The sequence below is a fragment of the Perognathus longimembris genome, chromosome 3 (genome assembly GCF_023159225.1).
Source record: "Perognathus longimembris pacificus isolate PPM17 chromosome 3, ASM2315922v1, whole genome shotgun sequence".
NCBI lineage: Eukaryota > Metazoa > Chordata > Mammalia > Rodentia > Heteromyidae > Perognathus > Perognathus longimembris.
In genome coordinates this window covers 65,722,511-65,997,894 of record NC_063163.1, presented here as the reverse complement: position 1 = coordinate 65,997,894, position 275,384 = coordinate 65,722,511, and the positions used below count along the sequence as shown (strand labels likewise).

The following is a 275,384-nucleotide window of genomic DNA, read 5'->3' as shown; positions in this document are numbered from 1 at the left end:
TAGCCAAGATCCCACCCAAAAAGTAACTGGCTCAAGTGATAGAGCATCTTCCTGGCAAGTACAAGCTCCTGAGTCCAAACCCCAGTACACAAAAAGCAGGGATGGGGGTGGTATAACAGAACAGCAAAGGATTAAAGTAACTGTATAATTCATTTCCAATCAAGCAGCAGAAAGCTGGAAATGGAGCCCTGGCTCAAGTGGTAGAGCGCCAGTATCACAAAAACAAGTGAGGAAAGGGTTTTGGGGGGTTCCCATAGCTGTGGTGGGGGTCCCATCAGAACAAGGCCTCATGCTAAGAACGTTGGTTTAAGACCACCCTCAGTAATGAAGTGTCTGCTTGCACCAGCACTTCTGGGGACGTGTCCAAATGAGACCATTCAAAGAGATTCCTGCACAGAATGCTTACAGCAGCTGTGGTCTTATCTACTCCGAGCCACGGAGGAGACCCAGACAGCACTGAGCAGTGGTACACTTGTAATCCCAGCACTGAGGCCAAGAAAGGAGGATGGTGAGTTCCAGCCAGCCTGGATTATCGACCTAGTAAGACTTGGTCTCAAAAACAAGTAATACAAAATGAAAAACCAAGCTAGGCACATGGCTCACACCCTTAATCCTAGCAATTTAGGAGGCTGAGATCAGAGGATCATGGTTTGAAGCTAGCCTTGGAGAAAAACCCATGAGACTCATCTCCAAGTAACAAAAAGCTGGAAGTAGAGCCTGTGCCTCAAGTGGTAAGACCGCTAGTCTTGAGTGCAAAAACCTCAGGGACAGTGCCCAGGCCCTGAGATCAAGCCGCAGAACCAGCACCAACAAATAATAACCAGTGGGTGATGGGTAGTCTGAGTCTGCTCAGGTGATGGAGTGCGGCTTGGTGCTGCAATGCCGAGGAATCTCAGAATGTTCTAGACACCTCAGCACACTCGGAAGCTGTCAGGCTTTCAAGCACACCTGCAGACACTAAGCACAACGTAGTCAAATTGGCAAAAACTGAGGTCAAGGATAAGGAAATCAAGGTGGCCTGCAAAGATCTGAAGGGGGGGGCGGGGCATTTGTGACAGACTAGGGGCTGCTGGCTCACACTTGACCCTGACGGTGGTGGACCGGAGCAGGAGAGCCAAGCCTCTAGCTCTCATGTCCTCATTCTCCACACCTCCACCTGTGTCTGGGCCTTGGGAGTTCTCCCAGGGAGGAGCAACCCTGCCTACAGTCCCAAGGCAGCTGTGAGAAGACAGGACCCCTTCCCATGCCCAAACCAAACCCCAACCTCCCCCAGTCCCTGCGGGGTACTCCCCTCTGTGCTCCACTTCCCTGCTATGAGGACCACCCTATGTGCCCCCAGCAGAAAACCAGGCACCCTGGGCTTCAAATCAAGTTTAATAAATAAAACAGCGAAGGGCAAAGGCAGGTGCACTTCACAGTGTGGCCCTCGGTGGGGAGGGAGTCGAGTCCAGCTGCAGAGGCTCGAACACAGCACCGCTCTGCCGGCCTGGGGGCGGGAGCTGCCTGCCCCGAGAACCCCACTCCAACTTGTAAACACCAACATAAATAAAACAAAGAAGGCCAAAAAGAGGACAAGGACCCCCCAGCCATGTTTCTGGGATGTCTCCAACAGAAATAAGACCTATAGAGTCAAGGGTGGCTGGCGGCTGGAGTTCCAAGGCAATGGCCATCGTTTCCAGACTGGAACTCCCTCAGGTCCAAGGGAGGGGCAGGGAGGGGTGAGTCACCATCACCATCTCCTCCCGTCGAGGGGCTGCTGAGGGCCCCACCTGGCCCAGGACTGGCCCATGGGCTGGGGCAGGATGAGGGAGGCAGGAGGCAGGTGCAGGAGTAAAGTGCGGCTTTTCCTGAAGTGGAGATGGGCGGGAAGCAGGGGCGGGCACTGGGCAGCGAGGTATATGGCTCTGTGGCCCACGGGTCCAGCACGGAGCCTCAGCGCCCAGCCCTGCCGGCCGTGCTGAGGCGCCCGGTCTGAGGCTGCTGGTGCGGGGTAGTGTCCTGCCGGCCCCCCCGGCAGGGCTGCCTGCCCTCGCCTCAGCTAGCTGGTAGGAGCCAGGTGGCCAGCTCTGCCCCACATCCCGAGGGATGGGCCTTCTCTGCACCTGGCTGCCCGATGAGTCCCGCAGTGTGGTGGCGGCCTGGGGTGGGTGGCGGTGCCAGGTGCTGGGGCCTGGGGTTGTCATGGCCCTGGTCCAGTCTGTATGAGAGGCCAAGGTCAGGGGCCCGGACACCTTGCTGGGTCCCTCTGTGTGAAGCAGAGAAGGCGTCCCCGAGGCCCGAGTCGGGGAGGATCAGGAAGACAAACAGGCAAGCCTGGCGGCGGGGCCACATCCAGTCCGGGCCACGCACACCTGCCTGCAGCCAGGGATCAACAGGTCATCACATTGCAGCTAGGAGAGACCAGAAAGCGAGGTCACGGGCTAGGCATGGCTCCAGCCTCCCAACCTTGCCTCCTCAAAGAAGCAAACTCGGTGCTGCCTCAACTCAGCTCCTGGGCTGAGCCCAAGGGGCCTGAGGCAGGGCGGGGTGCCGGGCAGGGGGTGCAGAGCCCCCCTGCCCCCATTGGTACCTTTCAGTATTTTGAGCCATAGGAATGAGTTACCTCATCAAAAGATAGAGTGGACGGGGAGGCCGTCTTGGGCCGGGGCCCGTGCTGGCCTGTGCCAGCCAGTGCCCTGGTGGGGAGGGGACATGGAGGGTGGTACTCACTGTGACAAGGGCTCCGAGTGCAGCGCAGGGGCCGGGCATGCTGGGTGGCCAGCCAGGAAGGGATTCACATCCCCAATGCCAATGAGTCCAAACTCAGTGACCGACAAAGCCACCTGGGCAGGGGCCACAGGCTCCTCTGGGTCCCCGCTCAGACCCACGTGGCCAGACACAAGCGGCAGCTCCTCCGGCAGGGTGAAGTCCACCGCCAGCCTTGGGCTGGCACTGGCACCTGGCTGTGGAGCAGGTGCAGCTGATGGGAACTCGGCTGGGTCGGCCAGGCAGGGGGCCGCTGGGTCAGGGGCTCAGTGGAGGGCTCTTCCAGTTGCTGGAATGTGCAGGGCCCTGGCTCCGAGGAGGGGAGGCCATCAGAGCCCACTGCAGGCTGCTCAAGACCACCAGCTGTGCTGTCCATGCTCGGTGGCTCTGTGGGGGAGCAGAGGGTGGGAGCCAGCCTGAGAAGAGAGGCAGACCCTCCAGCCCAGGGGGCTCCTGCAGCCCACGTGCTACTCCTGCTCAGCTCTCACTCACAATGCCCAGACCCCCAGGAAAGCACGTCCACACATGAGCATGTGGAGAATCCAGGAGACTGGCCACATGCAACTCTGGGCCAGAACAGCCCCCAAGAAGGCCAGAAGAGCAGACCAGTGGGTTGCTCGCCTCGGGCAACTGGGATTCTGGGAACTTCTGTCCCATATGCACAAGACAGCCAGGGTGCCCCCTGGCTCCTCTGAGCAGACAGACCCAGGCAACAAACACTGTGCCCATGTCTTTGGGGTCAGCCATCAGAGGCCCATCTTGTGGCTATGGGCTGAGACGCAGGGGAGGGCTGGAAACATTCTGTGTCCTCCCTCATGGCCTAAGGGCTAAGTCCTCATCTGGGGTGGCTCAGTCTCCCTCCACTAGGCTTGACCCTGAGGACACACTGGTGTGTAGCACCAGCACTATGGATTGGCTCAAGTTGGCCTTTGGCTACCTGTATGCCGACCACAGACTGACCTAGTCAGCCACATGGGCCCAGCTTCACCCAGTTCCAAGCTGCCACCTCGGCACTCACCTGTGCACACCCCTGCCAGGGGCTCCTGTTCTGGGCGAGCACGAGTAGGGCCATCCAGGTCAAGGCCATCCAGGTCCTGGTCAGCCTCCCTGTGAGAGCAAGCTGTGAGGGGCAGGAGGCAGGGAGGACAGGTGCCCCTACCCTGGGAGGGACCACCATGCCCACCCAAGCCACAGCCAAACTGTTGCTGAGGGGCGCGTGCACGCACGTGGTTCCAGGCGGAACAAGCTTCCTTCGGCCCAGCCGTGTCTGCTGAGCAAAGTAGTCATAGCGTTCAGACTTCTTCCACAGGTAGTAGTACTCCACGCACTCTCCCACTGACCGTGTGCGCACCTATGCGGAAGGACAGGCATCTCCTCAGCCCTCCTGCCCTGCTAGGCCTGAGGGATGAGCTCTGCACCCACCACTCAAGAGCCACAGCTCCAGCAACCAGGCCCATGCCACTCATCCTCCACCTGGGCTCACGGCCCCGCTGCAGGCTCTCCTGGTCCTGTTCCTCTGCGTCTTGCTGGCCCAGACATGGGTGGCTGTGGTGTGCTCCAGGCTCATGGCTGCCACAGACAGAGGTCCCCACTACAGGCCAACGTAGGCACCAAGGGATACTAGACTTGGTGTCACCCTAACTTTCTGAGGGAAAATCACCTGACTGCCCAAGATGCTGGGTTCTGGGAAATCCAGACTCAAGAGTCACACGTGAAAGCTAAGGATGTACGCAGGCAGCAGATGGTGGGGGGGGGGGGGGGGGGGAAGGGAGGGGGCGGAGGAGGGAGGGCATGAGCTCACCCTTGTGCCTAGTATATCTAATAGGTGGACACACAGCTGGCCACCCCAACACCCATGGTGGCCACCAGAGGCACCTCCAGCTCATCCCACAGCGGGAACAGCAGGAAGGTCCTGTCAGAACAATCTCTGGCTCACAAGCCCACACCAGACCAGCAAGTGGCGCTGGCCTGAGGCCCTCATGGGAGGCCCAGGACCACCCTCCAGGAAGTCTGTGGGTGCAGTTAGTTCTTGCTCCTGCCTATGTGAGGTGAGCACTCTCAAGGAGAGCAGCTGACCACACACCAGCCCCAAGACATCATCCTACCACAACTCAATGGTACCAAGACCCCTGCAGGGCACAAGGCTGGAGTCAGGGCCAGGCCTGCCAGCCTCCAAACGATCCAACCACCCACGGGAGAGGTGGCCTGCTGTGGCCAGGAGGCCAAGGCTATTGAAGGCCAGAGGCAGAGACGCACAGAGGACTGCCAGCCAAGAAAGGGTAGATGAAGACCCGTGTCCCTAGACAAGGGACCAGGAGAGCCTCGATCCCACTTCCCTGCTCAGGACGAGGCAGAGCCAAGAGCTAGAGTGAGCCTTGTGCTCTGGGGAAGGGAAGCTAGCAGAGCAGAGTGAGGCAGCCAAGGGTGCGGGAGAGGCAGGGGAGCCAGGCCCTCTTCCAGGAGTCTCCTTCCACCCAGGTACTTGGTGCCTCACCTTGTTGGCCTGGATCAGGTGGAAGTTCTTCCCGTGGACACGGAAGCCATGCTCAAAGTTCCTGCGTTCCTCCTCGCTCCAGGCGCAGAGCCCATCTGCAAATGGAGTGTGGGGTCAGTAGGCCCCATGCAGCAGGGGGCAGGGAGGGACGTGTGGGCTGTGGCTCACCTCGGATCACCTTCACGTTGAACCGCAACCTTCGCAGTGCCTCCTCCACATTGAAATTGCACTTCACCAGCTCATACAGTGCCTGGGAAAGCACAGTGTGCCGTTTCCACCTGGCCACAGGTCCCAGGGGCTCCAGGGGCTCCAGCAACAGGGCACCACAGCCCCAGAGCATCATGGGGTCTGCACCTCCTCCCCAGGGCGACAGGGATGCCTGCACCACCACATCCTCCCTTCTGGTCTGGAGTGACCTCACACCACACGGGCCCCTACTCTGGCATAGCCTGTGCCAGACCTGTCTCCTCGCTGCTCCCGAAGGCATCAGGGCAGCTGCCCTACCTGCTCGCTGTCTTTCACAGGCTCGCCCTCCGGGAGCTGAGGGCCCGCCATCTCCTGCCACCTCCGCTTCACGGCTCTGTACAGGAACTCCTCCACCTCTCTCTCCGGGAGGACATTGGGGACCCAGAGCAGCTGGTCTTCATTCTCATAGACTATGCAGGAAGAGGGCGAGGGTCAAGCAGCAGATACGGCCCCTGGACCAAGCTTTTGTTCTCTGCTTCCCCTGCCTTGCCCGGAGATGAACAGCCTCCAACCACACTTGCACTGCTGTGATATCCTGCCCAAGCACATGGGGGTCACGCAAGCATGGACTTGAACCCACAAACTGTCAGCAAAACAGAGCCTTCCTTCCTTCAGCTGCATCTGTCAGAAACTGCTCACAGCACACTGTGGTTCACTTGCACTGGGCTCCCAGCAAGTAGCTCCCTGATGTCTGCCTGCACGAGGCTGGCAGGACAGGAGGACTGTTCCACAAGGCCCACTGCAGCCCCAGCACAGAGGAACGCCAGACACCACTTCCACACCTGCTCAGAGGCCATTTTAAGCAGATAAACTAGCCGAGCACTGGTGGCTCACACTCGTAGTCCTAGCTACTCAGGAGGCTGAGATGTGAGAGTCAAAGTTCAAAGCCAGCCTGGGCAGGACAGTTTGTGACACGCTTATCCTCCATAAACTACTCAGAAAAAGCTGAAAATGGTGCTGTGGCTCAAGAGGTAGAGTGCTAGTCTTGAGCAAAAGAGCTCAAGGACAGCGCCCAGGCCCTGAGTTCAAGCCCAAACCTTGAGAGCAGCAAGAAAAGCCTGTAGTCCTCCTGCACACACGCACCAGGGCGACCACAAAGGTGTGGCTAGGGCTTTGTGGGGATCAGAGCATGAGGGCTGACTGAGGGAGAACAACACCTGGTGGACAGGCAGAGGTGACTGCTGTTACCTATGCAAGAAAAGCCCTCCCACACAGAAGCAGCAGCTGACATGGTACAGCAGGAAGGCGAAAGGGCTGACTATGGAGATCAGAGTCATGGCACTGCACACAAACCCTCAACACCCTACCTGGGCTAGGCCACAAGCATGTATGTCCTCTGCTTCACCACACCTTGACCTGCACCAGCAAGTACAGTGAAGGAAGAAGAGATGTGGTGATCACCACAAGAAACACAGAAGGATGTACAAGGCATTGAAATTAAGCACTTAGCACAGTCACTAACAAAGCACATTTCTACTAGCAATCGCACAATAGAAAACTCAAAATTTGTTACACATCCTTTCCAACAGGATCACAGAGTTCACTCTGCTGCAGTAAACACCACTCTCCTACCTGGAAAACTACAAAGTTACCAATGCTCCTGGACTAGCATGCACAATACTTTTCACAGATCTGTCCATTCTCCCAACGTCACCTAAAGATTCAATGTAAGCCTCATCAGAACTCTATTGGCTGTTTCTCAGGCAGTGACCAACTAGTCGCAACCCTTGAGCAGATACACAATGGCATGGGACACAGCAGAGGACGGTGGGCCTGTCAAACTCCCTGAACACCTGCATGAGATAAGACAGTGACTCAGAGTCAGACAAGAGACTGACAGCTGACAGCCTCAGAAAGACCCGCGCGTTGCAGTCAGTGGATTTACCACAAAGGCACGACGGCCATGTGCGGGTGGAATGTTCTGTGGTGGACCAACTGCACCCCACAATGGAATAAGCATCCCTCAGCTCACTCATGTAGCCCACCTAATATGGGAAAGGAGAACAACACCAGCACCAGAGGAAACACAAGTCTCTGCAAGACCTTGAGGCTAGCCGTACAGAATGCTACAAGGGCACAGACTGCCAAGTTGTGCTTTGCTGAAGACACGAAGAACAGAGTCAAAGCACAAGACACACACTGGGAGAAACATCAGCAGTGTGCAGCCCAGCCTGTGTCCACAACGTGCAAACCAGAGGGCAACAAAACAAGTTGGACGTGAGGACAGCCTTGGGCAAGCAAGCCAAAGACAACATCCAAATGGCCAGTGGCAGCAGTGCTTGTTGGGGCAGGCCTATAATCCCAGTACGAAGGAGGTTGAGGCAAGGGGATAGAGTTCTAGGCCCACCCTCACCATCAGGGCTCAGACCACAGGACAGAGCACGCAGAGTGGTGTTGAGGCTGAGGAACACTCTTGATGATGGTAAACAAGCAGCCGATCATGTGCCACCCAGCTCTCTACTCCACGCCAGGAAATACAGCCACTAAGACACTAAACTGGGGTCAACTATGACTCCCACCACCAGACAAGCAAACAGGAAGAGACTACAGCAGGACACACGGCACATGGACAGTCCTCAGATCAAAACCAAGTGAGGTCACAGGCCAGGAGGCTGCTGGGCAGGGCTCACTGTGGACAAGACCAGATCTGAGGCAGAGGCAGAGGCAGGTGACTTCCCACGTGGAGAAAAGGAGGGATCCAAACCACAGGCAAGCACAGATAAATTCACATCCGGGGACAGAAACAGCAAAGAGGGACATGGGACAATTAGGAAGGTCTATGCCCAGACATCTTGAAGGAGAAAAGCCCAGGCCAAGAGACCAGAGTGCCAGGCCCGGGGAGGAGGGGAGACCGCAGGCAGCACCTGTCTGCTGAGGTGCTGGGAGGGCAGGGGACAAGGGGAACAAAGTCTTAGGCAGAAGCCAGGACAGTGAACCTCACCCATGGATAGCAACCTCCCTGCTGAGTGCATGGAGCCCTAGTGGGCTCCAAGGGCAGGCACCTGGCCCAACTGGGATTCTCCCCAAGGACTTGCCAGCCGGCCAGCCAGGGACCAAGTTTCCGCTCTGCTTTCCTTGGCCCACTTACTTTTCTCGCTATGTCGGTTCAGGTGCAGGTTGCTAAGGTCAGCTTGGAACTGGGGCCCCACCATGATCTCCTGCAAAGGCAAAGACAGGGTCAGAGCCCAAGAGAAGCCTCTGGCCACCAGTGCCCTGCTGCAGGTTCTGGGCAGGCTTCCCCCAGGATCCTCAGATCTTCCTGCAGACACCCTGCACTCTACGCGTGCAAGCTCAGGGTGAGGCCTGGGTGTGGTGGGACAGAGAGCTTACTGCTGCCCAGCCCAGCAAGCCCCAGACACCACACGGCCCATATCACCAGGCGGAGGCAGGCCTCCGAGGCAAGGCCACCGCTGCTGGACTCCATCTCTGGAGCCATGCGGCTGTTCCTTCCTGGGAGGGGGGACACACCCAGCAGAGGGCCCTGGGGATGGGGGTACGTCTACAAACAGACTCGCACCTTCTTACACTTGTTGGCAGGAAGCGAGTCCTCCTCGGTGTCAGAGGAGGGAAAGGAGTGGGGCTCTTTGTCTTCGTCAGCCAGGAAGCGGGCTGTGGGAGAAGGAAGCTGTGAGCTGCATCTGTGGCATGGGGTGGTGGGGACAGAGGGGCAGCCCCCCAAGCTGTACAGAGCCCAGGTTCCCAAAACGGAACCCCTTCTCAAACACAGGCCCAAAAATCAAAATCACCCACAAAGGGGCCTCCCTATGCTGCCAGGGTCAGGAGTGGCAGCAGCCTGCAGAGCCATTTCCATGGCTTCAGCTTGCTGTCCGGGACCTGCCACAGGTGCTGCCACACACCCTCCTGCTTCAAACCCAGCTTCCCCATCCTGCCATCCAGCTCACAGGCCAGGGCACCTGACCCCCACCCCAAACACCAGCCAAGACCCTGGCACTGGGGCTACAGTCAGCACCGGACAGTGACACCTACACCCACTCTGGTTAGGGAAGAGGTTGGAGGCCTCATGGGAGGTGACAGATGGAGTGAGGTCGTCCGCTGAAGACTGTGTCTCCTCCTCTTCTTCCCCTGAAAGCAAATCCTTCGCAATCTGGTCCTTTTAACAAGAAAACATTGCTTTACTTCAGCCATATCAAAACCACACCAGGAGCGAGACAACACCATGAGCAGGCCACTCAGCAGCGCCCTAAATCTCCCGTGGGCTATGGCTCTTGGTGGGAATGCAGGGCCAGCCAGCCTCGGGTGCAGGGCCACAGAAGGGGAGAGCCTCCACCCCAGCCCCCAGGCTGTCCACTTATGTGATCAGTGTTGCTGAATCCAGACTGCACCTTATCCCAGGTGCTGCATCTCCCTTCCCGGCTGCAAGGCCCCAGATCAGGTTCCCTGTGCCTCTCTCCAACCAGGTCACTGATCAGCCCAAGCCACAACCCTCTTCCTCCCCTCACTCCACCTGTCACCGCCCACTGTGGGGTGGGGGCAGGGGCTGTGCTTGTGCTTGCCAATCACACCTTCCCCAACCTGCCAACACCCCCGTTCCCCCCCCCCCCCCCCGAGTTGGGTGTGACTAAGATATCCTCCTGCCAATGCTGGGACTCACCTTGTCCAGGGTCATGTCTGGGAGGTTGGGGGCTGCATCGCCGCCCTCGCTCTCCTGTTCCGATATGGGGTCTGATGCTTCATAGCCATAGAGCGCAAGCAGCTCGTCGAGGGGCATGTCGCTGCTCTGAAGGGGGGAGGGGGCAGGGCCCCGTGAGGGATGGACAGTCTGGAGGGCCTGGTCCGCCTCCTCTGCCTGAGCTCCACTGGCCACCACAGCCAAGACTGCCAGCCACACCCTCAAGTCCCTTTGCAGCACGGCCCCCCAGCCAGACCCAACCCTTCCAGAGTCAAGACAGGTGAGAGAGAGACACCTGAGTCAGAGCTGGGTGCAGCCGTGCCCCCCCCCCCACCCTCCACAGGGACAGGCCTGTGCGGGAGGATGCCCAGGGTACAAGGACAGCTTGACATCTGGCCATCTACTACCACAATTTATGATGCCAAATTGAAGGGGAGAAAACAAATCTAAACTTGACATTTGGTATGGCTTAGCCAATATCCACTCCCGATTTAACAAACAACCACAAACACCTCAGCAAACTAAGTAACACATGGGCACTTCACAGAACAGAAAGGCTGTTCAACATCAGGTCAACACCAGCAGGAGAACAGCCCAGGGGAAGCCAGCTACAGTCTGGCTGCTGCACAGGGCGGCTCTCCTGACACAGGAGCCAAAGCAAGTTACCAAGTCCTGGGACATGCCATTCCCACCCCTCTCCCCTCCCCTGGGGCCAAAGCAGCCGGTGGCCAACTTGGCCACCCACAAGCACACATGAACTACAGCCACCGGTAGGCACCCGCAAGATGAGGCCTCTGAACCATGGCTACCCCAGAGGCGTGGCACCAATGTGGTCTCTGTGCAAACCAAGGTTGTATTTCAAGGAAACAACATGGCTGGCTGCCACATTAAGGTTCAACTTTTAAGCATAGTACTGTGATTTTAGAAAATGTAGCTAGGAGCCGGTGGCTGAAGGCCTCTAATTCTAGCTTCTCAGGAGGTTGAGATTTGAGGATCATGGTTTGAAGCCAGCCCAGGCAGAAAAGTCCGTGACACTCTTATCTTCTATTAACCAAAATGCTAGACTGAAGATGTGGCTCAAGTAGTAGAGTGCCAACCATGAGCAGAGAGAAAAGAAACAGCATGAGTTCAAGACTCCAGTACCAGTGAGCATGTGCGCACGCCCACTTACCCACCCACCCCTAAGTCCATACAAGAACAATGGACAGTGAGCTGCCTGTGGAAAGCTCTTACCCACTGTGGCTGTGTTTGGAGGCAAGACCTTCATAGAAGCAGCTGTGGTAAGAGCTCATGGGGCAGGCCCTGATGTGACAGCATCAGTGTCTTGACACTAGAGTCCTTGGTAGCTGGAGAGGTAGCATTCAAGAGCCATACAGCACCATGCCAGAACCCATCCTGATGGCCTGGAGCCTGTACCTCCTGCCCATCCTGCTTCGGTCTGAAGTGTGTCATGGTGGCCTGCTCATTCACAAGTGTGGGGTGGGTTTCTACTGAAGACCTACATGCCAAGCACTCTGCCAAGGACTCCACTACGCAGAACTAACCATTTCCAGTGGCTAGTGGTTAGAGGACTCACAAAGCCTTCGGGCTGTGGCCTCTAGCGGTACCTGCTCTTTAGGAAGTGCCTGCAGCTGACTCTACAACAGCACCAAAAAGAACCAGTCACAGCTCTGGCAAAGCCTGTGAGGTGCACCTTCCCTGAGCAGCAGCAGGCCTACCCCTGGGCCACAGAACAGGCCACAGTGGACAACCAGTCCTGGCATCGGGATGTCCATGGCCGCTTCTGTGCAGAGATTTGGGAAGTGCAACATTCCCATTCTCTCTCTTCACGTTTTCATCTCCATGAACACACACCGCTTCTATTAACATGCACTGTTGTTGTGGGGTGCTCAGGTGGAGCCCTGGGCCTTGCCTCTGAGCTGCCTGCAGCCCTGCCACTGCCACTGTCACCACACACACACACACACACACACACACACACACACACACAGACGTTCATAAACGAGAAGTCTAAAGGCCCGTGGACTTGTAAAACAACACAGTGAAAAGCCAGGGCTTGCCGACATACAGGCTGGAACACCTGCATGACTTTCAGGAGCAGAGAGGGATCAGAGTTGTGGGAGCCCCTGGGCTCAGCACACGGGAGGGCCTCCAGCACGCTGCAAAGTGAATGCACACATGGCACAGGGCCACGGGCTCCACGCACCTGAGAGATGAAGTCCTTGTCCAGCTCCTCGTCAGGCTTGTCAGGGCACCTGGAGGCCTCTGCACAGCCCTCCCGAAGGTTGTAGTTCTGTGAGAGGATCTCTGCAAGGCTGAACTGATGGTCTGCAGAGCCCATGGACACCACTGTGGAGGAGACCCCAGTGGGTGAGCTCAGCCTGTCCTCCCCACGACGGCACACAAAGGCCATGGCTGCATCTCTGGCGGGCATCGGTGTGCAGAGGTCACGCAGCAGTGCCAGCCAGCCCTTCATGAGGGACCCCAGAGGACACACAGCCCGCAGGGGGATGAAATGGCACACATGATCTCCACATGGAGGCCCAAAGGGTGGAGAGGATCTCGTGCACTGGGCTAGGTGGGCACCAGTGATAAGAAGGGAGGGGCCCACAGGTCACAAAGAGCATGGCCCACAGGTGGCTGCAGGGCCGGCTTGAGGAGCAGGCCCTTTTATCTGGAGGGTGACAGCCTTGCCACGTGAAGAGGCCATGCTCCAGGCATGGCCCACAGGATGGGGACTGTCCCTGACAGGATTTCCCCAGGGACAGGGTGCTTTCAAGGCTGCCACATTCAGTAGGTCACAATCAAAGGAAATACACAACAGGAAGTAGCCAGAACTCCATGGAGCCTAAGTCAGGGGCTGGGCCTAGCATACACACTACACACATACGTCCTGTAAGGGCCAGATGTGTGTACTCAACACGGACAAGGGGGGGGGGGGGGGGAGAAGAGGGGATGCCCACAGCTGCCTGGCACTCCTGGCCCTATGACCAGTCACTCCTCACACAAGTCATGAGTGGGGACACAGAGACAACAGGGGGGAGGGAGGGAGACACAGCCCTACACCTGGCATACAACAGGAACCCAATGGCAGAAACCTCCCCATAAACATCAGCTCCTCCCCACGAGTCCAAAGGCAGTGGCCAGGGGACGGGGCTGGAGATCGATGCCATCTGCCAAGGGGCCAGCTCAGGGCAGGTGCAGGGACCTCCTGAGGCCCTTCTCTCTCAGCTGGCTGCCTCCCAAGGCTCCAGGGCACAGGAAGCTCTGGCGGCTCCACACATGCCTCCACTAGATGGGGCAGGGGCTGGGCTGGACTCTAAAGTCCCTGTACCTGTCCCAGCTCAGGCAGGCCAAAGGAAGATTTGGCCTCTCAGAGGCACCAAGGCAGGACAGGCATGGAGAGCGTACCTGCTGTGGTCTGCAAGCCGGGCTCCCTGGGGCACAGGCTGTGAGTAAGGCAGGAGGCCACACGAGGACTCTGCCTCTCCAGCGAGGAGGCCTGCGAAGGAAGGGTGCAGGGTTAGCTCCAGGCCCGCCACCCTCTGCTGACGCCTCTGCATGGTGGCAGGAGCTGGATCCTGGGTAATGGCTTCACCTCTGGCTCTGAGAAGGGGAGTAGGCACCGAGAGGGAGGAGCAACAGCCATTGCCTCCCACAGCAACCCACCCAGTAGCACCCAAAGGGCCTGAGCACAACACTCAGTGTGTACCCCGTAACACAAATAAAAACTCTCCAACAACCCTAACGGTCCCATACCAAGCTACCACACAAGTGGACCTGGAAGACATCACAATAGGAGAACAAGAATAAAGGCCCCACAGTGTATGGCTCTATTGATAGGAAATACACAGAAAAGTTGGTTTGAGAGACAGGAAATGAGCCTGGTGCTGATGGCCCATGCCTGTAATCCTAGTCAGGAGGCTGAGATCTGAGGATCACAGTTCAAAGCTAGCCTGCGGAAGAATGTCCAATTAATCACCAGAAAACTGGAAGTGGAGCCACAGCTCAAAGTGGTAGAGGGCTAGCTAGCCTAGAACAAAGAAGCTCAGAGACTACACCCAGGCCCTGAGATCAAGCCCTAGGATGTGTGTGTTTGTGTGTGTGTGTGTGTGTGTGTGTGTGTGTGTGTAAGGGGGGGAGGGGCGAGGGGACCCATGGGGGGCCAGGAACTAGGGAAGGGATAAGGTGACTGCTCATGATGATGGGCTGATATTTGAGGTGATAGAAATATTACAGAACTAAAGAGAGGTAGTAGCTGAACAAGTGTGTGCAAGTGTGGACTACAAATCGTATACTTTAAGTGTGAACCTATGGTATATAAACCCAGGAACTTCCAGCTGTGGTGGCTCACATCTGTGAATCAAGCTATGCAGGAGGTGGAGTCAGGAAGACCAAGAGTTCAAGGCCAGCCCAGGCAAATGGTATGGAGGTATGCCTCAAAAATAAAATATAAACAGAAGTATTGTTGTGGCTCAGGTGGTAGAATACTAGTCTACCATGAGAAGCCTTGGATTCAATTCCAAAAATAAAAGTAAGAAGACTGCCAGGAGCCAGGCTCAGGCCTGTAATCATAGCTCCTTAAGAGGCTGAGATATGAGGATCACCATTCAAAGCCAGTCAGGCAGGAAAGTCCATGAGACTAATTTTTCCCCCCGCCCCCCCACTCCCCACTTCCCTCTCCCCCTACGAGTTGTACAGTTGGTTTACACCAATTAGTTTTGTAAGTATTGATGTTGAGTTGGTGTGTCTTCTTATCCTTTGTCTCTCAATTTTGATATTCCCTTTCCCTTCCCTAGTTCTAATACACATATATACAACATCCAGGGTACTAAAATTGTAAGGTCCTCTCCCTGAGGGCTACATGCAGATGCCCCCACCTCATTAAGTCTCCACCCAGTTACCTGGGTAACCTGAAGACCTGGAGGCAGTTACTTCCCCTTTCCCTGAGGTCACACATCCTAATCCACCTGGCCACACCCCTTGCCCCTGCCCTAGATATAAGGAATGGCTGGGTGGGGGCTCTCTCTCTCTCTTAAGTTAAAAAAAAAAGACTTCAGCAATGCTGCAGGATAAAAGATCATCTAAAAATCCACTTAATTTCTATCTACTAGCAATGGATAACCCAAAAGCAACAATCTATTCACAATAACATTAAACAATATGCCCTCCCAATTTCAAAACATATTACAAAGCCACAGCAAACGAACAGTGTGGTGTCTACATAAGGACAGGTATATGGAAAAGAAAGTTCATACATTTGCAGTCAATTGAACTTCAAGCGAAGTGTCAAAACAATTCCATGGACAACAGTCTTTCTTAACGGAAAGGGTGCCAGAATAAATGGGTGTGCAAAAGAATGAAGATGAATACTGCCACATACCATGCACAAAAAAGCAACTCACAATGGATGAAAAGACCTTGACTATAAGAGCTAAAACCAGAAAAGTGGGCTGGCTCCCACCTGTAGTCCTAGCTACTCTCCATGAAACTCTTTTCTCCAATAAACTACTCAGAAAAGGCTGGAAGTAGCCTTGTGGCTCAAGTGGTAGAGCACTAGCCTCGAACACAAAGAGGTTCAGAGACAGTACCCAGGACCTGAGTTCAGGCCCAAGACTGGCAAAACAAAACAACAAGAAAAAGAATATTTATAATCCTAGATTTGGCAATGGCTTCTTAGATCAGATACAAAAAGAAGCAATTAAAGAAAGAATAGGGGCTGGAAATATGGCCTAGGGGGAGAGTGCTTGCCTCATATACATGAAGCCCAGGTTCGATTCCTCAGCACCACATATATAGAAAAAGCCAGAAGTGGTGCTGTGGCTCAAGTGGTAAGAGTGCTAGCCTTGAGTAAATAGAAGCCATGGACAGTGTAAAGAGGGATAAGAAAGAGTAATAGGGCTGGACATAATAAGTCAGACCTATAATCCCAGCTATTTGGGAGGCAGAGATTGAGAAAATTGAAACTCAAGGCCAACCAGGCAAAAAGTTTGAAAAATCCCACCTCAATCAATAAAAGCTGGCATAGTGACACTCGCCCATCATTCCAACTACATGAGAAGTGCAAACAGGAGGATCTTAGCCCAGGGTGACCTTGGACATAAACACAAGAGACTGTCTGAAAGATAACCAGGGCAGAGAGGGCTGAGGGCATGGCTTTAGGAGTAAAGCACCTACCTAGGAAGTGCTAGACCCAGCACCACCAAAAAAAAGAAAATAGGAAAGGGTAAAAAAGTGATTACCAAAATGCATTACAAGCATGTATGAAACTAACCTTCCATATTGTACAAATAATATGCACTACTGAAAATGGGGAGAGGGGGAGAAGACAATTCAAAGAATGGGAGAAAAATACCTGTAAGTCATGTATCTGGAAAATTCTTATACAACTCACTAAGGTCAATATAGGATCTAAATATACATTACTCCAAAGAAGATATGCATTTTTTTTTTTAATAGCAATATTGGGGTTTGAGACCTGTGCTTGTTTGACAGGGCTCAAACTACTTAAGCCACACCCTCAGCCCTCACAAAAGACATGCCAATAGCCAGGAAGCACATGAAAAGATTCTCAACATCATATGTCACCAGGCAAATCAGTTTTGTTTTTTTTATTTTTTTCCTCAAGGCTAGCACTCTACCACTTGGGCTACAGTGCCACTTCTGGCTTTTTCTTTTTTTTTTCTTTTTGGCTTTTTCTGTTTATGTGGTGCTGAGGAATGGAATCCAGGGCTTCATGTATGCAAGGCAAGCACTCTACCACTAGGCCATATTCCCAGCCTTGGCAAATCACTTAATCATAGAACAGGTAGGATTAAAAAGACAGACAATAACAAGTGTTGGCAAGAATGTGGACAAGCCAGAACCCTTACTCCCTCCAGGCAGAAGGGCACTATGAGGCTGCTGCTTTGGGAAAAGGACTGGCAGCTCCTCCAAGGTCAGGCAGCGAGCAGGTCATCCAAGAGAACTGAAGGCACCTGAAGTCTGCACATGATGATCATAACAGGGCTATTCATAAAGATAAAGAACTTCAATAATCCTAACATCCAAGCTGTAACATGACAGGCCTTGAGGATGCTCCATGAGAGAACTAGACACGAAAGAACCTGGTGTGTGGTTCCATTCCCAAGTCCAGCACAGGAGAACCCAGAGGGAAAAGCACTCTCTATGACTAACTAGATCTTCTTTTGAGATGAAGAACATGTTCTGAAATTGATTGTATCTGTTATGCAACTCTTCGAAAATACGAAGAACCACTGAATTGTACACTAAAATGGGCGCACTGTCTGGCAGATGAATCACATCCTCTGCCCGGGGATGCTTTGTTCTTACAACTAGAAGCCTTGACTACAGGAGGAAACCCTGAGGGGCCACACTTCAGAAGGTAAGCTGGAGTTGCCACAAGAGGACTGTGTGGAAAGAATGAGAGGGGACATGGCCTGGAGGTCTGGCAGGGAAGAGAACCTGAGCGATCTCATTCACCATCTAAGGAGTTCCAGGTGTCGGGCAGAGGGGAGCAGACCACAGCGGGAGACAGCAGGAAGAGCAGACAGCAGAAAGACCTCAAGGCAGGCCCACTGGCCTCTGAATTCCTCAAAACTTGCCGGACATTCCCCTCTCCACATTTGATGCCCAGGTGAGTTCCCAGCTGAGCAGAGACTCATGACTGTAATCCCAGCCACTTGGTGATTGGCAGAGATCAGCAGGATCCAGAATTCAAGTCGAACCCAGGCAAAAACTGAGATCTTATCTCAACCAACAAGACAAGCATGGTGGTAGACACCTATTATCCCAGCTAAGTAGAGGCATAGGTTAGAGGGTCATTATCTGAGGCTAGCCCCAAGCAATAATTCAATCTGTACCTCAAAAATAAAGTAAGCCAGACTAGGAATGTGGCTTAGTGGTAGAGCGCTTAGCTAGTATGCATGAACCCCTGGGTTCAATTCCTTAGTACCACATACACAGAAAAAGCCAGAAGTGGCACTGTGGCTCCAGTGGTAGAGTGCTAGCCTTGAGCACAGAGAGGCTCAGGGACAGTGCCCAGGCCCTGAGTTCAAGACCCAGAAATGAAGGGGGGAAAAAGTAAGCCAGTTGCGGATGTCTGTAATCCTAGCTACTCAGGAGGCTGAGATGAGAACTGGGTTCAAATCCAGCCCAGACAGGAAAGTCTATGAGGCTCTGATCTCCAATTAAACACCAAAAAAAAAAAAAAAAAAGCCAGAAGCAGAGCTGTGACTCAAGTGGCAGAGCACTATCCTCGAACAAAAAGCTCAGAGACAGTGCCTAGACCCTGAGTTCAAGCCCTAGGACTGACACAAAAATAAAAAGATAAAGTAAAAATGGCTGGAGACAAGGCTAAAGTGATGGGGCTCTTGCCTAGCCAAGCAACAGGCCGAGTTCAAACCCCAGTGTCTGTCTGTCTGTCACACACACACACACACACACACACACACACACACACACACACACACACACACACAGTGTGTTCCAGATTTTCCAGATTTCTCTTCCATCTATTCAGAACACTCAGGATGCTCCACCAAAACTAAAGGCCAATAAAGTCTAAACCTTCATCAGCCAAAGAGGGAAAGGAAAGGTGGGCCTTTAAGACAAAGGGAGAGAAGGAAGGACAAACAGCAATCCAGAGGCTTGGTCATTAAGGGGGTCAGAGCTAGGTATCCATGGCTCACACCTATAATCATAGCTACTCAGGAGGCTGAGATATGAGGATCAGGATTCAAAGCCAGTCTGGTTAGGAAAGTCCATGAGACTTTTATCTCCAATGAACTACCAGAAAACCAGAAGTGGAGCTGTGGCTCAAAGTAGTAGAGAACTAGCCTTGAACAAGAAAGCCAGGGACAGCACCCAGGTCCTGAGTTCCAGCACCACAACTGACAAAATAAAGAAGTGGTCAGAGGTTTGTATACCCACTGATGTTTTTAGAAGAGGAGGAAGTATAGGCTTCTGCCCTGTTTCTTGGACACAGCGCAGGTCAACCTTCTTGCCAGCAGCACCTAATTCCTGCTCACCCGCCTTACAGAAAGCCACACTGTAGCAGATTCTAGCTTCTAGGAGAGTGGCTGCACCCATGCCTCTTACCCACACCCACCCACCCCCCCCCCCAGTGCTGGGCAGGCATGGCACATGATAGAGGGCTGCCTCCAAGGCTAGGTCACAGAGTACAAATCCGTTTCCACCTGGCAACTCTTGGAACATTGCCGCCATGTTGTGAGGAAGCCCAAGCCACGGAGAGGCCACACACATATATCTCAGACATCATCTACACGTGGGTAAGGAGCCGCCCAACTAAAGCTAGGAGAATTCCCTAGTGGAACCCAGTCAAGCCTGAGAACTCCAAAAGCCCAGGATAAAGTGGCTGCTGCTGTGTTTGGGAGCTAAACTTCCAGTGACCCACTACAACAATCCTCACCAGGAATGACCCTCCTACCGCCCACACCCCACCCAGATTCTTGGTGAGGCCCCAGCCTTGTTCCCCCATTGGAGCAGCTGAGAAACAGGTTCCACCTGTCTCCACCCACATAGAGATCCCAGTCTAGTCAGGACCCAGATAACTAACAGGTGATCAACAGAGAGCGTATCAAGGCAACAGGAATGAAGAAAACAGAATGGAAGCTGAGGACAGCCTTGGCAGTCACCTGTGGCTGGAGGGAGAGCTCACAGACCACCTCATAGGCCTTAAAGCACAACAGAAAAGGGAAGGAGCCCATGGGCTGGGGACCACTGAGACCACACCACGGGACGCAGTCAACACAAATTCAGGCACTTTATCCCACGGGTAGTAAAAAGCCATAAAGGGTCCATATACGCTTCAATTTTTATAAGATTAATTTAGTGGACTCAAGGAAAGGGACAAGGGGGCGGGGTAGGTTGCTCAGGATGGTTCTGAGACCTTTGTTAGGTTACAAATGGCCTATTTTATGGGTTAGGAACAGCTGGAGATCAGTCATGCATAAAGCGCAGCTCCCACATACAAATCTCAGGGCCAAGATCCCACAAGCCTTCCAGCTCTGGGAGGTCCGCCATTGACTTCCCATGTGAGAGATAAGAAAACTGAGTCTCAGCCCCTGAGACATAGGATCAGGACTAGAATAAGCCGCTGGGCAGAGGCTAGAGAGGCTCTCCACACTGGGGGAGTAACTACACACTAGCGGCTCCTTCAAGGTCAGCATCAGTCTCTAACAGACTCAAAATCCCTCCAGATCAGGCCCACTGGCTCTACTCACTGCTCTCATGGATCTTCAGGAGCTCACATGGGCAATGTAGAAACCAGAAGATCCAATTCAGTAGCTCTCGGGGGAGCAGGGCTGAATTCTGCCCTGTCAGGCCAGAGACACATAGCTACTTACCAGGCTCTGTGTACAGTCCACCACCACTCTGCTCCCAGGCACCGTACCCTGTGGTCCTGGCTTCCTGTGTGCTGGTACTGGGACTTGGACTCAAGGCCTCCAGCTTTTGCTTGGCTTTTTCTACTCAAGGCTAATGCTCTACCACTTGAGCCACAACTCCACTTCTGGCTTTTCACTGGTTATTGGAGATAAGAATCTCAGGGACTTTCCTGCCTGGGCTGGCTTTGAACTACAATCCTAAACTCTCAGCCTCCTGAGTAGCTAGGATTACAGGAGTGAGCCACCCATGCCCAGATGCCTGTGATTCTTGAAGTCAGCCTCCATCCCATGAGGACTCACATTCCTTAAGAGTTCCCTAGTAAGACTCTGAAAAACCTTCTGGATCCAGCAACCCAGTGGAAAGCAGGAACTAGTGGATGAGGTCCAGTCAGACACACAGACGCCCACACTCTCACAAACCACAAGGCCTGTTGCTGCCCTAGGGCCACTGACAGAAGGGAATGGCCCATCCCCTCTTTCCCCTTCCACAACGCCTACCCGTTGAGCCAAGACATAATACTTTGGTGTGGCTCCATGACCAAGCCAATTTCTAGCCCCAGATTCAATGAAGCTGCTGAGCCTCTTGGGGTGCGGATCACCTCTCTTCTCTGGTCCTCACTGCTCCACCTGGGATGAGGGTCAGTTCTTGGGTATGGGGATCTGTTTCAACGTGAGCACACCTGGAGCTGGGCACCAGAAGTTGCATTTACTTGGCACTTAGTAGGTGCCACAAGTAACACATTCCCTCTCTCCCGCCTCCTGGGAGCCAACCCATTGAGGGCAAGTCCTGTGGTCCGTCGGTCGGTCAGTCAGTCAGTCATGTCCTGACAGTCATGTCCGTCATTCATTCCCAACGCAAGAAAGTTCCTAAAGCAAAAAAGTTTCTGTCGGGCAGACCACGGAGAGCTATCTTCATTTCTGAGTCCTGGTGAGCCTGATCACACATGGTGGTCCCAAACCTCAACAATTCCTCAAGTCGTAAAAATAAATAAATAAAAATAAATCGGGATTGCAGAACACAGCTCGCCCTCAAGGATTTACCAAAAGTAACTAACTCCGTGCCAGTACCGGCCCAAGTAACTCAACCAGAGGTCAGCCCCAGCAGACCACCCACCGAGCCGGTCCTCCTCCAAAGGTTCAAATACCGGGAGGTGGGGGGGCGGCGGGAGGCGTCTCTGCCGGCTCCATCCACGGGCGACCCAGAAATAGGCAAAGTTGGGCGAGCAAGAGCGAGACCATTCGCCCCCAGCCCGCCCCCGCCCCGGCCCTGCCGCCCCGCCCCGAGCGCCCCGCCCCCACCCCGCCCCGCCCCTCCCTGCGCCCCGCGCCCGCGCAGGCGCACTGCAGCCCTCGATGTGGCAGCCGCGCGGGGGTGGGGGGGGAACCAGGGCCGGGGGCCGGGGGCGGCCGCTGACGAAGCCCCGTGCCCCTAAGGACCTGGAGGGACGAGGACCTCCCCCACTCCGAGCCTAGAGCTCCAGAGTGGAGGTCTTCGCCCCGGGACCCAGCAAGACCGACCCCAGCAGCGAGGACATGGGCGCGGGGCGGGGGGCCGGCTCCCCCGGCCCGCTCACTCACCTCCGCCATGGCCGTGTGTGCGCGGGAGGCGGTGGCCGCGCCGGGATCCCCGGATGCGGAGCCGTGCGCTCATTGGCTGTGGCCCGAGAAGGCGGGTCTTGGGCGGGAAGTAGGCGGGGACAGAGAGGGGCGCTTAGTAGGTACGCGAGGTGCCGGGCGGTGCGCCAAGTTCCACAGTGGGTCCACGCTGCGCTTCCGGCGTGCTCCATGGCGGCAGGCTGGTGCCTGTGATGGGCCTACCCTGAGCCTCGCCGTGGCGGGAGAAAGATGTCGCTGATTAAAATAAAAATACTAACTCCTGACAGCTCACCTGAGCTGGAGGCACCGGGTCTGGTGCCACGCGGGAGGGGCCCCTGGCCAAGAGATGGTGTGGGGGGGCGACCGCTGGAAGTCCAGGGGTGCCAGATGGGAAGCACGGAGAGGCCGGGCGCCGTGCTCACGCCTGCGATCCCACCCACTCCGAAGGCAGAGATACTAGGATCGCAGTTCGAAGCCCGCCCGAGCAGGAAAGCCTGCCAGACTCCAATCTCCAATTAGCCACATACACACACACACACACACACACACACAAAGCCGGAAGTGGAGTTGTGGCTGACGTGGTAAAGCACCAGCCTTGAGTGGAAACGCTCAAGGGACAGTGCCCGGGCCCCCGAGTTCAAGCCCCAGGACTGGCAAAATAAACAGTACAATGTATAGGGCGTACATTAAGACAATTTTAAGAAACATTGGTTTTCTTTAACGGCCAAAATCAATAACCATCCTATGGTTCTCCGAGAGAATATTCTTACTTGAATGTGCACAGTAATGTGGAGGTGTTATATGTATGTAACTTATTCTCAGTAGTTCAGAAAAATACTTTTGTGTGCCAATACTGGGGCTTGAACTCAGAGCCAGAGCAATCCTCCCTTAGGATTTTTACTCAATGGTGACACTACCACTGGAACCACAGCTCCACCTCTGCCTTTTTGGTGCCTAATTGAAGATTATATTCTTAGGGACTTTCCTGCCTCAGCTGGCTTCTGTGATCCTCAGATCCCAGCCTCCTAACTAGCTAGGATTACAAGTATGACCCACCAGTGCCCAACTGAAAAATATATTCTATATGTATGAAACAACGAATGTTAAAATCAAGTGTGTTAAAATGTTATTAGCTGGCTGTAGGAATGGATTTGTGGTGGCTTTTTTTTAGTACATACATTCTTGCAATTATTCTGTAAGCATGAAATGAGTTTCAAATTAAAAAAAATAAATAAATAAAACCCAGAGCCAAGTGGGTGGCTCAAGTCTGTAATCCCAGGAACTCGTGACGTGGAGATCAGGAGGATTAAGATTTAAAATCAAAGAAAAAATAAGTTTGCCTGACACCATCACAACCAACAAGCTGAGTTTGGTAGTATTTGTCTATCATCCTAGTTACATAGGAGACATAAATAGGATTGTAGTCCCCAGGTCAGCCAGGGCAAAATCACGAGACCCTATTCAAAAAAATTGCTAAAACAAAAAGGAGCTGGACACCAGTGGTTCATACCTGTAATCCCAGCTACTCAGGAGGCTGAGATTGGGAGGATTCTGATTTGAAGCCATCCAGGGCAGAAAAGTTTGCAAGACTTCCCTTCTCAACTGAAAACTTGGTGTGTTTTCCCATGGGTTATCATAGCTATAATGGAAGCCTAAAATAGTGGGATGGTGGGCCTGGTGCTCACCAAGGCAGAAAGCAATACCCTAATCTCAAAATAATAACCAGCACAAAAAAGGCTGGAGGTATAGCTCAGCAGTAGAGCACCTGCCTAGTAAATATGAGGCTTTAAGTTCAAACTCCAATACTAAGAAAGAGAGGGAGGATGGAGGAAGGGAAGGGAAAAGGGGCTGGGAATGTGGCTTAGTGGTAGAGTACTTGCCTTGCATGCATGAAGCTCTGGGTTCAATTCCTCAGCACCACATACACAGAAACGGCTGGAAGTGGCACTGTGGCTCAAGCGGTAGATTGCTAGCGTTGAACAAGAGAAGCTCAGAGATGATGCCCAGGCCCTGAGTTCAAACCCCAGGCTTGGAATAAAATGGGGTGAGGAAAGGAATGGGAGGGGAAGAGAGGAGAGAAGAGGGAAGGGGGACCAGAGTCTCAAGCTGAAACCCAAAGAGGACCAGGAGAGCTGGAGGAGGGGCTCCCGCAAGTGGGAGGAGGAGATTGGGGGTCTGGGCATACATGTCCCCACAGATCTCTCTGTCCATTTTCATAATCTCTGACAGGCCTGCCATGACCACAGGCACGGAGAAGAGGGCCAGATCACCACACCACAAAAGCCTGGCGGACAGGCCATCAGCTGGCACATGAGAGGTGGGATCCAGCCCCCCTAGTCATCTTTTCCCAGGAATTCATCAGTGGGTCTGAGCAGTGCATGGGGCTTAGACTTGGATACTGCTAAGTGTTGGCCAAAAGCCTCCCAGAAGCACAGTCCTCCAGGAACATAGTCTTCCAGGAGCACAATCCTCCCAGAAGGACAGTCTTCCCAGAAGGACAGTCCTCAGGGAACACAATCCTCCCAGGAGCACGGTCCTTCCAGCTCCCCAAGAGTCTGAGAGGAGGCTTTGTCGCTGCGGCTTGCAGCTCTGCTGGCTCCACTGTGGGCTGAAGCCGACCCAGGTATTGTCTTGCCCATAACCTGCCTCAGAAAGCCTGCTTTCTGGGGACCTCACATGTGAGACAAGCATGAGTCATATTTTGAAAGATGTTAAAAAAAAAAAACAAGCTAAAGGAGCTGTGTGCGTGTAAGTATAACAAAGTGTCCCTTACTGAGACACTGTTACAGCCTTAATGTCCCAGCGGTTTGAGAGGCAGAGGCTGACGGTCACTTGAGCCCAGGGTTGGAAATCAGCCTCAACGACATAGTAAGAGTACATCTCTACACAAAGCACACATACACACACGCCCCCCCTCTCTCTCACACCCCCCCCCCACAGAATGGGTAGTTTATAAAGAACAGACATGTAAAGCAGGAGTGGTGGTGCATGCCTGTAATCCCAGCATTTGTAAGTAAGATAGGAGGATGTGAATGAGAGGACAAACTGAGCAACATAGAGAGTTCTAATTCAGCCTGAGTTGTATAATTAGAGTCTGTCTTTAAGAAAGAAGGATAGATAGAAACAAACAAAAAACCCTATGGTGGTCCATGCTTGTAGTCCCAGCAACCCAGAAAGGAGAGGTAGGAGGATCTTACTCCAAGGCCAATCTAGACAAAAGCTAGAGACCATATCTGAAAAAGGGAGAAGAGGAGGAGGAGGAGGAGGAGGAGGAGGAGGAGGAGGAGGAGGAGGAGGAGGAGGAGGAGGAGGAGGAGGAGGAGGAGGGAGGGGTGGGGAAGGGAGGAGAGGAAGGAAAGTGAAGGAAGGGAAGAAGGGAGGGAGGGAGAGAGGGAGGAAGGAAGGAAGGAAGGAAGGAAGGAAGGAAGGGCTGGATGCCAATGCCTCACACCTGTAATCCTAGCTAATCAGGAGGCTGAGATGTGAGGATCCAAGTTTGAAGCCAGCTGGATGAGGAAAGTCCATGAGACTCTAATCTCCAATTAACTACCAAGATACCTGAAGTGGAGGTATGACTCATGTAAAAGAGCACCAGCGTTGAGCGAAAAGCCAAGGGACAGAATCCAACCCCTGAGTTCAAGCCCCAGGACCAACACAACACACACACACACACACACACACACACACACACACACATGCGCGCACACATATCCTAGTGACCATATTTAAAAAGGAAAAAGACAATAAATTTCAATGATATATTCGAAATAAAATGCAATATAGCTTTGTGTGTGCATGTGTGTGTGTGCACACACAAGCACCAGTACTGAGCCTTGAACTCTTGCTTGGCTTTTCTGCTCAAGGCTAGCACTCTGCCACATGAGCCACATTTCCAGCCTTAAGCTGGTTAATTGGAGGTGAGAGTCATACACTTTTCTGCCCAGGATTGCTTCCTACTGTTGGGGGGAATAGAGCTGACTCCACCTTGATTAGGGAAACATGGTAGCAGTTGTTGAAATGAAGTTAAATATTAGGTCAACCTGACTGCAAAATTCTGCTTCTGTAAATGGCTTGCCTGTTTGTTGTTTGCTCTACCCCCTGCATCAACCCCCTATGTCTGTGCTACGCTTTTACCTTTATAAGCCCCAGCTTGAGGGACTGTTAGGGGTCGCAGTTTCAGCTCCCGAGTCTGTGCTGCGATCCTGGCCAGTCAGTTCGCTTTTTGCTTACCCAATAAATATTTTTGCTTGAGACTGTCTCTGAGTGGTGGACTCTAGTAGGGACATGGAATCTCCTCCTTCAAACCCCATAACACTACCTCAGTCCTCAGATCTCAGCCTTCGGAGTTGCTGGGGTTACAGGCATGAGCCACTGGCACCTGGCTCTTTTTCTTTTCTTTTTGGCGATACTTGGGGTCAAACTCAGGGCCTCATGCTAGAGGGGACCCTTATCAATACAGATATGACTCCAGCCATTTTGATTTTACAAATGAACTTTCATTAGCATATATTAATAATACCATGGGGGTTCATTGTGATAATCACTATATTCCCATACCCCCTCTCTACTGACATTTTTTCAGTATTTGTTAGGTTTTATTCTGTTACCTTTTTTCTTCTCTGGATTTGAACTCAGGACCTGTATTCACTCATCTTGCTTGCTAGGCTAGCACCTACTACATGAGCCATGCCTGCGGCCCTCATTTTTGCTGATTATTTTAGTAATTAAATCTCAAGGACTTTTCTGCCCAGGCAGACTTGGAATGATCCTCCAGATGCCAGCCTCCTGAGTGGCTAGAATTACAGCCGTGAGCCCTTGATACACAGCTTATTACACTACGTGTGTGTGCATGTATGTGTGTGCTCATAGGTATGTATGTATATATATATATATATATGTATAGCACACTTCAATTCTCTTTACCCTTGACCAGAATCCTTTCCTTTCTCCCACACTCCTTTTGCTTTTTGCTTCTCATATAAGGTCTCAGTGCTTTTGCACCAACAGTGTCAACATCCTCCTCCTCCTCCTCTTCTTTCTCCTCCCCTCCTCCTTCCTCTCTCTCTCTCTCTCTCTCTCTCTCTCTCTCCTCTCTCTCTCTCCTCTCTCTCTCTCTCTCGTTGGTGAGTCTTAGGGCTTGAACTGGAGGCCTGGTCGTGGTCCTTGAGACCTTTTGCCAAAGGCTAGCGCTCTACTACTTTGAGCACCATTTCTGGTTTTCTGGTGGTTAACTGGAGATAAGGGTCCCACAGACTTGTTACTCTGGCTGGCTTTTAACCTCCATCTTCAGATCTCAGCCTCTTGAGTAGGATTACAGGCATGAGCCACCAGCATCCAGCTTTCTCTGTCTCTTGAGTAGCCAGGATTACATGGATGCACAACCCTGCCTGGTTGCTTTTTTTTAAAGTTAATTTATTTTTTGTTGTTTGGGGGGGCTTGAACTCAGGGTTTAGGTGCTGTCCCTGAGCCTCTTTGTGCTCAAGGCTAGCACTCTACCATTTTGAACCACAGCACCATTTCTAGGTTTGAGTGGTTAATTGGTTTGAGTCTCATTTGGGACTTTTCTGCCCGGCTGGCTTCAAACCTCGATCCTCAGATCTCAGCCTCCTGAGTAGCTAGGATGACAGACATGAGCCACCAGCAACTGGCTAGCCCTTGTTGCTTTTGAGCAATGTCTTGATAACTGTTTGCTAGGCTTGACCTAGAACTTCCATCCTTCTCTCTGTCTCCAGAGTAACTGAGATTACAGGCATGTATCACCACACACCTGGCAAACTACTTCCATTCTTGTACATTCAAAAGATAATCTGAAAAAAAAAAAATCTGACTGCCAGGCGCTGGTGGCTCAAACTTATAATCCTAGCTACTCAGGAGGCTGAGATCTGAGGATCACGGTTCAAAGCCAGCCTGGGCAGGAAAGTCTGTGAGACTCTTCTCCAATTAATCACCCGAAAACCAGAAGTGGTGCTGTGGCTCAAGTGGTAGAGTGCTAGATCCTTGAGCTGAAGAGCTCAGGGATAACAACCAGGCCCAGAATTCAAGCACCACGATTGACCAAAAAAAAAAAAGTCTGCCTGTCAACGTGTGCGCACGCGCACGTGTGTGTGCCATTCCTAAAGCTTGAACTCAGAGCTTTGTTGGTATCCTTGAGCTTTTTCAGTTCAAGCCTAGCACTCTTATCACTTGAGCCACCACTCTACTCCAGACTTTTTTCTTTTTTTTTGGCCAGTCCTGGGGCTTGGACTCAGGGCCTGAGCACCGTCCCTGGCTTCTTTTTGCTCAAGGCTAGCACCCTACCACTTGAGCCACAGCGCCACTTCTGGCCATTTTCTATATATGTGGTGCTGGGGAATTGAACCCAGGGCCTCATGTATACGAGACAAGCACTCTTGCCACTAGGCCATATCCCCAGTCCCTACTCCAGACTTTTTGGTAGTTTAGTGGAGATAAGTGTTTCCTGGAGTTTCCTGCCAAGGCTGGCTTCGAACCATGATCCTCAGATCTCAGCCTCTTAAGTAGATAGAATTACAAATGTAATGTCCAATTAACCACCAAAGAGCCAGAAATGGAACTGTGGTTCAAGTTTTGCAAGAGGAAATCCTGCCTGGGCTGGGCTTGAACTGCGAAGATCTCAGCTTCCTGAGCAGCCAGGATTACAGGTGAGAGTCACCAGTGGGCAAAACTTCTAGTGACAAATACCCAGGAAGAAATTGTGAAGTTAGAAACAATAAGCATTTTCAACTCTTCTATCAGTGGTCAAATTGCCCTCTAAAGCAGTGTCTTAGAGCAGGGGGAAAAAAAACATGCATTTAGATTTCCCTAACCAATTGCCAAATAATGTTTTTCAGGATAGAGCAGAATAGTTTTGTGCCAGAAGTATTTAAGAGACCAAAAGAGTAAAAGTACGGCTTTGGCCAAGCACCAATGGCTTATGTTGTAACCCTAGCTATTTGAGAGGCTGAGAATGGAAGGATTATGGTTTAAGGCCAGCCTGGGTGGAAAAGTTCTTGAGACCTATCTCAAAAATCGCTAGTTAAAAACCAGGCCTGGAGACATGGCTTAAGTGCTACCGTACCAACATGGTTGTGCTGCCCAGTAAAAACTGGATGAGTTGGCATGCTCAAAGGAGCTGTGAAATCTTCCCTCCCCCTCCCTATTATTCTGATGGTTCTGGAACTTGAACTCAGGGCTATGCACTTGCTAGACAATGTTTGTTTTTTATTTCTACCAGTCTTGGAACTTGAACTCAGGGCCTGGCCACTGTCCGTCCCTGAGCTTCTTTTGCTCAAGGCTAGCACTCTACCTCTTGAGCCACAGCGCCACTTCAGGCTTTTCTGTTTATGTGGTACTGAGGGCTTCATGCATGAGAGGTGAGCACTCGACCACTAAGACACATTCCCAGCCCTAGGCAGGTGATTTTCTGTGCTTGAATGATGCCTCCAGCTTTGCATTTGTTTGTTATCGTTGTTCTTTAGTTACTTTTCAAATGGGATCCCCAGCTTTCTGCCCAAGGCTGGCCTCAGGTCTTGATCTATGGCTCCTATTAGAACTGGAATTACAGGCGTGCACTACCCTTCCTGGCTTGAGTTGTTTTGGGTGCTACTGGACTTTGAACTCAGGACCTCCTAATTGCTAGTCAGGCACTCTACATTTGAGCTACCCTTCCAGCTTGTTTTTGTTCCAGTACTCATTGTTCATGTGGGGGGTCTTACACTTGCCTGGGGTTAGCATTTACACTTTGCTTCTCCTATCTATGCCTCTCAAATGAATCAGAGTCTAGGCATGGGCTACCCTACCTGGCTTACTTGTTGAAATTCAGTCTTGTTCAAGTTTTTAGCCTGGTCTGAGGTGGAATCTTAATCCTCTACACCTCTACCTCTTATGTAACTAGGATTACAGGCATGATCCACCTCAATCAGCTCAGGCTGGTTTGTGAGACAGAGGCTCAGTAACTTTTCCCTGGGATGGCCTTAAATCATGATCCTCCTGCACCAGCTGGGATTAGAAAAAGGAGCCTCCAAGCCAGGTGCCAGTGACTCATGCCTCATGTCATCCTAACTATTTAGGAGGCTGAGATCTGAGGACTGCAGTACAAAGCCAGCCTGGGCAAGAAAGTACGTGAGACTCTTACCTCCAGTTAACCACCAGGAAACTGGAAGTGGCATTGTGGCTCAAGTGGCTCAAGTGGCTCAAGTGGCAGAGTGTTAGCCTTGAGCTGAAGAGCTCAGGGATAGTGCCCAGGCCCAGAGTTCAAGCCCCACGACCGACAAAAAAAAAAAAAAAAAAAAGCAGGAGCCTCCAATATTAGCTTGAAAGACTTCACACATCAAGGTAAAGTCTGATTCTTAGGTTGAGTTAGAAAATTAAAATGTGAGGTGGGACACTAGTGGCTCATACCTGTAATCCTAGCTACTCAGGAGGCTGAGATCTGAGGGTTGCAGTTTGAAGCCAGCCTGGGCAGGAAAGTTGAGACTCTTATCTCAAATTTACCAGCAGAAAGCCAGAAGTAGAGGTGTGGCTCAAGTAGTAGAGACCCAGCCTTGAGCAAAAAAGGTCAAAGACAGCAGCATAGCCAGGCCCTGAGTTCAACCCCAGGACTAGCACTAAAATAAAATAAAATAGTGAGGTAGCCCTTGACATGACAAGCATACACCTCAGCTTGGATGTCAACTGATTCAAACAACATTTACTTCTCCTCCAAAAGCTACAAGTAGAAGAACCCAGGCTCAATTTCCCTTGGTTCAGAGATTGGGACATGGGGTCACCTGACCCTTCTTGGGGTCTCTATCTCTCTGAAGTTCAATGCTCACTGCAAGTCAGCCCCGTGGTTGTTAGTCTATATGAGTTCTTGTTTGCTGTGGTAACAGTGTTCACAAATTCTGAGGGTAAACCTAACACATGTTGATTATCCGGAGGTCCGGATGGACTAAGGGGCAGGACAAGGGCCGTGGTAGTGAGGCCTGAGATCTGAGGATAACAGTTCAGAGCTAGGCCAGGCACAAAAGGCTGGAGACTCTTATCTCCAATGAACCACCAAAAAGCCAGAAGCGGTGCTGTAGCTCAAGTGGTAGCTCAAGTGCTAGCCTTGAGCAAAAGAAGCTCAGGGACATTGCCTGAGCCCTGAGCTCAAGTCCCAGGACAGACAGACAGACAGACAGACAGACAGACAGACAGACACACACACACACACACACACACACACACACACACACACACACAATCGCCACCACCCATCCCATCTCAAGATCTGCACACAAGGGGCTGGAGATATAGCCTAGTGGCAAGAGTGCCTGCCTCGGATACACGAGGCCCTAGGTTCGATTCCCCAGCATCACATATACAGAAAACGGCCAGAAGCGGCGCTGTGGCTCAAGTGGCAGAGTGCTAGCCTTGAGCGGGAAGAAGCCAGGGACAGTGCTCAGGCCCTGAGTCCAAGGCCCAGAACTGGCCAAAAAAAGATCTGCACACAACCACTCACTAGCCATGTCCCACCTGGATACACCCAGGGCTGGACTCTCCTCCATGATCCCGTCTCCATCAATCCACATGGGTCCTTCTCACTGCTGCCCTCTTCTGGAGCTCAGCTTCCAGCAACACCCACTGGTTCTCCACAAAGAAGCGCACTTCTTCACCAGAACCCAGGCAAGCAGGAAGTCCCTCCCACGTCCCCACCACCCACTTATCTCCCCCTCCCCCTGATACACCCCTCCTAATCTTCTCAATCTACCCCCTGCCCACTCCTACTTCATCCCCTACCTGCCTTCTCCTCAAAGTCCAGGGGAGCTCTCCCTTCTCTCCATCCAGGCTACCTTCCCCTCCTCCCCACCCCCATCCCCCATCCCTGAAGCTTTTTCATGGATGCTACAAGAACTGAAGCACTCTGCCTCGGAAAATGTTGCTGTTCAGGGTCTCTCATAGTTGATGAGCTGAAATGATGGGGACATTGGTTTTATTTCTTCTTCTTCTTCTTCTTCTTCTTCTTCTTCTTCTTCTTCTTCTTCTTCTTCTTCTTCTTCTTCTTCTTCTTCCTCTTCCTCTTCCTCTTCCTCCTCCTCTTCCTTTTCCTCTTCCTCCTCCTCCTTCTCCTTTTCTCCTCTTCTCGTTCTCCTCCTTCTCCTTTTCTCCTTCTCCCCTCCCCTCCCCCTCCCCCTCCCCTCCCCCCCCCTCCTCCTCCTCTTCCTCCTTCCCCTTCTCCTTCTTGTTTTTGTGTGTACGCCAGTTCTGGGGCTTGAACTCAGGAAATAAGCTCTGTACCTTACCTTTTTTGCTCAAAGCGAGTGCTCTATCACTTAAGCCAGACCTCCAACCTCCAGCTTTTTGCTGGCTAACTGGAGATAAGAGCCTTACAGACTTTCCTGCTCAATCTGGCTTCCAACCCTGAGCCTCAGATCTCAGCCTCTTGAGTAGATAGGATCAAAGTTGGGAGCCACTGGTGCAGAAGTCAGACACCATGCTACACGTCTGTGTTCTGTCCATGTCCTGTCTCCCATCTCCTGGACCTTCTCCGGTCATAGCATCCCACTTCAGTTCCCCATTGGATCTGAACTGGTTTCTCAAAATGTGGCTTCTCTGTTTCCTTGCCATATAATCTGTGAAAATTTTTGTTTGCTGGAAAAGTTTTTTTGTTTTCTAAATGACCACATGGTTCTAAAATATGGGCAAAATAATGTCATTTTGCCACTGGAATTCCACAAAACTTACATGGCCAATTAAAAAAAGAATCTAAGCCCACCCCAAAGCTTGTGCACAAGTGTCTGTCTGTCTGTGTGTAAAATATGTAAAAACTGGCATCATGGTTTCAAAATTACTTGCTTTTGACTACTATTTTAACTTAAGTCTTGTGTTAAATTGTTCCTGGGAGCCTGTGGGTGGAGCCACAGTAAACAGCCAGGAAGCAATCCTGACTCCAATCACCTGAGCCAAAAGAAAAAAAGTTTTAAACCCAAACTGACAAGGTTTGGGTGCAAGCAAATGTGTATGCAGCATATGGTATAAGTTCATTGATGTAAAACCAGCATGTTATTCTTTATGTCCATCTATGCTAAAAGTCAAATGTACATCTGATCCTGGCAACTCTGGTAAAACAGGCTAAGATTTTGCTTCTCCATTTTCTCTCCTGTGCTCTCATAAACTGTTTAAGATCAAGGGACCAGAGTAATTTTGGAATGAGTGTGCAGATGTGGGTGCTGACCTTGATTTTCCTGACCCAGGATTGATACTTTGCTTTATAGGATGCAGTTAGTAGTGAGTCAGGATGCAGGTCGACATGTGTGCTAGCTGTGTGGACTGTGGCGGTCCATGGCTACAGGAAGCTGCTCTGTTCTCAAACTGCCTGGCTTCACTACTAGTGATTCCTTATTCTGCCTCTCTTGCATGAGCGACTGCACCCTCCTCAGCATGGGTGTCTCCCTGTGCCTATCCAGCCTAGCCATATCTAGGAATCACTGGTGATGTTCCTGTGAAGATTCTGACAGGCCTAGGGTGCTCCTGCTCTGGCTCTGCCTGCCTTAAGGAACTCATTTCTGAAAGACTCAGCATTGTGTATACTTCCATGATTAAAGTTGGGTTTATAGCAAGCCTGTCATGACAGAGTTGCAGCAGAGACTTCAAGTGTGCAGTAAGTTAAGATTCACAGATGTGAGTCTTACTCCAAGGTTAAAAGCATCAGAGTTGTGTTTGGTGGCCACAGGTTTGCATTGGGGTAGCATTGGTGTTTTCCCCCTCTATGTCTCAGAAACTGTCGTGGCCGCTGCGGAGAGCAGACTTGGTTGTTGGCCTTCGGTCTGTGTGGATTTTGTTTTTTTGGTTTTTTTTTTTTTTTTTTTTTTTTGGGGGCAGTCAGTCCTGGGGCTTGGACTCAGGGCCTGAGCACTGTCCCTGGCTTCTTCCTGCTCAAGGCCAGCACTCTGCCACTTGAGCCACAGCGCCACTTCTGGCCGTTTTCTGTATATGTGGTGCTGGGGAATTGAACCCAGGGCCTCATGTATGGGAGGCAAGCACTCTTGCCACTAAGCCATATCCCCAGCCCTGTGCGGATTTTGTGACTGGGAAAAGGTTTGAACATGAGCACCAACTGTGAATTTTAGACTGTACTTGCAAGAGATGGCTACAGGCCCAAGCCTTCTAAAATCTTTTTAAAGTTGTCACCCTGCTTAAACCAGTAGGACACCAGCCTGCAAAAGCCAGAGTATTCAGAGTAAGACTGGGAGATTACAAATGTCTTTAACCAGTCTGTGTATAAATTTGCAGGCAACCCAGCAGGACGTGTGACAATCCATCCAAGGGACTCTGAGAGATGCTACTACAGCCTTGCCCAGATCCAACCTATCTCTCCTACCTGCCTCCATCACACTTGACTAAGCAAGCCTGCTGATTTGGGATGGAAGATACAGCCACTTTGGATCCACTGAAGCTAAGACTTTTACATTGTCCTGACCCGTTGCCCTCTTATTATTCATTTGTGTTCTCTTCCACCTGCTGGTAATGTTAATCCCCGCAAGTTAGACAACAAGGGGTTATATGCAAAGAAATGATATGATTTGGTTTTTATGCTATTTTGCAGCTAGGTGCATTTTGGTAAATAGCAAAAAGGTGCCGAGTTTGGATTCTTGGCACAATGCTAGTGATTAAATAGCCCAAGAAACTCTAAAGTGTTAATCAGTTGTTGTTTGAAGACTCCTATCACATCTACTGAGTTTTGTCATTGCAGAATGCTGGCAAGTATTTGTTGGTCAATTCTCAACAAGTTACAGGTAAGCTTTACTCCTATTGGTCTCCTTGTTGATATAATTGGAAATAAAAAGGGCTTTTATGGCCAAGACTCCTTCGATTTCAGTTCAAAGACAGCCTGGGCAGAAGAAATCCCTCTAAAACTCTATCTCCCAACTAAGCAGCAAAGAGCCAGACTGGAAGCATGGCTCAAGCATATCATAGTAATGCTAGAAGTGGCACTGTGGCTCAAGTGGTAGAGTGCTAGCCTGGAGCAGAAGTGCTCAGGGACAGTGCCCAGGCCTTGAGTTCAAACCCCGTGAATGCCAACCAGGACAAGATATCCAAGCAATGAGCACCTAGACCTTCATGACAAGGTCAGTCCTGACAATGAGGAACCCTGGAGAGGAGTAGGAGGAAATAAGGTCACATCCTAAATGGAGTCACTTTAAACTTGCCCTTTCAAAATTAATTAGAGCCGGGAGATCAAGAGGAATAGTTGGGGCTGGGAACATGGCCTAGTGGCAAGAGTGCTCGTCTCATATACATGAAGCCCTGGGTTCGATTCCCCAGCACCACATATATAGAAAACGGCCAGAAGTGGCGCTGTAGCTTAAATGGCAGAATGCTAGCCTTGAGCAAAAAGAAGCCAGAGACAGTGCTCAGGCCCTGAGTTCAAGCCCCAGGACTGGCCAAAAAAAAAAAAAGAGGAATGGTTGCTTGCCCACATAATTAATGTCCATACCTGTACATGTTCCAACTGGACAGGATCAAGAAGAATAATGTCCATACCTGTCCACTTTCCATCTGGACAAGAGCTTGCATTCTTGCCATTGTTACTTGCTATTTGTATATATTAGCCTCTGACTGGTTTACTCCCAACCAGTCCATTACCCGATTTCCCCAAAATACCCCTCCTTCCTTGTAATGGGCCACAACTGGGTTTATGCTCCAAATGGAACTTTTCTGGCTTGTGCCCAGAGTGTGTTCTCCCATGTCATTCATGTTAACTGGTCCTGTGAACTTGTCAGCCTTTTGCCTGACCTTTTCAAAAGTCTCTTTTAACAGGACAACATCCCTCACCCAGGACACCACCTGGGAACTTGCAGTTCAAGGCCGTCCTGTTACTACCTGCAGCTGGAGGCTTCACTTATACTGCTCTGTCCAGCACAGATCTGGATCCTGACGACCCCAGTCCCAGTGACTTCTTGATGTGCCCAAGCTGCAGGAGGTAGCCAGAAGAGACCATGACACGCATTGGCTCTGATAACCATTCTCATGGAAATGATGAGGATCTTTACCAACCAGTCAAGCAAATACTTCTTGGACAGTACCCAGCCAAAAGACGAATCAGGGACCCCTGACTACTTTGTCCCTTTACAGCAGGAAGTAGCTCCAAAAGAAACAACCTCTGCCCGTACTCCCGGCCTGGTACCCCTCCCTAGTTATTAATAAACAACAAATGGGGGAATGTTAGCATTCCCCGCCCTTAGGTCCTCGGCTCCTCCCATTAGCTCCTAGATCCACCCAGACCTAAACGCCCTGCCCTAGAACTATAATGGGCCACTTCCACTCACCATTAAGACCTACCTACTTCCCCTTTAGCCCCAGAGAAGCTGCCACCTGGATAAGTTGCAGAAGCCAGAAGCCATGTTGCTCCCTCTCCCATGAGAGATATGGCTCCACAAATAAACCTCCTTATGAACCTTCTTCTTCTGTTCGCATGGTCCCCTGGGATGGCTGGGACATATCCTTTCACTCTACTTCTTTTGAATAAGCACATAAACACTCAAAATTGTTTTCTGACCTTTTTTAGTGCCAATTCTAGGACTTGAGTTCAGGGCTTCATGCTCTCACTTGGCTTTTTCTGCTCAAGACTGGTGCACTACCACTTGAGGCATGGTTCTGTTTTTAGCTTTTTGCTGGTCAATTGGAGAGTCTGATGGACTCCTGATGCTCAGGCTGGCTTTGAACTGTCACTCTCAGAACTCAGCCTCTGGAGTAGCTAGGATTTCCAGGTATAAGCCACAGGCACCCAGCCATGTTCCCTAAATTACTGAAGGAATAAAGGTTCTCAGAGAACTTACGGCCTGGTAATAAGGCTGGGTTCTTAGATTCATGGTGAGCTGGGGCTCAGCAAATAACACCGAGGGTGGCCACAGGCACAGGACATGTGACTCAAGTCTGCAAGGTAGGGGGCTGAGTCTGAGGTCTTCTCCCTGGACTAGCCTGGAAGACAGCTTCTAAAGAAGGCCTTGTCCTGGTCCCCGGCACCTGTGAGCATCTGTGGTACTTTACAGGGCAAACGGGACTTTTATTTTTCTTAGGTTTTGCTTTTTGTCTTTTGGGTGTTTTTGTTTGTGTGTGTGTGTGTGTGTGTGTGTGTGTGTGTGTGTGTGTGTGTTTTCAGTTGTGGGGCTTGAACTAGGGGCCTGTGCGCTGTTCCTGAGTACTTTTTGCTCAAGGCTAGCACTCTACCACTTTGAGCCACAGTGCCACTAACCATTTTCTGGTGGTTCCTTGGAGATAAGAATCTCATGGACTTTCCTGCCCCCGCTGGTTTTGAACTGTGATCCTCACATCTCAGCCTCCTGTGTTGCTAAGATGACAGGCATGAGACACCAGCACCCAGCTGGGACCTTTTTCCTTGTCATGAAGAAATGGGGCTCATCAGTAATTAGTCCTGGCTTAATGGAATTCAGTGGGCTAATTTATGATCATTGTAAGCTGGCTATTGTTTAGCTCTAGTTCCTAGGATGAGGAAGTCATCTACCACTTGTATACAAAATAGTGTCACCTGTGAATGCTTATACCTTACTTTCTGCACATCCTTCCTCAGAGGAAACCAATAAAGCCTTGGCAAATGAAACCTTGGGATCTGAAGATGGCGGAAGGCTACAGGACCCCTGCTACTCCAACCTCGTTCCACAGTCCGCTCTCCCTTACTGCCTTGCTCTCAGTTGAGACGGGTTAATGGGCATGTGGCAGGTTGCAACAGCAGTAGGTCAGAGAGAGGCTACACTGCCACTCTGAAGAAGGGGCCAGGAGCCAAGGGTTGCCCACCTCTGGAGGAGCTGGAGCAGGTGGAATGCATCTCTTCAGGGCCTCCTGGAGGGACCAGCCCTGTCCCCCTGGACCATAACCCAGGGAGGCTCCTGTCAGACTCTGAGCAGAGGACTGAGAGAGGACAAATGTGTATTGCTTTAAATTACCCTGTCGCAGTGGTTTATTATAAGCAAGGGTTATGCCTCAGTCCTGTTGGTGCTGCTGTAACAAAATACTATAGGAGGCTGTGGTCTGAGGGTCATGGTTCAAAGCCAGCCCAAGTAGGGAAGTCCATTACACACTTTTTTTTTTTTGGCCAGTCCTAGGGCTTGAACTTGGGGCCTGGGCACTGGGCTAGTGCTCTACCACTTGAGCCACAGCACTACTTCAGACGTTTTCTGTGTATGTGGTGCTGAGGAATAGAACCCAGGGTTTCATGCATGCTAGGCAAGCACTCTACCACTAAGCCACATTCTCAGCTCCGTGAGACTCTTATCTCCAATTAAGTAGCAAAACATCAAGAGTGGAGCTATGGGTCAAGTGGTAGACCACTCTCTGTGAGCAGAAAAAGCCAAAGTCATAGCACCTAGGTCCTGAGTTCTGAGTTCAAGTCCTACTCCTTGGATGTATACAGAGATAGAGATAGATAGAGAACAAGTGGCTTATAAACAGTAGAGATCTGTTTCTTGCAGTTCTGAAGCTGGGGGGCTGAGTTGGGAGTGAGGATAAAGCTCTGACCCTTCCCCCCAGCTATGAGCTGCTGAGTTGTGCTGTGTGTTTTCCCATTATAGAGGGGGGTTGGGGTCTCTCTCATAAGGACAGAGAGCCTCACCTCCGTGGCCTCATCGCCCCCAACCCTCCCTGCCACCCCCTAACATCATCACTGAAGGACCCAGCACTATAATGTATAGATCTGGGGGACCGTGGGCATTTCCTGGCCTCTCTGAGATTCAGTTCTACTTCTGCAGCATAGAGACGATAATCAATAGCATCATAAAGATCAGTAGTGCAGTGTGGCTCTTGGGTTTTATAGGGACTCCCCCCCCCCCCCCCACCGGCTGAGTTTGAGGTTAGGAGACTCAGGAGGGAAATTCTGAGGAAGGACAGAGCTGAAGTCTCCTCTCAGGGACTTCTGAAAGGGTGATGAGTGATGTGGAAAGAAAAGAGGGCTGCCCCCGATCTCCGGAGAGAAGTGAGAAGTCAACATTCTCATTCTTCTAGTCTCAGCCTTGGGCCACCACCACCATCACCACCACCCCCACCCCGCCCCGGCCACGATGCTCACAACCATCATGCACACGGGTGAGAATGCACTTGAGCGTTTACTGGGGAAAGGGGTTAGGGGCTGAAGGCAACTGTCACACTTTCTTGGTAATGCTTTTGGGGACTGCGAGCTCATAGATCCGGGGTGACGCTTGAGCCACTAGAGAGGCCGGGGAGACCTGGTAGGGATTGTAGCCTTCATTGAGGTCCTTGCGGATCTTAGGCTGAGCCAGGGAGAGGATCCGCTCGCTGGCCACGGCCTTCTTGGTGCCATCCAGAACCTCCCAACGAGGGCTGCGGTCAGGAATGCACTGTCCTGAGTGGGCCTTGGGCGCTAGAGGACAAGCAGAGGGACAGCACAGGGCTCAGCCTTCCCACCACGCTCCAAGCCCTGTCTGGGATATCTGCACAAGAATGACAAAACCCAGCCAGGTCCTTCCACCCAGGAATATCATGCAGCTACAAACAAGACAATGCTACAAGACAGTGTGAAGGGACCTTGAAGATAAAAGGCTCAGGGAGACACAATGGCCCCAAAGGTGATGCATGGGTGGCTCAGGCCTCTTATCTTACTCAGGAGGCTGAGCTCGGAGAGGATCTCAGTTCAAAGCCAGCCCAGGAAGGAAAGTCCATGTGACTCTTATCTCCAATTCAGAGAACTGGAAGTTGTGCTGTGGCTCAAAGTGGTAGAGCTCTAGCCTTGAGCAAAATTGCTCAGGGACAGCGCCCAGGCCCTGAGTTCAACCCCCATGGCTGACAAAACAAAAGGCCCCTGTGTGTGGGGCTCCATTGAAAGGAGACATCCATCCAGAGGCAGGAAGTGGGCGTGAGTCTGAGCCAGGGCTGGAGAGGGGACGAGGGGATGAGGTGACTTCCAACAGAGAGAGACTTCGCTTCTTAGGGGTGATAGGATGTTTTGGAACTAAATAGTAGTGATGCTCGCATAACCCTGTAAGAAGATGAAACTACAAGGCAGGTCAGGTGCCAGTGGCTCATGCTTATAATCCTAGCCCGAGATCTAATGATTGAGGCTCGAAACCAGCTGGGAGAAGGAAAGTCTCTGCGAGACTCTTATTAACCAGTAAAATTAACCAGTACAAAAACAAGAACAAATGAAGGTGTGGCTCAAGTGGTAGAGCATCAGCCTTGAGAGAAAAAGCCAAGCAAAAAGCACTTAAAAAAAAAAAAAAGCCTGGCGCCAGTGGCTCACACCTATAATTTTAGCTACTCAGGAGGATGAGATCTGAGGATCAGCAATTGAAGCCAGCCACTGGAGTTTGACACACTGTAGGTCACACATGACGAAAAGACAAACATATGTCATTCATAAAAGGGGGCATGCCGTGGAGAAAGAACTGAGATGGTGGCCTGCACCCAGGGGAGAATGTAAATTCTGGAATGACACAGGGAGAAGGAGGCCTGGTATCTCCAGACATGGCTGGCTGCTGTGTTGACGACTAGAGAGGTGCTGGGCACCAGTGGCTGATACCTGTAACCCTAGCTACTCAGGAGGCTGAGATCTGAGGGTCGAGGATCCAAGCCAGCCCAGCCAGGAAAGTCCATGAGACTCTCACCTACAATAAACTACTTAGAAAGAGCTGGAATTAGAGCTCAAGTGGTAGAGAGCCAGCCTTGAGCAAAAGAAGTACAGGGGCAGTGTCCAGACTCTGAGTTCAAGCCCCAGGACTGGGGGGGGGGGGGAAGATTCTCACAGACTTTCCTTCCTGGGCTGGCATCATACCTCAGTCCTCAGATCTCTGCCTCCTGAGTAGCTAGGATTACAGGCCTGAGCCACCAACAGCCAGCTGTTCCTCCTCCTCCTCCTCCTCCTCCTCCTCCTCCTCCTCCTCCTCCTCCTCCTCCTCCTCCTCCTCCTCCTCCTCCTCCTCCTCCTCCTTCTCCTCCTCCTCCCCCTCCCCCCCTTAGGGCCTGGACACTGTCCTTGGCTTTTGTGCTGAAGGCTAGCACTCTACCACTTGAGCCACAATTCTACTTCCAGCTTTTTGCTGTTAATTGGAGATCAGAGTCTCACAGACTTTCCTGTCCAGGCTGGCTTCATACCTCAGCCCTCAGATCTCAGCCTCCTGAGTAGCTAGGATTACAGATATGAGACACTGGCATCCAGTGTTTACTTTCTTCTTTAGGCTCTTCTAAGTCTTTTCAAAATTCTCCACAAGTAGCCCTTATCACTTTTGCCTTGTGAAGCAGAAGATGGAGACAAAGCGAACACAACTGTCTTGGTGCCACCGCCCTTCTCTCTTGGTCGCCTGCCCTGTTCCCAATCTGTTCCCATCCCGTCTCCTGCACCCACTTTCCCTGCTGGACACTCGCAGACAATGGAATCTGCTGTGCATTCAAAGCTTTTGTGTCTGCCTCCATCCGCCAAGGCTCTCTTACAGGAACTGACGTGCTGCCTCTTATACAGGAGGCCCTGGGTTCCATTCCCCAGCACCACATATACAGAAAACGGCCAGAAGTGGCGCTGTGACTCAAGTGGCAGAGTGCTAGCCTTGAGCAAAAAGAAGCCAGGGACAGTGCTCAGGCCCTGAGTCCAAGGCCCAGGACTGGCAAAAAAAAAAAAAAAGAAAGGAACTGATGTGTGCCTAGCTGCTCTGAGGCCAAGGGAGGAGGTAAAGGAAGCCAGCCTCTAGTCCATGTCTGCTGGCCTCGCCCCACACCTCTCCACACCCACAAAGACACCATGGGAGCCAGGCCCCTGTGGATCCACTCACTGGCCAGCTGCAGGAGACGACCGTAGTCTGACACATGGGTCTTGGGTTTCGGCATGGGGTCCCACTCTTCCAACAGGGGGGCTGGGACCTTGGGCTTTGCTAAATTCAGGATCCGTGGGCTGGGGACGGCCATCTGAGCTGCCCGGGACACCTGTACCACCTGGAGAGAGGGGTGGATGGGGAAGAAGTAAGATAGCCCATAATTCCTCATGGAGCTTAGAACCAAAAGACACCCCCCTCCCCCCCCACACACACACACCTTCCCTTCCCCAGTGCCAGTGGCTCACACCTGTCATCCTAGCTACTCAGGAAGATCACAATTCAAAGCCAGCCCTAGGGAAGGAAAGTCCATGAGACTCATCTCCAATTAACTACCAAAAAAGCAGGAAGTGGAGCTGTGGCTTAAGTAGTAGAGAACGAGCCTTGAGGAAAAAAAAGCTTAGAGACAGAGCTGGGGATATGGCCTAGTGGCAAGAGTGCTTGCCTCGTATACTTGAAGCCCTGGGTTCGATTCCCCAGCACCACATATACAGAAAATGGCCAGAAGTGGCGCTGTGGCTCAAGTGGCAGAGTGCTAGCCTTGAGCAAGAAGAAGCCAGGGACAGTGCTCAGACAGTGCTCAGGCCCTGAGTCCAAGGCCCAGGACTGGCAAAAAAACAAAACAAAAAGCTTAGAGACAGTGGCCAAGCACTGAGTTCAAGCCCCAGGTCTGGCACAAAAAAAAAATGTTTCGCATAAAGATGAATAGCTGGGCTGGGAATATGGCCTAGTGGTAAAGTGCTCCCCTCTTATACATGAAGTCCTGGGTTCGATTCCTCAGCACTATATATGTGTGTGTGTGTGTGTGTGTGTGTGTGTGTGTGTGTGTGTGTATATATATATCAAGAGGTAGAGTACTAGCCTTGAGCAAAAAGAAGCTAGGGACAGTGCTCAGGCCCTGACTCCAGGCCCCAGGACTGGCAACAAAAACAAAATAAATAAAACAAAAAGTTTAAAAAAAAAAGATGAATAGCTATTGCATATAAAGAGTTCCTCTTTGCGGGGCACCAGTGGCTCATGCCTGTAATCCTAGCTACACAGAAGGCTGAGATCTGAGGATCATGACTTGAAGTTTTTGTTCTCCAAGACTAGTTCTCCAAGACTAGTGCTCTACCACTTGAGCCACAGCTCCACTTCTGGTTTGGTGGTGGTTCACTGGAGATAAGAGTCTCACAGACTTTCCTGCCCAGGCTGGCTTTGAACCTTGATCCTCAGATCTTAGCCTTCTGAGTAGCTGGGATTACAGGTGTGAGCCCTGAGCGTCCAGCTGTGTTTGCCTTCTTGTCTCCTAACTTGAATGCTCAAAGGTATTCTCCCTCAACATCCCGCTGGCCTGCGCAGGATGAGTGGCCAGCTCCGCCTACCTCAGACATGTCCATGTTCCAAATGTTATTGCGGATCTTGGGGACCGCCAGTTCCTTCAGCCGGTTAGTGGGGTGGTATTCCAAGGTGGTCCGGGGGATGGGCCAGATGGGTGTGGTCCTAAGGAGCACCCACAGTTTAGGTGGATCACCAGCCTGCCCCGGGGGTGGGAGTGGGACTTCAGTGAGCCTGTGTGCATGTGTGTATCCATTACTCAGCCTGTTTCCAGAATGAGGGGAGCCTGAGCATTGGGGGAAGGGATGATGAAAATGTCTCTAAGAGCAAGCCAGGTACCAGTGGCTCACACCTGTAATCCTAGCTGCTCAGGAGGCTGAGATCTGAGGGGTTCCTGTTCGAAGCCAACCCAGGCAGGGAAGTCTGTGAAACTCTTATCCCCAAAGCCAGAAATGGTGCTGTGGCTCAAGTGGCTGAGCACTAGCCTTGAGCAAAAGAAGCTCAGAGGCAATGCCTAGGCCCAGAGCTCAAGCCCCAGGACAGCCCCACCCCCCCAAAAACAAAAGCAGAGGGTGAGTATATATTCTGTTTGTTTGTTTTGCCAGTCCACTTAAGCCACAGCACCACTTCTGGCTTTTTCTGTGTATGTGGTGCTGAAGAATGGAACCCAGGGCTTCATGCATGCTAGGCAAGCACTCTACCGCTAAGCCACATTCCCAGCCTCAAGGGTGTATTTTGAGATTACTTGTTGTTAATCATGTTTCAAAATCACCTTATATAAATACATTTTACCCTATTCAAACTAGCCAATTATGAGCAGATTATACCTGAGCTCAACCAATCAGAGCAAAGGGGCGGGCCTTCTGCATAAGGGATAAGTATGGGAGCAGCCTACCTGCTCTGGGTGCTTGCTTGCTAGCTTGCCAGATTTCTGGCTGATGGCGTATCCTTCTGCAGAGTAAATTTTGCCTTGCTGAAGCAATTCTTTATTTTCCTGTCTATCATTGTGACTCCAATGGTTCTTGGAGAGCATATTTATAACATATCCAAACCTCATAGGTCAGAGCTCAGCTTCCTGAAGCTCGGATTACAGGCATGAGCCACAGTGCCCAGCTTCAATGATGTTGATGACTATTTTCTTACTTGCATAAAGATGGGAAGTTTTGTGTGAATAGCTCCAAAGACCACTTTCAACATGCATAGGGATTTCTAAGTGACAGGAGAAAGCTACTAACCATGGGTCCTGAAGTCTGAGCATAAGGTGACAGTTGATCCTGCCATTCTTATCTTTCAGTCAACAGAATTGTGGAGCCTGATAAGGCTTCCCCCCTCCCCCAAATCCTAGGGCTTGAACTTAGGTCTTGGGTGCTGTCCCTGAGCTTATTTTGCTCAAGGCTAGCACTTCACCACTTGAGCCACAGCGCCACTTCTGGGTTTTTGTATTTAACTGGAGATTAGAGTCTCACTGGCTTTCCTGCCCTAGCAGGCTTCGAACAATGATCCTCAGAGCTCAGCCTCCTAAGTAGCTAGGATTACAGGCACGAGCTACTGGAGCCCAGTTTGTGATGCTGAGTTTCCTGTGTGTGCAATCTCTGTGAGCCCCATTTTGTAGTGTGGTTAGATCTTTGGATCCACAGCCCACTGAGGCATCACCTGGGAGCCCAGGTGATCCAAACCCTAGGACCTAGCTTCTCCCTGGCCAATTTCATCCAGGGAAAGGAAACTGGAAAAGCTTCCCTGCCCTCCCCCCCCCCCCCATGCAGCACCTGCCCAGCCCTCCTCCCTCACCTGTTGTTGCTGTAGTACTCCAAGTAGAACCTCTTGGGCCGCGACAGTTCCTCCACGCGTGGGGACACAGCTAGCAGAAGAGGAAATGACCCAATCCCCACAGTGATGCTGGGCCCTAGCATGAACCACCTGCCCATCCCAGGGTTTCTGCATGTTCAGCTCTGCTGATTGTGGGCCTAGGTAGGAGGCACAGGCTGAAGACACTGCGTTGCCTCTCAGTACCCGACACATGGCAGGCAAGTGGGATCTGCTGCTCCTCGGTGGGGACAGCGGGCCTGAGGGCTCTAAGGACAGGCCTGTGGGGCTGGAGCTACAGCTCAGCTTATGCCTCTTCCTAGCAATCAGTGGGGACCCAGCACCACATGCTGGGAAACCGGATTTAGGTCTGAAGTTTGTGTGAGCCTAGGGTTTCCAGGGCTCGGGGGTCACTGTGGTAAGTCTGGGATTGCAGCATTACTCCCCTTCCAATGATGATCTCTCTTGGGCTCCTTAGATTTCTTTCTTTTCCCCCTGATATTGGGGATTGAATTCAGGGCTCTGTGATGGCTGGGCAAGCTCACTACCATAAAAAACACCCCTCAGCCCTTGTAGTTTGTCTTCCTTCCGTACAATGTCTTTAAGTTTTGCCTGCACTAACCTTCAGTTTGGATCCTTCTACCTCCACTTCCGGAGTGGCTGAGATTACTGATGTGCACCACCATGCCTGGCACACTTAGGATGCTTCATTTGAAGAGAGCTACACTCTCAAAGAGAGTCCTCTGAGGAGGACGGAGAGGGCTCTCTTTGTAACTCAAACACAGGCTGCCTGGTGAACCTATCCTGGGCCCCTTATGACAGGATGATTTCCAAGTCCTTGTGCTCCTCAGGCAATCCCGGTCTCCAAAGTGAACCTGGGAGAGGGGCTTCTTGGGTGGTCAACCAGATTGGGGAGCGAAAGGGCTGTCCCTGGCCCCAGGAAGCCAGTGTCCAACACACCCATTGGGGATGGAGGTCATCTCGGCTGCCTGGAAATCACCCTACTTACTGGGTACTGTGATGGTCAGAGTGGTGTCCTCAAGAAATCGCTCAGTCCAGTACACGGAGGGCCTGGAATACAGCCAGGTGGCTCAGGGCAAAGCAAGAAGAGGCCAGACAGAGCCCACGCCCAGCTGAGAAGGGGAGCCTGGGGCCCCCGGAGCAGACAGGAAGCCAGTGGCCTGGGGAGAATGGAGGGAGAGAGTAGAAGAGCAGGAGGGTCCAGTCAGGGAGAGGATGGTGGGCCCCACAGGGAAAGGTTATAGATTATCTGGAGCTGACCACAGTTTGGGAGTAGCTGGAACGGGAGAACCCACATTTCTCATTTCTCAGGGAGCAGCGACGGTCATGTTCTTTCGTTTTATGTTGTGTTGTTTTTGTTATTGCTTTGTTGTTGCCAGTCCTGGGGCTTGGATTCAGGGTCTGAGCACTGTCCCTGAGCATCTTCCACTCAAAGCTAGCACTCTGCCACTTGAGCCACAGCATCACTTCTGGCTTTTTCTGTGTGTGTGGTGCCGAGGAATCGAACCCAGGGCTTCATGCATGCGAGGCAAGCACTCTACAGCTAAGCCGTATTCCCAGCCCTACTGCCATGTTCAGAGCAGGAATGCAGGGGAAGTGAGCGCTCTGGGCAAGCCGGTTCATCCCCAACCCTATCACTCCCTCACCTGAGAGGAAGAGGGCAGTGGGTCACATGCAGCCCCAGAAGACTGGGGAGGGGATTTAAAGAGGGGGAACAGGACCACCCACCCCCAACTCACCAGTGGAGGCCGTAAGGTCATCTTGCGTAGGGAAATCCAGGCATGGCCCTTAAAACAGCAGCCCGGCCTGCGGCGAGACAGGGTCCCAGGCCCTGCCTTTGGCTCTGGGTCCCTTACTTGCTCTCAGTTTCCTCTCTGTCCTTTGGACACCACCCAGAGGGTACCCAGGGGCCACCATGCCCCCATTGTCCCCACTTCTGGTGTGTGCAAGTCGTACCTCTCCCAGAAATCCCTTCACTCTCTGGGCATCCTGGCCTGATGGCAGGGGTGGGGAGGTGGGAGGGTGGTAAGTGGGGTCAGGGAGTCTGGGGAAGGAGGTGGTGGGATGGGTCCCCACAACGGCCAGGCTGGCCAACCTCACCTGTCGGTCACACTTTGCCAGTTGGTCTTGGGCCTTGACAACTCATAGAGCCGCCGCTCTCTCCTGTGCCTGGCCCTGGAGAGACTGGTGAACTTTCCAGTGACGGTCATCTGACTGTGGGAGAGCTTCATGTTGGGGGCGAGCCCTGGTGCACCCCCAGTATGTCTGGACGCTTAGAGAAATCTCGGTCCTTGCTCAGATGTCTTTTGCCTGTCCTCGGCCATGAAACCTTCCACTATCGAATCCTGGCCTCTGAGCCCCTGAAATGGGAGCGAGGCCTGCTCCCCGGCCTCAAGGACGTTGATTGAGTATCGACAGAATACCAAGACCTACACAGCAGGGTGGGGGCCAGTGCCCAGGCTGCCTGGGAGGCTTGGAGACCCGGGGCGAGGGGACCTGGGGGCTGTGACCAGGGCAGGGGTGAGTTGTGAGATGCTGGGACATCTGCTTCTGCTCTGCACCCCATCGTCCCTCCCCACCCCCTGCCCATCCCCCACCTCATGTCAGGAATGTCGTCGTAGTCCTCATCGTCTTCCATGTCCCTGTCCTGCTCCAGGGCCTTCATCAGGCTCTGCATGTCTGGCAGCAGCTCCTCCTGGACCATCTCTTCTGTGCTGATGGCCCCATCATGGAGGCCCAGCGCTGCCCCAGACCCAGCGCTCTGGGTCCGGGGATCCGAGGGCCACTGGCTCTCATAGACAGTGCTCTGCGGCTCCTCCTCAGCATCCTCCAACTTTGTTTGGAGTTCAGCCCTGGCCTCTGAGGTAGCATCTGTGGGCAGACTCTGCCGGCACTCCCCCATGGACAGAGTCCGCTGAGACTCTGCAGCGCTGCTCCCCGACACCCCAGACATAACTGCTCACCACGGCAACCCGAGAATGAGGCCAGCCCGGGCTTCCACAGCCTCATTCCAAGCTCTAAATGGAACGCGGCTGTCGGGAGGGCTCAGGCAATACACTGTTCCTTCCTTCCTTCCTTCTTTCTTTCCTTCCTTCCTTCCTTCCTTCCTTCCCTTCCTTCCTCCTTTATCCTGCCTCCCTTCCTCCCTCCCTCCCGCCCTTGGTCCTCCTTTCTTCCCTCTTCCCTTCCTCCTCCTTCCTTCTTTCCTTTTCTCATCCTCCCTCCCTCCCTCCCTCCCTCCCTCCCTCCCTCCTTCCGTCCCTTCCTCCCTTCCTCCCTCCCTCCCTTTGTCCTCCTTTCTTCCCTCTTCCCTTCCTCCTCCTTCCTTCTTTCTTTCCTTTTCTCATCCTTCCTTCCTCCCTCCCTCCCTCCCTTCCTCCCTCCCTCCCTCCCTTCCTCCCTCCCTCCCCCTTCTCCTCCCTTTCCTTCCTTCTTCCCTTCCTCCTTCTTTATCTCTTTCCTCTCTCTCTCTCTCTCTCTCTCTCTCTCTCTGTCGGATTTGTTTTGTATGTGTGTGCTGGTACTGGGGCTCCCACTCAGGGTCTGGGTGCCCTTCCTTAGCTTTCTTGCTCAAGGCTGAGGCTCTATCAGCTGAGCCACTTCTTCACTTCTGGCTTTTCTGCTGGATAATTGGAGATAAAAGTCTCTTGGATTTGTCTGTCTGGGATAGCTTCAAACCTAGACCCTTAGATCTCTGCCTTGTGTGTAGCTGAGGCTACAGGTATGAGCCACTGGTGTCCAGAATGGCTTATCATACATCTTCCCATACTGCACACATGAAATAATGCCAAATGCATTCAGGAGTTGAAGCCAAACAATTTGTTTTGGGTTTTGTTTTGTTTGGTCATGGGGCTTGAACTCGGCCTGAGCACTGTCCATGAGCTCTTCAGCTCAAGGCTAGCGCTCTACTAGTTGAGCCACAGTGCCACTCCCCATTTTAAAACTTACAGGAAGAAATTAAGGGAGCCAGCTGAGCACTAATGGCTCATGACTGTAATCTGAGCTACTCAGGAAGCTGAGATCTGAGGATCACGGTTCAAAGCCAGCCCAGGTAAGAAAGCACATGGACTCTTATCTCCAATGAACCACCAGAAAACCAGAAGTGGCACTGTGGCTCAAGTAGTAGAGCGCTAGCCTTGAACTGAAAAGCTCAGAGATAGTGCTCAGGCCCTGGGTTCAAGCCCCACTACCGAACCAAAAAAAAAAAAAATTAAGGGAACCATCTTTCTGTCTTGGGTTAGAGACTTTTGTAACAAGGCCAGTAGCTGGAATGGTCACTCATGCCTGTAATCCCACATGCTTAGGTGGTAGAACTGTGAGAGGTGGGAGCTTAAAGCTGTTAGGCATGGTGGTTTATGCTTGCACTCCCAGATGGAATAGGTAATAGTCAAAGGCTGGCCCAAAGGCAAAACCTCAAGCACTTATCCCCAAAATAACAAAAGCCAAAAGAGGCTGGGTAGGTGGCTCAAGTGGCAAGGCGCCTGCTGGCAACCGTGAGGCCCAGAGTTCAAAACCCAATACCATGCCAGCTCTGGTGGCTCACGCCCTGTAATTCTGGCTACACAGGAGGCTGGGAGCTGAGGATCATGGTTCAAAGCCAGCCTCACAGAAAAGTCCTCAGGAGACTCTTATCTCCAATTAACTACTCAAAAGCCAAAAGTGACGCTGCGACTCAAGTGGTAGAGCGCTTGCCTGGAGCACAAAGAGGCTCAAGAATGGCACCCAGGCCCTGGGTTCAAGACCCACAACCAAAAAACAATGTATTCAATACCTGACTTATGAGCTGGTAACCCCTCTCGCTATATATCACCTTAATAACAACAACAATAATCATAACAATAAAAAAGGTGAGATAGTGGGCTCTCTTCCAATACCAAGCACTTTGGCCAGGTTGGAAAATGACTGCCATCTCCCAAGGTTGAGTGTTTTATGCCTGGCACTGAGTTCCCTCCTCAGTGTCCTGGGCACAGTGGTGGCCCAGGGAGGACTGTGGCAATGCCAGTGTGACTTTGGGGGCCTGCTGGAGGGGGAACGCTATGCAGCAGTGAACAAGAAGAGGTTCGTCTGCATGGTAGCATCAACCCAGCTCAGTAACACTAAGCAGAAGGCGCAGGCTCATGGTCTCAGAGGGCTTTGACTTTCAGCTGAACCTGGGTGGGCTTCACAGGGTGGCACATGAGCAGGCAGAAGCCAGGACATGTTGGGGGCTTTTTCCTGCCACCTCTGTCAGGCAACTGGGATGTGGGGAGGGCTCAGGCCGGGAGAGTGGCTGGGAAGAGGTGACAGCAGTGTGTTTCAATGAAAACTACTTGACAGTGAGATGACCAGTGCTCTTGCAATAAAGATAGGGTCAGAGGCATGGTTCAAGGAGTAGAATTACCTGTCTAGCAAGTGCAAGGCCCTGCGTTCAAACCCCAGTATTTCCCCTCCTCCCAGACCCTCCGAAAGACTAGAGTGGTAAGATAGCAACAAGGATCCAAGATGGTGGGAGTAATGATGGCTCTGGCCATCACATGGATAGATACAGACAGACAGACAGATAGACAGATAGATGATAGGTAGATAGATAGATCTATACCATATCTTCCTCCCTCCTTTCTCCTCTTTCTCCCTTCCTTACATTCCCTCCCTCTTCCTCCTTCCCCCTCTCTGTCTCTGAGTCTAAGGGCTTTTGATACCTTGAGCTGGGCTCCCATTGGTCACTGCTATGCAAATGAGGTATAACACAACTGACCAATCAGAGAAGACCTGCTGAGTCACCCAGGAGTCTGGTGAGTCTGCTGGAGATGAAACTGTCCTACCTCTTGCACCCCACCTCACCCCTAGCTAAGACCAAGAGGGGAACTAGGAAGGATGGAGTCCCACATTCCACTCCCCTCAGCCGGGATCTCTGAAACAGTCTAGCATTTTCTACAGCCTGGTCTCAACTTGCCAAGACAGTAATGCCTTCCACTGCAAGATATTATGGGGGACAGGGGCAGCCTGTGCCCTGATTTTTTTTATTTTTTATTTTGCCAGTCCTGGGGCTTGAACTCAGGGCCTGAGCACTGTCCCTGGCTTATTTTTTGCTCAAGGCTGGCATTCTGCCACTTGAGCCAGGGCACCACTTCTGGCTTTTTCTATATATGTGGTGCTGGGGAATTGAACTCAGGACTTCATGCATGCTAGGCAAGCACTCTACCAGTAGGCCACATTCCCAGCTCCATAATTCATCTACAGAACCTTCTAGCTTTTTGACTGCATTTGCCCCCATTCATTTGGATGCAAACACTGATGGACAGGTGATCTGATGAGATCTCTGGGAGGTGGAAGTAGGGCCTTGTTGGGAGACGTGGGCCATGGGGAACATGGGCTTGAATGATTCTCTCACTCTCGCTCTTTCTCTCCCTTCCTGGGCTGCCCAGAGGTGACATCCTCCCACTGCTCACTGCCCTTCCTCCCCCGCCCCCCCCCATCACCCCTGTGCTCCACCCCAAAGCTCCTGGGCCAACTGAACACAGAGCAAAACCTCCAAAACCGCCCTTCTCCAAGCTGTTTTTCTCAGCTATTCTGTAATGGCTCACACGTGTTCCTCACATTTCACTAAGCAGACTACTCTGCAAATTGAATTCAGAGCCCCAAAGCTCACAGCTGAGCAGAGGATGGAGGAGCTAGACAAGGAAGGAGGAGGAGAAGGAAAGGGGAAGGGAGAAGAGAGAAAAGAGAAGCAGAGAGAGGGACAAGGGAAGGGGGGATGAGGAAGGAGGAAGAAGAGGGAGAGGAGGAGGAGGAGCTGAGGGAGGAAAAGGAAATGAGAGGAGGAAAGGGAGGAAGAGGCGGAGGAGAAAGTCAATGAGATTCTTTTTTTCTGTGCCAGTCCTGGGGCTCAAACCCTGGGCTTGAGCACTGTCCCTGAGTTCCTTTTGTGCTCAAAGCTAGTGCTTTACCACTTGAGCCATGGTGCTACTTCTGGTTTGTTTGTTTTTTTTTTCTGTGATTAATTGGAGCTAAGAATCTCATGGACTTTCCTACCCTGGCTGGCTTCGAAGCACGAGCCTCAGATCTCAATATTGAACCATGATCCTCGGATCTCAGCATCCTGAGTAGCTAGGATTATAGGCGTGAGCCAGCAGCACCCGGCGGGGGTATGGTGTGTGTGTGTGTGTGTGTGTGTGTGTGTGTGTGTGTGTGTGTGTGTGTGTGTGTGTGTGTGTGTAAGTGGGGAAGAGGAAAATGGAAGGAGGCCAGAGCAGAGGGGAGAATTCTAGAAAACCAGAGGAGGAAGATGCAATGCCTGTCATGACCACAAGGTGCTGCCCTGCCCCAGGCCACGGGAGTCTCCATGAGCTACTTGAGGCCAGGTCGAGTCTCTGGATATACTGAGGAGATAGCTGAGCTAAGACAAAGCAGGGGGCAGGTGGTTGCACCACAGGGAGCCTAAAATCCCTCCATCTCCAGCTGCATTTGCAAAGAAAATTCATAGCAAAACACTAAGAAGCCAGAATGGATGGGAAAAGCCCTCTGTGTCTCTTAATTCCCCAGAGTTCTGGGCACTGTGCACTCAGTAGCCTTCCACGACTTCCATACTGTGCATACAATGTTTCCCAAAGGAGGTACAGGCATTAGTTCCCTAACAGCAGTAATGCAACAAGAAATCTCAAGGCTGGTGCTGGTGGCTCACGCCAGTCATCCTGGCTACTCAGGAGGCTGGGATCTGAGGGCCACAGCTTGAAGTCAAGCCCTGAGACTCTAATCTTCAATTAACCACCAAAAAGCCAGCAGTGGAGCTGTAGCTCAAGCAGCAGAGCATTAACCTTGAATGAAAAGGCTCAGGACAGTGCCCAGGCCCAGAATTCAAGCCCAGGACCGGGGCACGTGTGTGCACACGCGCGCGCGCGCACACACACACACACACTTGACCTTTCCCAGTGCTCTCTTGTTAAAGAGACAGCGGGGGGGGGGGGGGGCTGGGAATGTGGCTTCGTGGAAGAGAGCTTGCCTAGCATGCATAAAGCCCTGGGTTTGATTCCTCAGCACCACCTACACAGAAAAGGCCAGAAGTGGCACTGTGGCTCAAGTGTAGAGTGTTACCCTTGAGCAAAAGAAGCCAGGAACAGTGCTCAGGCCCTGAGTTCAAGCCCCAGGACTGGCAAAAGAGAGAGAGAGAGAGAGAGAGAGAGAGAGAGAGAGAGAGAGAGAGAGAGAGAGAGAGAGAGAGAGACACACACACACAGAGAGCAGGCCCAGTGGGGGTGAGGCATGAAGCCACACCTTTCTTCTTCCCCGCACACCTTCTGGCTGGGCTGCTGTTCTTGGAAACAGGGCAAGCATCCCAGGAAAGTGGGAGCATCCTGAGATCTCCCCCACAGGGAGGGGCTGGAGGGGCGTGTAGCCCACCTGCAGCCCTCTGTGCTTTGTCCCAAACGCCTGGACTTAAAGCTCAACAGCCCCTGAGAAATGTGCAGGAGGACTCCACCTGTTTCCCCCCTCCTCCCAGGCCATTGCGGGGTGCATGGATGGGGGGGGACTGGGATTGCCCAGGTGTCCCTCCACACCCCCACACTCCATGGCTTCAGGCACAAGATCGCTGCTGCTTCCTGGGGGGCCCAGGGCCTCCAGGCGGTTGGCGGAAGGAGGCCGAGCGGAGGCATCCGTGGCATATCCGTGGCATATCCGTGGCGGTTTGAGGCGCAGTCCGGTTCCTATGGAGATGCCCAGAGCGGAGCTAGGCTTCCCGCCACACACCACACACAGTGCACTCGCCCAGAGACTAAATTAAGTCCTTCAGGTGTGTGTGGGGGGGGAGAGATGAAAAGAGAGGGAGAATGGGAAAAAATGAGTTGGGTATTGAGTCAGCTGGGGGGGCGGGCCTCCCAGCCCCCACCCCACCCCCCAGCCAGGTCTGCCACTGGGGCGGGGGAGGGGGGAGAGAAGATGCTAAGATGCCCCTGGGGAGCCTTGTTCATACGCAGTCGAATTTCTGCAGCCTGAACAAAGTGTGGACATTTGGGGTTTTCTCTGTCCTCCACACATGCCTCCAGGGATGGGGGGGGTCAGTCTCTCCATCTCGGGGGGTCCCAGGGGCCCCCCCACCAGGAGATGCTGTGGTCATGGGCCTCTGTCCTGCTGACTCCCACACTGGAGTCACCCCTGTGGAGGGGAAGTTAGTTCCGGAAGCTGGGTTCCCTCGGCTCACCCATGTCTAGTGAAGACAGAGATTAAACTCAAATCTTTTCTTTTCTTTCCTCCTCCTCCTCTTCCTCCTTCTCCTCCTCTTCCTCCTCTTCTTTTTTGTACATTACTGGTTATTTGAACTCAGAACCTGAGCACCATCCTCCAGCCTTTTCACTCAAGATTGGTGCCCTACCACTTAAGCCATACCTCCACTTCCAGCTTTTCTTTTTCCTGGTTCATTGGAAATAAGAAGGGTTTTTGTTTGTTTTTGTTTTGCCCTGGCTGGCTTTGACCTGTGATTCTCAGCTTTCAGCCTCCTGAGTAGCTAGGATTACAGGTGGGAGACACCCAGCTTCTAGCTTTTCCTGCCTAAATAACAGAGATTTCACCCTCTACATGGTGGGCAGTGGGGCTGGATTGTCCTCTGTTCTGGGCTGTGCATCCTGGGGCCTGCAGAGGACAAAGGGGCAGCATCCTTGCCCCCCCCTCCATCTCCCCAGTCGCCACAACCACACGTATCTCCAATATCACCCAGCATCTGCTGGCAGTCGCCTTGAGGAAGGAAGAATGAGCGGAACGAGGGCCGTGGGCAGCGGCCAGCCAGGGGCTGTGCGGTGGGTTGTGCACCATCTGTTCTCTGAAAAATGCAAAACACTCTCCTCTCAGATCTAAGGAGGCATCAGTCCCAGAAGGGGCTTCAGCAGTGGCTCATGCCTAGCATCCCTAGCTCCTCCGATCGAAGTCCAAAGCCAGCGTGGGCATTAAAGTTCCTGAGACTGATCTTCAATGAACCACCAGAAAACCGGAAGTGGTGCTGTGGCTCAAAGTGGTAGAGCGCCAGTCTTGAGCTGAAGAACTCAGGGACAGCGCCCAGGCCCAGGGTTCATGCCCCATGACTGACAAAATAAAAAAGAAATAAAGAGAAATAAGACAAAAGCAAGCAAACACACAGGGGTGAGCAGATGAGGACCGAGATGTCAGCAAGGCAAGGAACAGTGGGACGGCAGCCACACCTGAGCCACAGGGGAGGCACAGTTGGAGTCTCCCCCTGGCAGGAACTCACCAAGAGACAGCTTGAGGGGGAGAATAATGAGAGGATTGGGGGGGCTGGTAACGGGGAAGTGATGGGGGAGGATGGCGAGGGGACCATGGGAGGAGGAGGATGGAGAATGGGGAGGATCATGGCGTACCATAGGAGAATGAAAGGACTGTGGAGATGGAGAGTGATGGAGGACCTTGGGAAGATGATGGGGAACCATGGGAGGATGGTGAAGAATTATGGGAGAGTCAGGCACCAGCGGCTCTCACTGTCATCCTAGCTACACAGGAGGCTGAGATCTGAGGAACCTGGTTGAGAGGCAGCCAAGGCAAGAAAGCAAGCCTGTGAGACTCTCATCTCCATTAAACTACAAAAACAAACAAACAAAAAAAGCTGGAAGTGTTGCTGTGCAGAGCACTAAACTTGAGCAAAAGAAATTCAAAGATGGTACCCTGGCCCTGAGTTCAAGACCTAGGATCAGCACCAAAAAAGAAAAGAATTGTGGGAAATTGGGAGAATTGTGGAAGGATGATGGAGAGAATGATAGGGAAGATCACAGACGATTGTGGAGAATGATGGAGGATTGTGGACAGATGAGGAGGAAGATGAAGGAGGATTGGAAGATGGTGGGTGTGATAAGTGGGTGGAGGATAGGAGAGATTATGAATGGTTTGGGCCAAACCCCAAGGGCAGCCACTGAGGTATAAAGAGTAAAGAGTGCAGAGTAAAGAGTACATCTGTGACATGTTTGGTCTTGTCTGTGTTTTTTAAATTGAAACACAATTTGGGTTTTGTTGTTGTTGGTTGGTTGGTTGGTTTTGTTTAGTTTAGTTTTGCCAGTTCGGGGGCTTGAACTCAGGGCCTGGGCTCTGTCCCTGAGCCTCTGTGCTCAAGGCTAGTGCTCTGCCACTTGAGCCACAGCACCACTTCTGCCTTTTTCTGTGTATGTGGTACTGAGGAATCGAACCCAGGACTTCATGCAGGCTAGGCAAGCACTCTACCACTAAGCCTCATTCCCAGCCCTTGAAATACAATTTATATACTGAGAAGGGCACAGACTCTTAAGAGTATTGAGCTCAATGAACTTTTTATTATCACTCATAAAATTATAACCATTTTATTTGTTTGTTTATTGTCAGCCGTGGACCTTGAACTCAGGGCCTGAATGCTCAAGGCTAGCACTCTACCACCACTTGGGCTACTGTACCACTTCTGGTTTTCTGGTGGTTTATTGGAGAGTCTCATGGGGACTGGGGATGTGGCTTAGTCGAAGAATGCTTGCCTAGCATTCATGAAGCCCTGGGTTTGATTCCTCAGTACCACATATACAGAAAAATCTGGGAGTGGCGCTGTGGCTCAAGTGGTAGAGTGCCAGCCTTGAGCAAAAAGCTCAGGGACAGTGCCCAGGCCCTGAGTTCAAGTCCGATGACTGGCAAAAAAAAAAAAGTCTTTCCTGTCGGGTTGGCTTTGAACTATGATCCTCAGATCTCATCCTCTAGAGTAGCTAGTATTACAGACATGAGCCACCAGTGCCTAGAGACAATTTTTTCGTTTGGGTGTAGCTAGTATGGAATTGATGGGCCAGATAAGAATTCTTCTGGATGCTTCTTTATCAGGAACCCTCACCCCCCACCCAGACGGTTATGTCCACCATGTTTTTCCCACACTACCTTCTGACCCACAGTGAGGAAGCCTGCACTGTCCGCAAGCCTCCCTGCTCGCTCACGCTGCTGTTTACCTCCTTCTTGGTTGTAGACAGCTCGTGGGCGGGAAGTGCTATCCTGTTGTGCTTTGGGTCTGTGTTTCCCTAATAATGAATGATGTCAAGCGTGTGTTCCTGGGCTTGCTGGCCATTTGTGGGTCTTTAGAGAAATGCCTGCTCCATCCCGCGCTCATTTGTAAATGGGTGGTTTGGCATTTTGTGGCTGAGGTGGAATTATATATATAATTCTTTTTGGATCTAGTACTTGACCATTTTGATTCCAGTAAGCATTTATAAATAAACTGAGCCCTACAGCTACCACCCACCCACCCACCCAGCCAGCAGATGCAGCCACCAACCATGACAGGGGCTTTCTTCTCTGCCTTCCTGGCTACGCGCTCTGGTTCATTGGAGATAAGAGTCTCAAAGACTTCCCTGCCCAGGCTGGCTTTGAACCACAATCCTCAGATCGTCTCGGTGGGGAGGTCAGCTCTGAAGAGAACAGCACAGGGTCATTACCCCAAGGAGGCCCTTGGAGCTGCCACAGGATACACCATGGCAGGAATCAGCAACCAAAGAGGACCCGCTGACAGACAAAGCGCCCACTGTGTGCAGCTAGCATGCACTGAGCACTCCGTGAGTACAGATGACACACACTGAGTACTCGTATTGAGCACTTACTGTGTGCTTCCCACAGGCCCTGAGGGCTTACTGTATATGAATTGGGGGAAGTGCAATACAGGTCATGTGACTTCCCTCCTATCGTCCTCAGGTTAAAAATCCAGAACTTAGGGGCTGGGGATATAGCCTAGTGGCAAGAGTGCCTGCCTCGGATACACGAGGCCCTAGGCTCGATTCCCCAGCACCACATATACAGAAAACGGCCAGAAGCCGCGCTGTGGCTCAAGTGGCAGAGTGCTAGCCTTGAGCGGGAAGAAGCCAGGGACAGTGCTCAGGCCCTGAGTCCAAGGCCCAGGACTGGCCAAAAAAAAAAAAAAAAATCCAGAACTTGGGAAGGAGTGAACTGTGGCTGTTTGGAATTATCATGGAGGCCATGGCTCTCCCTGTAGACCATGGGTGCTAGGCAGGTGATGCTTGGTGGTCCAAGATGGCTGATCCCTCCCCCCGAGATCACACAGCAGGTCTTGCTGACCATCCCTACTCTGACCAAGAGATGATCCAAGTGTAGCCAGGCACCAGCAGCTCACACCTGTAATCCTCGCTGAGATCTGAGGACTGCAATTTGAAGCCAGCCAGGGCAGGGAGGCCCATGAGACTCTTATCCCCCTGCCCACCCCCCCAAAAAAAAAACCAACCAGAAAACTGAAAATGGCATCTTTCACCCATGCCCTCCAGCTGGACTCCTCCGGCCACCAGAACAGGGCACCATGTGTGCGCCTATCAGTGCCCACACACAAGGGTGGAACAGGGTGCTGGAGAGGAAACTGAGTCACGGTGATGTGATGACTTGCCAGGATTTGAACCCTCGCTGGCAGATGTGGCTCTGGGGCCTGACTTGAGGATGAGCCAGGCAGAGGGCCCTCTGGGTCAGTGTTAGCATCTCCTGGGGAGGGAAGGGGGCTGTTTGCCCTCCCCCACCCCGCCCCATGACTCAGTTTTCCCATCCCAGAGTGAGTCTCAGGGTGGAGAGCCAATGGGCCATCCCATTCACCCAGTCAGGGTTTATTTGTGTTTTTATTTGGTTGTCAATGGTGGGGCCTGATCTCAGGGCCTAGGCGCTTTCACTCAAGGCTGCTTCTCCACCACCTTGAGCCAGGGTGCTGCATGGCCTTATTACCTCCTGTGTAGTCCCCTTTCACCCTCACGCGTATGCCGCCCGTCCCGCAAGTGGCTACGCTGGAGTGAGGTCTACATGATAGCCTTGGGGTGTGCGTAGTCGCGAGAACGCCCCCCCTCCTGCCCCCGAAATAAAGGACACAGAAACACACAAGCATCTCCAGGTAAGCTTCTGGAACTCCCGACCATTTACTCAGGGGAGGGGGTTTATATGACAGTAATGGCGGCAGGAAGGGGAGGGACTAACTGGATACTAGCGATAGGCTGATGAGCTGTCCATCACAGTGATGTCATGGAACCTCCCCCAGAGGCGGATATCACAGCCCATAGGACCGCCCCCCTGGGCTCCAGTCAGCACCATTTTGAGACATGTGCTCCGAGTTGAGAGGCGGGGCCAGAAGGGGGTAGGAGTGGCTAACAGCCACGCAGCCCCAGGGCGTGAGAAGGGGGCGGTCTCTCAGGACCGCTCCCCTCAATGCCAAGCCGATGCCCCAACAGGTGCCACTTGTGGTTTTTAAGTGGTTCATTCGAGATCAGTGAGGACTTTCCTCAGATCTCAGATCCTCAGTAGTGAGGATTACAGGCATGAGCCACCAGCACCCGGCTCAGTGAGGGTTTAATACACAGGTCCTTTACCATGTGAGGAGAATGTATGTAACCCTGGGGCTTGTCACATTCCCATCATACAGGAGGAGAAACGGAAGCTCAGGGAGTGTTAGAGCCAGGACCCAAGTTCACCTGCTTATAAGAGCCCTCCCCTCAGAAGCAGGCTCCCCTCCTCTTCCCCCTTTCAGTGAAGGTTTTTGTTTTTGTCCGATCACCTGAGCTGGCTGCCACCCCCCTCCAACCCAGAGCAGCTGCAAAGAAAGGTGAATGCTGAACTGGATGCCTAGGGTGGGGGACAAGACAGATGGGTGACCCCCTCAGCTGGCGGCAGGAGTGAGCGCCGGGTGGGCTGGAGAGCCCACCCGCCAGGCTGGGATCAAATCTGAGGACAGGCAGCTGGTAATCTTGGTCCTAATGCGATTCCTTCCGTTATCCTGGCCACGCCGTGCGGTACTGTAGAATGATCTGGTGAATTCAATTAAGCTCTCACACAGCAGAGCCTCCCAGCGCTCCTGGTACGCAGAGCCCGGGGGGCCACCTAGTGAAGTGGAAAACTCAGCTTCAATCCCCGACAGCCCACGCGGGCCTCCCCTCCCTGCACCCGAGGCCCTGGAGTAGACATGCCTGCAGTGTCTTGACCAAACAAAGACAGGGTGCGTGGGCTCAGCCAGAGGCAGGCAGGGCTGCGGGAGCCCTGCAAGGCGTCTGGGCAGAGCCAGCAGGGGGAGGGACATGGTGGTGGACACACAGATTTGAGTGTAGAATCCTGAGCTACCCTAGGCCCCTCTGTTCCTCCACCTCCATGCCATTTCCGTTCCTTTCCACAAAGCCCTTTGCACCTGTTTGCTGCCTCACTCCAGGCCCTCTGCAGCTCTGGTTGTCCCCCAGCTCAGGCCTCCGTAATGGGGGTCCCTTTCTTGTTCCTTCCCCAGTCTGAGGGTCCCCCAAGGCAGGGTCCTCTTCCTGCATCAGCCTGAAGGCTGTCATGACCAGGCTCTTGGCTACCCATGACAGAAATCAATTAGCTTGAGAGGGGAAAGGGGGGGAGGGGAGTTTTCTTGGCCTGAATTGAAACACTATGCATCATAGGCTTCAGATACAGCTGGATCTAGGTACCCAACCTGAAGGGCACCCTCCTTTCTTAGCTCTCCTGTATCCCATGGCACTGGCTCTACTCTAAAGAAGGGGCGTTTATATGTGATGATTTACACCTAATTGTCTGTGGTAACACAGGGCATTCTGGGGGTCAGGAAGTCTCAGTGGGGACCCAGACTCCAAGCAGAGGGAAATGCTGAGCCTGACACTGGTCTCTACCATGGAAGAAAACCATGCAGCCCCTAGTGCTTGGTGGCAGCCCGGGACACTGTTACACAGAGAGGACAGTGCTCTGCTCTGGTCAGTACCCTCAGGCAGAGCAGTGACACTGGCAGGTGTGGGGGGTGTGAGTGTTAGCTTGGGGTCATGGCCTGAGGAGGAGGTGGGGAGCTAAAGGGTGAGGGGCCAGCAGGAGGAGGGGCCCTGCTGTGACCTCCAGAGGATCTGAGGGCGGAGGACAGCCAGAGCCTCACAGATACTGGCCCACGGTGATGCTACGCCACCACCAACACGCTCACAGTACACGCAGACACGTGTGCACAGGGTAACACACAGCTATACACACATGCAGGACATACTGCTATGGTAACATGCATTCTGTCATGAGCCAACACACCAACACACACATAGAACACACACACGCACATGCACACACATGCGTGCGGCCTGGGGATGAGCGGCTGGTGGGGAAGAGCAGGGCCCAGTTGCCCTGGCAACACATCCTGGGACCCGCTGGGCCTCATCAGCATGGCTCATCTGACAGACAAGCAGCAGGAAGGGGCCTGCAGAGGACCTGCGCCCTGCTGGACGGTCCATGGTCGCTTCCTGAGAGATCGGGGTTCCAGCAGGCGACAGTGAGCAAAACAACCCAGCCTGGAGTCACAAAAAGGTCATGGGGTCCCATCCTGGGAGGTCACGGGAGAGATAAGACCCTGGTAGACCACAGGGGTCACAGCCTGCCCTGATAGCTCATGGGGGGGGGGGTCCCCTCATTCTACACCAGAAGTCAGAAGGCAAATCTTGGGCCCAGTTCACTCCTGCCTTGTGGCTCATGGACTCAGCCAGCCCAGTGCTCCCCACTAGAGCTCTGAGACCCCTGACCTTCTTTCACCCCCTCATCTATCTAGGGTAGGAAGAGAAATCCCAGAATTCCTACAGGAAGAAGAGGACATCAGGTCCCATCCATGGGCCCAGGTAGAAGCCCATGAGACTCAGTGGCCAGTGAAGGGGTGAGGGGCAGGGTGGACCTGGGCTACCAACCCAGTGCCTCTGAGTGCCTGGCACCCAGGGAGTGGGGAGTTGGGGATGGCTGGAGATCAGTGTGATGTGTGTTTGGGGGGGAGGGGATGGAGAAGAAGCCATCCTGCTTCCTCCCTGCCCAAGGCAGAAGTGAAGCCCAGCCTCTCCTCACAGCACAGGGCAGGACAGGCCAAGCTGGCTTCTGTTTGACCAGGGGCTGGGGACGTGGCAGGTCGGTGGGGGTTCCCTGGCAATGACAGTTGGTTGCATCTAAGAGTTTCCAAATGGCTAGGACCGGAAGAAGCAGGAGCCCCAGTCAGCTGTCTTCCGGCTGAGGTTAGAAAGTTGGATGGACAAGCGAGGTCCATGCCCGGCACCAGGCTGCTGGGTGTCGGGTGAGCATGTGTCACAGCGGGGCTGGGGGCTCCATCCAGGCAGCGGAGGAGGAGGTGGCAGCAGAAAGGACTTTCCCCACCCAGCCTCCCCAGAGCTCCAGGCCCAACTTCCTTCCCTAGTACTCAATAGCAGAGCGGGCAGACTCCACCCCCACGCTCCCGGAACACCTTTATTGCACTAAAAACAGCATTTATAAACAAACACATTTGGGAAGAAGGTGTCATAAAGATTCATCCACAGTCAACTTCAAACACAGAGATATCAAACAGTGCAGAGATATAGAAAATGGTGTGTGGGGGGAAGCCCAAGTTGGACAGGGCAGAGTTCAGGGTCAGAGACTAGAAGAGGCAGTGGCGGGCTCCATGCAGGGTCCCCCTGCCCACCACCCCAGCCCAACAAGTCCAGGGCCCAGGGGTCCCCCCTCATTCTGTCTCAAGGGGATACAGATTCCTCTCAAGGATGTACAGTAAGGGGCCAGTTCCCACAACTCCTCTATAGTGAGACCTGGGAGTTGGGGGGGGGGCGGTTTACAAAACTAGCAAAGAGCGTGACAAAGAGAAAGGAGCATCCTGAACCCCACAGCATAGCCCAGGTCTGTCTGGGCCCAGCAGGCAGCCTGTCCTGACTTGAATTCTACCATGTGGCAGAACTCCAACAAGAATAGTCCAATTCCCCCAACAATACAAAATCCACAACCAGGGACCCCAGCCTGCCCCAGGGCCATTCTACCTGCCTGCTCATAACCAGATCCTATTTACACATGTGGAGCCAGGGCCACTGGGCAAGGGTGCCGGCTGGGAGGATGGATGGGGAGGGGAGGCACACCCAGGAGGCTCCAGCCAGGCTGGCAGCTGAGGAGACAGCCTGCAGAGCGCTGCCGCCTGAGCAGCTCACTCCTGTCTCTCAAAGCGTCCTCGCTCCAGCCTGTGGCTGTGCTGTCAGGCATTAGCCGTTCGCAGGCAGAAGATGGTGTCATCAAGAGAGTTTCCAGGGCAGCTGGGCCCCTGTGGCTCAATGCCTGTTATCCTACCTACCCCGGAGGCTGAGATCTGAGGGTCCAGGTTTGGAGCCAGCCCTGATAGGAAAGTCTGTGAGAATTTTATGTCCAATTAACCAGCAAAAAGCCCAAAATGGAGCTCTAACTCAAGTGGTAGAAAGCTATCCTTGAGTGAAAAAAAAAGAACAAGTGAGCCTGGCACCAGCGGCTCACGCCTGTAATCCTAGCTACTCAGGAGGCTGAGATCTGAGGATAACAGTTCACTAGCCCAGGCAGGAAAGTCTGAGACTCTTGTCTCCAATTTACCACTAGAAAACCAGAAGTAGAGCTATGGTTCACGTGGTAGAGCACTAGCTTTCAGCAGAAAAGCTCAGGGACGCTTATTTCCCAGGCGCTTAGTTCCAACCCCATGACTTACCAAAAACAAAACAATAATGAGCTCAAGGCCCTGAGTTCAAACCCCAGTACCAGAAAATGCATATAAAGGGCTGGGAATGTGGCTTAGCAGTAGAGTGCTTGCCTAGCATGCATGAAGCTCTGGGTTCGATTCCTCAGTACCACAGAAACAGGGAAAAAAAAAACAGAAGTGGCGCTGTGGCTCAAGTGGTAGAGTGCTAGCGTTGAGCAAAAGGAAGCCAGGGACAGTAGTGCTTAGGCCCTGAGTTCAAGCCCCAGGACTGGCAAAAAAAAAAAAAAGCCACAAAAAACAGAAAATGCATATGAAAAGAGGAGTTTTCAGGGCACCAGGGCATAATGGGATGGTGGCAGAGGTGCGGGAGAAGCTGATACCCACACATCAAAGGAAAAGACTGCACTCATTCCAGGACTTTCAACCTGGGAAGAGTAATCTTGGTGAACCCCACGAGCCCCTGAGCCCCTCACAACCCCTTCCTGCAACTCGGGGGCTCTTTCTTTGCCCTGGCAGTCTCTCTTCATCCAGAAAGAAAGAAAACATGACACTGTGGTAAGCCCCAGCATCAAGCTCAGCCTGAGTGAAGGCCACCTCTCCACCGGGTCCCCAGCCTGCCCATCTGCCTCCACCACCCCGTCCCATGTGGAGGGGATCCTGTCCCCTCCTCCTGCCCCTAGCCGAGGGGGGACTGGCCTTACAGGAAAGGGAGCAGAGATGTGAGGGGCAGTTCCTTCTCCCCAAGCAGCGTGTCCCGCTTAAGGCTGCTGCCCTTGTTCACAACCTTGATCCTCAGGGCCAGCTTCCGGACACTAGCGGGCCCCAGGCCATCAAAGAAGAAGTCCTCATTGAAGATGGGGTGGCGGCTGTTCTTGATGATGGTACTCCGCTGTTTCTGCAGCTTGCCAGGCACCAGGCACAGCCCCACGCAGCAGTTGATGCTGCGGGCATCGCATGGCCGCTCATACAGGCCCTCGGCCGCCAGCAGGCGCACCCGAAGCCGGGCCTGGGCCGCCTCATACTCGGCCAGCAGCCGCACACTGCCCCTCACCCCCATCCGCACTGTGTGCTCCCCACGAGGTGTCTGGCCAGACTCAGGACCAGGTTCTGGGGTGGCCCGGCGAGTGAGACGCCGCCGGACTCCTGGACTGGTGTCGGGCGTGCTGTCATCGGCCGACAAGGACCCGTGGCGACCCACTGAGTGCTTGAGTTGGCTCACCTTGGCCTGGCTGTCCTGGGCAAAGCCCTTGAGCAGGGACACAGAGCGAGACAGCAGAGGGGACCCGAATGGAGAAGACTCGGCTGAGGACCCCGTATCGCTCTCCCCACCACTGAAATAGCGCCCTGGGCTCATGAGCCCCCCCCCCAGATTCCCGTGGCCCCCCATCACCTCCATTGGCCTTGCCACCTGCCCGGCGGCGCCCTGCACCGGGTGAGCCCACCTGGGCCAGGGCCCCGTGCTCACTGTGGAAAAGAGACTCCTTGCGCCGTGTGTGTGGGCTCTCGGCCAGGGTGGCAAAGCCATAGGACGTCTGGGCCTTGGGCACGGAGGGCAGGGACATGGCGCCCTGGGCCTGGGGGTCTGCGTTGGTGGCCTCCTCAGCCGGCCAGTCCTCGGCACTCTCTATCTGGATGACATGTTTGGTGGCCGCCTTCAGCAGGTTGCGGCTCTCAGCAGCCAGCTTGGCGGGCAGCCGAGGGCTCCGGGGGGCTCGGCGGGGAGCGGCCGAGGCCAGGTTCTGTTCCGATGGGGAGGGGCCCAGCTCGGCCTGCCCCTCGGCCTCGGTGGGGCCCGAGGGCAGCTTGGGAGGGATGAAGAAGTCGGGGATCTTGTCGGGTGTCAGCACATTGCTATACAGAGGCCCTTTGGAGGCCTTGTCCCCGGCCTCCCCTCCCACCCCTCGGCCCCCGCCGTTCTCCCCAGACCCCCGGATACGCTCCAGAAACCACATGTTTGTTTTTTTCATGAGGACGGCGAGCGGGAGGCCAGGGAAGGGGCGGCACGCAGCACCTGGGGAGAGAAGGGGGAGCGGTGTTGGGGGCGGACACCTGTGGGGGAGGGGGCAGGGGGGCCACCTGTCAGGCCCCGGCCAGCAGCGGCGGGGGGACGGCCACCCGGGGCGGTGGCCTCGGCTGGGGGTGGGGCACTCCACGGGGACCTGGATTCCTCTTCCCGGAGAGCGGGGCTTAACTTCTCGGTCCCGCGGGGATGGGGGCGCAGCCCCCCGGCCGGCCGCCCGGACCGAGGATCCCAGCGCGCCTTCGGAAGGCATCCGACGGGCCCCGGGGAGGACCGCGAGTGCGCGGCTCCCGGTGTCCCGGCCCCGCCCCCAGCGGCCACCCACCTGTGGCTTCTCCCGGATGCGGTGCGGGGTGGGGGCAGAGGGCGGCGGGACCGGGGTCCCGGGCGCGGCGAGCCGACCGCTGCCCCCGGGCTCGCCAGCGGCCTGGGGTCCCGACGATCCCCCCCCTCCTCCCCCGGACTGGCCCTGGGCTCACCTGCCGGCGGACCGCGGCGGCTCTGGAACGCGCTAGGCTCGGCGACAGGCCCGAGCGCAAGCTCCGGAGCCCGAGGTGGCAGCGCAGTCGCCCGCTCGGCGGGAAACCGCCCACCCGGCCGTATTCCTCCGAGTGCGGCCGCGCGCTCCGCCCCGAGCGCCCGCGGAAGGGCGGGGCTCCGGAGAGGGGCGGGGACAGAGGGGCGGGGCCAATCTTCTCGTCGGGGGCGGGCCTGGGGGGGTGGGCGTTGTCTGGTGTGGGCGGGGACCCCAGCGGGGGTGGGGCCAACACGGGACGGAATCTCCTTGCCGGTGGGGGTAGGGTGCGTGGCGATATTGGCCCTGATCCTGGAGGGGGCGGAGCCTGTGGTATGGGGCGGGACCAACACGGGATGAATCTCCGCGTTGGGGGGCGGGGCCAGCGCTGAATTGGGCACCGGGGCCGGGCCTCCAGCACTTGGCCAGGTGGGCACGACTTAGGTACCACTTCCTCAGCCTCTGAGCATGCTAGATTATTAAGGACCGACTGACTCCCTGCCTGGTCTCCAAGGGCCTTCCCCACCTCTGGACCCCAGACTCCCCAACCCCTCAGCCATTGGCCTATTGCTGTCCTCAATATGCAGATGAAGTTGAGTGTTGTTCTCTCTATATAAAGATTAAGCCAAAAACTGGGTGTCGACGCTCATGCCTATAAGCTGAAGCTAAAGGTTCACAAAGTCAACCTGGGCAAGAAAGTCTATGAGACTCATCTCCAATTAACCAGCATTAAGCCAGACGGGCAGCAAGCAGAAAAGCGCCAACTTTGAGCAAAAAAAAAAAAAAGCTAAGGCAAGGTGCCCAGGCCTTGAGTTTAAATTCCAGTGCCAGTGTGCACACGCATACACATATACACACACTATACCAAAGAAATGTGCAAGAGGAAGGGGTAGAGGCAACCAGCCAGGCCACTCAGGACAAGAGGAAAATCAAGAGGGGTATGTCCACAGCACAGACTCTCCAGCTAGCCAGACCTTTCCTGCTAGCCCTATCCTTCACTGATACCTTAACCCTCCCCTTCTCTCTTGCCTCAGTTTCCTCTTCCAGAACCCAGATGGCTACTTTCCTGACCAGTCTTAGTTTGACAGGCCAAAAAGATAAGTTATCAAGTGGCACCCAGCAGACATCTGGTGCTTTATTGAATTTTTGATTGTCAAGAGCCACCCATGTTCCAGAAATGTCCCTAAGTGCCATTGTGACCCACGCTGGGATACCGACAAGGTGAGTGACGACTTGCCTATCAGCTGAGGAGAGGGTAGGGACCGAGGTCCTGCCCCCTGACCCCTCCACACATCCTGGGAAACAGGTGGGGTTGGAGGTTGATCATCCAGACAGGAGCAGGTGACCAGAAGGAGCTGAGACCTCCCCGAGAGGGTCATCTCAGCTGTACTCATTGAGGTGCCCCCCACACACACACACTTTGGGTCAGAAGCCAGTATGAAGTTCCTACAATGTCCTCAAGGCATGCTCTGGGAGACTTGAGAAGTCTTCAGTAAATGTTTGCCAGACACCAGTGGTACACGCCTGTCATCCTAGAGCTCAGGAGGCAGAGATAGGAGGCTTGGAGTTCAAGGCCAGCCTGGGATACATTGTGAGATCCTGTCTCGAAACTAGGCAAAAAAAAAAAAAAAGTCAGACAATCGCGCAACAGGAGAGATGGCCCTGAGACAAGAGCTCTGTCCTGCAGTAAACTCCTCCAGGACTGAGGAAAGGGCCCAGAGCCCCCTGTTTATTGCACAGGTGGGGGAGGACAAGGCCAGGTCTTCAGCTAAAAGTGGTCCTTGGGGCTCACACCCCAGCACTCCTAAGTTGGGAGCAGGGCCTGTCCTCCCACCTAGCGATCTCAGCTTCCTGAGTAGCTAGGATTACAGGCATAAGCCACTGGTGCCTAACCAGCATCACTTCGGCCAAGCACCCAGCGTTTGCAGAGAACCTGCAAAGTGAGTACTGGCTACCATTCTCCCCCAGATATTCTGCAGGTAATCAAAGGTCTCAGCCATGGAGGCCCTGACCCAGTCCTGAAAAGACTCAGATCATGACACCACTAGCCTAGCACAACTGGAAGTCCCGCCCTTGTCCCCACCTCCCTCACACCTGGGGAAAGAATCTCAGGAAGAGGCTTGGATAAAAAGTACCTACTCAGCCGTGCCTGCCCTGCTGACAGCTGTGAATGCTAACCCCTGAGGCCAGGGAGCCCAGCCCATCCAGCTGGCAGTGGGCAAACAAAAACTGAGCAGTCTGGGCTGGCGAGGGCGTGGTACCCCCCAGGATGCCCAGCCTTCCTGGAACCAGAGAGGAGGCTGCAGCTGCAAGCCACACTAGGGAAAAGGGGGCACAAGTGGTATCGACTGGCCCCATGCCTGGCCCTGAGTCGTGCCACCTCATGCTGAGTGGCCTCAGTTCCAGCCCCGGGCTGGGGGCTGGCAGGAGGAGTGATTCCCTCCAGGAGGAGTGCATCCCAGCAGCCTCCAGCACAGACTTGGAAAGGCACAAGTGGCTTCAAGAGCCAGAACCCAGGGCCCAATGGCCCAAAATCCAGTGCCAGTGCCCATGTGGCTCTGGCAGGAATGGTTGCTATACTGGGGGAAGGTGACCCCAGGAGCTGGAGGAACAGGCCATCTGAAAACCCCCAAGTGGGACCCCTTCGTCCCCCTAGGATCCTGCCCACAGCTTCCCTGCTAAGTTCCAGGTGTCCACAGATAGCAAGGCCCCTTGTTTGAGCTTCACAAAGCCTTCACAGAGGGCCGGGGGTGGGGGGGGAGGAAAATACCTTGTCTAAATTGCACAGAAGCTGAACTTGAACCCAGGACTCTCCACCCATTTCAAGTCTCCCCCAGGACCAGCTGGGCCAAGGAATGTTGGTTGACTGAATAACTGAGGGTAAAAAGGGTAGTAGGGCTAGGGGAGGCGTCCCCCACTGGAGTCAGGCACCTGAGCTTCCTGCTCCCCCCCCCCCAACACACACCTTGCAACAGAACCCCAGACTTTTTTTTTACTCAGCAAGCAGGATGGGGCTGGGCTGGGCCAGTGTGTGATCTTGCTCCCCCAGCTCCCACCTCCTCACCCGCAAAGCAGGGAGAACTTGAGCATCTGAACTCAGACAGGTGGCTGCTGTTCCCAACAAGGCGCTGACATCTGGACTTCGACGAGTACAGGTAGAGGCAGGGAGCCTGGGCCTTGCAGGACCCAAGGCCATGATTGAATGAGTCTGTGAGCTCCTAAGACCTCTGTCATCAAGAGCTGGTATTTCCTGACACTCCTCTGCTCAAGACCCCGGTGACTCCTCTCTATCTTCCCCTCCCTCCCTCATTGGAAGGCATGCTCTTCTGTTCTGGAGTGTGCTGCAGGGCCTTTATTGCTGCAGGCTTCTTTGCTCTGAACTCCACCGCCATCACTTGGGGAACTTCCACTTGCCCTCAGATTACAGCCCCCCTCCTCACAAAGAGGCCCTCCACATGTCCTGGGATCTGCTGTAGGACTGAGTTCTAGGACTCATTCTCACAGTTGTCAGAGCACATTTAGTGGTGATTTGCTCAGGAATAGCCCAAGGAAAAGTCAGACTGGGCACTGTCGCATCTCTGTTGTCTACCAGAAGGTGTTCGGGGTACTGGAGGATGTTGGGTGGGTTAAAAGATGGATATATAGATGAGTGAGTGGATGGATGGTTGGTTGGATGGATAGTTGAGCGGGTAGGTGGATGGATGGTTGAGTGGGTGGGTGGATGGATGGTTGGGTGGGTGGGTGGATGGTTGGGTAGGTGGGTGGGTGGGTGGATGGTTGGGTAGGTGGGTGGATGGATGGTTGAATGGGCGGATAGTTGGATGGATGAGTGCGTGAATAGATGGATAGGCATATGAATAGAATAGAGAGGTGAACGGGTAAATGGCTGGATGGGTAGATTGATAGATAGGTGGATGGGTGGATGAGTGGGTGGATGGCTGGGGGTGGGTAGATGGATAGGTGGATGGATGAGAAGGTGGATAAACAGGTAGGTAGTAGGTAGGTAGGTAACTGGCTTTCAGTCACTATGTCTTTGAATAAGAGGCATGGCTTTGAAGCATTCTCTGGCTCTGTCTTTGAAAGCACCATTAGTTCTCCCCCCCCTCCCACCCAGCCAAAACATTTACTCCCCAAGCCTTCCCCAGCCATGGCCCCAGGAACAAGGCACAGAAGTATAACCCCTCCCCAGAGATCCAGGCCAAGATGGTCTCTGCCCTCCAGGCCAGCTGTGGCCCAGCAGGACGTAGGAAGTGGGCACCTCTCTGGGAGCCACACTGCTAACATGTGTGTAGGACTGTGACCAGTGTCTCAGGGAGAAGGAAGCGTCCCCGCAGAGACGGAGGCTCAGAAGCCATGAGGAAGAGCTGCTACACAGAGCCAGCGTGCTTGAGGACAGAGCTGGGCTTTGACCTAGGAACCTGGACAGCAACAGGGTGTCTGAGGTGGAGAGGTGGCAGAGAAGGAAGCCAAAATGAGGGCAAGTGCCATCCTAAGGCTTTTTTTCTGTGCCAGCCTTTGGGCTTGAACTCAGGGCCTGGGTGCTATTTCTTAGCTTTTTCACTCAAGGCTGGCACTCTACCACTTGAGCCACTCCTCCACTTCCAGCTTTTCATTGGCTAATTGGATATGAGACTCCTACAGGCTTTTCTACCTAGGCTGGCTTGAACCATAATCCTCCGATCTCTGCTTCCTGAGTAGCTAGGATGGCAGGTGTGAGCCACCAGCGCCTGGCAGGGGAAGAAAGTGTAGAGGTCTAGGAGGGCGTCTACAGTACGTCGGAGGTGAGCTAGGTGACTTGTGAGGAGAAGCTGGGACATTGGACAGAAAAGCTGAAGCCCAATTTATCCAGAAATAAAAATCAGAAGCATGGAGTCAGGATTCTGGAGGGAAGGCCACTCGCAGGCTGACCAGGGCTCTCTAATCCCAGATCTCAACCCACATTTTCCTCCTCTGTCCCTGAGGACAACTGGAGACTCCTGAGCCCCCTCCTTAGCTGTGCTCTCAGGAACCTCATTCTACCCATCAAATCCACGCCCACCCCACTCCCAGCCCTGCCAGGACCCTGAGGATGCAGGGGGCTGGCACTCACCGTTGGGTCATTCCAGGTTTAATTACAAACAGAGTCCAATGTCCAGTCTGCATTAACAGCTGGGAGGCGGGGCGGACAGCTGGTGGCACAGCCATCCAGGGGCCTTCCTCCTATTCCGGGAGGGGGGAGGGGGACAGCAAACCTCACAACTGGCCGCGTCAACTCACCTGGCTGTCTCCTCAACACTGTCAGTGAGCCACAAGCCCTCCCTCTCAGGCCAAGGTCAGCATGTGCCCCAGATGAAGACCCCAAAGCACCATAATATCCCCCCCAAAAACAACAGTGCACCCTGTGTCTCTGGTGGGAAAATGGAACCCCACTTGGGCAGAAGTCCACGTTCACACAGAGGTGGGACTTCCTGTTTCGGGGGACAATATGAATCCAGCTGGGGGCCCAGCGGGAGGGGGCACAGAGCCGCCCCCCCACCCCATCAGACACCAGAGGCCAGAGCTCCACGCGGAAGCGATGTGTGCGTGAATCTTCTTTAAAGGCGAGGAGGTCAATGTCTTTGGTATGAGCGCCCTCTCTCCAGCACAGATGGGGGGGGGTGGGTCAGGGCCTTCCCTGCCGTTTCCAGCCCAGGTAGATGGCCGAAGAAAGATTCCCCAAGCTCATGCGAGAAAGGCGAGATGGTGGCGGTTCTGATTCTGGTGGTTCTGGGCTGATAGGGGTCGGAGAGAAAGGCTGAGAGCCATAAGACTCAACAGGGATGGGAGCTGGGCTGAGAACGGAGACCTGTGGGCTGATAGGAAGATGAGATCAGAGCTACAGACCTGGGTTCAGGTCCCAGCTGCACCCCTGCTTCCTGTCAACTAGAAGGCGCTCAGGCCAGGTGCTGCTGGCTCACACCTGTAACCCTAGCTACTCAGAAGGCTCAGATCTAAGGATCCTGATTCAAAGCCAGCCCAGGTTGGGGCGGGGGGGTGGCGGGTGGAAAGCCTATGAGACTCTTATCCCTAACTCACCAGCAAAATGCCAGAAGTTGAGCTATGGCTTAAATGGTAGAGCACCAGCCTGGAGCGAAAAAAGCTAAGCCAAAGAAGCAGGTCTTAGTTTTTAAACGTTAGAAGTCTACACATGGGCAAAAGCAGGAACCAGGGCCAGTACCCGCTACGCACCTGGCTCAGGGCTCCCGGGAGACCACGCCGCGCAGGTGCAGCTCGCTCTCCGCAGCCACGATGGGCTGCCCGTTCTGGAGGTGGTAGTCGATGAGGTGACTAATGCTCTCAAACAGTACATCCTTTGTCCGCACCTGTGGGGTCAGAGGCCTCAGCATCAGTACTGTCATCCCCCCTCCCTGCACCAGCTTGTCCCCGGGCTGAGTGGCTGTTCCCACCACCCTCCATGTGACTGAAGTGCAGATACTCAGGCCCCCTGAGTATCTCCAGCCAGCCTCAGACCCAAAACCGTGGGCCAGGCAAGGTAGCACATGCCTGCAACCCCAACATTCAGAAGGCAGAGACAGGAAGACCACAAGTTCCAGGCCAGCCTAGGCCACAGAGAGAAACTTTATTTAAAGAAAAAAAAAAAAAAAAAGCTGGGCACTGGTGGTTCATGCCTGTAATCCCAACTACAAGAGAGGGTTGAGATCTGAGGATTGTGGTTCAAGGCCAGCCCAGGCAGGAAAGTCCCTTATTATGAGACCCTTATTTCCAGTGTATTACTCAGAAAAAGCTGGAAGCGGTGCTGTGGCTCAAGCAGTAGAGTGCTTGCCATGAATGAAAAAGCTCAGGGACAGAGCCCAGACCCTGAGTCCAAGCCCAGGACCAGCATACACAAACAAATTAAAAAAACAAAACTCCTTGGAGCCATACCCTAGTGGCTCAGGCCTATGACCCTAGCTACAAGTGGCTGAGATTTGAGAATCAAGGTTCAGAGCCAATCTAAAAGCACCAGTCTTGAGTGAAAAAGCTAAGGGACGATACACAGGTCCAAAGTTCAAGCTCCAGTACCAATACAAAAAAAAAAAAACAGAAAATAAACAAAAACCCTGAGGCTCCATCTCAATAAACTGAAAATAGGGGCTCCCACCTGTAGTCCCAGCTATTATAGGCCTTAGGTAAAAGAATTGAGGTCTAAGGCCAGTCCTAGGCAAAGGCAGATACCCTACCTGAGTGAAAAATTGCTAAAGTAGGCTGAGTTCAAATCTCAGTACAAAAAAAAAAAAAAGATTCCAGAGGTATCAAAACAGAGAATGGATACTTTTTTCTTTTCTCTTGTCTTTTTTTTTTTAATTTTCCCATTCAGATTGCTTGCTAGGCTGGCACTCTACCACTTGAGCCACATCTCTAGCCCTGCATTTTGCTTGTTCATTGAAGACAGAGTCTCACAGACTTTCCTGAACCACAATCCTCCAGATCACAGCCTCCTGAGTAGCTAGGATTACTGACAGAACCAGTGGTGGAGGTGAAGATATGTCTCAGGTGGTAGAGCACCAGCCAATGAGTGAAATCATCAGATATTGAGTTGAGTTTGAGGAAGGAAGGGAGGGTAGAGAAAAGGAAAAGAGAAAGGAAAGAAGGAAGGAAAGAAAAAGAGAGAGGAAGAAAGGAAGGGAGGGAGGGAGGAAGGGAGGGAGGAAAGGAGGGAGGTACTTGTGCCTGGCCACATTTTAAAATCAAGCCTCCAGTGCCATGCATTTGCTGGTGAAAGTGGGGGAGTAAGTCCCCCAGGAGAGAGGAAATTCCAGGTTGGTGAGCCTGGAAAGGCTTTAAGATTAGAAGTGCTTGTGCAAACCCCCAAATGCTCTGCAGGTTGAGCGATCCCTTGAAAGCTGGAAACCCCTGGTGTCGTCTGGGAGACGCTGGCAGACCCTGGCACTGGGCCTGGCCGCCTGTCCCCTCCCTGCCCCCAGTGCCATCTTACCACACCCTCGGGGTCCACCAGCAGCAGGTGTTTGGGCTGCCCAGCGTGCATGCCGGTGAGGACGTACTGCCCGGGGTTGGTGACACTGTCTCGCACAAGGAAGTCCCCATCCGCTCTGAGTAGCTTCTCCGCTGCCCGGCGGCTCATGCGGCCATGGTACCAGGGCTCCTGCCTCAGTTGCTCCTCCGTGGGGGCTATAGGAGCCCGGCGGGTTGGGGGGCTGGGCCACTGGTCCTCCAGGGAGAGTGGGGTTGCCGTCACACCCGCCGCCACAGAGCACTCATGCAACTTCAGAGCATCCTCAAAGGGGCCTGTGGGGGGGACAGGAGGGATGGGGGAGGCTGAGGCTGTGCAGGGGGCACCCTGAGTCTTCCCAACCGAGCCCCGCTGCACACAGCCCGCATGGCCTGTGGCTTCCACTAACTTAAACCAGTTCCTGACTATGCATGCCATCATTTTATTTACTGGTAGTACTGGGGTTTGAACTCAGGGCCTTGCGCTTGTTGCAGGTGCTCTTCCACGTGGGGCCACGCCCACTCTGTGGCCACGTCCATGGGGGGGGCACATCCACTGTGTGGCTCCCATCTGGCGACACCCACGCTGTGGCCACGCCCACTCGGAACACACCCACTGCATGGCTCCCATCCGGCCACGCCCACCCTGTAGTCACATCCACTCTGGGACCTGCATATGTAGTCCCATGCCCATCCCTGCTTACGCCCACTTCGGTCTACCTTCCCTGTCAGCATTTCTTTCTTTGGAAGCTCACATACATGACTTTTTTTTGTCACACTAGTCTGCCCACATGCAAGCCTGTCACGTGGTTCCTTGCGTTGGCAGGACCTCAGCATACCACTGTGGCAGGTGACGAGCAGACATTTCCCTTCCCTACTTTAGTGGAGTGCCCCTTCTGCTCTCAGCTTCCTACAGGCTGCCAATGTGCCAAGGAGATACTGAACGGTGCCCCTCTCCGAGCCTCAGGTCCTCACCATCAATGGCCTCACACCTCACACCTACTGTCCTGGCTCATGAAGAGCTTGACTTCCAACTCAGGCCACCAACCAAGCCAGCAGCCTAGCCAATCAGTGCATGCCATCCTGTCCTCTGGACTAGGGATTGGCTCATCCTCACTCGTATCTTGTCTTCCTGGTTGGGGATTGGCTGAGGAACAACCGTGCTGGGGGCACAGAGCACTGGCTCAGCCAATCCACACACATGTAGCATCCTCCTGGCTGGAGATTGGCTGAGAGATGCACACCATTCCCTTACTCAGCCAATGGGAAACCACGGCTTGCTGAGGGAATGTCCACACAAGCAGCTCTCTGGGGTCCCAGGTTTAGCTTCCCATATCAAGGAGAAGCTTCAGCCCCTCTCATCAGATAAAGTCATCAGTAGGGAGGCCTCCCCCATCCGGTTGGGGCTCACAGGAGGCAGCCGGGGCTCCCCTGATCCCTGTGGACCCACCGCCCCACAACACACACACTTTAGACTGCAGAGTAATGGGACACCTGGTGGCCAAACTCACGCATGTCAAACAGGTCCTTCTTGGGGCTGTCCTCGGAGTCCTCAAGCTCTGGGGCATCCAAACCCTGGGTGTTGACGTACAGGTGCTCCTCATAGTCCCGTGGGCCCCTGGCATCTGCCTGCACATAGCCATCCCCAGGTGGGGCTGGGGAATGAGGAAGGCCATGGAGTCAGGGACCAGACTCGGGGCAGGGGAATGGGCCATGTCTGTGTGGCTCTGGGCAAGATACAGGACAATGCAGACCCCCTTTGGAACACCACGATGGGCCCTCTCCCGTCAGAACTGCAAACCGCAGGGCCCCAGATTAGGACACAAGTGGAGGAAGCTCCCAGGTGAGGGCTGGGGGACCCCTTCCCCCCTCCTTGTCTGCACCGAGAGGGGCAGCTCCAGGACCGCCAGCCCCAGATGGGAGGCAGGAGGCGCCAGCAGGAAGCGGGCTCAGATGTTTACGTTCAGTGCCCACATTGAAGCAGTAACAGCAGCAGCTCTGCCACCCTGTAATTATATTATCAGCGAGGCTTTGTTAGGTCCACCCTCTGTCTGCTCTATTTTAGAACTGACTTGCCTCTCTTCTTGTTAATTTTATTTCTGAATGCGTAATGCATCCACATGGCTCAGAAGATACAAGTCCTTCGCAAGGACCCTTGAGAGTGTTTCACGAGGGCCCTCCACAGAGGCCTTCGTGACAGGCCGGCTCACTGCCCATTGCCCTCGACCCTGTGGACCACCAGACTTCTGTTGACCTGATGGGTGAGAAAAGGCATTGGGGGTAATTTATCTGCATTTTTCTATTTTGAGAAGGCTGGAAGACGGGCACCAGTGGCTCACGCCTGTAATGCTAGCTACTTAGGAGGCTGACATCTGCAGATCACAGTTCAAGGCCAGCCTAGGCAGAAAAGTCTGTGAGACTCTTATCTATAGTTAACCAGGAAAAGAAAACTGGAAGTAGAGTTGTGGCTCAAGTGGTAGAGTGCTAGCCTCGAGCAAAAGAAGCTAAGGGAGAGAGCCCAAGCCCTCAGTTCAAGCTCCAGTACCAGCATGAAGAGGACAAGGAGAAGGAGGAGAAAGAGGAAGAGGAAAAGGAGGAGGAGGAGGAGGGAGGAGGAGGAGGAGGAGGAGGAGGAGGAGGAGGAGGAGGAGGAGGAGGAGGAGGAGGAGGAGGAAGAGATGGAGGAGAAGGAGGAGAAGGAGGAGAAGGAAGAAGGAGAAGAAGAAGAAGAAGAAGAAGAAGAAGAAGAAGAAGAAGAAGAAGAAGAAGAAAGAAGAAGAAGAAGAGGAGGAGGAGGAGGAGGAGGAGGAGGAGGAGGAGGAGGAGGAGGAGGAGGAGGAGGAGGAGGAGGAGGAGGAGGAGGAGGAGGAGGAAGAGAAGAGGAGGAAGAAGAGGTGAAGGAGGTGGAGGAGGAGGAGGAGGAGGAGGAGGAGGAGGAGGAGGAGGAGTCAGCAGAGCATCTTGGGTATATTCTTCAAGAACTTAATGCTGGGCTAGGAAAGTCACAGTCTGAGATCCCAGCCCGCCCAAGGGCCTGCAGTTTTCAGTCTTGTTAACCTCCAGGGATGCTAGGTTCCCATCCCAGCTCCACCACAGATGGGGCAAATTACCTAATATCTCTGTGCCTCTGTAAAACAGGGGGAGCACTGGTAAGGTAGTGAGAGCCAGCCCTTGTGGCCATGCCTAGAACCCCAGCACCTGGGAGCCCAGGGCCAGAGAATCTCAAGTTCCAGGCTAGGCTGTGCAACACAGCAAGACCTTGTCTCAAAAGAAGGAAGAGGAAAAGGAAGGAGGAGAAGAAGAGAAGGGAGGGAGGGAGAGGGGAAGGAAGAGAAGGAGGGAGGGCAAGGCATGAGAACAGCAACTAGAAAGATCTGGATGGTTATTGAGGTATGGAGGGGTTCAAATGCAGTCTTGCTATCCACCAAGATCCCCGAGCTTGTCTTAGTAGTATATGGGGTACAGAAGCAGACGAGAACCCCAGGCAGCAGTAACCCTGCATGGGGTGGACAGGTGGGGAAGCTCCCAGCTGGAGCTGAGGCTCTGATGTATTGGTTGGAGTTCTTGCTGAGAACTTCAGAAGGGGCAAAGATGCCTATGTCCCTGGAGACCGACGATCAGCACAGAGCAAGCAGTGCCATGCAACCAGACCCCACCAGTGACCCCAGGGGCAAGGCAGGACTGAACAGGCACCCACACATCTCAAGAAGCCTCTGTGGACATCTGTTAAACGACAGAAAGGAAATGCAGACATGCCCCGGAGCTGGGCTTCCCTGCCCTGCGCTTCTATGTGACAGGACCTCAGGGCTCAGGGCATCTGCTGGAACAGAAGCTGGCAGCCCCTGGCAGGAAGGCCAGGGAGCAGACCGTGGGATTTACAGAGCTGACAGGAGTGGCCACTCGCCTAGGGTGAGCAAATAGCCCTGGGCTGAAAACCCACACTTGCTTGTGGCTCCACTTTGTCACAGCAAACACCTGGAATTTACACGGACACCAGGAACAACGAGGGTGCTTTACACAGAGAAATACCACACAGTCCTGGAAAAGCACAGGGCACCTGCCATGCCTGGGAGTATGGGTATGGTGGCTCATGCCTTTAATCCCAGCTACTACAGAGATGGAGGGCAGGAGGTTCTTGGTTTGAGATCTACCCAGACACAAAGTGAACAGGTGGAGCCACCCTCCATAAAAGCAGACCAACAAGAGGAGGGAGAGAAAGAAGAGAAACAAAAGCAAGTGTGCGAGTGAGGGGTGGATGCAAGACACAGGCAGGCCTCCCTAGGTTTGAACCTTGCAGGTCCTGGCCCCCAGATTCCACGCCTTCACCTGTACAGGGAGCAGAGTGGATGGCTCCCCAGGACAGAACGAGTGAGAGGCATGCAGCCTTGGGGGCGAGCCGAGAAGACAGAAGGGAACGCCAGCGGTGGCGGGGACGGGGAGGGCCCAAGGCCACCAAGGGTGAGGGAGAGGGGGTTCCGCAGGGCTTACCTGGACCGGAGACACCCAGGTCCCACTGCCGGCCACGGGCATCTCTTCGCACAGGTGACACTCCCTGAAAGAGAGGTGTGGGTGCCCCCGGGTGTGTGCAAGCCCTTTTCCCAGCCTGTGCTCCCCCTCCCCACCCCACCCCCAGATAGTCTGGGGAGTGCTCCCTACCCTCCTTAGCCCCCCCCCCCCCAAAAATCTGGGGACATCTGGCCTCCGTGCTGCCCCCTGGCGGCGGCTGTAGTCCAGCTTCCTTGTCCTATCCACGGGTCCACCCTCCCCCATGTCTGCAGCTCAGTATCCCCCCTCCACCCCACCCCACCCCACCCCACCCCTGCCCCATCCACTGCCAATCACACTCGGGGTCCAGCCCCACGCTGCCACCTCAAGAAGGGCTTCAGGCACCCACAGTCTGGCGCACTCTCTCTCTCTCTCTCTTTCTCTCTCTCTCTCTCTCTCTCTCTCTCTCTCTCTCTCTCTCTCTGCAGTCTGAGTCTGTATGCTTGGGCATATCTTCTCAGTGGATGGGTGAGCGGGGGGGGGGGGCAAAGGAACGAGGGGAACCCCAGGATTCAGACACACAGGAGTAGGAGGAAAAGCCAGGGTAGGGCCCAGGGCCCCCTGTCCCCTGTCCCCCAATGCGGACAGCAGAAGCTGACCTGTCCAAGGGCCGCCAGCGCACAGGGCTGGGTGACGGCCAGCCTGGAGTCCACCAGCCCGCCCAGGGGCGGCTCCTTGCCCGGGATGCTGTTATAGTAGTTGTGTTCTGACTCCTCCTCATCACCCCACGCTGACTCCTCCAGCCCGGTCAGCCTGGGGAGACAGAGCGAGGCATCAGGGGCGAGGACACTCCAGTCCCCACGTGGATCTCTACCTGTCAGTGGCACCTTCTCCCCCAGAACACGTGAGTGACAATACCTGGGCTGGCTGGGTACTGCGTCTCACGCCTGTAATCCTAGCTACTCAGAAGGCTGAGATCTGAGGACCAAAGTCTGAAGCCAGCCTGTATGTTCCAGTACTAGGGCTTGAACTCATGGCTTTGCACTGCCTCTTATGTTTTTCCTCAAGGCTAGAACTCTACCACTTCAATCACACCTACACTTCTGGCATTTTGCTGGTTAACTGGAGATAAGAGTCTCAAAGCTCGGGCTGGCTTTAAACTTCAGCCTACTAAGCAGCTAGGATTACAGGTGTAAACCATCGTACCTGGGTTACTATGAACCACACAGAAGACTCGGCATGTGGGTGCAGACAGACAGCAGCACCCACCACCAGCAAGGGAAATGCAGGGACGCCCAGCCCACCCGAGGGGACAAACATGCACACCACCCTGGATGCCAGCCCACCACAAATATCCTCCAGGGCCCGCCCCATAAATGAATGAACTTTTTTTTCTTTTGGTAGCACTGAGGTTTGAACTTGGGACCTTGTACTTGCTAGACAAGTGCCCTTCCATGTAAGCTACACCTCCAGCCCTTGTTTGAGTTTTCTTTTTCAGATAAGAGTCTCAAGTTTTTGCCCCAAGTGGCCTCAGAACATGGCCATCCTATTAACACCTCCTAAGTCACTGGAATTATACCACCATTCTCATCTGGTTGATTGAGATGCGGTCTCAATAACTTTTGCATCACACATGACAATCCTCCCAATTTCTGTCTCCTGAGTGGCTTGAATTACAGGCGTAAGCCACCACCCCATCCCACAATCTGAACTTCAGAGAGTTACAGATGTTTCAATGGACTCTTTCCAGGATCCAATCCACCTACCATCTGTGCTTGCTCAGCTACGAGCTAAAGGTAGGTTCTACTCTTTCAAATCCTAAAACTTAAAAGGGCTGAGAAAACACCCAAAGGATAATTTTGTTGTTGTTGTTGTTGTTGTTATTGCAACATGGGGAAATTATCTGAAATTTAAATTTCCATGTCTATAAATAAAGCTTTGTGGGCACCCGGCCATGTGTATCCATTTATGCGCATTTTGAGACAAACTGGAGACAATCTGCCCTTGAGGTTGGAGATGCTCACAGTTTGGTGCCAGGGCAGAACTCTAGGAATTCATCTGGGAGGGAAGGAGGAAGAAGGGAGGAAAAGCTAGAGGGAGGGAGGGATGGGGCACAGGTGGCCCAAACCCATGATTTTAGCTACTCAGGAGGCTGAGATCTGAGGATCAGGGTTCAAAGCCAGCCTGGGCAGGAAAGTCCATGAGACTCATCTCCAATTAACCATCAGAAAACCAGAAGTGGCACTATGGCTCAAAATGGTAGAGCACAAGCCTTGAGCCAAAGAGGTCGGGACCGGGCCCTGAGTTCAAGCCCCACAACCGCTGAAGAAAAAAACAAAAAAGATGGAGGGAAGGAAAGTGGGAGAGAGGGAGGGAAAGGCGGTGGGGCCCCCTCAAGGGTGACATTCTCAGGACCTAAGGGGTCAGAGAAAGCCAGCCCCATGGACGAAAGGCAGAACTGCTCACCTGGCCCCACAGACTCCTGTGTGTTTACCTTTCGGGGGGCACAATGGCCTTGGGGGGACTGTGCAGATACTGCTTGAAGCGCAGCTCAAAGGCTTGGCCCACCGTGCTGATGACGCTCTGGGCAAGGCCCTCGCAGCACTCGAGGATGTGACAGGCTGAGGGGACAAGGGCAGGGGTCACCATCGCCCTTGTGGCACCCTTCACTCCCTGGCTATTGCCTGGGCCCTCTGGCTACCCGCTGTGGCTCACCTCTCTGGTTAATAGGGTCCTTGGCGACATAGGCCACATAATCCGCCATGTCCTGAGGAAGAGGGCCGGTGGGAGGGTCAGCGGGGCCGGGCCACCGTCCGGGTCCTGCTCCCCAGCCGCGGGAAGGGTGGGGGTCACGGGCAGAGCAGGTGGGGTCTGGGGAAGGCGAGACGGTCTCGAGGCTGGAAGGGCAGCAGGAGTGGGGCCTCACCCCCTCCCCAGTCTCTGCCCAGCCTTACCGTGTCACCGCCCGATGCAAAGGAGATGGATTGCATGTGGTGGCTGGCGATGACCTGTGATAGCAGGGGCACACGAGGTCATGGGTGGGCATGAGGAGGGGGAGAGGGGGACGGGAGGAATAGACAGACTAGGCTGACGCCTGGGGCAGGAATGTGGGGCTGACGGTGCTCCCCAACTGGCACCTACCACAGCTGTCCCACCAGGGCATGGACCCCCTGGGAGAACTGGGGCCTAGGGAGGGTGTGACAAAACTGGGTCACACAGCCACATGTGTGACAGGACAGACACCCCCAGTGGGGACACCCTCATGTATGCACCTGCCTGAACTTGCAGAGACATGGTAACACCCCAACAGACACATACATACACACACATTCAAGTGGACACACTTACAGATGAGCACACATACACACAAATATACACACACATCCCAGGCTCCCATCTTCTGGCAATGGTATTTGCATGCTCATTTGCGTGCTCATTTGCATAGAAAATTTGCATTTGTTGGCATAGCCCCACTTCATCTGCCACCTGTCACTGGAGTCCCTGCACAATCCTGTGAAAGGACTGGACCGGCCTTGTCCTCCCCACAAAACAGCTATTAATCAGCCCTGTTACCTTTGAGGCTCTCCAATGCCCAATACTCCCCCATTGGGAACCCCAAGGGGGCCACAGGGGTCCTTGGTGGCCCACTTGCAGCACGGTGGGTAAGTGCCGTTCTGGCTGGGCCCCCCAGGAGTCCCCAGCATAACCCATCGCGCAGCGCCGCAGCTGTTCCCTGGAGCCTGTCCTCTCTGCCTGGTCCCTCACCTCAGCCGTCAACACAGTCTGTGTCTCGCACATCCAGGGCCTGCTGGTCCCCAGACTCCTCACTCTCCCCCCCCCCACACACACACACAAGTCCCCACTGCCCTCTTCAGCTGCCTCTCTTGGCTTGGAGCTCTGTCATTCCCTCTTAGTGCTAGCCTCCCTACCTCCCAGGACACACCCCAGGACACGCTTCGTGGTGATGGGGACCTTGCAGTAAGTCATCCTTGCTGTATCACAGCTACTTTCTAGCCTAATATTCAACGGCACCCACAGCCTTCCCCTGTGTGGGGAGCAAGGCTCCAGCCTCTCAGACTCCACTCCCTAGATAGGCAGTGGGGTCCAGCTAAGAAAGTCCCTCCAGGCGCTCCATGCCTAGTGCTCCCTCACTAACTCCCAGATGCTCCAGGGGCTGTGTGCCTCACCAGCTCCTCAGGAGCCAGGCCTCAGCCTATGACTGCCGAGTCCCCCCACCGATGGGGCGATACACATGTCTGACAGGAGTCCCTGGGCCTGGTCAAAGCGGAGCCCTGGGGTGTCCGGTGTGGTTGTACATGCCCCCCTTGTGCCCCAACCTCCAGACCTGGGAGGGCAAGAGGTCGGAATGCACAGAGAGAGACCCACCAGCCTTCAGCTGAACGTGTGCTCACTACCCTGCAGCTGAAGTAGAAATCGTTTTGTTATGCAGCCCCATCTTCACTAGCTGATACAACTTCAACTGGGTCTTCTGAGCGCCAGACTAGATAATCACTGCCAACCAGATCAAAGGGGGAATTCCCATGTTCACAGCACCTGAGACCCACACTGCCTCAGACCAGGCGAAGGTCTTCCCAGGGCCACCTCCAGAACACACCTTAGTCCCCACCTTGAGTGACTGGGTGAGACCAGTCCATTCTGCCTCTCACATCTTTTCCAAAGCTGCCCCACCCCCCTCCCTATCCCTGCAGATCTAGAAGTCCCCAGGATATGAAAGCTCATCCCAGCCCTGGTTGGCCATACCTCTGCCCTTGTCAGTCAATTTCCAATGGGTCAAACACTCAGCTGTCCCTGCCCCTGCTCTTTGGCTAAACTACAAACTCCTCCCCATGAACCATGCAGACCTCTTCAATGAGAAATACCCCCTCCCTACTGAAGGACTCCTCCATGCCCCTTCTGGGGTCAGTGTAGTCTCCTGACAACCCCCCACTGGCATACCAATGCTCTCAGAACGGATCATCATTCCCTTTTTCATTCAATTGCCATTTTTGTTATTCCTTCCCATAAGAGATTGGAAGCCTGTCCCCTCCCACCCCAGCCAATATTGTGGACACTAGGCCAGGTCCTGAGCACTACAGGTAGCTGGACCATATCCCTGCTTTCCACCCACCTCAGGCCAGGAGATTCTTGAGTCCTGATAGGGTGGGCAGACAGGGCATGGTCCTGTTGTGTCTTCTTAGCTCCTGGCTCACAGAGGGGCTCTTCGAACATGTCCATGGTGCCAGACACCAATGGCTCAGGTCGGTGACCCTAGCTACTCAGGAAGCTGAGCTCTACAGATTGAGGTTCAAAGCCAGACCGCACAGTAAAACCTGTGAGACTCTTAGATCCAACTGGCCAGCAAATAGCTGGAGGTGGAAATGTGGCTCAAACGGTAGAGCACTAGCCTTGAGTAGAAAAGCTAATGGTGTGTACAAGCGTGTGCACGCACACACACACACAACACACACACAGAGAACAGGACACCACACATGTGGTATCACATCACATGCTCTATAAAGCCTGCACCCACCCTCGCTCCACATCTGTGTCAATGACAGTAACACACTTCTATTGGGTCAGGAGAGTCCCAGGGTTAGATGGGAGCTAAGGTAGGGGTGGGGGCGTGGCCAGTGGTGGGGCGGGGCTAAGGGCCGGGTGGGGGCGGGGCCGGGTGGGAGTTGAGGACAGGATTGGGTTGCGCTGTGGCCAGGATAAGGATGCAAGTTGGGGCTGTGTGGGGTCAAAGCCAAGGATAAGGACCGGGGCGGGGCCAAGGTATGACTGGGCAAGGCTGAGGACCGGGATGGGGGCGTGTCTGAGGGGCAGGGTCTGGCTGAGTACAGAGCTGGGGCGGGACCTGACTGAGGACAGATTGGAGGCGGGGCTCAGGGTGAGCTGGGGCGGAGCTGACATGACTGGTGGGGGTGGGCCGGGTTGGGGGCGGGACCAGGCTGAGATTGGGGACAGACCCGGCTGGGGCGGGGCTGACATGATTGATTGGTCGGGCCGGGGGCGGGGGCGAGGGCTACGGGGCGGGCCACACTCACCTGCCGCGTGGCGGGAACGGAAAGGTTGAGTCCATCCACTGATATGTTAACAGAAATGCTCATGCCGGCGAAGCGCAAGTTGCTCTTGCCCAGGATGGAGGTCAGTGCCTTGTTGGGGGCCTAGGTGTGGGGAACACACAGTGAGAGGCTTGTGTGGGGTACAACCTGGCCTGGAGCAGCAAGGGGCCCTCGGGGTGGCCACAGTGCCCTCCACCATGGTCTCCAGGGCACCCACCAGCCCGGCCTCAGGCCTCACCCACCTTCTTCTTCCAGGAGCCCCGGACACCGGGCACGGCCTCGTGGAGCCGGTTGATGGCTTCCCTGCAGTTGAAGGGGGAGGTTTCAGACAGGAAGGGACTAGGGGGGAGGAGGGAGCAGGGAGGATGCAGGAGCTCAGGGGACAGCTGAAGGGAAGAAGGATGGAGAGGGAACGGGGTTCTGACAGGGGGGTGCCACCTAGAGGGGACAGCAGGGCTGCGGCAGGGACACTAGCCCTACATTTAGCGCCCAACCTCAGCTTCTGACACCCGGAATCCCTTTCCTTCTCAGTCAGTGACCCTGTATCTCTGACAGAGGGTCAGGCTCAGGGAGAGGGGCACGGCAAATAGAGATCCTCTGCTCTGCGGGCCCCTGAGGGGTCAGGAACCAACATTTACAGTACAGGAAAGAAGTTGATAGTCCCTGGGATGCATAATCTGTTCAGAATGCTAGGGGCACAGGGGCACAAAACAGGCCATCAGAGACGCAGGTGTTACTAGCTACTCAGGAGGCTGAGATCTGAGGATTGGAATTCAAAACCATTCTAGGGGGCTGGGAATGGGGATTAGCGGTAGAGTGCTCACCTAACAGACATGAAGCCCTGGGTTCGATTCCCCAGCACCACATATATAGAAAAGGCCACAGGTGGCGCTGTGGCTCAAGTGGCAGAGTACTAGCCTTGAGCAAAAAGAAGCCAGGGACAGTGCTCAGGCCCTGAGTCCAAGGCCCAGGACTGGCCAAAAAACAAAACACAACAAAACCATCCTAGGCAGGAAAGACCAGATTCTTATCTCCGATTAACCACCAAAAAAGCTAGAAATGGACCTGTGGCTCAAGTGGTAGAGCACAGCCATCAGTGAAAAAGCAAAGGGACCAGCCCTGAGTCCACACCCTAGTAGTAACACACATACACACACACACACTTGTGCACATGCACACACAGAAATGACCCACCCAGGACTGGGGCCAGAGATGAGGCAGCCACTGAGGAAGTAAGCTATGCTTCCACACAAGGATAAAAACTGTCACCCTATAACCTAGAAATTCCTCTCCTGGGGAATCTGTCTGAAATAAGACATCCACACTAAGATTTAGTGTATGGCCTCACTGATAGTGCACATCTGAACAGACAGGTCCAGACACAGGCAGTGGGTTCCTAGGGGTAGGGAGGGGGGCAGGGTAACTGAATGGGATTTCCTTTGGAGTGATGGAATGTTCTAGAACTAGAGAGAGACAGAAGTTGTGCAACTTTGTAGAGATACTAAAAAGCATCATATTGCCAGGCACCAGGGGCTCACATCTTTAATCCTAGCTACTCAGGAGGCTGAGATCTGAGGACTGCAGTTCAAAGACAGCCCAGTCAAGGAGGTCTGTGGGGTTCTTATCTCCAATTAACCCCCCAAAAAGCTGGAGGTGGAGCTGTGGCTCAATTGGTAGAGTGCTAGCCTTAAGCACAAAAGCTCAAGGACAGCACCCAGACCCTGAGTTCAAACCCCAGGACTGGCAAAAAATCAGGCTAGGAATGTAGCTTGATGGTAGAGTGCTTGCCTAGCATGCATGAAGCCCTAGGTTCAATTCCTCAGTACCACATACACAGAAAAAGCCAAAAGTGGCTCTGTGGCTCAAGTGGTAGAGAGCTAGCCTTAAGCAAAAGCTCAGGGACAGCCCCTAGGCCCTAAGTTCAAGCCCCAGGACTGGCAAAAAAAAAAAAAAAAAACAGAAAGAAAGAAAAAGAAATCCTCCGATTATCAGTGTATAGAGATTGAGCTGTGATTAAAATTGATTCCAAGCCAGGCACTGGTGGCTCACGCCTGTTATCCTATCCACTCAGGAAGCTGAGATCTGAGGTCAAGGTTCAAAGCCAGCCTGGAAAGGGCAGTCTGTGACCCTCTTATCTCCAATTAACAAAAAAACAAAAAAAAGCCAGAAATGGTGCTGTGGCTCAAAGTGGTAGAGTACTAGCCTTGAGCAAAAGAGCTCAGGGACAGCACCCAGGTCCTGAGTACAAGCCCCATGACAAAAAAAGAAAGAAAGAAAGAAAAGTGATCCCAATGAAGGGATTTTTAAGCCCAGAATGGGTGGAGTCAATGAGTTTTCTTTTTTTTTTGGCCAGTCCTAGGCTGTGAACTCAGGGCCTGAGCACTGTCCCTGGCTGGCTTCTTTTTTGCTCAAGGCTAGCACTCTGCCACTTGAGCCACAGCGCCACATCTGGCCATTTTCTGTATATGTGGTGCTGAGGAATCGAACCCAGGGCCTCATGTATACGAGGCAAGGACTTTTGCCGCTAGTCCATATTCCCAGCCCTGGGTCAATGAGTTTTCAATGAAAGGGTGTGGGCCCCTTTCTGCAAGGCCAGGCTGCTCTGCTTCCCTGGCAGCTCAGAGCATTGAGCTCCTCCTACCTCTCTGCATCCCCTCCAGGACAACTCTAGCTGTCTTAGAGAACCAGCCAGCCTCTGCGGGTCCCAGCTCCCTCCCAAAACCACACCTTGCCTTCTGCAAGGCAGGCCGGCTGCTCCGTCCTTCAGAAGGAAACAGAGGCTGGGAGTGAGGTAGATGAGGAGAGAGCTAAAAAAAAATACAGAGTCAAGATGCTGTCCAAGCCTGTGCTCAGCCCTACATAGCAATATCACCCATCCACCCACCTGCCACCCACAGCAGGCCTCACCCCAGCTGGATCTCACCTGGTCACCTGGGTCCGAGTGTTAAAATCCAGGGAGCGCATGGATCGAAGGACTTCAATGCATCCCATGTACTGAGGAGAGAGGATGAGGTCAGCAGGAAGAACCCCAACCCAAGACTCCATGGTCCTCCTGGCCAAGCCCACCACTGGCCCATCCTCCCTCCCTGGACAATTCCAACCTCTACCTCAGGGCCTTTGCACCTGCAGACCCCACTGAGGCTCCATTCTCCCACCTGCTGGATCCCTCCCAGCAGCTCTGTGGTGCCTTACTGTGGTTGTTCATAGAACCATCAGCCATGTGGTCATGGCAGGCAGGAAGGACAAGGATGTGACAACCCAGTTCGCTGGATCCTGGGGCCAGGCACAAAATCTGAAGGACAGTTCAGGACAGAGGCTTTCTGGCTGATACATCAGAAAAATCAGTAAGCCAGGTGCTGGTGGCTCACCCCCCTGTAAATCTTAGCTACTCAGGAAGCTGAGATCTGAGGACTTCAGTTTGAGGTCAGCCCAGGGCAGGAAAATCCATTAGACTTTTTTTCTCCAATGAACCACCAGAAAAGGCCAGGAAGTATAACTGTGTCTCAAGTGATAGAGTGCCAGCTTTGAGCAGAAAAAGCTAAGGGATGGTGCCTGAACTCAAGCCTACATAGTAGTATGTGTGTACACACAGGGGTGCACACACACACAGAGAGTAAACCATCCCTTGCAGACTCCTATTTTATTTTTTTCCAGTCCTGGAGTTTGAACTCAGGGCCTGGGCACTGTCCCTGAGCTTCTTTTTGCTCAAGGCTAGCATTCTGCCACTTGAGCCACAGTGCCACTTCTGGTTTTCTCTGTGTATGTGGTGCTGAGGAATGGAACCCAGGGCTTCATGCATGCTAGGCAAGCACTCCACTGCTAAGCCCCATTCCCAGCCCTGCAGCCTCCTATTTTAACAACCATTTCCACAGGAAGGTGACTCATGTCCCACAAAGGGACAAAGAGGGACAAGTAATGGAAACAGCCCTGCCATGCTTCCAACCCCACATGGCTGGTGGCAGGGAGCATGGTGCAGCCATATGGCCTCCAGAACACCAGAATAGCCAAATCCAGAGACAGGAAGTCGACTCATGGGTGTCCAGGGCTGGGGAGGAGGTGGGGTGATGGCTCATGGGGACAGGATCTCCATTAGGATGATGGAATGTTCTGGAAATAGCCTTTTCCCTTGCTTCCCCTCACCATGATGGGAATTACACTGCTCTGCTAGACCCTGCCCTGCCCTGATGGACTGACACTTGTGAAATCATCATAATAAATAATTCTGCCTTTTAAAAAAAACCAGAAAGTTCTTGAAATAGAGGTGGTAGTTACACAACTCTGTTCATGTACCAAATGCCACTGAATTATACACTGGAAAAAGATTAATGGATAATTTTTATTTTAGTCACTTATTGTGTGTGTGTGTGTGTGTGTGTGCGCGCGTGTGGTGTGCACCAGTCCTGGGGCTTGAACACAAGGCCTCAAACTTGCTTGCTTTTTTGCTCAAGGTTGGCACTCTACCTCTTGAGCCACACGCTATTTCTGGCTTTTTGGTGGCTAGTTGGAGATAAGAATCTCACAGACTTTCATGCCCTGGCTGGTTTTGAACTGGAATCCTCAGATCTCAGCTAGGATGAGTAGCTAGGATGACAGGCATGAGCCACCAATGCCTGGCTAGCTAATTTATTTTTGGAATGGAACCTTGCTGGTTGCCTAGGCTGGCCCCCAACTCGTGGGTTCAAGTGATCCCACTGCTTGAGTCTCCCGAACACCAAGATGACAGATGTGTGCTCAGCTTGCTCAGCTTGCTTTGTGATTTTGATCTCAGGGATTTTTGTTGTTGTTATTTTGTGGGTGTGGGTGCAAATGTGCCAATACAGTGGCTTGAACTCAAGGCCTCAAACTCACTTGCTCTTTTGCTCAAGGATGGAGATTTACCACTAGAGCCACAGCTCCACTTTTGGCTTTTTTGGTGGTTATCTGGAGATAAGAATCTCATGGACTTTCCTTCCTGGGCTGGCTTTGAACCACAATCCTCAGGTCTCAGCCTGCTGAATAGCTACCATTACAGGCACAACCCATGTAGATAGAAAGACGTCGTTTTTATGTATTTCTATGACATTATCTCTAAGAGAGTTTTAAGTAGCAAGGTGTTAATACTGCAGAGTGATGATGGAGTCCTGGTAAGAGGGTGGGGAAGAAGGGGTAGGAACCTGCAGACTGAGTTTGCACACATGTGGAGCAAGTGGACCCAGCAAGGCCCCATGGGTGCCTGCAGACAGAGGGCCTGAATGCAGGTGGAGGATGTGAAAATGACCACCTGCCATTCCCCTCTCAGCAGCCCTCAGGTTGGCTGTGCAACCTCCTTCACCAATTGGACACCTGAGAATGTCACACACACCCTGAGAGGACATCTGTTCTGGCTGCATCTAGGTGCCCTACGACCACCCCGGGCTGCCAGGCTAGCCACTGGATGATGAGATCTACACCCAGCTGGCACCTTGCCACCCGAGCAAGGCTAGGGAGACCACTCAGCCTTTGCCAACTGGGAATCACAAGAAACAAGTGTCGGGGGCTGGGAGTATGGCCTAGTAACAAGAGTGCTTGCCTCATATTCATGAAGCCCTGGGTTCAATTCCCCAGCACTCACATATATGGAAAATGGCCAGAAGTGGAGCTGTGGCCCAAGTGGCAGAATGCTAGCCTTGAGCAAAAAGAAGCCAGGGACAGTGCTCAGGCCCTGAGCCCAAGTCCCAAGAGTGGCAAAAAAAAAAAAGAAAGAAAGAAAGAAAAAGAAAAACAAGTGTCTGTGCTTCCCTCCCAGGAAGCCATGTGAGCAAAAGCTCACAGATGGAGGCAATGACCAAGAGGAGGGAATAGCAGCACGTGAGGACCAAGAAAGGAAATGGCAAGTGCCAGGCAAGAAGCAAAAGCCAGTGTGATCTCCACCACAGCGCATGCGGAGGAGGCTGGAGCAGAGGAAGCAAGCAGCAAAGAGAGAGGAGAGAATGGGGGGGGGGGGGTGCTATGCTGGGGGAGCTCCTTCTGAGAAAGTTGAAGAGCCATGGAAGTTTCAGGAAGGGAGTGACCTGATTTACCTGTTGGATGGATGGATGGATGGATGGATGACAGGTAGATGGATAGATGGGCAGATGAATGGATGAATAAACATGGTTAGATAGATTCATATATCCTTGGATAGACAGATGGATAAGTGAGTGGGTAAGTGAATGAGTGGATGGATGACTGGATGAGTGGATAATGATAGATGGATGAATAGATGCACAAATGAGAAGTGGGTGTATGGATGAATAAATGGTTGGATGAATGAATGATGGGTGGGTGGGTGGATGAATAGACAGGTAAATGGATAAATGGGTGAACAGATGGGAGGATGGATGGATGGATAAGCATCTGGATGGATGGATTAGTGAATGTTAGATGGGTAGATGGGTGAATGAGTGGGTAGATGAAATGGTATATGAATGAGATGGATGGGTAGGTGAGTGGATGGATGATGGATAAATGGATGAATGATGGGGTAAATGCGTGGATGGATAGATAGATTACTGGATTGATGGGTGTATGGATGGATGGATGATGGGTGAATGGGCAGACTGATGGATAGACAGATGAAAGAATGGATGATGGGGGTAAGCAGGTGGATGGATAGAGAGATTAATGGATGGATAAATTGGGAGATAGATGAAGAATGGATAGATGAATGATGGTGGGTATATGGATGGATGGATGGATGGATGGATGGATGGATGGGGGTGGATGGGCAGATGGATGGATGGATTAATGAGTGGGAGAATGGACAGATAAATGAATAAAATGGATGACGGATGGCGAGATGGGTGTGTGTACGGATGGTGTGTCAGATGCATGAGCTCAGATGGATTCTATATGCCTACCATGTCTCGGACAGGCAATATTTCAAAGGGAATCGCTGGTGGTCCCTGAGGCCTGGAGTTGACAGCCCTGGAGAGACCTGGGCTGCTCTGGTACCTGGGCTGCTCTGGTTCCAGGGCCAGCCAGTGCTAATACCACTGCTCTGTAGGCCACACTCCACACTCCGCTCCTCATTGGCTGAGCCCTCGGTGGTGATAAACCCTGCCCCCTCCCCCACCACCATGGTGTGGGAGACACCTCTTACAAAAAAGAGGACGGAAGGGCCGTTTTTCTCTTCTTCCCATGGACATGCTGGGTCCCCAAGCAGTGCCTGGTGCTATGGCTGCCACTTTGTGACTAGGAGGGACATTGAACAATCGTGGTGGGGATAGCCATGCAAAAAGACGAAAAAAAGGCTTGGGGGCCGGTGGCTCACGCCTGTCATCCTGGCTACTCAGGAGGCTGAGATCTGAGGGTCATGGTTCAAAGCCAGCCCAGGCAGGAAAGTCTGTGAGATTCTTATCTCTAATTAACACCAAGTGGAGGTGTGGATCAAGTGGTAGCGCGCCAGCCTTGAGCAGAAAAAAACTCAGAAAAAGCATCCTGCCCTGAGTTCAAGCCCCAGAACTGGCACCGAAACAAACACAGAAACCAAAAACCTCCCTGAGGGCAGGGACTATCTCTCACATTCTCACATCTCCAGTCCCTGCCAAGACACATGTTAAGTATTCTCTACAGTGATTGAAAGCCTCATGTTCATTATAACCCAACACTCTGAACTCCAGCTTGAGCATGTGAATTCTGGGGGTGACATCCAATCCCAACACCCCACACAGACCAGGCAGCCACAAGTTAATTCTGACCCTCCGGGTCTGACTGGGCTTGGGAATCTGCTAGGTGCAAAGGAGCACACTTCCCCATTCAAGGTCAAAGCCAAGGAGAAGGGAAGGGCGGTCACTTCTCCAGGAGGCAGCAATGAGTTCCCTGATCCAGGCACTTGGCACAGCAGGAGTCTATGCTCACCTCTGGAGAGCAATGGGAGCCCCGGGTCTGTGCTGGGTGCTTGCCCTCCGAAAGTTCCAGGGAGCCTCTGGCGTCCTCTGCCAATGTCTGGGGGCTCCCCACCATCTTTCCTGATTCTGGGGTTGAGGTCTCTTCCACTCCCACCTTTGCATCATCTCTAGTTAAACTTCCCTCCCCTTGTAAAGACACCACTTATCGCCTGGAATCCTAACTACATAGGAGGCTGAGATCTAAGGATCATGGTTCCAAGCCAGCCCAGGCAGGAAAGTCCGAGAGACTCTTATCTCCAGTGAACCAAGAAGCCCAAAGTGTTGGGGCTGGGGATATAGCCTAGTGGCAAGAGTGCCTGCATCGGATACACGAGGCCCTAGGTTCGATTCCCCAGCACCACATATACAGAAAACGGCCAGAAGCGGCGCTGTGGCTCAAGTGGCAGAGTGCTAGCCTTGAGCGGGAAGAAGCCAGGGACAGTGCTCAGAGTGACAGCCTTGAGCACAAAGGCTCAGGAGCAGCACCCCGGCCCTGAGTTCAAGCCCCAGGACTGACACAAAGTATTAATAAGTAAACCCGAGAAATAAACAAAGGCACAAGGGGAGCCCTGCCTGTGTGGTCTCGGGTTTGGAGGTAACCCTGCCTGGAGGCCAGGCCAGCACAGGCCCCACCTCCTCGTGCGCGATGCTTCCCGTTGGGGGTCCACCCGAGTCCTCTTTCTCCTGACTCTCCCACTAGGGAGCAGCAGGAGGGGGGGGGGGTACTTCACCTGCGCATGCGTGTCCCGCTCCCACCCGCTGCCCTCTCTCCGCCCCTGCGCGGGAGACGCCGTGGGAACCCGACACGCCGGACACGCCGCAGGGGCGGGGGCGAGGGGGGGCGGCCGTGGAGCACAGGAGGGGCGTGGGGGTCCCGGGTGATGCGGAGCAGAGGAATGGTGGGCAGTGACCACCTGGATCTCAGGGTGCCAGACCCCGGGCCTGGAGAGGGGACACAGCCGAGGGTCCCGGCCCCTCCCTGGCGCACTCACCCGGACGATGTAGGCGACCCCGGGCCCCATGACCCTGGCGTCGGGGTGCAGCCAGCCGTGCGCCGGCTTGTGGATGAAGCCCCCCTTGCGCGCCCACTCGTCGGCGGCGACGTCGGAGGCCCCGGCCGTCCCGCGCGCCCCCCGCGCGCCCCGCGGCCCGCGCGCCCCCGCGGCCCGGCAGCGGCCGAGCGCGGGCAGCGGGCAGGGCGCGGCGCAGCGGGGCTCGCAGGCGCCCAGCACGGCGGCGGCCAGGGCGGGGACCCCCGCGGGGGCCGCGGGCTCGGGGTGCGGCTCGGGCGCCCCCGCCGCGCGCGCCGCCGAAGCCGCCGGGCCGCGGCCCAGGAACCCCGCGGGCGCCGCGAACTTCCACTGCGGCATGCGCGGCAGCAGCGCGCAGAAGGTGGTAGGCGCCTCGGGCTCGGGGGCCGCGGGGGGCGCGGGGGGCGCGCGCCCGCCCGGACCCTGCGTCATGGCCGCGGCCGCCCGACCGGACCGGACCGAGCCGACCCGGCAGCGCCTGGCGCGGAGGCGGCCCCGGAGCCCGGCCGCCCGCCACGCCCCGCCTGGTGATGTCACCGTCCCGCCACGCCCCGCGCGCAGCCGCGGGGGCCTGCGCCTCTGGGACCCCGGCCCCCCTGCGCCCCCACACACCCTCCGCGCACGGCCGTGTCCCCGGTGCCTGAGGCCAGCGATCAGCCCTGCCGGGGAAGCGGGGAGGCTGCCCACCCGGGACCCAGAGCGATCCCCCTCACTCTGCCCAAGTTCCCCAAAGGGCCGGCCGGAGCTGGGAGGGGGGTGCTTCGGAACCACCGTGTGACTGGGGGAACCGAGGCTTGGAGTGGGGCAGGGGGCGCGATCAGAGGCGGAGAGAACCCCCTAACCTTGCGGTCAGCCCTCGCCAGATCGCGCCCTATTTTATTTCCCAATAAAGGAAACTGAGGCCTGGGAAGGTCGCAGCCCAGGCACCCACCGCGGGAGACGGGTGGATGGGGGTCAGCTAGCAAGGCTGGGTCTGGTGCGTGTCGGAGCCAGCCGAGCCTCCTCTACCTCAGTTTCCCTGCCTGTCACCCATAGGCTAGGCTGGAGGACCCTTCTCTTTCTCCGTTTCTGGGGTCCCTCACTGGCGCCCCATTTGTCTGAACTCTAAGGCTTCGGCGTCCCGGGCCCGAGGTCCATGGCGCCCGCGGAGCCCCCAGGGCCTTCTGAGACGAATGACTCTGCTCCAACCCCACGGAGAATCCCTTCTACGAGGGCTGGGGTGTCGCGGTCACCCCAGGGACAGAGCCCGAGCCTGGGAAACAAAGGAGGGGCCGGGCGGGGCAGGGAGCGGGGAGGCGGGAGGAGAGAGGGCGAGGAGAGGGAGGGGAGGAAGGGAGGAGACCGGAGCCAGATCGATAATCGGGGAAATGAGCTCACGGCGCTGGAGCCCGGAGGGGAGAGGGGGAAGGGCGCCCTGCGCCTTTGGCCCACTTCGGCAGCGAGCGGGGGCTCGGGCACAGCCCCTGCCCCGGGTCCATGGCGCGGGGCCGGGGCCGCGTGGTGCCGGGCCGGAGCCGACCGGGCTCTCTGCCTTGGTGCCAGTATAGGGCTTGAATTCAAGGCCTGGGCTCCATCTCTTAGCTTTGTGACTCAAGGCCAGCGTTCACCCTGGGCTTCCGCCTGCTCCCAAGCCCCTAGACACCTCCGCCCCCGCCCCAAATGCCTACACCATGCCTCCCCTCTGGGGCTCCCAGGTCTTCGTCAAGCCCAGCAGCGCCAGCTTCACTGTGGGGGACCGCACCCCTCCTGTGCAACCCCCCCAGGACCCTGTCGATATCCCGGCGGGTCCCGCCGAGATCCCAAGACTCAAGTGCCAGGACCAAGACTTGAGCCATAGCTCCACTTTCAACTCTTTTTCTTTTTATTATTGTGCTGATTAACTGGAAATCAGAGTCTCTCGGCCTTTCCTGCCCTTTGCTTTGGCTTTGGGCTGAAATCCTCAGATCTCAGCCTCCTGAGTAGCTGGGGTTACAAGGGTAGCCCCTGATGCCAGGGCCCTCCAATCTCTCTGAAGCTCCGCTTCCTCTGCCGCAGCAGGAGCGCCTGCCTTCTGAGATGCTATAAAGCCCAGAAGATGTTTATCATTATCCAGAATATGGTAAGCATGATCCATCCCAAGGTCCTAGAACACATCAGACTCCTCCTATACATCCTTTCAAACCCAACTTGAAAGTTCTCTTTTCTAGGAACCCCTACACCTGGCTCCGAAACAAAACCCTGGCTCTACCTCTGTCCTCTCTGGCTCTCCATCCCCCGTTAGGTACCATCTGAACACCTCAGTGGCTGGAGAACCTGTGAGGGCAGTGTTCAGGTCTCCTTTCTGTGGCACAGAGATGATTAAAGGCAGCCACGCGGGTGATGCTGACGGCACTGAGGAGAGATTTATTGGCAAACAGCTCTAGAAGGCGAAGTGTGTCCGTCTGGGGCCTGGGGGAGGCGGCCTCCAGCCAAGTTTGGCAGCCGCGTGTCCACGAGAAGCTAGGGCCCAGCCAGCCAAACTTTGTGACAGAAACTGGAGCTAGGCTGGGGACCCAGCTGGGCCGAACGCGGAGTTCTAGGACACGAGGCCGCGCGTCTCTGGCTGGGGAAAAGAGACACTTCTTCCTGCCTGGGCCGGCCTGGGGTGACCCGTGGGAACGAAACTGGGGCTGTGGAAGGAAGATCGCTCTGCACCCCACACGGGGCCTCGGGTCGCGGGCCCCCAGGGGAGATCAGGTGATCAGGATGGACCTCAGAAGGCAGAAAGGAGGAGGAGGCTCCTCTGGCTCCTCTGCCTGCCCCCTCCTCGACACCCCCCCCCCCCATGCCGGGCAGGAACCACAGGGGGAGCTGGGGTCCTGCACCCTGCAGCTGTTAGGGCGTCATGTCCGCAGCCAGAGTGGCTGCCCGCTTAGAGTGGCGGATGCCCATCGTATAGGCCGGGGCCCGGGCCCTGTTCAGGGTGACCTGCTCTGGGCTGTGGGTGCCAGGACCCGGGGTCTCCTCCAGAGGCCGCGGGGCCCGGGGCCGCCCCAGCATGGTGAAGGCAGGCCGGCGCAGCCGATAGGTGTTGGGGTCTGGGCTGTCGTACTGGCCAGGGCCTGGGATCTCGGCGGGGTCCTGGGGGGGTCGCACAGGAGGGGTGCGGCCCCCCACAGTGAAGCTGGGGCTGCTGGGCTTGACGAAGACCTGGGAGCCCCAGAGGGGAGGCATAGTGTAGGCATTTGGGGCGGGGGCAGAGGTGTCCAGGGGCTTGGGGCGCAGGCGGAAGCCCAGGGTGAACGCTGGGGGGTTCCTCTGGCCGGCAGGAGGCACCTTCTCCGGGCTGTAGGCCCCCGGGCCTGGGGTCACCTCCAGATCTGTGAGAATAGATGGGGAGTGAGCACGGCAGGGAGAACAGGCCTGCTCCCCGCGCCCACTTCCTCGGGAGAGTGACCTCTCAGCTGTCCAGCCTACCCTCACTGCTCCCAACAGCCCATGCCCAGGCTTGAGTCCAACCTCATAGTGGGACCCCACGGAGGGGGGGGGGTGGAGGGGGGCGCTCAGGGCCTCCCAGCAGCGGTTGGTTGGGCAGTCCCAGGAGTGCTGGAGGAGGGGAGAGCAGGCCAATGAAAGCAGAGTGTCTGGGCAGCTAAGGGAGGGAATGATAGGAGAGGCAGAGGGTGAAGGGTAAGTGGGTAATGGATGGCAGATGGATAGATGGGTCGGTGGGTAGAGGAGTTAGTAGGTAAATGATGGATGGGTGGGCAGATGAGTGGGTGAGTGATAGGTGGATAGATGGAAGATGGATAGGTGGATGGAGTGGGGGATGGATGGGGGAGTGGATAGGTGGATGGATGGAAGGATGGATGATGGATGGCTGCGTAGGTGAATGGGAGGATGGATGGATGGGTAGATGAGGAATGGATGGTTGGATAAATAGATGGATAGATAGTTGGGTGGATGGATGGATGCTCAGTGGATAGATGGGTGGATGGATGGATGAAAGCTGAGTGGATGGAGGGATAAATTGACAGGTGGAAGGGTGGATGGATGGGTGGGCAGATGGGTAGATGGATGATGTATGGGTGGGGGGATGAATGGATGGGTAGAAGGATGGATGGATGGATAGATGGTGACTGTATGGATGGATGTTCAGTGGATAGATGGGTGGATGGATGGATGAATAGTTGGGTGATGGAGGGATAGTTTGGTGCATGGGAAGGTGGATGGATGGATGGATGTGAACAGATGGATGGGTGAACAGTTGGGTGGATGGAGGGATAAATTGGTAGTTGGGTAGATGGATGGATAGATGATGGATGGATGGGTGGATGGATAGGTGGGTGGGTGGATGGCTAAGTGGGTGGACGGTCGACTAGGTGGGGAGGGGAGTATGGGTGGAAAGGCAGGGATGGTGGGTGGGGACAGCAGTGGAGGGTTGGTTCTCTGCGGGGTTGGAGGGTGGCGTGTGGAGACTGTGGATGGTGAGTGGGGTGTGGAGGAGGTGGGATGGTGAGCTGGTGATGGTGGTGGGGGAATGGGTGGGTCAGTGGGGGGTTATGTAGCAGCAGGTGAGCAGATGCAGAGGTAGGGTAGTGGGATGATGGGCTGGGGCCAAGCAAGGCCCTGGAGGCCAGGAAGGGGAGGCCTGGAGGCTGCCAGAGCCCTGCCTGTCCCTGCGGGCAGGATGAGCTCTCCGCCCCCAAATCCCACATGGATGGAGTCATGGCAGCCGCCCACTTTGCCATTCCCATTCTCTCAGTGCTCCGTGGTCCCTCCTCTGAGCCCCTGAGGTTTTATTTGGGGGGAGAGAGGGCCCCTGAGACACGGAGCACATACTCACCCCGTGACTTGCCGCGGCCCTGAATGGAGTAGGCAGGGGGACAGACACGGCCAAACCGGGTGACTTTCGGGTCCAGGAAGTAGACAGGCCCTGGACTGGTATCCTGGAGAGGTGCTGGGGAGAGGAACCCCAAGTTCTGAGGGTTCCCCCCGAGATGATTCTTTGCCCATGCCAGGCCTGGGGTCTCATGCCCTCCACCACAGGGGCTGCCACTATAGAGGTGCTAAGTGGGGGCAGCCTGGACTCCCCCACTGGGCTATGTGCTGGGTGGTGAGAATGACACACAAGCCGAGCACAGTGACTCACACCTGGAATCCCAGCTACGTACACAGCAGAGCTCAGGGGAACTGCAGTTCAAAGCCAACCCAGGGCCAAAAGTTAGAGAGTATCCTCCCCCCCGCCCCCCCCCCGACACATACCCCATCTCTATCAACAAGCCAGGCATAGTAGGGTACCTCTATCACCCCAGCTACCCAGGAGGCATAGGGTAGGAGGGTCCTGGTCCAAGCCTTAAGCAAAACTGTGAGACTTTGTGGGGAAAAATCAACAAATAACTAAAACAAAAAAAAGGCTAGGGGGCATGGTTTAAGTGGTAGCACACCTGCCTAGCAAGCCTGAGGCCCTGAGTTCAAGCCAAATAAAACAGTGAAATAAAGAAAGAGCATATAAAATCAGGGTGCTGGTGCTCCTAAATGAGGCCCTCTCAGCCCCATGGGCACGTGCCCCAAGAGGTGGCTAGGGTCACTCCCTGATCAGCAAAGCCCCAAGCATGCAGAACAGCCCCTGCCCCAGCATAGCTGTCGGTCCGGAAGGTGAGGGAGCCTCCAGTCTTTCTCCATCTTCCAGGAAGTCACTATGGCTCTGGGACCTCGCCAGGAAGACCAGCGGCCCTGGCCTGGCGGCACCTACCCCTGACTATTCTCCAGTCCTTCCCACCCTCCTCTCCAGACCTCCTTTCTGAGCCTCTGCCAAACTCCTCATCCTACACAGCCCGGATTCCCTGCTTTCAGATCCTCCAGCTATCCCAGGCCTTCAGCAATGGATTTCCTTGTCCCCTTCTACCCAAGTCCTGTCCCTCACCCAGGAGGGGACCAGGAGCTGAGCAGGATTCCCCTCGTCTTTCCCATTTCTCTGTAAGGGGCTGGGAATACGACGTAGTGGCAAGAGTGCTTGCCTCGTATACATGAAGCCCTGGGTTCGATTCCCCACCACCACATATACAGAAAATGGCCAGAGGTGGTGATGTGGCTCAAGTGGCAGTGTGCTAGCCTTGAGCAAAAAGAAGCCAGGGACAGGGCTCAGGCCCTGAGTTCAAGCCCCAGGACTGGGAAAAAAAAACAAAAACAACAAAAACCAATTTCTCTGTAAGAATTGAACTCCTACTGCTCACATTAAAAAAAAAAAAAAAATCCAAGCAGGAAAGGCTGACAAAGCACAGGTCTCAGCTAGGGCATACACCCCTGCTCCTGTTATTCTCCTTTTTTGTATCTTGATACTGGGCCTTGAACTCAGGGCCTGGGCACTGTCCTAGAGTTTTGTGTGTGTGTTTTTTTAACTCAAGGCTGGCACTCTACCAACTTGATCACGGCTCTGCTTCCAGCTTTTTGGTGGTTAATTGGAGTCTGTTGGAGATTTTCCTGCCTGGGCTGGCTTCAAACCCTGATCCTTAGATCTCAGCCTACTGAGTAGCTGGGATTACAGGTGTGAGCCACCAGGCCCACGCTGCCATTCTCCTCATCAGGAAGAAAGCAGGACCAGAGAACACACCAGCTTGCTTGAGGCCACACAGCAAGTGGGAGCTTCCCAACCCTGCCTTTTCTGCCTCATCTCCTGGGAAGCCTGTATGTGAGGGTTGTGGGGCCCCTACAGGGCTCCTGAAAGCTGGAGAGCCCCCCGTCCCCTGCAGGCCTTACCTTGGCTGGGCCTGCGAGCAAGCGAGTAAGCAGGGCTGGCTGTCTTGGTGCAGTCATGGTTGACGTAGCCCACGGTAGACGGAAGGACATACAAGCCAGGACCAGAGCCTAGGACCCAGAGCCCAAGTCAAGGCTGGGAACACCGAGACCGGGACAAGCCAGGGACAGAAGAGGGGCCCCTGTACCTGAGCCATGCCCCACCTCACCCCGCCACCACAGCACAGTGAAGGAGAGCAGGCTGCCACCCTGTCCTCCAGGTTAATCATGACTCCATCATGAATCACACAGTGGGACAGGGCTGAGGACCATGCAGAACATTTCAGGATGAGGGAGAAGCGGTGCAAAGGCCCTGGGGCAGGGGTGAGAACAGAGCCTGGTTCATGACTTGTGGGGGGTCACTGGGAATTGAGGCCGGGGCAGAGAGAGAGAGAGAGAGAGAGAGAGAGAGAGAGAGAGAGAGAGAGAGAGAGAGAGAGAGAGAGACAGAGAGAGAGAGAGAAACAGAGAGAGAGTGTCCCACGTGGGGAAACTGAGGCCAAGCAACAGAGGTTTTTTCGCAGGTGAGGAAACTTAAGTCTATGCTCCTGTCTCCTGCCCAGTTCCAGAACATTCCAGGGACCCCAACCGGGCACAATAATGGTTCTCCTCCATCTCTCCCCTTTATACCCCCCCTCCCCTCACCCCGGCCAGGCTGGCACGCACCGTTCTCCAGGGTGGCCATTCCACAGGACTTTCTCAGCCCCGTCTCCGGAATGTGGCCCTCAGCCACGCGCTGGGCCAGGGGCACCGTGGCCAGCCGCGTGGCAGGGTCGCAGCCGAGGGTCCCCATGGTGAGACCCGGGCGCGCCAGCTGCTCTGTCTGGCTGCTCTGGCACCGCGGGCCGGGCACTGTCCTCAATCGGTGCTGGCAGAGGTCTGGCCTCACCACACCCTCCGTCAGCCATACAGACGGCTCCTTGTCCCCGGGCGCGGAGCGCGGGGCGCAGGCCCGGGCCAGGCTGCTCGGCCGGACGCTGGCCTGGAAGTGGAGCTGAGATCGAGTGTCACCAGGCTGGCTGCTTGGGCCAGGAAGGAATCCGGTGTCGGCAGAGCAGGTCCCCAGGGAGCCAGCCAAGCTGGGTGGCCCAGGCCAAAGCAGGCCCCCGGGAGCCAGGCTGTAAACAGGACACCCAGGGCAGCCGGGAGGGAACCAACCGCAGTGCACGTTCACAGCTGGGTCCCCGAGCATCCTCCCAGACGTTCCTTCCTTCATGCAACACATACCTCCTGCCCATCCGCCATTAGCCAGGCTCTGCTCGAGGCTGTGGACAGGACACAGGCAGGCAGGCAGAGGCCTGGGGCTCCTGGGAGAGGAGAGAGAAAACAAACCATCCATGGAATAAATGAGTGACATATAGGGGGACACTACATTCAAAGGGATCGGCTGAGGGGCTGGGGATATGGCCTAGTGGCAAGAGTGCCTGCCTCATATACATGAGGCCCTGGGTTCAATTCCCAAGCACCACCTATACAGAAAATGGCCAGAAGTGGCGCTGTGGCTCAAGTGGCAGAGTGCTAGCCTTGAGCAAAAAGAAGCCAGGGACAGTGCTCAGGCCCAGAGTCCAAGCCCCAGGACTGGCCAAAAAAAAAAAAAAGGGATCGGCTGGGTGCTGGTGGCTCACTTCTGTCATCCCAGCTATGTAGGAGGCTGGGATCTAAGGATCCAGGTTTGAAGCCAAGCCAGGCAGGAAAGTCCTGGAGACCCTTATCTCCAATGAACCACTTTAAAAAGCCAGAAGTGGAGCTGTGGCTCAAGTGGTAGAGTGCTAGCCTTGAGGGAGAAAAGAAAAGAAAAAGCTCAAAGACAGTGCCCAGGGCCTGAGTGCAAGCCCCAGGACTAGTACAAATAAATAAATCTATCAGGGGGAGCGTAGACCAGTATCAGTAGCAGAAGAGGAAATCGAGTGCAGACTCTCACACACACACACACACCAACTCCTGCTCCTTTTGGGGACAAAATAGTTGTTTGTTTGTTTGTTTGTGTTTTAATTGTACATGCCAGTCCTGGGGCTTGAACTCAAGGCCTGGGTGCTTTCCCGAGCTTTTTAGCTGGAGACTGGTACTCTACCACTTGAATCACAGCTTCACTTCTGGGGGTGTTTTTTTGGTAGTTAGTAGGAGATACGCGTCTCACCAACTTCCCTGCCTGGGCTGGCCTCTGGCCAGAGATCCTCCCATCTCAGCCACCTGAGTAGCCGGGATTACAGGCATGAGCCAGGCACAGGGCCCAACCCTGACTCAGATGTTAGATCAAGGTCACCAGCTCAGCCCTCTGGTGATAATAAGAATCCCCAAGCTCTCAAGCATGCGCAGATACTACCGGTCCCTGTCTCCATTTCCCCTTTTGCTCCCCCTGCCCTGTCAGCTCTGGCCACAAGTGTCCAAGGCCCTTCACGGCTTGGCCATCACTTCTGCCCCCTGCACCTGGGGGCCTCAGCAAGGCCTTCCTTCCCCACCTCACCCCTGGCTGCCAGTCCACCCGCTGAGCCCACTGCGTCTTCTCAACCCATCTTTATCCTGTATCACTGGCACAACAGGTGTGTACTACCATACCCAACCTTGTATGGATCCAGAAGGAGGTCTTGAAATGTGTCATTATCTAGGCTGGCCCAGAGCCACAGTTCTCCGGATCCCAGCCTGCTGAGGGTAGCTAGGATTCGAGGCATGAGCCCTCCTAGTCATCAACACTGAAGCCCAGGGAGCAAGAGGCAGGGGGAGGAGGCTGTGGGGAGGACTTGGGCTTTGACTCAAGGAAAGGTGGGAGCAGTGGAAGATGATGGTCAGGGAAAGGGATCGGACAGGCTGTGCTCACATGCGCCCTCTGGTGGCTCCTAGCAGAACAGACCCCCAGACCAGGGCCAACTACATGGAGGTCCAGCTGCAAGTGATGGAGAAAGATTATGACAAGGAAAGAGGTAGAGGAGGAGGAGGGGGGAGGGTTAGAGGGGGGAGAGGGGGAGGAGGAAGGGAAGAAGGAGGAGGTGGTTTTGTTGTACCAGTCCTAGGGCTTGAACTCAGGACCTGGTCATTGTCTCTGAAATTTTTGTTGTTGTTGATTGTGGGGCTTGAACTCAGGACCCTGGGTACTGTCACTGAGTTCTTTCACTCAAGGCTAGTGTTCTCAAACTTAAACCATAGTGCCACTTCCAGTTTTCTGATGGTTCATTGGAGATAAGAGTCTCATGGACTTTTCTTCCCCGGGCTGGCTTTGAACCACAATCCTCAGATCTCAACCTTATGAGTAGCTAGGATTACAGGTGTGAGCCACCAGTGTCCGGCCAGTGATGATGGTATTTCTATGCGCCTGATGTGTGTGAACCATATGTCTTGCTTAGAGGCACTGAAAGTTTGCCAAAGTTGTCGGGAGCCAGTGTCTCACGCCTGTAGGCTGGAGACTGTCATCAATTAACTTGCAAAAAAGGGGGTTGGGGGCATGGCTCAAGTGGTACACTGCCACCTGTGAGCAAGTCAACTAAAAGAAAGTGCAAAGCCCAGAGATCAAGTTCAACACAGGCAGATAAATAAATGATAAACAGGAGGTTTGCCAAACCTGCTTGCGCCCCAGGATTTATTTCTGCCTTGACGCCCTCTGCTGGGAGAGTGTATTTGTTATTGTGGTTGATGAAGCAAATCACTTGATGGCTTAACACAGTAGGTTTAGCTGGGCATCCCGTGCTCAGGCCTGTAATCCAACTACTCTACTCAAGGGGCTGAGATCTGAGGATCGTGGTTCCAAGCCAGCCAGAGGAGGAAAGTTCCTGTGACTCTTATCAACAATGAACCACCAGAAAACTGGAAGTGGTGCTGTGGCTCGTGATAAAGCACCAGACTTGAGTGGGGGGGTGGGGGGGGGGAGCTCAGGGACAGTGCCCAGGCTCTGAGTTAAAGACCCAGGAACAGCACAAAGGGAAAAAAAACTAATGAACAATCCTAAGTCTTGGACATCTGGATAGACAGCTGTGACCTGCGCTATGCACTGGCCATCTGAGGCACCTGTGCATGTAACATATGAACACACCACGTGTATACATGCATGTGTGCACACACTGATGCACATGGACTTGCACGCAGGGACCACACATGGGTGTGCAGAGCACACAGGCACCTGCAGAGGCAGGCGCTGCAGTACAGGATTCCTGCATCCTGAACACCTGGACACGGCCCCGGGCAAACTGTATGTACAAAGACCCTGGCTACAGAACAGATCAGTGTGCACAGCCGTGCTGCCAAGCCAAGTTCCCTGTCTGTCTATATTTATGTCTTTGTTGTGATAGTGGGATTTGAACCAAGGGCCTTGTGTTCACTTGCTTGCTTGGCTGGTGCTCTACCACTTGAGCTGTGCCTCCAGCCTGCCTTTTTGCTGGTTAATTTGGAAGTAGAATCTCACAGACTTTTCTACTCAGGCGGGCTTCGAACTGCTACCCTTTGGATCTCAGCCTCCTGGGTAGCTAGGATTACAGGTGTGTGTGTGTGTGTGTGTGTGTGTGTGTGTGTGTGTGACTTGTACCCATCCAAGTTTGATGCCCGATGTGATATTTTTCAGCCTTTTTTGCTTTAGTTTGATCCTCAGATGCCCTTTTGCCAGAGGTCATGCCTTTGGATCATTTCCACCTCCAGAGTAGCTGGGATTACAGGTGTGCGTTGCCATACCCTGCTCCATCTTTTTAAAAATCCATCTGGTGGGTCATGGACAAAGATGCCAGCAGCCTAGGCTAGATCCCAGGAGACTGGGTTTCTTGGGTGACCTGCTGTTTCCTGTGTCCCTGGCACATGGTGGCTGCGGGATGGGTAGAGGCCACGGCTTTGTGGGTGACGCCTCCTACACCCTGTGCCAGTTCACATTGTGTCACTGCCATCTCCCTGGAGACCGGGCGCCTTTGTGCTCTATCCATACCGGGCGCTCTGACTCAGACTCACGCGGCTCTGTGGCCGCCTGCCCCTTTTGTCCCCTGGGGACTCAAACAAGGGACACTTGTCCTTCCCCTGAGGACACAGAGAACTTGCAGGGCTCCTGTTCTCAAACTCCCACCCCCACCCCGCTTCAGAAAGGGTTGCTGTCCATACAGTCAGTGAGGACCATAGTGAGGCTGGCTCATGGCCTTCTGGGAATCCAGACGAGCCCAGGAGCCCCCTTTCCAGAGAAGAATACCAGCAGGTGCAGCGCCTCTGTGTGTGCACATGTGCCTAAAAACAAAAGGTGCCTTAAAAGGGGAAGTGGAGCTGTGGCTCACGTGATGGAGCACTAGCCTTGAGCAAAAGAGTTCAAGCCCAAGAACCCCCCCCCCCCCAAAAAAAAAGAAGAGTCTCAGCCTTTCCTGCCCAGGCTGACTTCAAATCTAGATCGGCATACCCCAGTCTCCTGGGCAGCTAGGATTACAGGTGTGAGCCACCAGTGCCCAGCTTCTCATTTGATTTTTATGCCCAAAGCTGGTTCTCTACCACTTGAGCCACATGTCCACTTCCGGCTTCTTGGTAATTCATTGGAGATAGAATCTTCTGATGTCAACCTCAGTTCTCAGATCTCAGCCTTCTAAGTAGCCTGGATTACAGGTATGAGCCACCAATGCCTGGCCAGGCTCTGCTGTCCCTACAAAGTCCTCCAAGACCCACCTCTTCCCCCCCCCCCATGCAGCCCCTGTGGCCTCCCACTTGCTAGGCCTTCCACCCAAATTCCCTCTCTCAGGGAGCCACTAGCTCCCTGGTTCCTATGGGTCCTTGCTCTCTCAATCTGCCCGCCCCGTTTCATCCCCATTTCCACTTTGTGTGTTTAGTAATGAGCACACACTACTCTGGATTGGGACTTAGTGTGGACGCAGCACACCTCTGCCTGTTTGTGATGCTCGGGCTTGGGCTCTGAGTGTCCCAAGAATCAGCATGGCTCCCTGGTTGGTACTACTGGGAGGTGGTAGGAACTTTAGAGTTGGGGCTAGTTGGGAGGTCGTTGGGTCACAGAGGACATGGCCTCAAAGAGCCTGGGATCCTGCCTATTCCTCTCTCTCTCTCTCTCTCTCTCTCTCTCTCTCTCTCTCTCTCTCTCTCTCTCTCTCTCTCTCTCTCTCTGGCCATGAGGTGAGCAGCTGACCCTTCTATGGCCTCACCGCCATGATGTGTGATCTCACCCACAGGCCCCAAGCAACAACCTCAATAAATCACAGTCTGGAACTTCCAAACTGTGAGACAAAATAATTGATCACCTCATATGCTTTTTTAAAATGTTTTTAATTGTTATTATAAAGGTTACAGTTACATAAGTCAGGTAATGAGTACATTTCTTTACTTTTTCCCCTCCCAGTCCAGGGGCTTGAACTCAGGTCCTGAGCACTGTCTCTGAACTTCTGTAGATCAAGACTAGTGCTCCACCACTTGGAGTAGTTTATTAGAGATGAGAGTCTCACAGTGTCCTGCCCAGGCTGGCTTGGAACTGCGATCCTCACATCTCAGCCTCCTGAGCAGCCAGGATTATAGGTGTGAGCCACTGGTGCCCAGCTTGATGAATACCTTTCTTTTTGGACAACATCACCCCTCCCCTTGCTCTCTCCCAGTTTTTCCCTCCTATCCCCACCCACAAGTTGTATAGCTCATTTTCAATGTAGTGTCTTTTTGAGTATCATATTTGTTTATACATATTTATGTATGTATGTGTGTATTATATATATTAATGTGTGTCTGTGTGTGTGCCAGTCCTGGGGCTTGAACTCAAGGCCTGGGTGTTGTCCCTGAGCTTCTTTTGTGCTCAAAGCCAGCACTATACCACCTGAACCACAGATCCATTTTCAACTTTTTTGGTGCTACACTGGAGGTAAGAGTTTCACAAACTTTCCTGCACCAGCTGACATTGAATTGCAAACCTCAGATCTCAGCCTCCTGAGAAGCTGTGATTACAGGTACAGAAGCAAGGCTTAAGTTTCTCCCATTAAAAATAGAAGCTCCTGTGCTCTAGTGGCAAGAGTGCTTGCCTTATATACATGAAGTCCTGGGTTCGATTCCCCAGCACCACATAAATAGGAAGCAGCCAGAAGTGGCGCTGTGGCTCAAGTGGCAGAGTGCTAGCCTTGAGCAAAAAAAAGGAAGCCAGGGACACTGCTCAGGCCCTGAGTCCAAGGCCCAGGACTGGCAAAACAAAAACAAAAACAAAAACAAAACAGAAGCTCCTTCGGGCTGGAATCTGTGCACCTCTCACTGTGCTTATCTCCCTGATGCCTTTAACAATGGTTGGTATACAGCAGACACTCACTAAATGTGTCTTGAACAGGACACATTCCTTGAACAGGGCCATTCCTCACAAACACCCTCCAAACCTTAAAGCATTCAAATTCCCCAACACCTTCATGCTAGACAGGCAGTAACACCAGCCAGTCCCTCTTCCTCTGCTTTATCCTGGCAATAAAGTCCTGGCTCGGGGCTGGGGATATAGCCTAGTGGCAAGAGTGCCTGCCTCGGATACACGAGGCCCTAGGTTCGATTCCCCAGCACCACATATACAGAAAACGGCCAGAAGCGGCGCTGTGGCTCAAGTGGCGGAGTGCTAGCCTTGAGCGGGAAGAAGCCAGGGACAGTGCTCAGGCCCTGAGTCCAAGGCCCAGGACTGGCCAAAAAAAAAAAAAAAAAAAAAAAAAAGTCCTGGCTCTTAGCAACCTCATCATCATAATCCCAGTCCCTAGCAATAGAATCCCGCTTCCTAGCAACAGGACGCAGACACAAGCCACCGAAGCCCACGTCCCTAGCAACGGGTCCCAGACTTAACCAACCTGGTCCCAGCCCTTAGGAACAGGGAGCCTGGCCCCTAGCAACAGGATCCCAGCCTTGGTAACCTGGTCTCAGCTCTAGCAACGGGGCCGCAGCCTTGGCAACGCGATCTCAGACCCGCGCAACAGGATCCCAGCGCCACGGCCCCAGCACCACGATGCCAGCTCCCAGCGCTGCAGGGCTCTGGTGCACTTGGCAAAATGCCTCCAGCCTGCAGGCCAGAACAAGACAACCGAGCGCCCGAGCTGGTCTCCGGCTCCAGCCTGGGAGGGCAAAGGTGCCTAGATCACCCCAGGAGAGAACAGGGGGTGACCGGAGGAAGCCGGCTCCCACAGCCCGGTCTTTCCCGCGGGCCTGGGCGCTGCACTGAGCCCAGCCAGGCAAGGAGGCCCGAGGGCAGTCGGGAGAGGTGGGCGTGGCAACGGCTTTAGAGGGAAGTGTCCTTGCGCGAAGGGGCGGGGCCTGTGTGAGGCCGAGCGCGGCGGGGCGGGGGAATGATGAACAGGATCCTGGAGGATTGGGCGTAGCAGACGCGGGAGGGGCGGAGACTAAGGAATCAGTGGGACTGGAGGCGGGGCGGGGCCTCTGTGGGGGGTTGTGGGAGCGGAGCCTTTGCGCGGGCGTGGTTTCTTGACAGGGCGTGGTTTATGGTGGACGGAGCTTTGTGGGAAGTGTTTGTTTTGGCGTGGCTTGTGGGCGAGGGCGCGGTTTGTGGTGGGCGGGGCTTCGTGGAACAACTTTCGCGTGGGCGTGGCTTTTGTTTGTGGGCGTGGTTTGTGGTGGGCGGGCATTGCGGGGCGGGGCTTGAGAGGGGCTGTGACAGAGTGCCAGGCTTGAGCGACAAAGCTAAGGGACACTTGGGTGGAGGGGACAGGGGGCTCATGCCTGTAATCCTAACTACACAGGAGCCGGAGATCTGAGGATCAAGGTTCAAAGCCAGCCTAGGTAGGAAGGTCTGTGACTTGTATCTCCAATGAACCACTAGAAAACCCGAAGTGGAGCTGTGGTTCAAGTGGTACAATGCTAGCCTGGAGCTAAACTACTGAGGGACAGCAGCACCCAGACCCTATATTGGGGCGCGCGCACACAAACAGGAATGTTTGGGCCCAGGCAAAGGTTAGACAGACCTTTGATCTCATCCCATCTCCATCTGTGTATAGCATGCCTCCTGGGGGGACCCCTCCCAAGTCCACCATACATCTAGATTGTGAGCTGCTCTGACCCTACCAGGCCAGTTCAGCCTAGCAGCCTATGTGACATATGGGGCCTCAGGCCTTTCCCCTTATTGACCACTAGAGGGAAGATTCTGGCACACTGGTGAAAGCTCTAAACTGCCCAGGCTCCCCAGAGCCACAGGCACGCGTCCTTCCTCTCCCACTCAGCATCTCTTCACGGACAGACCTCCAGCCCTTCCCACACCCCTGCACCGGCCACTCCTCAAGGACACGAAGCTTCCTTCCAGCCGCCTCTCTGTTTCTGCCCACTCTAGTCTTGTATTTCATTGGAGAACCCTCGTTGTTCCCTCTCATCCAGAAACGCAAAAGGCCTAGGTGTTCCCCTGGCCAGCCCTGGCCCTGCCAAGTGCCCCTGTGTCTAAGTGTGGGATGAGGAGGAAGGCACAGGGGTCTCATGTTTCCCACCAGGACACTAAGCACCAGTGGCTGGACCACACAAACTTTATTCTCCGGCTCTGGATGGGCAGGTATAGGAAGCCCATGAAAGGGGACACTGTCAGTCCTCTTGCTGTCCAGAACCCTGCAGCAGGGTGTGGGAAGAGGCCGCCTGCTCGTACCTCTTATTCTGGCAAAGGCAGGAGCCGCAAGGGAGCCGGGAGGTGGGTGTGCTCTTCAACTCGTGTCCACCAATGTCTCCACAGGCAATAGATGAGCATGGCCAGCAGGAGCAGCCCCAGGACCAAGCTGCTTATCCAGGGGCCACTGGGTGGCTGGACAACCTTAGGACCCGGTGCTAGGAAAGCAGGAAAGAGGGTGGTCAGACCTTTGTAGGCCTCCACCCCATAGCACTGATCCGGGATCCTGAAGTCTTACAATGGACTTCATAGTGGACATGTGGGGTTTTAATAGAACCTTACAAGTCAGAAGTGGAAGCTGGGTACTGGTGGCTCACGCCTGTAATTCTAGCTACACAGGAGACTGAGATATGAGGATCATAGTCCCAAGCTAGCCCAGCAGGACAATCCATGAGATTCTTATTTCCAATTAACTACTAAAAAGCTGGATGTGGAGCTGTGGCTCAATGTGGTAGAGTGTTAACCTTGAGCAAAAGAGCTCAGGGACAGCACGCATGCCCTGAGTTCAAGCCCCAGAAATGGCAAAAAGAAAAAAAATCAAACAATTTAGAACTTGGCTGACCAATGAGGTGGCCACTGGTTTTACCTGCATGTGAAATGCAGCCAGTCTAAATAGAAAAGAGCTGCCCCTCACAACTCTCCTGCTTCCCAAAAACACAATGCAAAAAACACAGAACATATTAAAAAGAACCAAATGAGAGGCTGGGAATATGGCCTAGTGGTAGAGTGCTTGCCTCCTATACATTAGGCCCTGGGTTTGATTCCTCGGCACCACATATATAGAAAATGGCCAGAGGTGGTGCTGTGGCTCAAGTGGTAGAGTGCTAGCCTTGAGCAAAAAGAAGCCAGGGACAGTGTTCAGGCCCTGAGTTCAAGCCCCAGGACTGGCCAAAAAGAAGAACCAAATGTGCAGTATCAGTGTCACATAATATACAGGACAGTATTGCAGGACCTTCTCCTTTCTAGGCAGGCCCAGTGTCACTAAGCCACTCCGGCAGCTCAAGTTTCTAACATTTTATTTGGTGCTAGTCCTGGAATTTGAACTCAGGGCCTGAGCACTGTCCCCGAGCTTTTCCCAAAGCTGGTGCCCTACTGCTTGAGCCACAGCTCCAGCCCCAGACTTTTGCTGGTTAATTGGAGATAAGATCCTTGCAGACTTTCCTGTCCAGGATAGCCTCACACTGCAGTCCTCAATTCTCAGCCTCATGAGTAGCTAGGATTATAGGCATGAGCACCGGTACCCAGCTACCAGTCCTTTTTTGTTTTCATTATTTTTGGAAGCACCTGTTTTCTCAAGGGTCAAGCCAGAATCAGATACCCAAATGGGAATTGGAACCCTGGACCTTCAGATTAAAAGTCCGATGCTCTACTGACTGAACTATCTGGGCCCCTTTGCTTTAGTTAATTTGTGACAGGGTCTTGCGCTTTTGCGCAGGCTGGTCTCAAACTCTCCAGAGTAGTTGGGATTACAGGTGGGAGCTACTGACTACAACCACCTACAAAATGCTCTGAAATTTACATGGTCCCTGGAGTCTCCAAAGCCAGAGGTCCACTGGACTGATGGGGAAACAGAGGCTGCACAGGAAATAGCAATATCTTGTTTTGGGTTTGTTGGTTTTTTTCCCCGAGACCAGGACTTGAACTGGGTATCTGATGCTTTTGCTCATTGGCTGGCACTCTACCACCTGAACCATGCCTCCAACCCCAGCCATTTCTTATGGCCCCGGCACCAGTACTCACAGGTTTGGGGGAACACTTGGCCAGGAACATACAGGCTAGCCACCTGGCCACCCGGGTCCAGGCGACACTGGAACCAGCCCCCAGGGATGGAACTAGCGGGTGGCACGCTCAGCCACGCCTGGGCTCCGGCTTCCCTCCTGTGATAGGCAGCCAGTCCCCCAGGAGCCAGGGTCCAGCGCACGGCCACACCGGAGCCACAGGGCGCCTCACAGAGCAGCTCCCAGTGGAATTCCTTCTCCTCCGTGCGGGTGACCTGGTGGATCTCAGGGTGACAGGTCCCAGAGGAGCTGAGAATCTTGGGGCTACGTGTGGAGCGCTGCTGGGGGGTAGCGGGCAAGGAGCTGGGAGAGTCCCTGGAGATGGCCTGGGGGGCGTCGATGGAGGTCACACTGGGGGACTCCCGGGAGGTGGCACCAGGGGGCGCTGGTGAAGTCTGGCTGTGCAGGACTGAAAACAATGACCTTTATTTTCTTCTTTCTTTCTTTCCTGTTGCCCCAGGACCCCTCTCCTGCCACAGCTGCCTCATCTGGACCCTGAGACTGGGCCAGAACTCCTCCATAAGCCTCCTTCCTGGACCCCTGGGGCCACACAGGACATGACAGTGGGCTGGACCAGGGCTGCGTGTCCCGGCTTCCACTCGCTCAGTAAAAGCCAGCAGTGGAAGGCTGAGACAGATGTTAGAAAAACTAGAGCTATGGGACCGGCACCAATAAGCTGAATTAACAAGTATCTCTGGTTATCACATGAGAACTTGCTCAAAAACAGCTCCGCCGGGTGCCGATGGCTCACGCCTGTCATCCTAGCTACTCAGGAGGCCGAGATTTGAGGATCAAGGTTCAAAGCCAGCCCAAGCAGGAAACTCGGAGACTCTTATCCCAATGAACCACAAAAGGCTGGAAGTAGAGCTGTGGCTCAAGTGGTAAAGAGCACTAACTTTGAACACAAAAGCTCAGGGACAGCGCCCATGTTCAGAGCTGGAGCCCCAGGACTGGGTCTTCCCAAGTGCCCAGGGGCAGGCACTATAAGCAGTACCACCGAGGCGGGGCATGGGTGTGGCCAGGGCCCAGCAGGCTCACCTGGAAAGGCCCGGGAATGGCTTTCTTCCAGGCCAGGTAATCGCATGGTAGCCTGGCACAGGAGGGCAGATGAGGTGGGGATCTGCAAGGCAGGCACTAGCCAACGCTCTGTCACTCGGAACAGGGGGCCCTCTGCTTCCTGGGGCTCCTCCTCCTCCTCCTCCTCACGATCCAGGGCCCTGACACCCTCCAGATCTTGGCCTCCTAGGAGCAGGGTGAAGAAGAGGGTATCCGGGCCTGGGGGAGTGACGTTGTGAGCGGTGCAGGATACTTCTTGGTTCCGCCCAGGCACCAGAGCTGTTGGGGACACAGCCAGCTGGTCCGGGAAGGCTGGGGAAAGAGGGGAAGGCCAAGGGCTTAGCCAAGGGCTTAGCCAAGAGGCCACGGGTGAACCCGATGGAAAGTTTTCATCCAGGATGAGGAGGCTGTGCACCCTAGGAAGCCCGGGGAAGAGGGGCTGGGAGAATTAGGGGGGAACAGTGACACTGGGCAATCTGGGGAGGGGAGACCTTCAGGATAGGGAGGAGTGGGCACCGGGAAGGGCAGAGCAGGACGGGGACCAAACAGGACCTCACCATACACAAGGATCTGCACGGAATGCTGGAAGGTGCGGTTCTTGCAGGAGCCCACGCACAAACGGGTGCCGGTGGCTGACAGCCCAGCCCGGTGCACAGAGAGGACGCTGTTGCCCGGGCCTGACTGCACGGCACCCAGGGCAGTGTCCAGGCCGTGCCACTTCACGTTGGCCGCCTTGTCGTCCCCACAGGATAAGCTGCAGGTGAGCTGGCACGCCCCACCCAGTGGCACAATGACCACTGGCCCAGGGGGCTCCACGCGGAGGGCCTGGCCTGAGGGGGCAGGGCGCTCAGCTCTGCACAGGCATCTGAGCCAGACCCACAGCCCGGCCCTGGCCCCTGCCCTGAACCCCCCTAAGCCCTCTCTGCCACATTGGTCAGAGGGGAGCCAGAGACACCCCACCCTCCAGGCTTCCTTAGCCCGGCTTCTTTGAATCTCCCTTCTAGCAGAGTTCTCAAACATCCCTTTCTGGAACCCTTCCCCTCCCTGGGAATTCTTTGCTTTCTGAGAACCCCTCCTTTCCCCCAAGCCCCCCTTGCCCAGTCTCCTCCCTTCTCCAACCCCTTCCCTTGGTTTTTGGATTCTGGTGCAGGTGCTGGGGCTTGAACTCAGAACCTGCCCACTGTCCCTGTGGTTTTTTTGCTCAAGGCTAGCACTCTATCACCGGAGCCACAGCCCCACTCCCAGATTCTTGCTGGTTAACTGGAGCTATGAGGCTCCCAGACTTTCCTTCCCCAAGCCAGTTTCGAGCCACAATCGTTAGATCTCAGCCTCCTGAGTAGCTAGGATGACAAGCATGAGCCCCCAGCCTGTGTCTGCCTTCCTCTCTCTTGAGCCCTCTCCCCTCCCTAGCCCCCTCTTCTTTCCTACACCTATCCCTTCCCTAGCCCCCTTCGAAGCCCCTTCTCCTCCCAGTCCTCATTCACTCACCATGGCCTGGCTGGAGGAGCCCCAGGAACATGGCCAGGGCCAGCAGGATAGCCAGGCCGCGCTTCATGCTGGTCCCTCTCTGTCTTATTGCCAGCGGGGGAAGCGGTTTAAATAGCAGGGGCCCCGGCTGCTTCCCTGCCCACTCCCCCTGCTGCTCCCCGGGGGTTTCCTGGGGGGGGCTTTCCCAGCCTGACCCTCCACCCTGGAGATGGCAGAGAGGCAAGGGCCGGGGGCCAAATCTTCAGCCAGGACCCCAAGACTGCAGTTGGAACAGACTGGGTGGAAAGGTCTGGGCCGGTTCCCAGCCCTGAGTTTTGTGGACGGGAAGGCAGAGGCTGGAGGCCAGAGGCCGGAGGTGTGGAGCATGGAGGTCAAGTGTATGGAAATCACAGGCAGCTCCCACACAAGCCCTCCTCCCTCCGAGCCAGGTCAGCCAAGCTACAGCATCGCTTCTGCAGAAAGCCAGCTGGGGGCAGCAGAGAGCAGCCTCTGGGGCTGCGTGCCTGGGGTGGGCTTGAGGCCCTCTCTCAGAAGAGGAAGATCTGAGCCAGGTTGCTGTCCCAGCGCCTCAGGAGGCTGAGACCTGAGGATCGCGGTTTGAAGCCAGCCAGGGCAGGAAAGTCTGTGAGACTCTTAACTCCAATTGAGCACCAAAAAGCCAGAAGTGGAACTGTGGTTCGAGTGGTAGAGAGCCAGCCTTGAGCAAAAGAATTCGGGGACAATACTCAGTTCAAGCCCCAGGACTCACACACACACACACACACACACACACACACACACACACAAAAGGTGGGATTTGGATTTAGGGGCCGCTTGGTGAATAGGGCTGGGCCCTGACCTCCCGGCTACCTTCAGTGAGTCTGAGGACATTTTTGACACTGGCCCCAAATCCCCAGCTTCCTCCCGAGTCTGGCCCTTCATGGCACACTTCTCGCCCAACCCAGAGTAACACTGTGAGCACCTCACTGGGATCAGCACACCAATACCCCTAGGGGACGACAAGGAGGAAAACCCAAAGTCAGTCCTTCAGGGTCTGTCCCTGTCTCAGGCAACCACAGGGCCTTTGCTCAGTCACTGTCCAGATGGCCCTGACAGTGCTCCCCACCTCCCAAGCCTGCTCCTCCTCTGCTCTAGGTGAGGGTGTGGCTACAGGTGGGGGGCCCTGTGCCTCTACTTGAGGCGTAACTGTTGTCTGCTTCCACCAGGACCCCACAGCTCTCAGGCTTGCCGGAGGAGAATGGAGAGATGTGACTGGACCTTGGCTGACCTCTAGTGTGGCCTCAGTTTCCCCACTGTGTAAGGAGAACATCCAGATGATCCAGCTGCCTGCCCGGGTCCTCTTAGTTCCTACAGGCTGGCAAGATAGGGGCTGAGAGTAGAACTGGGAAACTGAGGCACAGAGAGAGGTGTCTATGTCAGGCCCAGTGGTTCCAGGTGTGAGGACACAGGGACCAGGCTCCCTGGGGCCCCTCCCCCCTGGTGCCCAGCATGGTGCCAGGAAGTCAGGCAGGAAGGCAGCCTCCAAGACACAGGCCCTTCCCCCGGAAGCTGGGCCCTTAACCCGGGCAGGGGGCCATGGGCCTCATGAATGGGCTGCTTCCCCACCCTGACCTGGCTTCCTGCTCCCCTCACACACAGGCAAGCCGCTGGAGCCCTGAAGGCTGGTCCTCAGCTGTCCCCTCTCAGCCTGAGACACACACCACCATGGGCCGCCCGCCGGCGGGCGACACCACATGTGGTGTCCCAGAAGGGCTGGGTCCATGGGGCACTGGAGGGAGGGAGAGCATTTGCAAAGGGCTGGGAGGGGAAGGGGGGGGAAGGAAACCTAGGAAGACAGAGAGAGAGAGAGAGAGAGGCAGAGAATCAGAATCAGACAGAGACAGAAAGACAGACACAGAGGCAGAGACACAGAGAGAGATACAGACAGAGAGACACGGGGAGAGTCAGAAGCAGAGAGAGATCCAGGGATAGGGACAGAGATGGAGAGACATAGAAAGATGCAGACAGAATCAGAAGGGAGAGAGAGAGAGAGAGAGAGAGAGAGAGAGAGATGGATCCCGTGTGCGGGGGGGGGGGGGTAGGGGGGTGCTGGAGTTCTGCATGGCCCTCAGGAGAAGCTGAGGTGACTACTGTCATCCAGGCCCTCACCTCCACCCCCAGTGCAGCTATACCCTGCTTTCTGTCACACCTGAGGCATCTCATCCTCAGCCTCTTCCTGGGGAGCCCCGCCTGGGCTTCCAGCAGCCCTGGGCCCTGACCCTGCCTTCCCTTCCCTTCCCGGCACTGCATTGTCCTGCTGAGAGGAAGTCCTTGGGCCTCCTTCCACCGAGGGTCTAACCCTCCCCGGAGACCTGACACTCTGGCCTCCTAGTCCACAGTGCAATGAAGAATGTTCCAGAAGACTGCCATCATGTGACGGAAAAGGGCTGCAGTAGGGAGCCCAGCATATCCCAGGGACCTGAACAATCCTTCACACCCTCACTCACTAGTCAGTTTGGGGTCTTTATGGCTCCTTCTTTGCCGGTGGGAGACCTCCCACCAAGAAGGCAGTGTGGGTCTTCAGTTACTGGAGGTTGGCCCAGGACTTTAAGCCTAGGGTGTCTTAGATAGGGTGGAAGGCTGGGCAGAAATCAGGAGGCAAAAAAGCATATTTTTCTTTGTTTGTTTGTGGTACCAGTAGTGGGGCTTGGGCTCTGTCCCTTAGCTTTTTTCTACTACTTGAGCCCCAGCTCCACTTCTGGCTCTTTTGGTACTTAATTGGAGATAAGAGTCTCACAGACTTCCTTGCCCCGGCTGGCTTCAAACTGCGATCCTCAGATCTGTTTTCAGTAGCTAGGATTACAGGTGTGAGCCACCAGCACCTAGTCAGACGATCATGATCTGAGGCCAACCTAGGCATGACAAGTTCAAAGGACTGGCTGGGCCCGCTGATGTCTGCCTGTCATCCCCACTGAGTCCAGGAAGGCTGAGGCCCAGGCTGGCCTAGGCCGACAGTGAGATCCTACCTAAAAAGATAACCAATACTCGGAATGTGGCTTAGTGGTAGAATACTCGCCTAGCATGCATGAAGCCCTGGGTTCGATTCTTCAGCAGCACATAAACAGAAAAAGCGGGAAGTGGCGCTGTGGCTCAAGAGGTAGAGTGCAGGGCTGGAGATATGGCCTAGTGGCAAGAGAGCTTGCCTCGTATATATGAGGCCCTGGGTTCGATTCCCCAGCACCACATATACAGAAAACGGCCAGAAGTGGCGCTGTGGCTCAAATGGCAGAGTGCTAGCCTTGAGCAAAAAGGAAGCCAGGGACAGTGCTCAGGCCCTGAGTCCAAGGCCCAGGACTGGCCAAAAAAAAAAAAAAAAAGAAAGAAAGAAAGAGGTAGAGCGCAGGCAGGCAGGCTGGCAAGCAAGCAATAAATAAATAACCAACCAACACAACTGGCGTTGGTGGCTCATGCCTGTAGCTACTCAGGAGGCTGAGATCTGAGGGACAACACCCATGCCCCAAGTTCAAACCCTATGGGCCCCCTACCAAAAAAAATGCATCCAGGCCGTGGTGTCCGTGCCTGTAGGTCCTAGTTACCCAGGAAGCTGAGATCTGAGGAACACCGTTTGAAGCAAGACCAGGCAGGAAAGTGTGTGAGACTCTTATCTCCAATTATGTGCCAAAAAAGCCAAAAGCGGAGCTGCGACTCAAGCTGTAGAGTACTAGCCTTGAACAAAAAAACCTTAGAGGCAGCATTTAGGCCCTGAGCTCAGCATGTGCGTGTTTGTGCCCTGAGCTCAGCATGTGCGTGTTTGTGCGCACACACACACGAATGTAAAAATGGTTGGAGATGTGGCCCAGGTTGTTGGTAAAGTTTCTGTCTGTCATGCAGGAGGCCTTGAGTTTAATCCTTAGTACCACCACCAAAAGGAAAATTAAATACAGGTTGAAATGTTTACAGTGAACATCACGTACTCCAATGGACACTTATGCAAAAAAAAAAAAGTTTTGCTGGGTACAGAGACACATATCTGTAATCTCAGTACTTAGGAGGTTGAGGCAGGAAGATGAATTCCAGGGCAACCTGGACTATATAACAAAACCCTGTCTCAGATTTATTTTTTTTTCTGTCAGTCATGGAGCTTGAACTCAGAGCCTGGGCTCTGTCCCTGAGCTTTGTCACTCAAAGCTAGCATTCTACCATGTTGAGCCACAGCACCACTTCTGGTTTTCTGGTGATTACTGGGAGGTAAGAGTCTTGCCTAGGTTCTGAACTGCAATCCTCAGATCTCAGTCTCTTGAGGTACTAGGATAACAGGCGAGAGCCACTGGCGCCTGGCCTGTCTCAGATTTTTGTGGTATGTATGTAAAATACTTATTGGTTTGGTTTTTTTTTTTTTTTTGCCAGTCCTGGGGCTTGAACTTAGGGCCTGAGCACTGTCCCTGGCTTCTTTTTGCTCAAGGCTAGCACTCTGCCACTTGAGCCACAGCACCACTTCCAGCTTTTTCTATATATGTAGTGCTGAGGAATCGAACCCAGGGCTTCATGTATACAAGATGAGCACTTTACCACTAGGCCATATTCCCAGCCCCAAGTTATTGTTAATTATATATAAAAACAATAATATTAGGGTGAGAGAAGATAGCTCTTTGTTTGATAAGATTTATTTATATCACTTCAGGAAGTTGCTGGGCACATTGGCTGCTTTTCAACAAGAAGAGGGCATTCTTTGTGCCTACACACCCCATGCCCAAGACACTAGGCAAGAAGCACAGCTCTTGGCTGGCAGGGTGGCTGACTTGAGGTAGCTGACCTTTTAGAGAGGTTTGCTTGCTTCCCAGCCTCTGGTGGAGGGCTGAATGTTCCATGGGCACAATCTCCTATCCTTGCTGTCCTCTGGAGTTAGGACGCAGTCTCACTGGGCTATTTCTGTCCACAGGGCAATGTCTAGAAGGCATTTGCCAACTGGGTGCTCCTGGGTATGAGAAGGTGGGGGCTAGAGACATTGCTCAGCCATGAGTGTCCAGGCCACCCCCCACCCCATGCCAGCAGTGTTGAGACCCAGTGGCAGAGAAACTCAGGTGTGAGGAGATGGAAGGGATGGGACACAGGAGTCCACAGTCTGTGAGGAGGCGTGCTGAGCTGGGGCCAGCAAGCCTGGGCTTGGACATTCTGGATATGCGGAGGGGTAGTGAGCCAGATGCAGTATTTGAGGGAAGGGTCCAGTGCCACTGGGAAGGTCAAGCTCCAGGTCCAAAGATTTTTAACAACAACAGAAAAAGATCTGTGGAAGTAATTCCACAAGAAATGGAGGCAAGATTATGAGCTCAAAGTCAGCCTGGATAACAATGGAACCTTAAAGCTTGAGCTACATAGTGAGACCCTAGCCCAAAGGAAAAAAAGACTATGGCTGGGTGAGAATGACTCACACCTGTAATCCTAACTACTCAAGGGGCTGAGATCTGAGGATAGTGGTTGGAAGGCAGGCCAGGCAGGAAAGTCCATGAGACTTCTCCAAGTAACTAACAAGGAAGCAGCAAGTGGAGCTGTGGCTTGAGTGGTAGAATGCCAACCTTGGGCTGGGAATGTGGCTTAGTGGTAGAGTGCTTGCCTTGCCTGCATGAAGCTCTGGGTTCAATTCCTCAGCACCACATAAACAGAAAAAAAAAAAAAAAAAAAAACAGAAGAAAAAAAACCAGAAGTAGCACTGTGGCTCAAGTGGTAGAGTGCTAGCCTTGAGCAAAAGGAAGCTCAAGGTCAGCGCCCAGGCCTGGACTGGCAAAAATGAAAAAGGAAAGAAAGAATGAGAAAGAGGAAAAGAGGAGCAAGTGGGGGGAAGAGGGGAGAGGGGAAGGGAGGGAAAGAAAGAGAAAAAGGATGAAAGGAAGGGAGGGAGGAAGGAAGGAAGGAAGGAAGGAAGGAAGGAAGGAAGGAAGGAAGGAAGGAAGGAAGGAAGGAAGGAAGGAAGGAAGGAATGAATAAAGGGTCTAGGGTGGCAGCATCAGTCTAGGAGTCGCTCAGCAGGGGCCTTTCTGGTACCCAGGCAGCCTGGTTGCTAGGAAACCATGCTAACGAGGACTCGCCCACGACCAAAATGGCAAGCGAGCCAGCTTCATTCCAGAAACCAAGTCCTTCCTGGGGAGCCATCTTGGAGCCTGGCAAAACTAAAGTTTCTGTACGGGCTCCAGGAAACACGGTCAAGACACACCAAGAAACACGGCAGAGTACCAATGAGGACCTTGGGAAAAGTGGGCTTCTCCAATTATTTTCCAGAGTCTTCCAGGGAGGGTGGCATGGGAAAGCGCGCTCTGCCCTTAGCCAAAATGGCCGCAGAGCGGCCTCACTTTGCCATCAAATATGGAGGCACTTCCGGTCCTACTGCCCTCAGCGAAGATGGCGGCAGGAGAGAAGCGGCGGCCGTTGGTAGCATCGGCGGCGAATTACGCGGACGGCGGACGGCCCTCGGTGTCTCGGAGCGCGGCGGCAGCCGAGAGCGAGGAGGACTTTCTGCGGCAGGTCGGCGTAACCGAGATGCTGCGTGCAGCCCTGTTAAAAGTGCTGGAAGCGCGTCCCGAGGAGCCCATCGCCTTCCTGGCACACTACTTCGAAAACATGGGCCTGCGCTCGCCGGCCAACGGCGGCGCCGGGGAGCCTCCCGGGCAGCTCCTCCTGCAGCAGCAGCGCCTGGGCCGCGCGCTGTGGTACCTTCGCCTGGCTCACCACTCTCAGAGGTGCGGGCCGACGTTTGGGCGGGGCAGCTGGACCACAGTTCCCGGCATGTCTTGCACGGGCCTGCCCTTACTTCCAGCGCAGGTTTGCTGGGAGTTGAGGCGCAGGGTATGCCGGGAGTTGTAGTCCACATCCTCTCCACTCCCCCTCCCCACACTCTTCCACCCCCCATTCCCCCAACCCCGCATGCTTTCCTGACTGTGGGTGGCTACAGGGCTGGGTCCATAGACCTGCAGCCGAGTCAGGCCCAGTGAAACGGGCGGAAGGGCCCATAGAATTCACTGGTCGTGGGCAGGAGGCCTGACAGGTGCGCTGTTGGAAATTGATGTAGAGCTGGGTGCAGAACTCCCCACTCCACCTCCATCCCCATGAAGCCCCCTCCCCTCGTTGGAGAGAGAGATCTGGAGCCTGGCCGGGGATGGTTGGGAGCCTTGGAAGCGGCTAAGAGACGCATGTGCCGTACATTGTGGATGGAGGACCTGGGAGGTAATACACCAGGGGTGACTGGAGATGAGTGGCTTTGTGTCTGCGGGTCCCCAAGAAGCAGAGCTTGAGATGAGCATTTACATGGAGGTAACTTTACAAGGACCTGGAAGGAAGTGGGAGGATGGGGCCAGGACCTGGCACTGACAAAAAGGGTGGCTTCCCCCAGTCCTCATAGGAGTTAAATCCAGGGTTTGTAAACAGGTTTTTTTGTTTGTTTGTTTTTGTTTCTCTGTGCCAGTATTAGGGCTTGAAACTAGGGCCTAGGTGCTAGTCCTTAGCTTTTTTCTTTTTTTCCTTTTTTTTTTTCCTTGGTGCCAGGGCTTAAACTCAGGGGCTGGGTGCCAACCCTGGGCTTTGATTGCTCAAGGCTAGTGCTCTACCACTTGAGCCACAGCTCCATTTCTGGATTTTTTTGGTGTTTAATTGGAGATAGAAACTCAGAAACTTTCTGGCCCAGACTGGCTTTGCGTCTCAATCCTCAGATCTCAGCCTCCTGAGTAACTAGGATCACAAGCGTGAGCTACCAGCACCAGCTCCCTTAGCTTTTTTGCTTAAGACTAGCAGCCTACCGCTTGAGCCACAGCTCCACTTTTGACTCTCCTATAGTTAACTAGAGATAAGAGTCTCACAGATTGTTTTGTCTGGACTGGCTTTGGATCTTGATCCAGACATCTCAACCTCCAGAGTAATTAGGATTACAGTTGTGAGCCCCTGGCATCCAGCTAGGGTTTGTAAACTTGATGATTCCCCCTTACCCCTCCTAGGAAAATCTCCCTAGAATCAAAGGTGAGGCTACAACACCTCCACTCAAGTGGGAAAGGAGCTCCCAAGATGACAGGAAGGGAAACTGCAGGTTGTGGGAGGCTGTTAAGTCCCAGTCACTCTGAGGGCAGAGCTGATAAACCTTTCCACTCACTTGGGGGAAATTGCTGTTTACTTGGAGGTTGCTTGACAAAGAAGGTAGAGAGGGGGTGCCTGAAAGAACAGAAGTGAAGACCACAATCTGAGGATCCCAAGCCTCACAGAGCCTACAGAGAAGAAAGGAAAGACAGCACCAGAGACCAAGGAAGGAGCAGGAAAAAGCCGGCCGGCCACTGGTAGCTCATCCTGTAATCCTAGCTACTCAGGAGGCTGAGATCTGAGCATTACAGTTCAAAGCCAGACCAGGCAGGAAACTCCATGAGACTCTCTATCTCCAGTTTACTGCCAAAATGCCGGAAGTAGAGCTGTGGCTCAAGTAGTTGAGCACCAGCCTTGAGCAAGAAAGCTCTGAGTTCAAGCCTAGTACCAACAAATCCAGAAGTGACTCCTCCAAGGAGAAGAAGTGATCAGTGGCAGCACAGATGAAGACATTTCTATGAGTCTGAGGCTGCCCTCCCAAATTACCACAAGCTTAGAACCTTCAAACAACAGAAGTTCACTCCCTCATTATTGAAGAGGCCAGAAGTCTGAAGAGAAGACGGGAGGGTCACGTGGCCTCAGAGGGAAGCTCCAGGAGAAGAGGATCCCTCGGCCTCAACAGCTGGCAGTCCTCTGACTTGTAGCCACATTGCCCCATCTGTCTCCCTCCACTTGGCTTCTGTGTGTCTGGTGTCCCTTCTAAGCACCCCAGTCCTGGGCTATTCTAGGCAGACCTCTTCCCAGCCAATTACACCTGGAAAGACCGTAATATGAGGTTGTGTATGGTATGGACTTGGGGACGTCATTTACTCGAACGCAGTGCATTGACTGGAGGCAACTTGGGAATGTGGCTCAGGTGGCACCTGCCTAGCATGCTCAAGGACCTGAGTACCATCCCCAGCTCAGGGAGGAAGGGAAAGTGGGAAGGAGGGGCCAGCAGGCACCACACTAGGTCTCCCAGAGACAGCCAATGGGGAAGTCAGGAGACAGCCTCCACCGCATCTCAGAGCCACACCTTTCCTGCCCTCCCAGGGGACAGTCAGGAGCAGAAGCTGAGGCAGCTCTGTCCTCTCCTGGCTTGGAATGTTACTATCCAGTGTTGGAGAGCTAACCAGGCCATCCTGGGCCCTGACATGGGAGGCCAGTTGGCACATCAGACCTGGAGGAAGTGACCCACAGTCCCCTGTGGAGTCTCTGGCTACCAGAGCCAGTGACAGGAGCCATGGTCTCCATAGTCACCTACCTGTCCAGGACACAAAGGCCACCAGAGAGCAGAGCAGAGTCAGACCCTGCACAGCCCCTGGGGCCAGTGACAGCAAGGACACCAACTGTAGTGTCCCCAAGGAGAGCACTGCCAGAGAAACACAAGACCAGGAGTCATGCTAGCCCAGGCTCCTTGGACTCAGGCTCTGCCCTGTGCTCTGTGCGACATCTGCTCTATGCTCTGGCCTCCACCTAGTCCATATGGGAGCTCTCCCTCAACTATGGCAACCATACGCATATCAGACACTGCCTAGAATGCCCCCTGCTGGTCAAAGGTAGAAAATGGCTGCCCTGGCTGTGGAGACACTGTGCACATTGATTTCCTCCCTCTACCCTCCCTTTCTCTCTTCTCTTTCTTGTGCTAATCCTGGGGCTTGAACTCAGGGCCTGGGTGTTGCTTTACCACTTGAGCCACAGGTCCACTTCTGGACTTTTGGTAGTTTGAGTCCCACAGACTGCTGCCCTGGCTGGCTTCACACTGCAGTCCTCAGATCTCACTCTCCTGAGTAGCTAGGATTGCAGGCGTGAGCCACCAGCACCCAGCCTCATCTCTCTGCTGGTTTGAACTTAGGGCTTCCTTCTTATTGTTAGGCTTGCTCGCTCAGCTATTGCCTTGCCACTTGAGCCATGCCCCCCCTCATCCTTGCCTTTTGCTGTTTGTTAGAGATGAAGTCTCACTGACTTTTCTGCCTGGCTGGCCTCAAACCACAATCCCCCAGATCTCAGCCTCCTAAATAGCTAGGATTACAAGCATGAGCCACCCAACCTCTGGCTTATTTCCTTATTTCCAGGACATGCTTCCCTGGTGGAACACCCTGGCCCCATTCTACAGACAAAACCACCAGGCTTTTCTGAGTCCAGAGCTCCCTTGATGCCTGGTTCTCCCCACCTAACACCTGTTGGTGATTCAGCTGCTGATCTCGGGAGCGGATGTGAGGCAGCTTGGAAGGTGGGTGTCTCTGCCTCATGTCTTCCTTGTCTATGCCTGTTCATCATTTTACTGTCACAGGGCTGTAATTGCCCAGCTGTGGCTTTTCCTGCCCACAAGTCCGGAACCTGCTGTAAACAGCTTTGGACAGCAGGGCTGAGCTGACAGAGGTCAGAGTGGGTGGGACCTTGCCCTGCACCTAGCCTGAGCTCTGTGCTGAGATAGAGGAACCTGATCTAAGTTCCCCCAGGAGATTGAGACTCAGGTAGAGTCTTGCAAAGCCCCACAGGCGGCGATGGCAAGAAAACTCTGGGAGGCAGGTCTGGACTGGTTCATGCTTACCCAAGGTGCCCAGAGGCTGTGGGGAAGCCAAACAAGAGCCGAGATTGTACCCCTGGCTGGTGCTACCTCCAGCGATTTCTAAAGAAGTTGGAATCTCCTCAAGAGAATTGATGGCCAGACAGATTTCCATCAGATGCAGCAGTGGGGAAATCATGGCCATGAGAGTCAAGAGGACCTGTATCCCAGTCCCTCTGTCACTTTAACACAGCCAGGGCTGCGCTGCGGGTGTGTTCTCCATGTGGGCTTACACAGCCATGCCTTGGGAAGTTGACCCAAGGGAGAGGCTGGTGGCCTCAACAGAAGTGGACCGTGTGGCTCATCTGCCATAACCTCAGCAAATGGCTGGCTTGTCCTGACCTGGGGAGGGGAGCATGTAGAAGAAAAATCTGGAAAGGTTGGCTGGACCACATTGGCCATTCAGTGGCCCTGGAGAGCCGGGAGGGATGTTTGTACCTGGCACAACCCTCAGGTGTCAGAACTACCTGCACGGGACATCCAAGGACAGCGCCAGTGGCTCAGGCCTGTCATCTCAGCTACTCAGGAAAATGAGATCTTAGGGTCATGGTTCAAAGCTAGCCTGATCAGGAAAGTAACTGTGGGACCCTGACCTCCAATGAACCACCAAGAAGTTAGAAGTGGAGCTGTGGCTCAAGTAGAATGCTAGCCTTGAATGACAGAGCTAAAGGACAATGCTCAGGCTCTGAGTTCAAGCCCCAGGACTGACACACACATACAAAGAAAAAAATTTTTTTGACAAGCTAGTGCTTCTTTGGAGAGTCCTATGATCCACCTTTATGGGAGCTTGGAAGTCTTCGGGGCTCTCACCCCACCCTGGGGGAGACCTGGAGCCAAGACTGTGTGGCTGGGCCCATACTAAGTCCTCTCATTCCACGCAGTGTGATGACCACTGTTGTTTGAGGCGACAGGCCTGTCACTGTGGATGGACCACTACCAGCCTGTCCGCCTCAGGCTTCACACATCCTCTCCCTGGTCTGGGGGGCACCTTCAAGGTCGTGTGAAGGGCACCAGGCATGGATGGGGGCCACGGAGCCAGTGCTGACAAGAGAGTAGCCACCACCTCTGGCTGGTGAGGATCCCTCTGACCACAGTGCTCCTGCTGTGCGAGCAGATGGCAGACAGCAGGCAGCAGATGCCAGCCTGACTCGTTGACAGCCGAGAACAAAACCCTGAGGGAGCGATCCGGCACATCTCAGTTTCTGCCTCTGACCCATGTTAGTGCATAGGCCTGAACCCTGACCTGAGCGGCCTCTGTGACACAGGTGGCCAGGATTCCTGAGTGCGACCCCAGAAGGCGGCGTAGCACATCCACCTCATAGGAAGGTCAGGGTATACTATGGAGGAACAGACTGCCACAGCTGGGGGACAAGTGTATTCCCCGGATTCAACACTTCCTGTCTGGGACCCTCAGCCAGACCATCAGCCTGCTCAGATCCTCAGTTTCACAATTGGTTAAACTCTGCCTTCTGTGCTAAGCACTGTGGCTCACCTTCAGCAAGCATACAACACATAGCGGGGCTCCAGGACCCCCCTTCCCCATTCAGGGCTGGCCACAGGGTCAGCCAACCTGTGAAGAACAGTGAGCATAGGAATCCATGTCTTTGTGACCACCCACCTCCCACCTGGGATCGTGACACAACTGCAGGTGCATGTAGGACCACTGAGGCCCGGTCCCAAAGAAACTTTCCAGCTGAGCATGGTGGTGCCCATCTGTAATCCCAGCACATAGGAGGCTAAGGCAGGAGGATCATGAGTTCAAGGATAGCCTGGCTATACAATAAGAACTTACCTTAGAAAAACCTAGCCAGGTGCCTGTGGCTCATGCCTGTAACCTAGCAACTCAGGAGGTTGAAATCAGGATTGTAATTCAGAGCCAGCCTGAACAAGAAAGTCCACAACATCCTTATCCCTAATTAGCCACCAAAAAAAGCTGGAGGTGGAGTTATGGATTAACTGACCTTGAGCACAAAAGCTCAGGGACAGTACCTAGGCCATGAGTTCAATTCACAGGACTGACACACAAAAAAAGGGGAACAGGACAAGGAAGGTGACACTGGAGCCAAGGCCTGAGGCGGTTCTCCTGCAGACACAGGAAAGCCTTCAGGCAGGGAGCACAGTGATGCTAAGGCCTTGGGGTGGGGAAGGGGGCAGCAGGAGTGCATGGGTGGCCGCCTGGCCCTCCACAGTCCCCACATCTGGTGCTTCTACCCGCAGGACAGCCTTCAATAACAACGTGAGCGTGGCCTATGAGTGCCTCAGCGCCAGTGGGCGGAAGAAGAAGCCAGGGCTGGACGGGCGTACGTACAGCGAGCTGCTGAAACGCATCTGCAGAGACGGTGGAGCCCCCGAGGAGGTGGTGGCACCGCTGCTGCACAAGATCCAGTGCCGCGACCACGAGGCGGTGCCCCTGGACGTCTTCCGCACCGGCATGCTCACATGCTTCGTGCTGCTGGAGTTCATGGCGCGCGCCAGGGCCCTCTTCCAGCTGCTGGAGGACCCAGGGCTGGCTGTGGCTGACCGGCGAGTGGGCCAGGCTGTGCTGGACACCCTGGAGGAGGCCCTGGGCACCAGCGACCAAGCCACTGCGCCTGTGTGCTACCTAGAAGCTGGTTCACGCCTAGGGCCCGACAGCCTGGCCGTGGCCATGGACCGGGCAGCAGGCGGGCGGCGGCCCAGCTTGCCCATGGCCCGGCAGGAGTTCTTGGAGAAGGCTGTGGGCCTCTTCATCGCCAAAGTCAAGCCAGTGAGCTGAGCCTGGCCTACCGCTCCCCACTCCACACCAGCCACCCAGCCGCTGCCCACGGAGCTGCGAGCATCTGGCCCGGGGTGTTCCCGCATGCGGGTGGGGGCTCCCCACCTTTGGACTAGGAGATGGATAATCCAGCAGAACATGGCTTCTCCACAACTCTACCACCTTCCGTGCTGGCCTGACCAAAATAAAATCTGTATAGAAGCCACACTGGCTGTCGCGTGGGGATGCCGGCCTTGTCTTCTCCACCCACCCCTGCCCTAAGGGAGTCCCCTCCTGCAGCCTAGAGCCCACAGAGGAATGGGGACCAAAGCCTGCCCTGCCTTTCCCCTAGCTCCTCCCTGGCCTCAGTTTCCCCAGCTGTCAGAGCCAGAGGGCAGCTATGGCCACCTGGGTGGACTTAGAAACACTTTCTCTCCCCCTCTTCCTAACCATTGCCCAACAGGAGGATAGTCACTACCAGGTGGGGAAACTGAGGCCCTGGAAGAGTCCCATTCAGGGTATTCACCTATGTGTGCTTCCTTGGTGACTGTTGTTCAGGTGCCCAGTACTCCCTGGCACCTAGAGGTTTGTGGGAGCAGGAATGGGATGGGCAGGGGATCCCAGCCCTAATGAACACCCTAACAGGCTCCTCGCCTCTGAAGCTCAGTGGCTTGCATTATCTAGGGCTCCTGGCAGGCCACGTTACCCCAGAGGTCCCACAATCTCCAGATTGGCAATGGCACCCTGTACCCCATTCCTCCCCGTGCTGTGCTGGGTGATGGATGCACAGTAAATGGGTACTGGCAGCTGCCTTGTTTCCAAAAAATACCACAACACAGCTCATCCCCCTGCCCAGATGAGCCAGGAGCCAGTGCCTCAGGTTTATAATACCAGCTCCTCAGGACACTGAGATTTGAGGATTTAAGTTCCAAGCCAGCCCAGGCAGGAAAATCCATGAGACTCTTAGCTCCAATTAATCACTAGAAAACTGGAAGTGGAGCTGTGGCTCAAAGTGGTAGAGCACTATCCTTGAGCAAAAGAGTTCAGGGACAGCACCCAGGCCCTGAGTCCAAGCCCCAAGAGACAGATGAGAGGTAGAGCCTCTGCCGCCTCCTTCAAAGGCAGATTACCCCACCACTAGGTCACAGAGGAGTTGGCTCTCTCCCAGCCTCGTGCCCTGGGAGCTGGCCTTCCTGGTGAGGAAGCACACGCAGCTGCACTCTTGCTCAGCCAGTTCCTCTGCATCAATGACTCATCGGCTTGTGGCTTTTTTTTTTTTTTGTCCTAGGGCTTGAACTCAGGGCCTAGGCACTGTCCCTGAGCTACTTTTGCCAAGGCTAGCACTCTAACACTTGGGCCACACCACCACTTTGGGCTTTTTCTGTTTATGTGGTACTTAGGAATCAAACCCAGAGCTTCATGCATGCTAGGCAAGCACTCTACCACTAAGCCACATTCCCAGAACCAGCAGTGGTTTTCTACCACAGGTTTGGGGGGCAATTTGTTGTGCAGCATAGGTCACTGAAGTATTAGGTATGTCCCTTGTCATAGACCCATACCCTGAGCCCCACCCATGATCCCATGTGGGCTGGGCCTGAGAGAAGAAAACTAAGTGTAGGTGAGTGGAACCCACAGACAGGCGGCCAAGGGCAGCTTTTATATAAATATATATATATATATACATGTTTACAATATGATGTATATACACACTCCATACATATATACAATATATATGTGTGTGTGCAGACACACACACACACACACACGGCTCCTAGAGCTTGAACTCAGGGCCTAGAAGCTGTCTTTGAGCTTTCTGGCACAAGGCTGACACTCTACCAATTGAGCCACATGTCTGCTTCCAGCTTTTTTTGGTGATTAATTGGAATTAGCGCTCAGTCTCCTGAGTAGCTAGGATTACAGGCATGGTAGCTGGCTCCAAGGGCAGATTTATGTGTGAGTTGTCCTGGAGACTGGGATAAGAGGCAGGGTTCAGGCCTTTGTTCTCGGACAAGACAGCTAGCAAGGCGAGTGACAGCCAGAGGCCTCTGCCCTGCCCACCCAGCCAACCTTGTGCCTCTATAGGACCACCAACCCCAAGGTACCCACCGTGATGCCTGCCATCAGATCCACGGGTGCCAGGCCTAGGTCTTGATGCACAGCTGGCACTGGGCTGTCCTCCCTGGCCTGGCTTGGCCTGGCTTTACAGCCATGGTGAGCACTTCACCTGCAAGGTGGAGGGGGCACATCCTCTCCACACTCCTCTCTGGCTCTGTCCTCTTCTCTCTCCTCTTGTCCTCATGAATCCTCTCTGGTTTGATGCTCACCAACCCAGGCTCAGTTACCACCCGGTGGCCAAGGATTCTCAAGTTCACATGGCAGCTCTGCCACTGATCTGCCCAGACAAGAGAACCAAACACCCTCTGGATCTCCATGGAGTGTCCCAGGCCCTCCAGGTCACTCTGTTGACCAGCCCTCCCTCACCCTCCCTGCACGCTAAGCCAAGTGTGGATGCCTCCCACCCTGGACCAGTATCTACTGCGTCCTCATGCTAGCACCTCAGCCCCTGCCCCTTCCTCTCTCTGATGCCCCATGCTGGAGTGAGGCCAGCCATGGCCTCCAGACAAGGATAGGACTTCAGCTGTCCAGTGAGATGTGGCCCACAGCAATGGGTCCTGGGCTCAATTCTGCAGCCATCTTGTCACCACAAGGCCTGTGAACAAAGCCAACTCAGGAAACTGAGCTAAGAGGCTCCATAGCAGCTGCTTTTTTGTTCCAGTACTGGGGATTGAACTCAGGGCCTCCTCTTCCCATTTATTTGCACTCAAGACAGGCACTCTACCACTTGAACCACAGCCCCACTTCTGGCTTATGAAGCCCAGTATGGCTTTAAACTAAGATCCCCAGATCTCAGCCTCTTGAGGAGCTAGAATTACAGGCAAGAGCCACAAGCCCCTCTGATTCTTTTTGCCTGTTCCCCTCTCTCACCCTCCTCAGGTACACTGGCCTCTTGCTAGCCTGGCTAGCTGAACCTCACTCCCTTTGTGTGTGCCTTTCCCTCGTAACAACGGTTCCTCTGGATGCACATGGCTTACTTTTTCACTCCAGTCTGCCAGCTCCCATGCCCTCTCCTAAGGAAGAAATGCTGCTGCATTCTCACTACTCTCTGACCCTTGACCTACTTTGTTTTTCTTCATAGGAATTATTCTACCAGAAACCACTTGTCTGTTTATATGCTTGCTTATCCTCCTTGCAGCCCCAGAAGCAGGACTTAGGCTTTTTTCATTGGCATTCCCCCTGATTTGCCCAGTGGGTAGAAGGGAGTGGAGGAAGTTAATCAAACCAGGGTGGAAGAGTGAAACTCAGTTTCAATTCTGGTAACTTCTGTAATAAATTAGACTAGCCAGACACCAGTGGCTCATGCTGTCATCCTAGCCACTCAGGGGGCTGAGATCTGAGGGTCACGGTTCCAAGCCAGACTGGGCAGAAAAGTCCATGAGATTCTTATCTCCAATTAACCACTCGAGACGGAAGTAGAGGTGTGGCTTAAGTAGTAAAGTACCAGCCTGGAGAAAAACTTCACAATAACAACAACAAAAAAGCTGGGGGGGAGGGGGCTGGGAATATGGCCTATTGGCAAGAGTGCTTGCCTTCTTTACATAAAGCCCTGGGTTTGATTCCCCAGCACCAAATATATAGAAAAAGGCCAGAGTGGCACTATGGCTCAAGTAGTAGAGTGCTAGCCTTGAGCAAAAAGAAGCCAGGGACAATGCTCAGGCCTTAAGTCCAAGCCCAAGGACTGGCAATAAATAAGTAAAAAAAAAAAAAAAAAAAAAAAAAAAGCTCAGGGATAGCACCCAGACCCAGAGTTCAAAAAGTACTACACTAACTCATGCACGGGCAGAACTGATAGTCCTGTCACCTGCTCCAGGTAAAGTGCATCTGGCCTGTCCCAGCTTCTAGAGATCCTGCATCTCAAGGCTGGTGTCAGCTCATTGGTCCCTGTCCCCTTGGGGGCACTGAAAGGCTTCCCCAAGAAAATCACTCAGACACATGGTCACATACAAGGGAAAAGGGCGTTTAATGTCAGTAACCTGACAGGCTGCTTCGCAGGCAGAGAGTAACAGCAAGGCAGTGCTATACACACAGTTTTATAGGACTGGATTCATGTGGAATGTGAGGGAGAAACTGCGTTGTGGGAGAGGTGAACATTTACAGTTGAAGCTTCACAAACAAGAGAGAGGGAAATTGCATTTGGGGAGGGGCTGCCATTTGAGGTTGCCACTACCTGCATCATCTGTTTTCAGGGGGAAAAGCCTGTGTCCCCTGTGTTTTGGGGAAAGGTCTGTGTCAGTTGATTCCAGGGAAAGGCAGTTTTGTTTTTGCCAAAGGCTAGGGTGGCAGACTGGATAGGAAGATGGAGGAGGTTAGGCTAATAGGCATATTCTCTCACATGTGTCTGCTTTAGCTTAACTTCTACAGCCCCCTTGTCTCCTGAAACCATGTCTTCCTTCCAAATAGGACAGGATGGCAGCAAAACACTATTGTGTAAGATTCTGTAACATCGTTGGGCTACATGCAAAGGGCATTTCACACATTATCTAACCTTTTTTTTTTTTTTTTTTGGCCAGTCCTGGGGCTTGGACTCAGGGCCTGAGCACTGTCCCTGGCTTCTTCTTGCTCAAGGCTAGCACTCTGCCACTTGAGCCACAGCGCCACTTCTGGCCATTTTCTGTATATGTGGTGCTAGGGAATCGAACCCAGGGCCTCATGTATACGAGGCAAGCACTCTTGCCACTAGGCCACATCCCCAGCCCTTTTTTGTTTTTTTATAGATAAGAAAAGTTGGCTTAGCATTAGAGAGACATGTCCAAAGTCAGAGCAGAACCTAGCTTTGGATGCAAGGCTGCTCTGCTATATGTGAAGGAAGGCCTAATTCAGAGTGGTTTTGAAGTGCCAGACTTTGAAGTCAGACCCCACTTTACCACATGAACCCCACTTTACCACATGAACCAGAGATAAGCAGGCCCTGTGAGCAAACCCAGGACAAGCTTATTAGGGCCCAGCTGGTCTAGAACTCTAACCGCTGGGAATGCTTAACTCTGACTGCCCCCAGAATGCCTCGAGCCCTGAGCCAATCAGATTTGTACCTGTGTCCTAATCTTGCTTGCTTGAACACCTGATTGTTGTAACTTTGTTTTTTGCCTTTATAAGCCCTGTGTAATCGCAGCTCGAGGCTTCCTCCTAACCTCCACTGTGTCGATGGGTAGGACGAGGCCCGAGTTGCAGCTCACTTGAATAAAGCCTTGCCTTGCTTTTGCATTTCGGAACGTCTGAGTCTCGGTGGCCTTCTTGGTGATCATTTTGCGACTTGGCCTAACAGTTTAATAGAAAAAGAAGAAATGTATGTGTTTAACTGTCCAAAGGAGGTCCAGTGTGGCTGGAACGAAGCATATGCAACTTTTTCTCTCATCCTCAGGCTCACTGTCAGCCTTGTTCATAGGTCTCAGTGACAAGATAGTCCCCATAACCTGAGCTCAGGGCCTCTGGGTTCCCAGAAAAATGTCCCAGGACTGCATTGTCATTGGATGCCCACTAGTCACATGTTTGCTTCTGAACCAATCCCTGCAGAGGAGGGGAATCTAGAACTGCTCTGATTGGATGATTCATCCTTTAGTGGGCAATTGGAACACTCTTGATTGGATGGCTTATCCTTGCAAAGCAAGAGCTTTGAAAGTAGTTCAACTGGAACCTTTTAGACAGTGGGGAGCACTTCCACCATTTAAAAAAACAAAAATAAAAAAAACAGTGCAATAGCCAGAAACCAGGTTGGCAAAACCCCGGTTACAACTACTACCCACCCTATGGGATCCCTATGAGAGCCTGGGAACAGGCTCTCCTGGGGGCCAGCAGGATGTGCTGAAAGCAACACCTCCCTCTACCCACTCAAGATTTTCTAGGGTGTGAGGTGTTCAGAAAGAGATCTTGGGCTATGATTAATTCTAATTATTGTTTATTGACAGGCTGCCTCGTGCCAATTGTATGACATCTCAGTATGGACAGCCCTGTTATGGAGAATGAAGGTCAGAGGACACTCAAAGCCCTCTTTTTATAGGGGGTGGGAACTGTCCCTGAGGTTCTCTGTGCAACTAGCACTCTACCACTTTGAGCCACAGCACCAATTCTGGTTTTTTGGTGGCTAATTAGGAGTCTCACGGATTTTCCTGCCTGGACTGGCTTTGAATTGTGATCCTCAGATCTCAGCCTGTTGAGTAGCTAGGATTACAGGCCTGAGCCACTAGCACCTAGCAACTCGGAACCCTCTTGAAGACCACATCATCGCCAGATCCCTAGGGCACTGGGCAGAAGGGCCTGAGAGAGGTAACCAGAGCCACTCAAGAACAGACAAGGCCCGATCCTGTACAGCACAGGAAACAGAGACCTTCCCTGGATTCCTGTTTACCTTTGGCATTTTCCTCTCCCTAGACAAGTTTACCTCTTGTCCTCGGCTGAGATGCCAGTATCAATCATGTGGTCAGTGGCTGGATGCTGGCACACCTGTGAGAGAGAACCACCTTCCACCCCAGCCTGAGGGGCTGATTAAGCTGCTTGTGCCTGGGATTGATGCAGCCACAGATAACAGCCCAAAGGTCAAGGCCACCCACCACTACAGGTCACAGATACCTTAGCCACCCTCCTGGAGAGCTTGCCTAAACTGCCATCACCACCCCCAACACTCATGACCAAGTGTCCAGGCAAGGAATGAGTGGGTGTCTGGACCAGGACACAGGCGGGCTCGAGCTCAGCCCAGGGGAAACTGGGGCTCCTCCTTGGGGAAGTCGGTCCTGGCCACGCCCCCACCAGCCCCACATCTCCTCGGGCCCAGAAGAAGCTTCCCCACGCCTTCACAGAGCCCACGGAGGCCCAGAGGCCCAGCCCCGCCCCCGGCACGGCCCGAACCAGAGCCCCGCCCCACTCCGCCCACGGCCCCACCCCCTACGGGGACGTCACAAAAAAAGGCCCACAAAGCCAAGGCGAGCCGGTGGGAACACGCAGCCTTAGCTCTGCCCGCCTCCCCGCTCACAGGCGACGGCAGAGCTCGTGCAGGCGGAGGTGGCGGCAGCCTCCGGGGAGCCGGAAGCGCGAGGCGCCTGCGCGGCGCGGCGGGGCGGGGAGGAGACTCCGCTTCCCGGCGTGCCCCGCGGGCGGGCGCGCAGGCGCGATCCGGACCCGGTGGTGGCGCGCGGGCGCATTCGAAGGCTAGGTGGTGGCGCGCAGGCGCAGTCAGGACCCGGCGGCGGCGGCGCGCAGGCGTATTCGGGGTGGGTTGCGGGGGCCGGACCGAGGAGAGCGCCGGGCGGGCGGCGGCAGCGCCAGAGCGAGTGGAGCCACCGGGGGCCCCGAGCGGCGGCGGTGGCGGTGGCGGCGGTGGCGGTGGCGGCGGCGTAGAGGAAGAAGGCGGCGGCTCTCCCGCAGCCAGCGAGCAGCCCGGCCCGTCACGCGAACTCGCGGCGGCTCCGCGGCCCGGTGCGACGCCAGCCCCGGGCCCGTCCACCGCCGCCATGGCCCGGCCGCTGGTGCCCAGCTCGCAGAAAGCGCTGCTTCTGGAACTCAAGGGGTTGCAGGAGGAGCCGGTGGAGGGCTTCCGAGTGACGCTGGTGGATGAGGGAGACCTGTACAACTGGGAGGTGGCCATCTTCGGGCCCCCCAACACCTACTACGAGGGCGGCTATTTCAAGGTGAGCTGGGCCGCACCGGCGGCGGCTCAGTTTCCCCTTTGTGTCGTGGTCACCTTCCCCCTCTGCCTGAGTCCTCTGCGGCCTCTCCAGGGGTCCCTGATGGCAGCCCCAGGTTCCCCCATCTGTCTCTGGTTGAGAGGGGGCGGGACCCTCCCGCCCTCCCGGTTGAGTTCACGCTTGGGGAAAGCGCTGCCCCTGGCAGCCCCTACCCACCTCCCCCCAGCCCCACCCCGCTCTAGCGAGCTCTGCTCTTGGGGAGAGTGGCCCCATGAGAGAGGAGGAGCAGTCGGGGTGACTGGCTCCGCCACTTGCTCGGGTTCCAGCAGGCCCCAGATGGGGCCTTGGCAGCCGGGCCTGCTTGGAAAGTAGCCACCCTTGCCCATAGCAGCTGGCCAAGCCTCTGGACCTCACCCTGGCTTTATGTAACCTGTTTCCTGGGATCGCCACGCCCACCCCAACTCCAGGACCCTGCCAAAGTCCTGGACCCTTGAGTGCTTACTGCAGAAGCTCAGGGCTCCCGTGTCACTTTTGGCCAGCCTTTCTCAGGTTCCACTTAGTACAGACCGCTTCCTGGGTCGCCTTTCTTTGCAGTTTCCTCTGCCCTCTGGTGGTTTAAAGCCAACTGCTTGCCAGATTGTTGGAAGCAGGAAGCCTAGGGCGGTTCCTGGACTTGGCTGTGTTTTTGTCTGGTGTGACCAAAGAACAAGACCCCAAATTGGGGGAAATTTTCTTAACTCACCATCTCAGCCCAGCGGATGTCTTGGACTCCTCCTCCTGTCAGGATCTCAAGACCTTGCTCTACTACCAGAACAACAAAATAAGGACCTAATCCCTTGGAGGTAGAGGTAGATGGGATCAGGAAGTCACTGCTCTTGACTTCCTGGAAGCTAGGACTCAGTACCCTGGTTGGGACCCAGGCAGATAGATACCTGTCTATCTACTTTGCACTTGGAACAGCCGTTTTGTTTTCTGTGCTGGTTACTGGGGGGGTTGAACTCGGGGCCTGAGTACTATCCCTTAGCTTTTTTTTTTTTTCTACCACTTGAGCCAGTTTTGTTTCCAGCTTTTTGGTGGTTAATTGGAGATAAACGTCTCACAGACTTTTTCCTTTCTGTGCTGACTTCGAACCATGATCTTCGGATCTCTGCCTCCAGAATAGTTAGGATTACAAGTGTGAGCCACCCTATGCCCAGCTGGGACAGATATTTTAAACCACCTGCTCAGTAGCAGGGAGAGCAGCATGTCCTCCACTGAGGTGCATTCCTCCTTTAGTAGAGGTTTTAGTTACAAGGTAGAAAGATGAGAAAACTGGACAACCTTGCCTCCCTACTCTGGGACAGAGTCTGGGCTGAGAAACTTCTGACACTTCCTCCAGTTCCTTTTGTGTGTTTTTGGGAGTAAGTGGCTGTAAGGAAGAGGGATCTGCTCATAGCATGGCTAGGTGCATTATACCTTGAGGCCAGACTAGAACTCCAGACAAAGCCTCAATCTGGCTGCTGCCCGACTGCAAAGGATTGTAGGTAGAGCCTCTAGGGTGGCATTAGGGAGATAATCCGTCTTTCTAGAAGCAGCTGCTGTGAGGCCCTTTTGGGTACAGATCACATCATAAGGTAGCATGGCACCCTCCTGTCTTCAGTGTTGGGTACAAGGGACCCTCTTGCCCAGGGAGTGTGGGTGCCTGAGCCACCACTGTTTCCCAAGTACTTCCTGCAGTGCTTCCCCTTACCCAGCCTCACCTGCTTCTCTGTTATGAGCAATAGCAGGCCTGTGAGGCAGAGGACAGGTCCCTGTCAGTGCCCAATACTAAGAAGGGCAGAGAAAGCTTTCCCAGGCTCACTAGCTTTGTGTGACCTCTGAACCTCAGCTTGCTCAGCCATAAAAGGCAACTCTCAACTGGGTGTTGATGGCTCATACTTGTAATACTAACTACTTAGGAGGCTGAGATCTGAGGGTGATGGTTTGAAGTACCACAAAAGTCAGGTGTGGAGCTGTGTCTCCAACAGTACAGTGCTAGCCTTCAGCACAAGAGCTTGAGGACAGCGCCCAGGCCCTGAGTTCAAGTTCTAGGAACAGCAAAACGAAACAAAGACAAAGACAAAAACAAAAGTCCTCTGGGTCTTTTTTTGTTATTGTTGCTATTTTTTTTTTTGTGTGTGTGATAGTATTGGGTACTGGGGAATGAACTGCTGCTGGTCTTTTGGTCTTGCTTGGCTTTTCCATGATGGTTAGAACTCTACCCTTGAGCTCCATTCTGTCATTTTGCTGGTTAATTGGAGATAGTCGATAGTCTCACACTTCTTCCCAGACTGGCTTTGAACCACAATCCTCAGCTCTCAGCCTTTTATGTAGTTAGGATTACAGGTGTGAGGCCACTGGTGCCCAGCTGGTTTTTATGTCTTTGAGATGTTTAAAATAAGAAATCCAATCAGGCATTGGTGGCTAATGCCCATCAGATGGCACCTGCTTGTCATTCCAGCTACCCAGTAAGCATAAAACAGGTGGATTATGGTCTAGACTCAAAAAAGGGGGGGGGGGGGAATAGCTCAGTGGTAGAGGGCCTGTCTACCAAATTTGAGGACCTGAGAGATCAAACCTCAGTACTGCCAACAACAACAAAAGAACAGGTATAGTTTGACTTGGTCCAGACAGGGCAGTGCCCCTGCTTGCTCCCAGGAATCCAGGCTTAGGAGCCAAGCTCTAAGCTTGGGGGTATCCTGAAGAAGTTTGGGAGAACCCCTGGGTAGGTTCTCAAGCCCAAGTTCTTGGCTCACTATGGCTACAGAGTTCTTCCTCTTGGGCCTTACTCTCTGTGAGAGCCCTCACCCCCCCCTTGCCCTCACTGCCCAGAGATGGCAAGATCTGGCATCTGCCCTTTCTCTGAAAACATCTTAGAACCCTGGCAAGCAGCAGCTTCCTTGTTTACCTGCTGGGAAGCAGTGGGTGGTGCCAAGCTCGGCCTCAGGCTGAGCAGCTGACGCCCCGCAGGTGACTCACATCCGCCCCCTGTGGCCACCCTTGGTCTGGACAGCTGAGGAGAAGGGCTGACCTGGGCAGCGTCCCTGCTGGCTCGTACCCCCCTTGGTCAGTCAGCTCTCAGCTAGGTGGGCACTGGCTGAGTTTGAACACAGAGCCTGTGGACAGGCTCTGCCCTAAGGGAATTCCCTCAGAGGAGTCTGCAGTACTCTCCTTGCTGGCCAGTGCCTGAGGCCTGGGCTGCCTGGGGCCTGAAAGTACACTGGTGGCAGGCACCACCCCACCCTGTGGCAGGGCCAGGCCTGGCCCTGCCACCTAGACTTGGTGGAGGCAGTGATCAGCTCTAGTGATTTCCATGCAGCCTTTCAGACCCTTGATTGCAGACCTGGTAGCTGCCTTGTCCCAGATGGAGAGGCCCTTATTCTTACAGGCATCCACCCAAACACTCCAGAGCCCAATGCTGGGCCTCTGTCACCCTGTCTGTGAAGTGTGGGGCTCTATAGGAGGACAAACGAGCCCGCTTAATACCACACACAGGCTCGTCTGAAGTTTCCTATTGACTACCCATACTCTCCACCTGCCTTCCGGTTCCTGACCAAGATGTGGCACCCGAACATCTATGAGGTGAGCCCCACTCTCATCTCACATGCTTCCCCACATTCCTCCTCGCCAGTGCCTGCCTGCCTGCCGGCTTTGCCCTCCTCCAGACACGTGCCTGAACCACATGCTTCCCAGCACGCCTGCTTTACACATGCCTTGCCACCCCCCTGCACTTCCCCCCTCCCTTGCACACCTCCCCACAGCCTTCCACCCTTGTTAAGCCCTGGGGTCAACAGCCCCAGAGCTGGGTCTGACCTGTGCACCCTCCTCCTCACAGACAGGGGACGTGTGTATCTCCATCCTCCACCCCCCAGTCGACGACCCCCAGAGTGGGGAGCTGCCCTCCGAGAGGTGGAACCCCACACAGAATGTCAGGTGAGGCTGGGCTCTCGCGTGAGCGTATGTGTCACCTGTGTGCCTGCTGCCAGTCATGCTTCCTGGACCCCTGGCTGGCCCCACATGTAGAATGAGCTTTCTTCCTCCCCCAAGTTGGGGGCTGGGCTCCCCACACAACCTGCCCCTGAGCCCATGCCAGCTGGACCCAAGGAGACCACCGCAGCTCCTCCCTGCTGCCCTGCAGCATACCCGAGGTGTGAGGCATCCAGATGGGTCCTCCTGCTAGGTTGGGGCACCAAGCAATGGCCTGGGTGTCTGAGGTCCCTGTGCCTCTGCCAGCTCTCCCTGTGGCCCTGCCCTCTGACCCACTGCTCCTCCAGGACCATCCTCTTGAGTGTGATCTCGCTGCTTAACGAGCCCAACACCTTCTCGCCGGCCAATGTGGATGCTTCGGTGATGTACAGGAAGTGGAAAGAGAGCAAAGGGAAGGACCGGGAGTACACGGACATCATCCGGTGAGCGCGTGCTTCTGGGGCTCCCGGAGTAGGGCTGCCTGCTCCCGCAGTCCCCAGCCCTGCGCTGCTGGTGGGATAGGAGGACCTGCCAGCTGGCCCTTAGGAAGACCCATCTCCCCCCAGGTCAGGAGGGGGTCCTGGGGTCCTCACCCCCACCATTCAGGTGGCCACTCAGTGTTTACCATGTTACCACAGCTTCTTTCACAACTACAAACCCTGACTCATGTGGTCTTCCCTCTGTCCACCTCAGGATGGTGGCCTGTGTCGTGATCGCTCTGATGTCATACTCGCTCCGTGGTGGCCTGTGTCATGCTTGCTTCATGTCCGTGGGTCCATGCCAGACACTGCACATTCTTCCCCTTCTCGGTCTTGTCACTCAACTTTGTCTTCACATGTGACCTCGGTCACACACTAGGCAGTGATTTCATAATTTGCTGCCTAATGATCACTAGTTGCAACTTTGAAACTTGGAATGATTTTCTGAAGAGGAATGACTGATGGCAGGTGTGTGCTTGAGCCACCTTCCTGCGGTGGAAGCAGCACATCGTCTGGGACTCTGCAGACCCTCTTGTCCTTGTCACACTGCCACATTGCTTCCAGTTTCCCTGCCAGTGGCACCTACAATTAGGACCCAGGAGCCTTTTACGAAGTAGGGTGTGTGGGATTGCACCCTGCCCTCCTTGTTCTGCCTTGTTGCCATTTCTAGCTACTCTGTCTCCATCATCCATCACTGCATTTCAGTGGGGTTTACCGTTTTCCATATGGGTTTTGATATGTGGTGCTAGGCTTGGAATCAGGGCCTGGCACATCCTAGGTAAGATCTCACCACTGAGCATACATACCCCAGTGCTGCTGGCTTGGTTTTCTTGTTGTTGTTTGTTTATCTGTTGTTGTTTCATGAAATTAACTTCTCGCCAGTTTTGTCCCAGATACTTTTTTCAGTTTAACATTTACCTTTTAAACATTACCTCACACCTGGTATTCCATTCCTTGTTGTACCCAAGAGGAAGAGAGGCTCTTCTTCACCAGCACTGACCCGAAAATGTGCATAGGGGCTTTGTTCCCACGCTGGCAGCAGTCCAAGTGTAGTCGGCAAGGGAAGTGTGTGCAAACGCCTGGCCCAGGCCCAGCCATGTGACCCACTGCCGTGGGAAGTCAGGCCAAGCATGTCAGCAGATGGGATGAGGGTGCTAAGTGAGGTCACTTGTGTGCGGGTCAGAGCTCCTCACGTAGCACAGGCATGCATGGCACACATTCTGGGAGTGGTACTGCTGCATGAGAAAGCAGGTCCAGCACGTACAAAGAGAGGTGAGGAAACTCACTCCTAATCCCCATGCCTATCAATCAGGACTTGGGAATCTTCCCAGCTTCTCAAAATGTATACATGGTGCTAGCCTAACATTTGTGAGGCCCCGGGTTCAGTTACTAGCACCACAAAGGAAAAATGTATGTGTACATTCTTATCAAAAATGGCTACCTGCTTTGTAAGCAATTTTGTTGTTGTTCCTAGTTTTGAGGCATGAACTTAGGCCCTGGGCACTTCCCCTTGATTTTTTTGCTCAGAAAAAAAGCACTCTACCACTTGAGCCATACCTCCAATCCACCATTTTCCTGGTTGATTAGTATTTGTCTGCTTGGGCTGGCTTCAAACCACAGATCTCAGCCTCCTGAGTAGCTAGGGTTACAGGCTAAGCTGCCAGCACCTGATGTAAGCAGAGTATTTTTCAGCTTGAAATTCCATACGTGGACACCTGTGTTCCACATGCCCTTGCCCACACACGTGGTCCCAGACCCCACCCGTGTGCGCATGCTTCAGCTCCCGCCTTCCCACCAGGAGGCATCGTGACTTGGCACCTGGTATTTTAGGCAGCCGTCCCTGGCTTGGTGGTCACTGCTGGCAGTCAAGGCTGTGGGTGTGGGGGCTTCGGCATGGCTGTAGAGATGCCGCCTACACTGGTCACCCTGAGTGCCCCACCTGCACTCACCACCACCATACCTGCTCTTAAGTGCAGGTGCCCAGAGGCCATTGACCCACATGGCTGGCCCTTGGCCCAGTTCTTTCCGGCTTGCATCTCCTTGCAGTGCCCCCCCCCACGCCCACCCCCCCCCCACCCACGCAGAAATAAACAGCTATTTTTACCTTAGAGCTCCCTGGGAGCTACTCACATGTCCCCACATGGCTGGCTGCAGCCTGCAAGCCTCTGCCCGGCTCAGGCCAGGAGATGGCACCAGCAGAGCCATGACTGGGTTTCCTTCAGACTGCCAAGTGTACATAGGGTGTGCTGGGGCGTGCTTCTGTCCTGCCACCACCTTGTGTAGGGCTACAGGAGGGAACCCTGTCCCCCGGAGGCGTGGGGTCTGCCCTGAGGTGTCCTCAAGCACGGGTCCCCACTATCTTCTCTGTGGGTCCCTCAGCTCCTCCCATGTGCTGTCGCATGGGCTCACGGGTGGGGCCGCCCCTGCTCACAGGCCCCAAATTGCATCTCCACCCTCCCAGCCTTGCTTTTGGCTTTGGTGGTTCTGAGGCAGGATCTCCCTGGGTCGCAGCCTCTGTCCTCGTGCAGTGTGTCCTGCTTTGTGGGTAGAGTGGCATTGGGCCAAGCCCCTGGCTGCCGTCACTCCCGTCTGCTTTGTTTCCCACCAAGTCTGGACAGGGCTGGTGCCTTGGCTTTCAGATCTCCACGGCAGGCGGCCGTGGCCCGCTGCCCAGTAGCCTGCCATGCCAGTGGCTCCGGGCCTGAGCTTGAAGAGCCAGCTCCCATTGTGCCTGTCCTTAGACCCAGCCGCCGCTCCTTCCTGCACAGGGAAGAATGGGCTGTGCCGCCTGTCCCTGTCTTAGTGCGCTCGTGGCTGCGCAGCCACTGCCTGCCTGGAGCCCTCACCTGCCCTGTCCCCGCAGGAAGCAGGTCCTGGGGACCAAGGTGGATGCAGAGCGCGACGGGGTGAAGGTGCCCACCACGCTGGCTGAGTACTGCGTGAAGACCAAGGCGCCGGCCCCCGATGAGGGCTCCGACCTGTTCTACGACGACTACTATGAGGACGGCGAGGTGGAGGAGGAGGCCGACAGCTGCTTCGGGGACGATGAGGACGACTCCAGCAACGAGGAGTCCTGACGCCGCGGCCCCCGCCCAAATAAACTTACAAAATTTTACCTCACTAGGACGGACCCGTGTGGCTCTCAGACCACAGACTACCTCACGGGGGCGTGGGGGCGCGTCCCCTTCCCCGGGTGGTGGCCATTAGGTTTTCTCCTCCCTCCCGTGTCTGTTCCTGGGTTTTCCTCGGCGTCTGAGAAGAGCAGTGCCCGCCGCCCTCACACGGGCACCCAGGCCAAGGACGGGGCGGGCGGGCCCAGCCTGGATCCAGAGAGACTGCCCAGCCCAGGAGTGGACAGATCACCCGTGGCCACCTTCTCTGCTTTGGTTTGTTTGAAATTAAATAAAACTGCTTTATGAGGAGGCAGACAACCTCTCCTTGGGGTGGAGAGGTGGTCACCACCCTGCTGACCCACCCAAGGCCTCTGTGGCAGGCTCATGCAGGGCCTGGGGTTCCTGACCAAGGAGGTCCCGGTGAAGTCGGCACGGAAGCCAGGTCCCCAACCCTGCCTCCCACGTGGGATCCAGGGCCAATGAGTTTGGGGTGTCAGCAAGCTCCTGGTGGCTTCCAACCTCTAGCCATGGCCGAAGGAAGTGGCTCGCTTTGCCTTTTAATCAGCTGAGTCCCACATCGTCAGGCCTGAAGAGGGTGTTGGGGTTCCGAGGGCTGGGAAGGATCCTTGGAGAGGTGGCCACCGGCTGCCTGCATCCTCCATCCCTCAGCCTGCCTCCACCCTGGCTGCTGGCAGGAAGCTCTAGGCCTCTTTTTTTCAAGCATCTACTATTAGTACAAAGGAGTTTTGTGAACAATGTATACATGTGTTTATTGTACTTGCATCAGATTCATCCCTGTTCCTCCCCACCCCTGCGTCCCTCAGGCCATCTGGACCTGAGAAGTGGAGAACATGCTCAGGACAGACAGGGCTTCCCACCAAGAACTGAGCTCAGCCTCCGCTTCCTTGACCCTGGAGGCCTCAGGTGGCCCACGGCCAGGGCTATGAGCATGGCTTGACCAATCACTGTGGCTAAGAACTCTGGGATGCATTGGCTGGAGCCTGGTTGAGCCCTGCCCAGAGTGGGGGACACAACAAACCCTAGGCCCCTGACCACACAAGGCCACAGGGGTGGTCATGCAGTTTGGTCACTGCACTTTTGTGAGGGTGTCTTTAGGTTGTAGGTTGGTTTTGTTTTGTTCCTGTGTCAGTCGTCGGGCTTGAACTCAGACCTGGGCACTGTCCCTGAACTTTTGTGCTCAAGGTTGGCTGTCTACTCTTTGAGCGACAGCTCCACTTCTGGCTTCTTGGTAGTTAACTGGAGATAAGAGTCTCATAGCCTTTCCTGCCTGGATTGGCTTTTTTTTTTTTTTTTTGCCAGTCCTGGGCGGTGAACTCAGGGCCTGAGCACTGTCCCTGGCTTCCTTTTTGCTCAAGGCTAGCACTCTGCCACTTGAGCCACAGTGCATTTCTGGCCATTTTCTGTATATGTGGTGCTGAGGAATCGAACCCAGGGCCTCATGTATACGAGGCAAGCACTCTTGCCACTAGGCCATATTCCCAGCCCCCTGCCTGGATTGGCTTTGAACCCCTATCTTCAGATATCAGCCTCCTGAGTAGCTAGGAAGACAGGTGTGAGTCTTTGGTTCCTGGCTTGTCTTTTTGAGGGTCTGGAGAAGGGTCACTGTGTAGCCCAAGGGCAGCCGTAAAAATCCTAATTCTGCTTCTCCCAAGTGCTGGGATTACAGTTGTGCACCATCACACCTGGCTAATGTCAGCTTTTCTTCTTTTTCTTCTTTTTTTTTTTTTATGTTTAGCTGGTCTTGGGGCTTGAACTCAGGGCTTGGGCACTGTCCCTGAGCCTCTTTGTGCTCAAAACTAGCATTCTACCACTTGAGCCACAGTGCCACTTCTGACTTGAGTAGTTTATTGGAGATAAGTCTCAGGGGACTTTTCTGCCTGGGCTTCAAATGGTGATAATCAGATCTCAGCCTCCTAAGTTGCTAGGATTACAGGCATGAGCCAATGGCACCTGGATAATGTCAGCTTTTCTTACATGGAGAAGGCTGGCAGCACAGACAGCCCAGGCCACAGTGTGCCTGAACCTGTGGCCCTGCCAGACTGAACCACTCACAGCAGGCTGAGGCAGTCCAGAAGTGGAATGCTGGTACCAGGGGAGGGAGGTTACCTATTAGTGAGACAGCTTCCATTTGGGATATTAAAAAAAAGTAAACTTAGGGCTGGGAATATGGCCTAGTGGCAAGAGTGCTTGCCTCGTTTACATGAAGCCTGGGTTTGATTCCTCAGCACCACATATATAGAAAATGGCCAGAAGTGGTACAGTGGCTCAAGTAGCAGAGTGCTATCCTTGAGCAAAAAGAAGCCAGGGACAGTGCTCAGACCCTGAGTTCAAGGCCCAGGACTGGCCAAAAAAAAAAAGTAAGCATACATTAGTTGTACAAGGAAGACTTCTTTGTTACATTACCACTAGTTAACCTCACCCCCTCCATTACTCCCTTGCCCACTTTGCCCCTTTATAAAAGTTTCCATTGGTTTCCCTTTTTTGTTTTTTGTTTTTGTTCATATACATGCAGAATATTCATCCTGGGAAGATCAGAAAGCTCTGGAAATGGATGGTGGAGGTGGCTGCACAACCTTGTGAAAAAGCTAAGCCTTTGAGCTTTATTTATAAACATAATTTAAGAAGGGGCTGGAAGTATGGCTTAGTGGTAGAGTGCTTGCCTAGCATGCATGAAGCCCTGGGTTTAAGTCCTTTGTACCACATACATAGAAAAAGCCAGAAGCGGTCCTGTGGTTCAAGTGGTAGAGTGCTAGCTTTGAGCAAAAGAAGCTCAGGGATAGTGCCCAGTCCCTGAATTCAAGCCCCAGGACTGGCAAATATAAAGGGAGGGGGCTGGGAACGTGGCTTTGCAGTAGAGTGCTTGCCTAGCATGCATGAAACCCTGGGTTCCATTCCTTAGTACCACATAAACAGAAAAGGCTGGCAGTGGTGCTGTGGTTCAAGTGGAGTGCTGGCCTTGAGAAAAAAAAAAAAAGAAAGAAAAGGTAAGAAGTTAAATGTATCTTCTCACAAGAATAAAGCTGAAATGGTGTGAGCCTGGTCCCAGCATGTAAGAAGCTGAGGCAGGAAGATTTGAGTTCCTGCCAAATCAGGGTTCTTACAATGTGACCTGTCTCAAGAGACAAGAAAGGACCAGGCAGAGTGGCTCACGCCTGTAATTCCACCCATTCAGAGGCAGAGATCTAGATGATTGTGGTTTGAGGCAACACTTGGGGGGGTAAAGTAGGCAAAAGCAAGAGCCCTTACCGAAAAGCAGTAAAGGAAAATAGGGCTAGGGGAGTGGCTCAAGAGGAAAAAATAGCAAAGCATAAAAAGAAAAACAAGTGTTAAAGAACCTAGCAAATGTGAGGTCCTGAGGTCAAATCCCAGAACTGCTACAAAAACAAGAACCAGGGGCTGGGGATATGGCCTAGTGGCAAGAGCACTTGCCTCTTATACATGAAGCCCTGGGTTTGATTCCCCAGCACCACATACACAGAAAATGGCCAGAAGTGGCGCTGTGACTCAAGTGGCAGAGTGCTAGCCTTGAGCAAAAAGAAGCCAGGGACAGTGCTCAGGCCCTGAGTCCAAGGCCCAGGACTGGCCAAAAACAAAAAAACAAGAACCAGTGGGGTGCTGCTGGTGTGGTTCTGCAGCACAATTGTCCAGCACAGGCCAGGCCCTGGGCTCCAATCCCTGTACCAACCTCCCCCATCCCAAGAAAAACCAAGTCATAGCCAGTGCCAGTGGCTCACGCCTATAATCCTAGCTACTCAGGAGGCTGAGACCTGAGGATTGTGGTTCAAAGCCAGTGTGGGTAGGAAAGTCCATGAGAGTCATATCTCCAATTAACCACCAGAAAACAAAGTGGTGCTGTGGCTCAAGTGGCAGAGCGCTAGCCTTGAGCAAAAGAGCTCAGGGATAGTGCCAAGACCCTGAGTTTGAACCCCAGGACCAACACACACACAAAACTTCAAAGTCATACTAAATACCACATAGTACACACAAGATGGAGAGCTTGAAGACTATCAGATAAAAAGCATTTAGGTAATGGTGGGAGTGTGACCCTTTGTGGTTGGTGGGGGTTTTGTCTCCAATGTGTTGAGCTGCTTGTGGGTAAAGTGAGCCAGCTGTAGGTGGAGCTGTTGCTTGGGGTACAGGGTGGGGTGTGAGTGTCACCTGTACCCACAGGAAGAGGACAGAGATGAGGAGACCACTGGGGGAGGGGACACAAATCCTTCAGCAAGATGGAGGCCCGCTGGTTCCCACTGCTGCTGCTGCTGCTGCTTGCCTTTGGGGCACTGTGGGCAGGTGAGGGGGAGCTGGGAGCACAGGTGTTGGAGGGGATGATCAGTGAGTGGGAAAGCTGTGGATGTGGGAATCCTAGGTGTGAGAGAAGAAATGGGAACTAAGCCAGGCACCAGTGGCTCATGCCTCTGATCCTAACTACTCAGGAGCCTGGGATCTGAGGCTCACTATTTGATGTCAGCAGAGGCTGAAAAGTTCATTCCATCTCTCTCCAGTTAACCACCACAAAGCCTTCTGGCTTTCTAAGAGGATGTACAAGAAGCCACGTGGATGCTGTTGTTTCTGGAAGGGTCTCAAGAACAGGAGGTGATGACAGAGGGGAGTCTTACTCTTCCAAGTTAGAATTGTTCACTTTTTGATTGGTTTGCTTCTCGAGCTGGGGCCTGGCTCTGCAGCCCAGGCTGGCCTTGACCTGCAGATCCTTCTGTCGTTCAGCCTGGTGATAGGATAGTACTACTAGGCCTGACTCCAACTTCGTGCTTTTAATTTTTTTGTGTGTCATCCATACAAAATATGGCAGTGGGGTGTTTTTTTGTTGCTGCTGTTCTTGTTTGGATAGGATTTTATATCAGTAATGAGGCTTGAGTTCAGGGCCTTAATGTTCTTGCTCAGCTTGCTTAGGTTACTCAAAGCTGGCATTCTAGCACTTGAGCCATACCTGTCCAATCTGGCACCTTGCTGGTTATTTTGGAGATAAGAGTCTCAGGAAATTTTCTACACAAGCTGACTGAACCTAGGTGCTCAGATCTCAGCTAAGATGACAGGCGTGAGCCACAGGGCTCGGGGAATGTTTTTGACGTGTGGAGAGGAACACATGGGCTTTAAGAGATGTGTCCCAAGGCTGGGGGTTGTTTGGGACTCAAAGTGGTAGAGCCCTTGCCTAGCAAATGTGAGGACCCAGGTTCAAGTCCCAGTATTGCCTAAAAGAAAAAAAAAATACTAGATGGCAATGGCATCCAGATCATCCGCTGCCATGTACAAGAAATGCAAACTTCATTTCCGGGGTGATGATTTGGGGCTTACAGAAAGCATAGAGAACTACCCAGTGAGCACCCTGTGGCTCAGCTGAGGACGTTCTAGCATAGTGGCATGTGTGTGTGCGTGCCAGTACTGGAGCTTGAACTCAGCGCTGTCACTGAGCTTTTTCCAACTCAAGACTATACCATTCTACCACTTCAGCCACAGCTCTACTTCTAGCTTTATTGTTGTTGGTTAATTGGAGGTAAGAATCTCACGGACTTTCCTACCCAGGTCAGCTTTGAACCATGATCCTCAGATCTCAGCCTCCTGAGTAGCCAGAATTACAGGTGTGAACCATCAGCATGGGGTGAACCCAAACATTCTCTTGCTCAACCTCTGTGTGATTCTTGTATCGCTTAGGTTTTGTTGGCTATCCCAACGATCCTTCCCTTTCTCCCTATTTCTCTCTCTCTCTCTCTTTCTAAATTTCTTGATTTTTTTCCCCCAGTACTGGGGTTTGAACTCAGGGCCTGGGCACTGACCCTGAACTTCTTTTGCTCAAGGCTAGCACTCTACTACAGCTACAGTGACACTTCGGGCTTTTTCTGTTTATACGGTACTCATGAATGGAATCCAGGGCTTCATGCATGCTAAGCAAGCACTCTATCACTAAGCCACATGCCCAGCCCTTCTTTTGTCTGGCATGGGGCTTAAACTCAGGGATAGAGGATAGCACTCTACTACTTTGAGCCCCAAGGCTACTTCTGGTTTTCTAGTGTTTAATTGAAAGTAAGAGTCTTACAGATTTTCCTTCCCCAGATGGTTTTGAATGTCAAACCTCAGAGCTAGGATTACAGGTGTGAGCCACCAGTGGCAGCCAGCTATTTATTTTTGATAGTGCCATAATGAGGTTAGAACTCAGGGTCTTGTGCTTGCTAGATAAGTATTCACTAAGTCACACTCTACACCCTTTTTTGGCTTTAGTTATCTTCAGGTAGGATTTCATAGTTTTTGCCCAGATTGCCCTAAACTTTGTATTTTTTTAAATTTTTTTGGCCAGTCCTGGGCCTTGGACTCAGGGCCTGAGCACTATCCCTGGCTTCCTTTTGCTCAAGGCTAGCACTCTGCCACTTGAGCCACAGAGCCACTTCTGGCTGTTTTCTATATATGTGGTGTTGGGGAATTGAACCCAGGGCTTCATGTATAAGAGGCAAGCACTCTTGCCACTAGGCCATATTCCCAGCCCCTCAGATTGCCCTAAACTTTGAACCTCCTACCTTCAGCCTCCCTCATAACTGGGATTATAGCAATGAACTTAGTTGAGGTGAAGTCTCACTGAATTTTTCTTAGGCTGCCCTTGTACTACCATACTCCAGATATCTCTCTCTCAAATAGCTGGGATTAAAGGCATGAGTCACTGTGTCAGGCCTCAATGATCCTTTATAGGGAGAGAAGCTACAGGGCTCAAGGCTCTAGCTATCACACCTTCTGTCTTCCCCCCAGGAGATGAAAATGAGGGCCTCTCCCAGCATGAGGCCCCTTTGCCAACTCCTCTGAGGGTTTTAGTCTGTTTCTGCAGCAGGAGGCTGTGTCCTTACTGCCCAGGTATCAGGGATTGTCAGATTTTCCTCCTTAGTGACAGAAAGATTGACCACTAGGTCTTTCTGTGGCTGGTCACCAGTGGCTCATGCCTGTAATCCTCACTACTCATCAGGCTACAATCTGCAGATCCCAGTTCAAAGTCAGCCCAGGCAGGAAAGTCTGTGAGACTCATCTCCAGTTTACCTCCAAAAAGCCACAGGTGGCACAGTTCAAGTGGTAGAATGCTAGCTTTGCATGAAAAAGTTGGGGACAGCGCCTAGGCCCTGAATTTAGGCTCCAGAACTGGTGCGCGCGCATGCACACGCACACGCGCACACACACACACACCGTTTTTCCTTTGCCTTAAGGGGAGACTTTGGCTCCCAGGATCCTCTTGTGTGCCTTGGCTCTCCCCCCACCTGTGGTCAGGGCTAACCCCTCTACTGTATTCATCTCCCAGTGCACAGACACTGTTGGAGCAGGGGATTCCAAGGCACAGGAATAAAGAAGATTGTCAAGGCTGGGCACTGGCTCACGCCTGCAATCCTAGCCACTCAGGAGGCTGAGATCTGAGGATTTCAATTCAAAGCCATCTTGGCCAGAAAAATCCATGAGGCTTTTCTATTTTATGTCTAAGACCAGAACTTAAATGTGGTACTTGATACTTTTGCTCTTTGGTTACCACTCTACCAAGTGAGCCACCCCTCTGACACCCCCACCCCATGAGGCTTTTTTTTTTTTTTTGTGGTAGGGCTTGAATTCAGGACCTGGACGCTGTCCCTGAGCTCTTCTGCTCAAGGCTAGTGTTCTCCCACCTTGAGCCACAGCTCCACCTCTGATTTCTGGTGGATAATTGGAGATAAGAGTTTCACAGCTTTTCCTTCCTGAGCTGGCTTTGAACTGTGCTCCTCAGATTTCAACCTCCTGAGTAGCTAGGATTACAGGCATGAGCTACCAACACCCAGCCCATGAGATTCTTACTTCCAATTAACCATCAGTATGTCCCTGAAGTAGAGCTGTGGCATGAATTCAGGCCCCAGGATCTGCACCAAAAAATAAAAAATTGCAAGGATTTTCCAGAGGGAAGGCAGAGCAGGTGGAGCTAGATGCCACTTAGACCCTTAGAACCTTAGGCTAGACCAGAACTGGCACTAGCTGCTTGCAAGTTTGAGGAGGAGGGACCTGAGTGGTGAGCAATACAGAATTCTGACCACAGAACAAGATGGAGTGGCTGGGAATATGGCCTAGTGGCAAGAGTGCTTGCCTCGTATACATGAAGCCCTGGGTTCGATTCCTCAGCACCACATATATAGAAAATGGCCAGAAGTGGCACTGTGGCTCAAGTGGCAGAGTGCTAGCCTTGGGCAAAAAGAAGCCAGGGACAGTGCTCAGGCCCTGAGTCCAAGGCCCAGGACTGGCAAAAAAAAAAAAAAAAGAATGAGATGGACTCTTGAACGAGGGACTGAATATAAGGCAGGCTGGGATCCCCCATTTATCATCCATCTGCCCATTATCCAGCCATCTGTCCATCTGTGAGCTATGTACTTGTCCATCATCCATCCACTCAGCTACATATCCATCCACCCATCCCTCTATACATCAACCATCCACATACCCACCTACACATCCAGCCATTCGCCCAGCCATCTAACCATGCCTCTCTCCCATCCATCCACATCTTCCCATCCACTTGTCCTGCAGTAGCACATGCAAGGGTCCTGCAATGGGAAGGAGGGAGCACTGGGAGGATACAAAGACTACAGGCAAGGAGGTGAGTGCATGCCCTGTAGGGGTGGTGTCATGAGGAGGCTAGATGTGTGTGTTTGCACACATGCACATGTGTACCTCAGTGCTAGAGCTTGAATGAGTTTAAGCTTCAAGCTCTCACTTAGCTTTTTCACTCAAGCCTGATGTTCCACCACTTGAGCCTGGGTCTTTTTTCCCTCTCTCTGCTAGTCCTGGGCTTTAACTCTGTGCCTGGTGCTGTCCCTGAGCTCTTTGGCTCAAGGCTAGCGCTCTCCCACTTGAGCCACAGCTCCACTTCCAGCTTGTTGTAGTTAATTGGCAATAAGAGTCTCACAGGCTTCTCTGCTCAGGCTGGCCTCGAGCAGATCTCAGCCTCCTGAGTAGCTAGAGTTACAAGTGTGAGCCACCAGCGTCCCAACTGAGCGTGGGTATTTTAAAACATGATAAGAAATCAGGAAGATTTTTCAGCTGATTCTCATGATCAATTTTTATCAATTTTCTAAATGATTGTTTTAAAATAATTTTAGCCAGGCCAGGTGCTGGCGGCTAACACATATCTCAGGAAGGTGTGATATGATCTTGGTTCAAAACTACCCAGGGTAAGAAAACTCCCTGAGACTTTTATCTCCAATTAACCTCCAAAAGGCCAGAGGTGGCACTGTGGCTCAAGTTGTAGAGTGCTTCCCTTGAGCAAAAAAAGCTCAGGGGCAGTGCACATGCCTGGGTTCAAGCCCCATGACGCATGCACGCGCACACCACACACACACACACACACACACACACACACACACACACAAATTAAGTCTAAAATTGTGATAGGTTAGGGAGAAATAATTCACAGGCTATCTAATTCACACATTCAGTTTACAAGTCTTAGTTTTAGTACCTTCCTAATTCTAGAGCATTCTATGACATACACCCTCCAAAAAAATATACCTACCCCATGAGACTGTATCTCAACAAAACAAACCAGGCATGGTGGCACTTGCCTGCTACCCGGGAGGCATAGGTAAAATGATCATGGTCAGAGGCAAGAGGAACACATGCTGAAGCTAGAGGATCTGGGTCAGAGGCTGGCCGGGGACCTACAGCAGGAGACTCCACCCAAAAGAGAGTGAATACACCAGGGCCTGAAGGCACAACCTAAGCAATCTCAAGGCTGTGAGTTCAAACCCTAGTGCTGCAAAACAAAAAAGCCCTATCTCTTCCCCCTGGAACCTGCAAACCAACTTCCCATCTCTGGATTCATCTGTTCCAGATGTTTCCTGCCAAGGAAGCCCCACATGGTGGGGCTCTCTGCGTCTGCTGATCTCACTGAGCACCCAGCCCTCAAAGTCCCTTTACATTACAGCATCAGTTTCAGCCTTGCTCTTGTTCAGGGCTGTGTGATGTTCCAGCATGGACAGAGTGAGCTATGTGCTCCTCATATACAGAGGGACACCTCTGTCCCCTTCAGAGGTTACTGTGATGTATGACTGTGCACGAGGATGTCTCTTGGGCACAATCTCAGGGCCGGAATCTCAGGATGTTTGCCATTTGAGGCCCTCCCACTACCTATGACTGACTGACTGTTTGTTTATATTGCCCAAATCACAGTTTAAAATCAGGGTCTCCTGCTTGTTTAACTGGCACTTATTTGAGCTACATCACCAACACAGCTTTTTGCTGGTTAATTGGAGATGAGTGGGTTACTCAGCTTCTACCTGGCCGATCTTGAACTGAGATCCTCTGACTCTCTCCTCCTGAATAGCTAAGATTATAAGTGAGATCCACGGGTGTGAGATTATGATGGATATAATTGTGTGTGTGAGTGTGTGTGTATATATGTGTGTGTGCCTATACTAAGGCATAAACTCAAGGCTTCAGAGCTCTTCCTTTTTTGCTCAAGGCTGGTGTTGTACTCCTTGAGCCACACCTCCACTTCTGACTTTTTGTGGTGGTTAGTTGGAGACAAGAGTCTCTTGGACTTTCCTGCCCATGTTGGCTTTAAACCTGGATCCTGGGGCTGGGATGTGGCTTAATGGTAGAGTGCTGACCTAGCATGCATGAAGCTCTGGGTTCCATTCCTCCTTACACATAAACAGAAAAAAACAGGAAGTGGTGCTGTGGCTCTAGTGTTAGAGTGCGAGCCTTGAGCAAAAGAAGCTCCAAGGACAGGGCCCAGGCTCTGAGTTTTTAAAAGCCCCAGGACTGGCAAACAAAACAAAACAAAAACCTGGATCCTCAGATCTCAGCCTCCTAAGTAGCTAGCATTACAGGCATATGCCACTGGCACCTAGCTATGAATAGCATGATTACTGCTCTACCACTTGAGCCACACCTCCAATTCTGGCTTTTTGGTGGTTAATTGGATATAAGAGTCTCACAGACTTCCTGTTTGGGCTGGCTTTGGTCCGTGATCCTCAGATCTCAGCCCTCTGAGTAGCTAGGATGACAGGCGGGAGCCACCAGCACCTGGCATGATTGACATTTTAAACCTCACCAATGGCTGCTGTGCAGGGAGTGGGACTTAGAATGGGGAGCAGGTCAAAGATGGAAGCTCTAGGGAGTACTGGGGGCTTGCTTAGGATGGCAGCCCTGTGGGGTTCAGGGCCTCTGAGTGGAGTGGGCTCATGAGCCCTAACCTGATCTACCTGTTCCTCCTCCCCAGCTGGCAGCTCACTGGAAACCAACATCATCGGAGGTCATGAAGTCACCCCCCACTCCCGTCCCTACATGGCTTCACTGCAGAAAGCCGGCACACACCTGTGCGGGGGGGTCCTCATACACCCCAAGTGGGTGCTGACGGCAGCCCACTGTGTGACAGCACCGTGAGTACCCCTCCTCTGTGTCCCCAGGTGCTCCATCCTCACGGGGCCATTGATGCTGGGGGACTTGGTTCCTACCTCCACAGGGATGACTGAGGCTGGGGGTGCAGAGGGGCTCCACATGCCACGGGAAGACCGAGGGCTGGAAACAGTCTCTGACATCATCAAGGAGCAAATGAAAAGAAGTAGGTGCTGTGGCTCATGCCTGTAATCGTAGCTACTCTTGAGAGTGAGCTGTCAGAATTGTGGTTTGAAACCAGCCTGAGCAGAAAAGCCTGTGAGACGCTTATCTCCAATTAACCAGCCTAGTGATAAAGTGCCAGCTTTGAGTAAAAAAAAAAAAAGGAAAAGCGCCCAGGCCAAGTTTTCAAGCCCCGGAACCAACAAAAAATTTAAAAAAGGAAAACACATGGACTTTCCTGCCCAGGCTGGCTTTGAACCGTGATCCTTAGATCTCAGCCTCCTGAGTAGCTAGCTAGGATTCCAGGCATGAGCCCCAGGCGCTGGCCCGGGGGCTGCCCCCTTGATGCTGCCCCCTTGATGGATTCACAGGGTGCGGCTGCTGAGGCTGGTTCTGGGCCTTCACGACCTGCACAACCACCAGGACCCCGGCCTCACCTTCCACATCCAGGCAGCCGTCAAGCACCCAGCCTTCAGCCCGAGCCTGGCGAATGACCTCGTGCTGCTGAAGGTGTGTGGACAGAGGGGGCTGGGAGCTTGCCCCAGGGCAACCCCCGCCGGCCCCTCACCCCCTCACTGCCTTCCTGTTGCCACAGCTGGATGGGAAGGTGAAACCCAGCAGGACCATCCAGCCTCTGCCAGTGGTCAGAAGGCGCCGTGCCATCCCAGCAGGCACGAAGTGCAGTGTGGCCGGCTGGGGAGTGACGGACTCCACAGAGCACCTAGCTCTCAGATTGCAGGAGCTGGATCTCCGAGTGCTGCACATCAAGATGTGCAACAACAGCCGCTTCTGGGACGGAGTCATCACCCCCAACATGATCTGCCTGGCTGCGGACACCCAGGGCCAGGCCCCCTGCAAGGTGACAAGCGGTGGGCACGTGGGGGTGGGGAGCAGCCCAGGCCCTGACGCCCATTCCTTGGAGAGTCCAAGAGGGCAAGACTAGCAACAATACATGAAAACACAGAGACAGAGTGGAAGCTCTGGGGCTCTGGGTCTCACGCTTGGAATCCTAGCTATTCAGGAGGCTGAAGTCTGAGGATTGCAGTTTGAAGCCAGTACAGGCAGAAAAGTCTGGAAGGCTCTTTATCTTTAATCACCAAAAAGCCAGAGGTGGAGCTATGGCTCACGTTGGAGCATATCACCACCCTTGAATGAAAAAGCCAAGTGAGAATGAAGGGCCTTGAGTTCAAGTCTCAGTGCTGGCACAAAAAACAAAAACAAAAAATTCTGTGTGGTACAGGAGGTGGTTAAACAAGCTACCTAGGGTCTCACCTTCAGGAAAACAGCAAAACTCCAATATGAACTCTGGCACCATAGACTAGACAAAGACCCTGGGGTAGGAAGGAGCAGAGAGTACACATAGATTGCACCAGAAGGAAGGGAAAGGGAACAGACTCGGCAGTTTCCTTGGACACAGAGGCTGATCTGGATTCTATCCATTCCTGCAGGGTGACTCAGGTGGGCCCGTGGTATGTGGCCAAGGCCAGGTGGATGGAATTCTCTCCTTCAGCTCCAAGACCTGCACCAATGTCTTCAGGCCTCCCGTGGCCACTGCTGTGTCCCCCTATGTGCCCTGGATCAGGAAAATCATCCGCTGCTAGTCACCCCAGCCTCCAGCCTGACACTCAGGGTGGTGGGGACCCCCTCCTTCTCTACTCAGATTGCAGGAGGGCCAGGCATGGAGGGCGAGCCTAGGTGTGTCTTGGAGGGCCAATAAATGGTGACCAAAGAATATCTGAGCCTGGAACTAACTGACAACCCTGGGCTCGTCTCAGTAACATGGATGACAAGGTCCCTTCCGGGGCACTGGGGCAGCCCGGCTGTGTGGGTGCCAGCAGCAGGGAGGGAGAGGGCACTAACTGGCACGGGGAGCTGCTAGGTGGGCAGGGGACATCACTGTCCTCAGCTACTGGGCCAGTTGAGGACACTGGCACTCGGAGGGAAAAGAAACAGAATATCTCTGAACCTTCTGTTTTTTATTTTTATTCTTGTTTTGTTTTAATGCATGTACCCATCCTGGGGCTTGAATTCAGGACCTGGGCGCTGCCCCTAAGCTCTTTTGCTCAAGGTTAGCACTCTACCACCTTGGGCCACAGTGCCACTTCCGGTTTCCTGGTGGTTCACTGGAGATAAGAGTCTCCAGGGCTTTCCTTCCCCAGGCTGGCTTTGAACCAGGATCCTCAGATCTCGGTTTCTCCTGAGTAGCTAGGATGACAGGCGTGTCCTGCATCAGTCCAGTGCTTTCAAGTACAATTCACAGAGTGGAGCAACCACCTCTAATTCTAGAACACTCCACCACTCCAAAAGCAGCCTATTGCCAGGCAGCAATGGCTCAGGCCTGTCATCCTAGCTACTCAGGAGGCTGAGATCTGAAGACTGCCGTTCAAAGTCAGCCTTAACAGGAAAGTCCTCACGCCTCTTATCTCCAATTAACCACCAAAACAGTCAGAAGTGGCACAGTGGCTCACATGGGAGAGTGTGAAGCCTTGAGTGAAAAAGATCAGGGACAGCACCCAGGCCCTGAGTTCTAGCCCTAGGATCAGTGTGTGTGTGTGTGTGTGTGTGTGTGTGTGTGTGTGTGTGTGTGTGTCACACATATACGCAGCTTCTCGGAGCTACTCCTGAGTCTGAAGTCTTCAGAATGAGAAGCTGGAAGCACTCCAAAGCCACGTCAAAGATCGAAATTACCACAGTGTAATTTAAACATCTTAATTGGCTTTAGTTTGCTTTCTGTACTTTGTTCCAGAGACTCAGGTCTGGCCCCGGGTGGCTTCCTCCCAGGTTCAGGGAGGCCCGCCCTGCCTCTCCCCACATTGGAGCCTCCCGGTAACTTAGGAAAGTATTCCAAAGGTCCCCAGCAAGAGAAGCTGGCTTTGGAGACAGAGGAGTTTATAAAGCAGACATGGCGGGGCATGGTGGCTCGTGCCCACATTCCTGGATACTCAGCAGGCTGAGACCTGAGAATCACAGTTCAAAGCCAGCCATGGCAGGACAGTCCATGAGACTCATCTCTAATGAACCACCAAAAGCCAGAAGTAGCACTGTGGCTCAAGTGGTAGGACAAAAGCTCAGCAACAGGACATAAACCCAAGACCAGCACAAACAAAACCAAAAAAATACAATGACCACCTATCACTTCTATTATATGCATGTGTTTTTTTTTTTGTTTTTTTTTTTTTGCGCCAGTCCTGGGCCTTGGACTCAGGGCCTGAGCACTGTCCCTGGCTTCTTCCCGCTCAAGGCTAGCACTCTGCGCCACTTGAGCCACAGCGCCACTTCTGGCCGTTTTCCGTATATGTGGTGCTGGGGAATCGAACCTAGGGCCTCGTGTATCCGAGGCAGGCACTCTTGCCACTAGGCCATATCCCCAGCCCCGCATGTGTTTTTTTTAATTTAATTTATTTATTAACTGAACACAAATTTTTTGACAAGATGTTGTGCAAAAAGGGTACAGTTACATAGTAGGGCAGTGTGTACATTTCTTGTGATATCTTACGCCCTGTTTTTCTTTCCCTTCTCTAGGTCAGGTAGACATATATACAATATACAATGTATCAAGAACATATACAGTAGCCACATGGCCAAGCCCAAGAAAATTCACCTAGGGCTTTAAATGTAATGTCGAAATTAGACAATATGGGGCTGGGGATATGGCCTAGTGGCAAGAGAGCTTGCCTCGTATACATGAGGCCCTGGGTTCGATTCCCCAGCACCACATATACAGAAAACGGCCAGAAGTGGCGCTGTGGCTCAAGTGGCAGAGTGCTAGCCTTGAGCAAAAGGAAGCCAGGGACACCTGAGTCCAAGGCCCAGGACTGGCCAAAAAACAAAACAAAACAAGAAGTTTTTGGTTTCACAGACCTGGTCTCTACTGTCTCTCTGTCTCCCTTAACAGTCATATATCAGGGAAATCATGCCCCTTTGTTTTCTGTGTTCTAGGCTTGTCTTGCTCAACATTATTTGTTTGAGTTCTGACCATTTCCCTGCGAATAATAATATTTCACCATTCCTAATCGCTATGTAGTATTCCATTGTGTATAGGTACCATATTTTTTGGATCCATTCATCTGTGGAGGGGCATCTGGGTTGTTTCCATATTTTGGCTATTGTGAATTATTATGCATGTGTTTTTGAGGTGTCAGATTCTCACTTCCTACATCTTTATCTGAAAGTGGCATGTCCTGCACTCCCAATGGGGAAAGAGCCTGTGGTGGAATCTGGCCATACAATCCTGGAATTCACAGTCCTCCTCCCTCAGCCTCTGCGTGCTGGAATCGCAGGCATGTACTACCATGCCCAACCTCACGTTACCTCTTCCACACATTCATCCTTCCACAGACATTTGGGCTCTTTGTACCTCCGGCCATTATACATAGTCACAGCTTTTACTGCCTCTTTCTAAAGTGCAGCCTGGTACGTGTTAGTGAACAAACATGGGGTCCGCAGTCCTGCTTTGGCTTGGAGAGCAGCGGGGAGGAGGGGGCGGGGGGGGGGGTCCCTTGAAGTCATCTGGGAAGGTCTGGTTAATGGAAGAAGCCAGCAGGGCAGGGGGCCACTGGTTCCTCCGGCCTCCAGCAGGGTCTTGGGGCAGCTCCAGCTGGGTGCAGATGAGTGGGGATGGGCCTAGGGCAGGAAAGCGTTTATCTGGCTGTGTGGCCTTCTCAGCCGCTTCTTGGGGCCCAGGAAGGTCCCCACCCAACTCCAGTGAGCCAGCTGGAGTCCTAGGGCTTGAGATAGAGAGCCAGTATGGCTGGGCTGCAACCCTGGGCCCTCCCTGCTGGGACTGTGTGTGAGACCCCCCTGCCAGGGGTGGGGGTTCAGATTTGTGTTGTTTTGGTCCTGGGGCTTGAACTCAGGGAGTTTTTTATTTTTTTGTTTTTGTTTTTTTTGCTCTAGCCCTCTACCACTTGAGTCACAGCTCTACTTTGAGCTTTTTTGGTGGTTCATTGGAGATAAGAGTCTCACAGACTTTCCTGCCAGAGGTGGCTTGGAGCCACATCCTCTGCCCTCAGCCTCCTGGGTAGCTAAGATTACTGGCGTGAGTTACTAGTGTCCTGTTTTGTTGTTGTTTTTGAGGTAGGTGGAGCCCCTGGGAGCTCAACCCAGAGGCAGAGGCTGAGCCTGGGTCTCAGGTACCAGAGGCTCCAGGGAAGACCTGCCAGCCTCTGTCAGCCTTGCGTGTCCCTGGGTTTGTGGCTGTGTCACCCCATGTGTGCCTCGACTGTCCCACCATCTCTCTGTGTGGAGATGCTGCTTTTGCATTAGGATTCACCCTCCACCTCTCCTGAGCCCACTGCAGCTGCATAGACTGCATCTTCACATATAGTCCCAGCTTGAGGTTCTGGGGTACTTGAGACCAGGTAGACCCTGCTCACCCCAAGACAGGTACAAACACTGGTCGCCAGGTTGTGGACACCAGGCTGGGCCCCTCAGCCCTATGTCTCATGCCAGGCTGGGCTATGAGGAAAATGAATGCAGACTGGGACCTGGGCTACTCCACTATAGAGAGGAATTCCATAAAGGCCACAGTTGGGCCATGGGAGGATTTGACCCACAGCGAGGTCAGAAGGCCTGGGCTACAAGCCCCTCAGCCTCTCCATCTCTCTCTGATACTCTGGGGACACAGGCACCAGAGGGTTTGGGCACAGGGTTGGAGCTCATGATGCTGGTCATTGACTCCCATGTCATTCTGGAGAAAAGTAGAAATGACAGAGACAGCCAGATGAGACAGACACTCAGAGCCCAGCATCCTAGCTACTCAGAAGGCTGAGATCGGAGGATCACAGTTCAAAACAAGTCTGGGCAGGAAAGTCTCTGGGGGACTCTGATCTCCAATTAACCATCAGAAAGCTGGAAGTGGAAGTGTGACTCAAGTAGTAGAGTACCAGCCTTGAACAAAAGAAGCTCAGAGACAACCAGGCCCTGATTTCTAGCCCCAAGATCAGTATGAGAGAGAGAGAGACAGACAGACAGACAGACAGACACAGACAGAAAGAGACAGACAGACAAAAATAGGCAGAGACAGACATGGACAGAGACAAAGACAGAAAGAGAGATAGCGCCTGCCTGTAATCCTAGCTATTCAAGAAGTTCCAAGCCAGCCCAGGCAGCAAAGTATGTGACTCATCTCCACTTAACCACCAAAAAGCTGAAATGAAGCCATGGCTCAAGGGGTGGAGCACTAGCCTTCAGTGAAAAAGCAAAGGGATAAGCCAGGCACATTGCTCAAGCCCCAGGACCAGCATCAAAACAAACAAAACAAAAGGAATAGAAAGAAAAACAGACAGAGGCCCAGGTGCTTGTGGCTCATCCTTGTAACCCAACTTCCTGAGAGTCTGAGATCTGAGGATTGTGGTTCAAAAACCACATAACCCTGAACCCATAAACCTGAGACCCTTATTTAAAAAAAAAAAATCCTACTTTTATATCAACATTAAGGAAAATGCTATGCAATGTTTACACAATGAGACAGCTAAGAGACTCTTATCTTCAATTAAGCAGCAAAATGCTTGGATTGGGACATGTCTCAAATGGTCGAAAAGCTGAGGGAGAGCAGGGGGTCCTGAGTTCAAGCCTCAGTAATGGCACAAAAAATAAAATAAGAAAGTAAGGACAGAGGGAGATGGAAAGACTGAGACAAAGGAAGAGGGAAGGGCATGAGCACGTGTGTGTGTGTGTGTGTGTGTGTGTGTGTGTGTGTGTGTGTGTTCCTCCTGCCCATACAGAACCAAATACTCCTAGCCAAGAAACCCAGGTGAAGGGTCCCTGGCTGCTCACTGCAGCTCACTGCAGCACTGTTATGATTTCTCTGCAGGTTGAGGACTTTTCTAAGTAATCAGTTAGAAGAAGAAAGCACCCTCCTGGCATTTCCACAGAACAAAGACCTCAAAAGCTGGTCAACTCAGTGAGGGGCCATGCAGCCCATGGCCTCCCACGTGGCCCCCTGCAGCCGGCCCATCCTGCCTCACAAATACTCACCAGCCCAGCCCCTTCCCCCGGCACACAGGGGCAGAGCCACACCGGCTCCCTCCTGCAGCTCTGATTTATTTTGCTTTAATGCGTCTGTGTTGCATGGCCTACTTCAGTTCCTTAGGAGAAATACATTTTCCTGAGTGTGAGGAGGGAGAGGTCCCTGGGCTGCAGCTGGAAGGCCTGGGAACCTGAGGGGGGTGTGGTGGTGGAGGATCCAGGGTGCACCTGTAGTCACCAGTCTGTCATTTTCTTGGGGGAAAAGAACAGATGAAATTTGGGCATGATGGCACATACCTTCAAGGCTGAGGCAGGAAGATCTTGAATTTGAGGCTAGCCAGGGATATAGCATAGCAACTCTTGTCTCAGAAAACAACAACAAAAAAGCCAGGTACCAATAGCTCAGGCCTGTAATCACAGCTACTCAGGAGGCTGAGATCTGAGAATGGAGCTTTGAAGCCAGCCCAGGCAGGAAAGTTCATGAGACTCCCTCATCTCCAATGAACCAGCAAAAAGCCATAAGTGGAAGCGTGCCTCAAGAGGTAGAATGCCGGCTTTGAGTGAGAAAGCTCAGGGACAGCACCCAATTCAAGCCACAGTACTGGAACACACAAAGTTGAAAAGGCATTTTAACGGTTGGTTTCTGACAGGCTCAAAAGTGCACGCTTGTAATCCCAGCTTTTTTTTTTTTTTTTTTTTTGCCAGTCCTGGGGCTTGAACTCAGGGCCTGGGCACTGTCCCTGAGTGTCTTTTCCTCAAGAGTAGTGCTCTATCACTTGAGCCACAGCACCACTTCCAGCTTTTTCTGTTTATGTGGTGCTGAGGAATCGAACTCAGGGCTTCATGCATGCGAGGCAAGCACTCTACCACTAACCCACATTCCCAGCCCAGCCCTGCTATTCAGGAGGCATAAGTAGGACAATGGTAGGCTGAGGCTTCCCCATACAAAAAACAAAACCTAAAGCAAAAAAGCCTGGACTTGAAGGTGAGATAGTTGAACACTTACCTAACGAGCACAAGGCCTTGAATTGAAATCCCAGAAACACATGTGCAAACCCCAAAATACATTCATAAATAGCTTTTTATGTGTATATGCTAGTTCTGGGGTTTGAACTCAGGGCCTGGGCATTTTTGCACCACTGCTCCTTGGAAATAAGAATCTCACGGACTTTCCTGCCTGGGCTGGCTCTGAACCATGATCCTCAGATGTTAGCCTCCTGAGTAGCTAGGATTTAGGGCATGAGCCACCAGTGGCTGGCTGGCTCTTCTTTTTGATTCCCTTAAGTCTGACTAGTGTCGGGAGGCTGGCTGAGGCAGAGCAGAGAGCTGCTGAGAGCCAGGAGTCCCTAGGCCATGCAGGGATTATGGAAGGACTCCCTGGAGGGGAGGAGGAAAGGAGGCCTTGGGCAGAGGGGGCAGGGCTCCAGTTTGTATACAAAGCCTTCCTGACAACTCTGAGAGTTTTTGGAGGCCAGGCAGAGGGACACAAGGCAGGAATTCCTCCCAGCCTGGGTTGTTTATGACCCAAGGGGCTTTGATGCCAGCTGGCTCTTCCCTGCTCAGCCCTGGATCTGCACGTAGCTTCTCACTCTCCTCTCTGTGATTTCCAAGCTTGAAGCCCCCCCCCCACCCGGGTGGGGGCTCCTGGGCTCTTGGTGAAGCCACTCTCCCATGTACATGAGAGTCCTGTGCCAGCAAAGCCTGGCCCTTCATCCATCCACCTTGGCTAGGAGTGGGTGGATTGGCATCTCACCAGGGCTTCGGCACTGAGTGCCCCCCTGACCCACACTGTGCCCTTCTGGGCTTCACCACAGTGCCCTCCCTCCCCACAGCAGCCCGCCCCTCCACTAACACAGGCCCTAAGGCCCTGCTCACATCCTCCTACTTAGCTGTACTAGGGCTTGAACTCAGGACCTGGCCACTGTCCCTTAGCTTTTTCACTCACGGCTGGCACTCTACCACTTGAGCCACAGCTCCACATCCCACTTTTTGGTGGTTAATTGGAAATAAGAGTCTCTCAGACTAGTGCCTAACCTGCTTTACTCCTTAATACTTCCTTACTGCTTTTTAAAAAATCAGTTGTGAGGCTTGAACTCAGGGCCTGGGCAGTGTCCCTGAGCTTTTTTGCTCAAGGCTAGAGCTCTAGCACTTTGAGCCACAGCTCTACTTCTGGATTTTTGTTGGGTTAATTGGAGATACGAGTCTCATGGACTTTCCTGCCCAGACTGGCTTTGAACTTCAATCCTTAGAGCTCAGACAACTGAGTGAGCAGGATTACAAGCATGAGCTACTAGTACCTTTTTTCTTCTCTGCCAATCCTGGGGCTTGAACTCCAGACCTGAGCACTGTTCCTGAGCATGTGTGCTCAGATCTGGTGCTCTATCACCAGAGCCATAGCTCCACTTCTTTTTTGGTGGTTAACTGGAGATAAGAATCTCATGAACTTTCCTGCCCAGGCTGGCTTGTAACAGGCATCCTCAGATTTCAGCCTCCTGAGTAGCTAGGACTGAAGGTGAGAGCCACTAGCACTGAGCCCTTCTGTTGTTTTCATTGTGATAAAATGTACACAAATATGTACCCTTCCACCCAAATTAAAACTTGCCTTTTTCTAAAAATTATTTATATAAACTTTGAGATCCCATGTCCAAAAGAATACCATTTCACCTTTTCCAGTCTATACTGTAGCTGTACACTGACTTGTACCTTTAGAGATAAGGAGTGTAGCTGGGTGCCTTGGTTCACACCTGTCATCCTAGCTGAGGACTGAGGATCATGGTTTCAAGCCAGCCTGGCAGAAAAGTCCAGGAGACTCCAATTAACCAGCAAATATCTGGAAGTGAAGCTGCAGTTCAAGTGGTAAAGCACCAATCTTGAGGGAAAATGTTAAGGGGCAGTGCTCAGATTCAGAGTTCAAGCCCCGGGGCTGGGGATATAGCCTAGTGGCAAGAGTGCCTGCCTTGGATACACGAGGCCCTAGGTTCGATTCCCCAGCACCACATATACAGAAAACGGCCAGAAGCGGCGCTGTGGCTCAAGTGGCAGAGTGCTAGCCTTGAGCGGGAAGAAGCCAGGGACAGTGCTCAGGCCCTGAGTCCAAGGCCCGGGACTGGCCAAAAAAAAACCAAAAAAAAAAAAAAAAAAACCAAAAAACAAAAAACAGAGTTCAAGCCCCAAGACTGGCACCAAAAAAGAAAGGGGAGGGAGAGGGAGAAAGTTGTAATCTCAATCCTCAGGAGGCTGAGGCTGGAAGATCAGAATTCAAGGTCAACCTGGGCTACACAGAGACTGGGTCTCAAATCATCAAAGGCTGGGAATGTGGCCTTGTGGTAAGAGTGCTTGCCTAGCATCCAGGAAGCCCTGGGTTTGAGTCCTCAGCCCCACATACACAAGAAAAGCAGGAAATTGTGCTGTTACTCACAAGGTAGAGTGCTAGCCTTGAGCAAAAGAAGCTTAGGGACAGTGCCCAGGCCCTGAGTTCAAGCCCTAGGACTGGCAAGAAACAAAAAACAAAGAACAACAAAAGCAGCAAGAAAGCAACCGACCAGACTTTGGCCCGCCCTGCGAGGCCCCGCCCTCGTTTCCCAGCAACCTGAGGTCCCACCTCCAGCCTAGAGGCGGGGCCCTGGGCAGGTCACGTGCCACCGCTGTGACTCAACTTCCGGGCTTCTGTAGCGCGAGTCCCCGCCTTCCCTCCCTCTAGCCTCCGCCCTCCCGGGGCTGGAGTACGTGCGTGCGCGCGCGTTCGCAGGAAATGGCGTCCGGCGCGCTCCGCTCTGTGACGTCATCGGCGTGCGCGCGCCCCGCCGGGCTTCGCCCTACTTATACCGCGGCGGCGGTTGCGCGCAGGCATTCGGGCGGGCGTTTGGGTGGCCGGTTCTCCTCCGTCCTCGGCGCGGACGGCATCATGGCGGCTGCGGTGTTTCTGGCTCTCGGCTTCGCGCTGCTGGGCGTCCAGGGCGCATCCGCTACGGGTGAGGAGCGTGTTGGGGGCCGCGGGGGGGCATCGAGGTTTGACTGGAGGAGGGGGCCCGGACCTGGGGGGCCATGTCCCCTCCGGAAAGGCCCTCTTGGGGGGAGGGCTTTCCACCCGAGAGGTCACCCCGGAGGTTCTGGGGAGACCACGCTGCCTGGTGGCGATTTTCTCGGGATTTGGGAGGGGGGTCCAGTACGAGGAGCGGTCTCCTGGCCCTGGGAGCACGGGGTGAGAGGGGACTTCTGGGATTCTTGGGGAGCCACAGTGCCTGGGGGTGACATCCTCAAAGTTTGGGAAATTACGGGGCAAGACTGGATGGAAGCTCTTTGCCTTGGGGGAATCCCCCATGGGTGGTAGGGGGGCAGATTTAGGAGTGATCCAGGGGGCGTCAAGGGGCAGCAGCAGTGCCGGGGATAACATTCCTGAAGATGGAGACTGTGGGCCTAGGGATTGCCCTGGGCCCGAGGAGCCTCTGGAACCAGGGTGAAAGGGAGCCACAGGCTTGGGGGCTCCTAACTGGAACCCAGCAGAAGTTCTTGGTGTCCTTTGTCTCCAGAGTGTACCTGGAAGCAAAAGGAATAATGCCCCAGCTTCCAGGGGGGTCGGGGGGAATTCCAGCCAGTTTTATCTCCCGGTGTGCCCTGGGTGTGTGATCTGAAGCTCCTGCCCTCTTACTGAAAATGACCTGGGAGTCGAGAGGGTGTTAACCCTAGCTAACCCCATCCCCTAGCCCAGGGCATCCAGGACTTTGGTCACAAACAGCTCATCTACCCTTGCCCCTGGCTAGGGAAAAAGACGCCAAAGCCTGGGTACTTTGAGGGGGCTCTTTTGGGCAGAAGCCAGTGCCGGCTTAGGGCTGATCAGGTGCTTGCTTGGCCTGGGTCCACAGGCTGGATCCTGCAGGGCTTGGGGAGGGGGGAGGTCACGGGATGTAGGGGACCCACGTGGTCAAGTAGTGCCAGAGTAAGAGCTGACCCATTATGGAGCCCCTGCATGTGGCCCTTGTTGGGACCTGTGCCACCAGAGTACTGACCTCCTGCTGGTGCTGTCTTTAGGAAAGCGCCTGTTGTCCCCAGATGGACACTGGGTCCATGTGCTCGGAAGTGGCCCTGGAGAGATTATCATTCTTGGTCGGATTTAGCCACATATCAATCTGAGCTCACACCACTCTGTGTTCCCACACTCATGCCCTGAGAGCCTCACTCCAGTTTGGGCTTCACTGCCCTCTAACTACTTTGCCTGACCGGGACACAAAGTGAGAGATGGTTCATCTCCTGCCTTTACAAGTGGGAAACTAAGGCCCAGGAGGGGAGTCCGGTGTTCAAGGTCACAGAAAGGTCATCTTGGCCTTTTGGCTCAGAGCAGCTCATTGCTGCCCACAGGGCTGTGCTTGCAGGGTGGGCTCCATAGAGGGTGATCCAGGTCTGGTTTTACAGGAGAAAAGCCAGGTTGCCACCCTTTTGCTTGGCAGAGGTGTTTTCTCCATTCACTGTGGGCACAGTTAAGACCTGGTTAAAGATTTATAGTGGCTGAGGATGGGAGGCATGCCTCAGGTGGTAGAGTGCCAGTCAGGAGTGAAAAAGCCATGTGAGAGTGTAGGCTCTGAGTTCAAGCCCTAGTACTGGCGCACACACACACACACAAAAGAAATGTAAGGTGACTAGTGACTCACATCTGTAATCCTAGCTACTTAGGACGCTGAGATCTAAGGATTATGATCCAAAGCCAGCCCTGGCAGACAAATGCTCTGGGGGCATAGAGGCTCATATAGTAGAGCACCAGAGGTGAGCAAAAAACTAGCTAGCTGTGAGGCCCTGCAAGCCCATGTCGGGATGGGGGATATGTACATATACACGTATACTGATATACTTAGGGATCAAGGGGGTGGAACAGGAGGTCAAGGAAGGGCTCTGCTGGGCAGGAGAGGGTTCTGAGCTGAGGTGACTGAGCCTTGGCAAGGGGGAGAAGGGGGCTACCTCTAGCGGAAGTTTTGCAGGGTTACTCCTGATCCTCTTTAACATTTCTTTTTCCTTTCCTGAGCACCAACCCCTGGGCAAGGGCCTTGATAGAGCTGGCCCCCGGCAGGGTGGGTGGGGAAGATAAGCTGGAGCCCAGGGAGTGGGATGGGGACAGGGCTGGAATCCCCTGGCCTGCCTTACAGGCTCAGAACTTTTTGGGGGGGGGCATGGGGCTTGAACCCAGGGCTGGTGCTGTCCCTGAGAGCTTTTTTGCTCAAAGCTAGCGCTCTACCACTTTGAGCCACAGCTCCACTTGCAGTTTTCTATATTTGTGCTGCTGAGGAATTGACCCAGGACTTCATGTATGCGAGGCAAGCACTCTACCACTAGGCCATATTCCCAGCCCTCTCCACTTGGAGTTTTCTGATGGTTCATTGGAAATGAGAGTCTTACGGACTTTCCTGTCTGGGCTGGCTTTGAACCACAGTCCTCAGGTCTCAGCCTCCTGAGTAGCTGGGATTACAGGTGTGAGCCACCAGTACCCAGGAAGACTCAGAGCTTTCCATGATGGGTTAAGTGGGTAGAGTAACCTTGTCTTGCCCAGAGTCCAAGCAGGGTTTCTGCCCACAAACTTCCTCCAGAGATCTCTCGGCTCTCTTCTGGGTATGGCCACACAGAGCCTGGGCAAGGGCACACTCAGGGCACCTGGAGGTGAGGAAGTATGTTTTCCTTGCTCACCTTCTGGTGGACCCTGGGTCGGACTCAGATCTGAGTGCCTGGGCTCATGGCCTGTCCTGAGTGGCATGGACACTTCAGTCTCGTGTGTGTGTGTGTGTGTGTGTGTGTGTGTGTGTGTGTGTGTGTGTGTGTCTTGGACTTGAAGCCAGCACACTGTGCATGCTGGCAAGGGCTCTACCAACTAACACGCACTCTTTTCTTTGAGTGAGGGACTATGTCTCTCTGGGCCCTGTGCTGAGGTGTGCACCTGGCGGTGTAGAAGAAGGGTGTGGACTTGCTGGATCCCTCTTAAGCCCTGGGCCTCAAGTGAAAGGGGTAGGAGGTCACTAGCCCACAACCAGCATTATAAAGTTCTCATTCCTGTCTCTGCACCAAGGCAGATGGGAAGGAGAGGGGTTGGCATGAGCTGTTCTTGGGGAGAGGCACTCTGTCTTGTGCACCCCAAGAGCAGCTTTGGTTGCCCTGTGGCCAACCTGGCCTTGTGCCCCACCTGGCTGCCAGTGGGCAAGGAGGAGGACACTGTTTTTAGACTAGGGTGACTGCTGGAGAATGTGGGCTTCAGATCGTGTATCCACGCTCCACTCTTGACTTCGCTAGGGTTCCCAGAGGGGTCTGAGAGCACCCGTGACAGAGGCTATGCCTGGGCACAGCTGAACCTGTGCTGGATGGGAGGAGACGGACCAGGCTCCTGGCATACAACCTTCAGCAGGCATCAGGTCCCCAGAGACAGGACAGCCCAGTCCTGGCTGGAGCAGGGACTGTGAGGCACGTAGCCCATGTGTAGACACGAGATAGGGGCAGCTTAGTGTCCCTGCCCTGACTTGCTGATCCGATCCACTTTGCCTGAAGCGGCTAGTTTTGTAATCAGAAATCTTGACTGAAGACATGTAGGTTCCCAGAAAGGGTCCCTTGCAAAAAAGTGGTATTGTCAAAAATCTCTGCTAACAGGGCCCTGGGGGCCCTGCCCAAGTGCGTGTGGGGACCTGCCTCACCTGGGCCCAGGGCAGGCACAAGGAACTGAGTGCAGTTCTGAGGCCCTCTGCCCCTGTTACACAGCCTAGGCTGCCTGGGGCGCCCTCCTTTGCATGATAGAGGGAGAAACTCCCTGGGGTTGAGGCTGTGGCAGCAAATGGTAGTGCACCTGTCTATCTGGTGAGGCCCAGAGTTCACACTCCAGCACGACTAATAAAGGAAGGTAGCTCACACCTGTGAACCTATTTACGCAGGAGGCTCTGAACTGATCATTGAAGTTTGAAGCTAGCCTGGACAGGAAAGTATCTGAGACGCTTTTTCTTCAATTAACCACCAAGAAGCCACAAGTGGAGCTGTTGCTGAAGTGATAGAGCCACTATCCTTGAGCAGAAAAGCTCAGGGACCAGCATAGTGGGGGGGGGGGGGGAAAGCTACAGGTGGTCAAGAGTAGGGACTTGGGCTTCTGCACTGCCTCCAGGATGGCCTTAGGTCTTGAGCCAGCCCTTGTCCCTCAGTCTCATGGGGTGTGCTGTGGTGTGTCTGGATGAAGATTATTGGATGTGTGCGTAATTGCGTGTGTGCGCATGCATGTGGTGCCTGGCTTGAACTCAGTACTCTTTTGCTCTCATTTGGCTTTTCCCCCCTCACAGCTGGCACTCTGCCACTTGGGCCACACCTCTACTTTCAGCTTTTTGCTGTTTATTTGGAGATCAGAAGCTTGCTCATTTGTCTGCTCCAGTTGGCTTCAGACCATAATTCTCAGCTCTCAGCCTCCTGAGTGGCTGGGTTGACAGGTGTGAACCTCTGGCACCCTCTCCCTTTTTTTTTTTTTTTGTCCAGTCGTGCAGTTTGAACTCAGGGCCTGAGCACTGTCCCTGGCTTCTTTTTGCTCAAGGCTAGTGCTCTACCACTTGAGCCACAGCTCCACTTCTGCCATTTTCTGTATATGTAGTGTTGAAGAATCAAACCCAGGGCTTCATGTGTACAATGCAAGCACTCTTGCCACAAGGCCATATTCCCAGCCCCTCCCTTTTGGGTTTTAAGGTTTGATTTGGGGCCAGGTCAGAGGAGCCAGTTCCCAGGTAGAAGGGTTGCCTGTGGGGTACAAGCTGGAGGTCCCTGTTCACAGCGTGATTCATGCTGGGTTGGGATCCAGGGACACCCGCCAGGATCCCTCAGGTACTGCCCGGAGCACAGGCGCAGCTGCTTTCCTGTCAGTCCCATTCTCCGGTTCCCCCTAACGATGCCTCAGCTTCTCCACAGGCCAGAAGGAAGTGAATCTCCCTGAGGGCAGCCCTGGGCAGGGCCTCTGCGCTCAGCTCCTGCGGGAGGGTCACCTCTGCCAAGGCTGGCTTTTCCTGGCCCCACATTTCCCTTCATAATCACAGGGTGCTCTCTCTCCCATAGCCGGCTTCATCCAGGCCCCACTGTCCCAGGAGGGGTGGGTGGGGGACAGTGTGGCCCTGCACTGCGAGGCTGTGGGCAGACCTGTCCCTGAGATCCAGTGGTGGTTTGAAGGGAATAGTCCCAACGACTCGTGCTACCAGCTGTGGGATGGCGCCCGGCTGGACCGTGTCCACATCCATGCCGCCTACCACCAGCATGCGTCCAGCAGCCTGTCCATCGACAAGCTCAGCGCGGAGGATGCAGGCACCTATGAGTGTCGGGCCAACAACGACCCCAACCGCAACCACCTGACTCTGACCCCCAGGGTCAGGTGGGTCCGTGCTCAGGCGAGCGTGGTGGTCCTCAAACGTGAGTGGCCAGGGTACTTGCCCCTGTTTCCCTCTTGTGCCACCCGGCCCTGGCTCCTGCTTCATAGAATCCAGATGCTGTCCCGGCCAGCTCTCCACCCTTCTCTCCTACAAAGGGCCCTACTCCTAGGGACCAGGGCCTGTGGCCTAGACCTGGTACCCTCAGCATTTGACCAGGCTGGGGTGCTGGCTGGACCTGCCGTCTTGCAGATGGGTCCCTCCCCCTCGGCTCTCCTGCCTGTTCCTCAAACACCTGCCAGGCCCCTCTGTGGCTGGCTGGTCCATCACCCTGCGCACTTGTCCAGTGGCTCTGGGGTCTGTCGTCCAGAAAGGTCACGTGCGTCTAGCCTGTGGTGTCCTCCCAAGTTCGGTCAGGAACAAGGTCCTCCAGCCTTGTGAGGGTTCTCAGCTTCTGGTTCTAAATGATAATCAGATTTGATTCCTAAAGGGAATGCTGTCGGCTGGTCAAGAGGTTGGCGCTATTGAAAAGTGGTGGTCCGGCGCCGGTGGCTCACACTTTTAATCCTAGCTACTCAGGAGGCTGGCTCTGAGGATCTTGGTTTGAAACCAGCTTGAGCAGGGAAGTCTGTGAGACTCTTATTCCATTCAACCACCAAAAAGTTGGATGTGGATCTGTGGCCTGAATGAAAATGCTAGCCCTGAGCAAAACTCAGGGAAATCACCCAGGCCTTTCAGTTCAAACCCTGGGACTGGCACCAAAAACAAAAGCCAAAAAAATGTGTTCAGATCAGGGCCTAAAAAGCTATGTGGCAGTGGCCTAGCTTGGACAGGAAGTTCCAGTTTGGACAGGCCAGTGCAGCAGGTTGATGCCTCGGTCCTGTAGGTGGATCCTCAGCCTCTACCCTGAACCGTACCTGTCCTGCCCTGCCCTGTCCTGTCCAGTCCAGTGCCCTCCTGCTCTCTGGGTGCCTGGCTGGCCCGTCTCCCCGGTGCCTGGGTCCTTTTGAAGAGCATTGTAGGTGTGCCTACACCAGATCTGGGAGGAGCTTGCCTCCAGCTAGCCTGCTGAGGGGAGGAGGCCTTTACACCCTGGGAGCCCCTGGGGCCTCGGGCCACAGTGGTTCCAAACTGGATGGGGCCAGTGCAGGCTGCTGGGGCAAGCCCTGTGCCTGGTGCTGACCTTGTGTTTCGGCTTCCCAGCGGGCACCGTTCAGACCTCTATGCAGAAGGTCAATTCCAAGATACGCCTGACCTGCACCCTAGATCAGAGCTCTGAAGGGGTCACAGGCCACCGGTGGATGCGAGGTGACAAGGTGGTGAAAGAGGACACGCTCTCCGGGCTGACCACAGAGTTTGAGTGAGTGACTGGGGAGGCCAGCAGAGGACTCCCGCGGGTGGGCCTGAGGGGTGGCCCTGGGAGCCGACTGGTATCGGGGCATAGAGGACAAGGCCCCAAGTGCTCATGGCGCTCATTAGTGCCCTGTGTGCGCAGGAAGCTCCCATGGCTTTGTGTTTGAGACAGAAAAGCAAAGCTTGGTTTGTGTCTCCCTCAGCCCTGATTCCATGGTGGCCGGTCCTGGGCTTAATTGGGGCTCAGGCAGGCACAGTGTGCACAGAGCCCTTTTATAGGCCTCACGTGGGGAGGGGCTGCCTCGCTCCTTGGCACCTATCCTCAGGCATTCTGTGTGTCCCTGGCGGGGCCACCAGGCCCCACTGAGACCTAAGCTCATCTGGACCAGTGTGGCTGTGTCATGAGGAGGAAGCAGAGGCTGTGGCAGAGCCGCCAGCCTCAGCACAGTGCTCTGCTTACAGGATGGACGAGAAGACCAGGTCGGGCAACTTCTCCTGCATCTTCCTCCCTGAGCCTTTGGGCAGGGCGGAGATCATAGTGAGCGGTGAGCCTGGGGCTGGGCGTGCCTTGAACCCGTTAGAACTGGCAGGCTGGGCCATGAGTGACCTGCAGGCCTGGGTGTCAGCCCCCCTCCTTGTTCTCTCTAGGGCCCCCCGACATCAAGGCCATGAAAAAATCAACTCATGGTGAGCAGGGGTCATCAGTCACAATTATCTGTACATCAGAGGCCCACCCTGGAATCACCTCCTGGGCCTGGTACAAGTCGTCTGACTCTCGGAATGAGGTGAGCACCCGGAGCTGGGCCATGGGAGAGCCCACAGTTGTGCATGAGGACATTGTGTGGGGGGGTCCACCTTGGTCCTGACAAGCTACCTTTCCACCCCGTAGCCCATCACAATTGACAACAAGAAGTACTCAATGAACTCGACAGGGCTCAAGTCAGAGCTGACCATCAAGAACCTGGAAGCGGGCAGTGACCCTGGCACGTACCTATGCAATGGCACTAACTTAGAGGGTAGTGACGCGGCCACAGTGACGCTGCGTGTGCACAGCCACCTAGCTGCCCTCTGGCCTTTCCTGGGTATCGTGGCTGAGGTCCTGGTGCTGCTCGCCATAATCTTCATCTGTGAGAAGCGACAGAAGCCTAGCCGGGACGCGGATGCGGACGGTGAGTGGCCCTGAGAAGCAGGCTTAGGGGTGTCCCCTTGGCCAGGGGTAGCTGCAGCAGCGTGGACCTCAGGGCTTGAATGGCATCCTGGAATGACGAGGTGTATCTCACACACACACACACACACACGCACACACACACACTGTTCATGGCCCCCTCTCCTCCCTACACACACACACACACACTGTTCATGGCCCCCTCTCCTCCCTCCCTCAGCTGCAAGCTGGTGTCTTCCACGGTCAGTGCCATCCTTGCCGCTTCAGGGGGCGGGCAGCTGGTGGGGCTTTGAGGGTGGGTGCATCCGAGCTCTGAGCCCCAGACTGCCCCCACCGCCTGTGGCCCCTGCGTGCTGCAGGGTGCCGGGGGGCCAGCAGCACCTAGCCTCCGCAGTCCCTGGCTGTCGGGCGGAGTGAGCACACATAGCCGTGCCACCATGGCGCCACGCACAACTGTGCCTCGGCAGGACCCCAGGGCAGGCTGATTGTGCCAGGCACTCCGTAGGCTTTCACTGACGCCTCTTCTCTCTCTTCCATGTGGCTGCATATCACAGAAGATGAACTGGGCTCCGCTCCACTGTAAGTCCCTCGTGGGAGGTATTGGGGTACCCAGGAACCTCTACTCAGTGGTGGGGGGGGGAAGACCTGTTCCCCTTCAGTTTGCATGGATCCACCCTCCCTGAGGGAGACCCTCATTGGGTCCTGGCCAAGCAGGTGGCTGTACAGCAGTCACGAGGTGAGAGCTGGCACCAGCATGCCTGCTGCATGCTGAGGCCCTGCCCTGTGTCCCCAGGAAGAGCAGCGGGCACAACCTGGACAAAGACAAGAACGTGCGCCAGAGGACCTCCAGCTGAGCCAGGTGTGCAGCGAGGCTGGGCCCGGGGCACAGGGCCAGGGCCGCCTGCCTGGAGCCTGGCATCTGCCTCCCACCTCCCACAGAACTCCTTCCCGTGTTTGCCAAATTCCACATCCTCTCTCCACTGAGAAAAGCCGCCCGGCAAAAGCACATGGCTGTAGCCCCCACTGAATTCCTCCTTCCGTCCCTCCTCCACTAAATGAGGCTTTTCTCCACATGGGTTTCCTTTCCAGACACACCACTAGAGCCCCAGATGGTCAGTGTGCCCCCGAGCCTCTGGGGCGGGTGTGCAGGGCTAGGGGCCTTGTCCTGGGTGGCACGCCAGGCCCGGCCAGCACCTACTTGAACTGGCACTGTCTGGCCACACCTGTGCTCTCATGTTCTCGCAAAGGCCACAGTCTGTTTCAAACCCAGTAGAAGCTGAGTGAGTCTCTGACCTCATGGTGGAGGGCCCCACTTAGTCACTTTTAGGGTGACCTTTTCACTGCTCCCTAGTGACCTCGGACCCCTCCCAATGTCTGTGTGCCCAGGACCAGAATTGCAGAAGTGCTTCTCTCCGCGGACATCCTTTGGGCCTCCTGGGATCCCTAATCCCCAGCTGGCACAATAAAGACTGACCTCACCTGTCTAGAGTCCACCTCTGCTATGAAACAGCGGGGTGTGGAGCCAGCCGCTAGTGTGGATGGGCAGCTAAGTTCTTGAGGTGCAACCAGGGAGCAGGGGCTGCTGATGGTTTAGAAGCCGAGGAGAAAGTGGGGCAGGACTGGGCAGCCATTTCTGAAGAGCCTGTCGCTCTTCTGGCTGAGTTTTGGGCTTGGGTGGTGGAGGCAGTGGAGCCCTCCGGCCAGCATGGGACTTGCCCACAGACCCCACAGGGAGCCACATTGGTGTGTCTCGCAGCCCCCCAGTCCTGGGACTCGGGTGGGGCTCACAAAGACCCTCCAGAGAGCAGTGCCTCTGGTACACAAGGCACTTCCCCACCATGTGCCAAATGTGTCCTGATGGCTCCAAAAGCTAGGGAGGCACAAGGCTGGAATGGTGTGTGTGTGTGTGTGTGTGTGTGTGTGTGTGTGTGTGTGTGTGTGTGTGTGTGTGTTCCCAGGGTAGGAGGGGAGGCACAAGGCTGGAGTGTGTGTGTGTGTGTGTGTGTGTGTGTGTGTTCCCAGGGTAGGAGGGGAGGCACAAGGCTGGAATGGTGTGTGTGTGTGTGTGTGTGTGTGTGTGTGTGTGTGTGTTCCCAGGGTAGGAGGGGAGGCACAAGGCTGGAATGGTGTGTGTGTGTGTGTGTGTTCCCAGGGTAGGAGGGCAGGTTCTGGAAGGAAATGGGACAGTGTGGGCCTCATGGGACCCCTGGCCAAGGAGACCTCATCCAGACCCTCGGCCAGCCTCCTTTAGTCATCACACCGTGGTGTCAAGGTGCTAGGAGAAGCAGGAGGCTGGGGAGCCAGAAAATAACTGGCCCATGTGCACAGCCCCAGAAGAGGCCACCTCCCCACTTTACCAAGGAAGAATTAGGATGGGCCACGCCTGGGGTGGTCCTGTGGTTCCCCACAGCAGCCACTAGAGGGCACCATGCTCTTAGCATGGGTGGGGGGAGGCAATACCCACACCCTGCAGGGCCAAAGGCCTGAACCTGCTCCTGAACACACCCAGGTCCCTACCTGCCTGGCTGTGACCTTGGGAGGTCAAGGAGGCATCACAGGTTTGGAGGCCCAGGTGCCACCCACAAGCATGTCTGCTTAGTGGCCCATGAATTTGCTTTGTGGATTGGGCACCTGAGGTACACCTGGAGCAGGAATTGGGCTTGGTGAAGGGCAGCCAGCAATTCGTACTAGGCCTGTGGGTGGGCACGTGTCCTGTGTGGTGGTGGTGCCCTCAACTGGGACAGTGCTCCCAGCTGTGCTGTGCTGGCTCCCAGAGGGCATGTGCAGGGGTGCCAGGCAGAGTGGCCTTGGGAGGGGTGGGAGTGGGGACCAGAGACGCCTTCCAGTGTTTGTTTGCACATGGGAATGAAAGCAAATGTGCCTACCACAGGCACCTCTCCACACCTAGCACTTCACGAGCATCTGCAGCGTGCAGCCCCATGCCCATGTCACTAGGGCACAGTGGTGGATGTCGCCAAGTATGGGCGGCAGCTTGCTGAAATCGGCCTCAGATTAGACCAGGTCATCTGCCATAGTCCCTGGAACATTCAGGAAGCACTACCCAAAATCCCCATGGGGAACTAGGGGGGATCTCAACAGTCCCAGCCCAGGGTGCAGAGAAGGGTGGGGCCAGGGCAGCCTTTGGACAAACAAGGGGTAATTCACAGTGCAGGAGTGCACTGCCCAACAGCTGGCTGCTGGCTTTCCGCCTTTAGCCACCCCACCCCCACTCAGGAGGACTGGCTTCCAGCCCTGCCCCTGTTCCCTCCCTCTGGGCTCAGGAAGGATTTGGGGTCTCCTGGGGGTGCATGGAGGGTAGGATTGGGACTGGATAATAGCATCAGAGCCTGCTTACTTTTTTTTTTTTTTCCCTCCTTGCTTGTGCTGGGGGTTTGAACTGACTGGGTGTTGTCCCTGGCTTCTTTTGCACAAGGCTAGCACTCTGCCACTTGAGCCACAGCACCACTTCTGGCTTTTTCTGTGTATGTGGTGCTGAGGAATTGAACCCAGGGCTTCATGTATATAGGCAAACACTTTCGCCACTAGGCCAGTTTTTTTTTTTTGTTTTGTTTTGTTTTTAAGCAGTTTATTGGAGATGAGTCACAGTTTCCTGCCTGGGCTGGCTTTGGAACAGCAATCCTCAGATCTCAGCCTCCTGAGTAGTTGGGATGACAGGTGTGAGCACCTGGCTCTGCTCACTGTTTAGGGAAATCAGCCATCCACCCTGGTCAGATGAGCCCTGTGGGTGGTCAGTCCCAAGCTGCAGTAAGCCCAGGGCACCAGTCTTCCCAGACGGGGCTGTTCAGTGTCGCCTCAAGCTTCCTGCCTGCCTCGCAGTTCTGTTTTTTCCACTCCAAAGGCCCACATCCTGGGAAAATCCACCTCCAGGCTTCAGACCCTGACCTCCAGGAGGCCTTGCAGGTGTGGCTGGGAAGTTGGCAAAGTTCCTGAGAAGGCTCTGCTGCAGAGAGCAAGCAGGTCTGACCCCAGGGCCCTGTGGTCACACCGAGTCCAGAAGATGGACATTAGAGTTTTCTTCCAGAAATGTGTTATTTTTTTGCCAGTACTGGGGCTTAAATTTAGGACCTCTCTTCCCCTGGCTTTTTTGCTCCAGGCTGGTGTTCTATCACTTGAGCCATACCTTCACTTCCAGCTTTTTACTGGTTAATTGGAAATAAGAGTCTCTTTGTTTTGCCCTGACTGGCTTTGAACCATGACCCTCAGATCTCAGCCTCCTGAGTAGTTAGGATTATAGGCAGACAACAAGCACCCAGTCATGATGGTTTTAGACATGGTGCAGCCCACCTAGAATCTGCAGATCTAACTCTATCCCCTAACTCTGGTACCCTGGGCTCTAGATCCCCATGCTCCTCCTACAAATCCTGGAGAGGGGCCTGTGTGGCCCAAACTGCCTTCCAGATGTTCCTGACAGTGGTCCACAGGACAATGAGCCACAATTCCCTCCTTGTCATCTCAGACACAGGCCTTCCCCTTCCCCCCCCCCCCTCTTTTTTTTTTTTTTGCCAGTCCTGGGCCTTGGACTCAGGGCCTGAGCACTGTCCCTGGCTTCTTCCCACTCAAGGCTAGCACTCTGCCACTTGAGCCACAGCGCCGCTTCTGGCCGTTTTCTGTATATGTGGTGCTGGGGAATCGAACCTAGGGCCTCGTGTATCCGAGGCAGGCACTCTTGCCACTAGGCCATATCCCCAGCCCCCCCCCCCCCACTCTTCCCAACCTCCCAGAGACAGGGTATTTGTGGAATGCCACATTTAGTGTGATTATCTTTTCTCTCTGCCAGTTGGACTATCCCATTCTGAATCTTCAGCCCTGAATGAGGTGCTTAATGACTGTTAGATAAACGGATAAATGGTGCTTAGTGTGGAACTGAGTAGCTGGAGGCCAGTCCCCAAACTCACCGGTGACACCTGGCCCAGGGGGTCCTGATCCAGGATGCAGGTCCCCCAACTGCAGAGCGGGGCCTGGAGCCCCGAGTTCCAGCATCCTGGGACAGATGTCTGCCAGGCCTGATGGGTCCTGAGACAGCTGGAGGACTGGCTGCCTCCTCAGCCCAGCCATAAACCCTGGGGCTCTGGCAGCTGGCCCAGCCTGACATCTTCCCAGGGTGAACATAAAAGGTCTCCCTTCAGCCAGAACACACATTTACCCTGGGGCGGGTTAGAGCTCAGCACTGCCAATGCCAACTGCCTAGAGGTGGCATCAGGGGTGCTTGTGGGGGTCTCCAGAGGCCCCCGGATGGAGCAGACTGGCTGAGGTAAGAGGTGGCAGTTCATACTGTCAAATGAGGACACACGGCGGGGCAGGGCCTACCCTTGTCACTATGGAACACCTGCTGTGGGCAGAGACAAATCACATCTCCCCCCTCCTGGCCTGGATGGCCCAGTGGGCGGAGGGCACCCAACAGACACGTCATCACTGGATGAATCAGACCAGAAACTGAAAGCTGGAGGGTCCTGGAAGGGCCAGGGGAGTTGGGGGGAGGGCAGGGTAGGGGGGAGCCCAGAACAGTCCAGGTGGTCCCTGGAGAATCCAGGAGGGTTCCATGGGCAATCAGGTTGGAAGGGCCCCAGGGAAGGTCTTGGAGCTCCTTGCCTCCCAGGCTGTGATTTCCTTCCCTCCATCTCTCCCCTGGTCTGCCTCCCTCTCATGACACCCTCCTCCACTCTGGTGCAGCTGGGTAGGATGGGGGCTCAGGCCAGGCTCCGAGTCACTTGGCATTAGGGATGTTGCAGCCTGCTCCTCCCAGAGCAGATCCCCTGTCTCCCCAGGGCTAGGACCGGAGCCAAGGGGCCAGAGGGGAGGACATGGAGTAGAAAGGCAACAGCCCCCTGGGAGCTCCAGAGCTCACCAAATTGTCGTTAGGACATCTCCTCCCCACCCCACCCCCCACAAGGGCACCGTTTGGGCATGGGGTCGCCAGCATCTCAAGGATGATTTTTCCTTTCTGGGCTTTTAGTTTCCCTACATACAGAGTAGACAGAGAAGCGGAGTGTGGGACCCCTGCCTCCCAAAATGGACCTCGGCCTTGCCAGCCCCCACCTCCCCCAGCACTCAAAGGTCTACATCCAGGACAAGCAAGCGACAAGCTCCAGCGAGGATCTGGAGGCCTTTATGAGCATGAGCATCTTTTTTATTATGGAAATGTTGCACCTTGGGAGGGAAAGGCGGGTGGCTCCCGCGCGGGGGCGGTGTGGTCTCCGCGGCCCGCGGCCCCGACCGCCCCTCCCCGGTGCGCTCCGGACAGCGTGAGCGCGAGGCGCGAAGTGTCTCCCAGCGCCGCGCGCACAGGCCCCGGCCCGAAGGCTGGGCTTGGTGACCTTGGACGCGTCCTTCCACCTCTGGGGCCTCAGTTTCCCCTGTGGAAGTAGGACTGTGCGCGCCTCTGGGGCCTAGGGCCTCCTGACCTTGGACCGTCCGCCGCACCGCGACTCAGTTTCCCTTGCGCAGTCCAGGCAGAGGGGGGCGTGCGGACCGGGTGGGAGGGGGGCGCGGGTGGAGGCGGGGCTCCCGCCCCCGCCCCTCCCCCGCCGCCGAGGCTCCGCCCCCCGTGGCTCCGCCCCGCCCCCGCCTCCCCCCTCCCTCGGGCTCGGCCGGCGGCGGCGGCGGCGGCTCCGCTCCGCACTGCCCGGCGCCGCCTCGCCATGGACGCGCGCGGGGGCGGCGGGCGGCCCGGGGAGAGCCCGGGCGCGACCCCCGCGCCGGGGCCGCCGCCGCCGCCCGCGCCCTCTCAATCTCAGCCGCCGCCCCCGCCACCCCCCGCGCCGCCCCCGGGCCCCGCGCCCGCCCCCCCCCAGCAGCCGCCGCGGACCGAGGCGGCGCCCCCCGAAGCGGCAGATGAGGGCGGCCCGCGCGCCCGGCTCCGGAGCCGCGACAGCTCTTGCGGGCGCCCCGGCACACCCGGCGCGGCGAGCGCGGCCAAGGGCAGCCCGAATGGCGAGTGCGGGCGCGGCGAGCCGCAGTGCAGCCCCGCGGGCCCCGAGGGCCCGGCCCGGGGCCCCAAGGTGTCGTTCTCGTGCCGCGGGGCGGCCTCGGGGCCCGTGGCGGCCGCGGGGCCGGCGGATGAGGCGGGCAGCGAGGAGGCGGGCCCGGCCGGGGAGCCGCGCGGCAGCCAGGCCAGCTTCATGCAGCGCCAGTTCGGCGCGCTCCTGCAGCCCGGCGTCAACAAGTTCTCGCTGCGGATGTTCGGCAGCCAGAAGGCGGTGGAGCGAGAGCAGGAGCGCGTGAAGTCGGCGGGGGCCTGGATCATCCACCCGTACAGCGACTTCAGGTACCGCCTCCGGGAGGGGCGGCCGCCGTCGCGCCGCGGGGCCCCCCGGCGAGCCGGTGCGCGGGGGGCCGTCCTTGGAGAGCGCCCGGGAGGGCGGGGCGGGGCGGGCGCGTCCGCCCTGGTGACCTCGGCGGCCCCTCCATCGGTGACCTGGGGCCCGCCCGGGGATGACCTGGCAGCGAGCGCCCTTGAGGGGGCGACCCCAGGGTCGCGCATCCGGCTCTCTCCCTCCCTCGCGCGGCGCCCCCCGGCGCGCCCCCGGCCCTGGGTTGCGGGCAGGGCGAGGGTCTGAACCCCGAGGGGGCGGAGAGGACGAATAGAGGGGAACGTGGGCGCGGGGAGGAGGAGGAAGGAGGAAGGAAGAAAGGGCGCTCGGGAAGGACGCGCCCGGGAGGCGCTGGCGGGGAAGGAGTTAAGCGGGCGCGGCGCGCTCCCACGGTCTCCACCTGCACCCGGGGCACAGCGCGTCCCGGGTCCGCAGGCCTCGGGAGCGGGGTGACCCAGCGCCCCGCCGTGCGCGCGAGGTCGGCACCCCCGCCCCCACCCTCCCCGGGGCCCGCGTCCGCGTGTCAGGGGTGTGCGCGCGGCGGTGATGGGGGCACCGAGCCGGTGGAGGAGCCTCGGCTCCGGTGGAGAAGCTTAGGGTCGGCCGGCGCAGGACCGTGGCCAGCGAGTGTGAACGGCCGGTGCGTGTCACTGCAGGCCCGGAGCGCGCGTGTGAGCATGACCGTGTTTCGAGCGGCGGGGGGTGGGGGGGGAGACGAGGATGGGGGTCATGTGCCGGGATACATCTGGGGAGGCGTGTCCCCAGGGAGAGGAGTTGCTGGAGGGTCTCTGAGGTACACGTGTTGGGGTGCCGTGCACGCACGCACGGGGTGCAGGGCGTGCAGGAGTGCCCCTGGTGAGGTGAAGTGTAGACAGGACTGCCTGCATGTCAACCCAGCCTGGCCGCAGATTTCAGCACCAGGGACAGCGCCGAGCCCGGCGTGCAACGGGGCTTCCCACCTCCTTTCTCCTCTCTCTTTCCCCTAGGCCCGAGGTCTCCCAAGGACGGGGGTCCCCTTTTCCTCCTGGAAAGTTGTGAGAGAGCCCTTTCCCTGGCACCTCCATCCTTCCGATGCTTGACAGATGAGAGGCCCAAGGAGACAGGAGTATTGCAGCCCTGACCACTAAGACTCTGTTTCAGGGAAGGCCAGAAGTTGGGGGACCCCTGAGGTTGTTACTCAACCCTCCCAGCTGCCTGGTCCGGCTCTCTATTTCATGCGCCTACTGTGAAGCTGGACCGAGGCTGTCTGGCTCTCCTGTGAGGGAGTCCTAGTGCCAGCTGGCTGGGCATGGACATTGGGGAGGGCCCATGGGAGTCACCCCAGGTCCCTAGTCTTTCCAACATGACCCGCGCCCATTGATAACAAGTAGTCATCATGAGTAGGCATTGGGCCAGCGTGAGTAGGTCCTGGGCTTATCTTGGATGCAGCATGTGGCTTGGGGAGGGGGCAGGTGGCTGAAGGAGGCTGGGTATATAGGGGTGGGGAAGGTTGGAAGAATTGGACTCCCCTGCTGGGGGTTCCAGGATAGGTCACCGCCTACCTGTGCAGAGGCTCAGGCCACTGTGGGGGTCCATTGGGGCCCCGGTAAGGCAGGGAGGCTGGGCGCTGTGGGCGCGAGCAGTGGAAAAGGGAGAGCGTGGCCTGTATTTAGGACAAGGGGAGCCATGGTGGTTAAATTTCAAAGCTGGCACACTGTGCTCACAACCTCCCATGGTCTGTGCCATTTCTAGACCTTTCTGACTCAGGATTGAGATAGATCTCAGGCAGGACACCAGAGTGGGAGCTTCTCCAAGGCTGTTGAGGTACAAGTGGTTTTTGGTCTTAGTGTGTGGGGTTTGTTGGTTTGTTTGTTTTTGGTGCCGGTACTGAGGCTTGAGCTCAGGATCTAAGCATGGTCTCTAAGCTTTTTTGCTTAAGACTGACACTCTGCCACTTGATCTACACCTCTATTTGTAGCTTTTCAGTGGTCTCAACTCCTGCTCAAGCTGGAGTTGAACGCTAGATCTGAAGCTCTCCGCCCCCTGAATAGTTAGGATTACAGGTATGAGCCCCCAGCTTCGGAGGTTCATTCTTACCAGCACTGGCCATGTCCATTGCCTGCTGGAGCTCCCCAGGCCTGTGGGTAGCGACCTGGGGCTCGGCATGGGGAAGCCCTGTGAAGTTGTGCCAGTGGGAGGGCTGGGGGAAAGGCCCTCTCAGGTTCAGAGCCTTGGATGTTCTTACCACACGAAGGCCTGGCTAGGGTGGGAGCAGGTAACAGCAAGGAAGGAAGAAGCCCTGGATGAGGGAGGGACCTGTGGATACCCACTCTTTTTTTTCCAGTCTGTGTCTTGGGGCTTGAACTCAGGGCCTAGATGCTGTCCTTGATCCTTTTTTTTTTTTCCTCTCAAGGCTATGCTCTACCACTTGAGCCACAGCTCCACACCTGTTTTTTTTATGGTGGTTATTTGGACATAAAAGTCTCATGGAGACTTTTCTGCCCAGGCAGGCTTCAAACCGAGATCATCAGCTCTCAGCATCCTGCGTAGCTGGGACAACAGGTGTGAGCCACCGGTGCCGGGTGTGGATATCCATTCTGACTGTCTTATCCACTGGGGTGAGCTGGAGGCTGACAGGGAAGAAGACTAGTGCCCAGATGGCCTGGGAATCAGTGTGGTTAGGCTGGGCACTTCTCACTGTACGAATCCCTGGGTGATGAGCTCTTGCATTCGGGTGTCATCCCGTGAAGATGCTGGCAAGGGTGAGGATAACCCGCGTCAGGCGAGGGGCATATCCCAGGAGACTGGAGCCAGGGCTTGCCTCTGCTTGAGGAAGGAGGTCCTGGGAGATTATAGGGGTTCAAGGTCATAATGGCCAAAGCCCGAGGATACCCTGAGGTTTCCCACAGCCCAAAGTTCCAAAGTACCAGCTTCAGTATCCCAGGTGAGACCCCCCCAAGGGCCCAAGACACACTGTGTGTGTGTGTACGCGTGCACGTGTGTGCGCGTGCGCATGCGTGCACTGATCCTGGAGCTTGAACTCACTGCCTGGGTACTGTCCCTGAACTTTTGTGCTCCAGGCTAGTGTTCTACCACTTGAGCCACAGCTCCACTTTTGACATGTTTGGAAATCCATTGGAGATAGAGTCTCATGGATGTTCCCGACCAGGCTGGCTTTGAACTATCATCCTCAAATCTCAGCCTCCTGAGTAGCTAGGATGACAGATGTGAGCCACCAGCACCCAGCCCAAGGGACACTATTGAACCCCTTCCTCAGCCACCCCCTACTTGGACCAGACCCAGCTTTAGCCCTAGTAAGCATACTCTGAGATTCGGCAACAGGGGGGCCTTTTACCTGCCTTTGTTCACACTGCCCTGCCTCCACCCTTCATGTCTCCCTTTCTCCTTTGGTCGGCCTCCGGGGAGGCCCCATCGCAGCTGCAGAGCCTTTGCATGTGCTGTCCCCAACTGCTTGGGTGCTGCCTCTCCCACATACCATGTCGACCTTCATTGCTGCCCCTATCAACAGATTTCCTGCCAATGTGGGCCACCGTGCCCTCGCCTGGAGAGTCTCTTGCACTCCCATCGCATCCCATGAATCTCTATTGTGGCCTCTCCTTTCCTCTGTCCCCTGGGTGCCGGGGAAGGGTTGGCCTGTCTGAGTGGGCCCTGCTGTGTGTCTGGCACATACTCAGCCCTGTCCTGGGGACACTGGGAATCTGGCTGACTTACCCTCCTAAGTCTCCCATCCCTAATCCCTGACACCTGTCTCTGATAGATGCAACTCCAACATCCCAGCTCAAGCCTGATCCTCCGCCAGCCTCGCCCTAATCCCTGACCTCTAGCCTCTAATCCCTGGGATCTGCCTTGATCTGTGATCCCTGCAGGCCATCCCGGAAGCCTTGCCTCAGCCCCGCCACACCGGGACCTGGTGGGCCCCCTGCCTGTCCTCCCAGCCCTAACCTTGGGCATCTGGGTCTCAGCAGCCAGGCTCTTTGGATCCCCCTGCTCCCCCCATCCCTCGCCCCATGGTTTGAAGAAGAACCAGGAGCACCGTGTGTGACCTCGGGCACTCCTCCCTCAGCCTCAGTTTCCTCATCTGCAACCTAGTGACCTCCCTGGATCAGGAGCTCTGCAGGAAGGAGGGGACCCTGTGACCCTGAGCACCAGCCCACCTTCTACCCAAATGGGTTCAGATCTTGCTGTTGTGCCAGTGGCTCACACCTATAATCCTAGCTACTCAGGAGACTGAGGTCTGAGAATCACTATTTGAAGCCAGCCCGGTCGGGAAGGTGTGTGTGTGTGTGTGTGTGTGTGTGTAATGGGGTTTGAACTCACAGTTCAAGGTACTCTTCCTTGCCTCTTTCCCATAAGGATAACACTCTCCTGTTTAAACCACGGCTCCACTTCTAGATTTTTGCTGGTTAGCTGGAGATAAGAGTCTTTCGGATTTGTCAGCAAGGGCTGGCTTCAAACCTCCATCCTCAGATCTCAGCCTCCTGATTAGCTAGAGTTATGGGTGTGAGCTGCCAACAACTGACCTTGCCCTTGGGTTTTTTTTTTTTTTTTTTTTTTTTTTTTTGGTCAGTCCTGGGCCTTGGACTCAGGGCCTGAGCACTGTCCCTGGCTTCTTTTTGCTCAAGGCTAGCACTCTGCCACTTGAGCCACAGCACCGCTTCTGGCCGTTTTCTGTATATGTGGTGCTGGGGAATCGAACCTAGGGCCTCGTGTATCCGAGGCAGGCACTCTTGCCACTAGGCTATATCCCCAGCCCTGCCCTTGGGTTTTTGAGACAAGGGTTTGTTGTGTAGCCCAGGCTCCTGTCTCTTCCTCTCCAGGGCTGAGATTACAGGTATGTGCCACCATGCACAGCCTGCCAGACAGGAGTGTTTAAACACAGACTTAATGGCGGCTTCTCATAATCTTGCTGAAAACAACCCCCCTCCCTGTGGCAGAGGAGGGGTTTGAGTCAACACGAGGGTCCGATCAGAAAGGCCCTGGAGACTGAGGGCTGACATGCGCCAGGCCCTTGGTCTCTGCAGTGGCACATGGCAAAGGGGGTGTGGGACAGGCTGGGCCAAGGTGCCAAGGCTCAGAGACAGTGAGTGGCCATACAAGGCTGTTCCAGCCCAGGAGAGAAGAAGAGGGCTGGGTGTAGACATCACTGCCTGGGGACAGGCAAGGTGAGGGTGGGGAGCCCTGACATTCCCTCTGCTCAATGCCCCTTGGTAGGGGATTCTCACAACACCCCCTTTATTTCTGGGACTTTCCAATGGGTCCAAGCTGGTTGGCAAGGAGCGACCAGAAGGGCGGTCTAGGCAGGAAGTGGGTGCGGGACTGAGGCTGAGGACTCTCCTCTGGTTTCCAGGCTCCTTGGCCTTCTTGTTTGTTTTGGTGTTTGGTGGTGGTACTGGGGTTTGAACTTGGGGCCTCTGTTTGGCTGGGAATCTGCTGTGCTCCCGGAGCCCTGCCTCCAGGAGAGGTTGCTCTTCCTTGCTTGTTTTGGCTCATGTCTTGTGCTCCAAAGGGAGGGCAGGCCTTGGTCCAGAGAGGGTGAGGTTTGACTGGGAGCCATCCAGTGGACTCTGGGAGCTGGGGTGGGGTGCGGCCGGCAGGTGGGACGCAGCTCAGTCCAGTCAGTGCCAGGGCCCTTGGGCCCATGGAGTGAGCGCCACCCCACACCAGGGCCTGAGCCAGACAGAGGCTTTGCAGCCAGGCAGAGGAAGCACTAGAACTTTGAACAGTTATTTTGTGTGCGTGTGTGTATGTGAGAGAGAGGGGGGGGAGAGAGAGAGAAAGAGAGAGAGGGAGAGAGAGAGAGAGGGAGAGAGAGAGGGAGAGAGTGTGTGTGTGTGTGTATGTGTGTGTGTGTGTGTGTGTGTCCGGGGGCTTGAACTCATGCTGTCCCTGAGTTTGTTTGCTCAAAGGTAGCACTCTACCACTGGAGCCACAGCTCTACTTCCAGCTTTTTTTGGGGGGAGGGGAGAGGGACAAGTAAGTCAATTGGAGGTAAGAGTCTCACAGATTCTTCTGCATTGGGTGACTTTGAACTGTGATCCTCAGATCTCAGCCTCCTGAGTAGCTAGGATGACAGGCGTGAGCCGCCTGTGCCTGGCTGAGCCGTCATTCAGTTTTGACTCTGAAGTTTAGGGGACCTCTCTTGGTTCCCTTGAGACCTTTATCCCCACGTGGGTGGGTTTGTGGGCCTAGCTCCCTCCTCACCACAGCCAGGAGCCCCCATGTCTTCACCAAGAGGTGTGTGCACCCTATGTAGGCTGAGGAAAGAAGAAGAGGAGACTGAGGTTCTGAGGGGCTGGAGGAGCTCCGTCCAAGGTCACTCGTGAAGTGGGCCGGTGCCAGCTGGGTCTGGCTTATCCTGCGGGGATGGGAGGTGTTGGATTCTGTCCAGCCCTTGGCCCTGGCAGACACAGCTGCCACCAACATCCCAGTACAAATCACTTATAATTTTTTTTTCCTCCCCTTTGGACAATTTCCTTGAGATCAATTCCCCGAAGTGGAACACCGTGGCCGGAGGCATGGCGTTAGTAGCTGTGCCCTGTCCAGCAGAAAGAGCCAATCTACAGCTGCTGGGAGGCGCCCTGTCCTCAGACACTCCTTACTCCTTTGAGTTGATTGGGGCAGATCCCTCAGCCTGACTTCTCTTGAGGAAAATGGCAGGTGCCGGACCCTAGGGCACACCCACAAACCCACCTGGGAGGAACAATACTTTGAGATCACTGGGAGGGCACATCTGGGGATGGGAGAATGTAAGGACAAAAATGTTTGGTTATTATAAAGGTGATGTGCAGAGGAGCTACAGTTAAATAAATTAGGTAAAGAGTGCATTTGTTTTTGGACAATGTCCCCCCTTCCCTTGCTCTCTCCCAGTTTTTCTCTCCCACACTCAGCTACTAGTTGTATAGTTTAGTTTCCACATAGTATTTCAGTGACACACACACACACACATTTTTTTTCTTTTTTGGTGCCAGTCCTGGGGCTTGAACTCAGGGCCTGAGCACTGTCCCTGAGTTGTCTTGCTTAAAGCTAGCTCTCTACCACTTGAGCCACAGCTCTACTTCTAACTTCTTGGTGCTTAGTTGAAGAGTCTCATGGACTTTCTTGCATAGGCTGCCTTTGAACCATGATCCTCAGATCTTAGCCGCCTCCGTAATTAAGGATTACAGGCGTGAGCCACTGGCACCCAGTAAAGAGACTATAAATACATTTTTTTCTTTCTCTCTCTGTGTCTATCTGTCTGTCTGTCTGTCTCTCTCTCTCTCCTTATTTCTTTTTGTTGGTTGTGGGTCTTAAACTCAGAGCCTGGATGTTCTTCCTGAGCGCTTCAGATCAAAGATAGTGTTATAGCACGTGAGCCACAGTGCTACTTCCGGTTTTCTAGTAGTTCATTGGAGATAAGAGTCTCATAGACTGTCCTGCCCAGGCTGGCTTTGAACCATGATCCTTGGATCTCAGCCTCATGAGTAGCTAGGCTTATAGGCATGAGCCACTAGCACCCAGCTGAAACTATATATTTTTATTATTATTATTTTGCCAGTCCTGGGGCTTGAACTCAGGGCCTGGGCTCTGTCCCTGAGCCTCTCTGTGCTTGAGGCTAGCACTCTACCCTTGAGCCACAGCGCCACTTCCAGCTTTTTCCAAGTAGTTTATTGGAGATAAGGGTCTCGTGGACTTTCCTGCCTGGACTGGCTTTCAACCACAATCCTCAGACCTTGGCCTCCTGAATAGTTTGAGTCACTCGCTGGCACCCGGCTGAGACTATATATTTTTAATACTTTTTTTTTTTTTTTTTACTATCTTTAAATAGTTTACGTAGGGTAGGCTGTCCTTGTTTTTCAAGTGCCAATATTTCAGACGTGTACCAACACAACTGGTTGCTTTGTTTATTTGTCTGTATGTTGCTGGCACTGGTGTTTGAATTCAGCTCATGGTTCATTTATTTTATTTTTACTTCTATTGGGCTGAACGTGGAACCCAGGACCTCTTCATGTTACGTTAGCGCTCACCACTGAGCCACACTCCAGCCAGCCCCAGTACTTGAAATGTGAGACTTCCCTTTGCCCATAGCTACACAGGTAGGGGGCTTAGAAGCTTCTAGGACTAAGACCTTTTTTTTGGGGGGGGGTGCAAGTCCTGGGGGGCTTGAATTCAGACAGAGTCTTTGCATTGTCCTGAGATTTTTGTTTTGTAGGTGGTTAGAGATAAAAGTCGCATGGACTTTCCTGCTTTGAACTGCAATCTTCAGATCTCAGCCTCCTGAGTAGCTAAGATGACAGGTGTGAGCCATCGGCACCCGGCTAAGAGCTTTTTTTTTTTTTTTTTTAATGCTATAACTAATTCATACCTCATAAAAATTTTCCACTTTACCATTTTAACATCTATAGTCCAGTGGCCCTAAGTACATTAGCATTATTGTGCAATTAGCACAATTGGCTTTATTGTGCAGTTATTACCATTCCATCATCCAGAAGGAAGCATGTCTGCATGAGCAGGCATCCAGCCCCTGGTCCCTAGAAATCCTTCCTGTCTCGGGATTCACCTCTTCTGGCTGTTCCTGGTCCATGGAGCCACGCACTGCGGGACCTTTGCTGTCTGCTTCTCACTGAGCACTGGTCCTCAAGGCCCCTCCGTGCGGTAGCGTGGGGCAGAGCCTTGTCCTATTCATGGCTGTGTGTGTGTCCAGAGTGGATGGCCCATTCCGTGTGTGCATCCATTTGAACATCTGCAAGACACTGGGCTGTCTCTGCCTCCTGGGTGGCGGGGTGCCACCTGCTGTGTATGAGGGGGTGCAGATTTGCTGAGGCCCTTGCTGTCACGCTTGGCCTCATTCTCAAACACTGTCTGCTTGTCCTGTGGAACCCTGCCTTAAACTTTTTGAGGAACATTCCATTGTCCTGCAGGGAGGTTTTATTTTATTTTATTTTTTGGCGGGGTGGAGGGGTCCATCGTGGGGCTTGAACTCTGGGCCTGGGCGCTGTTCCTGAGCTCTTCAGCTCAAGGCTACCACTTGAGTCCCAACGCCACTTCTGGTTTTCTGGTGGTTCATTGGAGATAAGAGTCTCATGCACTTTCCTGCCTAGGCTGGCTTTGAACCACGATCCTCTGATCTCAGCCTCCTGAGTAGCTAGGATCACAGATGTGAGCCAGCTCCCGTCCCAGCCCCCAGCAGGTTTTACTTGCATTTTCTCAGTAACTGAGGGCTGAGCATCTATACCTGTGGCCTTTGTCCCTGTGGGGAGCCAGCTCATTCACAGCCGGGCGCCTGCCGTCAATAGCCATGCCTGGGTGGATGGCCCATTTCTGCCGGTGCTTCCCAGGAGGAATTTGGGAATTGACTGGGAGGTGGATCCGCCTGGATGTGCTTGAGAGTGGAAGTAACCTGTCATCACTTTTGTGTTTATTTATTATATTAAATGTCCAAACAGTTGCCAAGTTGTGAACCATTCTTCCCAGCCTTCCGTGGTCTTTCTGTGCCAGCACTGACTCCGCCTCTGTCTGCCTGGGCCTCCCTTTCTGTGCTCAGGGACACCTGCCTCCCTTGTTCTTTGCCTTTTTTCTGTTTTCTTTTTCCTCTTTTTTTTTTTTTTTTTTTTTGGTGCCACTACCAGGGCTTGAACTCAGGGCCTGGGCCCTGTCCCTGGGCTCCTTTTGCTCAAGGCTAACACCCCACTAACTGAGCCACAGATTCGCTTCTGGCTGTTTCTGCTTATGTGTGGTGCTGAGGAACTGAACCCAGAGATTCATGCGTGCTAGGCAAGCACTTTACTGCTAAGCCATATTCCCAGTGCCCCTTAGCTTTCTGTTCAAGTCTAGCACTCTAAGGCTGGGGATATGGCCTAGTGGCAAGAGTGCTTGCCTCATATACATGAAGCCCTGGGTTCAATTCCCTAGCACCACATATACAGAAAATGGCCAGAAGTGGCACTGTGGCTCAAGTGGCAGAGTGCTAGCCTTGAGCAAAAAGAAGCCAGGGACAGTGCTCAGGCCCTGAGTCCATGCCCCAGGATTGGCAAAACAAAACAAACAAGTCTAGCACTCTACTACTTGAATCACAGCTCAAGTAATTAATTGGAGATAAGAATCTCACAGTCGGGGCTGGGAATATGGCCTAGTGGCAAGAGTGCTTGCCTCCTACACATGAAGCTCTCGCTTCGATTCCCCAGCACCACATATGTGGAAAACAGCCAGAAGGGGCGCTGTGGCTCAGGTGGCAGAGTGCTAGCCTTGAGCGGGAAGAAGCCAGGGACGGTGCTCAGGCCCTGAGTGCAAGGCCCAGGACTGGCCAAAAAAAAAAGAATCTCACAGACATTCTTGCCTGGGCTGGCTTTGAACCATAGTGATTCTTACTTCTCAGCCTCTAGAATAGCTAGGATTACAGGTATGAGCCACCACTGCTGGGCTACATTGGTTACTTTTCAGGTCGGGCCTTGTTTTATGCCAGGACTGGTCTGAGCTGGAATTCTCCTACTTGGTCTTCTGAGTCAGTGGGGATGACAGGCATGCACCACCAAGCCCAGCCATTGGCTGAGATGGAGTTTCATGAACTACTTTTTTCCCCTTGGAGCTGCTTTTTCATCTATTTTTGAGCCACTGTGTTGAAGTGCAATTGTGAGGAAAGGTCAAGAGTCAGCCAGAGAAAGGAAGATGGGCTGGGGGAGGGGGTGTCAGTAGCCCTGTCTTCCTTTTTCCTTGCCCAGAGCAGCTGGCTCTCTTTGGGAAGGTGGCGGGGCAGAGGTCACCGCCTGGGCCAAGGCCAGGAGGTGAGAACCAGCTCCCTTTCTTTCCCCCAGGTTCTATTGGGACTTCACCATGCTGCTGTTCATGGTGGGGAACCTCATCATCATCCCGGTGGGCATCACCTTCTTCAAGGACGAGACCACAGCCCCGTGGATCGTATTCAACGTGGTCTCGGACACCTTCTTCCTCATGGACCTGGTGCTGAACTTCCGCACGGGCATCGTGATTGAGGACAACACGGAGATCATCCTGGACCCGGAGAAGATCAAGAAGAAATACTTGCGCACGTGGTTCGTGGTGGACTTTGTGTCGTCCATACCGGTGGACTACATCTTCCTCATCGTGGAGAAAGGCATTGACTCTGAGGTCTACAAGACGGCGCGCGCCCTGCGCATCGTGCGCTTCACCAAGATCCTCAGCCTCCTGCGGCTGCTGCGCCTGTCCAGGCTCATCCGCTACATCCACCAGTGGGAGGAGGTGAAGGCAGGGCGGGGCCGTAAGTGGGCGGGGCCTCGCGAGGGGGCCTGTGCAGGCTCAGCTACATCCATCAGTGGGAGGAGGTGAAGGTGGGGCGGGGCCGTGAGTGGGTGGGGCCTCGATTGTGGGCGGGGCATCCACCAGTAGGAGGAGGTGAGGGGTGGGGACTATGGAACGGGTGGGGCTTCAAGTGTGGGCGGAGCCTCAGGATGGGGGGGCTGAGATAACACTGCAGGGGGTGGGTAGGAGCTACTAGAGCCCAAGATTGGGCAGCAAGAGGTTGGCAAGATTGCATGATAGGAACTGGGGATGTGGCTTAGTGGTAGAGTACTTGCCCAGCATGCATGAAGCCCTGGGTTCGATTCCTCAGCACCACATAAATAGAAAAAAACGGAAGTGGCGCTGTGGTTCAAGTGGTAGAGTGCTAGCCTTGAGCAAAAAGCAGCTCAGGGACAGTGCCCAGGCCTTGGGTTCAAGCTCCCAGACTGGCAGAAAACAAAACTGTAATCCTAGCTATTCAGGAGGTTGAGGTCTAAGGATCCTGGTTCGAAGCCAGCCCAGGTAGAAATTTTCGGTCCCAGTGAGACTCGTGTTAACCACTTAAAAACCGGAAGTGGTGCTGTGGCTCAAGTGGTAGAGCACTAGCCTTGAACACAAAGAAACTGAGGAACAGCCCCTAGGCCCTGAGTTCAAACTCCCAAATTGGCACACACACAAAGAAGCCAGGTTGGATGAGGGACCTGGGGAAACCACAACGGGGCCCCAAGTGGAGCTGCATGAGCTTTAAGGAGAGACTACTTATTTGGTGGGGTCATGCAATTGGTCCTCTGTACTACTCTCCAAGTGAAGAGATCCCAAAATCTTACTACCAGTAGGGAAACTGAGGCTCAGAGACACAAAGCTATTTCTTCCCTCTCAAGTCCACATCTCCAATCTCAGTCCTTCTGATCCACTCATCCAGTGGCCAGAGGGGGAAGGGGCAGGGGGTGACAGGACTAGGGGCAGACCAGCTGAAGGGTGAGTTAAGACTCCTCAGCAAGAGGGACTGGACAGTTCTGGAAGAGAGACTTAGGGATGGCTGGCCATTGGTGGCTCATGCCTGTAGTACTAGCTACTGAGGAGGCTGAGATCTGAGGATTGAGATTTGAGTGGAATCTTTCATCTCCAGTTAACCAACAAAAAGCTGAAAGTGGAGGTGTCGATCAAGTAGTAGAACACCACCTTTGAGCAAAAAAGCCAAGTGAGAGTGAGGCCCTGAGCTTAAGCCCCAGTAGTTGCGTGTTCTCTCTCTCTCTCTCTCTCTCTCTCTCTCTCTCTCTCTCTCTCTCTCTCTCTCTCTCTCTTACACACACACACAAAGAGATTTAAGCCAGGCTCTAGTGGCTCATGTCTGTAATCCTAGCTACTCAGGTGGCTGAGCGCTGAGGACTACAGTTCAAAGCCAGCCCAAGCAGGAAAGTTTACGAGACTTTATCTCCAATTAACCACAAGGGGCTGGGAATATGGCCTAGTGGTAAAGTCCTTTGCCTCATATACATGAAGCCCTGGGTTCGATTCCTCAGCACCACATATATAGAAAATGGCCAGAAGTGGCGCTATGGCTCAAGTCACTGAGTGCTAGCCTTGACCAAAGGAAGCCAGGAACAGTGCTCAGGCCCTGAGTTCAAGCCCCAGGACTGGCAACAAAAACAAAACAAAACAAAAACCACCAAAAGGCCAAAAGGTGCGTGGCTCTCTGGTAGTTGGTAAAGGTCTAGCTAGCCTTGAGTTATAAAACTCGGGGACAGCACCCAGGCCCCTGAGTTCAATCCAGTTCAAGACACAGGACTCTGGAGAGAGAAAAAATTAGGAGTCCCTGGTTGGGAGCCAGAATCGAAGGGGCTGGAGGGAATCTGGAGGTATTTCACTGGAGTGGCGAGTGCAAGGCCTCTGTGGCAGGGGCACAGCTCAGGGCTAGGCCGGGGGAGGAGTCCCTGGGACAGGAGACTGGAGTGTGGGACCCTCACAGCAGTGCTTCCCCCACAGATCTTCCACATGACCTATGACCTGGCAAGCGCAGTAATGCGCATCTGCAACCTCATCAGCATGATGCTGCTGCTGTGCCACTGGGATGGCTGCCTGCAGTTCCTGGTGCCCATGCTGCAGGACTTCCCCAGTGACTGCTGGGTGTCCATCAACAACATGGTGGTGAGCCCCACCCACCCAAACCCCGCCCACCCAGGCCAAGCCCCTCACACCTGTTATCCATCTGGTCAGCTGGGGAAGTCTAGGCGACTCCCATCCCTAAACACCCAGACACCTGCTGGGTGCTGCTTTCCTGCTGACTTTCCTTTTATCTTTACACAAACTTAGTGAGAAGAAAATGCTCACTGACAAGGTGTCAAGAAGGTGGCTCTGGCCTTTAATCCTAGCTACTTAAGAGGCTGACATCTGAGGATCGTGGTTCAAAGCCAGCCCCAGCAGGAAAGTTTATGAGACTCTAACATCCAATTAGCAACAACAACAAAAAGCCAAAAGTGGAGCTATGGCTCCAGTGCTAGGGGCCCAGCGCTCGAGCAAGTGAAAAAGCTAAAGCCAGTAGTTCAAGCCCCAGTACAGGCACAAAAAGGGTGTGTGTGTGTGTGTGTGTGTGTGTGTGTGTGTGTGTGTGTGTATGTGTGTGACTGGTGCCTCATGCCTGTGATCCTAGCTACTCAGGAGGATGAGATCTGTAGATCACAGTTCAAAGTCAGCCTGGGCAGCAATGTCCCAGAGACTCTTATCTCCAATTAACTACAAGGAAACCAGAAGTGGAACTGTGGTTAAAAGTGGTAGAGCCCTGGCCTTGAGCCAAAAGAGCTCAGGAACATGGCCCAGGCCCTGAATTCTAGTCCCATGACTGACAGAAAAAAAAGGGTTGTCGGGTCAGGTCGAGTCGGGTTGGGTGGGGTGAGAGGGGAAACGCTCATTCCAGCCTTACTTAAATGTGAAAGCGGAACCAGGAGTCCTAAGAAATAACAAGCAAGCTCTTGCTGCCTCTTGGGCAGCACAGAACCAGCCTTTTCCCCACCCTGGGGCCAGGGGTGCATGTGGGGCTCGGCTCGCCCTGCTGGGGACACAGCAGGAGAAAGCAGGCATAGGTGGAGGTCAGGCGCTGTGGAGCAAGAGCCCACAGGCCCCCTCCCCAGCGCCTGGCACAGCTGTCCTGGCTGAGGAGCCCATTGTTCAGCTGCCACCCGCACAAGCAGTTCCACTTCCTGGCCTGGCCCAATGCCCCCCCCCGCCAACAGGGTCAACTGAGGATCTGCTGGGAGGGAGGGGGGGACACAGGACCTCTCCCCTTCCCCTCCCCCTCCCCATTGCCCCTCCCCATTACCCCTCAGGTACGATTCTGGTGTCCCCAATGCTCTGTCCCCGGAGCCTCTGGAACTTCATGTCCTCTTGAACTCTCAGATGCCCTGGTCAGAGTCCAGCCCCTTTGGGGGGCTCCATGTCCCCAGGAGCATAGCGGAGGATGGCGTGAAACTACTGTCTCCATGACACATGCATGAGCACACACCTGTCCTCACTCTCACTGCCCCTGAGAGCTCACCGCTGCTGCCTAGCTTTCGGAAGACTGGAGGGCAGGGGCCAAGGGGCTCCTGAGGGCTGTCCCACCCCCAAACCATCATCCCTGGCTTTGCAGAACCACTCGTGGAGCGAGCTGTACTCCTTTGCACTCTTCAAGGCCATGAGCCACATGCTGTGCATCGGGTATGGGCGGCAGGCGCCCGAGAGCATGACTGACATCTGGCTCACCATGCTCAGCATGATCGTGGGCGCCACCTGCTACGCCATGTTCATCGGCCATGCCACGGCACTCATCCAGTCGCTGGATTCCTCGCGGCGCCAGTACCAGGAGAAGGTCAGTGGGGGAGGGGCAGCCCTGGCTCTGGGGATCTGAGAGGGAGATGGGGTACGTAAAGAAGGTCGGGCCGGGGTCTGATGGGGGGAGGTGTCCCTGACCTCTGTCAGTTTAATGTAAGAGGCTCGGGTCTGCCCTGGGGAACAGGCCCCAGGGCCAGCCACACAGTGCCACCGAGGGTGACAAGGGCAGAGGGTGAGAGGGTTTTTCCCACCTGGACTATGGCTTCATTGCCCACAGCATGCCTCAGTTTCCTCCCTGGGGCTGACTGTGTGTGAAGCTCCTCCAGATGCCACCCTATTTGTCCTGCCTGGTGGCTGCCCTAGCTGAGAGTTGCCCCTAAACACCCCCCCCGCAGTGCCAGCCGGGACGCCGCGTTAGCTGGGCCCTGTGCCAGGGGCCCGCTGTCCGGAAGTCACAGCCTCGCACCCAAACATGAGCTGGTGCTGCCACCCGCCTGCGCGTCACGGGTTCCGCTGAGCTCAGGGCAGCTGGGGCTGGACAGGGTGGGGCGGAAACGGGACCAGGACACCCTTGGGGTGTCATCCTGGGGACAGCAGGGCCTGGCACCCACACCCCCAGCCCTGCTCGGGAGGGGCTGATGGGTGGTTTCTGGAAGGAGTATCAGAAGGGAGCCAGGCCAGGCAGCGGAGGGCTCTGGGAGGGCCACTGCATTGGGCACCTGGGGCTCTGCTTCCCTTCGCAGGAGGGCTGGCTTTGTCTGGTAGCCATTATTCCATCAACCTTATTGGTGAACTATTTATAACTGTTTCCCAGGGCTGCCACTTAGGGTTCAGCATGGCTAAAGTTCCAGACACAGCTATGTCTTAGCTTAAGTATGCCCCAGGCATGGCCTGGGTGTCCTCACGGTAGACATTTTTGTAGCATGTCTACATCATCTTCAATGCCAGAATTTCACCTGATATGCATTAATTTAAATATATGAGAACTGCTACTTAGGCCAGGTGCCAGTGGCTCACACTTGAAATCCTAGCTACTTGGGGCTGGGAATATGGCCCAGTGGCAAGAGTGCTTTCCTGGAATACATAAAGCCCTGGGTTTGATTCCTCAACACCACATATATAACAAAATGGCCAGAAGTGGCACTGTGGCTCAAGAGGTAGAGTGCTAACCTTGAGCAAAAAGAAGCCAGGGACAGTGCTCAGGCCCTGAGTCCAAGCCCCAGGACTGGCAAAAAAAAAAAAAGCTCAGCTGGAATCTGGAGAAATGAGGTTCAAGGGTCAGCTGGGGCAGAAAACATTCCATTTCCAAAAATAACTAGCAAAAAAACAGAGCCAAACATACAACCCAAAGCTAGAGGCATGGCTGAAGTAATTAGAGCACCAGTTGAGCTAATAAACCTTGTGAGTGTAAAGCACAGACATCAAAGCCCAATCTGACAGAAAAGAAAATTGCGATTTAGAACATTACTTACTGTTGTGAATGCAGACTATCAAGACTTAATTTTACTGATAAATTGTTGCTGAAAAGATAGTAAGCCAGGCACTTGTGATTCTAGCTACTCAAGAGGTTGAGATCTGAGGATCACAGTTCAAAGCCAGCTTGGGTAGGAAAGTCCATGAGACTCATCTCTAGGTAATCAATGAAAAGCCGGAACGGAAGGTATGGTTCAAGTGGTAGGGTGCCAGCCTTGAGCAAAAGCTCAGGGACTGTGCCCGGGCTCTAGGTTTAAGCCCCATAACCAACCAATGCAACATAAAACGGTGTATTTGAAGCTGTTACTAGGTTAGCAGCCCCCTGGGTCAGGTGGGGCCCGGGTCTCTTCCCACTGCCAGCCGCTGACCGCTCCTCATTCCTCTCGCTACAGTACAAGCAAGTGGAGCAGTACATGTCCTTCCACAAGCTGCCCGCCGACTTCCGCCAGAAGATCCACGACTACTACGAGCACCGCTACCAGGGCAAAATGTTCGACGAGGACAGCATCCTGGGCGAGCTGAACGCGCCCCTGCGGGAGGTGAGGCGGCATGGCAGTGGGGGCCCAGCCTGGCCCTCCCCCTGCCTCCCCTACATGAGCCTTATTCCCGCAGCCCCCATGACACCCCACAACCCCACCTGCTCCCTCTGCAGACTTTCTGGGGGGTCCACATGTTGGATAGAAGTGAGCAGAGCAAGCGGACCCGGGTGGCTCACACCTGTCATCCTAGCTACTCAGGAGACTGAGATCTGAGGGTCGCAGCTGGAAGACAGCCCAGGCAGGAAAGTCCATGAGACTCTCCTCTGTGTGTGTGTGTGTGTGTGTGTGTGCGCGCGCGCGCGCACGCGCGTGCGCGCAAGGTCTGGGCTTAAACTCAGGACCTGAGCACTGTCCCTGAGCTTCTTTTGTTCAAGGCTAGCACTCTACCACTTCTGTTTATGTGGAATCGAACCCAAGGCTTTATGCATGCTAGATAAGCACTCTACCACTAAGCCACAAACCCAGCCTGCTCCACTCTTACCTCCAATGAACCATCAGAGAACCAGAAGTGGAGGTGTGGTTCAAGTGATAGAGCGCTCACCTTGAGCAAAACAGAAAGCTCAGAGACAGTGCCTAAGCTCTCAGTTCAAGTCCCACAACCAAAAAAGTGAGCAAAGCAGTCAGCGAGGCCTCTCCTGCAGCCCGACAGTGGGGAGCGCCGAGCGGCTCTGAGGCTCCAAAACCCAGCTCTGCCCTGCGCAAGGCCCCCAGGGGCCCCTTCCAGCCTCCCCCAGTGGCTCTGCCTGCTGGCTCCCTGTGTGTGTCTGTCTGGATGTCTGTCTGTCTTGCTCCCTGAATCTGCTGGTCATTGAGTGAGGCCCAAGTTGCTTCCCAAATAGTGTCACATCCCCAGCTGCTGGGGGTCAGAGCTCAGTATCTTTTGTGTGGGGGGGGGATGTGTGTGTGTGTGGGGGTGCTTCTGAACAAAAGATCGTGGAAGCCCCGACGTGAGCCCCACCCTGACAGTGGGGGCAACAGGCCAGGTCAGGGACCACAGAGAACTCTGGGAAGAGTGTGGGCCAGGAGGGGCAAGGATGAGAGATGCCGCCTAGGCCCCAGATGGCGGGCACGGTGGGGGCAGAAGCATGGGGAGCAAGGGCAGCTCCTGGGAAAGTGGGGGTACCCAAGAGGGCAGGGCGGGCTGAGCTGTGGTTACTCTCCTTGGAAACGTTCCCTGGGGTTCCACTCTCAGGATTCTCACTCGTGCCTCTTCAGTTTAGACGTGAAACTCACAGACCACAAAACGCATTAAGTTCCCCTGGATTTTACATGCAGCCCTGCAACCGTTATTAACTCTCTAATTCCAGAATGTTCTCAGTAGCTCTAAGGAAGCCCGCACTGGCAATCACTGTCTGGCCACCTAATTAACCATCCAGATACTTATACAGCTCCAAAGCTGGGTCTACAAACCCACCTATCTTCTCCCTCCTGTTCACCTGTTTCCTACAGCCAGATCCCTCCATTTCCTTTCCCCTTCCTTCCCTCTCTTCTTCCCTTTTTCCTTGTTTCCTTCCTTCTTCTCTTCCTTCATTCCTTTCTTTCCTTTTCCCTTCCTTCTTTCTTTCTCCTCCTTCCTTCCTTCCTTCCTTCCTTCCTTTCCTTCCTTCCTTCCTTCCTTCCTCCTTTCTCTGGGGCTTGAACTGTAGGGCCTGGGCACTGTCCCTTGGCTTCTTTTTGCTCAAGGCTAGCACTCTACCACTTCAGTCACAGCACCACTTCTGGTTTTTTCTGTTTATGTGGTGCTGAGAAATCAAATCTAGGGCTCCATGCATGCCAGACAAGCACTCTACTGCTAAGTCACATTCCCAGCCCCCACTTCCAGCTTTTTTGAGTAGTTTATTGGAGATGAGAGTCTCAGAGTTTGCTGCCTGAACTGGCTTCAAACTGCAATCCTCAGATCTCAGACTCCTGAGTAGCTAGTATTACTGGCGGCGTGAGCCACTGATGCCCTGCTTTCTTTTCTTTTTCTGAGACAGGGTTGGTCTGTATAGCCCATGCTGGCCTTTTGTTTAATTTGTAATAAAGCCTTACAGACAGGTGCACAGAGTAAATACTCTTTTGCAACCCATAACTTGCTGTTGAGAGTGAGATTTGGGTACATGTAATATGAGAGTTGTCGATTGGCAATCTGGGGGTTTGTTAACTCACACAGGTTGGCTCTGAGAATAAAGCTGATGCAAAAGCTAAAAAAGCTCTCATGAGCCCTTGCCTCAGCTGGGATTACAGGTGTAAGGCACCATGCCTGGCTACATTTTGCTTTCTGTGAAGTGTGCTTTTCTTCTTGCTCTACAGAGCTTCTGACCTCATTCTGTTTCCAGAAATCCTTCGTATATGGAGGACCTCGGGCCTTGGTGATACAGACCTCATTCTGATGCCCATGAGTACTGTAGCATGGCTTCTGTTACCTTTGCTGTGCAGAGTTCTCTTAATACCCTGTCCAGCTGATGCTTATTGTTGGTGTGGGAAAAAAAATGCTTGATTTATACAAGTAGTGTTCCATATGTGCTGTCTGTACAATTCGGAACAACTTTCTAGCTGGGTGCCTGTGGCTCACACCTGTCATCCTAGCTACTCAGGAGGCTGAGATCTGAGGATCAGTTTAAAGCCAGCCCAGACAGACAAATCCAAGTCTTACCTCCAGCAGAGGTCTCACCACTCAGCTACTAGCAGAAAGCTGGAAGTGGCAGTTTGGCTCAAATGGTAGAGAACCAGTCTTGAGCTGAGGTCTTGCGCAAGTACACATACACACACACACACACACACACACACACACACAATTCTGTGTGTCTGGACTTTCCGCTTCCTCCTCAGGCCTGTTTGCTTTCAGTGCCAACCCCACAGTGAGTCACGCCCCTCCTCCCTGCTTTCCTCCGGGTTCCTGCTGTGATCTGCTCCTCCATTCTGCTAAATGACCTTGAGCAACTGCAGTGTGTTTTCACTGGGATTGTGTCAGTTTTGTGAGGGACAGGAGTGGTTGTCCCCAGAAAGGTGAGGTGTCTGAGGACCCATGTGGTTGGGCCTCTTTTTTTAGGTCAGTACTAGGGCTTGAACTAAGGGCCTGGGTGATATCCCTCACCTTTTATGCCTAAGGCTAGTGCTCTACCATTGAGCCACAGTTCCACTTCTGGCATTTTTGGCGCTTTATTGGAGATAAGAGCCTCACAGACTTTCTTGCCAGGGCTGGCTTTGAACTATGATTCTCAGATCTCAGTCTCTTGGGTAGCTAGGATTTCAGGTGTGAGCCACCAGCACCTGGCTCCTTCAGTTTTCCTGCTGGGATGAGTGCATCCTATCACTGTTTTCATCAGTGGTTTTGTTTTATATACAAAGCTCTTTTTTTTTTTTTTTTGCCAGTCCTGGGGCTTGAGCTCAGGGCCTGAGCACTGTGGTCTCTGAGCTTCTTTTTGCTCAAGGCTAGCACTCTGCCACTTGAGCCACAGCGCCACTTCTGGCCTTTTCTATATAGGTGGTGCTGAGGCATTGAACCCAGGGCTTCATGTATACGAGGCAAGCACTCTACCACTAGGCCATAGTCCCAGCCCTGTCCTTTTTTTTTAAGGTAAGATTTTAATCTTTATTGAAATGTGTCTTGGGGCTGGGACCATGGCCTACTGGCAAGAGTGCTTGCCTCCCATACATGAAGCCCTGGGTTCAATTCCCCAGTACCACATATATAGAAAATGGCCAGAAGTGGCGCTGTGGCTCAAGTGGCAGAGTGCTAGCCTTGAGCAAAAAGAAGCCAGGGACAGTGCTCAGGCCCTGAGTCCAAGACCCAGGACTGGCAAAAAAAAAAAAAAAAAAAAAAAGAAGAAAAAGAAAAAAAAAAGAAATGTGTCTTGCTAGGCACTAGTGGCTCTTGCCTGTAAGTCCCAGCTACTCAGGAGGCTGAGATCTGAAGGTCATGTTTTGACAGCAGCCTGGGTAGAAAAATCTGTTTCTCTCATCTTCAATTAACCACCAAAAGCCAGAAGTAGAGCTGTGGCTCAAGTGGCAGAGCACCAGCCTTGAGAGAAAAAGCCAAGTTAAAAGCTTGAGGCCCTGAGTTCAAGCCTCAGTACCGCCACCAAGAAAAAAATAATGCATTTAACAGAAAAATGGCCACATGACAGATGCACACCTGAGTAATGTTCCGTAGTGTGGGTACCCTTTGGAGCCCCTCCCCCCAGTACAGGGCCAGGGTGCAGCTCAGAGGTGAGTAGTTGTTCAGCCTGTGAGAGGGCCTGGTTCCTGCTCATGCAAAAATAACAGGAAGCAAATAACCCCCAGGACATACCAATTCTAGGGCCTCTTTTGCCAAGGATGACCTAGTCAAGGTCACTGGATTTTTATTTTTTTTTCTGGTCCTGTGGCTTGAACCTCAGGGCTTGGGCTCTGTCCCTAAGCATTTTTACCCAAGACCAGAACTGTATACTTCTTGAGCCACAGCTCCACTTCTGGCTTTTTGGTAGTTAACTGGAGACAAGAGTCTCACTGACTTTCTTGCCCAGGCTGGCTTCAAACGACAACCTTCAGATCTCAGCCTCCTGAGTAGCTAAGATTACTGGCATGGGCTGCTGGAGCCTAGCTGGCATTTGCTCCTGCTTTTGTTTTTGAGACAAGAGTCACTCTGTGACCCATGCTAGCCTCAAATACTTCCATCTTCCTCCTTCCCCAGTTCTGGGATGGCACACGTGTGCACTACTGAGCCCAGCCAGTTGCTTGGGTCTTACTGGATTTTGTTCTGCAGTGCTAGGGATGAAACCAGGGCCTCTGCTCAGCCCTAAGCTCTACGGAAGCCCTGGGCTGAGTTTCGTTCTCTTTTCTGCCCAAGTTCCCACATGCTCTGATTTCCTTCCATTCTGTGGGGTTTCCTAGGTGGCCACATTATATACAGACAATTTTTGTTTTTCTTTTTCAACTGTCGGGGCTCTAATTGCTTTCTCCTGTTCAGAGGGACCTCTGTCCTGGTTCCTGTCTTTGCTGACCCCACCTGCGGTGTTAGCCTAAGAAAGTAGGGTGCTGGTTGCCTGGGCACCAGGCTAAATCTGTGCCACCAAGGAGGAGTTGGAGGCCCCAGCTGAGATCACCCTGTCTCCTGCCCTGCAGGAAATTGTCAACTTCAACTGCCGGAAGCTGGTGGCCTCTATGCCACTGTTTGCCAATGCTGATCCCAACTTCGTCACGGCCATGCTGACCAAACTCAAGTTTGAGGTCTTCCAGCCGGGTGACTACATCATCCGAGAGGGTACCATTGGCAAGAAGATGTACTTCATCCAGCACGGGGTGGTCAGCGTGCTCACCAAGGGCAACAAGGAGATGAAGCTGTCGGATGGCTCCTACTTCGGAGGTGAGCTCCCCAGGACTGGGCGGGTGCCTCTGGGAGGGTGGAGCCCGGAAGCTAGGCATGGCCTCAGGCAGGACTAGTTCCAAGACAATTGCCAGGCCAGCCCTGAATAGGGGGCGCACACCTGTAATCCAGAGGCTGAGGTCTAAGGATCGCAGTTCAAAGCCAGCCTGGGCAGCAAAGTTCACAAGACTTTTATGTCCAGTGAAACACCAAAAATCAAAAGTGGAGCTGTGGTTCAAGTGGTAGAGTGCCAGTCTTAAGCAAATGAAAGGTCAGGGACAGCACTTAGGCCCCGAGTTCAAGCCCCAGCACTGGTACACGCACACACACGTACACACACTGCGGAGTGGGATGGGGTGATTTGCCGGGAGGCCTGGGAAGGAGAAGCAGGGGGTCTGAGCAGGCCGCTCTGGGTCCCACAGAGATCTGCCTGCTCACGCGGGGCCGACGCACGGCCAGCGTGCGTGCTGACACCTACTGCCGACTCTACTCGCTGAGCGTAGACAACTTTAATGAGGTGCTGGAGGAATACCCCATGATGCGGCGCGCCTTCGAGACCGTGGCCATCGACCGCCTGGATCGCATCGGTGCGTCCTGCAACCACCTCGGGAGGGCTGGAGGTCAGGGTGGGGGCGCAGCCTGCCCTAAAAATCCCTTCACACCCCAGACAGCCTGTGTGTTGGCTACTGAAACACCAGTTGCCCCAAGAGATATTAGGTGCAGCATGTTGTTGGCGAATGCTTGTTGAGCACCTGCAGTGGACTAGGGTGTAAGTGGTGGGCCAGGCCACCGCAGGGGCTGTATGTCCTATCACAACCAGGTTGTGTGCCAAGGGAGAGGGGCATCCCTGAGGAGGGGCTGCAACCCAGCAGGAAGGGGCACTGTCAGGTTAGGAAGGCAAAGGCAGGCTCCTGGATTGCTCTCAGCAATTGTATAGACGGGGAGGTGCTGAGGTGGGAAGGAGGCCTTCCTGCAGAGAAGGCAGGATGGGGCCTGAAACAGAGTCAGATGTAACCAGGAATGCTAGGGAGCCCTGGAAGGTTCTAGGTGTATTTGTGTGAGAAGGGGCTAGTCGGATCGACACATGACCAGGAGTGGCATCTGGCTTTTCAGGTGTGTATGGTGTAAGGGATAGGGAGAGGGGGAGCCCCAAGACTTGCTGCTGGAGAAATGGGGTGGGGAGGGGTTGCAAGCAGTATACAGAAAGTGCTTAGCACGTGCTTACATCTGGCAGTGCAGTGTCTGAGCTGTTTGGTGTGCTTGCTGTGCCCAGAATGTAGGTGCTTGCAACCTGCTCACCAACTGCAGAAGATGCTCTGTGCTGGACACAGCAGCCACTGCCAGGCGCTACCTGTGAGCAGGGGGGGAGTCCTGGGCAGGAGGGGAGCCCCGAGCAGTCATGGCTATGTAGCTCTTAGTCCCCGCGGCAAGTGCCCTGGGCCGCAGGCAGGCAGTCAGCTCCCTGACCCCTGCGCTTGTCTGTGGGGACAGCCGGCTCCGGGCAGCACCCAAGCTGACGCGGCTCCCCTGCCTACCCTCCGCAGGCAAGAAGAACTCCATCCTATTGCACAAGGTGCAGCACGACCTCAGCTCGGGCGTGTTCAACAACCAGGAAAACGCCATCATCCAGGAGATTGTCAAGTACGACCGCGAGATGGTGCAGCAGGCGGAGTTGGGCCAGCGCGTGGGCCTCTTCCCGCCGCCGCCGCCGCCGCAGGTCACCTCGGCCATCGCTACCCTGCAGCAGGCAGTGGCCATGAGCTTCTGTCCGCAGGTGGCGCGCCCGCTGGTGGGGCCGCTGGCGCTGGGGTCACCGCGCCTGCTACGCCGCGCGCCCCCCGGGGCCCACGCCCAACATGCCCTCGCCGGGGCCCGCGCCCTCCGCCAGCCCTCCAGGCGCGCCTGCCAGCCCCCGGGCACCGCGGACCTCGCCCTACGGCGGCGCCCCCAGCTCGCCGGCGGGGGGCGACCCGTGGGGGCCCCGCGCTCCCCGCACGGCGCCTGAGCCGTGCCTCGCGCCCGCTGTCAGCCTCGCAGCCGTCGCTGCCCCACGGAGCGCCCGGGCCCGGGCCCGGGCCCACGGCCTCGGCACGCCCGGCCAGCAGCTCCACCCCGCGGCTGGGGCCCGCGCCTGCCGCCCGGGTCGCTGCGCCCAGCCCGGACCGCAGGGACTCGGCCTCGCCCGGCGCCACCGCGGGAGGCCTCGACCCGCTGGACTCCGCGCGCTCGCGCCTCTCGTCCAACTTGTGACCCTCGCGCGCCCGGCCGGGCCGCCACCAGACCAAAGCCATGCCGCGCGCCCCGGCCGCCCGCCCGCCGCGCCAAGCCATAGAGGGACCGCGGAGCCGGACGCGCGGCGGCGGGCCTCGTGCCCGGCTGTCCCCCCTCGCCCCGCGCCCACCCCCATCGCCCTGCCCTGGGAGGCCGCGCGCACGTGGGCCAGGGGCTCCTTCACCTCGGTGCCTCAGGTCCCCGCCGGCGCGGGCAGGGGCCGGCCGCGGAGCTCCGCTCGCCCGCCGGAGGCGCCGCAGGAGAAGGGAGGAGGTTTCGGAACTAAGTGCAATATTGGCCGGCCGGCTCCCCGCTGTCCCCGCCGCGCTCACGCAATAACCGCCCGGCCCCGTCCACGCGCCCGCCTGGCACTCAGGGCCGGGCATCCCGGCCGCTGGTGTGGGGGGGAGGCCGGGGTCCCCGCCGCTGTGATGAATGTACTGAAGAGCCGAGGCAGCAGCGTCCACCACGGCCCCCACGCCCCATTAACCCACACTCCCATTCCGCGCAATAAACGACAGCATTGGCGCCCAGCGCGCCGTGTCCGACTGCTTGCGGCGCGTCTCCCGAGGGCACCGGACACCACTCCGCTCCATACCGCGGGACCGCTTTATTTACAACGAGGGCGGGGCGGGGCGGGGCAGAGCAGAGCGGGGCAGTCAACTGAAGAAGTACTTGGAGTGCTTCACCTGCTCCAGGTCGAAGTCTCCTGCGGAGGGAGCAGGGGCTGAGGCCTGGGGACCCTGCAACCCCAGGGTCCCCGAGGCTGCAGGGCCCGGGCGCCAGCGCCTCAGCGCAGCCCCACACCCAAGCCCTCCCCTTACCGGTCTGGGGCACGGACTTCAGCCAGCCCTGCAGCTGGGACAGCAAGGCTTGATCCGAGGACTTGTGGGACCTGGCATGGACGAGAGGGTGAGGCGCGGGTGGGCAGGCAGGGGACCCAGTGCATGGGAGGGCAGGGCAGGGGTCCCAGCGCTCAGGCAGGCACCTCACCAGATGTCGGGGTTGCAGAAGCGCTTCAGAAGGTAGGCGGACAGGTCCTGCAGGATGGGCTGGCTGTGCAGTTTGATGAACTGCTCACGGCACACCTGTAGGGGGAGCCGGGGTCTCTTGCTTGCTTGGGACTGGGGTGCCTAGTGGGCTCCCAGGGAGGCTGGGCACCGCCCCTGGGGGAGGACTAAGGTGCAGGCGCAGGGCACGCACCTGGTTCATGACGGGGATGTCAGCCGCGTGCGTCCAGAAGCAGTCGTGCACAGAGACGAAGGTCAGCCCCTTCCTGTGCGGCATGGGCCCATGAGGGGGGTCCACACCCAGCGCAACCCCTCCACCTCACACTCCACGCCCAGCCGGCCCCATCCTCTCCACAGGAAGTGGCCTCAACCCCTGGGGTGCCATGCGACTCCTATACTGCATGCTGAGCCCTTCCCCTGAGCACATCTGGGTGGGGACCACACAGAACCCCAAATTCCCAGCTCAGTCCAGTCTCAGCTGTGTTAGGTACTCAGACTGCCTGTGTGCAGATGCTTGCTGGGGTCGTCACTGGCCCCCTGCAAGGCCTGTGCCCCAGAACCCTCACAGAACTCCCCGTCAAGGACGCCTTCACCAGCAAGCACACTGACACACACACACACACACACACACACACACACACGTTGCGTCCTGCTGTGCCCCATCACCAGGACCATGCAGGCCGGGGGAGCATGGGGCGCCCACCTGTAGCAGTGCAGCGCTGTGAGCATCATGTGGGTAGAGTCCAGCGAATGGATGAAGTTGGGGGGGAAGCCATTCCTCTGCTTCAGTGTGTTGGGTTTCCTGGGGGCAAGAGGAACCCATGGAGGCTGCGTGCCAACCCTGCCCCGCCCCGCAGCAGCCCCCCTCCGGGGGGGCCCCCTCACTGGTTGCTGTTCACAGTGGTGGTGCAGGTGATGCTCTGAATCCCGCCGTGGACCTGTGGCCCGGTAAGAGGGATAGGGAGAGGCTGGTAAGTCCCACGCAAGGCCATGCTTCCCAGGGGAGGAAAGGGACCCTTGTACCTGGTACTTGGTGTCCTGGTAGTAGGGCTGGATGACAGGGACGCCAAGGGGGGTGACCCACTCCACGGCATGGCCTGCCTGTGCGATGAGGCGTGCGCTCTCGCTCAGCCATTGCTGCAGACAGGACACGGGCTCAGGGCACAGAGCTCGCCCCCTGGCCCCTTGGAGGGTTGTCGCTGGGGCAGAGCCTGGGCGGGGGTAGGAAGGGGGGGAAGGAGGACTCTGTATGTACCTGGATGGCCCGGGTACCTGAGAACATCTCCTGCAGGCTCTTGAAGACCAGGCGAACCAGGTAGTGCGAGGCCTCCCAAACGTAATCCTGCGGGGGCAGGCGTGAGTGGGGCGGGGCCCGCGGGGACCTCCCAACCCACACCCGACACATGGCAGGGCAGAGCCCAGAACCGGGCGCGACGGCAGGCACCTGGGGGAAGTTGCTCAGCTCCCGGAGGCGCTTCTCAATCTGGAGTCGGCCGCCGTAGCGGGTGACGCCGTACACCACCGTCATCACTGTCTGCTTCACGACTTTGCGGCTGATGAAGCCCTCCAGCAGCTGCGCCATGGGATCGCCCTTCTTCACGTCCTGCATGCGGAACACCTCCACCTGGCCACAGCAGGGTAGGGCGTGCAGGGTCCATCACCCAGGGTCAGTGACCACGGGGCTCCCCCACCCTAGGAGGGGACAGCAGCAGCCCCCACACCCACCTGCGCAGCCACCTCACTGTACACATCTTGTGGCAGGTCCGAGGGTAACAGGTTGACGGAGGCGGCACCGATGCTGTCTCGGCCCAGGGCAGTGTAATGCTGTAGACCATTGCAGGAGCCGTCCTAGGCAAGGGGGGGAGGACATCCGTGAGCCCGAGGCCACTGCCCCTGACCCACGCTGCCCAGGTGAGCTCCCAGGCCCCAGGAACAAGAAGCAAGCATGCGAGGGCTCCAGCAGGCTGGCCACACACTCACCTGGTGAACAGGCAGGTGGGAAACAAAGGCAGCAGGGTCGGGGGAGCGCACGGCCTGCGCTACCTCCATGCAGCAGGCCAGAGTCTGCCAGGGCTCATCAGCCTCCATCCACCATTTCCTGCCCTGTGGGAGAGGGCAGGTGGGCACCCGGGTGAGGTGCCAGCCCCAGGATGTGCCAGAGGAGATGCCAGATGTGTGACACATATGGAACAACCAAGAGAAGGTCTGGATGGGCAAGATTTGGGGCCAAAGGGCCAGAAAGAAGAAGGTTCTAGAAGGAAGGCTATTCACTGGGAACTATCAGCTATTTTTGAACTGGAGCAGGGAGCAAATAGAGAGCATAAGGCCAAAGGCTCAGCTGGAAAGAGTTCAGAAGCAAGAGAGAAGAAGAGGAGAGAAGGAAGAATGGAGAAAAGATAAGACATGGAGAAAGAGGGGAAAGGGAGGGTGGCATGGAGGGAAGATGGAGAACGAGGGCCCTACCGTCATGGGCTGGTCTGCAGAGTCCAGAATGTCGTCCATCATCTGGTTGGCAAAGGCCAGGCGGGTCTTGAGCGAGTCCCGCTTCTTGAAGCCGGTGAGGTTGATCAGATGGATCTTGAGCCAGTCAAGGCCGTGGGGACCCAGGGGGCGGCCTTCGGCGAACTGCAGCAGGGCCCGGGCCAGGTCGCTGCCCAGGTGGTTGAAGTGAGGTGGGCAGGGGTAGGTGCGGCCGCGGAAGTCCATGTTGTGGGGTAGCCAGAAGATACGGCCCCCGCAGGTGCTGGGCCAGCGAGAGGCGGTACAGGGCCTCCATGCGCATGCTGTGCATCTCGCGTGTCACCTTCTGGCAGTGCAGCAGCTCCCGCCGGATGTCGGCCTTCTGAATGAGGGACACGTGGGGCGGCAGCACGGTCTTGGTGGCTGGGGCGCCTCCGAGATGGGCGGCGGCACACCCAGGCGGACACTGCCCTTGTCCCGGAAGACCTGGAGCACCAGGTCCAGCAGGCGCCCGTTGACGCACCAGGCGCAGTTCCCCAGCTGAGTGAGAGAGTCAAGCGCACCATGCAGCTCGGCAGTGGGGCAGTTATCAGCAGGCGCTGGTGCTCCATGTTGCTGTCCACGCCACGCATCAGCTTGGTGTGGCTCAGCAGGAAGGCGCCCGTGTTCGAGGAGGTCCAGGGCAGTGGGGGGCACAGCATGGGCATGTGGGCTGACTCAAAGGTCAGTGTGGTCTCCGCAGCGGTGGCCAGCAGCTGCGTGTAGGCCGGGTGTGGCTTCACAATGCCAATCTGGGTGAGAGGGCAGAGGTCAGGGCTAGACCTCCAGTGAACATGAGCCACTCCCGCCAGGCCTGGGGGTGGGGGGTGGTGGTGGCAGGGGGAGCCTTTCTGCAATGGCCTTACAATGGACACAGACGGCTCGGGCACCAGGAGGCCCTACCCACCTGGCGGAAGCTCCGGAAGGAGTAGACGTGGTATAGCACGGGGATGAGCTTGTGGGAGCCCTGGCTGGTGGCCAGGTTGTGGGGCCATCTCCAGAGCCTGCACCATCATCTCGACCAGATGTTTGCCCAGCTTCAGGATCAGTGGCACAGGCCAGGACTGCTGTGGTGCCTCGTCATTTTCCCCCAGTGCCTCCCAGTGCTGCCGAGGTAGGCAGGGTGTGTCCACCTGCAGGGAGGGTCGGTCAGGGGCTGTGGGGAGACGCTGTCCTGCAGGGCCGGCCACTAAAGCTGCTCGGCATGGACAAGGGGCCCGGGGCTGCTCCCGTCCACTCTTACCTGGGCATCAGAGGCCAGCAGGCGTACATACTGCATGTACCGCCGCTCCAGATGCTGCAACTCATTGCTGAGTTTCTTCTGCTGCACAGCATGCCGGTTGAAGAGGTGCATGCTCAGGTTGTGGGCCATGAACATGAGTGACTCGCCCTGGGAGGGCAATGTCTGCAAAGTCTGGGGTTGGGGCAAACCATCAGCACCACCTGCCCGTTGCCCACCACCACCCACTGGCTCAGGGAGCTGTCAGGCAGGCACGCACGCACCTGCATGAGCAGCTCCACCAGGTCCTTCTCGCTGAGCAGCGACAGGAAGGGGTAGAGCGAGGGCTGACCCTGGTGCGCCTCGCAGCCCATGCGGGTCTTGGTCTCCTGCAGTACTCGCAGCAGTGCGGCCTTCCACTGGGTGCGCAGGGCGTTCAGGGTCTTCCGCTGAGAAGGGACGTGATGCAGACTGTCACACTGCAGCCACGAGACTATGAGCTCCCCGTACCGGGAGACCCCTGCCAGGTGGGGCTGCCTGGGATTGAGGCTGCCAGGGTCTTTGAGGCAGCTCCTTGCCCGGCCTGGCTCCGAGAGTGGGTGGCCTCAGGAGGAAGGGCATGGGTGGGGGAGAGGTGGGCCACTGGGAGCCCAGGCCAAGCCCGACACAGGAGCCACAGTCTGCTCTGAGCCTCCAGCTGGCCAGGCCTCTAGCCTAGACCAGGGGTGCACCTTACCGCCTTTAAGACCTGCTCGGTCAGCGTTGGGGGCTTCTCCACAGACTCCACAGAGATGGTGGCCTGCATTTCCAGGTGCAGCTGGTCCTTGAAGAGGTCCTGCATCGTTTTTTAGGGTCAGTGGCAGCTTTGGGTACAGCTTGAGTCCTTCCTGTGGGGATACCATGGGCAAGGGAAGCAGCTGGAAGCAGAGCTGTGCTCCTCACAAGGGAACCGGCCAGCCCCAGCAGCTCAGCTCACCCTTCGCTTCCTAGAAACCCCTTACCCAGACAGGCAGGGCACAAAGTCTCTGCGAGTGGACCATGTCCCTCACCCAGGGGGGGTCAAGGCCCAGCAAGACAGCTCGTTGCATGCCCACACTTGCGACTGTGTGAAGGCACCAGCACAGGGCAGGGCTGGGAATGCAGCCTAGTGGCAAGAGTGCTCACCTCGTATACATGAAGCCCTGGGTTCAATTCCTAAGTACCACATATATAGAAAAAAAAGCCAGAAGTGGCACTGTGGCTCAAGAGGTAGCCTTGAGCAAAAAGAAGCCAGGGACAGTGCTCAGGCCCTGAGTTCAAGGCCCAGGACTGGCAAAAAATTAAAAAAAAAAAAAAAAGCACCGGGCATTGGTGGCTTGTGCCAGTAATCCTAGCTATACAGGAGATGAGGATCATGGTTCGAAGCTAGCCCATCCTTCAAAGTCCATGACATTCATGTCTCCAATTAATCACCAAAAAGCCAGAAGCAGAGCTAGGATTCAGGTGATAGAATGCTAGCTTTGAACAACAACAAAAAAAAAGCTCAGCAACAGCACTCAAGCCCCAAGTTCAAGCCCCAGGATCAGGTCTAAAACCCAGAGCTTAGAGAAGGGAAAGCGCAGGTCCCCAAGGAAGCGGGGGTGCAGTCTCCACTGCCGGCAGGAGGGCCTCCACACGGGACCATCAGGCAGCTAGGAATGGGACGGGGTTCTGAGCCCCCCACCGGGGAGGAGGGACTCTGAGACCACGAAGCTCAGAGAGGAGCCCAAACACCAAAGGCCTCGCCACGTGCCGTGCCAGTGACAGGAAAGGTACAGAGCTGGGAGGGGAACAGCGGGGGCCGGGGCAGGAGGAGAATCACACCCCGCTGGGCTGTGCACCCCAGAGCCTTGGCCTAGAGGCATCCGGTCACCCTGGGGATTGGCTGAGTGACACCCTGATGCTTCAGTTTCTCCAGGCCTGGTCCCCCTCTCCGCTCCCCACCTGCCGATCTCAGGATCAAGGCATGTCACCCTACCGGGGCAGGCACCGGAGTTCATGCTTGTTGGGCCTTCCTCAAGTCCAAAGGGAGAAATGTGGAGTCTGCGTGTGGCTGGCGAAGCTGCCAGGCGACAGCAGCGGTGCCCAGGGGGGCCGAGCTGGGGCTGCCCGGTCCGGGACTTACCGGGGCATAGATGTCGCTGAGCAGCGTGGACGTGTTGACCTGGGGTGGGCGCTGTGGGACACGGAAGTCAGGCTGAGCCTTGAGCACAGCGCGCAGGATGGCGGCGCGCTCCTCGGAGGACATGGACAGGTCTGTGAAGAGCTGCTCCAGCTGCAGCCCGTCCCGGGCCATCTGCTTCACACACCTGTGAGGGCGGCACGGGCGAGGGCACACTGGGCTGGGCTGGAGCCACCCTGAGAGAACATGGGGCCACCGCCTGCTCCCTCCTACCCATCTCAGCAGGACCCATGGCAGTGGCTATCACCACAGAGACCTTGCCTCTGTGTGTGTGTGCGCGCACACACATGCATGTGTGCACACGCACGCATGTGGCCAGTCCTGAGGCTTGAACTGTCCTTGGGCTTTTTTACTCAAGCCTGGCACTCTACCACTTGAGCCACAGCTCCACTTCTGGCTTTCTGCTTATTAACTGGCGATAAGAGTCTCAGAGACTTTCCTGTCCAGGCTGGCTTCAAACTGCGAGCCTCAGATCTCAGCCTCCTGACTAGCTAGGATGATAGGCGTGCGCCACGGGCTGTGGACTTGAGCCCTTACCTTTTTTTTTTTTTTGGCCAGTCCTGGGCCTTGGACTCAGGGCCTGAGCACTGTCCCTGGCTTCTTCCCGCTCAAGGCTAGCACTCTGCCACTTGAGCCACAGCGCCGCTTCTGGCCGTTTTCTGTATATGTATGTGGTGCTGGGGAATCGAACCTAGGGCCTCGTGTATCCGAGGCGGGCACTCTTGCCACTAGGCTATATCCCCAGCCCCCGAGCCCTTACCTTTTGATGGTGTGGGCGTCCTGGTCCACCCTCCCCATGCACTGGAGGGCAGCTGCATAGGACTGCAGGTCTGGAGTGAGGCCGGCGTCTTTCACCATGAAGAACACATACACCAGCTCCTTGAAGGAGCCCTGGGGACAGGATGCCAGAGGTGAGGGTCAGGGGCAGCCCTGAGTCCCTCCCCACTGCACCCAGTGAACCTAGGGAATGTACCACCTGAAGAACAGAGTGGAGCAGCCCCGTGGCCACTACAGGCTTTGCACCCTCAGGGGCTTGTCTGCATTGAACTTTTGGTGGATGGACACAAACATGAGTGCTTTCAGGCCTGGCCTGCTAGTGTTTCACCAATGTAGCAATAGTTCCAAGGACTGACTCCTCCCCAGATCACATGTTCTTTCTTTTTCTTCTTTTCTTTTTTTTTTTGCCAGTCCTGGGGCTTGAACTCAGGGCCTAGGCATTGTCCCTGAGTTTCTTTTGCTCAAGGAGGGGGGACTCTCTACCACTTGAACAACAGCAGCACTCCAGGCTTTTTCAGTGTGTATGGTATTGAGGAGTCAAACCCAGGGCTTCATGCATGTTACACAAGCACTCTACCACTAAGCCACATTCCCAGCACAAGGTCACATTTTCCTGCTCCAATTTTATTGCTTGCTTCAGTGTCCTGAATTTGAGCTTAGGGTGCACATTTTTGTCTAATCTCCTAAAATGGGAGGTGGTGTTACCAATCCGAGATTTGTCACCTATCCTTGTGTGTGTGCGTGTGCACATCCATGCCAATCTTGTGTCTCGAATTCAAGGCCTGGGCACTGACCCTTAGCCTTTTCACTTAAGACTGGTGCTCTACCACTTGAGCCACATCTCGACTTCTGGCTAGTTGCCGGTTCATTGGAAGTAAGGGTCTCACAGACTTTTCCTGCCTGAGCTGGCTTCAAACCTGGATCCTTAGCAAGGATTATAGATGTGACCCACAAGCACCCAGCTAGCTTCACATTTTAACAGGTTTTCCCCCCAAAACAGAATTTACTTTTTTTTTTTTGCCAGTCCTGGGGCTTGAACTCAGGGTCTGAGCACTGTTCCTGGCTTCCTTTTGCTCGGGGCTAGCCCTCTGCCACTTGAGCCATAGTGCCACTTCCAGCCTTTTCTGTTTATGTGGTGCTGAGGAATCGAACCCAGGGCTTCATGCATGCTAGGCAAGCACCCTACCACTAAGCCATATTCCCAGCCCAGAATTCCCTTTTTTGATAGACATGCTCTTATTGCTAGTTCTCAGGGCTCCAGGGCCATGAGGAGGAAGAAAGAATGCTGGGGAATGGGAATGTGGCTTAGTGGTACACTGCTTGCCTTGCATGCATGAAGCCCTGGGTTTGATCCCTCAGCACCACAAAACAGAACAAAACAAAACAAAACAGAAAAAGCCGGGCTGGGGATATGGCCTAGTGGCAAGAGCGCTTGCCTCGTATACTTGAAGCCCTGGGTTTGATTCCCCAGTACCACATATACAGAAAATGGCCAGAAGTGGCGCTGTGACTCAAGTGGCAGAGTGCTAGCCTTGAGCAAAGAGAAGCCAGGGACAGTGCTCAGGCCCTGAGTCCAAGGCCCAGGACTGGCAAAAACAAAACAAAACAAAAAAAAAAACAACAAAAAAAAAAACAGAAAAAGCCAAAAGTGGGGCTGGGAATATGGCCTAGTGGCAAGAGAGCTTGCCTCGTATACATGAAGCCCTGGGTTCGATTCTCCAGCACCACATATCTAGAAAACAGCCAGAAGTGGCGCTGTGGCTCAAGTGGTAGAGTGCTAGTCTTGAGCAAAAAGAAGCCAGCCAGGGACAGTGCGCTGGCCCTGAGTCCCAGCCCCAGGACTAGCAAAAGGAAAGAAAGAAAGAGAGAGAGAGAGACAGAGACAGAGACAGAAAGAAACAGAGACAGACAGAGACAGAGGAAAGAAAGATAGGAAGGAAGGAAGGCTGGAGACTTCTTCATGAGAGAATGTTAACAGTGCTCTTAAACAACCAATGGACCAGAAAAAAACTGAGGGAAGGAATTCACTGTACTCTACTATAACAAAAATGAAACCAAGGGGTGCAGCTAAAGCACTGCTCAGAGGGCAAATGATAGCTATAGATACCTGCATTCACAAAGAAGAGTCACACAATACTCTGATCTTCCACCAGAGAAAACTAAGAAAAAGAACAAGCAGACCCTGCTGGACACTGATGGCTCATGCCTATAATCCTAACTACTCAGAGAGCTGAGATCTGAGGGCCATGGTTCAAAGCTAGGAAGGGCAGTAAATTCTGTGAGACTCTATCTCCAGTTAACCACCAAAAGGATATGGAAGTAGAGCTGTGCCTCAAGTGGTAGAGCACCAACCTTGAAGAGTGGCAGATTCTGGCTGTGGATGGGGCCTAATGGTACAGTACTTGCCTAGCATGAATGAAGCCCTGGTTTGATTCCTCAGTACCACGTGCACAGAAAAAGCCAGAAGTGGTGCTGTGACTCAAGTGGTAGAGCGCTAGCCTTGATTAAAAAAAAAGCTCAGGGACAGTGCCCAGGCCCTGAGAGTTCAAACCCCAGAACCCGCACACACCCACAAAACAAGAATGACTAAAACATAAAGGAGTTGAACTTTGGGGTTAAAGACGTAGAGTTCAAAATCTATATGAGGACAACCCCCAGCTTGGGATCTCAGTTCTGCTCTGAGTATCACGGCAGATCCCCAGGAACTGGGGGTGCCTACCCCACCCAGTCCCCCTCGCCCTCACCTTGCGGGCCCAGCCAAGCATGACCACGTTGTACATGGCGAGTGTGAGCGGTGGATGCTTCCGGCGCTGGAGTGCTGAGTGCTGAGTGACCAGCATGTGGTGGGCTAGGGGCAGCTGGTCGGCAGATAGGCAGCCCTGCAGGAAGGACAGCATGTTCTGCGGCCGGCCGGACACCTGCTTTTCATCCTCCTCCTCCTCCTCGATGGCCGGTGGGGCTTGGGTCTCTACGCTCAGCTTCTGTGGAACCTGCTGTAGCACCTTTTCCAGCTTCTCTTCCCAGGGGCTATGAACCTTCTTGTTGTCCAAGCAGTTGATCAGCTGCTGGCTCTGGAACTGGGGCTCCAGGAGCAGGCCCGGGTGTTTCAGCTTGTACGCCTGCTTTTGGGTCTGTTTCTTCAGCCACTTCTCTATCTGAGGCTGGCGCTTCTGCTGATTCTGCTTTTCCCGTTTGAGCTTCTGTTCCCACACAGCCTGGGCTGTGGGGACCTGGGCCACCTCCACCCGATTCACGGTCACCTCAGACAGGCTCTCAGCCTGCAGCTGCCGCACCCGCGCCTCCAGCACTGCAGGCAGAAAGAAGCAGGCCCTGCTTAGCAGTCCAGCAGGGCAGGGGCGATGCTTCAACTCTGGCCTTGTACTACAAACGCTGTGCTAACTTCCTTTACACCATGCCCCCAACTTCTGTCCACTGAGCCCTTCAAACTCAATACCCCCAAATCTGGTCCTTCAGGTCCTCCCCATCACTGGATGCCCTGTCCCTCCAGCCCAACACCTGGTGTCACCTGTAACTCTCTCCATAACATGATTTAGCATGTCCTCAAGCTCTGCCTGCTTAGCCTCCCTAAGGGACTGTTAGCTCCTGCTCAATGCCCTAATCTCTCCCTCTTAATGCTAGTATTGAACCTGGAACTCAGAGCTCTTGCTCTTTTGCTTGACTTCTTCCCCTCAAGGCTGCCACTTCAGCCACAACTTCACTGTCAGCTTTTTTTAGTATTTAACTAGAAATAAGACTTTCACAGATTTTCTTGCCCAGGCTGGCTCTGAACAGCGATCCTCAGATCTCAGCCTTCTGGGTAGCTAGGATTACATGCTTGAGCCACTGATGCCCAACACTCAATTCTCCACTCACTTCTTCCAGCCTGATAGCACCTATCCTACCTCAGGGCCTTTGCATATGCTGTGCCCTGTACCTAAACCACCCTGGCTGGGACCCTAACCCCCCCCCCCCCAACACCACCACCACACACACACACACCTCCTCACACACACTTGACTCTGGACAAGGAACATTCTAGGAGGTTATTGTCAACACTGAGGTAACTGAGCCACTGCTCTCAAGGAAATGAAAGCCAGGTTCCGAGGGCTTCTGGTCATTTTTATCAACTAAAACATAATATTTGACAGGCACTGAATTAGAATCCTGGAATACTGAGGACCAACTGCATCTGCCTTCGGCTTCCTGAGCTTTCCTCACCAGAATGCTAGAATACTCAAGAGTCCTTGCAGTTGGCTTTGATCAGGACCCAGACAGAGCATATGACGGGGGCCTAATATAGATCTTATGAAATAAAACAGCCATGAACAGTAGCTCATTCCTGTAATCCTGGCTCCTGAGGCAGAACTCAGGAAGATCACATGGTTCAAGATCAACCTGAGCAAACAGTTTTGAAGGCCCTATCTCAAAAACTAAACAGGGTGTGGCTGTCTCAGCTTGTTATCCCAATCAGGGAAGAGGTATAGTAAATGGATTTGGGTCTGAGGCTGGCCCCAGACAAAACATATAAGACCATGCCAGCACTAGAAGCTCAAGCCTGTAATCCTAGCTACTCAGGAGGCTGAGATATGAGGATCTTAGTTCAAAGCTAGCCAGAGCAGGAATAGTCTAGAGACTCTTATCTCCAATTAACCACCAACTGTGGCTCAAAGTGGTAGAGCAAAATGGTAGCCTTGGGAAAAGGGCTCAGGTACAGAGTTCAACCCCCATGATCAGGACAAAAAAAGAGCAAACGCCACCCACTCCCTGTCACCCTCTGAGCCCGTGTTGGGGACCAGATTACACAAAGTTTCGGTATCTTCTATGCACATTGGGGAACTTGTTCTCTTCTCCGGGGGTCACTACTGGAAAGGAGAGTTATGATTCCAACAGGAGCAGTCCATGACTACCAACACACAGACGCTCTAGTTGGCCCAGTGCCCGGGGACCCCACTCACCTTCCAGCAGCTCTGCGAGGCCCCAGTCCTTCCTGCGGTCTAGCTCACGTGGGCTGGCAGATGAACTCCTTCTGGGGCCTCCAAGGGCAGTCATGGTCCCTGGGATGACAGAGGGGGCTGAAGGGGGCAGAGATCTGGCATCCAAACGTAAAGGGGCAGGCCCTAACTCAAGAGTCAAAGGTCGGGGCTGGGGATATGGTCTAGTGGTGGAGTGCTTGCCTCCCATACATGAAGCCCTGGGTTTGATTCCTCAGAACCACACAAATAGAAAAAGCCAGAAGTGGCGCTGTGGCTCAAGTGGCAGAGTGCTAGCCTTGAGCAAAAAGAAGCCAGGGACAGTGCTCAGGCACTGAGTCCAAGGCCCAGGACTGGCAAAAAAAAAAAAAAAAAAAAAGTCAAAGGTCACGCCGAGGAAGTGGGGGTGCCAGCAAGAATAAAGGGTTCCCAAGTAAGGGTAACACAAGTTCAAAGGTGAGGAACTCTACAGTCGCACACAGGGATCCCAGGGGGCTGCAGAGGGAACCGAGGGTGAAAGGTCAAAGTGCCCTGTCGACTCCTCTCAGGCTAACGCTGGTGACCCGTGCGTGGGTCGCCTCGTGGGTTTCCGAGGCCCAACAAGTCAAAGGGTAAAAGGCAAAATTTGGGGGTAGCTGCCAGAACCGAAGGTCACGGCCGCGCGGCTTGGCAAGCAGCGGCTGAGGAGTGCCCCCGGGGTGTCCAGTCTCCCCCTGACTTACCTTCCAGGGCCGCAGGGCGGGTGCGGCCGGAGTACCGCAGCGTCCGGCGAAACCCGGTCGCGCCGCGGGTCCAACACAAGGCCGACATGCTGCCCGACGTCCGCACCGCGCGTGCGCGCACGCCGCCTGCCGGGAGTTGTAGTCTTGCGGTGCTATGGTGGCTGCCAAGGATCGTTCAGACCGGAAATGCGCAGGCAGAACTACAACTACCAGGAAGCAACAGGGCAGAGGCAAGCAGGCAAGCTCGGAGCGGGACACCGGTGGCTCAGGCCCTTAATCCTAGCTACTCAAGAGGCTGAGATCTGAGGATCGAGGTTCAAAGCCCCCATGGGCAGGAAAGTCTGTGAGACTCTTAGGTCCAATGAACCACCAGAAAACCGGAAGTGACGCTGTGGCTCTAGTGGTAGAGTGCTAGCCTTGAGCTGCAGAGCTCAGGGACAGTGCCCATGCCCTTGAGTTCAAGCCCCAAGACCGACAAAAAGAAAAAAGAAAAAAATCTGAGGATCACTGTTCGAAGCCACCGTGGACCTAAATTTAATCTCCAGAGCCAGCACAAAGGAAGAGGAAACAAAGACCTGCACCTGAGGGGGTCTTCTGATTGTTTTTTTCCCCTCTGTCCACAGTGAGGGGTGGGGTGGGCAGCCATTGCCATGACACCATGGGTACATTTTTTTTTTGTTTGGTTTTGTTTTTTTTGCCAGTCCTGGGCCTTGAACTCAGGGCCTGAGCACTACCCCTGGCTTCTTTTTGCCCAAGGCTAGCACTCTGCCACTTGAGACACAGTGCCACTTCCCCCTTTTTCGATATATGTGGTGCTGAGGATATATGTGGTGCTTGAGGAGCACTTTACCACTAGGCCATATTCCCAGCCCCCTGGGTACATTTTTTTAAGGCTGTCACTGGGAGGCCAAAGACCTGAATTTTATTTTTTGTTTTATCAGTTTGGGATTTAAACGTAGGGCCTGGGCAATGTCCTTGAGCTTTTGTGCTCAAGACTAGGGCTCTACCACTTTGAACCACAGCTCCACTTCCTTTTTTTGTGGGAGTGTTTGAAATCCTGACCTTGCACAATTGAGCCTTGCCTCAAGCCCTTGTAGCTTTAGATTTTGTTTTTGTTCTGTGCCTACTAGGGCTTGAACTCAGTGCCTGGGCATGTACAGTCCCAGTTTCACTCACTACTACTCTAATACTTGAGTCACTTCCATGTTAGTTTTTTTTTTCTTTATCTTTTTTTTTTTCCTTTTTTATTTGTTGTGCTTGAACTCTGAGCCTGGGCGCTGTCCCTGAACTGTTCAGCTCAAGGCTAGTGCTCTACCACTTGAGCCACATCTCCACTTCTGGTTTTCTGGTGGAGATAAGAGTCTCACAACTTTTCTGCCTGGGCTGGCTTTGAACTCAGCCCTCAGATCTTAGCCTCCTGAGTAGCTAGGATTATAGGCATGAGCCACAGGCACCCAGCTGAGGTTACTTTTTCTTTTTTTTGTCCATCCTGGGGCTTGATGTTAGGGCCTGGGCACTCACTGTTGCTGAGCGTCTTTTGTTCAAGATTAGCACTTGAGCCACAGCGCCACTTCTGGCTTCACTTCCCGCTGTTTCTATTTATGTGGCACTGAGGAATGGAGCCCAAGGTTTCATGCATGCTAGGAAAGTACTCTACCAGTAAGCCACATTTCCAGCCCCAAGTTACATTTTTTTTTGGCCAGTCCTGGGCCTTGAACTCAGGGCCTGAGCACTGTCCCTGGCTTCTTCTTGCTCAAGGCTAGCACTCTGCCACTTGAGCCACAACGCCATCTCTGGCTATTTTCTATATATGTGGTGCTGGGGAATCAAACCCAGGGCTTCATGTATAGGAGGCAAGCACTCTTGCCACTAGGCCATATTCCCAGCCCCCAAGTAACGTTTTTAAAAGATGGAATCTTGAGGTTTTGCCCATGCAGATCTGAATCAGGTTCCTCATGCCTACTCACTCCCATAACTGGGACCATAGATATTCACCACAGTGTCTTATTGAGATAGGCTCTCCCTCTTTGTGTGTGTGTGTGTGTGTGTGTGTGTGTGTGTGTGTGCATGCGCGCGCGTTCCCATGGGTCCTTGATCTCAGGGCCTGGTTGCTGTCCCTGAGTTCTTTCACTCAAGGCTAGTGCTCTACCACTTGAGCCACAGCACCACTTCCACCTTGGTTAAGATAAGATTTTCCTCCTTGGCCTGGTTTTGAATTGTCATCCTCACCTCTCAGCCTCCTGAGCAGTTGGGATTACAGGTGTGAGCCACTGGCACCTGGCTAGATCCGATTATTTTTGCCTGCACTGACCTTGACCTGTAAAATCTGTTTTTCACATATCTGAGCTTTTTTTTTTTTTCTTCAGGAAGACTCGCCTAATTTGGAAGCTGTTCTGCAAGTAGAGATTTCTATCTGCAGTCTTCTTAGTTAATTCAACTGGAACTTATGATCTCCTATTTCTTGTGAAGGAAGCTGAGTTTCAGAGAAGTTGATCAACTGATAAAGTCACGCAGTGTGAGAGACTGAGGAGATACTCCAGATCTGGCCAATGTTCTTGGTTGTCTTTACTACTTTTTATCTTTGTGTGTGCCAGTCCTGGGGCTTGAACTTACAGTCTGAGCAATGTCCCTAGCTTCTTTTTGCTCAAGGCTAGCACTCTGCCACTTGAGCCACAGCACCACTTCCAGCTTTTTCTGTTTATGTAGTGCTGAGGAATCGAACCCAGGGCTTCATGCATGCTAAGCAAGCACACTACTGCTAAGCCACCTTCCCAGACCCAAGCTTTTCTTTTCTTTTGTAGTTTATTGGAGATAAGCGTTTCATGGATTTTCCTTTCAGCCTGGCTTCACACCATGATTCTCAGATCTCAGCCTCCTGAATGGCTGGGGTTACAGGCGTGAGCTGCCAGTGCCCGGCCAGATCCAGCCAACTCTCAACTGAAAAAAAATGGAGGGGTAGGATGCATGGCTCAGTTGGTAAAGCACCTAGCAATGAGTGAGAGTCAGGTACTGAGATTGAGTCCTTGTTTCTGTCCTTAACAGAAAAAAAGTAGCCAGGTGCCCAGGCTCTGTGTCCAAGCACCATATACAAGAAAAAGAAAGAAAGAAGAAGGAAGGAAGGAAGGAAGGAAGGAAGGAAGGAAGGAAGGAAGGAAGGAAGGAAGGAAGCCAATAGGCACCTTTATTGCTGCATTTCCTAGGTCCTTTCCCCATCTACTCCCTGGCCTCAGTTTACCTAGTTCAGTTTACCTCAAGCCCCAAAGACAGAGGCAGGAGGGAGCAAGTGAGTGGATTAAATGGGAAGTTGAGGAAAGGAAGGAGTTAATTCCAGGAGCTGGAACCCCACAGCAGCAGCTTCTAGGAAATCCCAGGCAGGCACAGAGGCAGCAGCATGTCAGAGTGAAACCTGGGGGGGACCAGCACATCAGAGGGAAACCTGGCAGCTGTGCCCCCCTATCATTTAATTTGAGGAACCAAGGCCTGGAGAGAGGAGGCCCTGGCCTTGGACTGGCAAGTGAAAGGGATGGGACCCTTATGAAGGTAAATCTCTTGGTGAACCTCCTAGGCAGTCAGTGCAAAGGCCTTGGGGCAGGATCTGGGGTGGGGGGAGGACCCAGGTGAGACAGGCTGAGCAAGGCTGGAAAGAAAGCAAAGGTTTGCTGGAGGAGCCCAGGGCCTTCCTTCCTTAGCTCAAGCTGCACTGGGTCCTGCAGGATTTCCTTTCTTTACCAACCCATTGCTGGTACTGGACTTGGGGCCCCTTGATGGCACATCCCTGGCACAGCTGCCCACGCAGGCCTGGCCTCGGTGATGTCACCAGCTGGGAATGTTTTCAGTAGACAGCAGCGTCTTCCCCAACCTGCCCAGCTCACCCCAGGATGCCTGGGGCACTGTGACGTCAGCCGTGACTTCCTCCTGAGTTCAGCTTCCTGGCTGAGCCTCGAAGGATAGCTCCGGTTCCTTTAGGGTCCAAGGAGACACCAGGCCCTGCCCCACCGGGACCTGCCACTGAATCCTCACAGTGAGAACTGCCCTCTGCACCGGCCTTAGTCCCAGTGGTGGGTGACTAATACTGTGCTCAGATTCAGCGCTCTGTGTGTGTGTGTGTGTGTGTGTGTGTGTGTGTGTGTGTGTGTGTGTGTGTGTATGCTGGTATTAGGGCTTGAATGCAGGGCTTGGGCTCTTTAGTTCAAGGCTAGTGCTCTACCACTTTGAGCCACAGCTCCACTTCTAGTTCTCTGGTGGTTGCTTGGAGATGAGTCTCACAGACTTTCCTGCCTTGGCTGGCTTTGAACTGCCAGTCTCAGATCTCAGTCTCCTGAGTAGCTAAGATGACAGGTGTGAGCTACTTGCTGCCCTACTAATTCCAGCCTTTTTTGAGGCTGAAGCAGGAGGGGCAAGAGGTCAAGTCCAACCTGAGTTGCATAATGAAACCTTATCTCAAAAAAAAAATCCAATGACAATACATGAGCAAAGACAGTTGACTTTCCTCAAACTCAACACCCTTGTAAACAACAACAGAACTGAGAACAGTGACCATGAACAGAGACCATGTGCGTCCCTGCATGCTCGCAGGGCATCTCCTACCTTTGGGTCTGGCTGCGTCGACTCTATGTTATGTCATGCTGTGTGTTTCCAGGATTTGGCCTTTTGTGTGGCTATGTAATATTCCATTGTATGAATGTGTCCCAAAGCATTTGGCTGTTCTGCTGATAGAAATGGCAATAGGGAAAAAATAAATATATGGAGTTCAGAAATAGCAGGCTTCATTGTACTGTTCTTAAGTTTTCTGTAAACTGAGTAAGTTTTCTGTAAAGCTGGGAGCTCACACCTGTAATCCTAGCTACTCAGGAGTATGGAATCTGAAAATTATGGTTCAAAGCTAGCCTGGGCAGGAAAGCCTGTGAGACTTTCATCAATAAATCACAAACACACACACACACACACACACACACACACACACACACACACACAAAACAAAACAAAAAAACCCTGAAGTGGAGCTGCGGGTTCAAATGGCAGAACACCAGCCCCGAATGAAAACCTCCCACAGATGTTGGCTCCATGCATATGAAATGGCTGGGATAGGGGAAATACAGAGACCAGAAGTAGGTTTATGGGTGCCGGGGGCTGGGGAGGGGATAGGGTGATTATTCGTGAGGATGGGGCTGCTCTTGGTGTGATGGAATGTTCTGGAATTAGAGGTGGTGGTTGCATACCTCTGATGCACTAATAACCCTGACTTGTACACTTTAAATGGGTGATTTGTATGGTATGCAAATTATATTTCAATGAAGCTGTTATTAAACAAGTCAGAGGCCAGGGGTGTGGCCAGCTATGTGTCCTCCCTCCCTGGGGCCCAAGCACCCAGCAGAGTCCTCTGAGCACAGAGCCCTCAGTCCCCAAGGGGAAATAGGAGTACATGGATGGCCAGCAAGGTGGACAGATTTATCTGGCACCATGATACTCCCTCTTCACAGAGAGCTACCTGAATTCCCTTTACCGTGCAGACGCCCAGCCCACTTCACGGAGGAGAGGCTGAGGTGTGGCCATCTGAGATGACATCAGATGTGGCCTCCATGTGAGGAACGGGGCCAGGCTGGACCCACACATGGGGCGTCCTCACCCCCTCTCAGGCCTAGGTCTTGAGATAGGCACCAGCTCTGTCCCCCCAGGGGTACCGACACAAGGTGAGCAGGAGTCAGATCCCCTGAGCCACCAGAAATGAACCCTGGCACCTTGCAGGACCGGTTGTCCCTCCAGAGGGCTCCCCAAAAGTGCAGCTTATTAGCATGCCCTCACCCAGCTGCTGCTATTTAAAGGTGCGCCTAGGGCAGGTCATGTAGGATGGCTAGCTTAGTGTGAACAGAGGGTGAGAACTATGGGAAGGGGGGGTGTATGTGTGTGCGTGCACGTGCACACACACATAGGTACTAGGGCTTGAACTCAGGGCCTGAGTGCTGTCCTTTAGCTTTTTCCACTCAAGGCTAGTGCTCTACCATAGGGGTTACAGCTCCACTTCTGGCTTTTCAGTGGTTAATTGGAAATAAGAGTCTCACAGACTTCCCTGACAAAGCCAGCTTCTATCCACGATCCTCAGACCTCAGCCTCCTGGATAGCTGGGTGGGGGTGACCATGGTAGCTGGGGTACAGTGTGCTGGGGCTCTGGTGTGGCTATGATGGGGAGCCAGTGTAGGTATGGACACAACACCCCTTCCTGCTGCCCCCATGTGCAGTTCAGACCCTAAGACAGGCACTGGGTCCTCTGTCACCTGTGCATCTCAGCCAGCCTGTGGCTGACCTACCTGTCTATCCTCCCTCCCTCTCTCCTGCCCAGGTTCCTGTGTCCCTCCCCACTGCCCACCTGCTCCACCCAGGCCAGCCCCGGAAGCTACAGTTTAGAGGAAAATGAGTCCCTCCACCCTAGGCATGTCATGCCAAGCCCCCCCTCCCTCCTCCAGACAGGCACTTCTTGTAGAACCTTCCATCTCAACCCTTGACCCCTGCTCAGTATCTCCATTTCTGTCTCTATACATTGTCCCCTCTGTCTTAGTCTCTGTCTCTCCCGGAAGCCTTGTCTCTGTTGATCTCTTGTGTTTGTATGCTGGTCCCGGGGCTTGAACTCAGGGCCTGGACACTGTTCCTTAGCCTTTTTTTTTGTTCTAGGCTAAAGCTCTACCACTTAAGCCATAGCACTACTTCCCCCCACCTTTTTTTTTTTGGTTATTAATTGGAGATGAGAGTCTCATGGACTTTCCTGCCTGATCCTCAGATCTCATTCTCCTAAGTAGCAAGGATTACAGGTGTGAGCCACCTGTGCCCCACTTGTTTATCTTTGTCTTTCTTTCTTCTTTCTCTCGTTTCTTTCTTTCTTTTTTGGTCGGTTGTGGGGCTTGAACTCAGGGTCTGGGCTCTCTCTGGCCCTCAGCGATTTTGCTCAAGGCTAGCACTCTACCACGTTGAGCCAGAACTCCATTTCCGGCTTTTGCGTGGTATTTGGAGATTCAAGAGTCTCACAGACTTTCCTGCTCGGGCTGGCTTTGAACCGCGATCCCCAGATCTCAGCCTTCTGAGTAGCCAGGATGACAGGTGTGAGCCACCAGCGCCCGGCTTGTCCGTCTTAGTCTCTGTGGCCTCTTTCCTGTCTGTCTCTGCCTCTCCTCTGTGTCCCTTTCTCCAGCGGAGACGGAGGTCTCTCCTCTGTTTCCTCTCCCTCCTGTCTCCATCTCCCACCCCCGCACCCGCATCTGCACCCCGCAGCCGCCCGCGGGATGACTCGCACGTGCCGCCCTCCAGCCCAGAGACAAACAAGCCTTCGGCCCCGCCCACAGCTGTCACCCCCTGGCGGCCCCGCCCCCGACGCCCATTGGTCCCCCCGCGCTCGGAAGCCCCTCCCTCGAAGCGTCCCATTGGCCCCTTTGCGGCGCCTTACGCCCCGCCCCCGGCCGCACGGGGCTGAATCGCGGACGCGGGAGGCTGGAGCGCGTAGTGGGCGCAGCGGGCGCGAGCCATGCGCCACCGCCTCTGGCTGGGCCTCGCCTGGCTGCTGCTGGCGCGGGCGCCCGGCGCCGCGGGGAACCCCAACACACAGAGAAGACCACGCAGCTACCCGCACCTGGAGGGCGACGTGCGCTGGCGGCGCCTCTTCTCCTCCACCCACTTCTTCCTGCGCGTGGACCCCAGCGGCCAGGTGCAGGGCACCCGCTGGAGCCACGACCAGGACAGTGAGTGCCCGGGAATGGCGGGCGGCAGCGAGGCGGTGGAGAACCCACCCCGGGCGGCAGGGACAGTGACGTGGTAGTGCTCCCCCTGGTAGTGCTCCCCCCAGTTAGTCAAATCTCCTGGCTGCGTGGTGAAAATTATCCTGAGGATGGAGTCACCAACCCCTGAGCAGGGGTGGGTGGGGTGGGGAGGAAACTGAGGCTGCAGGTAGAGCTGTGCCCACTCAGATAAGCCAGATGAAGTGGGAACAGGGAGCATCAAACTTCAGGACTCTCAGTGCTCAAGGTAGGACCTTGAGGGGGGTTGGGACCCCCTCTGTTTTTCCCCAGACACCCCATATGGTGAATGAGGAAACTTGAGGCATCAAGATGGTAAATGGCTTGTTCCCGGGGCTGGCCAAGAGGAGGCAGTGGGGCTGGAGCTCCATAGTGCCGAGAACCTCAGCTGTCCTTCCCACCATGCCCTACCCAGTATAGAGTAGGCATTAAATAAGTGCTTGTGGAATGTATGTGGCAAGAAAACAGGTCAAGGCAAAGAGGAATAAGCCAGGAGGTGACTGGGAGGCCAAAGGTGGGCTTCCCCTCAGCCCTAAAGTCTGGCAGGCGAGCTGGGCAGGGGGCTGAATGCCTCCCTGGCTGCCTGAATCACCAGCCATCAGAGCTGGTAATCACCCTGCCAGTCCCAGTGGCTTTCATCTGGGTTCCAAAGCTCTTATTAGGCTACACGCGACCAGGGCCATGACAGGGGACTGGCCAGGCAGGTCCATCCGTGGTGGCAGGACCAGGCGGGGTGGCCTCAGGCTGGAGGAGAGGCCTGGCTCCTCTGGGTGGTGATCTGGGATGGTCACAGCTTCTGAACTTGTGTTTCCCAGCTGGTCAAGGATGGAGGTGATGGATGATGGATGGCTCTGTGGGTGGGACTTGGCACTTGCCTCCCCCCCACCTTCTTAAATCAGTGGTTATTTTTTTTTAAACTTTTTTATTTTTGGCCAGTCCTGGGGCTTGGACTCAGGGCCTGAGCACTGTCCCTGGCTTCTCTTTTTTTCAAGGCTAACACTCTGCCACTTGAGTCACAGCGCCACTTCTGGCCATTTTCTGTATATGTGGTGCTGGGGAATTGAACCCAGGGCCTCATGTATACGAGGCCACTAGGCCATATCCCCAGCCCTTAAATCAGTGGTTATTAATTGAGCACTTCCTGGAGGTCATGCTGGGCATGGGAACATAGTGGCCAATCCTCCAAGCGCCATAGGAACCTTGCATTCATCTCAGAGGGGCCATGCAGGGTAAAGAAAATGATAGCTGGGATGTGGCTGGGAGGTAGCCAAGGCCAATACATCTGAGTCCCAAGAGCCCCTCTGAGATAGTGGAGCCTGGAATAATGACAGGGAACCAGCTTTGCACAGAAGAAATTGTGTACCTGGCAGAAGGGAGCATCAGGTTCAAAGGCTTGGGGGTGAGGATGAGGAACAAGGACCAGGAATGAAGGCAGTATGGACATTGGGTGTCTTCAGAGGAGGCTCAGGTCTCCAGTCTAAGTTGAGGATCAGACAGCATGCAGAATCTCCTGTAGGCCCTTTGGTAGAGGGAGAGCTGCAGCTCAGAGAAGAGCAGAGCAGGGCAGGGCTGGGCTCTCCCAGAGTGACAGATAGGACTCCAAGCCAACTGTGATTCTTTGGGAGTCCCCTTGTGGTGGGTGGGTGCTGTCAGCACCTCCCATCTGAGACTCTATGTAGGCTCAGCAGAGCACAGAGGGCAAAGAAAGTATACAGTTGGCATTTGACAATATAAGCAGTTACCAGTGACCCTGCTGCCTACTGCAGAACTGGGCTCTGTCTCCTGCTACTACCCAGGCAAGGCTGGGGGAGGCTGGCTGAGGATGATGGGGTCTGATTGCTGCTGGGGCCTTCGGCCGTTTGTCTGTTGCTACCAGCATCGGGGCCCAGGGATGCAGTCGCTGTAGTGGAAGTCCTGCCAGCTACATCCTCCAAGCCCTAAGCTTGGCAGTGTGTCGCCTACTCCCTTGCTGTATAGGACACAGAACCTTGGCCTCTGCAAACCTGGCCTGCTGCCCTAAGGCCCCTGGTCCTCCCACAGCTGGCTGCCTCCACCGGGGCTCCTGTCACTCTTTCTTGTTTGTGTGGGTGCTGGGGCTTGAACTCAGGGCCTCATGCTATTGCTTAGCACTTCTCTCAAGGTTGGTGCTTTACCACTTGGGTCACAGATCCTCTTCTGGATTCTTGCTGATTCATTGCAGATAAGAGTCTCACAGATTTTCCTGCCCAGGCTGGCCTTGAAGCCAAATCCTCAGATCTGTCTCCTGAGTAGCTAGGGTTGCAGATGGAAGCCAGAGATGTACAGATGCCTGGCTCCTGTTTCTCTTGTACTGGCATCTTAGGCAGCTTCGGGGTGTGCTGTGGTCCCCAGGGTCCCAGGCCAGCTGGGGGCAGAGGCACCTATGCGCAGCCTGGGGAGAGCTGACCTGACCTCCTTCCCTTCCCCATCACAGGTGTCATTGAGATCCGCTCTGTGCTCGTGGGCACTGTGGTCATCAAGGCGGTGTACTCCGGCTTCTACGTGGCCATGAACCGCTGGGGCCGCCTCTATGGCTCGGTGAGTATGGGCAGTGCGGGCAGCGGGTGGCGGGCCACAGGCTCCCCTGGCTCACACGGCCGCCCCGCAGCGGGTCTACACTGTGGACTGCAGGTTCCGGGAGCGCATCGAGGAGAACGGCTACAACACTTACGCCTCACTCCGCTGGCGCCACCGCGGCCGGCCCATGTTCCTGGCGCTGGATGGCAGGGGGTCACCCCGGAGAGGCAGCCGAACACGGCGGCACCACCTGTCCACCCACTTCCTGCCTGTGCTGCTCTCCTGAGATCCCTTGAGCTCTGAGGGGGCCGTGGACAGACCTGGGAGGAGTGGGCAGGGCAGTGTCCGGGAGTCAGGCAGAGGCTGAGGGTGGTGGGGACCCAGCCTTCAGTTCATTCTGGTCATAAGCTTTAATGGGGCACCTACTGATGCCAGGCACTGGAGACTCAGTGGGGTCCCGCACAGGTGAGGCTGGCCCTCAGGGAACCCCCGTTCTGGAGGTAGAATGCAGCCAGGGGGCACTTTCCCCATGTCTAGCTTGGGGATGAGGCGAGGACCAGTGTGCATGGCCTGAGCTGAGGTCACAGGATGCAGCCATGGGGTCTGCAACAGCACAGGCCCAGGCCCGGGGGTGGGGACACACCGGGTGGTTAGGGACAGCGAGGAGGGGGAGGGTTGAAGAGGACCGACAGCCAAAGCAGAGCACCAAAGGCTCAGGGTCAGGGATGGCGAGGCAAACATAAGCCCCATGCGGTCAGCAAGGTGACAGCCCAGAGATGTCCAGAGGTCCTGAGGACATGCCACCTCTGAGGGCAGAAGGGACTCTACAGAGATCTGAAGGACCCTGAGCTGGGGGTCAGTCTGGGCTCAGCATCACTAGGAGGGAGGCAGGGGGTCAGAGGCGGAGACTGGAGCTGTGTTGCTGCCCTGAGGAAGGGGCTCCAAGCCAAAGGATGTGAGGCCTGTTAAAGCTGAGACAGGTGGGACCTGCGTCTTCCTGGGACCGTCCCACTTGGACACAGCCCAGGGAGCCTGCTTCAGGCTACTGACCCAAGCCAGCAAATAAATGTTCCAAGTCATCAGATACATGGTCACTGACAAGAGTGCTTTAATGACAACCTCAGGCTGGCCAGGCTTTCACAGGGACAGGCAAGGCCAGTTGAGGTCTTGGCGCTAATGTCCCATGGAGACTGTCCGTCCACGTCGGGTTCTTTCTCCTAACCAGCCTCCAGAGTCCCATTGTTGTCTCTGGCCCTTGCCTTGAGTCTCCATGTTGGGCTGATGTGGCCGACAGCTCTGGCTGCTTAAATAACAATGTGCCAAGGTCAGCCAGAAGTCAAGCTCCATCCCCACCTGGAAAGCAGCCCCATGACCCACCTGTGCCAACAGCCTGCCTGCGGACACCCTGAGGTCCTTAACCGAAGGATAATCAGCACGCTCCCCATCTTGGTGTCCTTCATCCCAGTTGCCACAGAGCTGGCAGGCTCTGGCATTAGGAGGGGTTGTGTGAGGCCATAGCCACTGCCACCAGTTGTTTCGGCACTGCCACACACTAGGGTCTCTGCAGGATGACAGTCCACAGGGTGTCACTTGTAGAAGCCTAGAAAGCACCGGGTGCTGCAGGCTGGCATGGTGGTGAGCACAGCTGCCCAGCTCTGCAGGCTAACACGGACCTGCGAGGGCCGAGACTTGTGCTCTGAGGACGGCATGACGCAGGTCCCAAGTGGAAGAGCTGGATGAGGGGATCCCTCTTCACTTGATGTGACTGGCCCCCAGCCATTGCCATAAAGCTGCATTGCCCAGCTGTCCATGCCACGGGTAGACACGCAGGTCCCTCAGCAGTAGAGGGTCTTGGAGCACCCACGTGACAGGCCACACCACTGTTCCCACGAGGGACAAGCTGGTGCACGTTGGTGTCTGAATCCTGTCACCTCATGAGTGTACCTGACACCTGGTTATGGGGTCCCCTGCGGGAAGTACAGCCTCCCAGACGAGTGGACTTCCCGGGCCCTAGGAACTGGGCCCTGCCCAGAAGGAAGACAACAGATCACCAGTTCCTCTTTTCAAGTAGGTGTATTTTAAATAGCTTTCAAGATACACATCTCTCCCTTTACAAAAGGTCTGTCGGAGCAGCTTCCTCCTGGTTCTGCGGGTCACCATCATGGTCCGAGGCTGGCGCTGGCTGTGCGGCCGAGGCTCTGGCCTCGGGGGGCCCTGGGGTGGACGGGGCCTTGCCTGTTGGGGTGGAGCAGCTCTACCCAGGCTCCTCCACAGATCATGCGTGGCCGCGCATGGGCTAAAACGTCCATTTATTTCAAAGCAGTAATAATTTAAAATCATAAAAACCTTTCTGCCATGGAATATGTGGAGGGTGAGGTTAGAGATGAAGGGAGGGGCCTATTGGGGCCGTGTGGCCTGCGCCCTTGGGCAGGGCAGCAAGCGAGCACAGAAGTCCCTCCAGGGGCTGCGCACATGGTCTGAGCCAAGTCCCCAGCCTGGCTGTGGCCTGCGCCGGCCCAGTGCTGCCAGGACCACGGGCGGCAGCACCTCCAGTCCATGCCACAGCAGAGCCGGAGCCGAGGCAGGTGTAAGGAGCCAAGCTCTCCGCAGCAGCCTCAGCCGGGAAGACAGAAGGGGCCAAGGGCTCTCCAGAGGCTGGTGGCCAGCTGGGACTCAGGAGTTGCTTGAGGCATTCTCATTGCTGGGCGAGCTGGAGGACGACGAGGAGGACGAGGAGGAGAAGCTCACCCCTGTCAGGCCCGGGGGGTTGGTGGCTGTGTTCTGTCCCGTGAGGCTCTTCCGACAGACAGGGCAGCTGTCATGCTTGGGGCACAGAGGCAAGAGGAGGCAGGGTTAGAGTTGAGGAGGCGGGTCTGGCGGGAGGGCAGGGGCAGGGGCAGGCAGGGCACTCACTCACCTGCTCTAGCCACGGCACAATGCAGCCGTCATGGAACAGGTGGTTGCAGGGCAGCTGCCTCACATTCTCGCCCAGTGCGTAGTCATCCTTGCACACAGGACATTCAAGGCCAGAGCCTGGGGGAGGAGGGGGAAAAAGAGGGCTGCTGAGGGACCGGGGTGACCTATCTCTCCCCTGGACCGGCCTCAGCCACAGGGAGCATACCTACGTGCTCCTCAGTGACAGGGACAGTGGGGAGGGCCTGGATCTTCTCCTTGTCTGCAGGCGGGGGGCCGGTGTTCTCAAACTGATTGAGGAGCTGCAAGACAAGGGGGACGGGGCTCCCAAGCAGCTGGGACAAGCCAGCCCACAGCACTGCTCCTCCCACTGCTGGCCTGGCCACCTGCCTGCCTGGCCTGGTCAGCACCCCCCAGGCAGGACGCCACAGCACTTTACTGCCACTTTCGGGGGCATCCAAAGGAACTTCCCCTGGGGTATGCCTGCTCTGGACTCCAGGGCCTCCTAAAATGAGGCCACTGCATGGCCCAGCTCCCTTCTCCCCTCACAGACAGCCACCCAAGTACCTGTGTGATGATGGCGTCCAGACCATTGGCTCCCCAGGCGTAGTCCATCGGATTTGAGTGCAGGACGCCCCTGGAGGAAGAGGCCAGGTCAGGGGGTACAGGGTAGTGGTGGGGGTCCAGGTGCCCACCCACTACTCACCAGGGGCCCAGGCCCAGGTTGGGGATGGTGGCCGGAGTGATGATGCCATTGACCAGCTGCTGGATGATTCTGGAAGAGAGTAAGGGCCATTATCGAGGGTACAGGCCTTCTCAGTGCCAAGGGCAGGGACAAAGTCAGCTTTCAAGTGCCTTTTTTTGTTTTGCCAGGTCTGGGGCTTGAACTCAGGGCCTAGGTGCTGTCCCTGAGCTCTAACACTTTGAGATACAGCTCTACTTCGTTTTTGAGTGGCTAATTAGGGATATGAGTTTCACGGGGGTTGGCTTTGAAATTCGATCCTCAGATCCCAGCCTCCTGAGTAGCTTGGATTATAGGCCTAAGCCATCAAGTGCCTGGCTGTGGTACTCTTATTTCTAATGAGCTACTAAGAAAAAAGGTTGAAAATGGCATCAAGTGATAGAGTGCTAGCCTTGAGCAGAGAGATCAGAGACAGTGTGCACAGGCTTGAGTTCAAGCCCCAGGGCTGGCAATAAACAGATAAATAAAAAGTAAAAATCTCTGAAGTTAAAGAGTCTTAACAGTAGAACTGCAGTTGGAGGCCAGCCTAAGCAAAAAGCTAGTGAGACTCCTGTCTCAACAGACAAGCCAGGTGTGGTGGCATGAACCTGTTATCCCAGCTACATGTGAGGCATAGGTAGGACTAAGGTTGGAGGCTAGTCCCAGGCAAAAACGTAAGATCCTACTTAAAAAATAACTCAAACAAAAAGTGCTGGGGGTGTGGCTAAAGTGGCAGAGTGCCTGGCTAGCAAGTACAAAGACTTGAGTTCAAATCCCAGTACTGCTTTAAAAAAAGTGCACACCCATATAAAATGACAAAGAACCTGACAGAACATTTCTCTGGCCCCACTGTGATGAAGCCAGAACACACCCAGCAGTGCAAAAACATGCAAACAGGACTGGGAATGTGGCTTAGTGGTACGGTGCTTGCCTAGCATGCACGAAGCCCTGAGCTCAATCCCTCAGCACCACATACACAGAAAAAGCCAGAAGTGGCGCTGTGGCTTGAGTGGTAGAGTGTGAGAGAGCATTGAGCAAAAGAAGTTCAAGCCCCAGGACTGGCAAAAAAACCCCATCAACAACAATAACAAAAAAAGTCATGTAAACATGCTCAAACCTGCTTTTAAAGCCCAGGGGGAACAAGTCACTCGGCCCAGCGTAACCTGCTACATGGTCCCTGCAGCACACTGCCTCAAAAGGGCGTGTGTGCCAGGCACCCAGGGCTCACGTTTATAATCCTACTCAGGAGGCTGAGATATGGAAACTGAAGTTTGAAACCAGCCAGGGCAGGAAAGTCTATAGGACTCTTATCTTCAATTAATCACCAAAAAAGGCAGAAGTGGAGCTGTGGCCCAAGTGGTAGTGTCCTAGTCTTGAGTAAAAAGTACTCAGGGACAGCGCCCACAACCTGAGTTCAAATCCCAGGACCGACACCAAAAAAGAAACAACAAAAGGGCATGTGTGGCTGCAGCTCCGTGTGGCATGGATACCCATGCTCCTCAGGATACGGGCTGCCAGCGGGGCAAAGACTAGGACTGCAAGGGGCTGCGGCTGAATGCGGGCCCCTTTCCCAGGGTCTGAACATCCCACCTTCCCAGTGGGGCCCTCTGCAGGCACACTGGGTCCCCTCACCCTTCCAGCGTGGGGACGCCTTCGTGCCGGCCGGTGGCCCGCCGGGCGGTGAGACGGGCGCGGGGCTGTCGGGCGCCATACCGATGCCGAGACTGGTGTTCTCTCTCCCGTCGGCTCTCGGGGTCCCTGCTATCACTGGCCTGTGCCCCAGGAGGAAACGTGGGGATCTCGAAGCTGTCGTCAAAGATGCCGAAAGCAAATTGTCCGTAGCCCTGGGGCAGTGTGAACAGGTGCTGGTCCACATTCTGAGGAGAGAGGGGGTGCCCTGAGCCTGCGTGGTCCTCTGGGTGCTGTGCACAGCCAGGTAAGGTGGGGGAAGAAAGGGGCTGGAGCATGGCAGTGAGGGGCTGCCAGGAGGTCCAGTAGCATTTCACTTTCCTTCAGAAAGTGACAGATACATGGGGCAGCCCGCAGCCTCCCATGGTCACCAGTGGGGAGGGCAGAAAGACAAGGGTGAGCCCTGCACCCGCCACTACCCACCATCTGGTCCTGTGGGCCCCCCAGTCTCCCTGGCTGCATCTTTGCAGGTCGGTCTGCCCTGGGTACCGGGGACACTGTGAGTCAGAGGAGCATGGCTTGTGCACTCCTACAGGCTTGGGAAGGCAGACCTTGGACAGCAGCTTACAGACATGGAGAGACGGGGTGCAAGGGATGGGCGGGTGCTGGAAGGGGACCACAGCCAGGATGAGGATAGTTCATGGTGGCCAAGTCTTAGCCCCTCCAAGGCAGGGGACCACAAAGCGTGGGGGACTAGGAGCTCCCACTCACCTCGAATGGCTGCCGGCTTTGGTCAGTGGGGGCCGTGGAGGGGGCGGAACTGTTTTCTGTATTCCTGGGGAAAGACGGCGCCTGTCAGCAGCAGTCAATGTCCCTCCCTGTCCCCCAGGCATGGGGCCGTTCTCTGCAGCCCATTCCTGGTCCTGCATGTCAGGAAGGTAGGATTCACCATGATGGAGATGCCAGTCACGTCCCTGGCAGGAAGACTGACCTGGAAGGGATCAATGCACTGCTGCACATGCAGCACAGTGGGTCTGTGAGCACAGGCTCGCTGGCTGAGCCCTTGGGGCTCCGGAGGCCTCATGCTGGGGGCATGCATTGCCAGGCCAAGAACCCTAGCCACAGCAGGCCTGCCCAGCCCCATCCAGCCCCCTCTGAGGTGTCTGCCTGCAACGCCAGCCTCTGTGACCAAGGGCTGCACTACCTTGTTTCTTCTGGAAGCTCTTCGATAAAACCAGACTCACATCTCGGGCAGATGTAATCCTGTAGGAGAGAACAGAAAGCCAGGTCACCAAGAGCCATCTACTTATAAACCACTCTCTGTATGGAGTCTGTTGTCTGGTAAGCGCAGGCCTGGGGGTCTGCTCTTCATCTGAGCATCATGGCAGCTGCATGGACAGATGAAGGAGGCCCTGCTGTGCTCCATGTGGGGGTGAGGACAGCTCCCTCCTTGGTCTTTGAACACTAAGTCACTCCTTCCCCATCTCCTGTCTTGCAAATGAGACCTAATTCCCTCTCAGAGAGGCACAGAAAGAGGACAGGCTATGGCTGTCCCTCAGTGACCTGCGAGACCCGGAGCCAGGGATCCATCCAAGGGAAGTCAGGCTTGTCGACCCCCAAACCAACTTGATGACTCCGTGAGGGCAGCCCAAGCCACACTCGTGCTGCAGGCAAGGTGGGACTCAGTGTCCTAGTCACCTGACCCAGAGCATGGACAAAAACAGGGAGGAGAGGAATGAGCGTAAGGTGACATGCTGGCAGGCCAAGGTACACACCAGGGTTCCAGAGCTGCTCTGAGGGTAAACACACTGCAGAGGGGGCCATGGGCCTCACATTACCCAAAGGGACACTCAAGTGTGAGGGTGGTGAGGCTTTACCTGCTGGCCTCCAGGGAGGGGTGGACAGCACCCCCACTGCCACTACTTCACCTGCTCCAGCAGTGGAAGCAAAACTGTCTGGGGGACAATGGAGCTCAAGCCAGGTGGCCAGAAGGGGAGGGCAGCTGTGCTAAGAGGCCCAAGAAGAAGCCGAGAAGGCTGGGTGGGACGGTAAGGGGCTGGGGGCCACATACATCAAGAATACTGAGCCCACTAAGAAGTACACTGCAAGCTAAAAACCAGGCCAGTGACCTCTATGTACAGGTAGGCCTGTAGTTGGCCAATGAGCACAAGATGCCCAGTAACATTACTCACCAGGGAAATAAGTGTCAAGTGTGACTCAGTTGGCCTGGGATGGTTGCCAGGCCCAGGACAGGCCTTGCCAGGGCTGATGGAAGGCAGGGTGCTAAGTCAGATGGAATCCCACCCTCATTACAGACACCAGATGCCAGCCACTTGCTCTGGGGCAAGCACAGCACCCCCATACAAGGAGGCGTGAAGCAGCACTATCTTCAGCTTCCCACTGGCCCAACTCCGCACGCTTGCCAGCCTGCTTGCCATGACTTCAGCCACATGTGCTGGGCACACGGTCTCATCCTCTGCCAAACATCCTTCCCCTAGGTGGCCACGCACTTACTGAACCCTTTGCACAAATTGCCTTCAGAGGCCGCTTTGGTTGGCCCCACTGCTTGGGGGACATGGACTGAGCCCTCCATCAAGCAGGGATCTATGCAACCCCATGTCCACTGCACAGGACCTGGGCCCAGGACGTCCCTGGGGCATGTATCATCCTTCACTTGTTGCCCTTGGCACAACATACACACTAAGAATCCACAGCCAAACACATACAGGGAAGCTGGGGAAACTAAGGCAGAGGCTGAAAAGGGCTGGGGTCAAATGACCACCTGGCTCCAGCAACATCCGTCCCTGTGAGCCACAGGCCATGGGGAGCTGTGTCTTTCCATGCTCTCAGCACACTTCACTCTGGTCCCTGCTCTTCAGGGGCAGTCTGGGGTGGAGCACAGGTCTGTGGGGACGCCACCTCCCTATCAATGCACAGCCCCGCTGACACACTGCTTCCCACGTCCCAGAGGATGCCACCATGGCCTTTGTTGGCACCATCTGTGCCCGGGCGGGCATGAGCCCACATGGAGGATGCCGGGCTCCTAGTGCTGGCTGGCAGACAGAGTGAGGCCCAGCACACACAAGCTGGCAGCCACTCTAGCCCAGTGGAACCGGACCCTACCTCCAAATGCTTTCCAGGAACCAGACACTGCTGGTGCACCTGGAGCCTGGTGTGCTGTCCACAGAACCACAAGTCAGACCCCCTCCCAGGCTCAGGAAAGCCCAGCCCTTGCCATCCTGTCCCAGGCTGCCTGGGGTGCCCGAGGGCAGAGTCCACCACCAGGTGTAGAACAGCATGCACGGGAGTGCTTCACCTCTTTTTTGGGGGGGCCCTGGCTTCCACAGCCCCTCACTGGGGTGGGGAGACACAGGAAGAGGGACAGCTGCTACAGAAGCTAGCACAGGATACACTGTGCTCATGGCCAGAGCAGAGGCAGACGCTCTCCTGGAGTGGAGCAAGAAGAACACGGGTAGACAGCTCAAGGCCTCCAGAAAAAAGAACAGTCCTGTTAAAGGGGGATGGGCACAGCTGCCATCCCAATGGGGGCAGTTTAGCATGAACAGTGCCCAGGCAGCAGGCAGAGGTAAGAATCAGCACTAGCTGGGCACCAGTGGTTCAAGCCTGTGATCCTAGCTAGTCAGGATGCTGGTATCTGAGGATTGCTGTTCAAAGCCAGACTAACCACTCAAAAAGTGGAAGTAGAACTGTGGCTTAAAATGGTAGGGCACTAGCCCTGAGCAAAAGAGCCCAGGCCGAGTTCAAGCCCTATGACTGACACAAACAAACAAAAACATCAGTATTAGGGCCAGGAGCCAGTAATTAGCATACCTGTAAGCCTACTCAGAAGGCTGAAATCTGAGAATCATGGTTTAAAGGCAGTCAGGGCAGAAAAACTCCTTGAGACTCATATCTACTAAACTACCTTTTAAAAAAGCTGGAGAGCTAGGAATGTGGCTTAGCGGTAGAGTGCTTGCCTTGCATGGGTTCGATTCCTTAGCACCACATAAACAGAAAAAGCCAGAAGTGATGCTGCGGCTCAAGTGGTAGAGTACTAGCCTTGAGCAAAAAAGAAGCCAGGGATAGTGCTCAGGACCTGAGCCCAAGCCCCAGGACAAGCAAAAAAAGAAAACAAACAAAAAAGCTGAAGTGGAGTGGTGCCCCAAGTGGTAAGGCATTAGCCTTGAGGGACAAAAAAAGTTAAGGGGGGGAGGGGAGTAAGGGGGGATAGGGCCACCCTGAGAATATGGCTTAGTGGTGGAGTCCTTGCCTAGCATGTATGAAGCCCTGGGCTCAATTCCTCAGCACCACCACATAAGCAGAAATGGCCAGAAGTGTGCTGTGGCCCAAGTGGTAGAGTGTCCATGGCCTAAGTTCAAGCCCTAGGACTCATGCCTCCACCCAAAAATGGTACACTCGGCTAGGGCAGATTCCCAGACAACCCACAGATCTTAAGAGCAAATGTGCAGTGGGTCCCTCCAGCCGTATCTGCCACACTGACTCAACCAGATGGCCAGTGCTGAACAGGTGCTGGCCAAGGCACTCCACGCCCACACAGCAGAGCCTTCACTGCATGCTCTGAGCAGTTAAGTCAGAGCCCAGGTACCTGGTGCCTGTGGCCTCCAGCTCCAGCTGGCCCATCTGGCTCATGCTTCCACATGCCCCCACCAGCCAAGCCAGCCTATGTGCTATGTCACTGTCCCTCACAGCAGCAAATTTACCTGGGTAATACCACCTGCTGAACCCAACTGTGCACACAGCTCCTTGCTGACGATAGTGGACACAGGCAAAGTCTCCAGCCACCTGCACATACGTACTCCTGAACCCCAACATACATGGATGGGAGGGCCAACCAGGCCAGACAGGTAATTATGCTGAGGGTAGAACTGTGGCACCACTAGGTGCCCTCAGCCTGAGCCAGCACCAAGGGCACCCAGCACCGAGGGTGGCCCCAGAGAAGCCCTGAGAATCTGGGAGTTACCACTGCAAGGTAGATTCGTGCTGCCATCAGAAGCTGGTATCTCACAACCAGCCCAAGTGTTTAGTGGCAGCAGGTGTCTCTGCTTCCACACGTGGAGCAAGTTCCCCTCCTCAGGGTGCCACAGCTGGGTGGGGACTTTCCCATATGCCCCATCCCTGCATGCCTGCTGGAGAGTCCTGCTCTGACTCATGGCAAGAACACCAGCATCAGTCACAGGCAAAAACAGAGCCACCATTATTTGCTCCTACAAAACTTACCAATGCCTGTGCTTCAATCTGTCACTCCCCTGCCAGCCTACAAATCCTAGGAGGGCAAAGACCACATGGGGTCATTGTGCCTAGAGGAAAGTTCTACCCAAGGCTATGAGAGTCAGAGGGCAGGGTCCTCCTTGTCCAAGGCCACAGGGGCAGGAAGCGACCCCACAACCACACTACAGGTGCTGTGCTGGTCCCAGGAAGGAAGATTAATAGCACCTAAGGGCACAGCTGGGTCAGGCTACCGGAGTCACACATGCAGGGCTGCCTCAAAGGGGTCGTACCAACTTTGAGACTGTACCAATCGTGGCCAAACACCAACCCTGTCAGGAGTAGGCAAAAAAGCAAACCCTGAGCTGAGGCCGGGGAAAGTGGAGGGGCAGTAACAAGGAGGGGGGGGTGGCGAGGCGGGAGAGGCTTTCAACTTTCCAGGTCCGCATCACACCCTCGATTGTACTTCCTGTCCCTGGGAGGACCTGCCTCTCTCTCCTGCTGGCCCCTTGAGCCGCTCCACCACTCTTTTTCCTGGAAATCCCATGGACCCCTCCTCTGGGTCCAGCCTCTTCGACAATACCATTAGCCTCAAAGGTCAGGTCCCAACACTGCCAGGATGTGGGATCCACAAACCCTCATCCAGATCACCAGCTCCAGATGATATCCCTCCATCTCTTCTTCCTGCTTCTAAGATGGCCATCTTCAGGACCATGTGCTATGCTCTGCTGAACTCAATCTCTGGAAAGCAGGAGTGGGTTTGCTTAAACCCCCAATTTCCCACCCACTGGAGGGAGACGAGGGATGAAAAGGCAGAAGACTGCCCGCCCCCGCCCACCCACCCCCACAGGCTCACAATCCCAATGGGGGCCGAAAGGGCAATTTGTCCCGAACCGGCCACCAAGAAGATGCCAGGTTGTCTGTCCTATGTTCTACACTAGTCCAAAGCAGGAGGCGCCCAGGACGCCCAAGCAGGAAGGCAGGCAAACACCTGGGCCAACAGGCTGGCCTTCCCGGACTCTGCGGCCGGGCCTGAGGCTGGCAGGATCACAAACGCCTGCCGTGAGTAGCTAAGGAGCCCGAGCCTCTCGTGCGGCCTGGAACTCCAAATCTCGCCAACCCATCCCTAAGAAGAGATGCTCCGGGCTCCGGGGGCGGGCGCGGTGTGGCGCGCCCCCGCACCTGGGCCACGCGCTCGGCGAACGCACGTCCCTGCGCCGAGGGCCACGTCCTCCCGGGCAACGCCCGAGGACCGCCCGGCACTGCGGGGAGGCCTCCGCTTCTGCGCCCGGAGAAGAGCCGAGTGCACTGAACCCAACCCGGATCGTCTGGGGTCTCCAGGGCAGCCGCAGGGTGACCCGAACCCGCCCCGCTCCCGTCGGGCTCCAGTGTCCCGCACCCAGCGCGGGAAAACCCTCGCAGGCGCCGGCCGGCCTCAGTTTCCCAACTAGCGTCCCACGCCCCGCCGCGGCCCGCCGAGGCCTGCACGCACAGGCCCACCGCCGGCCCGCCCGTCCGCCCGTCCGCCCGTGCCTCACCGGCAAGCGCGGCACGATCTCCACCGAGCAGCAGTGGCAGAAGTACCGTCCCGGCTGCGGCGACGCCTCAGCCATGGCCCCCGCCGCCTCCGCGCCGCCCGCCCGGCCCCCGCGCGGCGCCCGCCGCCCGCCGCCGGCCGTTTGCTGCTCCCTCGCCGGCCGACGCGCCCGCGCACGCTCACCCATGGTACGCATGCTCACGCACGGCACGCATGGCGTGAGGCGCGGGAACGACGCGGGGAAATATGCACAGCGGCGGGGGCGGGGCGACGTCAGCGACGGTGGCCGTAGAGGCGCACACGAAATGCAGCCGTCCAGCGAGGCGTCGGACATGGGGTGGAGCCAGTCGTGACGGACAGCTGAGGAGGCTGAACGAGGCGTGCCTGAGAGGGGCGGGCCGAATCGTCCGGGCAACCTGGAACCGACGTGCGGCGACGCCCGGAGACGGCGGAAGGGAAGCGGCTGAGGGGGCGAGGCCTGCACGGGGGCGGGGCCGTCTCCTAGGCAACCTGGATCTGGGAAAGGGTGGAGCCAACTTGGGAGCTGGCGCGAAAGCCGAGGGGCGGGGCTTGCCCAGGGCAGGACCGAAATTCTCGAGTCGGGGGGCGGGGCCTGGGCGAGATGCAAATGAGGAGGCTCAGAGGCCTGGGCGCTGCCCCTGAGCTTTTGTTGTTGAAGACTTGCACTCCACCGCTCTAGCCGCAGCTCCACTTCCGGCTTTTCGCGTGGTTAATTGGAGACCTGCCTCTCCTCGGGTCCCGGCCTCCTGAGCGGCTGGGATTGCAGGTGTGAGCCACGGTGCCCGGCTCCTCTGAACTTCTTCGCCTCTTTGTGGTCTTGAGCCCTGTGGGCTCCGTTATCCTGGGACTCTGGTGCCCGGTGTGTCCCATCACTTTGTCCTCTCCAGATGGACTGTTTCCCAGACTCCCGTAGACCTTGCTTTCTCCCATCCTTCCAGTGTTTGCTGAATGTCACCACGGGCTTTCCTGCAGCCTGGTGTTTCCACTACTCAACTGTGAGGGCAATGCCCCAGGGAAGAGGGGTGGGTTTTTTTGTTGTTTTGTTTTTGTTTTCTGTGCCAGTTCTGGGGCTTGAACTCGGGGCTTGGGCACCGGCCCTGAGCTTTTTTGCTCAAAGCTAGCTCTCTACCACTTGAACAACAGCTCCACTTTTGGTGTGTTTTTTTTTTTGTTGTTGTTGTTGTTTTGTTTTGCTTTTTGATGCATGGTCGGAGATATGGTCAGACTTTCTTGCCCAGACTGGCTTCAAACTGCCATCCTCAGCTTTCAGCTTCTTGAGTAGCTAGGATTACAGGTTGTGAGTCACCAGCACCTGGGCTGGGAAGGGAGTTTGTAACTTGTTCTAGACTGAATCTATAACATAATGCCTGGCACACAGCATGAGCCTTGGCTTGAATACGGACAGGACCCAGTTGTGGATGGAAGGAGAAGCCCTCACAACCTACCCCGGCTGTGCGTGCCTCTGTGTAGGCTGTGGGTTAAGAGGCTGAGGCCTTGCTCCCATGATGCTTTGGGCTGATAGTCCAGCTCCTCTGAGTCTGGAAGGTGCAGTCTCCCAACAAACCAGCATCAGTCTCAGTTTCATGGTAGTGAAGGATAGTTTCAGAGGTTGCTTCTAGCCTCATCTGACATTTACTTATTTGGTTCACATTTATTGGGAACCTACTGCGTACCAGACCCTGTGCTGGATGTAGCCAAACACCCTCAATTTTATTTTATTTTATTTATTTATGTTTTTGCTAGTCCTGGATCTTGGACTCAGGGCCTGAGCACTGTCCCTGGCTTCTCTTTGCTCAAGGCTATCACTCTGCTACTTGAGCCACAGTGCCATTTCTGGCCATTTTCTGTATATGTGGTGCTGGGGAATGGAACCCAGGGCTTCATGTATACTAGGCAAGCACTCTTGCCACTAGGCCATATTCCCAGCCTCACCCTCAATTTTATGAGGTTGGATGGGATGATAGGACCACAGGGTGACCTTGGCTTTTCCTGGACAAAGAAAGCTTCCTGAAGGGAGAAGACATTGGAACCAGGGCTTTGAGGAATGAGTAGAAGTTTGCTGGAGTTGTGCTTCATGAAGAAGGTGGTATAGCACATGACTCCTGCCTGCTTTCCAAGGGGCTGTTCTTCCTATATCTACCACCAGAGGGCGCACAGGTCCCATAGCTGGGAATCACCACGGCACCACGGGCTTTGCTCCAGCGCCTTCTACAGGCCCAGCCCCACAGTGATTTCACAGTCACCTTTATTCAAGATATCATCCATGTGGCAGCCCAGGATGACTGTAAAGGGGCCTTTAGGCAACAGGTCTGGATTCAAGTCCTAACCGCCTCCACTGACCGTGTGACCCTGGGCAGGTTGCTTAACTTCTCTGTGAGGGTTGGATAGCCTTGGATACTCGTAGTCCTTCTCCATCCCTAGAGGGTCCCTGTCACCTCTTCTGTAGCCTTTTTGTGTGACCAAAGAGGAAACCACATTGGGAATTTGTAGGCCTGCGCCCTCTGCTTTGAGTGCCTTTCCCTGGGCCTTTTTCTTTCCTGGCACACTCATGGGGTGCCCCCACCCCTCTATTTCACTCCTCAGAAACTCTTCTTATACAGCTGGCCCCACACCCAGGCATTAACCACCATGTCACCCAACACACAGGGCAAATACCCAGCATGCAGTTGGTGCTAGGCGGAACTGGAATAAATGGTTTAGTGGGTGCCTGCTGTGTGTGGTCCAGCAGACTCTTAGAGAGGCAGTGGGGACAAGAATGTTAGAAATCAGGCTAGAGGCATGACTCACCTGCCTAACACGCACCAGGCCCTGAGTTCAAGCCCCAGGACCATCTCCAAAACAACAACAAAGTGGCAGGTACCAGTGGCTCATACCTGTAATCCTAGCTACTCAGGAGGCTGAGATCTAAAGATTGTGGTTCAAAGCCAGCCCGGGCAGGAAAGTTTGTGGAGGCTCTTATCACCAATGAACCACAAAAAGCCAGATGTGGAGTCATGACTCAAGTGGCAGAATGCCAGGCTGGAGCAGAAAAGCTAAGGGACAGCACTGAGGTTCTCAGTTCAAGCCCCAGTACCACTACCAGTTAAGGAGCCTTGAGCTTTTGGTCCAAACCTCCATGATGTGAAGACAAGCGGAGAAGTGCACATGGCAGTGCCGGGCTCTCTCAGTCCAGGTCGCTGAGCTGCTGCTCTGCATGCTGTCCACTCCCCATGTTCAGCCTGGCTCTGGAGCAGAGAACTCAAGTGCGTGGGTGGGTCTGCGTGGGGCCTGGCAGCCACTGGAACCAAGCAGACAGACCTGGGAGGGGTGAGCTGCATTCCAGGGGACTCTAAGGCTTCCTGAGGTCCAGGTCCCAATGGCATCCCACAGACCAGATGTTCTTAGCATCTCTGGGAGAAGGGCTTTTTGTTTTGCTTTGCTTTGTTTTTGCGCTGGTACTGGGCCTTGAATTCTGGACCTGGGGGACGTCCCTGAGCTTTGACACTCAAGGGCAGTGCTCTACCACTGGAGCCACAGCTCCACTTCCAGCTTTTTGCTGGTTAATTGGAGATAAGGGCCCCACAGACTCTTCTGTCCAGGCTGGCTTTGAACTGTGATCCTCAGACTCCTGAGTATCTGGGATTACAGGTGCGAACCACCAGCACTCAGCTCCTTGAGAAAGATTTTGCAAGTGGATTTTTGTGAGAGGAAGAAATGTCTTAGGGCAAGACTGATCTCCCATTACTTGTTTTTTGTTTTGTTTTGTTTTTGGTGCTAGTCCTGGGGCTTGAACATGGGGACTGGGCACTGTTTCTGAGCTTTTTTGCTCAAGGCTAATTTTCTACCACTTTAGTCACAGTTCTACTTCAGGCTTTTTAATGACTAATTGGAAATAAGAGCCTTACACGTGAGACTTTCTTGCTCAGTCTGACTTTGAACCTCGATCCTCAGATTTCAGCCTCCTGAGTTGCTAGGATTACAGGTGTGACCTACTAGCACCAGTTTCCTTCCGTTACTTGTATTAGAGCTGTGGTTTTCCTAGTTCCTCTGGGAAATGTTCTTGAGCCTTTTTGTTGTCGGTCATGGGGCTTGAACTCTGGGCCTAGGCACTGTTCCTGAGCTCTTCATTCCAAAGTTAGTGCTCTACCACTTGAACCACAGCTCCACTTCTTATTTTCTGGTGGTTAATTGGAGGTAAGAGTCTCATGGACTTTCCTGCCCGGGCTGGCTTTGAACAGAGAGCCTTAGATCTCAACCTCCTGAGTAGCTAGGATTACAGGCACAAGTCACTGGCACCTGGCTTCCTTGAACTTTTTTGCTCAAGGCTTCAAGCTACCACTGGAGCCACAGCTCTATTTCTGATTTTCTGGTGGTTTGTTGGTGATTAAGAGCCTCATAGGAGCTGGGCACTGTTGGATCACACTTCTAATCCTAACTACTTCAGGAGGCTAAGATCTGAGGGTTGCAATTCAAAGCCAGTCCAGGCAGGAAAGTTTGTGAAACTCTTATTTCCAATTAACCACCAGAAAACTGGAAGTGGAGCTGTGACTCAAAGTGGTAGAGTGCTAGTCATGAGCAAAAGAACTCAGAGACAGCACCTAGGCCCTGAGTTCAAGCCCCAGGACACACACACACACACACACACACACACACACACACACACACACACACACACACACCAGTCTCATGGACTTTTCCTGCCCAGGCTGGCTTCAAACAGTGATCCTCAGATCTCAGCCTCCTGAGTAGCTAGGATTGCAGGTTTGAGCCATGGACATCCAGCTTCCTTCCCACCTCTACTGGGCACCAACCCTTGGCCTCCTGGAGAAGCCATCTTTGCCAAAATCACTCCTTCCCCTACATCTCTGGCCTTGGAGCCCTGTGTGCAATTAACTCCGCCTCCAACCCCCACTGTAGAGCTGAACTGCCTGACCCCCATCTGTTTCCACCTTGAGCAAGAGATTTCCCAAACCTCTCCCAAGGGATCCCTCGATGTGATGAGGAAGTGTGGGGTGAAGTCTGGAGGTGGCACAGATCTCTCCCATCCTAAGCCCATGCAGAGGTCCAGCTGTAATGCTCTGACATGTCTTGGACATCAGTCCAATAAGACGCCCTTCCTTAATTTTGCTGTTTCAGCTGCTGTTTTGAGTGAACTTCAGTCCTTCTCTGTCAGTTCCCTCAGGTAGAGAGGAAAAAAAACCCTGAAAACATCACATGGATTATGATCAGGGATGCAAGAGGCAGGCGACAGGGCCTCGAGCAGTGGCTCTGGCCGGCCAGGCGCCGGGCCCCAGGCCCATGGGGCTCAGGGGCGGGCTTGCATTTGAGCCCCAGGGATGGGATCTAAGGTCTTGGAGCAGGGTGGTGGGTGGGAAATCCATTCTGTTAATGAATTTATGTCTATAACTTTTAAAGACAAGATGTCTTTATAGAGGCTAAGCTGGCCTTGAGTTTGAGATCCTCCTGCCTCAGCCTCCTAAGTGCTAGGATCACCTCACCAGGTTTATTTCACTGGACTGGGTTCAAACCAAGTCCTTTCTGATCTCTACCTCCTAAAGTGGATGAAATTAAAGTGTCCCTCCCCAGGGTCTTGTGCTCTCAAGTTGGTTTTTTCACTTAAGGCTTTGAACCAAAATCCTCAAATCTCAGCCTCAGGAGTAGCTAGGATTACAGGCGTGTGCCACCAGCGCTCAGCCTGGTTTTCTTTTGTTAACTCTTTAAGTTGTTATTATAAAGGTGATGTACAAAGGGGATACAGTTAGGTAACTCTGTTAAAGCATATGTTTCTTTTTGGATAATGTCATTCCTTCCCTTGCTCTCTCCCAGTTTTCCCCTCCTGTTTCTACTCACAAGTTGTATAGTTCATTTTCAACATAGTGCCTAGTGAGTACCATTGCTGCATTTGTTCACCCTTTTTTTCCCTTCATTTTTGTATCCCCCCCCCCCTTTTACACTTCTGGCTTTTTGCAACTAAATTGGAGATAAGAGGCCCTCACAGGTTTGTCTTCCTGACTGCCTTCACACTTGGATTCTCAGATCTCAGCTTTCTGAGTAGTTAGGACTCACCTGGCAGAGTCCTACTGTCTTTCTTTCTTTCTTTTTTCTAGTCCTGGGGGCTTGAACTCAGGGCCTGGGCACTGTCCCTGAGCTCTTTTTGTTCAAGGCTAGGGCTCTACCACTTGAGCCACAGCACCACTTCTGGCTTTTTTTTTTTTTTGCTAGTTCATTGGTAATGAGAGTCTCAAAGACTTTCCTGCCCAGGCTGGCTTCGAACCTTGATCCTCAGATCTCAGCTTCCTGAATAGCTAGGAATATAGGTCTGAGCTACCAGCGACCAGCTACTATCTTTCTTTAAAAATGTAAAGTAGTTGTAGAAAGGAGTTTCAATTCTACAGGTCAGATTATGAGTACAATGCATCTTGATCAATGTCTCTCCTTCTGCTCCTGTGTGCTTTCAATAGTTTCCAGCTTGCAGAAAACTTGCAAGCGAGGTCAGAAGCTCCCATGGATGCCACACCATTGGCCCACATGCCCGCCCTTTTCCCTTTGTGGTCTCTGTGTCTGTGCGTGTGTCCACGTGGAACGACTCTCTGGGATGCAGCTCTTCCCCCAAACACAGCTATCTTTCCTGAGAAGTAGGAACACATTGGCCTTTGTGGAATGTTGTGCCAAGTCGCAAAACGACCACCAAGAAGGCCACCGAGACTCAGACATTCCGAAATGCAAAAGCAAGGCAAGGCTTTATTTAAGCGAGCTGCAACTGGGGCCTCGTCCTACCCACCGACACAGCGGAGGTTAGGAGGGAGCCCCGAGCTGTGATTACACAGGGCTTATAAAGGCAAAGAACAAGGTTACAACAATCAGCTGTTCAAGCAAGATTAGGACACAGGTACAAATCTGATTGGCTCAGGGTTCGATTCTAAAGTGGGGCTCACGTGGTAAAATGGGGTTCACGTGGTAAAGTGGGGCCTGATTTCAAAGTCTGGCACTTCATGGAATGGGTCACCAGCGGGGAGCACATGCCCATGCAGGACGGTGCCCGCCCCGTCCTGCTGTGCCGGGTCATCTTCCCATCACCATCTACCCACCTGCTGCTCAGAGGACCTTCCTCAGCCGTGACTCGGAGGTCACACACAGCTGGGAGCAGGGGCCCAAGCCTCCTCACAGGCCTTTCCTCAAGGACATTCAGCACCAGGCCGAGCATGGTGGCTCACACCTGCAGTTCTCACAACTCAGGGGGCTGAGATCTGAAGATCACAATTCAAAGCCAGCCCAGGCTGGAAAATCTGTGCGACTCCTGTCTCCGTGTTAGCTAGCAAAATGTCAGAAGCAGAGAGCTTCTGACATCTTTACATGATAGAACAGCAGTTTAGAGCAAAAAGGCTAAAGGACAATGCCTAGGACCTGAGTTCAAGTCCCAGTACACACAGAGAGAGAGAGAGAGAGAGAGAGAGAGAGAGAGAGAGAAGAGAGAGAGAGAGATAAAAAAGAAAATGAGTGCTGGCCTTGAAAGCTTGTTAAATGACTCTTCACCCCTCAAAACTAACAAGGGAAGAAATAACCATTTCATAGATGGGGAAACTGAGGCCCATGAGCGAGGCCACTTGCTCGAGGAGTAGAGCCATTCCTGCCAGTGCAGACAAACAGTGTATTAAGTATTCCCAGCTGGGGATGCCAGCTTTTCACAACTCTTCTGAGCATTGGTGAGGGCACCATACATACTGGTCTCATGACATCCATGTGGGACTTCTCTACTATGTGTATGCCAGTACTGGGGTTTGAACTCAGGGCCTCACACTCTCACTTGGCTTTTTCCCCTCAAGGCTGGTGCTCTACCACTTGAGCCAAAGCTCCCTTTCTGGCTTTTTGCTGGTTAACTGGAGATAAGAGTCTTGGAGATTTGTCTGCCTGGGCTGGCTATGAATTGTCATCCTCAGATCTCCGCATCCCGAGTAGCTAGGATTACAGGCGTGAGCCACTGACTCCCAGCCCTATGTGAGACTTCTGATCCCCAGAACTATCAGAGAATCAATCTAAAGCTACAGTTTCTGCTGGGCACTGGTGGCTCATGTGTGTAATCCTAGCTACTCAGGAGGATCAAGGTTCAAAGCCAGCTTTGTTAGGAAAGTCCCAGAGACTCTTAGTTTCAATTAACCACCAGAACACTGGAAGTGGAACTGTGGCTCAAAGCAGTAGAACACTAGTTTTGAGCAAAAAAGAAAGCTCAGGGACCTATGCTCAGGCCCTGAGTTCAAGCCCCATGATTGACAAAAAAAGAAAAGAAGATATAATACAATTTGTGTGTCTGTTACAGCAGCCAGCAGGAGTCCAGAGATCCATACCCGCTGTTCTCCTGAGGCTAGGCTGGGTGCTCCACCTACCCAGGCCATCCCTCCTGTTACTGGTTTGAGGTGAGTCAATTAGTTCAAAGCCAGCCCTAGCAGGAAAGTCCTAGCCACTCTTCTCTCCACTTAACCAGCAAAAGGCCTGGAATACCTGGGTGGTAGTGGCTCACACCTGTCATCCTGGCTACTCAGGAGGCTGAAATCTGAGTATTGCAGTTCAAGTCAGCCCAGGCAGGAAAACCATGCGACTCATCTCCAACGAACCACCAGAAAAGCAGAAGTGGAGCTGTGGCTCAAAGTGGTAGAGTGAGGCTGGGAATGTGGCTTAGTGGTACAGTGCTAGCCTAGCATGCATGAAGCCCTGAGTTTGATTCCTCAGGATCACATAAACAGAAAGAGCCGGAAGCGGCGCTGTGGCTCAAGTGGCAGAGTGCTAGCCTTGAGCAAAAAGAAGCCAGGGACAGTGCTCAGGCCCTGAGTCCAAGCCCCAGGAATGGCAAATAAAATAAAATAAACCCAAAACAACAAAATGGTAGAGTGCTAGACAGTGCCCAGACCCCAAGTTCAAGCCCCACAACTGACCAAACGGAAAAAAATAGTTGGTGGGGGGTGCTGCGGGCTGGGAATATGGCCTAGTGGTAAAGTGCTCATCTCGTATACATGAAACCCTAGGTTCGGTTCCTCAGCACTACATATATAGAAAAAGCTGGAAGTGGCACTGTGGCTCAAGTGGCAGAGTGCTAGCCTTGAGAGCAAAAACGAAGCCAGGGACAGTGCCCAGGCCCTGAGTCCAAGCCCTAGGACTGGCAAAAAAAGAAAAAAAAAAAAAGGCCTGGAGTAGAAGTATGGCTCAAGTGGTAGAATGCCAGCCTTGAGCAAAAAAGCCAAGTGATACCTTAATGTCCTGAGTTCAAGTCCCAGTACCAACACACACAAAAGTAAATTAGATAGATAGATAGACAGATAATACATAAAGGAACTTGCCATTTGAGCTGAAGGCAGGCTATGCCTTCTGTGGCAGATTCTTCCATAAAATGGAGTCTCTTGTCAGAGAAGGGGAGTGGCCCTGTTGGGTAGGGGTGTGCATGTGGTGCTGTGGAAGAGTGGGGTGTGTGTGTGTGTGTGTGTGTGTGTGTGTGTGTGTGTAGACAGAGCTAAACTGAGTATGTCCAGCAAGAAGGGGTTTGAACACAGGTTGACAGACCTGTAATCTCTTTTGTGGTCACATCTAGCTACGAGCCACAGTGGAGCAGAAAGGGCAAGAGGGTCCACTGACCCGGTGTCAGGTCCTGGCGCTGACACCATCTCCCATGACTGAGCTCTGGATATTGGTTGTGACCATGAGGTGGTCATCAGGAATTACCTCAGCACCCCTAGGGCTCTGAGTTCAAGTTCAGAGGTGGCAGGTCACAGGGATCATCTGACTATAGGAATGTGAGATCCTGAACATTCTGCTCAGAACCATGACTTCCTTCCTTCCTACTAGGATTTCAACTCAAGGCCTGGACATTGTCCCTTAGCTTTTTCACTCAAGAACGGCACTGTACCATTTGAGCCACAGCCCTGCTTCCGGCTTTTTTTATGATTCTTTGGGATAATAGTCTCACAGACTTTTCCTGCTTGGGCAGGTTTTGCATCACAATCCTTAGCTCTCCGCCTCCTGAGTAGCTAGGATGACAACAGTGCCAGGAACCAGGCCTGTAATCCTAGCTCCTCAGGTGGCTGAGATCTGACGACCTCGGTTCAAGTCAGCCTGAGCAGGCACTGAGCTGCCAGTGCTAGGCTTGAAGGGATCTCTTACTGGAAAGGAATTCAGGCATGGCTGGTTCTGGGGCCTCAGTCATCTCAGGGAACTGCCGCTACTCCTTCTGGCTCCCTTCTCACCAAGCTGGCCTCTCCCTCACTCTTGGCAGAAGCCCCCTCCAACTCTGGGTTCACAGCCTTCCAACCAGGCAAGAAACAGACATCCCTCCTCCAGCCAAAGCTCAGGGTTGGCGCCTGGGCTTGAATGGTCCGGACTGACCAGTCCCAGCTGGGCGAGTCGCCACCCTGGAGTCACTGGGACCGGACTGCCAGAGGGGACTCCTCAAAAGGAGAGGTAGTCTTGGATCCAAAAGGGGGGCCAGGGAGGGCTGCGCCAGACATCAATCTTGGAACTGGGCGTCACCATGCAGTTCAGAAATTAGGAACTCTTGCCCCCCCCCCCCCAAACACAGCCCACATTCTTGTTTATCCAGAATTGACTCAAGTTCCATCCATGCATGCTTTTTTTGTTGTAGTTTCGTGTGAGCACTGGGCTTGAACTCAGGGCCTGAGTGCCCTCTCTTAGCTTTGTCACTCAAGGCGAGCCCTCACCACTTGAGCCACAGCGCTGCCTCAGGCTTTCTGGTAATTAGTTGGAGATAAGAGTCTCTCAGGCTACCTGCTGGGGCTGACTTTAAGCTCATCAGATCTCAGCTACCCAAGGGCCTGAGTCACTGGCTCCTGGCACCTTGCAGTGTTTTTTTTTTTGTTGTTGTTGTTGTCGTATCTTTGTTTTGCTGGTCCTGGGGCTTGAACTCAGGATCTAGGTGCTAGCCTTGAGGGTCTTCGTGCTCGAGGCTAGTCCTCTACCACTTAAGCCACAGTGCCACTTCCAACTTTTTTCAGAGTCATTTATTGGAGATACAAGTCTCATGAACTTTTCTGCCTGGGCTGGCTTTGAACCACAATCCTCAGATCTCAGCTTCCCAAATAGCTAGGCTGGGGATATGGCCTAGTGGCAAGAGTGCTTGCCTCGTATACATGAGGCCCTGGGTTTGATTCCCCAGCACCACATATACAGAAAATGGCCAGAAGTGGTGCTGTGGCTCAAGCGGCAGAGTGCTAGCCTTGAGTAAAAAGAAGCCAGGGACTGTGCTCAGGCCCTGAGTCCAAGCCCCAGGACTGGCCAAAAAAAAAAAAAAAAAAAAGAAGCCAAATAGCTAGGAATATAGGTGTGAGCCACCAGGGCCTGGCTACCCTGTAGTTTTTGCTAGTCTGACAAAGTCACCTCCCTTTCTCTATCAGCAGTGGTCCATGTGGCAAGGGTGACAGCCTCAGCATCCTCCTGAGCAAGCCCCATCCACCCCACACAGACACTTGTCTCTCTTAGCAGCAAGCTTCCTTCTGCTGTGCACTGGGCTAGGGGAGTTTCCTGATACTAGTGTCACAAATGGTCACAAAGCAGTGGTTTTAAAAAACACATTTTCATCCAGCACTGGAGGCTCACACCTGTAATCCTAGCTACTCAGCCAGCTGAGATAGGAAGATTGCCACTCAGAGTCAGTCCAGGCAGGAGTCCATGAGACTCTTATTCCATTAACCACTGAAAAGCCAGAAATAGAGCTGTGGCTCAAGTGGTACAGCACTAGTCTGGAGCCAAAAAAGCTCAGAAACAGCATCTGGGTCCTGAGTTCAAGCCTTAGGACACACACACACACACACACACACACACACACACACACACACCAGATTTTCTTCCCTCTCAGGCTCTCCAGGTCAGAAGCTTCCTACAGGTGGGGCAAACTGAAAATCAAATGAAAGTGGAGTGCCAGCAGCTGCCATCTGTCATCCGAGCAACTCAAGAGGCTGAGGTCGGAGGATCACAGTGTGTAGCCAGCCCAGACATTAAAGTCTGAGAGACATTTATCTCCAATTAACCAGCAAAGATCTGGACATGGAGCTGTGGCTCAAGTGGTAGAGCACCAACCTTAAACAACACAGTGAAGGGTCAGTGCCTAGGCCATGAGTTCAAGCCCCAGTAGCATCACACGCCCCTCCCTCCAAAAATAAAGACAAAGTATTTGCAGAGCTGCCTTTGGTTTGGAAGCTCCAGGGGAGACTCCTCCGTGCTGTTCCAGCCACTAGGAGACACCCACATTCCTTGGCTGGATGCCCCTGCTCTATTGCCATGTCCAGCCCTGGCCAGTGTCTCCAACTGCAGTTATAGGGTCTCTGCTTCAGCCATCCTGGGAATGTCATGGGTTACCTGGATGATCCAGGAGAATCTTCCCGCCTAGAGTTCCCTAACCTAATTCTGCCTTGCTTCAAGGTCTCCCTCCCTTCCTCCCTCCCTCCTTCTCTCCCTCCCTCCCTCCCTCCCTTCCTTCCTTCCTTCCTTCCTTCCTTCCTTCCTTCCTTCCTTCCTTCCTTCCTTCCTTCCTTCCCTTCTTTGTCGGTTGTGGGGCTTGAACTCAGGGCCTGGGTGCTGTCCCTGAGCTCTTTAGCTCAAGGCTAGTGCTCTACCACTTGAGCCGCAGCACCACTTCTGCTTTTCTGGTGGTTCGTTGGAGATAATAGTCTCATGGACTTTCCTGCTTGGGCTGGCTTTTAGTCACAATCCTCAGATTTCAGTTTCCTGAGTAGCTAGGATTACAGGTATGAGCTACCAGAGCACGGCTTTTTGTTTATTTTTGTGCTGGTCCTGTGGCTTGAACTCAGAAGCCTGGGCACTGTCTCTTAGCTCAAGGCTAACACACTACCACTTGAGCCATGGCTCCACTTCCAGCTTTTTGGTGACTAACTGGAAATAAGAGTCTCATGGGCTTTCCTGTCCTGATTGGCTTCAAACCATCCTCCTCAGATTTCAGCTTCCTGAGTAGCTTGGATTATAGGCATGAGCCACCAGGCACCTGGCTGAAAGGGCCACTTTAATCACAGAAGGAATCCATTTGCAGGGCCAACATTAGGATCAATGTTCTGCCAACCATCCTTGAATTGCTGTCTTTTCTCAAAGTCTCCAAGCACAAGCTTTCTGTTTTCTACACAGGAAATCTTGTCGTTATTTATTTATTATTAGTGCCATTACTGAGGCTTGAATTCAGAGCCTGGGCACTGCCTCTTAGCTTTTTCACTCAAGGCTGGGACTCTACCCCTTGAACCCACAGCTCCACATCCAGCTTTTTAAAAAATTGTTGTTGTGAAAGTGGTATACAAAGGGATTACAGTTACATACTTCTGGTGAAGAATACATTTCTTTTTGGACATTATCACCCCTTCCCATGTTCTCCTCCCCTTTTGGCCAGATAAAAGTATCTCATTGGGCTGGGAAGGTGGCTTAGCGGTAGAGTGCTTGCCTTGCATGCATGAAGCCCTGGGTTCCATTCCTCAGCACCACATAAGCAGAAATAGCCGGAAGTGGTGCTGTGGCTCAAATAGCAGAGTGCTAGCCTTGAGCAAAAAGAAGCTCAGGGACAGTGCTCAGGCCCCGAGTCCAAGCCCCAGGCCTGTCAAAAAAAAGTATCTCACTGATCTGCCCTGGGCTGGCTGAATATCAACCCATAATCTCAGCTTCCTGAATAGCTCTGATTATAGGCATAATCTACTGGCCTTTGGCTTCCCTCCAAATTCTTGATCTCAACCCCCAGGTGTCCCTTATCTCTGGTCATCGTCACCTCCAGAGGCCCTGAGAGGGCTTTCCCTGCAGGCCTCCTCCACACCAATGAGACCATCAGATTGCGACTGCGGGCTTGCCCAATTTGGATCTAGGGGAGAGAGGAGCTGAGGAAGGACTTACCAAGCTAAGGCTGGGAGTAGGTGGCAAGAAACATTGGGATGAGAAAGCAGAGGTGGAGCTGGGCACCAGTGGCTCATACCTGTCGTCCTCACTACTCGGAAGGCTGAGATCTGACAGGATCGACATTTGAAGCCAGCAGGAAAGTCCAGAAGATCCTTATCTCCAAAAAAAGCCAGAAGTGGAGCTATGGCTCAAATGGTAGAGTATTAGCTTAGAGCCTGAAAGCTCAGGGACAGTGCCCAGGTCCTGAGTTTAAGCCTAGGACTGGAAAAAAAAAAAAAAAAAAAAAAAAAGCAGAGCTGAGGAGAGTGAGCCGAGGTTTTCCTGGGGTTTAAAGAGGAGGGAGATTCCCCAGCAAGGACCCGTGATTAGTTTCCAGGTCCCTGTACTGTGGCCTCTGATTCTGGGGAGAAGATTGGGTTTGGCATCAAGCAGGCTGGAGAAATCCCGAACCCACTCCAGCCAGACAATGATCCTTTGATTTGCTCAGCTCAGGCCCGAGTGACCAAGGACACTGGGGTCAAGTCTTGGCCAAGGTCATCTACATCCAGCCCCCCCCCCCCAAGCTGGGTGAGAACCCCAGGCCTGTCCCAACTCCATTCATCACCCTGGAGAATTCCAGGGAGACTGCCAGAGGCCAAGGCCAGGGCAGCAGGGGCAGTGGGATATTCTCCCTTGGTGCCACTAGAGGCATAGCTTGGCCTTCAGCCACTGGTGGGGACAGGGGTCACGTTGGGCAGCTAAGGCTGAGAGTAGGGCCTGGGTGTATCTTCTGCTGATGATAGATCTCCCTCACACAAGAGGATGGAGCCTCAATTTCACTGGACACCATTCCTGAGCCCTTTTTGCCCAACGCTAGTGCTTTACCACTTTGAGCCACAGTTCTACTTCCAGTTATGAAGTGGTTTATTGGAGCTAGGAGTCTCATGGAATTTTCATGCTTGGATTGGCTTCAAACCACAATCCTCAGATTTCAGCCTCTTGAGTGGCTAGGATTGCAAGCATAAGCCACTGGCACCCAACTATTTAATTTTGTGCCAGTCCTGGGGCTTGAACTCAAGGCCTAGGTACCATCCTTGAGCTTTTTTTTTACTCAAAGCTAGTGCTCTACCACATGAGCCACAGCTCCATTTATAGTTTTTTGCTGATTAATTGGAAATGAGGCTCACAGATTTTTCTGCCTGGGTTTACTTTTTTTTTTTTTTTTTTTTGCCAGTCCTGGGGCTTGGACTCAGGGCCTGAGCACTGTCCCTGGCTTCTTTTTGCTCAAGGCTAGCACTCTACCACTTGAGCCACAGCGCCACTCCTAGCCTTTTCTATATATGTGGTGCTGAGGAATTGAACCCAGGGCTTCATGTATGTGAGGCGGGCACCCTCTAGGCATGCCTCTAGGCCATATTCCCAGCCCTGGGGTTTGAACCCTAATCCTTAGGTCTCAACCTCCTGTGTAGCCAGGATTACAGACCTGAGCCCATGGTGCCTGCTCTCTGTTTTGACACAGAAGTCTTTGCAGGTCTTTTGTCTGAGATCTCTCCAAAGGGTGAGCTGGTAAAAACAGGCCTGGATCTGCCTTGAATCTTGGATCTTCCACACCTTGAATGGGGCCTCTGACATCTCTAATTATCTCACAGAGGCACAGGACACCCCATAGAGGCCACCAGCACTTTAAAATACTTTGGCCACTTAAAAAATGTATTTTATTTTCTAGTTTCAGGGTTTGAATTCAGATACCTGTGAGTGCTCTCCCTCAGCTTGTTTTGCTTGCAGGCTGCTGTTGATACCAGCCTGTGAGTGATACCTCCAGCACAGCTTACTTTCCTGCTGAATTGAAGTGGGAATTTCAAGGACTTTTCTGTTCAGGCTGGCTTTGAATCATGATCCTCCAGATCTCAGCTTCCTGAGTAGCTAGGATTACAGGTGTGAACCACTAGTGCCTGGCCCCAACTATCTTTGAGGGCTCCAAAATGGAGGCATCAATTCCAAAATCAGAAGTGTGTCTGGCCACACTAGACCCCCTCCCCCAGGGGATAAAGTGCCTTCCGGGCCCATATTGATGCCCATGTTGTAAATATGGAGAGCACTTCTGTTCTGTGTTCTGCTCAGCTGTCCAGGGTGCCAGCCAGGATTGGCAGGGGCTGTGGAGAAGCAGGATCTGCTGACCCATGACTCCTGTTCCTGAGGCAGGGCACATCTGCAAAGGCCTGGGGTCAGTCCACCCAGGGATCAAGGGTCAGCAGCTGGCAAAGTAGGTTTTTATTTTATTTTTTCTTTGTGCCAGTCCTAGGGCTTGAACTCAGAGCCTGGGTACTGTCCCTTAGCTTTTTCAACCCAGGCTGACACTCCATGACTTGAGCCAAAGCACCACGTACGTAGGCTTTTGGTCTGTTAAATGGAGACAAGAGTCTCAGAGACTTTTCCACCGTGATTGGCTTTGAATTGAGATGTCAGGCCTCAGCCTCTTGGGCAGCGAGGATTACAGGCGTGGGCCATCCTGTCCGGCGGGGCTTCGTGGGCTCTTCAGAAGCCTGAGCGGGTGCAAAGATTGCTGCTGTGGAACCAGTTCTCTCACCATCCCTCCTGTCCCACATCCACGCCCCTATCCACACATGTGCACTCAGCTTTGGGCCAGGTGAACAGGCTGGTGTGTGTGTGTGTGTGTGTGTGTGTGTGTGTGTGTGTGTGTGTATCCTGCAGAAGGAGGGAGACTCGGTGCCTGCAGGTGGACAACAAGCAGGATGCTGAAGCCACACCTGGGTCACCAAAATGACCACACGCTAACCTTAAAGTGGAGTGTGTGGACCTGCAGGATCTGCTACCTGTGGCATTCCCAGCTTCAACCAGCGTCTGCCGTCTCCCCTTCTCCCATCACCCACCAGGGCTCCCCGGCCCCACCTGGAACTCGCCCCCAGGTGTGGGACCCTTGACCCTGCCTGCGGCCACCTCTTTCCCAAATCCCGGTTGCCAGATGGGACGGGCCCCCGCCCCGGCGGCCACCCCCGCACGGGCCCGGCGGCCTGCGCATCGGGGACACGTCCGTCCCGCGCGCCCCGCCCCGCCCGCCGCCGGCCCCGCCCGCCGCCAGGACCTTTATAAGGCAGCGCCCGCCGGTCCGCCCTCACCCAGTCCCCGACGCCCGCCCAGCCCCGCGCTCGCCATGCGTCCCGGGACGTCGAGGTCGCTGCGGATGCTGTCCTGGGGGATTCTGCTTTGGGCCGTGGGATCCGCGAGTTCCATGAGCTCCGGGGACTCTATGCCGGGTGAGTGGGGTAGCCGGAAGGGGCGGGCGGGCGGGCCACCCACGTGGCCTGCGGAATGCGGGGCCCGGGCAAAGTTGGGGGGACAGGCACCCGATGGGCTTGGGGCCGGGGAGTGTCGGAGAGCCGGTGGGGTCCCCCCGAGGTCAGCAGCACGGAGATGGGTAAGCAGCCCGCTGGTGAGGTGGAGCGCGCAGGGGCCACCACTTCACCTTCTGGGACTGTCCCCATTTTCCAGATGAGGAAACTGAGGCTTAGGGTCAGGCCAGCTCGTGAGTGGCATAGGGTGAGATAGAAGGTAGATTGGGTGATTCCTGAGGCTCCAGAGAAGAGGTATGGATGGGTGGCTGGACCCAGGAGTGCCAGCCAGGGTCTCAGGCCAACCAGACAGGGTGGGCTGCTTGCATGAGTCTGGAAAGTGACATTCCCTACCCCCAGCCTCAGTTTCCTTTTTTAAAATAAGATCGGTGCTGAGGTTCTGAGCCCTGGTTCCTAGAAGCGCCAAGAGAACTCTGGGGTTTAGGGGGAGGGGGCATGGCAGTTCCTGCTCCCCATAAACTTAAGGCTTGAAGAAACAGGACCTTTCTGCCTCCCTGCCTCCATCCCACCCTCCTGGGCAGCCCCACCCAGACTTAGGGGGGAGGCCGAGCCCCCTCCCCCACGAAGGTCCTGTCCCTGGGGAGAGGTGAGCTCATGCCCGGGGAATGTTCCCAAGTTGGAGTGAGTAAGAGGCGGGTCAGACAAGGGGGGGCTGCAGGCTGGGGGCTCCACGTGCCCTCGGGTGCTGTCTAGACAGAGGGCAGAGGCGGGAAGCCACTGCAGGCCTACTGACCCTGACTTAGCCAGTGCCTGGCATTTGACTGGTTGGGCAAGATGCCAGTTCCCAGGAATAAGGGCTGGGTGGGGTGGGACTCACAGGGAGGCGGGATCCCCAAAGTGATCAAGCTAGGGTAGTACCTGTGTGTGGTTTCCTGGCTCAGGGGTAAAGGGGCCATCGGAAGTGCCTGTACCTGGCTTCTAGGAAGGGAAGGTGGCTCTCAGGAGCCTTGTAGTCATGGCTGCCATCCCCTTCTGCCACAGATGGTATCTGCTGGGCTATGGAAAGAGACAAGCCGGGCTGCAGCCAGGTGATACAGGTGGATGTGAGCCGGGCTGAGTGCTGTGCCTCTGGGAGCATGAATTATGCCTGGTCCACCTCTAACTACACCTTGACCCAGCTAAGCGTGGTGAAGCACCTGGGTCTTCTCAAATGTCAACCGTGCAAAGGTGAGGCTCCTCCCTCTCTCCCCTCCTCCCCACCCATTGGTGCTGGCCACCTGGAGCTCAGCTCAGGACTGCCAAAACCATCACTGCTGTTCACAATGGGACATTCAGAAAAGGGTGGGGCTTCAGCCTCTTGGGGCTGAGGGCTGAGGACTGAGGAGGAGGGACCTTCACACAGAGCTGCTGTCTGGTTGGCTTAGAGTAGACTCCTAGGAACTGGGGTTGTTCTGAATGGCTCAAGGTAACCCCCCTCCCCCACCCCCCCACCCCCCGCCATGTCCTCATCAGGACCTAGGTGCTGTCCCTGTCCCTGAGCTCTTTTGCTCAAGGGACTGTGATCCTCAAATCTCAACTTCCTGATTAACTAGCATTATAAGCATGAGCCACCAGTGCCTGGCTCATCAGGGCCTTCAATGCTCTCGGGCCTCCCCCACCCTCCAACAGACTAGGAAATGAATGAGAGTCTTGAATGATGGTTTGATTGGAGGACACTCTTGGTCCCCTTGTGGTCAAGAGATGAGTCTGTAGACACTCAAAGAATGCTGGGGATGGACTTGAAGGAAGTGGGCATTCGAGCCGAGGTATTGGGGGATGATTAGGAGTTTGCTGGATAGAGAAACTATGAAAGCAGGTATGAACAGAAGAAACCACGATCTGGGATGGGGCAGAGGAGCAGGGAAGAGGCCAGAGCTGACGGCTACAGACCTGAAGGTCTCACTGAGTCTCACAGGCTCTGAGATATGATTAATCCCAGATCAGCCTGTCTGGGTGGTCCTGAACTCAGTGCCACATGCTTCTCTTCCAGAACCCACTCTGGCTTCTGGAAAGAGGCAGACTTCAAAAATGCCTGGCCTGAGCAAGAGATGGCCCAGGACCTCCCCTTTCCCCACCTCATCTGGCCCTGGGGACAGGAACTTAGCCCTCCCCCTTCCTCTCCCTGTTTGTGCGTGAAGCTGCCAGGTCGAGCGGTTCCAGATGTGACTTTGGGCAGGCTGTGTGGGAGGTCCCAGGTGTGGACCACATTGCCCTGCCCCAGAGATTGGGGGGGAGGAGCAGTGCTGGTCACTCTTTGAGGAGTGTTTGTTGACCCTGTAAGGTGGGTCCCCAGCCCTTTTAGGGTCCCCCTTCCCTTTCACAAAGGAAAACAGATGGGAATATGCACAGCCCGTCTCAAGTCACAGGATGCAGCGGGCAGGTCTACCCTGCAGTTCTCAAGCCCAGGTGCTCAGTTCCCCATCGGTAAAAATGTGTCGCACTAAAAGGGGAACAACGAGGATGCCAGGGAGAGACTTCCTCCATCCGGACCTCAGTGTCCCTACCTGAAAAATGGGTTGGTGGGAGTGAGCACTGGTTCAGGGGAAATTGTTTTCCCAGAAGTGCTTCTCTGGTGTGGCTGACGCTCCATCCTTGCCAACATCCACTGTGGGTTGGTCTGGCTTTCCACCCCAGTCCCATCCCTGGAGGGAGGTAGATCCCCTTGCTGGGGGGGGGGGGGCACCCCGGTCTTCCTTAAAACCCGAGGAAGCCGGGGAACCGACGTCAGCTCAGGTGGGGAAGGGAGGCCGAGCTCTGGTGCTCAAGCCCCCAAGGTAGACGGGGAGACGTTGCCCGCCCTCTTTCAGCTCCTCTCCCCACCCCCTGACTCCAACGCAGCCGCGAGCCCTGATCCCCTGCGGGTTCGCAGGCAGGCCCCGCACAACCCGGGGCCAGGGCCCCATCCATCAACCTCGCCTCCATCCTTCAGCGCCCAAGTCGCACGTGAGCGTGTTTCTGTGTCTGCAGATTCCTGCGACGGCGTGCGGTGTGGCCCGTACGAGGAGTGCCGCATGCTGAAAGGCTTCCCGACCTGCGTGTGCGCCCCCAACTGCACCGGGCTCCTGCCCAACGTGTCGGTGTGCGCGTCGGACGGCAGGACCTACCGGGACGAGTGCGAGCTGCTGTACACACAGCAGTGCCGCGGGCACATGGAAGTGCAGCTCATGTACCGCGGCAGCTGCCAAAGTACGGGGTGGGGCCTCGGGGGCGTGGCGAGGGGCGGGGCCAGAGCGTCTGCACCTCAGTACAGGGGCGGGGCCAGCGGAGGGAGGGGGGGCCAGGGTGTTTGTACCTCGGTGCTGGGGCGGGGCCACGGGGGGGCGGGGCCAAGAGCGGGGGTGGGGGCCTGCGGGAACGAGTGTACACGCGGACGGGCGCGTGTTGTGACTACGCAGCGGCCTGGGCTGTGGAAGGGAGAGGGCACTACGTGGACCTGCTCGTCCTTTATTGGGCGGACAGAACCTGCCATTTAGCGTGCCTAGGACAGGTCTAGTGTAGCTCTGGGGTGTTGCCAGAGGGGGCGGAGCTTGGAGCTGGAGGTATTAAGGGGCCTGTGGGTGGAGCCAAGAGCGGCAGGACTTGGCAATATAAAGGACCGGGTTTGTGGGCAGCGTGAGGGGCGGGGCTTGGTTTTGGGCGTGGCCTGCTGGAGGGCGTGGCCCACCGGCGCTACGCGGGGGGCGTGGCCAGGCGGCTGTCCCCCCCGGAGGGGCGTGGCCTGCGGCTGGGGCGTGGCTTTGCGGTGTGGGTGGAGCCCGCCACGCAGCTTGTCTGGGCGGGAGCGCACTGGGGCTGAATGGTAGGTGTGGAGCTACCACCGGTGCCGCCCCGGTGGCGCTCACCGGCTCCGGCCTTGCCCCCCACGCAGTGTCCTGCCAGAACGTGGTGTGCGAGCCGCCGCAATCCTGCCTGGTGGACATCACCGGCCAAGCGTACTGCGTGACCTGTGGACACTGGCGCTGCCCCCTCCGCACCATTCCCAGCCAAGAAGTTTGCGGTAAAAACAACGTCACCTACCTCTCCCCGTGCCACCTGCGCCGAGCCACCTGCCTCCTGGGCCGTTCTATAGGCATTCGCCACCGGGGCAGATGCGTAGGTGAGACGGCGGGCCCGCGGGTCTCCAAGCCACAGGCTCCACCCTTGGTTGCGCAGGCGCGGTCCTCACCTTGTGCTCCCTCTCCTCTTCCCACCCCCCCTCATCCCGCAGAGTCCACCGGGGAGCCGCTGTCCACCGGGGAGCCGCTGTCCACCGGGGAGCCGCTGTCCACCGGGGAGTCGCTGTCCACCGGGGAGCCGCCGTCCACCGTTTACTGAGACCAGAAGAAGAACTTGTGAGCCGCTGGCGGCCGGGTCTGGCGCGTGAGGCCAGCCTTTATCTATTTATTGCTACAGAATCAGAGTCTAATTTATGTCCCCCCCCACCCCGCCACTCCCTGTACCTGGCCTGGGATCCCCATACACCATGACCGTGATGACCAAGGATGGAGGGAAGGAAGCCTAAGAAGAAGAAGAAGGGACGATCGAAGTGTGGCCTTGGTGCATTCTTTGGAAATCCCTGATCTCCATTTCTGGGACCTGATGCCTGGAGGACCCCACACGCCTCTGCCCCCTCAGGGAGGACTATTAATTATTACCACCACCAGTGAGGGGGTTGTCCTGAAGGTCCTGCTCTGTACCAAGGGTCTGTTTGCTTTCCTAACCCTGGCCCAGGACCTGGGTGAAATATTGAGGGGTCAGGTCCTTCATCAATCCCTCCGCACCCTGAACTCCAGGTTCTTGACCTCTCCACTGCCTCGGTTTACCTGCTATGTCCATCAGAGGCCCTCAAGAGATGCTCAGTGTATCCTGAGTTGGGGTTCCCATGTGTGCCTACTGACAAAGGCTGGATTTGGCCACAAAACTGCCCAAGGGCTTCCTGAACCACCCACCATTAACCTGGGGGATTAGATGTGGGGTGGTCAGCGCAGTGGTGCCAAGTCCTCATAAGGTGAGGCACCAGGTAGGGTGTGGCTACCGCCACCTGCTGCACAGGACATCTTGGAGATGCCCTTGCTGCCGCCCTCAGGTCTTCACACCAGTTCCTACATTGCCCACCAGCCCAGCTGTGAGTGGTGACTCCAGCATGGTACTGTTTGGAGCCTGTTCCTTGAGATTGCTAACCTTCTATTCAGACAGAGCTTTCACCCAGAATCACCCTCTTGTGCCTTGCTGTAGACCACAGGCTCAGACCCAGTAGGAGGAAGGACACACACACACACACCCAGATCAGGGTGAAAAGTTTCTACCCATCCCCTCCAGCTCCAGGCAATGTTTTTTTCTTGTGAGTTCATGAGTGTCCTTAATTGGGTTACGACAAAGCCTGACAATGCAGTCGCCCTGACCCTGAGGTCCTGCCTCATTAAAGAAATAAAGAAAATACCCAAAAGCCACTGTAGGTGTACAGACTTCTGTTGCATACTCTCCCTAGGCTTTTTGGCTGCCCTTCAGGCCAGGTGTGACCTGCTGAGGTCCGGGGTAGTACAGGGGACCCTGGAAGTTTCCAGAAAGACATAGCACATGTCCTTGGGCTATAGTGTCCATCTCCAGGGAACAGGCAGCAGCCATCGATGGGCAGAGGCAGGCGCAGGAGGGTGGAGAGAGAAAAAAAAGAACCTTTCTGGGGCTGGCTCAGGCTGGCTCTTTGGGAATTGTGAAGTAAGAGCCTGGGACTGGGCATGGTTGTTTACATCGGTCACCCCAGTTACTTGGGAGGCAAAGATAGGAAGAAAAGATCAAAATTCAATACCAGCCTGGGCAGAAAGTTAAGATTCCCCCCTCGCCATCTCAACCAATAAGCCAGGTATGGTGGTTCAGATCTGTCATCCCAGCTATGAGGCAGATAGAGATAGGAGGATGAAGGTCCAAGCCTGGCCTAAAGATTAAAAAAAAAAAAAATCAAGAGACTACTTGAAAAGCAACTAGAGCAAAAGAGTGCTGGGGTCCTGGCTCACATGGCAGAGTGCCCACTGAGTGAGCACAAAGACCTAAGTTCAAGCCTCAGTATTAGAAAAAAAAATCAGTTGTAACAACATCATCAGTAAGATACTGAGACTGTCATGAGGGCTGAGGTTTGCTGGGTGCTTTGGCTTTCGGAGGACAAGGATAAGCTTTGGGGGGAGGCCAGATCAACCTAGGGTTCCCATGAGGGTCAGCAAGACCCCACTGTGATATTCCCCAGCAGCTCCTGGCCCCTGCTCAGAAATGCTAGGTGTCCAAGCCTCAGTCAGTGTGCGTGTGTGTGTGTGTGTGTGCACCACAAAGTTGAGATCACCAGGTGTGGGAGCTCTGAGGTAGGGGACCATGGATGGGAAAAAGGTTCTAGATAGAGGGTTGGGGGCCCAGAACTGGTCAGGGTATGCTTGTTAGTCAATGCATTATTCAGTTTCGTTTGGCTCTCCCCTCCTCCCCCGGTTGGTTATGGGGCTTGAGCTCAGGGCCTGGGCACTATCCATGAGCTCTTCTGCTCAAGGCTAGCCCTCTACCACTTTGAGCTACAGTGCTACTTATGGATTTTTGGGGGGTTAATTGGAGATGAGAGTCTCATGGATTTTCCTGCCCGGGCTGGTTTTTAACTGTGATCTTCAGATCTCAGCCTCCTGAGTAGCTAGGATTATAGGTGTGAGCCACTGGTGACCAGCATTTTGGCATTTGTGTGTGTGTGTGTGTGTGTGTGTGTGTGCGCGAGCGAACATGCACGCCAGTACTGGATCTTGAACTCAGGACCTCCCACTCTCCCCTGGCTTTTTAATCAAGGCTGGTTGCTTTGTCACACCTCCATTTCTGGCTTTTTTCTGGTTACTTGGTTTACTAGTTTACTCCTGGGTTTGTCTGCCCAGGTTGGCTTCAAGTCAAGTGATCTTCAGATCTCAGCTTCCTCCCCAACTCCATTTGGCTCTTTCCATTTGGAATGAAGGCCTCCTTCACTGGACACCAGGGCTTCAGTTTCTGGGTTCCAGATTATTCTATATCCAAGCTGCTGAGCATAGCTTGCCTTTCATCTGGGGGTGCCCTAGAATCCCAGGTAAGGGCTGCCCCGAACCACATCCCAAATCCAGGCCACAAAGGCAGACATTTGTGTGTACACGTCCGGCGTCTTGGGGTCCCCGCACCACACACCTGAGAAGGAGACAAGGCCATGGGCCCGGCTCCCACACACCAGCGGCCCCCCAGAGTCTGCCTGGGGTGAAGAGAAACAAGGTCAAGTGTTAGCTACGGAGGTCTTGCTTTTCCCTAATAGATACATATGTCCCAGTCCTGCCCAATAAATGCCCCGTCCGCAGCCCCGTGCCTGTGCTGTCTCTCTTGCCACCTCTTCTATGGAGCTCAGGCTGGCTTCAAACTCTCCATCCTCCTGCCTCAGCCTCCTGTGTGCTGAGATTACAAGTATGCACTGCTACACCTGGCCCTACAGCTGTGGGGGGGGGGGAGAAGGTTGCTAGCATTTAGCTTTTCTGCTCAAGGCTGGCACTCTACTACTTGAGCCACAGTGCCAACTCTAGCTCCTTGATAGTGAATTAGAGATAAGAGTCACAGACTTTCTTCCCTGGGCTGGCATTGAACCTCGATCCTCAGATCTCAGCCTCCTGAGTAGCTAGGATGACAGGCATGAGCCACAGGGTGTTAGGTCCTGTAATATTCTTAAAGCAAAACCAGAACTCACCTTTGCTTCAGATGGGGAGATCCAGTCTCCACTCTCCTCACTGATTTTCCCCTCTAACAACACCACACCAGCCTCCTGGCTCTTTGCACAAGCTGACAGTCTACCCTCTTCTGGCTACTGATTGTTTAGATATGCAAGGATGTAATCTTTGGGCAGAGCCTGAGCCATTCAGCTGTGCATAGCAGCTTTTTTTTTTCCAGTCCTGAGGCTTGAACTCAGGGCCTGAGTATTGTCCCTGGCTTCTTTTTTGCCCAAGGCTAGCACTCTACCACTTGAGCCACAACGCCACTTCTGGCTTTTTCTATATATGTGGTGCTGAGGAATCAAACCCAAGGCTTCATGTATGCAAGGCAAGCTCTCTACCACTAGCCCATATTCTCAGGCAAGCACAGCAGCTTTTGGAAGAAGTCTGTGACACCCCATCTCAGGGCTCTTTCAGGTCTCACCTCCTGGGTGTCCTCTTCAGTGAGCCCTCTCTCATCCCCTTGTACCCGCCCTGAAGTCCCTGACTCCCTGATCCCACAACTAATTCCTGTCTGGCAGCAGTGTGTGTGTGTGTGTGTGTGTGTGTGTGTGTGTGTGTATGTGTGTGTATGTGTGTGTGTATGTGTGTGTGTGTGTGTGTGTGCCAGTTCTGGGGCTTGAACTCAGGGCTTGAACTCTTGCTTGGCTTTTTTGCTCAAGGCTAGCTATCACTTGAGCTACAGCTGCACTTCCAGCTTGTGGCTGTTTATTGGTGATAAGGGTCTCACAGAGCTGGGCATTGGTGGCTCACGTCTGTAATCCTAGCTACTCAGGAGGCTGAGATTTGAGGATTGTGGTTCAAAGTCAGCCAGGCAGGAAAGTCTGTGAGACTTATCTTCAATTAACCAGCAAAAAAAAAAAAAAAAAAAAAAGTGCCTCAAGTGATAGAGCACCAGCCTTGAGAGGAAAAAAAAAAAAAAAAGGTCAGGGACAGTGCCCTGAGTTCAAGTCCTAGAATCAGGAAAGGGGAAAAAGAAAAGAAAGAGCAGAAGCTGCTTCATTCAATCCCGTGTCTGCCCCCTGCTGGACACTGCTCTTACAAACAGATGAAGCAGGGCTGGGAATGTGGCTTAGTGGTAGAGTGCTTGCCTAGCATGCATAAAGCCCTGGGTTCCATTCCTCAAGCTCCATACCAGAAAAAGCCGAAATGGCGCTGTGGCTCAAGTGATAGAGTGCTAGCCTTGAGCAAAAGAAGTTCAGAGACTGTGCCTAGGCTCTGAGTTCAAGCCCCAGGACTGGCAAAACAATAACAACAAAAACAACAACAACACACACACACACACACATAGACAAAGCAGGGGCACTCTGTGAAGTGCACAACCTGAGTAGCTGAACTTGACAGCCCCTGTGTAACCCTTATCAACTCCCTGTTCTTCCCCATCTGATCAGCCTTTTGCAGAAGTCATTTCCCCGAGGTGGCCCCTGCCTGCCCCCCTCGGAGGGTGTCAGTTTCTCCCCCCAGTAAGCAGATGGAGGAGCACCTTACCGAGCAGAAGCCACGTCTCCGTCGGTCCCCACTGCAGGTGCAGAGCATAGCAGGGCTCAGCTGGCCCCGCCATGAGCTGTTGCAGACATCGAGGCCTAGCACCTGGACTTTCGCCTCCATCAGTGCTGGTGCAGGGTCCTCGAAGTCCGACACAAAGCCCCAGCCAGCCACGTGACACGGTGTGCCCACCACAGGCGGCCGAGCACCTCTGCGAGGCAGCCTCAGTAGCCCCACGGCGGGGCCCAGGACCGCAGAGCCATTCAGCTGCAGAGAGGCAGGGACTCAGGGGGTACCCCTGTGCCCCGTCCTCCACTCACAACCCTGCCTCAGGGCCAGCCTCCTCATGGACCCAGGTGCCTCGTCAAGGCCAGCTTGCCACACTGCCTCTCCCCAAGGACCCTGTGCCTCTGTGTTGACAGCTGCATGGTTCATGCAGCTACTCAGCCAATGGTAATGGAGGTACCCACCCAGACTCCTGGTTCAGGATTCACTTCGCAGCCCTAGCTTCCTCAGAAGCCACTGGCAACTAGCTCCTCCAGACATTTGCAAAAACCGAATTCAGCAGCCAGGAGCTAAGGGCTCACACCTTTCATCCCTGCTATTCAGAAGGCTGAGAACTGAAGGTGGAGGTTCAAAACCAGTCTGGGCAGAAAAATCCAAGCTGATCTCCAATGAGCCTCCTAAAAAGCTAGACCTGGAGCTGTGGCTCAAGTGGTAGAGTGCTAGCCTTGAGCAAAACCAAAAACAAAACCCTCAGAGATAAAGCCGGGCACTGGTGGCTCACACTTGTCATCCTAGCTACTCAGGACGCTGAAATCTGGAGATCCATTCTGGGCAGGAAAGTCCATGAGACTCTTCTCTCCAATGAACCACCAGAAAACCGGAGTGGCGCTGTGGCTCAAAGTGGTAGAGCACTAGCCTTGAGCAAACGAGCTTAGGGACAGCGCCCAGGCCCTGAGTTCAAGCCCCAGAAACCATGTTTTCCTGGCCCTGCCAGCCTGCCCTGGGAGGCTCACCCTCAGCAGGCAGATGTCATTGGCGTAGGTCTCAGGTTGGAACTTAGGGTGCTTAACAACAGCTGTGATGCTGAACACTTGCTGTGTGGGTTCTGGGGGCTGCAGGACATGGGCCCCCAGCACCACCAGGCCAGTATGAGGGTCCCTGTGGAGAAGTGACAAGATGGTGTGAGGGTCACCCCTCAGGGCCTCTGCCCTCTGAACCCCTGGTGACAGTGACAGCACTCAGAATCTCTTCAGCGCTAACACCAGCCCAGTAGTGACAGCTCCCTTATTTTCCTTCCCACTTCAACTGCAATATTAATATGCACATACCACTAATTGCAGTATTCATTTGAATGATTATAAGAAAATGCTTGGAAAACAAAACAAAACAATTTGTATCATAGCTGGGCACTGGTGGCTCACACCTGTAATCCCAGCTACTCAGGAGGCTGAGATCTGAGGATCGTGGTTAGAAGCCAGTCAGGAATGTCCATGAGATTTTTTTTTTTTTTTTGCCAGTCCTGGGCCTTGGACTCAGGGCCTGAGCACTGTCCCTGGCTTCTTCCCACTCAAGGCTAGCACTCTGCCACCTGAGCCACAGCGCCCCTTCTGGCCATTTTCCATATATGTGGTGCTGGGGAATGGAACCGAGAGCTTCATGTGTAGGAGGCAAGCACTCTTGCCACTAGGCCTTATTCCCAGCCCCTCCATGAGATTCTTATCTCCAATGAACCACTAACAAGCCAGAAGTGGAGCTGAGGCTCAAGTGGTAGAGTGCTAGCCTTGAGCACGAAAGCTCAGGGACAGTGTCTAGATCTTGAGCTCAAGCTCCAGGAATGGCACACACACAAAAAAGTATTTGCTACTATTTCTATTTCCATGATAATACTAGTGACAATATTATTATTATTATTATTATTATTATTATTATTATTACTGTGTGTGTGCGTGCGTGCGTGTGTGTGTGTGTGTGTGTGTGTGTGTGTGTGTGTAGGTTGTGAAGCTTGAACTCTGGGCCTGGACCCTGTCCCTGAGCTCTTCAGCTCAAGGCTAGCCCTCTACCACTTTGAGCCACAGTGCCACTTTTAGTTTTCTGGTTAATTGGAGACAAGAGTCTCACAGACACTCCTGCCCTGGCTAACTTTGAACTACGATCCTCAGATCCCAGTCTCCCAAGTAGCTAGGATGACAGGCATGAACCACCAGTGCCTGGCATACTATTTTAATAGCAATGATACACTTGAAATCAAGATGCTCATTGTTGAAAGGTTTGGGGGCCATCAGGAGCCCCAGGACATCCCTGCAAACCCGGAGTCCATTCTGCAGGCTACCTGTGGGCCTCACCTGTCTGTGAAGCAGTGGGCAGCTGAGACTACCCAGCGGGTCCGGAGCAGGAAGCCCCCACAGTGGTGCTGCCCCTCGAAGCTCACGGACGCCATGTAGGGCCGGGAGTGGGGTGTTACTTCATGGCCCCCGATGATCTGAGCCCCCCAGGAGCCTGTGGTGTGGACAGCCAGCAATGAGAGGGAGCTGGGCATGAGGCTGAGCTCCTGGGGCAGCTCTGTCACCGGACAGACCCTTTGCGGTCCCATGGGGGGAGGAAGGGGCTAGGAGGGACACCCTAAAGCAAAGAGAAGGTAGAGGAAGCCAGATGACACCTGACCAGTGTTGAGAGGGACCCCCAAAGCCTGGGCCTGAGTGGTAGAGACCCCTCAACCCCCTCAACACTAGGCCTGGCTGAATCCCAGGACGTGGTGAGGGGGATGGGGGTCAGGCATCTGGGATCCGTGGCTATCATCCCAGCTACTCAGGAGGCTGAGATCTGAGGATGAAGGTTCAAAGTCAGCCCAGGCAGGAAAGGCTGTAAGATTTTTATCTCCAATTAGGCACCAAAAAGCCAGAAATGGAGCTGTGGCTCGAATGGTAGAGCGCTAGGCTTGGGAAAAAAGCAAACCAACTCAGGGACAGTGCCCAGGCCCTGAGTTAGAGTCTGAGGACGGGCACACACACAGAGGAATGCAGGGTCAGCTGGGGTCACCCACGTGGGGGTGGGGGTCAGGCTGTGGGCCTCCTGAGGGGTGTGGAGGACTCACCGAGGGGCCTCGGGGTGGGCAGCAGCAGGACGGCAGCCACAGTCAGCAGCAGGCGTCCTGGGTCCCCTGTCCTGGGCGCCATGGCTGCCCGGGGCTGGCGTGCTCCTCCTCAGGGCTGCGTGCGGTTGGCCCTCACCCTCACCAACTGCCCAGAAAGCGGGAACCCAGATGTCGCCTGTGTTCAGGAAGCCGGGCAAGGGACCCCACCCGAGCAGGCATTTCTGGGAAATGGGTGACTCGGCGGTGCCAGATTGCCACCAAGGACAGGCATGCTGGTGTGGGAGGTGGAAGGCAGGGCATGGAGGCGGCACTTCACTCCTCCGGGCCTCAGTTTACCTGGCATCCACTCCGGGTGCATGCAGGGAGAAGGATTCCCCCGAGTGCCTGCACACACACTTCCTCACAGGTGCCCTCTTGCCCTGGGGCCATGGCGCCAGCTCTGCCCTGCACAGGTGGGGCACCTGTGCCAGCTGAGGGGCGGGGGCGGCTCCACCTTGGGGAAGCAGGGGTGACGGTGGCTGGTCTTTGGGGAAACTCTAAGGATGGCTGTTGTGTGTGTCGGTCACGGGCCTTGAACTCAAGGCCTGGGTGCTGTCCCTGAGCCGTTTTGAAATGTGAGGCTAACCCTCTACCACTTTGAGCCATACCTCCACTTCTGGCTTTGTTTTTTTTGTTTGTTTGTTTGTTTTTTCTGGTTCATTGGAGGTAAGAGTCTCATGGATTTTACTGCCCAGGCTGGCTTTGAACTGCGATCCTCAGATCTCAGCTTACTAAGTAGCTAGGATGACAGGCGTGAGCCACCAAAGCCTGGCTTTTTTTTTTTTTTTAATCTAGTCCATGAAAGCTGGGTGCCAGTGGCTCACGCCTGTCATCCTAACTACTCAGGAGGCTGAGATCTGAGGATCGTGGTTCAAAGCCTGGGCAGGAAAGCTCGTGAGTTTCTTATCTCCAATTAAGCAGCAAAAAAGTTGGAAGTGAAGTTGTGGCCAGCAAAAAAGCTAAGTGAGAATGTGAGGCCCAGAGTTCAAGCCCTAGTACGGGCACAAAGGCAGAGAGACAGACAGGTAAAGACAGGCAGAGACAGAGACTGGCAGAGAGGGGCAGGGCAGAAAGGCAGGAGGCCAAATGATGTTAGGGCTGGGGACCTTTCCCTGTCCCTTCTCAAGTGCAGGCTCTGTCCTGCCTGCCCTGTCTGCCTGGACCACCTCCAACTCCCCACAGAGGTCAGGAGGGTCACAGGATGACATGCGTGGAGGCCTTGCTGAAGGGGAGCCTCTCCCACAGTGTTCCACCCAGAAGCCCCTGGAGCTCCAGCCAGGGGAGGCGCAGGAACCGGGATGGGAGGCTGGAGCACACTGGACCTGCAGCCCACCCCGCAGGCAGCCAGACCCCCTCACCCAGCCACCTTACAGTGCACAGCCCAGCTCCCCACTTAGTGTCGGGGCCTAATTACCGGTTGACATTGACTTGGCTCATACTTCTCCACAGTCACACAGGAGACTCACGGTTGGTTGTGACAGCATCCTGGGTCCCCCAGGTCTGGTTTTTGTGTCTACCTTTTCAAGTCGGGGATATAGAGGCAGAGACATAAGGGGACTCGAGCTCACAGCCACATGACCTCGCTACAGGGGTCAGCATCCCAGGAGGCCGGCACTGTTTCCAGCCCTGTGTTACTGATGGAAAAAAAGCACAGAGAGTCTCATCAGCTTAACCAAGGTCACACAGTAAACTAGTGTTAGGTCAGGGCTACAGACTCAGGTGGTTCTCATGGTGTCTGGAGGCTTATTTTACCCACAGCCTCCATTTCCTTCCCCTTTTTGGTAAACAGTTGTGAAATAAATAACTGTACTGCCTCTTCAACCCAAACTCCCAGCAGCCCAGAGGCATGGATGGGTGTGACCTCAATGTTTCTACTTCCCAAACTGAGGCCCAGAGAGAGGAATCTGTTTGGCCAGGCTGCACAGTAAGGTCTTAGGATTCAGAGCTCCTGGATTATGATTCTGCAGGGTATTAGATGGGAATGGAAATGGATTTCCCTGTCCTGGAATAACCATCAGTGATGCCTATCTGCTTTTAGTATTGATTTGTTGGAACTCTTTATATATTGAGGATATACCCTTTAAAAAAAAAAATTCTGGGGCTGGGGATATGGCCTAGTGGCAAGAGTGCCTGCCTCATATACATGAGGCCCTGGGTTCGATTCCCCAGCACCACATATACAGAAAATGGCCAGAAGTGGCGCTGTGGCTCAAGTGGCAGAGTGCTAGCCTTGAGCAAAAAGAAGCCAGGGACAGTGCTCAGGCCCTGAGTCCAAGCCCCAGGACTGGCCAGGAAAAAAAAAAAAAAAAAAGAGTAACTAAAAAAAATTCTGACAAACTATAAGAAAACACAGCTGCTCTTAGAAGTGAGGATGTTTTGTTTTGCTGTTCTGTTTTGTTTTGTTTTGTTGGTTATGGGGCTTGAACTCAGGGCCTGGGCGCTGTCCCTGAACTTCTCTGCTCAAAGATAGTGCTCTACCACTTGAGGCACGGTTCCATTTCCTGTTTTCTGGAGGTTAATTGGACATAAGGGTCTCACAGTATTAGGCTGGGGACTGGTGGCTCACGCCTGTAATCCTAGCTATTTAGAAAGCTGAGATCTGAGGATCATGGTTCAAAGCCAGCCTGGGTAGGAAAGTTGGTGAGACTCTTATCTCCAATGAACCACCAGAAAACCAGAAGTGGAGCTGTGGCTCAGAGTGGTAGAGCATTAGCCTTGAGATGAGCTCAGGGACAGCGCCCAGGCCCAGAGTTCAAGCCCCATGACTGGACAGCCTTTTTTGCCCAGTATGGCTTTAAACAGTGATCCTCAGATCTCAGCCTCCTGAGTAGCTAGGGTTACTGATGGAAGCCACCGGTGCCCCTTCCCTCCTTCACAGGCCCAGCCGGTCCCAGTCTTCACTATGGCTGCTAGACACACTTTACATTTGAAGAACCTATTTCTTCACCTGCCCACAATCCAAAACAAAACTCACTCCCGCCCGGCACCAGTGGCCTGTCATCCTTGCTCCTCCGGAGATCTAGATCTGAGGACCACACTTTGAAGCCTGTGTGACTTTTATCTCCAGGAAACTGCCAAAAGGCTGGACGTGAAGGTGTGGTTCAGGTGGTAGAACATTAGTCTCGAACCAAAAAAAGCTCAGGAAGAAGAAGAAGAAGAAGAAGAGAAAGGGAGCCAGGCCTCTTCCTTTAGGGCACATGACTCGTGGATGGCCACCCCGCGTGAACCCCTGCATAAACCCAGGAAAGGCCTCATCGCTCCCCCATTCACACCTGTCCCCCGACTCTTGCTCTCCAGGCAGGAGGCTCTTCGCCTTTGACCCACTCCACCCACCACCCAAAAGCCTTCAGAACAAGGTAGCCAGCCCAGTCCATGGCAGAGGCGCCCCGACACGGGCCGAGGAACTCCAGGAATCCCTCCAGGATTCCCTCCAGGAATTTCCTGTCTGTGGGGTCCACAGAGACTTCAGAAGTCTCTCCCTTGCTTGACCCCCTGATACTCTTCGATTAGGACTTTGGGGACGCCCTCTCCTAATTATTGGGATCCATTCCTTCGCCTTCCCAAAGCCTTGGGGATGCCCTGAGCAGCGGGACCGGCCCCATAGTCCTAGCACATTTTCCAGATTGTCCCCCAGAGCCGCCCCATTGGCGTGCCTGCTGTCTCACCTTAAGGCTTTCTCACTGACTGGCTTACAGTCAAAGAAAACTGACCTGTTTGTCTAGTGAAATCTGGCCTCACTATCATGTAAACCATGGCCACTGTTGGCCTGAATTCCCAACCTTTGATTTTACTCTTAATGATTTAAACACTTTTCCAACAAAACAGCCAGCGGGCTGAGGTCCCTTACACCCAAGCCCTCCTCCTCTGCTTCCACCCCAGAGACCCCCTTTGCTCATCCTATTCTGCCCACCAAGTCCTTCCCTGACCTCCACTCCAGAGAACTTCCAATCCCCCGCCATCCTGCTCACCAAGTCCTTCTCTATGTGGTAAACCTCCCAGCTCTCTCCTCTAGAAAGGGAACTTCCTTTGCCTTGTAGCAATTTCCATCTCCTCCCTCCTTTCTCTCTCTCTAGGATGACCTCCAGATTGGAGATCATTTACTGTTACAACACCTTCTTTCCCGCTGACAGCCCTTCGACTTGTGCCCTTGAGAGTGAGATGCAAACAGGGGCCCAGGGACCCCCCCCTCCCCCAGGTTCTCTCTAAAAGGCTAGCTGGCCTGGATTAGCAGTTCCATAAGCCCAGCTCTTTTCTCCTTCTTGGCTTCTGTAACCACATTCCTCCTCTCTTTAGCCCATCTGGATTCTCTAAGTACAAACTGCCTGCTCCAAGTTCTTCTGTTGACCTTTGCCCTTTCTTACTTCTCTCTCCTTTATCTGCATCCCAAAATCACATAGCATACCCAAGACATACCCTGTCTTTTTGCCTTTGGGATCCAACACTAATCCATTCCTTTTCTCTTTCCTGACCCTACACACTTCAAAATCTGGATTCTTAACTTCTCCCTTAAGGCAAACCCTCTGGGAGGTTGCAGAAGAAACCCCTCCCTCTCTCCCCATTCCTATCAGATAGCTCTATCCAATGGCTCATTCACTTTCAGTACCTTCATTGGGCAACCTCCCCCTAAAACTGTCTACAGGTGCCAGGCGCCAGTGGCTCACATCTGTAATCCTAGCTACTCAGGAGGCTGAGATCTGAGGATCGTGGTTCGAAGCCAGCCTAGGCAGGAAAGTCCATGAGACAATTATCTCCAATGAACCACCAGAAAACAGGAAGTGGTACTGTGGCTCAAGTGGTAGAGCCATAGCCTTGAACTGAAGAGCTCAGGGATAGCACCCAGGCCCAGAGTTCAAGCCTCAACTGATAAAAAGAAAAAGAAAAAAAAAAGTCTACAGGTTAAAAATGCT

General features: G+C 54.4%; 16 protein-coding genes across 21 annotated transcripts; 7 read left to right on the top strand and 9 right to left on the bottom strand.

Annotated features, from left to right (window-relative positions):
• Nucleotides 1–1,362: 1,362 nt before the first annotated feature.
• Mier2 (MIER family member 2) lies at nucleotides 1,363–22,137 on the bottom strand. Its single transcript, XM_048341852.1, is given in 15 exon segments — nucleotides 1,363–2,390; nucleotides 2,710–2,989; nucleotides 2,992–3,139; nucleotides 3,771–3,852; nucleotides 3,972–4,096; nucleotides 5,240–5,334; nucleotides 5,408–5,489; nucleotides 5,744–5,895; nucleotides 8,574–8,643; nucleotides 9,003–9,094; nucleotides 9,473–9,596; nucleotides 10,098–10,223; nucleotides 12,322–12,464; nucleotides 13,527–13,617; nucleotides 22,100–22,137. Coding segments are annotated over 15 exon segments (1,641 nt in total). The 5' UTR covers nucleotides 22,109–22,137; the 3' UTR covers nucleotides 1,363–2,368.
• A 17,091-nt stretch (nucleotides 22,138–39,228) lies between these two features.
• Nucleotides 39,229–47,998, bottom strand: Theg (theg spermatid protein). Its single transcript, XM_048340622.1, is given in 9 exon segments — nucleotides 39,229–39,467; nucleotides 41,866–42,025; nucleotides 43,269–43,386; nucleotides 45,010–45,079; nucleotides 46,034–46,095; nucleotides 46,785–46,793; nucleotides 46,795–46,851; nucleotides 47,146–47,259; nucleotides 47,643–47,998. Coding segments are annotated over 9 exon segments (1,185 nt in total).
• A 16,177-nt stretch (nucleotides 47,999–64,175) lies between these two features.
• On the bottom strand, nucleotides 64,176–65,445 carry C2cd4c (C2 calcium dependent domain containing 4C). The gene is given in 2 exon segments (XM_048340858.1): nucleotides 64,176–64,844; nucleotides 64,846–65,445. Coding segments are annotated over 2 exon segments (1,269 nt in total).
• Nucleotides 65,446–71,112: 5,667 nt separating this feature from the next.
• Nucleotides 71,113–93,879, bottom strand: Shc2 (SHC adaptor protein 2). The gene is made up of 13 exons (XM_048340857.1): nucleotides 93,409–93,879; nucleotides 87,454–87,524; nucleotides 84,773–84,833; nucleotides 84,513–84,632; nucleotides 81,420–81,473; nucleotides 81,181–81,232; nucleotides 80,960–81,086; nucleotides 79,125–79,278; nucleotides 78,469–78,532; nucleotides 75,492–75,635; nucleotides 73,967–74,277; nucleotides 72,220–72,353; nucleotides 71,113–71,843 (listed from the first exon to the last, which is right to left on the bottom strand). The coding sequence occupies exons 1-12, from the start codon at nucleotides 93,877–93,879 to the stop codon at nucleotides 72,225–72,227; spliced, it is 1,758 nt and encodes a 585-aa protein (XP_048196814.1). The 3' UTR covers nucleotides 71,113–71,843; nucleotides 72,220–72,224.
• A 2,421-nt stretch (nucleotides 93,880–96,300) lies between these two features.
• Odf3l2 (outer dense fiber of sperm tails 3 like 2) lies at nucleotides 96,301–100,993 on the bottom strand. Its single transcript, XM_048340621.1, has 4 exons — nucleotides 100,867–100,993; nucleotides 100,165–100,272; nucleotides 98,252–98,365; nucleotides 96,301–96,785 (listed from the first exon to the last, which is right to left on the bottom strand). Exons 1-4 carry the CDS (start codon nucleotides 100,991–100,993, stop codon nucleotides 96,301–96,303), a joined length of 834 nt encoding a protein of 277 aa, XP_048196578.1.
• Nucleotides 100,994–109,614: 8,621 nt separating this feature from the next.
• Nucleotides 109,615–114,148, bottom strand: Madcam1 (mucosal vascular addressin cell adhesion molecule 1). The gene is made up of 5 exons (XM_048340856.1): nucleotides 114,082–114,148; nucleotides 113,151–113,423; nucleotides 112,576–112,905; nucleotides 111,500–111,946; nucleotides 109,615–109,917 (listed from the first exon to the last, which is right to left on the bottom strand). Exons 1-5 carry the CDS (start codon nucleotides 114,146–114,148, stop codon nucleotides 109,745–109,747), a joined length of 1,290 nt encoding a protein of 429 aa, XP_048196813.1. The 3' UTR covers nucleotides 109,615–109,744.
• A 6,269-nt stretch (nucleotides 114,149–120,417) lies between these two features.
• Nucleotides 120,418–127,685, top strand: Tpgs1 (tubulin polyglutamylase complex subunit 1). Its single transcript, XM_048341846.1, has 2 exons — nucleotides 120,418–120,791; nucleotides 126,941–127,685. Exons 1-2 carry the CDS (start codon nucleotides 120,418–120,420, stop codon nucleotides 127,476–127,478), a joined length of 912 nt encoding a protein of 303 aa, XP_048197803.1. The 3' UTR covers nucleotides 127,479–127,685.
• A 7,112-nt stretch (nucleotides 127,686–134,797) lies between these two features.
• On the top strand, nucleotides 134,798–143,116 carry Cdc34 (cell division cycle 34, ubiqiutin conjugating enzyme). Its single transcript, XM_048341851.1, has 5 exons — nucleotides 134,798–135,193; nucleotides 138,704–138,790; nucleotides 139,044–139,141; nucleotides 139,483–139,617; nucleotides 142,517–143,116. The coding sequence occupies exons 1-5, from the start codon at nucleotides 135,017–135,019 to the stop codon at nucleotides 142,728–142,730; spliced, it is 711 nt and encodes a 236-aa protein (XP_048197808.1). The 5' UTR covers nucleotides 134,798–135,016; the 3' UTR covers nucleotides 142,731–143,116.
• Nucleotides 143,117–146,709: 3,593 nt separating this feature from the next.
• Nucleotides 146,710–156,074, top strand: Gzmm (granzyme M). Of its 3 annotated transcripts, XM_048341850.1 has the most exons (6): nucleotides 147,019–147,077; nucleotides 147,290–147,380; nucleotides 154,012–154,171; nucleotides 154,721–154,859; nucleotides 154,945–155,208; nucleotides 155,798–156,074. In XM_048341850.1, the coding sequence occupies exons 3-6, from the start codon at nucleotides 154,077–154,079 to the stop codon at nucleotides 155,948–155,950; spliced, it is 651 nt and encodes a 216-aa protein (XP_048197807.1). In that variant the 5' UTR covers nucleotides 147,019–147,077; nucleotides 147,290–147,380; nucleotides 154,012–154,076; the 3' UTR covers nucleotides 155,951–156,074. The 3 variants fall into 3 exon arrangements, with proteins under 3 accessions (XP_048197804.1, XP_048197807.1, XP_048197805.1); XM_048341847.1 differs by lacking the exon at nucleotides 147,290–147,380 and having other exon boundaries at nucleotides 146,710–147,077; XM_048341848.1 differs by lacking the exon at nucleotides 147,019–147,077 and having other exon boundaries at nucleotides 147,138–147,380.
• Nucleotides 156,075–165,144: 9,070 nt separating this feature from the next.
• Bsg (basigin (Ok blood group)) lies at nucleotides 165,145–174,673 on the top strand. 2 transcript variants are annotated; one of them, XM_048341843.1, is made up of 8 exons: nucleotides 165,145–165,289; nucleotides 170,367–170,714; nucleotides 171,875–172,031; nucleotides 172,487–172,569; nucleotides 172,673–172,809; nucleotides 172,914–173,193; nucleotides 173,744–173,768; nucleotides 173,983–174,673. In XM_048341843.1, the coding sequence occupies exons 1-8, from the start codon at nucleotides 165,223–165,225 to the stop codon at nucleotides 174,041–174,043; spliced, it is 1,158 nt and encodes a 385-aa protein (XP_048197800.1). In that variant the 5' UTR covers nucleotides 165,145–165,222; the 3' UTR covers nucleotides 174,044–174,673. The 2 variants fall into 2 exon arrangements, with proteins under 2 accessions (XP_048197800.1, XP_048197799.1); XM_048341842.1 differs by lacking the exon at nucleotides 170,367–170,714 and having other exon boundaries at nucleotides 165,148–165,289.
• Nucleotides 174,674–179,848: 5,175 nt separating this feature from the next.
• On the top strand, nucleotides 179,849–205,165 carry Hcn2 (hyperpolarization activated cyclic nucleotide gated potassium and sodium channel 2). Its single transcript, XM_048341838.1, is given in 10 exon segments — nucleotides 179,849–180,474; nucleotides 191,308–191,731; nucleotides 193,757–193,918; nucleotides 195,396–195,614; nucleotides 197,443–197,589; nucleotides 202,675–202,915; nucleotides 203,338–203,502; nucleotides 204,460–204,749; nucleotides 204,751–204,888; nucleotides 204,890–205,165. Coding segments are annotated over 10 exon segments (2,688 nt in total).
• A 650-nt stretch (nucleotides 205,166–205,815) lies between these two features.
• Nucleotides 205,816–218,691, bottom strand: Polrmt (RNA polymerase mitochondrial). Its single transcript, XM_048341837.1, is given in 26 exon segments — nucleotides 205,816–205,895; nucleotides 206,011–206,081; nucleotides 206,180–206,274; nucleotides 206,390–206,462; nucleotides 206,900–206,998; nucleotides 207,082–207,134; nucleotides 207,220–207,333; nucleotides 207,452–207,538; nucleotides 207,641–207,820; nucleotides 207,922–208,044; nucleotides 208,177–208,299; nucleotides 208,660–208,929; nucleotides 208,931–209,070; nucleotides 209,073–209,246; nucleotides 209,249–209,447; nucleotides 209,603–209,686; nucleotides 209,688–209,828; nucleotides 209,939–210,109; nucleotides 210,199–210,363; nucleotides 210,651–210,773; nucleotides 210,775–210,801; nucleotides 212,058–212,241; nucleotides 212,875–213,005; nucleotides 215,636–216,198; nucleotides 217,847–217,945; nucleotides 218,584–218,691. Coding segments are annotated over 26 exon segments (3,627 nt in total). The 5' UTR covers nucleotides 218,672–218,691; the 3' UTR covers nucleotides 205,816–205,845.
• A 7,402-nt stretch (nucleotides 218,692–226,093) lies between these two features.
• Nucleotides 226,094–229,422, top strand: Fgf22 (fibroblast growth factor 22). 2 transcript variants are annotated; one of them, XM_048341845.1, is made up of 3 exons: nucleotides 226,094–226,307; nucleotides 228,814–228,917; nucleotides 229,011–229,422. In XM_048341845.1, the coding sequence occupies exons 1-3, from the start codon at nucleotides 226,094–226,096 to the stop codon at nucleotides 229,197–229,199; spliced, it is 507 nt and encodes a 168-aa protein (XP_048197802.1). In that variant the 3' UTR covers nucleotides 229,200–229,422. The 2 variants fall into 2 exon arrangements, with proteins under 2 accessions (XP_048197802.1, XP_048197801.1); XM_048341844.1 differs by having other exon boundaries at nucleotides 228,988–229,422.
• A 1,532-nt stretch (nucleotides 229,423–230,954) lies between these two features.
• On the bottom strand, nucleotides 230,955–241,135 carry Rnf126 (ring finger protein 126). 2 transcript variants are annotated; one of them, XM_048341839.1, is made up of 9 exons: nucleotides 240,924–241,135; nucleotides 235,364–235,422; nucleotides 234,931–234,994; nucleotides 234,163–234,407; nucleotides 232,516–232,584; nucleotides 232,377–232,446; nucleotides 232,018–232,111; nucleotides 231,814–231,929; nucleotides 230,955–231,719 (listed from the first exon to the last, which is right to left on the bottom strand). In XM_048341839.1, the coding sequence occupies exons 1-9, from the start codon at nucleotides 241,116–241,118 to the stop codon at nucleotides 231,570–231,572; spliced, it is 1,062 nt and encodes a 353-aa protein (XP_048197796.1). In that variant the 5' UTR covers nucleotides 241,119–241,135; the 3' UTR covers nucleotides 230,955–231,569. The 2 variants fall into 2 exon arrangements, with proteins under 2 accessions (XP_048197796.1, XP_048197798.1); XM_048341841.1 differs by having other exon boundaries at nucleotides 234,244–234,407; nucleotides 240,924–241,100.
• Nucleotides 241,136–257,939: 16,804 nt separating this feature from the next.
• On the top strand, nucleotides 257,940–263,874 carry Fstl3 (follistatin like 3). Its single transcript, XM_048340855.1, has 5 exons — nucleotides 257,940–258,060; nucleotides 259,138–259,323; nucleotides 261,103–261,321; nucleotides 262,004–262,231; nucleotides 262,343–263,874. The coding sequence occupies exons 1-5, from the start codon at nucleotides 257,958–257,960 to the stop codon at nucleotides 262,447–262,449; spliced, it is 843 nt and encodes a 280-aa protein (XP_048196812.1). The 5' UTR covers nucleotides 257,940–257,957; the 3' UTR covers nucleotides 262,450–263,874.
• A 1,029-nt stretch (nucleotides 263,875–264,903) lies between these two features.
• Prss57 (serine protease 57) lies at nucleotides 264,904–270,864 on the bottom strand. The gene is made up of 5 exons (XM_048341836.1): nucleotides 270,439–270,864; nucleotides 269,690–269,843; nucleotides 268,361–268,505; nucleotides 267,345–267,608; nucleotides 264,904–265,351 (listed from the first exon to the last, which is right to left on the bottom strand). Exons 1-5 carry the CDS (start codon nucleotides 270,518–270,520, stop codon nucleotides 265,184–265,186), a joined length of 813 nt encoding a protein of 270 aa, XP_048197793.1. The 5' UTR covers nucleotides 270,521–270,864; the 3' UTR covers nucleotides 264,904–265,183.
• Between the last annotated feature and the right edge of the window lie 4,520 nt (nucleotides 270,865–275,384).

Excerpts from the sequence above, each read along its gene's own strand:
- Rnf126 (XM_048341839.1), bottom strand. The coding sequence starts at position 241,118 with ATGCGTACCATGGGTGAGCGTGCGCGGGCGCGTCGGCCGGCGAGGGAG. Across the intron at positions 234,408-234,930 it reads AAAGCCGGCAGCCATTCGAG|AATGTGGACCAGCACCTGTT; the intron begins GTGAGTGGGAGC and ends CTCTCTCCTCAG. Across the intron at positions 231,930-232,017 it reads TGTCACTGAGGAGCACGTAG|GCTCTGGCCTTGAATGTCCT; the intron begins GTATGCTCCCTG and ends CTCCTCCCCCAG.
- Odf3l2 (XM_048340621.1), bottom strand. The coding sequence starts at position 100,993 with ATGGGGACCCTCGGCTGCGACCCTGCCACGCGGCTGGCCACGGTGCCC. Across the intron at positions 100,273-100,866 it reads AATGGCCACCCTGGAGAACG|GCTCTGGTCCTGGCTTGTAT; the intron begins GTGCGTGCCAGC and ends TCTGGGTCCTAG. Across the intron at positions 96,786-98,251 it reads GGGCCGCGGCAAGTCACGGG|ATCTGGAGGTGACCCCAGGC; the intron begins GTGAGTATGTGC and ends CTATTCTCACAG.
- Prss57 (XM_048341836.1), bottom strand. The coding sequence starts at position 270,520 with ATGGCGCCCAGGACAGGGGACCCAGGACGCCTGCTGCTGACTGTGGCT. Across the intron at positions 268,506-269,689 it reads GCCCACTGCTTCACAGACAG|GGACCCTCATACTGGCCTGG; the intron begins GTGAGGCCCACA and ends ACTTCTCCACAG. Across the intron at positions 265,352-267,344 it reads GGAGACGTGGCTTCTGCTCG|GCAGACTCTGGGGGGCCGCT; the intron begins GTAAGGTGCTCC and ends TCTTCACCCCAG.
- Shc2 (XM_048340857.1), bottom strand. The coding sequence starts at position 93,879 with ATGACGCAGGGTCCGGGCGGGCGCGCGCCCCCCGCGCCCCCCGCGGCC. Across the intron at positions 84,633-84,772 it reads GGGGCTCCTGGAAGAAGAAG|GCCCCCAACAAGGCACTGAC; the intron begins GTGGGTGAGGCC and ends CCCCACACCTAG. Across the intron at positions 74,278-75,491 it reads GAAGGACCTGTTTGACATGC|GCCCCTTTGAGGATGCTCTG; the intron begins GTGAGTTTGGCC and ends TCCCCCCCACAG.
- Fgf22 (XM_048341844.1), top strand. The coding sequence starts at position 226,094 with ATGCGCCACCGCCTCTGGCTGGGCCTCGCCTGGCTGCTGCTGGCGCGG. Across the intron at positions 226,308-228,813 it reads CTGGAGCCACGACCAGGACA|GTGTCATTGAGATCCGCTCT; the intron begins GTGAGTGCCCGG and ends TCCCCATCACAG. Across the intron at positions 228,918-228,987 it reads GGGGCCGCCTCTATGGCTCG|CGGGTCTACACTGTGGACTG; the intron begins GTGAGTATGGGC and ends GCCGCCCCGCAG.
- Gzmm (XM_048341847.1), top strand. The coding sequence starts at position 147,014 with ATGGAGGCCCGCTGGTTCCCACTGCTGCTGCTGCTGCTGCTTGCCTTT. Across the intron at positions 147,078-154,011 it reads CTTTGGGGCACTGTGGGCAG|CTGGCAGCTCACTGGAAACC; the intron begins GTGAGGGGGAGC and ends CCTCCTCCCCAG. Across the intron at positions 154,860-154,944 it reads ATGACCTCGTGCTGCTGAAG|CTGGATGGGAAGGTGAAACC; the intron begins GTGTGTGGACAG and ends CTGTTGCCACAG.
- Madcam1 (XM_048340856.1), bottom strand. The coding sequence starts at position 114,148 with ATGAAGCGCGGCCTGGCTATCCTGCTGGCCCTGGCCATGTTCCTGGGG. Across the intron at positions 113,424-114,081 it reads GCTCCTCCAGCCAGGCCATG|GCCAGGCCCTCCGCGTGGAG; the intron begins GTGAGTGAATGA and ends CTGCCCCCTCAG. Across the intron at positions 112,906-113,150 it reads CGTGCAGATCCTTGTGTATG|CCTTCCCGGACCAGCTGGCT; the intron begins GTGAGGTCCTGT and ends CTCTTTCCCCAG.
- Bsg (XM_048341843.1), top strand. The coding sequence starts at position 165,223 with ATGGCGGCTGCGGTGTTTCTGGCTCTCGGCTTCGCGCTGCTGGGCGTC. Across the intron at positions 165,290-170,366 it reads CCAGGGCGCATCCGCTACGG|CCGGCTTCATCCAGGCCCCA; the intron begins GTGAGGAGCGTG and ends TCTCTCCCATAG. Across the intron at positions 170,715-171,874 it reads GAGCGTGGTGGTCCTCAAAC|CGGGCACCGTTCAGACCTCT; the intron begins GTGAGTGGCCAG and ends TCGGCTTCCCAG.
- Tpgs1 (XM_048341846.1), top strand. The coding sequence starts at position 120,418 with ATGGAGGCACTTCCGGTCCTACTGCCCTCAGCGAAGATGGCGGCAGGA. Across the intron at positions 120,792-126,940 it reads CTGGCTCACCACTCTCAGAG|GACAGCCTTCAATAACAACG; the intron begins GTGCGGGCCGAC and ends TTCTACCCGCAG.
- Fstl3 (XM_048340855.1), top strand. The coding sequence starts at position 257,958 with ATGCGTCCCGGGACGTCGAGGTCGCTGCGGATGCTGTCCTGGGGGATT. Across the intron at positions 259,324-261,102 it reads CAAATGTCAACCGTGCAAAG|ATTCCTGCGACGGCGTGCGG; the intron begins GTGAGGCTCCTC and ends CTGTGTCTGCAG. Across the intron at positions 262,232-262,342 it reads CCACCGGGGCAGATGCGTAG|AGTCCACCGGGGAGCCGCTG; the intron begins GTGAGACGGCGG and ends CTCATCCCGCAG.
- Cdc34 (XM_048341851.1), top strand. The coding sequence starts at position 135,017 with ATGGCCCGGCCGCTGGTGCCCAGCTCGCAGAAAGCGCTGCTTCTGGAA. Across the intron at positions 135,194-138,703 it reads ACGAGGGCGGCTATTTCAAG|GCTCGTCTGAAGTTTCCTAT; the intron begins GTGAGCTGGGCC and ends TACCACACACAG. Across the intron at positions 139,142-139,482 it reads AACCCCACACAGAATGTCAG|GACCATCCTCTTGAGTGTGA; the intron begins GTGAGGCTGGGC and ends CTGCTCCTCCAG.